General features: G+C 41.5%; 3 protein-coding genes across 4 annotated transcripts; all 3 read right to left on the bottom strand.

Moving 5' to 3' along the window:
• Nucleotides 1-6319: 6319 nt before the first annotated feature.
• Nucleotides 6320-13387, bottom strand: CDX4 (caudal type homeobox 4). The gene is made up of 3 exons (XM_051630464.1): nt 12958-13387; nt 7858-8003; nt 6320-6526 (listed from the first exon to the last, which is right to left on the bottom strand). Exons 1-3 carry the CDS (start codon nt 13385-13387, stop codon nt 6320-6322), a joined length of 783 nt encoding a protein of 260 aa, XP_051486424.1.
• A 9295-nt stretch (nt 13388-22682) lies between these two features.
• On the bottom strand, nt 22683-35158 carry LOC127389703 (homeobox protein CDX-1-like). Its single transcript, XM_051630463.1, has 3 exons — nt 34578-35158; nt 25499-25644; nt 22683-22937 (listed from the first exon to the last, which is right to left on the bottom strand). Exons 1-3 carry the CDS (start codon nt 35008-35010, stop codon nt 22683-22685), a joined length of 834 nt encoding a protein of 277 aa, XP_051486423.1. The 5' UTR covers nt 35011-35158.
• A 39133-nt stretch (nt 35159-74291) lies between these two features.
• On the bottom strand, nt 74292-205063 carry LOC127389700 (vascular endothelial growth factor receptor kdr-like). 2 transcript variants are annotated; one of them, XM_051630458.1, is made up of 30 exons: nt 204697-205063; nt 171908-172004; nt 167863-168074; nt 154332-154459; nt 149935-150094; nt 148688-148824; nt 147044-147203; nt 146354-146471; nt 144420-144595; nt 133229-133379; nt 130754-130859; nt 121900-122008; nt 114285-114578; nt 112041-112187; nt 110252-110377; nt 110034-110140; nt 108688-108823; nt 107319-107423; nt 104845-104961; nt 101765-101853; nt 100330-100495; nt 99692-99789; nt 98627-98749; nt 98406-98517; nt 94665-94764; nt 93986-94091; nt 92175-92299; nt 91837-91915; nt 88615-88709; nt 74292-79388 (listed from the first exon to the last, which is right to left on the bottom strand). In XM_051630458.1, exons 1-30 carry the CDS (start codon nt 204758-204760, stop codon nt 79178-79180), a joined length of 3954 nt encoding a protein of 1317 aa, XP_051486418.1. In that variant the 5' UTR covers nt 204761-205063; the 3' UTR covers nt 74292-79177. The 2 variants fall into 2 exon arrangements, with proteins under 2 accessions (XP_051486418.1, XP_051486419.1); XM_051630459.1 differs by having other exon boundaries at nt 104845-104958.
• Between the last annotated feature and the right edge of the window lie 8313 nt (nt 205064-213376).

Below are 213376 nucleotides of genomic sequence, written 5' to 3'. Positions count from 1 at the left end.
GGGTGTCTGCTTTAACTGATGTGAAAGTCAAAATGGTCAAACTTGTAATCGGACCTGAAAACACTTTAAGAAATTATAGAACCATGAATGGTTAAAGTTGCAAGGGGCCTTGAAGATCATCAGATTCCAACCTCCCTGCTATGAGCAGGGACACCTCCCACCAGATCAGGCTGCACAAGCCTCATCCTGCCTGGCCTTGAACACCTCCAGGGAGGGGGCAGCCACAACCTCCCTGGGAAACCTATTCCAGCACCTTACTAGCCTGATGGTGAAGAATTTATTCCTGAAGTCTAATGTAAATCTCCCGTCTTTAAGTTTAAAACCATTACCCCTTGTCCTATTGCTGCCCTCTCTGATGAAAAGTCCCTCCCCAGCTTTTCTGGAGCCCCTTCAGGTACTGGAAGGCCAGTGAGGTCTCCCTGGAGCCTTCTCTTCTCCAGGTTGAACAGCCCCAACTCCCTCAGCCTGTCTTCATAACAGAGCTTCTCCAGCCCTTTGATCACCTATGGGGCCTTTCTCTGGACCCTCTCCAACAGCTCCATGTCTCTCCTGTGCTGAGGGCTCCACAGCTGGACACAGTACTGTCTTTGTGCCTGGGGTTGCACCGACCCAGGTGCAGGACCCTGTATTTGGCCTTGTTGAACTTCATGAGGTTGGCATTGGCCCATCTCTCAAGGCTGTCCATCTGCCTCTGGATGGCATCCCTTCTCTCTAGAGTGTCAACTACTCATTTCAGACACTTCCATATTTCAACAAAGTTAGGGGTTGTTGGATAATAGGAATGTACTCTTCCTGTTTGGAGAATGTATTTTAAGGCTGGTGGCTGAACCAACATGTTTCTTGATCAACATCAGCTCAAGAAGTGGAGAGGATTCAGAGCTCCAGGGCCTCACTGGAGAATCAAATACCTCAGTTTTGGTACCTCAGAAATATTCTCTTTTTCAAAAAGAGTGAACAGAATAAACAGTATTGGACCTCACCTATAATGTACCCCCTTCCTGAATCAGTTGATATGAGCTGTGATTACTGATTCCTTTTTGAGAGAGAGTTCAGCATACAAGCTCTTGAGAGTTGTTTGTTGCAGCAGGTTGTTGGGAGGGGTGTTGGTTTTGGTTTTTTGTGGGTTGTTTTTTTCTTGTTTTGTTGTTTGTGGTGGGTTTTGTTTTGTTTGTTTGTTTTTCCCTGATTAGCTTGTTTCTTCAGTTCTTAATGTGAATACTTCTGGAAAGATTGAAATAAACTTGTAGAAAAAATCAACTGCTGGGATGTGGTGGTTAGTGAGGAGATGTCTCTTTGTACAAATTATTTCCATTGATGCAAAATCACTTTGTGATGGAATAAAAAGCAGTTTTCATAGAACTGTTTCCATCTATGGGACACTTGAGCATCTTTGGAGAACTTACCTTGGTTGGAATCAGGATTAACTTGGCACAGAAGCAAGTTAAGCTGTCGTAATGTCAGAACATCAATGTTTATGCTTCACAGTCTTCAGGTGAAAAACTGCTTTATTTCAATGCTGCTTTCAAACCCTTTTTTTCGGTTAAGCTTTCTGTTTTCTTGGCTGTCCTGCAGATGCTAGGCTGCTGGTGACTTATATTACTTTCCAAATGGATTTTTTTATACTTTCCATGGATGCCCTAAACACTAGTGATCCTCCTGAAATTACCTGCAGTGTGTGGTATCATGCTGTTTGAGTAAAGGTTTCATAATTTAAGAATGAAAAATGCTATCACAGGCAGATGGCTCAACAGAGGGCTGAATGCCAGATGGCCAAGTTGTCATCATGGATCCAAAACCCACTATTAGCTGCTGCTTCTCATGTGCAATTGAGGTTAAAAATGCGTATCAGCTTTTATCAACTTAATATTTTGATCTATTAACTGAAACTTCCCAGTGCCTGGTACTCTTCCTAATGCCCCAAGTATCAGAAGTAAAGCAAATAAAATAGGAAACATTAAAATTAGTGGAAACTTAGAACATTTAAAATATTTTATAGTAGGGTCCTTTCCAATTTCTTATCTAAACTATCTGTCATTAATATAACTACAGATAAATCTGCATTTTTCTTCATTTTCTCTTGCAGATTAATATTTAGAAGTTAGTTAATTAACCCAAATCACTGTGCTGCTACACCGAGTCTCAGCATGAACAGTCTGTGGTCAAATATTCCTTCTTGATTAAGTATTTATAGATAGTGGGACTGAGAAAGGTAATTGTTCCCAAAGCTTTGGCATCTCTACAGTATCCTCAGAAGAATAAATGAGTCAATTAAATGAGTCAGAAGGAATTTGCTGGCTGCTGGAATTAGACAGTTGTGTGATGCCGAATTTTCTTTTGATATCAGCATGATGTTACAGTGGCTCACTACTTTGCAAACTGAAAATACCAATCAAACAGCTGAATTTAAACAGAGTGATGGTTTTCTATTTACATAAAGTGAAAAAGACAGGAAACTGAGAGAGCTTGGGGAAAATACACACTGGGTGAGAAGGATAGGGCTTGATTTATTATTATTTTAATTGCCTAATGGTGCTAAGGGAGAGTCTAATTAAAATCCATGGAGAAGTCTTCAAAGGGGAAAGATTAATATTGTAAAATGTTATTTATATCCTTTAGTGTTTCTTCTCACTCACATAAATACAAAAATTAAATACAGGGGCTGGATCACATCTTCTGAAGCTTTTCCTTTACATGCTCCATGTAGACGAGTCAAATGTAACTGCCCAGAGAACCATAGCAATGTAGGGACTTTGTCATGGCGGGATTGTCTCCACCCAACTGCACCTCCTGATCCTCATGTTCCCATGCTGATCTTGGGAGAACTTGAACGTAGGATGGGCTCCTGTCAGGCTGTCCTATAGTCTTTAATGGGCCATTAAAATATGCCAGGATCTAGTTCTGCATTGTGTTTTTATTTGGAATAGTGTTTTCTGGCAAAATAAAGTGGTGTAAGCTACAGTCAGGTACACTGTCCAAACCCTGTCAGAGACAAAGGAAGAATTTTCTTCTGGCAGCTCCTTGCCATTTTCCCCTCTGTATGGCTTCCCATCCTCCTGATCTGGCAACATGACTGCATATTTAATTGCTCTTTAATCCAGTTTACTAAAAATTATCCAGGTTAGTCTAAAAGGATTTAATATTTTTTTTTCCTTTGGATTATTTTGAGAAACAGCTGTGGCACTACCCTTAAATTCTAGGGAACATTATGATCTAGATGGAGGGCAGTTATTTATGTGTAGTGCAAAGTAGGGGGAATAACTTCCTATTTGGCTTAGCTGTAGACAGAGGAGATAATCCGATACAGTTTTTAGGCTTAGAGATAATTATCTAGTGCATTAAAGAGACTGACTCCCCCAAATATTTATTAATATATGCTTTGAATGAGTTTAAAGTAAACCTGATAGAAAAAATTCAGGGTGAGGATCATGAAAAAGGAAAAAACTTTTTTATTTACAAGACTGATTTTAAACATCTCCTAGGAGGTGCTTTGTATCCCATTCAAACTCCCATTTGAAACCTAAAATAATCTCATTTAAATGTTTCCTCTGTGAGCAGTGGTTGTTCTGAAGTACTGCCAATGGCTTCAGTGGCTCTTCTGCCCAGTTTGTCAGAACAGCCTGGTGTTTCCTGGCTGCCTGGCAATTTCAAAAGGTGGATTGGAACTTATTGAGGAACTGCAAGATGATAATTTTGAATATGATGAGTGTGAACCTGGTAAATAACCATGTAAATTTTTTATCTCTATTTTGCCATAAATTAAAAAGAAAGATAAATTTAACTTCTGCCATGCATTTCTGGTATACAAATAAAATGGGTGGTGTGTTATAGCTCTTTACTTGCCATTCTTCCATGTTGATGTCAAAACTGATCATAGAAAGGCGAAAAACTGGAAGCTAGAAAAAAGTTTTCTCTCAATCTCCATTCTCTGTCACTGATAACCTTCATAAAAGCCCTTGCCTGCTTTTCCATAGGTGGAGGCCTGATGGTTTGAGATTTAGGTAGCAAGGCAAAAGTCCTCTTCCATTTTTTACTTGTATGTCTGAAGTATTATGAGTTCTTCCTTTGTGAGTTTTTCTTGGGATTTTTCTTGGAAAATTACTTTATCTTCTACACCCTTCACGTATAAAGTGGCAGCAGAAGAAGAGGTCCAGGTGGAACTGGGAAAACCTTCCCTCCCAATCTGTTACAGAGCAAATGTGAGGATTTCTTTGAATGAAAAGCTGAGCAGAGCAGCTTGTCTTGCTGCCTGCTAGCGTGTGTGCTTCTATTAATATAACCAGAAGGGGATCTGTTAGTGTGCCTGCTCTCTAACATGGTGCTCTGTCTTCTGAAATCTCCATGCAATCACATAACTCTGTCATATCGGTGCGCAGTTTTAGAAGATCCTGAATTAAAGCCATGCAGATGTCTCAGTTTCTCATAGGGTTCAGTTTTATAAATATTTATATACACAAGACTTTTGTTTGCCATTTGTTTACATTAAGATATGCCCATTTATTTTAACCCTAGGAAGAGAAGATGATTAGCAATATACTGCAGAAGTACCCACAAAATGCTTACGATCAGTAAGATCTTGTCCTATGCTACAGATTTTCTTCCTAGTTCAGCTTGAGACATTTGTGTCTACAATTTTATAGTTTGGTATTTATTTTTGAAGGTGTTATTCTTGTAACTCCAGAAAGAATTACTTTCATGGGGTTATCTAACAGGCCTTTTTAAATAATTGGAAAATAATGAGGCACACCTTTGAATTTAAGTTATCTAATTTATTGAATCTAGATAGTGAATGCTGTCCATGTAGTTCAGTTCATTATCAGTGCATGTTGACACAAAGAAAGCAGAATTTGACCTGTTTCTGAAACCAAGAGTTTGTTGTTGTTTAAATAAGTGATGCATGACTTTTCATATGCCGGATAATAGTGCTTTCTGATTGTTTTTTTTGTTTGTTTGTTTTGGGTTTTTGTTTGTTTGCTTGTTTGCTTGTTTTTTTCTGTTTGTATCCTTCTGTTCTGCTTTTTTATTACCTTTGCTCCTGATGATGTTTTCAGTCATATTACTTCTTTCCAACAGAGCACTTACTTGTACACTATCAAAAATTTAATATACTGTTACTACCAAAGGGTTTGGGGTTTGTTTTGTTTTTGTTTTTCTTCAGTGCTTTGGGCTTCTTTCTACTTTTTCCAGACTCACTGTTTGTCTTCAAGATATTATTGCTACCTTCTCACCTGTCAACATGGACCAATAATTAAGGCTAACCCAACTGCAAGCCTGTTTATCTTTAATTTGTGCTCTTTCAGGATTACACATGGAGTGAACAGTTCTTGCTTACTGCTTGCTGGGACTTTGTGGGTGCTGAGCTGCTTGGCAGCAGTTTCAAAATACAGTGTCAGCTACTTTGGGTTATTTCTTGCCTTTAGCCTGAAATATGTGTCATGTATAAAATCAGTGGCTGAAGACTTCTACTATTACACTTAAAAGATTTAGAAACATTAAACAGATGCTTTATACGCCTTTTGGTGGTTTGCTGGTAGTTACAGTTCTGTTTCCATTACATTTGTGCTCATATTTTTGAGCAGTAATATGTGTGTTCATTGAACATTGAAGTGATACTTCTGGCTTCCAAAGTATTTGACATGTACTGATGTACATGAGAAATTGTTGCATTTCTTAGAATTGTACACATCTTGGCAGATTTAGTGTGCTACATATCTGTAAATATTGCTTAGGAATTGGCATGCCTGATACAATTACATTGAGCAAGGCAGAAGTGTTTTATTTAATTATATGCAATATGGTGTAGCAACTTGTTATGTTTCTGAAGCTTTTTAAATGTTTTGGCTGTTTTAAAAAAGTAACATTATTTTCAATACATTTAAGTGTGAATATTTATTAACATCTATGGTTTACTATAATTATATCAAATGTAACAAACTAAATACACCCACCAACTTATATTTTATGCAATAGTACTCTATTTTATAATTAGTTCACTTAGTTTTTTGTGTATATATATGATCATACTAGAACTACGTTTACTTGAATCTTCAGTTGTATCATACATTGTGTCAGTCTCTGAAGCAAATTGCTTCCTCCTCAAAGATTTTGAGTGATGAATCTTAGCAGCGCAAGTTCCCTGAGACTCCTGCAATAATTAAAATATTAAAATAATAGTCCCAGATCCTGTCCTTAGAAATCAGCACTCTGAAGGCAGTTACATGAGAATGTTCCTTTGCGAAGTTGAGTTTTCAAGGGATGGGGTGGGTAATGACAGCAGGGAAATCCACTTTTTCCTCTTTCCTTTTTTTTTTCCCCCCTCTGTTCATTCAGAAACTATGACTTGAAGAATGTCATTAGGCTGTAATCCACTCATTCCATGTGGTGGTGGGAACAGAGAACTGGATATTTCATTTGGACTGAGTGAACCAGAGTCACTCTGAGCTGAGCCCCCGCTGCCATCAAACTGAGCTATTTTCTTCTTGATCATTTTTCTTTCTTTTGCTCGGCGATTCTGGAACCAGATTTTCACCTGTGGTGTTATTAATGAGATCAAATTAATTCAAAGTAGTAATCAAAATTTATAGTAACAATGGCAATGAAAATAAAGAGTTGATAATAAAATATAATAGAATTCTTTTTCTTCATTTATATTAGAAGTGATTTTTGTGTGTACCTATATTCTTATGTATTTTTAAAGTTCTGAATTATTTTTTTACTGGGCATTATATATGTCTGTTACAGATACATGTCATGTGTATAAATAGATACATTAGTATTGCTTAATCACAGCTAATTTCCCAGGCTAACTGTGCACATGTAAAGACTCTTATTTGTTTGAAATCTACTTTTGGTTTAAGTATATTTTCTTATGTGAAAATGTTTTCCTTATCATTAGGGGTTTTTTGTGTTCTTACTTCTCAATTCTGTGTTCTCGCGCAAACTGAATGCAGAAGCAGAGGAGGCCACTGAAAGAGGAAAATATTTTAGAGAACTGAATATGTATGTTTAGAAAGAACAAAAGTTTGTAAAATTCTAAAAAGAACAATCTCTTGTTTAAATTTACCTGGGGCAATACATCTGCTTGCTAAGGTACGAGATGCGTTATTCAGCATCCTCCAACTGTAGCAGCATCACTGCAATTCTCTTACATAAGGACAGTCACTACATGTGCAGGCTGCAGAGCTGTGCTTCCTAAGTGTGCTCCCCAATGCAGGGATTTTAGGAAATTATTTATTCTGAATTTCTCTAGTCTTTGTACAAAAACAGCCAAGTCACCCTGGGCTGCTCAGAAGACTAACTTTATTCAGGACAGAGCTTCAATAAGTACTTGTTATGAATGAATGCAGAGCTGCTTTCTTGCTGGCTGAGGAAAAGATGAGCTGTAGAAATAGTGTCAACAAATTTGTAACAAAAAAACCCGCATAGATTATCTCGTATGATTGCTCTTTGAATGCTGAGTTTTCATTTTCCTGGCTTACAGCTGAAACACATCCAATGCTTTGGAGTTTTCTGGCCACCGTTTTTGTGTGACTGCAAGAATAAATAAAATTGAGAACAGAGCTAAGATACTGTTAAGCTGAACTGTTTCAATCCTAGCTGTCTAGCACATAAGAATAGGTACTTTTTATAGTAGAAATAGATCCTAATGTTTAGTTACCCACAATTGGAGGTTTCTGTCAAATTAACCTATTCATTGATTTGTATCTGTGTAGTGTGTTCTCTGTGTGCCCAATATACTCACAGACTTTATCATGGTGCCTTTGCACTACTCTGGACACGGAACGTGTGCTGGTCATGTCCCCCAGCAGTAACAGTGCCTGGTGAACGAGTGTGTAGGAATGATGGATAGGCTCTGTGTACCTGTCTTTCAGATAGTCCCAGGTTTGCTGCAAGTTCTGACTTTCTTCTTATTGTGATATATCTGTTGCAGTGAAATTCCTTCTCTAATTCCAGTCTCTGATGATCTGTGTAAACAACTCGGTACTTTTCTTTTGTTCTTGTTTTACCTGTTCAAGAAAGAAATGTTGAATTTGATTTTCTGTAGCATCTTGCAAATATCTCAAACATTTAGACTTTCATTAAACTACAGAGTACTTGTATGGGATTGCTTTCTGTGTCACAGAGAAGGAATATGAGATGCAGGGTGAATAGGTGAGTGAGCATTGGTTATCATAACTGTCCTTCCCTCTTTATCTCCCTCTTTCTGTAAACATACATTTAAATGTAAAGTTCAAGTGAAAAATACTCTGATGCATCTTAAATAATTCACAGCAGTGTATAATTGGTGCTGGCTATATTTAATCTCACAGAGGTTTCATTTCAGGGTTTATTGAACTGACTTCCGTGTATATGCAGGCATAAATAAACAGGATTTCAAGACTGAAGTTCAGCCACAGTTTATTTAGTTTTACCTTGTCCTAATTCTTTATTTGAATTTTTAAAGATCACCTCTCTAAGACAAAGAAATGTCCTACTAGAAATGCTTTTGCTCTCTTGTGTGGCCATAGGACATTCTTGCAAGTTGAATATTTGTTTGATTTGTTTTTAAAGAATGTACAGTCCTGCAAAATGCTGAATGCCTGTAGAGCTATTACTGGGAGAAATCTGTGTGCTGAGCTTCCCTTTCCAGTTGAAGGCACTCGGCAATTTGTAAGACGAGGCAATAAAATACTTGTAAAATTATTTCAGTATCATTCTCTCTCTAATGTATAAAATGAATATTCTTAGATGTATTGGATAAATACTGTTAAGAGAAGTATTACTTGATGTTTAGAAGATAGCTCTCATTTCATATGTTTTTTAAAACAAGTCTTCATATAATAAGGAGAAATAACTTTTCAACTTATTTGTTCTCCTTTGCACTTTCAACAGCCAACTAGATAGTTTTCCCTTTTCTTCTGATCTTCCCAGTTTTTTTTTGATGTGAGTTTTCTGGGACAAACTGTGGGACAAAGACTCCTTTAAAGTGGTTCCCTAAAATCCATTGAGGTGTTAAGATGAAGCACACGCCACACAAAGGAGCGACAAGGAGATCTTATCAAGAACCCCTTTCACATTCAGAAACACAAGCCAATTGGTTTGGAATTTACAAGCCCTAAACAAATGTCAGACTCTTTCATCTTAGCAGAGGAAAAAAGGACAGAAATAGATGAAGGAATATTTTTTCCTCAGTTCTCTCTAGTTTCAGATCAACAGTGAGGATAAACTGTGATATTTTTATCTGAAGGCTGGAGGTAGACATAATGTAAGACATTTTGAAATATGCATAATTGAGGATGTTTTCCCAAATCCTATGCCACTTTGATTTCTAGTGTGCAGGGTTTTCCTGGCTAATTTTGCAGGACTAAAACAATCATCAAACTATCTTAACTTTCTTTCAAGGTACAAATTGTTGGCTTTGAAATATTTGCTCTAAGTGATAGTTGTAATGTTAACAATAGTGCAGATATTCAAGTTCTTGTAAACTGAAGGCTTAGAAGGTAATCTTTGAAAACAAGTTAAAATTCAACAGGGTTATTCCGGCTTCACTATAATCAGCAAATATAGCCATGATTTGAGGGGGTGGAGAAAAGGAATAGTTTTCCCCATTCCCCGTGGTCATAAAATTCACAGAGTATTTCTTCTGAAGACAATAAAGCCAGGAGAAGGCCTCTTTATTTGCTGTGAAAATCATCACCCTTTCCGGCAATATAACTCCTGAAGAAAAGAGGGAGAAGGAAGAGACAAGACTGCATATCAAAGCAAAGTGAAGTGTTGAAAGGGTCTGTTGCCTCAATATGACAGATAGGCCTCAAAACCTCAGACAATGTAGGCCAGTGGAAAAATAGATGTCACAACTAGTTTACAAAGCAAAATAAATTAGCATTAGAGCAGAGGCCTGGCCTTTTTTCCTGCTTTTCTATTTTGCTTTCTGGCTGTGTTTCTGCTATGATGTAATCTGAATTACTTGTACATCACTTCTTGTTTAAACAGAGACATGAAATGCGTTGACTGTAGTTAAAAAAAAAAAAAAAAAAAAGCTGAGGCTGATCATGCAAAAATATAAAAATAATATTGTCCTTTTGTTTAGTCATCGCAAAGTCCATTCTCTTTCTGAGAAGGTTCACTCCCAGATTAAGCTCCATGAAGTTTTAAAAAGTATAAAATCTATTTTCTAGGCCCTCGTTTAGTTACTTTCTTTTCAGAAAGTTTAATGCCTCGAAGACTCACTCACTCTCATAAAATACACATTTTGCTCTCTTGATTACACAGGGTTTAGAAATGAAGTTTTTCTCTTACACAGCTGAAGTCTATAGGGCATTTTGTCATTGATTTTTAGTAAAAACAGGATCAGACTGAGAGGAAATCTGTAGATGATATTTTTTTTTTTCTCATTTGGATAGGCTGGCTGGGAAGATATCTTTACCAAGCCCATTTTCAAGGTCTGGTTTTAAGAATTTCTTATTGCCTCGTATGTTTTCAATGTTTGTGTATTTGAAATAAAAAAAGGCTTGCTTCTCAATATACTGTGGGTTTTAGTAAGAGGATATAAAATTTCAAATCCAATTTTATTTGCTGAAAGGACTTAGTACTTCTATCTTCATGTTATTTCATCCTGAGAGTTGACTTGATGGGGTAAATTTTCATTTCACTTTTCCTGCAATTTTGTTTTTGTGTATAAAATGCTAAATATAAATATTAAATTGGAATAGGGTGAACATAGTAGAGTCTAAATAGAGGGGGAAAAAAATCCCGTTAACATCCCCTCCCCCCAAATAATTCTTGTTCTCTTTAGGACAGTATTTCAGTAGGCTCCCTCATTTAATTAAATGTGTTTTGATTTCTGTTATTCCATGTGGCTCACATACTGCGATGTGAGTACACACCACTGCTGAAGTTGACATACACGTATTTATGTATATAGATATATTTGTGACGTTTGGGGCTGTGCTTCTGAAATTTTAAAGCAATGAACTGTATTAAGCAGTGATAATATTGAAGGGGATGAGCCAGTAGGTATTTTGATGGCATTAATAATATAATGACAATTAGGAAAAAGGGAGAGCAGTTCTGTTTCAAAGAGCGGATCTAATGTCAGCAAGTCAGTTTTCTTACATTATCTTCTAGAGAAAGCATCTGCAAGTTACCATGTAGCTGTTACATGCATAATGTTAGTCATCATTGTTTGTTTATATTTCATTTTCCCCAACTTTTTAAGTGTCAGTATTACATTTTTCCAGTTTTACACTTAACACTATTTTAAAAACACCAACCAAAGGCCCAATCTATTTTGTAATTGTTTTGCAAAATAGCGCATTCGTGCTTTACTCCTTTTTTTAAGCTGGCTTGAGGTCTTGAGCCCAATTCTGTGAAGTCCTGAGCTGTTTTTAACACTTCAAAGGCCTTGTCTCTGGGAATGTACAGCCTCAGGCTATGTGTCTATTGACAGATCCTGTTTCACCTGTCCAGTACTGTTCATTAAGTATTTCTCCTTGTGTGTAAATTCTGTGTAAGTGCTTTCCAGACTATGATTAATTTAAGCACTTAGCTGCTTTTCTGAATTACATATTTATATAATTTATGAAATTGAGCAAGCATGGGAGAAACCTTTCAGTGTCTTCCATGTCTGTGTAATAAAACTTAGATTTTTAAGTGTGTTTTATTCCTTAAGAATGCTAACACATTCAAAATTCAGAAACAACGTGACAGAGACAGGGCTGCCCCACTGACACTCAGTAGTCTCTGTTGAATTTGGTCTGCAATCATGTCTTGCATCTCTTCTACACCTGGAAATCTCCGATGATGTTAATGAAGTTACTGCTGATTCACATGAGCATACATAAGGGTGAAAATCTGCCTGGCTTTGAAAACCTTTGTAGAGGCTCCAAGTGGAAGGATAGCATTGTGTATCTTAATGTTCTCTAGGCATTTTGTACTCAGTAATAGTGGGAAAACAGTGTGCATCTGCTTTATAACTAAGAAACAATTAGCAGACTTATTTTGCTCATGAGTAATAACCATTTGAAGGAGGATGGTGTCTCAAGCAGCAGAGCTGGTTTTCTGTGTCTTCTAAGATTGCTTCAATTGTAATTGCTCTTCTTTCTTTAGAGCATTTTCTTTGATGCTCTCTAACACACACTTACTACTTTTAACCTTAACAATAGATTCAGCAAACCTTGCTACACCCAATTTACACCTTGGGAATAGACACCGAAAGGTTCATCTGGCGTGCAGCTTGTGGCAGAAACAGGCACATCAACCCGTCACACTTGTAAGAAAATGATTTTTAATTGTACAATTGCAGCAAGCTGACAAAGTCTGCTGCATGAGAAAAAGAAAGAAAACGTATTTGAAACTAAATTAGGAAGAAGCTTAACTGATGAGATATGGGGTCTGCAAACGAAATAGTCTACACAGATCATTTGAGTCAGATTGTTCCTCTAGGAAAATTTCTTCTCACCAAAGAAATCAAAGTAGGAAAACAAATGACACAGGAATAAGAGGAAAAAATGCATAATCACTACAGTTGGATCAGCACATGGTTTTCTTTAAAAATATTTAAAAGTCTGTAAAGATTTTAAAAGATCAACCTGATTTCATCTTGATATTCATCTTGCGGCACAAGTTTTTTTCCTGTAAGTGTTAAATGTTGCTTCATTCCTTGTCCCATGACATTCTCAAGATTATCATGTGTTTAATCCAAAATGCTTAACAGAATGTTAGAGGAAGAATTCCTGGACTTAAGTGAGATGCAGCCATAGCTAAACGTAACAGCCATTCCACTGTAGTAACCATATAAAGCCTTTATGGGATGAAAGTGAAACTAGTGCAAGTTTAGTTAAAACTGCATTAAACAGCAGTAGGCTAAATAAATGTCATAAATGACCCACCAACCTATGTGCTTCAAGTAAAGTTAATTATTTATAAGATCAGTGATAGTAGGAGATGCTTTCTCAAGTGGAAAGTTGAATATACACTCACCAGTAGTGTTTGCTTGTACCGTTTTCCTCATCCATTCATAAGAGCTGTGCCTTTGGCTGTTGGGAGAGATGTGCTGTGCATTAATTGTTTCTACAGGAGGTAACCCTCCAGATCCAGTGGGATGGAGGGAGCTGTAATCAGCACAACTGTAGGAGACCTGTCCAGGAGACGAGCCATTGATCTGTGCAGCAGCAACCGTGCTGGAAGGTCCTGGGCCATAAGCGTTCCAGTCCTCCCTCTGTGGGCCGTAGTGAGATCCCCAGGTTCCCGCAGGCTGCCCATGGGTGTCCAGAGTTGGCACATGATGATATCCCATGTAGTCTGAATAGGGTGGAGTAGACACAAAGTTTTGCAGCGGCAGGTTGTTGTTACCCCTTGCAGATCCTGGATACATGCTGGTCTCTTTATCCAAGAGGGAGCTCACATACATGGTTGTCACAGACTGTAAATACCTTGTCACAACATCTTCTTCTTCTGTATTTTTTTTTGCTGCTTAAAAATATTTGTGTTTGGTTTTCTCTAATAATGTCACTCTGCTTGGAATCTTCTACTTCATCCTCTTTTATTATCCACTGTGTTACCAGGTGCTGGTGGTAATGGTTTACCAAGATCTTGTCTGACGTCAGCCTAACTGCCTGCCTCATAATTACATTTACATTCAAATGAAGGGCTGACCCACCCCACCTTTCTGCTAGTTCTGGTGCTTTCTCTTTTAGAGAACTTTTATCTATCCTATTACCCTTCCCTGATATTCAACAGCAATTCCAGTACTGTAAGGTGATGCAACATCTTACTTGCATTTGTAACTTAGTAAACCTTCTTTTTTAAGAACAGTGGTTACTATAATAGCAATGTTTGGTGTTCAAATTATTCCTGTCCAAATGTGGTGTGTGATCAATCAAGATGTAAATCTGTTACTCTCTTAATTTCTCAGATACTAAAAAAAAAAACACTTTTGCATTTTTACTTCTTAAATAAAGGGACACGGTAAATTTGAATAATTGTAAGTCAGTAACTTCAGAATACAGAGCACCTTGTAAACAGCATGTCTTGATTATAACTGTGTCAGAATTTTTCCCTTAATTATTGATATTTGTAAGTGGTTTTCCAGAATGGGAGAAATTAAAAATCTCACTGGGATGCACATTCACACTATCTCCATGAAGAGTAGTTTAGAGATCCCTTCATCTGATGGCCATTGCAAACTGATAAATTTTTCAAAGCAGACAATGAATCTTCCTAACAAAGATGTTGCCAGAAGTACAAAGAAAAATGACAGTAAAAAGCAGTGGAAAAAGTCTTTGATTAGGCTCAGTAATATTGTTGGCTTCTGTTTCAAACTGAAGACAACCTTTATCTGTCTGAAAGGCTGGGTTCCTTCCTCTGAAACTGTTGTGTAGTCAGTCATCTGTTTTCTGTGGTGGCAGCTTAGGTAAGTGCAATCAGCAGTGAGAAACATCTGGGTTATCACATTAGTGCATCAGAACTGCCTTGATGCTTTTCTGTGAAGCGCCTGACACACGGGCACTCAGTAGGCCAGTGTAAGCCTTCCCACTGAGAAAAAATACTCTGAAGGTGGCTTTATATGTCTTATTAAGAACTTGACGTTAAAATGGGAGAGCTAAACCATACCTTATGGCTTGAGAATTGCCTCTCTATGGTTGTCTAGCTACAATTTGTTGAGTGAATTTGATATATTTTTATCTTGGATGGATTTCTTTGCAATAAGCTATTTGTCAGGGGCTATGCTTGCAAAAGAGGTGCAAATTACAATGAGTTGTTTCCTTTTACAAAGGTGTTGTTTTTCATTCAGTATCCTTTGTATTTTGACACTACTTGTATTCACACATCCCTTCTAATTCCAGCACTAAAGGATTCTAAGTGTGTACTTAAAGACGGGAAAGATATTCTTCTTCTACTTTGGGTTCATTGGTTGTTTTTTGGTTTGGTTTGGTTTTTTTAAGGAAATAATTTTTACTGAGAAGTGTAGCTACATTTTTCTTTATTTTTTTTCTTCATTATTTATTATTACATATTTCTTTATTAGTCCTTAGTATCCTGAGAATGTTGGAGAAAGTTGCATAATGGGATAGGACATGGAGAAAGTAAGACCTTCTGTAATTGCTGTAGCCTTATAAACACAGTCATTAAAAAACTGGAAGAAACTCTTGTTTCACTTCATCTTTAAAGAAAAGGAATTGTAATACATTTTTTGAGAGCCAACACACTGTGTAGTACTTATGTGTACTATAAAAGAACAAAGAACTCTATTGAGCATCATCCAAATTGAAGAAGGTATGTTTCCTCTACTGCAAATATCCTTGGCATCTCTGGCCTATTTGTGAACATTCTGCCAGCAGTTGAACTCCAAGGTATTGCTCAGTGTGATGCAGAGCTGCCAGTCAGAGCAGATCCATAGGAGGGCAAAGTTTTGTCTCCATTGATTTGATCTAAAATCCATTGACATAGTACATGTGGACATGGGTTATTCATAGATTTCAGATCAGACACATTGTTTGACTTCTCCTAAGCACACCTCACATCTTGGTGAATAACATTTGATCTCACAGAATGCATTAGATGATGGTAACATTTTAAATCCTTAGACTTCCTCTTTCTTTATGAGATGCCTCTGCACATACCCCCCACAATTTCAGTATCACCTAATCCTATTTTTTGTATCTCAGAGCTTTATCCTTTATTCTCTGGTCTTCTTTTATCTTTTGTTTATGCTCCTCCTTTCCCTTTCTTGTTTTGCCTGTTCCATTATCTGAATTTTCTTTAGATCTATTTTGACTCTTTCCAGAAGGTAATTAGATCAAGATACACCGATGTAGCGAATTGCTACACTGATTTGATACTGGCTAACAATAGTAAGCTTTGAATAAGGCATTTTGTTTAAAAAGATTTACATAGCAGGATAAGATTGCTGCATAGGACTGCAGATTTTTAACACCAAAGTGAGAATAAGATAACTAAAATTGAAAGATTCAAATTATCTTCTGCACCCTGACTCTTATGCTTCCCATTTAGTGTAACAGAACCATGTGGAAATATTAAAAAGGAATCATGCATTTACATCTGGTCTAGTAGTTTGAGGCTACCAAAAATTTGGGGTTGATGTTTTTTGAGAACAAATTGACTGTTAGAATCTAACTGCCTTGCCAAGAGCCATTTCTTGGCTATTCACATGTCCTTCCTGCTCAGACCCAGCATGTCAGTAGTTTCAGAGCCACAGAACAACTGCATCTTTGATGTGTAGTAGTAACCTACACTATAGTCCCAGGAACACTTTTAGTGGGTATTGCTGTCAGGGAGGGGGGGAAAAAAAAAAAAAGAAAAAAAAAAAGAGAAACAAAACAAAAAGTGAACTTCCCTTGCCCTGTTCATATCTGCACTATGAGGGGATGGCAATGAGTTGCTGGTGTCAGAGGAAGGGTGAGTGTGCTGCCTATGCCTGTGTAAATGCTTGTGGAACTATCCTGGCACTGTGGGCCCCCTCCTGACTTTCTGGGGTGATTGGAATCATAGAATCAGAATGGTTTGAGTTGGAAGGGACCTGAAAGATCATCTAGTTCCAATCCAAGCAGTTCTTAGGCAGTGGGCTAGATACGCAGAAGTCTCACCCATATGGAGGTTTGTATTTATACAATTTTTCTGCAGTGGCTGATAAAAACAGAACAGCAAAGATCTGTATGGTATTGGCAGCAGGAGGGCTGTGCTCTTTGGCATGCTTCAGAGAGCTGGATTGCCAGAATAAATGAACTCCAAGATTTCAATTTTCCATATTTTTTTCCCACCTGTTAAAATGCTCTGTATAATTTATCTTCTTAGCCAGTATCTGCAGGAGTTGCCTCACTGTTTTATGTATGTAAAATGAAATGTACTTTGAGATCTTTGGGGAACAACATTTTCTAGTTTTGTAACAAGTGGTTGATGAACATCTAGCAGTATTAACAAACATGGTGAAAACCATCAGAACTACTGAAGTTTTGTTTGTACAGGCAATGTAGATGCTATACTACAGTGTATGTGCTGTTCTAAAAAGCATTTCTAAACTAGGTAATGATAATATAATCATAGATGTGCAATTAAATGTTTTAATGACAGCTATTATAACTGCAACTTCAGTGACTACTGTTAGATTAAAACTGGTCTGTACAACAATTACTGATATTAAAGGTGTTTATACCTGTGATAGTTTTTATTAGCAACACTTCCTCATAAAATTACTTGTCCTTTTATGTGGAGATAAGAAGAATCAAATCTGTCCCTCTTTGGAGCTTGACAATTATATGAAATCTATCTGGGGTTTTGTTTCCGAGGCAGAAAAAGCAGGTGAGTTTAGCATGTCCCATTCTGGCTGAGGTGATAGGAGCAGATGTTTATTGCCTCCAGATGACTACTCTAATGGCACATCTGTAACATCAGGCTTAGGAATCCTTGCACCTTTATAACTGCATGCTTGTAATTTCAATGGAATGGCTAACTAAGGACTTTGTTAGTGAGCTACGTATCGCTAGCAGTTTTATTGCAGTTTTTTGGAAGTGTTGTTGACCCTTTATTCAAGCTGGGTTTTGCACGCCCACCCATTCCTCCTCAAATTAATAGTCAGCTGTATAAATCTTGAGGAAAGATCAGTCTGACTAACTGGAAAACAGTCTGGCTAGTCTTGAAGGGAGGCAGATGCTCTTGCTTTCACTGAAGCTTCTACAGGCACAAATCTTCAGTTTTTTTTTTACCTTTTTTAATTGGGTCCATTCAGTAGGCAACTCCCTAGTTAGGGCTCATTTTCAGGGCTTGAAATGCAAGCAATTGCCACACTGTATCTCTGTATTGACAGATGTGGCACAGGCCAGAGAACTGAACCAGCAATGGAAGATGAATATTTTCACTGGCTGAACTGAGCTCTCCTGAGGAAAAAGAAAAAAGGAGATAGCACAAGTTTCAGTTCTGTGCTGTGCATTGCTCTCATCCCTCATGTGTATGTCTTTTGCATGAGACCAGCACTAGAAATGAAAATGTCAGTTGTCTGCAAAGCCATCCTCAAAGGTTTAATTTTTAATTCCATGCTCTGAAATTGTAGTTGTTAACAAATCCTTTTGAAAAATGATGAAAAATGACTTGTTGGGAGCTTGGTGATTGTATTTACCCTTCTGTCTGTTCCCCTACTGTTTCGCTAACTGCTTCCAACAATTACTTATCTTTCATTTCTTAATGTTAACTTTTGCATTTTATTGAAAGTAGCTACAATATGTTGAATGTATTATCTGCATCAGAGTTGTATTTGGTGGGAAAGAATGGTCTGAAGCTAAAGGAGAGTCTGATGATTCTGAAATGTAAATAATTTAGAATCTGCTACAAAATCAATACCAACAGTAATAAGGGTATGTCTTACTGCTCAACAAGTAGAGTGAATATAGCAGGAGTTACAGGTTAAATCAGTTCTTTTTAGCAGAGCAATGGAAATAAACAGCAAATCCTCTACTGATAAGTATTTGGTTTCCTTCCTGAGTCAGGCAGTGAAAGGCTCCCACTAACTGTAACTAGTTCCTGCTGACCAGAGTACAGCTGGATGGGACTATTGGGTGCTCACCAGTGAGCCCTTGAGATGTTCTTTGGTGTGGTTGTTCTTTCTTGCAGTAACAAGGGCATCGGTTGCCTTTACTGATTGCAAATCTTGCCATCCACATGATTTATATTCCTGGCATTTCTGTGGCACAAATTTAACTCTCATACTCTCAGGGAAGATGAATTATTGTCTGTATAAAAACTGTCCTGGCCCAGGGCAGCTGTATTTTATTGTAGCTCAGAAGACCAAGAACATACAGGATATATCACAATTAAGCCTCTTAATTTCTTGTGATACCTCTTAGAACAGAGTTTGTTCCAAAGTGTACGATAAAGTATTTGTGCTCACCAAGTATGAAAACAGCTGGCAAACATTTTCATCATAAACCCTGTGCCTGTTCCTTTACATAGTGAGGTTTGAGCAATGTTGTGTCCAACCAGTCACATCCAGCGCTGTTCCCACTGTGACTGGCTGCATCAGTCATTTGCAGGGACGTGTCATTGCAGCCTGCACTCTGAGGGTAAAATCTTGAGTTGGAGTCAGCCTGTGCTGCACCAGTGAACTGAATGAGGCTGCTAAAGTAGGAGTGTGCTTTTTAATTTTTATGTTAACATTCAGAATAAATATATTTTTGAATCTGCTACTTGGGTAGAAGGTAGCACATATCTGATCCTCTCTCGCGTGTTTGGTAGTGATTGCATGACCCCTTGGCAATTGCAGATGCTGCATATTTGAAGCTTTTTTTTCATTTTAGAAATGCCATTTTGAATTGTATATCTTGCTTAGTTGCAAACTTTTGGTAGAAGGTCCTGTTTCCAGTGCTTTTCTAGGTCTTTTTGTACCATGTAGATCACAATTCTCACTGGGTAATGCAGTTTAAAGGGTCGTGAATTCCCCTGAAAATTGGATATTCCTTGATCATTCTTTTAATCACAATTAGGATTAAGGGCTTAGATATTCTTGTGATGTAGTCTAAGGTATGCTTTTCTTCTTCAAGGCACTTTGGTAACAACCAATCCATCTTCACAGCAATTCTGGTTTAGAGTCCCTAGTTTTCAGATGTGATAAAAGTGATAGGTTATATGATACACCCAAAGTCAAGAAGAAATTGTCATTCTGAGAACTGGCACCAGTATCTCATGACTCACAATTGGACCTAAATAATTTCAGTTGTTTGGCTCAAATTTTATGTCTCTTTTTCTAATTATATACAATACAGCACCTAAGCAATAGCACTAGACAAGCTTCTTAAAAAAAAATAACTTCCTTTTCATTTTGGTGGGAAACTAAAGGATTAAAACACATGGAAAATATTTAGTTGAATAGATTGCTGGTAGAGTTTTAAGAAAAAACTGAACAACTTAAAAAAAACACTGGCATAACTAGAAGGTTAATAATCTCTAAGGTATTGCCCTGGTTTATAGATACTGCTTTTGGAGCAATAAATTTTAACCTTTGAACATGTGCTTCTGCAAATAAAATCCAGCCTTATTTTGTGTACTTAACAACTTCTGATTGGAAACACATAGCAACCTATAGCAAGCATGCTTTCAGCAAACTGGAACAGAAATGAGGCAGATCTTCAAAGTGGTCACTTATCTTCCTCAATAACTCTTCTACATGTAAACAAGATAAAACAGGTCATTTTGCCAGATCCCACTCTCTTTGAATGATGTTTAAATAATTCTAAAGAGAAGGAAGTTGTGTTCAGATAGATTTCTTTCTTAAGGTTCTTTCTTGAAGGACTTTTTTCTTTTAACTAAATTCTAATACAAAATTCAACTCTGTCATGGAAATGTGATTAAAATAGGTAGCTAAGAACTTGATCCTACAAAACCCTGGGGCCAGGGTTCTGTGCACTTAGCTAGAACTAGGACCTAAATTATTGTATGTCAGTTGAAAAGACAGTGTCCCTCTGTGTTCTTACCTTTTGAAAGTCTGAATCTGGAAACTTTTATTGTTTTTTCTCCAGTTTGCAAGCATTATTCTCTTTAATTGGCCAATGTGAGGATGCTTTTCTCTTAAACCTTTTTCAGTCTCTGTTAAGACTGTGTGTATGAACTGTAGGCAAAATATCTCTAGCTTTTCCTTCTGTAGACAGAATGGCTGCTATCTGTGTTTTTAATGGACTCCTCTTCTGGACATACCCAATGGGTATCTCTTTTGGGAGACCAGTGTTTAATTTGGTCGCCATGCCCATCAATATGGATGGTAAATCCCTTCTGTTCCCACATGTTCTTTGTTATGTTCCACTTTTCATACTATGTGGAAATCAGTAGGAGACTTTCTGTTGTTGAACTTGGAATTGCTGTTTCTTCATTTCACTTGTATTACCTTGCAAAGCTTCGCACGGCTGTTTCCAGCAAATGGAGCAGCATTGTGAAAGGAAGAGAGGGAATTTAACAGTGTAGATATGTTTCCATTTAAAGTTGGAAGTTTACTCTTTAGTGTTGTCCTTCTCAGAACCATAAAATGATAAATACAATTTAGAAATAGTGAAAACTGCCAGCTCCCTGAACCATCCTGGTCTACTTTTTGTAAACTTTTTTTACCATCACCCTCCTTTTAAGTTGAATATTACAATTCAATAACAGACTAATAAAGAAAATCTGCATGTTCACTTGCCACAGTAGCTGACACCACATTGGAAAATGATTATGAAAAAAGTAATTTATTTTAATGTTCTTTATATACAAAGTAATTTTACATTACCAACATTTTGATGATCTAGTAGTACTATTTGTTATAATTAAGGAATAAAGCCCAAGAATGTAGTGCCTAAGTGACTTAATACTCCTAAGTCTTATTTGCAACAATGACAGAGATATTTAGGACACCTTGATAAAAATTAGTGAGGATAGGCATCCTAAATTTCTAAACTTCTTTTGACAATGAGGATATAAATTCCCAAGTCACTTGTGTGCTTTTAAAATTTTCCCTTTTTGCAGACAAAAGTTATGCACATGCAATTGGTGGTTGCATTAGAAAGCGGGTATCTGGATTTTTCTGAAGTACTGATGACCTACCAAATTCTGTTTAGTAAGGAAGGGATCAGCACTTGAAATTGAAATTGAAATTGAAACCCACTTAAAAATTGCTGAGAGCTTATGTTTAACTGAAAGATCTGTATACCTTGTCTTACATTAATGTGGCTTCTCAGAATTTTTTTTAGTGTCACAATAGTTGTGAAAACAGAACAAAATTCAAAATTAGCTGAATGCAACTATTGCATCTTTATCCATGGGCTGTGCTCTCTCATGACATGAAATGCAGTCACTTTTTAAAATAACTGCACTTTTTAAAGGATTTTCCCCCCTCTCTTGCTCTTTCTTTTAGGATACAAAATTATTCTGACATGATTTTTCTTGTCTCAAAAATTAACTTGGGCCAAGATTTACAATTCCAGAATGCTTTTGAAACATTTATGGTAAGATTGAAGAGTGCATGTTTATACCTGTATAAGGAGCACTGGAAATCATACCTGTCAAAACCAAAAAAATTCCAAAACTCATCCCTGACCTTTGCACTTAACATATAGTGAGTGCAATCCCCATGACCCAGGCTTTGCATCAAGTGAAACAAAACATATAAGCCAGGTTTTAATTTATCAAGATCCATGTGTAAAGTCCATGAAAGTGAGATTAGCACATGGAACCTGTGTGGAGATCAAAGGAGAGGAATACACTCTTTCCCTAGGGACGAGGGACAGGCAGAACACTTATGTCCAGCTGCCATTGCTGCCTCAGCAATGGTACGTGGCCTGTGGCCCTTTTTGTGCTTTTTTTTGTGTGTCTGCAATGTCCTGTAGCAAGTGGCTGTATCTGGTCCTCAGCTCTCCTCCCTCCCAGTGCCTACCCTTCTGCTGAGGGGCTGGAGGGGTGCTTGCCTTGTGGCACAGACTTATGGCATCCTCTTGCAGAGGCTCCCTGCAACTAGGACTCCTGGCACACAGCAGTTCTGTTGCCCTTGGGACCTTGCACTATCCTGCAGACCTGAGAAGTGGCTCTTGGTTTATTTTACTTGAAGCTTATGTGCACAGAACTGTGTCATGCTGGGGACTCCTGCCAAACAGCTCCAGCTGTCCTCTCATACTGTAGTGCTCCGGGTACTGGTGGTTTCTAGTGTTCGTTATGCAGTAGCTCTTCAGGCAGCCTTACTGAGAGGCCACCACCTGCTGCAGGTTCCCATTGTGCTGCAAACCATTCATGGGAACTGGAGGTGGAGGAGGTGGAGGTGGGAATAAAGAACTAGGCATTTCTGAATGAGTCTGTTGGTCAGGAACTGGCATCGGGCTCACTGAGCCAGAGTCACTCTGCATAGAGCCAAGATTGCTGCCATCAAAATGAGTCATTTTCTTCTTCATTAATTTTCTTTCTTTGGCTCTGCGATTCTGGAACCAGATTTTCACCTGCAGAGGAGCAGAGGAAAATTTTTTTTCAGTTGTTAATAGAATGCAATGTGGTCCTTTATGTGTACAGACAAGGGTCACAGGAAATAGCAATTGCATGAGTGAGAAAGGCAGTGCAAATGGGACAACAGAGATGGTTGCTTGTTTTTCAAGCAGGTAATCTCACCTATCTGGGAATAATTTTTTATTATTAGTTGGATAAGAAGAGTTGTTCAGTGTTAGTTTTATTTTTAGGGGATATTTTTTTATGGAATGAGCTTTGATTTTTTTTTTTTTCTTTTTCTTTTTGGTACAAAATGTAACAGAACAGAATCTCAAGCATCTTAGTGATGGCCAAAAGAATCTGAGAGGATCTTTACATTGAAAACTACATGCCCTACTCAGAGCAAGCCCAAACCTGTTAGTGGCCTATAAATTGAGGTAAAAAATCTTTCCTGTTTGGATCCTGAACATCACTTGGTTAGCTTCAGTGTTTAAGCCAATGGAAATACACTTCTGAACAGAATTTCACTCTTAGTACACAAAGTTAATTCAAAACATTGTATAAGTGGTGCCTTAGAATAGCTAAGTGCCTCTTACTGCATTTGTAGCTAGAGCCAGAATCTGCTGCTGCTGCCCACACAGTTCAAGTAACTCTCCACTGAAGTCTAATTTTTTCTCATCTTTCTTGTCCTCATAATCTCCTTTATTTTTATATCCTTCCCATATTAGCACTGCTTCATTTTGCCTTTTTTTGTTTTCTTTATTAGATATATATTTTCCTTATTTAAACAACTGTTCTTTGTCCTTTTGTCTTGAGATATTCATTCCAGATTCCTGGATGGGATTTTGGCATAGCCAGAAAATAAGCTTTTTCAGAAAATAAATTCAGGTTTTAGGTTGAGTGCAGTGGAACCTGGGATAGGACAGTATGTGCTCAGACATATTCATACAATGGGGTTGTTTAATTTGTATGAAAGGGTAGTAGTTGGACTGTAGATCAGGTATTTATTTCTTAATCTTACATTTTCAAAAGTGACTTCAGAAATTTAAGCTTTATGCACTGTAATTAATTTAATTAATAAACATATAGTGACGATGAAGAACAGCAGATATTGAAAAAACTGTTGCCATGTTTCCCCAATATATGCCAAAGAAATGTATAATGTCTTTTTTGTATCATCATGTCAAATACACTAACAAAAAAAATTATCAGGAATTATCACTGAACTAGGAAGTTTCAAGTAAATATTGTTGGTTGTTTGTAGAAGCAGGGTCGTAGTTTTTATATTCAGCATAATGAGGCAAGTTAATAATGTTTTAAGAGCCAGCAAAAAGACACAGTGTATTTTTATACCAGGTTGAAACTAATTTAATTTTCAATAATTGAATACTCGCATTCAGCAGCAGACTGAGAAATATTTGCAAAATGTGTTTGGTTCTACATATCTGTAGAGTCTTCCAGTGTGTGCTGTGTAAGTCAAGTTCAACTCAGATGAACAGTGGATTCTGGACTATCCCTGCTCTGCAGAGCCCATTAAATGATGGTGAATCAGACATGATATTCAGTGAATGATCCTGAGTAATAACTGACTGAGAAAACAGTGCTGTGATGGTTTGCAGATAGAAAAGGCAGCAAATGAGCATATTGTGTCCTGAAATCTACTCTGGAAGATCCTTCAGTAAAGCTTTTAATTGTCTGTTTACTGCTCACTTCAGTACACTGCTTCAAGAAACTTCCAAGTAAAATGGGACCGAACATGGGCTCAGCCCTTGTTGTGAGTGCCTGTGTGGGACATGAGTTTGGCACCTTATCTTGATGGTTTGCATGAGCCAGCTGAAGGCTTGAGAGCCAGAGCCCAGGAACTGCTTTGCTTTGGTAGGGGGTGGCACAGGCATTGCAACTTTATGATTGAAGAACACGGCACAGAATGGTGCCAGAGCAAATGGTATGTATCTTTGGATAAGACTGGATTGTGTTTTGATTTACATTGTGGAAAGAGAAGTGGAGTTTGGAGGGGGTGGGAGGAAATAGGGGCAGGAGAAAGGAGTACCAAGTATGTAGAAATTCTTTAACAAAAGGTAAAGGCAACCAAAGAAAAAAATACCTTCAAGTGTCCTGAACATACTTGAGCTCATCACTTACATTCTCTGCTAACCTGGCCTTGCTGAAATTGGTTACAGAATTCCCGTTGACTTCAGCAGAACCAGAACTTCCACTTTGGAAATTTGGGTAAAAATTTCTCCCTGCTACCACTGCCACAGTAAAGCAGAGAGAAACCCAGGCAGGATTTTTTTGGTATGTTTAAACACTTATTTCTCAGAATAGAACTGTATGGAACACTAGTATTTGCTTTCCCATGTTGTTGCACAGCTCTTTAATGTCACTATGAGAGCTGAAATAGTGCTGGTGGGATATGTAGAAGAATAATCCAAACAGGACTATCAGGATTTCAGCTGGCCAGTCACATTGTTTGGTTATTAGAGGCATTAACATTTTTGTGTTCTTAACCAGTAGGGTTATCTCCTCTTCAGCAATAATAAATTCAAAGGAAACCCTGAATGGGTGATCCATACTCTACCTGTCTCTCGGAAAGTCTTAGGTTTGCAGCAAGTTCAGACTTCCTCCTGATTGTAATGTATCTGTTGTAATGAAATTCCTTCTCTAATTCTAATCTCTGATGATCTGTGTAAACCACTCGGTACTTCTCTCTTGTTCTTGTTTTACCTGTTTTGAAAGAAGAACACATTGCTTCAAGCTAGAATTTTTTAACTTTAGTAACACGAAATATCTGGATTTACATTTGAAAATATGTTTGCTGGTATTTCAGGCCTGATTCTCTGTGCACTTACCCAAAGTATCTCCCTTGGCTGCTGTGGACTTGGTCTTGATTTACAATACAAGAGGTTCATGCCACCAGAATTTGGGTTTGCTCTTTAGTAAATACATGATAAGCTGCTTGTCATATCCTTTATCACCCTTGTGTTATCATTTGGGAAAGGGAAGGCATTCTTGTTAAGAACAAGGAGCCAGGAAACCTGGATTCTGTTTCCAACTCTGCTGCAGGCTTCCTGCCTGGTGTGGAACTGATATGTTTCTTGGTCCCTGAAGCTGATACACTGCTACCTGCTTCAGAGGGAAATCATGAAGAAAAACTTACTGCATAGAAAATACGGAGAGCTTCCAAACTTCCTCACTTCTTGTTGCTAGAAAAATTAATACAATATTGTGATTGTAACTGAGATTTGGAGGTTGTGTTGCTCCTTCAAGTCTGGCACAGTCTATCCATGACTTGATAACAGCACAGGGAATAGTAACATAAATTTTTCAGATGACAGTTAATAAAAAATAGAAAAAGGCAGCAATAATACTTAACAAAGGGCATTGAAGGATGGTAGAACTGCAGCATCTGTTCCTTTGCAAGCAGCACTGCTGCATCCTTTCAGCAGTGGGTCCAGCTGACTGAAGCAGACATGGCTCAGCAGTATCTGGGTCGTTAAAAGGTAATGACATGAGCCAGTGAACACAGATGCAAACAGCTGAAATTTTATGGATTCCTTACAGGACAATTTCTGAGGACAGAATGTGCTGCCAGTGGGGGAAGAGAATTGAGAATAGGGAAGGCTGCTGATGCTTTCTTTCTCACCCACTGTTGCTCTCTTCTTAATGTTCATATTAGGCAATCAGTGTATTGGAGATCAACACCTGCTTAAAGCCAAGGCCCCTGAGCCCCAGCCTAAGGTCTGCCTGCATTTTTTTAGACTTAAAAATAATTGTTAAGACCAGAGTTACCACGTTCACTAACTACAGTCTTACCATTTTTTTGTGCTTCCATATTTATATGGACATTTCTTCAGATTAAGACTGCAAATTGTCTGGGACATGGAATCTATTTTTAGTTTGTGGTTTTTTGCCGTGTGTTTCACTGTAGGTTGTGAACCTTTGTGTCCTTAGTGGTCACTATAGTAGAGCAGCTCCCTTAAAATCAGACTCTCTCAGGTGATGGATGAAACTCGAGGCACGGGGTGGCTTGCTGCCTGTAGCAGTCAGTTACTGCTGCAGATATACAGTCCTTGCAGGCAAAGCCTGTCTGACTCAAATCTGTTAACTTCCCTGTGAAGGTTCCCCTGAGCTGTGCTCAGCTGGGGTAGTTACAAGGGACATTCTCATTGCAGTAGCATTTCTGTCATTGCCAAACTGTAGTGAAAGCAGAATTAGCCCAATTATGTTTACACTGATAATCAAGTGAAAAGTGCTGTTAATTTTACAACATTATGGTAAGACTTGTAGAGTCTCTAAAGAACAGCAGTTATTCAGTTCAGTCCACATAAATACTAGGACATTTGTTTTTATTCATTCGAAGTGTAAATTGTTTGTTTAACATATGGTCACCTGTGGTGCTTTAATGCCTCACTTGATATTTTTAAACTTTTGATCTTTCAAGACAGTGATTTAGTTGGGTTTTTTCCTCTTTAAATGAGAATTTGGGGTCATTCTATGGAACAAAATATTTAAAATGTTTCCCTAGTATCCTTTGTGTTGTTAAGATGGAGCACAGAAAAGAGCAACAAGGTGATCTTATCTTGAACTCTATTCTCATTCAGAAGCCATAGACAAGCATCAAATGTTCTTCTATTGCCAAAACAATGTGGTGAACTTCAAGATAAACCCTTCTGCTTCTGGTTCTAAGTGCTTAAACTCTTTATTATCTGAGTAGGAGAGGGTTGGGCTTTTTGCTTTCTAAACTGAAGAAGAAATTAAATATATGTAGAAAGCAGAACTTTCTCCCATGAAATCTTTTCGTTTGAGTAGCTTTCAGTTTATTTTTACTAGGAATGATAACATCTGCTTTCTTCTTGAAGGAAAAATTGGGAGCTTTCAATCTAATTTCTTTCTTTAAAGTAAGTTCACAGAATAATTTTAAAAGTAGAAAAGCAAAAGGAGAACATTTCCTTCCTAAAAGGCAAGAACAAGCTGAAAAAAAATATTTAGGATTTTTCACATAAATCTTGTCTTTAATTTTTTTTTTTGTGTGGGGGTTTTTTTGTGTGTGTTTGGGTTTTTTTTGTTTGGTTTTGTTTTGGTTTTGTTGGTTTTTTTTTGTTTTTGTAGAGTAATACTCTCAGTGAGATACAACAGAATACAGAATATAGGAGCTGAGATCTACCAGGGTCTTCTGAGAGGATACTTTTAGTTCTGGCAGAGTCATATTTTAGTCTCTTAGGCCTTTACCCAGACCCTTATTGATGTCAGTGAGAGTCTTCCTGATGCCTTTGTTGGATGCTGGGTTGGAATTAGCCTGCATATGGCATTTCCTTTCAAAGGCAAAGTACACTTTTATTTGCCAAAGTTAACAAACAGCAGCAACAAACCTTAGCCTCTAAATTCCATCTGTTAGATTGAATAAATCCACTCCACTGCACTCTCAGCCAAATCTTGCAGACCTTCTTCTGGTTCTATTTACAGTGACGCATTTTATTCAAGAAGTATTACCTGAGTAAAATTTGAGGTGGGACTAAAGAATTCATCCCAAAGACAGCAGAAGGATGTTTTTGACTTCTCAGACTTGTTTAGCACATTATGGCAGAGTTTAATGATGCAGTAATAAAAGTTAATATTTTTATCCAATTTGTTAGTGAAATCTTGCCTATTTTACCCACTTATGTGAGTGAAATTGCCAATATTTAACTTTCTGTAATCTTAATTGATCTTTTCTTAGTGACAGATTATAATTTTAATCAGCAATATAATGTCAGTTTTATTAGAGATGTGTTCTGTCATGGATAGTTATAGCACAGAATTGCAAGTGCCCAGGGAGGTTATTAGTAGTTGGGTGGAAGAAAAATGAAACAAAAGAGCTTTGAAGCAACTACCTTTGCAGTATGAGTGCCTTTGTGTTGGGGGAGTGGATTTCCTGGGTTTAATGAGCTATTTAAGAGCAGTGGGTTTTGACTAAATCCTATTTTGCAAGTAGTGGCTAGTGAAGGGTGCCTTTGGAGCAGCAAGAAATGAGACATTTCAGACTTAGAAAATTTCTCATGAGATACAGTTTAACAATCCGGTTCTATCACACCCGCTCTAGCAATTTCTGTGACTGGCCAAGTTTAGAGTTGGGGGAAGGGAACAGCTTTCCCATTGGTCATAAAATTCACAGAGTATTTCTTCTGAAGACAATAAAGCCAGGAGAAGGCCTCTTTATTTGCTGTGAAAATCATCACCCTTTCCGGCAATATAACTCCTGAAGAAAAGAGGGAGAAGGAAGAGACAAGACTGCATATCAAAGCAAAGTGAAGTGTTGAAAGGGTCTGTTGCCTCAATATGACAGATAGGCCTCAAAACCTCAGACAATGTAGGCCAGGAAAGGAAAAAAAAAACCACCATCGGACCTCACAACTAGTTTACAAAGCAAAATAAATTAGCATTAGAACTGGCCCCTTTTTCAGTGCCTCCTCTCTTAGGTTTTCAGGAATATTCTTCATCTACTGAAACTGGCTTAATTAATAAAATCATAAAATCCAGAAGCTACCTAATTTAGGTAGAAGATGTAGAATATAGAATTCTGTGGGATTACTCTTGGATTCCTCAGAAGGCATTTCCCTTTGGATTCCATAGTTTAACATTGTTTCACAGGGAGTTAATGTCTGTACTTGATGACTGGAGGTTGACTTCAGGCAGCTTTCTGGGCTGAAGATATGCTCAGTTTAAATCTGCATCTCTATGTTAGCTCAGTATCGAGAGGGAGATTATTGTTAGTTTTTGAGTTTATAAAGATCTGGCCTGTTAGAGATCAGGCCTCAGAGGGTTTTTTTTGTGCTTTTCTCTAAATACTTATGCACTTCAAAAGTGTAGGAAAAGAAAGGGATGACTTTTCCCTAGTGTAATTTCACTGACTTAACTGAAGTTATGAAGCAAAAGTAATTTTAATTAAGTCTTGAACATGGACATTGTGAAGCACATGATGTTCTGTAAAGTTAAATGAAAAAACTCCAACCACACACTGCCAGTGTGTTAGGAAATGGTAGACGGATCCAAACCTGTATTATGTGAGTAGTAATATTCCTGCCAGAGGTCTCAGTGCCATGGGCAGGACTGTTCATTATTGCAAAGTTGGATGCATAAAGGTTTGTGAAATATGGTGTTTGTGTTTATTGCTGCGGTCTTGATAATTTCTTGTTATTCTCAATAATATATTATTGAGAATTATTCTTGTTATGCATGTTCAGATGACTCATGCTGAAAAGGACAGAACAGGATCATAGAATTGGAACCTTTAAAGAGATTGAAAAAAATTTCCCTTCTGTTTACTTCTATTTAAAATACTGATGTTTTCAAATTTGAGTGTGTGCTGCTATTCTGTAATAGAGCTCATTGGCCAAATTCTGTCCTTCACTTTGCTAGTGTAAACTTTTCTATTCATCTTCATTATACAGCATGAACTGAGTCCAAAGCAGAGTCATTTTTATTACCTTTAAACAGTGTTTGGACAGAGTGATCTGTACGGATTTTGTTTGGCAGAAAACATAGGTGGATTTCTAAGTGGCAAGGTCAAGGAAATCCCTTTGCCAATGACTATAGAGACTAAATAGCAAGTGATTGACTTATTTTTTTTTCCAAGTGCTGTATATTCTTTAGGCATTCAACATTTTGCAGGAATAGCTTCTTAAAAGGCTTGTTTCTCTTCCTTAGATTTGAGGGAATGAATTTCTTTCTTCAAAGACTAGATGCTATAGGCTTACAGTGCATTTGGGGATGCTGCTACCAGCACTTGTCCTCAGCATCAGAAAACTGTCTTAATGTCTGCAGAGTAAGGTTCTAAAGAACAGGAATGACAGGAGAACTGTCATCCAGGGGAAAAGTGTCTGCTCATAGTTTACCTCTGTTTCAAAACTTGTTATTTCCCTGTTTTATGGAATTGCAAGCAGTACTTTCATCTTTGTTAGCAGATTCTCTGCAGTTAACTATTCAAACTGATTGTTTTGGGTAGTTTTTCCACAGGTCTGTGTTGTTTTCTCATGAAGGCAAAAAGTAAAGTCTGCTCCTGTGTGAGCGATTGCATACTCCCATAAAAATACTGAAATCAACTGGAGGGGATTTGTAACTTGTCTGAAGGTGATTTTATTCTACTTTCCATCAAAGAACTTGCCTGTACTTACATTTTGTGTGTGTATGGAACTGCCACTTCCACCTCTAGTTGTCATGGCTTTGTTCTGTCCTCTGTTAAAACTGCTATTTGCCTAGGCTTTGCTCCCCCTTTTCAAGTGTTGGTTCAGGAGAGGAAACACGAGCAATACAAGGGTTAGAGAGGTGTCTTTTTCAATCTGTGTTCTTGGTTTAGAAGACTAATTAGTCAGTGTATTTTCCTTCAAGTTTTCTGAGTCAAAATGTGTTTGCTTTCTACTATATCCTGAGCACCCTCAAGAGTGCAGAGAGTAAGTATTGGATCCTGTGCACTGCATTTAGGATCAAGTCCTGATCCCTTCAGTTCCTAAGCTGCAGGGACATTCAGACATCCTCCAACCAGAGAGAGACTGATGGATGAAAGCCTTATTAGGTCTTTTCTGGGGGAGATGCATTCCAGTAATACTAAACCAGGATGATAACCTTGTATTAAGTACTGAGATCTTCCAGTGGTTTCATGTAGCATAAACTCATGAACTTCATTTAACACCAGTTGAAGACATGGTTTTATGTTGTATGTTGTTTTTAAGGTGACAGGGTAAGACCTGAAATAATTTCTTGTTTTGTTCCAGGTTAGGTGTATAGGTAACAGAGTATCAAAAGACCTGTAGGACATGACACAGCAGTAGAAATTTCAATAAAGTGTTTTGTTTGTAATTTGTCAGGTCATGAGGCCACAAACCAAAAAGAGAAGCTAATAATGAAATCTCTGGAGATGGAAATGTCACTCGTTCTGAGCTTTGTTTCTGGAGCTGTTACAAGTCAGAGTACCCAATGTAAGTAAACCTTTGGAAAGAGTTGCTCCTGATCTTAAATGGCTAAGATTGCAGGAACATTTCTTGCACAGTTTCCAGAATATCTTGCAAAAATCACTTCCCTTAATAATGAACATTTCTATAGTGAAACAATAATATTATTGATAACTAGTATTTTGCTACTAGTAATACAGTTTATCCATCTTTAAGAATATGGCTCATATCTGTTTCACAGGGAATCAGGAAAACTAATAAATAATAGGGCTGATTCTTCAGTCTTGCCTGTACGAAACTTCTACTGAAATTCCTCAAGGTTTTGCAAAAAGACAGAATGTCCTGGTTTGCCTCAAACCAGAACACAGAGGTGCAATGCTCCAGGCATGCATACAGCTTCAAGGATGTAAAATGCAAAAGATTCCTTCTAAGAGAATGCTCCGGATTTTGATCATGATCCAGGAAACAACACTGATACTTGTAGTTAGCCTTGTCACATATCTGAAGTCATCTGCATGCTCAGAATCAAACTCAGTGCACTGCTAGATCTGAGATGGCTGTTAGGGCAGATTTTTAAAAGTTATTTTACTGTTTGGAAAAAGGGGAATACCCAAAATGCTCTTGCTTTTACACAGAGGAAGGCAGTGAGTAAGGAAGCAGAAGCACATCTATTGGCACTGAGCATTCCTAGCCTAGGAAAAAAAAAGGGGGGGGGAGGGGGAAAGGAGCAGGAGAATTACTTATCTGGATTTTTCCTTAAATGAACGGACAAACTCCAACTAACTTCAGAGGGCCTTACACTGGACCATGGACATTTGGGAGCATATGCTTCTCTGACATGCTGATTCCTTCAGTTTTTCTTGAGATTAACATGCTCAGCATCTTGTTGGACCATTCCAGAACGCAGAGACTCCCACCACCTTCTGTGAATGCTCTGACCCTTGTAGGTTTGAAATTTGGAAGGTTAGGAAGCCCTAAGAATGCTTCTTAAGCAGGCAGTTAGAATGTTATTGTCTGATTTATATACATATACATATATATATATAATCTCTATATTGTGTATAGAGAGATAAAGATATGTATCTCACAGTGTCCCCACTATAAAAGCAACAGCACAGACAGATATATCAGGTCTTTCTCTCATAGAGGCTGTAAATTAAATCCATAGGAGTAAGAGACAGGCAGGTAAAGAAGAGATGTAGGGGGTTTTTGGGCAAGTATTCTGCCATCTCTAAATCATAGAGTTTGTGAGCAATTTCATTGCCCTTGTAAGGACTACTCAAAAGGAAGCTATAAGTGTTTACAAGACCATCTCTCTCTTGTCTTTTTCTTGGTAGTATTCAGAAAAAAATGAATATGATTAAAAAACCCCCAACTACTCTTGTTTTTTTAACAAAAAATTTTTACTCACCAGAGTAACAACCTACTCTGATTGGCTATTGACTTCCATGGACTCTCTCTATACTACAGTTGTGTTCAGCAGGAGTGGGGATGACTCAGTCCGTCCATATAAATAATTTAAATAAAGACAATTTTTCTATATAGTTGCTTTCATTTTTTTTTTAAAGTATGTTTTAAGTAATTACTTTCCCATTGGGGACTGATTTAGTACTTTTTTTGAAAACTTATTTACAGGCATGTGTGGAACAGACCTGGGGTGGGAAAAGGGCTGAAAAAGAAAGGAACCTTCCTGGGATGTAACATTGAAATACTGTGAACATCTCTTCAGGGGAGGTATTGAGCTTCCTTAATTTCTACTGATCTCAGTGCACATCAAAGCTGCTCAGCACCTTGAAGGATTCAATACTTTTATATAATGAATTGCACCTCTGTTCTTTTCAGGCAGTTTCCCCTCTTTTTCTTTTCTTTCTCCCCTTTCTTGTTTCATATTATTTTCCATTCATAAAAGGTACAGATTTTTGTTTAAGGGACGCTCAGTATTGATTTTTTAAATTGTTCCTCATCACAATGAAATTGAAATTCTTGTACTTCATGTCTTATTTTACTGGTTAAATACTGTTGAAGAATTGTTTTGTGCTCATTGACTGTTACGCATCAGAGACTGATCTGTCCTTGTATTAACTGATTGTATTGCCATGGATCTTTGTATTCCTGCATATTCTGAGAGTACTATTACAAAGTGAAGCAAGCCTTTCCTTATCATGCCTGTTTTTAAAGCACTGACTCATTGTTTGATCTTGTAAATCTTATTTCATTTCAGTGTTCTGGGGTTTAGAGAGATTGTTTCTGATACAAAGTCTTATTTCTCTCCCCCCCATATATTTTCTTGAACTTTTCATCTGTACTCTAAAACTTGAGGAAAATAGGCAAAGTGCACGTGGTGGCAAAATCCAATGCTTTCATAATGATTTCTTTTTGCAGGCATGCTGCTTTATTCCAATCTATAGGACTCCTATTAAAAGCAATTATTTGAAATCTGAACATTTTAAACATATCTGACATGAAAATTCTTCACTGTCAAAGGACATTGCTTTTCATTTGCCTCATCACTAAAGTTTAAGAAAGAAATATAAGAAATAGTCAGCTGATCAAAACCAGCATCCAGTAATTGAACCAATATGTAAGTGCCAGGAAGAAATCTATCAGAGCAATTAGGGTGGTTTTTGTTCATCAGTACACTTCCCTCTGCACAGGGAACCTGGCAAAAAAAACCCCCAGCAATGGAGAAAAAGTGAAATCTCTTCTCAGTGTAAAAGCTCCGTGCCCTCATACCTGTGGAAGTGGATTGCACCGTTTTCCTCATCCATTCATAAGAGCTGTGCCTTTGGCTGTTGGGAGAGATGTGCTGTGCATTAATTGTTTCTACAGGAGGTAACCCTCCAGATCCAGCGGGATGGAGGGAGCTGTAATCAGCACAACTGTAGGAGACCTGTCCAGGAGACGAGCCATTGATTTGTGCAGCAGCAACCGTGCTGGAAGGTCCTGGGCCATAAGCGTTCCAGTCCTCCCTCTGTGGGCCGTAGTGAGATCCCCAGGTTCCCGCAGGCTGCCCATGGGTGTCCAGAGTTGGCACATGATGATATCCCATGTAGTCTGAATAGGGTGGAGTAGACACAAAGTTTTGCACCGGCAGGTTGTTGCTGCTGCACCTTGCAGATCCTGGATACATGCTGGTTTCTTTGTCCAGAAGATAACTCACATACATGATGCTCACAGCCTGGCTTTGTCTTGCTGGGACATCCTGCTCCTCACAGTGTTTGTTTGATCTCTCTCCCCCTCCTCTTTCTTTCTCTCTCTTTTCTAGCCCTGACTGGCTCTATAAATGACTCACGCTAGCCCTGATGTCCCTTTACTACACGTGATTAACAATGGTTTTACCAGGTGCTGGTGGTAACAGTTTACTAAGGTCCTGCCTGATGTCACAGATAACTGCCTGCCCCAAAATTACATTTGCATTCAAATGAAGGGCTGACCACGCAGGCAACCCCACCTTGCTGCTAGTTCTAGTGCTTCCTTTCTCACAGATCCTTTCTGTATTATCATCCTGGTTCCATACTTTTTGAATGTAGTTTGAAATTTGGTCTTCAAGCAGAGTTGTGTACATGGTTAACCAATAACTGTTCACACAGTAGTACTAGTAGTATTTTTCTTGAGCAATACATGTCAGAATCTAACTTCAGGCACTAAGTTATAGTTAGATAAAGCCTGGTATCTGCTAGTCTGATTGTTCTTTTGTTAGAATGTGCTAGGTTAGTTTTTGAAACTGAAAACAAAGGATCAGTTCAGTCTTTAACTGCAGATCTTACATAGTTTCTCACATGAGCACTCTCTTGACTTCAGCTCTTAGTCCACGTGGGAGAGCACTTAGAAACCACAGTGATCCAACTGATTTTAACATTACAAAGGATATACAAGAAGTCTCATAGTCATTTTGAGCATTTGTTCATACGAATAGTCTTGTTGATGTTAGCCAGCCTATTCATGAGCTGGCTGCTTGCCACAGTGATTGAAGTTTCTCTATTCTAACTTACAACGTTAACAGAAAGCAAATCTGTTATTGAGAGAATGCAAAATTTGTCACTTTCCCTATGCTTGTGTCTTTTTGTGATATTGAAATGAGTGGTAGTTTTCCCTGCAGGTTTTTGTCTTCTCGTTGCTATGCTTGTTCACAATAAGTAACACCTTTTCGTAGAGATATGGAACCTAATTTTAGCTTTTGAGATCAAAAAAGGAGTTTCCTAACTTTCAGGAGCGATGTTATGTTTGTAAGTAACAAATTCCTATGAAATTATCTATAAACAGGAAGAAGGAGAGAAGGAAGTGTTTGTTTATTTATTTATTTATTTTAAATGAGATAGGTACCTTAGCATTGGATCTTAACAAGAATTTACTGTTTTCATTCCTGTTGCTTTAAAGACGTGATACTTGCGCCTTTAGTGATGAACCGACTTGCTAAAAGGATTTTTTTTCTTAAAGAGGTGCAAAGTATAATGAGTTTTTTCTTTGTTCAGAGGTGTATTTCTTCTTTGAGAGTCTTTTGCACTTTAACACCATTTAAACTTACAGGTTCCTCCTTCTGGTTCTCAGCAGAAAAGAATTACTTTGCACACCTGACAAGACTGTTGTTTCCGTTTGTGAGAGAACGGTGTCCTCGGGCTGTATTCACAAGATCGGTTGTGGCTGCAGTTATGGAAAAACCTTTTTTGACTCCAGGGCTAGGAGGAGAAGCACAAGATGCCTTCTCTGCCTATTTGTTAAGATTTTCCTACTGTGCACATAGGTAAAAATTGTGCTCTTTTACTTCTTTTTGCTTGTGAGTTTTTGGAGGGTGATGTTTTGGCAGCATAATTGTTAGAAGGTATTTTAAAAATCATTAGGTGGGGGAAACTGGCAGAAACTGTTTCTTCTGCTTGTGTATGTGAGTTTCTTCAGTTGCAATTGACACATCTGTGACAGCTGGCCAGTCAAAATGACTAAGTGCAGCTGCTGGTAGAGACTCCTCAAACTCAGGGAGGTCAGTAATCAGTACATCATGTATCTGAACAGCTTAATTATCCTATATCAGGAAAAGAAATCATATTTGTCTAATTTCAAGTTACTAATTAGACACAGTCTGTGTCTATAGTTGTCAATGCAATAGGATTTAAATGTAGCATCATCTATATACATTTTTTTTTCCTTTAACTAGAGTGTGTCACTCCCTTTCTTTAGCTTCTCTACAGCACTGTGGTTGTTTGGTAGCTCTCAATTTCAGACTGTACTTAGTTACAAAGAAAGATTTTTTTTTTTTGTAACTTGACTTCAGTTTCCTTTCCTCCTCTTCAGAACTGTTGAAGGCTCATCCATTTAAGCATTTCTACACCTCTCCTGAATGCAGGTGTACCAATAAATCATCCAGAGGAAGAAGCAGCATTTGCTCATTCACAGTAGCATTAGTCGTAGCTCTCCAGCTGTCTGGAAAATGTTCTAATTACGTTCATTTGACAAAACTTTTCCTGCAGGCTCCAGCAACTAAGAGACCAACAGCACAAAACACTGCAGAATGGCTGAGTCTCTCTGTATCATTTGGATCTTGGTTTGTTCTCCTCCAGTGTTCAGGAATGCTGGACACACCACACTATAGTGACACATTTCTCTCCGTCCTGATGCAACATTGTTACATGAGAAACATTTTGATCCATTTTTTCATAATGGTATAACTTGGTTCATGAAGCTACTGAAAGTAGTAGAATAATGTTTATTCATGCTTATTAGGAAAAATGAATGACATAATAATACCTTTGATACTTTCAACTAATATGTGTATGTATTGACATGGAAGGAGGCTGTTTTCCTTGTCCCATACTGCTGGAGGAAAGTACAATATCTGGTTGTTAAATTGACAATAGTTTACTCCTCTGGCCACATGCTGTGACCACTAAGCAGGAAACTGCTTCCTTTGGATTCCCAAGTACTCTGACTTGGTCTGTAGTTTGTTTCTGGTTAGTCCATTAATTAATATAACTTAACCTATTAGTTGAACCACAGTCTTTGGACATAGGTGTTTTTTAACTGCTGAGGCTATGTAGATAATCACATGCTGATATAGTTAATTTAAAACTAAATGTTTTCATAGGTTCTTAAACATAAAGTATAAAGGGATTTGAATTTGAGATTTTTGTACTTTCTAGCAATGGTATTAGGGACAGATGTCATCTTGGGAAGATCAGCCTATACATCTATCCAACCCTTTAAAAATATGCCATTCTTCCATCAAAACTTTTTCTGGAAAAAAGTTCAGGAGTTTCTCCAACCAGTTGTTACATCTGTAAAGCATTTGTACACAGCACTACATGTGTGTACAGTACTTGGAGCTACTTTCTGTGGTGAATAAAGATTAAAGTCTGTTAGAATGCACAAATACAGAGCATTCAGATGGAAAAAAAATCATGGTTCACTTCACAAAGGCACTCAGGAGGTAGGGAATGGCAGAGCAGGTGCACAACATTTTTGTGTACATTTGTACTACATACAGAAAAGTACAGAATGTGGAAATAAATTGTAGATTTCAAACCTCAAAGGAGTTTTGGCTCAGGATTTTAGCCCATTTTAAATAAAATTACCAATATGTTGTGAGTTCTGAACTGTTCCTCTCCAACCTGGTGGAATTTAAAACTGTCACTTTAGTACTTATATTATTTTGCTAATAGCCCCACGTGGAATATTCTGAGATTTCACTTTGTTTTTCTTAATAAAGCTCTCTGCAAATATTCTGGTTTAGTTCATTATGTTTTGACATAGAGGAATTATAGTTGCAGAGTAGAGAGATGCTTCCAGAGCAAGAGCTTGAAGCAGGAATCTGTCTCTTTCCTGAGTATATTTTCCTCATAATTGTGTTTTGAAGGATAACCAGTTTCACTGATGGAGGCCTAGTGTATTAGAAGGGATGTTGCTTTGTCTTTGATGTTTATGTGCAAACGTTATAGAGCAGATAATGGGTCTAATTTACAAAGACTGAACAAAAAGCGATTAATTGCATCCAAACTCCTAATAGAAATGTTACTAAGCATATGCAGCCTTTTGTTCTTCTTTTGTGAATAGCAGCATTAAGGCTAAGAAATCGATTAAGGTGGAATTAACTGCTTTGTAATATATTATTCTGCCTTTTTAATAGCATCTATTATGTGATGATAAATCCCAACCATTACCAATATGAAATGAGATTTCTCCGTGTTGATTTGTGAAGAAACCAAATTGAAAAACTTACAGATCTACCAAATGCAGTGACAATTCTGTATGCTCATGTTCAGAAGCTTAAAGATTAACGGAAATGAGAAGCTGTCCTGAATTCTCAAGGGAGGAAAGAACTGTATGGATGAGTTTACTTTATGGACTCTCTGATATACATTTTTCCAGTTCTAAATTTGAATAGTTTCTATATTCTGAGGTTAGGAAGTAGCATCCACCATAGATACTGGTTGAGAAAACCTCTCTTAGGGTGGTTTTCTTAGCTGGTGTTCTCAGGTACTGCAGATGATGATGTGATGGCTGTGGTCAGAGACTAGCAAGGAACACCGGAATGCTGCATCCACTTCGATTATTCCTATTCTCTCGCCTTCCCTTTGTCAGGTCAGAAAGCCATAGATTCGCCAGTATTGTGTCCTAAGCTTTCCATGCTGATTTCTCTCAGATTGCAACCACATCGCTGTCCTGGGATGAAAGGCTTGTCCTACACACCCGTTTTTCTTATCTACACATTCACAGGACTGTACTAGCTCGTTTTGATTTTTCTGAGCTTTCATTTCCCCCCTTCCCCCCCAGAGTGGCAGAACTCATTTTTAGATGCATGCTTCATCGGAGGGAAGTCTTCCAGTTCCAACATGGAGCTGTCCCTCCTGTGAAGCAATGGGGACAGCTAGTGGTCAGCCGTCTGAATGGCAAGGAGGTGTTTCAAATGCATTTTTCAGTGTGACTAGGTCCTTGTTCAGATTTCAAAATTCTTGGTCTATTCTGTTCTATATGGAATAGGAGTGAATGGTACCTGTCACATGCCCGGGTGCAGGAAGAACAAAGCCAATGAAGACTCCTGGCTTGGAACTCTGGTTGTGCTGCAGGGATTTTTGCTCTGCTGTTTAGTTAACTGCGACATCACTCTTTCGAAACCTGAAGTAATACCATTATGGAATATGCCAGTTAAAGTTAACTTTAAAACTTTTACAAGTAATTTTCTGTTTACCAGAGTGATGAAGGTCTAAAATGTGCTATAATACAGAGCTGAGGTTCTGAGCTGCCACATCCTGCTCAGTCTGGGAGTGTACAGGGCTGATCTCTGTTCCACTGACACGTTGCCCCTTGTGTAATCAATCTAACACGGCACCTGGTCAGAATGCTGGAATTTCACACCTGCCTCGCACTGGTAGAAATGCCTTATCAGGTGGTGATGGTGAAGAACAAAGGGCTGGACCGTAGTATTTTACTCTTGCATTCTTTAAGGAGTAGCTGTGTTTCTAATGTATTTAATTTGTTCATCAGTATATATGCTCTTAAAGGAACGATACCAGCTTGCAGGATGGCACTGCTTATCTCTCTGTTGTGGAGAACTGGAGAACTGACATATCTGAGTAGATGGTCACATGTAGAAGTGAGGTTAGAATGAATTATGTGGTAGTTGATTCTCAGTGCTGCTGGTTTGTTGAGATTCCTTGGGCTAACCAGAAAATGTGTGTTCCATATTTATCTGTAAAATAGAAGTAACACTCATGACCTCATCTGATATGATAGAATTTAATAAATGCAACAAAAAGGATCCTGTATGACGGAAGCAGAACCCGAGTTCGTTCTTTCATCACTTGTGAAATGAATGAGCTAACAAATGTTGATGTCTGTCTAGCCTTTAGCATGGCTAAAGTAAATGACTGTCTCATAAGAACACGAGAAATGTTGCTAGTTTTTAAAAGAATATCTAGGTGGTTGTTTTTTTCCTAGCTGTCCTTGTCAGGATGCTCTGTGCTTTGGATTTTTAACACCTTGCAACACACTGGATCTCCTCAGGCTGGGTGAGTCATGCCACTTACCCAAGATAAGTGGAGAAATCCTCGACAGCCTAACCTGATAATTCACTACCAGATGTAGGAAAAAACCAAAGGGATCTGCTCAATCAGCTTTCCAGACCAAAGTCTAGACAGTTGCAAAGCCCATGCTCACTGCCTCTGTTTGCACACTGCCATTGTTGCAGGTCCTCAGCTCAGCATTTGGCTGCCCACAGGAGGAGGAGGGAAAACTTGACCCATAGTAGCTCACCTTGGTCAGTTCATACTTGACATACTGTGATGCATAACAGAAGATTTTCAGTCTCTGCCAAAAACCCCACAAACTGGGAAACAAATGCTGGGTATGAACTGAGTGGCCAGCTGAGTTAAGTACATGCAATCTGACATTCCAGTACCCTGTTTTCTCTGGGTTTGTGCCTATGTTTAACACACTTCTGCTGGTGGAAACTCACATGTTTGCAGCTCTTTGAAATTTAGAAGAAAACTGTTTTAGTTTTTCATATATGGCAAAACTAAATTTACTGTTAAATCCTGTCTGGTGAAATGCTTTTATCTCAGATAATGGTTCTGAACACAGGTCTCTGGGTGCACGCTCTGTTCTTTGTACCATAGATACTAAGAGGCAGTTAGGTGCTGACCACAGATTGGATGTGGATTATTTAAATCTAATTCTTAGCTGGCATGAAGGATTTTTTTTCTTGTTTGGGGGAGGGGGCGGTGGTGTTGCTGCTAAACCCAGCATGCTTTTTCATTTCTTTCTTCCCTTAGTAGGAAAAATATCCCTGGATATGACAGATTGTCTCAGAATAGGTGACTGAGTGATCCTCAGCTACGTGTCATAGAGCTGTGTAGTCACTCAGGGATTAAAAATAGTCACAGAAATAGCCCCTCATTAAAGCCATATTTGCCACTAGGTGGCACTTTCAATACATCGCCAAAGCCGAGATGGCTGATTCAGTACCCCTAGTATCTGCTATGCAAATTTGTAGTTAGTAATTGACCAAGCTAAAAAAAGATCAAGATAGTGCTGCCTGCAGCAAGCTTCACGGCTCCTTTTAATACTAACATTGATTAAATCCCCACCCCCGACGTGGTGTAAAAGAGAATTAGCTCAGAAATTATCCCCTCTCCAAATCCCTGCTTCCTTCTCCACTGCTTCCCCAGTACCTCTCCCCCCTCTCGATCCAACTAATCTTTTCTCTCCCTGGAAACGTAATCGTGTTGTTTAAAAAAACCGACAAATTTTAAGTTGCCAGATAAAACTAAAATGCAGTACTGACTTATTTTCCCACTGCTCATAAACATGAATGGGCATCAAACATCATTGCTTTGCTTCATGATGCTTCCTAGCCAACTAATTAAGCTCCACTCCCATCACTATTCAAGGCTTCTCAGAGTGGCACAAGAGCTGGAGTATGCACAAGTACAATGGCCAACAAGCAAGCACAGAAGTGACAGTGGAAGGGAAGGGCAAAACTTGGTGAAAAATGGGACTTGCAAAGGGAAAACAAATAGGAACCTGAGTAGTATTAGGTTTTGTTTTTAGTGGTCATCACATGTCAGTTTACTACCAATAAGCACAAACCTCACTGCTGCTGTTCATTATCCTAAATTTTCAGTGTGCAGCTGTTTGCTGGGAGCAGAAATGATGAAGATACTGAACAACAGCTGAGGAAATCTAGATTCGGTTTTCAGCTCACATCACAAAGTTCAGTTTGCTGTTGGCACATTACTTAATCTGTTTAATTGATGAATCTTGAATGGTTCAGGGGTACAATGATGAAAGCCTGTTCTTCACTATGAGTTATAAGCAGACAAGCTCAAGTCACTGGAAGAACTGAACTGCATCTCTTCCAAAGACTCTTAAGGGTGCAAGTACATTCTCAGCAGCTGGGATATGTAAGTGGTTTCGAGTATTGGGCTTGCACATGGTCTTCTGACTGAGTGGTTTGTAGAGTTTAAAATTATTCATTAAACTCAAAAAGAGCCTTTTAGCTATTTATGTTGACTGTGCCCTTTTGAGGGCAGCTACTCCAAGTAGTAGGCTTGCAATTAGCATAGTTAAAAATTAATTATGAACCAGATTAGATTATTAAAAATAAATCAAATACTTTCGGTTCACTTGTTCTGATTAGCTGAATGTATTTCTGCAAATATAAACTCATGAGTTGGAAACATTCAAGTTTTGTGTTAGGAGCAAAACTTTCAATGTCACCCTGAAAGAAGCTGTGAAGTGTCTTATGTGGGAGGTTTGTAGTTGTACAGCTGTTGCTTCAAGTGCGCAGCATCTGCAACGCTGCAGCAAAGATGGGTTTCAAAATAGAAATGCGTGGGCACTGAATGTGCTGATTGGAGCAGGTACCCTGCCCCTCCTTGCCCAGTGAGTGACGTTTTTGGTTGTAGCCTTATTGTGCTACAGATTCAGTAGCTGGGAGGCTGATACTCAGTAACTCAGATCTGTGCCCCACAACTTGAGGGTTATGCCAGCAAATGGATCTCATGGCAAGTGTTTTCTAAGAGGGAAAATGCATAGATGCTCCTCTCTGCTTTCCTTCAAAAGGTGCTAAGAGGGGGGAGCTCTGTTTTTTGTAGAGGCACAAATGGTGTGTGCAATTTACTGCTGCAAGATATTCTTCAGAACAAAGAGCTTAGAAGGATTTGGATAAAGAGATGGTAATTACATGAGTCATAGGAAAAAGAAAAGAATCTCAGTCCTTGTGCTTCAAGGTACAAATTGTCAGGTGTAGTTTTCCAGAAGTGTCTAAAGTGTAGTTTACTGAAGTTTTCTCTAAAATATCTAAAATAAAAAAAGAGTTTAGGTTCTGACTATTTGAAAGACAGTGAATAAATGCATCATTGCATTAGTTTTGCGTAACAATCCTTGTTTCCACCAGTACAGCTGTATAATAGTATTTGATGTATTTCATAGTGCCTTATACTCATGAAGATCAAAGTATTTTGGAGATATTTTCTATCTTTATACTTGTAGCAGCTGGATAAGTATTTTTACTCAAATCCAATCTGTTACACTGCCACTTCTATGGCTGCTAAACTGAGCATGAGATAGTTTGGGGGTAGATGATTATCTGTGTAGATACTTCTATGAGCTATTTATAAATCACTTGGCATAATTACATGGAGTAAAAGCATCCTGAGAATAGAGTCATGCCTAACAATGTCTATTTGCATGTTTACTGGGATTAAACCCCTACATATACTTTTCCTGAATATCTAGTAATTTACATAGCTACGGCTAATGGGACATAGGATCATCTCACAGCCATTAACTAGGTTAGTCTTGTAATACTACTTGTATGTATAAAAATAATATTCACTTTCTATAGATTGAGAAATGAGGCAGAGAGAATTCATCACAGCCCAGTGTCTTGCGTGCTCTGCCATTCCTTCTTCTCCCTCATACTTGTTAAATTTTCACTGAGCATGTGACCTGCTGTGTGTGGAGAGTTGCAGCAGCTCAGCTCTGCCTGTGAAGTCAGTGGCAATGTCAGAACTGGGAGGGGAAAAAAAGAGACATGTCAGAACTCTTCCACTGCATCCTGACTTCATTTTGCAGATAATCCTTTGAACAGACACGGGTTCTTACGTGTTCCTCTCAAAGTGTTTCACTCCAAGTTTACAATATTATAAGGGGGCTTTTATACACACTATAAAAAAGGTAACTATTTATATACTTATAATGATTTCCGTACTATTTATTTCTCAATTATTGCTCTGACTGTAACTTCCAAATGTTTTTTCCTGCCATATTTCCTTTTTTGACTAGAACTACTTCTTTATTTCTCTTCAGGTACAGGAAGGAGAACTTGAGGTCCCAGGCTCACAGTGTTCTTTCTTTTTTTTTCTCAAAGCCTTCCAACAGGATATCCCATTTTCAAAATAAATACAGCATCTTGTTTTTGGAAAACAGGAAGAGCAGGCCATGGAATGGATGGCAATAAAGATTGTTGCTGACATTTCCAAACTTGGGTCTCAAATTTTAGCAGAAGGTGAACAGAAAAAAACCCAACATTCCTTTTTGAAGGTTTTTAAGGAAAAGAAATCCTAGCAGGAAATGTTAGATGGAATCTGTTTTAGACTTTTGCCTAAGGATACATTTTATCCACAAATAATGCCACTTTATCTAAAGCTTGTAAATGTGGCAATTCTTTTGCAAACTACATGTAGATATTAAGTCTGCTGGTCAGTGCATGAATACTAACTAAAAAAAAAATAAAATTATATTACACAGCAAGCAGCCAATACATCTTATTCCTATGTTTCTGCTGTGTGGGGGCTGTTGCTTTTTTGTTCCTTTCTTTTTTCTTCTCCTACTGCAGTCATGGTGCAAAAATGTACTGAGCCATCTGCTAGAATACAGTTTTGCTCTGTAAGTCAACAGGGAAAAATAGCAGCCTCTTCCTCAGAAAAGCTGTTCCTTAAATGTGCTTAAAGTGGTATTATCCCATTTTAGTGACAAACCTTTCCTTTTTATAATTCCTTTTAGATTCATAGAGCCTGAGAAACACCCTTTGACTGATCTGTATTCTTTACAAATGAAATTAGTAACCGTCCTGTTACACAGGCAAATTTTGTCTTCAGTCATACCTGGGAGGAACCCTGGCAAGATTGCAACTTATCAGAGTGCCTCCATTCGCGTTATCGTTTGTAATCCCAAACCTCATTTTATAAACAAAGGTCACATGTAACTTTTTTGAAATGTACTACAACAGGGATTTTCTCCTATTTCATCCAAATATTTTAATTTCATAAGATATGGGCTTAGATGCTACATTTGCTGACTGATCCACTAACAATATCCCCCCCCCCCCCCAGGTTCTGGTACAGAAATATCTCTGTAAGCCTGTGCCTGTGATTACTCTTGTTTGTTTGTTTCTTTTTTGTTACTTTTAGGTACATACAGTTTTAAAATTAGGTGTCAGTTTTGCTTGCTGGACAGAAAACAACACAAGTTCAGTCTGGTGATGTCTTCTTTGCTCTAGAAATTGCTGGGAAGGAAACACTACAGATGCTTACATAGGTTTAGAGTAGTCCTGAGAAAGACTAAGCAACTGCAGTGTCTGCTTCTGGATCAGTGTAATGAATTCTGCTACTTATATTACTAATATTGCTATTGTAAACATAAAAAGAGCTTCATCTCTCTCTTTTTTGTAGCTGCTAACTGATTTATGAACACATTAACAACTGGAGATGTAATTTGGTTTCAAGGCATGTCACAGTGATATTCCAGATCCACAGAATGCATCTGATTTTGCCTAATGAATAAGCAACAACAAAAACCACTCCAGCTGGTGATCAACACTGCTTTTTCAGCAAATGATCCTGTTGCTATGAGACAACAGGGAATCTCAGCTGGCTGCAGTGGCGTGGTTTGATCCAAACCCAAGACAGAAGGTTTGTTCTTGCCAGATGATGCACTCTTAGTGAGTTTGAGTTATTTACAGCACCTACAGAAGACTCGTTAATATAATATTTCTTCTATTGGGAAGTCACCAGAAATAGAAGGAACCAGAATTATTTATGATGTAGATTTACAAAGAATAATGGCAAATTAAGAATTGCCTTTCATATGAGATTACAGATGGGAGAGGATCCCTGAGGGTTGGCATATCCTGCATGCCTCATGGATCAGGGAAGAGAGACTTACACACAAAGACCTGCAGGTCTGTAAAGAGATCTAGTGACACATCAAAGAGAGAGGCTTTTATTTATAGAGTAGTGTATAAAATATCAATACAAAATAGGAGATAAAGGAGATGCTCTCTTTGCCTCCATTTTAGGCATTAGGCCAGAAAACACTACAAGAGGTCTAGGAGCCTTTGGGCCTAGTGAACTCTTTGAATTTCTGGCTAACACTAAATACTTTAAAGATAAGTAGAAAACCAGCATATATATCAAGCCACAATGTCTTTAAATGAGGAGGATGAGAAGTCTGCCACTCTTCACAGCAAGTCAACTTTTATTACCTTCAAGTGTTCCTTATCAATTTGGCTTTATTCCCATTTTTCAAACAGTAGAAATTTAGGCACAGAAAAGCTAATTGCCTCTTTCAGACTGTAGGAGCTACAGTCTTGCAATCAGAATCCTCAGGATTTCATTGCTTGGTTACATAGCTGGGAGCAGTGCTAGTCCTAGCTGGACTTTCTTGGAAAGGAAAGTATTAAGATGTCGCTGTTCCTTCCTCTCTCATTTCCCCCACATGGACGGTATGTGTCTTAGCTGGTGGGAACTGCTATTGTATCAAAAGGTAGAGATCTATCTTTAAGCCAGTGTTATTCCAAAACCATAATTGTCTTTCTAATTGCAGAATGTTAAGGAATGCTGTACAAACCGTGTTGTGACCGGTATCCCTTGCTCCTGACCCCTGCACTGAGCTCAGAAAAATAATAGTTAATCTGTGTTATTATAATAATCTTCTGTTCCAATGGCTTGTTAGTTTGGGACATGCAAAAAAGGCTGACACTGATTGCCTACCATCGGAATCTCTGCAGGAATTTCTTGGTAGTAACATGTCTTACTCTGCACTAATGGTGTACAGAGATGCTTACTAACACCCTTACACAGACAGCAGGAGACACAGCTTGTATTATATACTATAGCTTTTAATATTTTATCCAGTGCTCTTGTGTAACTGGAACTTTTACATTTGTGGTTTGTGGCTTTGGACTTACAAATTCTATGGCTTAAGCTTGCTCCAGATTGCTGAGAAATGTTTGTAGCTTTTGTTGAATGGAATAGAGGTTCTACTAAACATTTATTATGTAATTAGGGAGGTAATTGGCTGTGGTGATTCAAGTGATGTTTCTCAACTGTACCTTTGTGTTTGTCTCCCTCAGCCTCTCCACAGAGGAACCGCCTTCTCTCACAGTGCTTAGCTGATATACAGTGGGAGGTTAACAAGTTTGCAGTTGCAGCTCAAACAGTTGGCAGTTTCAAGTAGGGTCCCCAGTAATTAAGAGGGATTTTTATAGTATTTGACTGATAAAAGTGGAATTCAAAGAAGGGACAAATTTGGGGATCCCTGACTTCAATGTTTTTTTGCCTTTGATGTAGCTGTCATAGACATTTCTTTTTTGTATCTTAGAGTGCTGCTTACTGCACAGGCAGATGGTAACTTATATTCCTTTTGCCAAAAAGCTTGCAGTCTAATAGGCAACGGAGCCAGAAAGTGGGAGGGAAAAAAAACAAGAAAGGGAGAGAACATTATTTATTGAGTATCACTTACCAGATAACAGTAGAACTAGAACAGAAGCATCACCTAAGAGTTGTGTGGGAAGGACACCTCCAGCTTGAAGGTATACTGAAAATGTGCCAGCCAAGGGCAGAACTCAGGCCTCCAAAGCTTTGAAATTAAATACCTTTCTATCTCCAAAGAAAAGAAAAGGAAAAACAATCATTTGTTTAAGGGTAAGGCTACTCAGCCTTTTCAACATAACATCAAATATAACCAGCCTCCCTTTGGAATAAGGACTGCTGAGGTTCTGACCTCTTGTGGTCAGTTACGACACTGTGGTATTTTTTTTTTCTGTGAGTGGAGCTTGTTATCTTGTTGAATTTTGAAGTTCTGGCCTAAATTCAGTAGTAGTCAACATAGGGTTTTTATTTACCTGAATCCAATCTCAGGAGGAAAAGTTATTCCTAAGTAGTTATTGAACACTGTTAGCTGTTTTTTTGTGGCTTCCTTCCTCTGTTGCCTACCTGTGCCATAAACTTTATAAAATACTGGTACCTCTCCAATTAATGCTTGTGCTGAACCTTCCTTTGGTTTAAAGGAGTTTGTGTCCACCAGGACAGCACATAATAGCCCTACTGAGTCCTCCGAGTTGGCATGTGATGAGATGGATATTTATCTACATGAGGAATATGATGTTTATTCCCAGATAAGAGGGGAACATAGTTACAGCCATCTTTTTTCTAGAAGAATAGATATGGGCATGAAATATTTGCAGTTTCTAGAAAAACAAATTCTGGTCTCAATATAAGGAATCTTCTATTTACATGATCTTCTGCACTGTCTGGTGTGTTTTTCATGTGTCTGTAGTTGGTGAATGTGAATGTGCACTGATCCCAAAATGGTGTAATCAGGAGGAATCACTGAATCTGAAAAGAGTCTTTAGGCTGATGTTTACCTATGTCAGGTGAAGAAAAACCAAACTGTAGGAAGGAGACTGTACCTGAACATTGATTCCAAGTACAAAGGAAGTTTATTTAGAGATTTTATTCACACACAAGTTAGACTGTGGTTATGTATTTTTAATTTTACATTTTTTGGAAAACATTATAGTTTAGATAATCTGTAACAATGATTAAGTGAATTCCACTATTTATTTTGATGAATGTCATCCTTTTCTCTAGAGCAAGATTCTTTCTTCTTGCATACTGAAACACCTTCTCACTTGACATCTGTTAGTCTTAACACCAGTACTGTTGATATAAAAAAGAATATATACATAATCCTAAGATTAAAAAACCCCTCAATCTTCAGACTCAAAATAGTTCAAAATGAATGTTTTAAAATTTTTGAATAAGTATTTGATTAAATTGTTATAAAGCAATGAAGAACATTAACGAAAAAAAATAATGCAAAATTGTCCCTATCAATTCTGACTCTTCAGCACAAAAAGAAAAGTTGTGAAGTAGGTGCTTCATGTTTGTTACCTTATGGCACCATTACCCACCAAAGATCTGATGTCATTCCCCAAAAGCGTCTCCTCTTGTGCATCTCCTCTCAGGAAGCCTGCAAGTCTCTGTAGGGAGAGCAGCAAGAACCAGTGTAGTGTCTACTCAGCTTCCAGACATGCTTGGTCCATTCAGCACAGAGATCTGTTCAGCTGAATTGGTGGAGTCAGAGATAAAGAGGATCAGGAAACAAGACCTGCAGGGTCTTTTTTCCATTCAGGCAAGTGTTTTCTTAGGAGGTAGTGCTGTATTTCCTTGCATTGCTCATAGGAATTGTTTCCCATGCAAAACAGCCTCAGGATTCATCTGGTCACAGAGCTGGACAATGAGATATATCTTGTGTGAACTCAGGAAGGAGGCCCCTGCACAGGTATTTGGGAGGAACAACAGAGGCAACCACTGTACCTAGTCTTGAATTAAAGCTTGATTAACTTGTTAACAGGATTATATCCAGGGGACTGCACACAGTGAATCAAACGATGTCCTTTTCAATCCTGTGTCCCCAGCTCACGGAGCAGGTGTCACCAGTAATTGCCAAGTGCTTAGAGGGCACACAAAAATGCTTGTAAAAATAAACTTGTGATGGCACACAGATTACATAATGACAATGTCCATGTCAGGGGCTGTAAAGACCTGTGTCACTCATGGCTCTGCTGCTTCAAAGTCAGATGTCATAGCAGTATAGCAGCACTTAGAGAGGCTCTGGGAGAGAGGAAACAGGAATTGCTAAGAGCATTGTGCCTGAAGAAATCAGAGTTTGTATCTTTACACAGTTTGACAAGGCCCAGCCTCCCTTTTTGGGGGGGGGTTTCCCCAGTGAGTTGCCTTCCTTCTCCCTTGTGCAGTATTGAAAATGAGGACCCAGCTTCCCACAGCCACTTGCCATGTTCACAAGGCATTTAATTACAAGTCTAGGAAATGTTTTGAGAGGAGCAAATGGGGAAATTCTGGCTGAGCTGCAGCTACTTTCTGGCAGTGGAGCTGACCCAACGTGGCAGCAAAGCTACTGGAAGGCTCTGAGGAGAAATGCTGTGTCTTGAGGAACATCACAGTGGGTGTGTGTCAGATTGATATATTCAGCCTGCAGGAGATGTGCTGATTGCACATCATACACAGAAGAACATGTCAGAATTTTTCATACCTGCTTTGTTCCCCACTACCACGATGGTGCATGGGACCATTGCAGTTGGGAACACATGAAAGCCTCTCTTGGTGCAACTGTGACTTGCTGCCTTCCAGATATACCAGGTATAGCTCCAGGATACAGATGTATAAGCTACAAACTCAGTGTTCATCTGTCCCAATAGACTTCTTGATGGAAAACTTGTTTTAGATAGTGATATTTAATTAGATACCTGTGAAAGGAAATTAAGGCATTAAGGAAACAAAGGTAAAGTCCTCCAACAAGGATGGGGTCTCACTGAGTCCATACACTTAGACCTCCAGAAGTGACAGAAGCTTTCCAGGACTGGCATAGTGTATTGCCTCATACATTCAAAGCAATGTGCAAACGCTAAAACTGTTAAAAAACCACTTAAAAAATCACAGCTCTTCCTCCACTTGACATTTAAATTTCAAGATCAAGATAAGGAGAAGCAAATCAGAATACCTGTATTTAAAATCAGGTGACACTCTACTTGATTTCACTTACAGACGGCAGAGTAACTGATCAGCTGAGAAATCTGACCATCAACATCTGTTCTCAACAGAGTTATGAAGAAGTACCTTCATTAAGCACTTACCTACATTCATAGTGGATCCATGTGACATTACTATGGATTATGAATGTTGACTGAGTTCTGTGACAGGAGCAAGGCTTTATATTTGTGAGGAATTCAAATAGCTCCATGGAAGAAACTTCTTTATTACTTCCTTATTAAAAAAAAAGAACACGACACAAAACAAAACAACCAACAAAAAAATCCCAACAAAACCAATAAAAAACTCAAACACCTGATTAACTCTAAGAACATGAAAACACATCAGTACATTCTGAGTTAATGTTCTCTATTTTAGCTAGATATTAAGGAACAGGGAGAAAATAAGTTACTGAGTTTCAAAATGACACAATTTTGCAGTATTCAGGTTGCAGCTTCCTTCAGTTTGTTGACACATACTGTGCAGAGAGACAGCAAAGTAAAATCATAGGACAGTGACATGAGACAGATGGGCAGCCTGAGATAAGCATCCAGCAGGTATCACTGACTCACTAGTGGTTTGGTCTGAGCCCCTATCAATAAACCGTGCAGTAATTAAATTACAGTGGAGACTTCTGATATTTTTACTAGGTTTTTGTTTAATTGTTCATCCTGCATAAGCGTATGTCAGCTGACAGTTAGAGGGTAGACTCCTGTTGTGTTCCACTTTACCCTGATCATCCAATCCATCTTCCCAGCATATTTTTGTTTCACATAATCTTTCTTTTATGCCTTTCTCTGCAAAACTCTTGAGTTATATTCCTTCTAATGACTTCTACTTCCATATAGTTTTCCAGCTCTAAGCCATCTTGGCCAAAAAACCTTTGCTCTTCTTCCAGTCTGCAGCTATGCTGCTGCAGGGACAAGAGCACAGTTGACTTGAGACGCAGCAGAGGGAAAGCTCTTTTTCATATTCCTTGTTCCATAGTTTTTCTTGACCATTCAAAAAACAGAGCAGCTCCGGAAGCAGCCACCTGCTTCTGTCCTGTGTTTGGCTGCCATACATGAGGAGACCCAGCAACTGACAGTGCAGAAGTTTATACATTCAAGGCCTTTGTAAAACCATCTATTGCCTTTCTGCTTTTCAAACTCTCAGTGTGGTAATTCCAATTACTAACTTCTTTGAGCATTACAGAGTTCAGAACTCATTCACAGCTTGCACCATGCTTAAACACACAAGTCTGAGGAGGTCAGCCTAAAAACAACCACAGCTCTGAAAGACAAAACTAACATCTGAGACAAAAAGGTGTTTTATTTCAGCACATTCAGTGAGTTTTTAAAGCAAACCCAGAATAACATCTCTATTTTCAGCTAAAAAGCATCACCACTGCAGAACTCATGCTGCACGTAACACCAGGTACATCTTCATTACAGGACTGAAATACTCAACTTGCATCTGGAGAAGTTTTTCTTATGGTGATTGATGGGTGGTATTTTTTCAATCAAGCCTTTACCTGAGCTGAGTGCACCTGGCAGACAGACAGAATCATTGTATGAGAAACAGCCCATCTATTGAAGGAAGTACAGGGCAGAAATCTTGCTAGATCCACCTGTGCAATACAACAAAATCTCTGAGATATTTTATTTTCCAGTGTTTCCTTATTCCCAGTATGATGGGTTGCTTAATCTTATTTTGAACTAGGCCTAGTCAAATGCTGACCCTGACTACAAGAAATATTTTTCTCTATCAGCTATTGAGCATTCTTAAGCTAATTTTAGTCAGTAAGTTATGTATCTATATGCATGATGATATATGCATAATATTTCTGGAGAAAAATTTCTTAAGGCTGACAACAGTAACTGCCAGATATGTTGTAGGTGGAGTTGTCTGGAGTGTTTGCCATCCTTTCCAGAGAAAATAGCTTATGTACTTCTGCAAACTAAGAACTTCATTAATGACCTTCACTTAGGATCTACATAGCAAGAACAGGAATACAACAGAGAACAGAATTCCAAAGTGCAAAATCCTAATCCATTGGCCCAGCCAGCAGATCACTTTGGCAGAATGGGGTTTGCAGAGGTCTAGACCACTGTTTACTCCTCTCAGCAGAAGAGTAAACAAAAGCACTGGACAGTACACTGGAGCATTTTAGAGATGAGTGCAATGAATATTGGCATGACTTCTTTTTTACCTGCTTCCTGAGGGCATCTGAATAAATCCTGTTAAATTATTGACATTTCTTTTCTCTTCCATCCTTAAACTTCATCTAGTAACTTTGCCGCAGCCAAATTTGTGGCCACTGATCTAACACCTCCTTGTCTGCCCCCACTTTCCTTTTAATCACGACAGAATGTGATACATTTTTTAACCACATTAAAAAAACACACCTTTCCTGTAGAGCAATTTACAGCCTGGATAGTGCTTAATTGCCAGTATATTAATTTAAGAATGATTTTTCTTTTGCTTTGACAGTTCTCCCCTATTGTTTCAAAGGGGAGGGCAAGGGCTGGCTTGGAATTGCCAAATAAGTGATTATTTCTGGTAATTTAAGTATTTCAACGTGGTGTGTTGCTGGAACTGTCAGAAAGTGAAAACCTATAAAAACAAGAATGGTGACAAATAGTCTCCTTCAAAATCAGTTTGTTTTTTTTATTCATGGCCAGCTTTGCAACATGAGGCACAAACAAAGCACCCCACAGATCTTCTCATAGCCCAGCATGACTCAATGCATTGCTAAAGTCTCTACTACGTCAGAGCCTCAAGATAAACCATGGAAAGCAAATTGTATCTGAGAAGCAAGTTCATTTCAGAAGCTGATAGCGTCCAGGAGCATTCCAAAATTGGTTAGTTTGCCTCTGGGAAGGCTTGAGTACCAGTAGCAAGGGAGCAATTCAGTGACAGCAACAGCTTGTTTCTCAAAGATTTAAACTCTGTTGTTGTGGTGCTTGCAGGGATAAGGAAATAACTTCTCCTGATCACTTTGAATAAATGTTTCATGAGCACATACATAGCTAATGCAAAAGGAATTCCAGTGTTACCCAGAAACAATTCACTCTTACTGAGTCTGAAATAGTAAGCAAAAAGGCAACAAAGCCACTCTGTAGTTAAAAATACAGCAAGCAGTGATGTGCCCCTTTGTACAGAAGATACTACATGTGATTGTACTGGCCTAGCACAAACATCTAGATATTAATTTTTCGCACCATGATCTGACATTGGCAAATCAAAGTTACCTTTTAAAAGTACACCATTAATATTAGACTTCTGATTTATTCTGTCCTAGTCACATTCTTCAGCCTCAGATAAACAAATCCATCATCAATCAGGCCTCTTTCTCTTCAAGATTCAAAATTCCAGCCTGCTTAGCAGAGCGAAGAAAACAAATACACTGATAATCTTTTAGTATATGAAGGTGGGGCCTTGTGAGAAGGTGTTTAGGACTTATACCTAGTGATTGTATAAGCCAGTGAAACGACCACTGTTGCTTGCTGTCTCCAAGAAGGAATGCAATCTGAATGTGATCTCTGGCACTGCATCTTCTAATGGGACCTGAAGCATATTCAGTGGAGAAGAGGATCTTTTTGATTCTTGTTAAGTTTTGCCTTATATGGCAGCATTTATTTAATTTTTAAACTATCCGGTAGGGCTGGGACCCCTCTGCACTTACAAAGGACAGTCACTGCTCTGAAGTGCTGATAAACAAAAGGATACAGGGACAGAAGGGGACACAAAATTAACAGTACAGCTAAGTGATGCTAGTTAAGTCAATGATAGTCAGTATTCTGGGATTATACGTAGAAACTGATACCCTAAATTTCAGGTTTTCTCCCATTCTTTCTTTGTGGACATAACCAAGAGGAGAACAGTACCTGTACCCACTATATAATAACTGCTTTTGTACCTTGTTTAATCTGAAGTAAAAATGATCTACAGAAAGAACTGGTAGGTTGTTAAATCTGTCAAGTTACTTGAAATGTACATCTTTTTAACTGGGGAAGTAATTCAGATCACTAAGGGGAGAAATAATAAAACACCTCCAGATAAAGCAACTTTTCTCAGGAATACATTTATCTTGAAAGAGGGAAGCAGTAGAATTGGATGAATTATATCATTCACAAAGACCTTGTGGAACTCGGTGCCTGGAAACATTCAGGAATTAGGTGAGTGACCCATTTTGATTTCACCAGAAGTAGCTGCCTAGTCAGTCACCTTTGTACAGAACTTGTCTTGATTAACAGGCATCACAATGGGAGCAGCTGGTACTGCTGCTGAATTCATTGCATACTAGTGGAACTGCTTCTTTAGTGGCAGCATTTGCATTTAAATGAAGAAGTCAGACATATCAGTGCAGCGGTGGTTCCAAATACAAAGGCAGCATTAATCACTGAAGAGAGAAAACAGCAGTGCTTGTCCAGCTCTCCAGCCACCTCTGGAATATTCATCTCTAAGAGAAAGGCCATCTTCTTACTTGAACTGTAATCCACAGATCCTCAAAATACAACCCAATTCCAACACAATGACCTTGCCTTCCTACTCCAGCAACAAGATTTTAAGCTCCCTTTCTTAATATTGTTGTTAAATGTCAGGAGGCCAGTTTCAGACAGAAAATATTTAACATCTCAAAGGTTCCATGAAACAAATTTGTTCTGAGGCACAGAGTTAAGCACAGGCAATTGCAGTACTTTCACCAAAGGGCATTGATACAGACTGAGGTGTTTTGATGTAAGGTTATTCCTTCTGCTTTGTTGAAAGAATATAATTATTCTAACACCAGTTACAAACTCTAGAGGAATAACAACAACAAAACCCCTTAAAAATATTTTTACTCAGTAAAGTTACTCACTACTGAAAGATACAATGGACCATCTTATTTTTCCATTTTTTACTAGCCAATGATTATAAACTGAATTCTCACAGTCAAGTTGGAGCTTTTCCACAAAATCCCAAGGTACGTAAAAATGCCCTGTGGAATGGTTTGTATGCATCTGTAAATTAATTCCTGCTCTTTAACCAAAAGAGATCAGAATCAGTGTTTTCAGAGCCTATATAGCAAAGTTCACAACAATCCTTGTTTATCTTAACTGTTTGGAGTGAGATTATATCAATTCCTGGGAGAGTACAGCATGAACAAGTGACAAACGTGATGTGCCCATTAGGAGATTAATTGCAACATGGCCAGAAGATGAAATTTTCCCAGTAAGGCAACTTAAAAAAATGATCCAGGTTATTTAAAAAAAAATTGATAGGCAAGTACTGATAGGTGATCAAGTAATCAATCAGTGACCATTTAAGCTGTATATACCAAGAATTTCCAAGTTTAGTATCCGACATATGAGATCTGCAGAAGCACTAGTGTCTTCTGGTCTGTTTCTTCATGATCACCAGGTGGAGATCCCTTGACTTGGAACTGCCAGAGGAGGGTCAGCATCAAAGCCCTGCAGCACTGGTACCACACAGGCTATACTGCCTTTGCACATATTTAAACCCTTTGACTTCTCCCTTTGGGACAGGTGATGCAAATATAATTGCACACTTAGAGATAAAAGGCTAACCAGTGATTTATTTAACAGTCTAGATAGTACAAAGAACCCAACTGGTTGGGGTTTTTTTACATCTAAGATCTGGACTCAGCTGTAACTCCACATCACACTAATGTAGAAGTTACTCTAAGATGATCATGGCAGCTTTTCTAAGTAGATTAGGGAGAAACTTGACAAGCATCCTCTAGTTTGTGCTCAAGAAAACTAAATGACAAAGCCAGGAATATTTCCACCTAGACAGTTTAAACTATTTTTGAACAGTAATGGGGAGGGGAGCAAAGAAAAGAGAGCTGAGATGACCCCCATCCATTTCCCATGACTTCAGATATGTGCCCTTATCACTAAGCCCATGTTCTCCAACAGCTTTCAAGACTTTTTCTAATGGCTTAATGTAAACCTTATTTTTGTAGAGCATCAAATCTGGGATCTAGTCTGGAAGCAGAAGCAATGCACTTGATACTGCAATAGCACCTGCCAGCTGGATGCTGCAGGTGTGTGCAATAGAAGGCTTGGATGGAAATGACAGGGCTCAGCTCTACACCAAACCCAAACTGTGCTCAATCAGCAGGCAGGCATGTCTGAAGGGACACAGGCTAAAAACCAGAGCGTTCAAACCTAGACCCAGAGGAAATGAGCATCAGCTTTCAGGTATTCAATGGGGCTTTGTGTAATTAACTGTTCCAGAAAGGAATGGAAAAACCTGGTTGTTTGCAGAAGTAATTTAACACATCTTAGTCTGCACTGGCTTCTCCTAGAGATTAAAAGAAACGTCTGCAGCTTCAGTAAAGGCTGACTCCAGCAGGTAGCTTTCACACTCCAAGTCAGGAATGGATGAGGCTACAATACCCGTTGTCCTCTCTAGAGGGAGGAAGTTCATTTCCAGCCTCTGCACCCCATTATAGCTCAAAATTCCAGATGGTCTGTACTTACCTCAGTCAACCTCAGTTTCTCTGCTTTGCTCCAAGTCTATTTTAAATAATCTTTGAGGAATCTTTTAAGAAATCATTGAGGAAAAATTTCCTGTGGATTCCCACAGAGATTAGACCTGATGAACTTCCATTCGAACAACTCTACCTGTTGCATGGTTGGATTCCCCACAACTTCAAAATCTTGTAGGTTCTTACAAGACCAGAAAATACAAAAAGCATCACACATATTGCCAATGCAGGTCTTGTCCAAACTGGATGACTGGAGAAAATGCTAGAATAATAGCTAAAAGCAAGCAGCAGCTGTTGTAGAAAAAGAGGCAGTGATTATTAGCCATGTTCTTCAGTCCATTTTAGTTTAATTACATTTAATTCCACTGACTAACATTTTAATGAAGTAATGTAGTGACTTCTATATGTTTTTTCAGAAACCATAGAACAGTCTTTGTCAAGTCTTGGGCTTCAAAGTCCTGGAGAGGGTAGTTTAGATACTTAAATAAGCCCTGCACTTTAACTTAGCCAGTTCAGTAAGTGTTGAGACACAATTGTCATTTCTTTGACTATGCTTGTATTAAACTCTATTAGTTAGCTGAAATTAAGAGTGCATTTTTAAATCCCATCCCAGAACATGAAAATAAAATATTATACATCAGTTAACTTCAATACAGAAGGCAATGTAAAAGAAACAAACAAAACAACAAATCCAACAAACTTAAGTCCCCTGTGAGTTCAGGGCCTCAAATATGGTAAATTTGTCATTTCAGGTGTATTTTTGCCTTCATCCCATTTTGGACCTCACAGTTTGCAGTGGTGATGCAGCTTCAACAGCTGTCTCATCAACTTCTCATTTCTCTTTGACAATGCAGATTTCTTTTATTTTGACCTAATGTTTTAAGATTAACTAGTAAAAAATATTTCCTCAATTATTACATGTTGAGGTAGGTCCCAGATTACAGTGACCCAGTTTTTCATAAAATATAATCACTGTTTTGAGAGTTAGACAAAGAAAAACGAAACAGATTAGCAAACATAAACATCTTCTGAATTAAAAAAAAACACATTTCCTATTGGCTCAAGCCTGTTATTCCTCTCTGCTCCTCCATAGGGAAGCCCTAGAAGGTAAGAAAAGCTCCAGGAAGAGGTTACCTTATAAAATTCTTTGTCCATAGTAACTTAAGTACCTGCAATCTTGAAGAAGGACATTTAGTCATTGATAGAAAGGAATAATTAAAATTACTGACCTAGGTAATACAACATTTTGTTACACTCAGAACACAACATGCATGGGCTAGTTCTGTTGAAGAAGGGCAAAGCAAGACCCCTGACCCTGGGGAAACTGGTTAGTGGCTTTTCTTCCTTTCCAAGCCGTCTTACTGGAGCATGGCTCGTGAAGGAAGAGAGTTGGACCTCCTACCTAATTCAGCCAAAAATGCCAAAGAAATTATTTCTAAACCTATAGTTTCATCCCTACTCGTTTTCACAAAAGTTTTAAAAGAAACAAGCACAAAGCTCCTCCAGCAATTGTCTTCAGTCCCAGTTGGCCTGTGCTGTGCAAACCTGTGGGAGGAGCAGGCTATAAAGCTTCTGGACCAGGAGGGTGGAATTTGTTTGAATGAGGTCTAATGAACAGAAAGGACAGAACTCAAGCTTGGTCTACTTCATAGCAGGCTAAAATTCAGAATTCTACCTTTCTTTCTTTTTCTTTAATTTTATTTTTGCCTTTTCCATGTATATACAGCTGAATACTAGTGCTGAATAGATCAGCACTAGTAAGGGAAGCAGATGGGTAAGCTGTTGGGCTTCCTGCCTTTCTCCAATTTCTCAACTTTTTTTCTTTGCTGATTTAAAACATTTCTGTCGCTCAAGAAGGGCTATCATCTATCAGCTCTTTCTTTTGAACTGCCAGACACTAATCACTAATCTCAAGTCTGGATCACAGTGACTCATGAAGAGAGATAGAATTGTCACCTTTGAATCACTTGACTGAGCAGTGACCTAGTGGGATAGGAATATGACTTTATCAGGGTGCTGAAGGACTAGTCGTTAAGAAGACTACAGGGACTGATGTAACAAGTTAAATTAAACATGCAAATCCAGCCCCAGCATTCAGACAGCAGCCATTCTGGTGGGTAGGGGATATTCCTGTGGGTTTGCTCAGGCTGGGCAAACCACCTGGCAGCCTATTATAAAAAATGTTGCTGTGGTTTTTATTTTGCTTTAGGTTTGTTTTTTTGTTTTTTGTTTTTTGTTTTTTGTTTTTGTTTTTGTTTTTTTTGTTTTGTTTTGTTTTTTTTGTGTTTTTTGTTTTGTTTTGTTTTGTTTTGATTTTTTGTGGTGGTGTTGTTGTTGTTGTTTTGTTTTATTTGCCCACGTGGTGCTGCCATAAACTACCAGTTTGCAGTACCCTGCCTGCCATTCAAAATAGCAAAGTGAGTCTTGTACCTAAAGATCCATGCTCTGAAGTCTTCCTTCTCTTGTCCTCAAGTGAGAGCTCTGCCAGGGATGCAGAAATACTTTCACTTCACGAATTCCACCATTAGATGTCTCTGACCGATCATCATTACCCCAGTCCCTCCTAGTGCAGGCAGCGCTGCGTCATTCCTGCCTTCAGTGGTGCTGGCAGCTCTGGAGACCTTCTGGGAGGTTAGGTGAGGCTTCGGAGAAGAGACCAAGGCAAAGAGGAGGGACCAAGGCAAAGAAGATTCCTGATTTCCCTCCCCGCTGTGCAGGTGGGAAGCAAAGGGGGAGTTGAGGCAAGCAGCAAACTTGTTTGTCAGTCCCAAATGGTACCAGAATATTATCCTGGTAACCAGAGCATTTGGTCCTCTGTTTAATAAATGCTTCTTTGCTGAATGCTGATACATGTTTGTCTACTTAATGCCCTTAACATAAGAAGTACTAGGTGTGATTATTTTTAAAATAGTACCAAACAACTTTTGAGCATGAGTTCTAGTAGACCTGGATGATGTTCATTGCATATAGTGATTGCCCTGAGCACAGGAAGCAATAGAACTTGCTATCAGGGAGAAAAAAAGGGTCTGGACAGGAGTACAGATTTCACTTTGCAGAGATTTGCTTTGTTATCTAGAGATGGGAGCTAGTGCAGGGCTGCGTCCTGCCTGCCTCCTGCCTCTGGGGGGACATCACTGCCTGGCTGGGGATGAGGCCTCTGGTTATTCTTGCTGTTTGCCAGTTGCAGGCTGCTGGATGCCATCCTGAATGATTGTGCATGCCAAGGGCTTGTGAGAAAACGAGACATTCCCCTGGAACATGTAATCCCATGAACATTTACCTCTCACTGTTGAGACTACAGCTTGTCAAAATTACTAAAACCCTAACAGAGTCCTGTCAGGTAAATGCTGTTATTTCAGCAGCAGATTTTTGGAATGCAGCTTCACATCCCTGAACTGCATTCATCGTCTTCTCACTAAAACAAATCTGGTTTAACTGTTTGGATGTATATTATGAATCTGTCTGCATTTGTTTCTGTAATGATCTACTAGCTGTGTAGTGGTGTAGCTATTAATAACAAGCCATTGGTTACACATCAGCATTCATTTCAATAATTACATTTATTTTCTAGAGAGCTAACAGAATGAGTGACAATTTTGACAAATTTTTATTCTGTGAGCAAACACAGAGAACAAATTCAAATTCGAGTTTTAAAATGAAAGCAAATGGGAGCAAATATCTATTAAAAAGAGGTAACATAAATGCAATGTGTTAATGTTGCTCTTATGGCAACATTGCTGTTTGCCTTTGTAATCAGGACTTTTTTTTACATAACGCACTTCATTTTTTTTCTCTTTGGTTTTTCAACTCTTGGTCTCACTGGTTAAATGTGCATGTGTGAGACCGGGAGTATGGCTTGGTCTGTAGTGTGGAATTAAGGGAGGGAAGAATTGCTGTGCAGAAAAGAAGAGATTTGCAATTATTCATTTGTTAAATGAAGATGATAAAATAAAAATAAAATAGTCCTAAAGAAGGCAAATTCCCTTTATTCCATATTCCTTTGTGCCATTCACCTTGGGGAAGATGAAAGAGAATACTTTTGTGATTATGAGAACAGCAGAGAAGTAGGATTACTGTGGTAGAACTTCGACTTACGCTACTGTAATTCAAACCTGCTTTTTCCCTTTTTCATCTAGTATTTCTAATTTACAGTCCAAGTCAGCTATAAATACTTGGAGTTGTTTATCAGTGAAGTCATCACCAGAATGGCCACTTGATGGAATTAGTCCCTAATGAGATTATTAGGCCTATGTTTATTTTGTGGGTTCTGAATAGCCAACATAAACTTAGACATTGTTATTTTCCTGTCAAGATACTGTCTTAACCTCATTTTCTTTTCCAAGACTTTAAATCTAATATAGCAGAGTTCCCAGAATGTCACGGGACCATCTGTCTTGTAGAAATCTTCATTCTTTGCTGGGGAAAATTATCTTGACCAACTTGCCAGCCAGCTGCATGTTTTAGATGAATCAGACAAATAAAACACAACACAAAAATCAAGAAGAAAAGTCGTGGGATTTCCCCCCCACCCCTTTTTTTGTTCCATTTTCATAGAGCTTTGTTCTAAATGTGCTGATTTTACCTAGAATAACTTCCTTCACCAGAGAGGTGAAGTCTTCTTTGGATGAACAGGGTTACACAAGAATTGTGGATGATGTTGATGATGGTTATGATGATGAAGTGGAGCATGGTGTGTTTGACAGAAATCTCTCAATGGCACTGCTTTCAGCAGCTTAGATGAGGAAGTGATGAAAGATTCTGTTTCCATGTAGAATCAGAGGAGAAATGTTGCAAAAGCAGTGGATAAGTAGCAATTTTCAGTGCCATTTCTCTTCAATACATTTGACTTGTCTATGGAATATTTTTCACTGCAGTTGATCAGAACTCTCTTTGGGCCCAGTCTGACAGGTTGTACAGACTTAAGGCTCTGTGGTGTGACACTGGGACATTGCAGGCTGCCTGGAACACAGGAATTGCCATGCTGCATGAGACATCTGGGTCTCACCTTCATTGAAGTGTCTCTGACACTTTTAAAAAGAAGCATTTAGTGTAATCATTATGAGACTAATAGGCAAGAAAAGGAAATACAGTAAGCGATAACGTTCATATTTACAAAAACTTTAGACAAGTTTGAGTGAGTTCTCTAATTAACCACAGGAAGACTATATGGATCATGGAGTAGATCCTCCTGAAGGCTCTGCTAAGGCACATGGAAAGCAAAGGGGTTAATGGTGACAGCCAACACGGCTTCACCAAGGGGAAATCCTGCCTGACTAATTTGGTAGCCTCATACAATGGGGTCAGGGATTCAGTGGACAAAGGAAGAGCAACAGATGTTATCTCCCTGGACCTGTGTGAAGCCTTTGACACTGTCCTGCATGACATCCTGGTATGAAACTGGAATGGAACGAATTAGATGGGTGGACCACTCGTTGGGTAAGGAATTGGCTGGATGGTTGCACTCAAAGAGCAGTGATCAACATCTTGATGTCCAGATGGAGACCTGTGACAAGTGGTGTTCTCCAAGGGTCAGTACTGAGACCGGTGCTGTTTAACATCTTTGTCAGCCACATGGACAGTGGGTGGAGAATGGATCAGAAACAGTCCAGAGGGGAAGGACTTGGAGGTAGTGGCGGGTGAGAAGCTCAACATGAGTTGGCAATGTGTGCTGGCAGTCCAGAAACCAACTGTGTCCTAGGCTGCATCAAAAGAACCACGGACAGCAGGGCCAGGGAGGGGATTCTCCCCCTTTACTCGGCTCTCGTGAGACCTCCTCTGGACCATTGTGTCCAATTCTGGAGACCCCAACATAAGAAGGACATGAAGTTCCTGGAGGAAGTCCAGGGAAGGGCCATGAAGATGATATGAGGGCTGGAGCAATTCTCCTACAAGGACAGGCTGAGAGAGCAGGAGTGTCTGGATTGCCTACCTGTATTTTAAGAGCAAATCTGGGCTGTACACTAGAGATATATTCCTGACTGGGAATCAAGCCATAAAAATGCCACAGAGGAGGTGATATTAAAATGGCTTTGTGAAGCTGAGTCTGTCACTTTGTAGATGAGATTTTCTCTTCCAGTGTAGCTCTTCCACTTATGTGCTTGATATCAAAGGAGAAAGAAGTGAATCACAGAAACATATTGTCATCAGGGGTGGGATACAAATCATCAAGCATGCAAATCACCATATCCTGGACTTTTGAAAATGTATTTTTGGTGTTACAGATCAGTGGGGCTGGGGTTGTGTCTGGGTTATGACAAAGCTTCACAGGTACTTCCCATACACTGCACAGAGGGGGGCACTCACAGCTGCTCTTCAGAAAAGTTATTTCTTTGCCATCAGTGTGTACAGGGGAGGAACTCAGTTCTCATTTCACAATGGATGCTTTTGAAATCGCTTGGTACATGAGAACACAGGGTGCCATCTCATACCCAGCTGCTGCTGCATTTAGTATCCAGCATTTTGTAGTACCAGAGGTTTCAGAGAAAGGTGCAAGAAGTTGCAGGAAGCATGAAAATGTAATTAGCAACTTTGGGGAAAGTTTCTTCCACGTATTCTGACTTTGAGTCCCAAGGGCTTTCTGTTTATCCTTTAATATTGTATTTCTTTGACCTCTTCTAAATACGGATGTTCTAATTATCCACACAAACGTTCAGTTCTCTTTCAGCTTTTGCTGAATTCCTGCAGGTCACCAGCTCTGGCTCATAATTTCATGAGTCACTGCTGAATATGCACAAATGTTGGTAGTTAGGACAGCCTGACCCTTAGCTTCCAGCACAGCAGTGTTCCATTCACTCTTTTAAAAGATTACTTAAAAAACCTCATCCTTTCTTGTGGAGATCCCATGCAGATTTGTCATTATTTGAAATTAAAAACGTATTTACCCTTCAAAAATGGCTTGGTGAGGCAGTGGGTTTACTCTTGGGGCGATGGAAATGCAATCCACAGACCAGGTTTGCTCAGGGTAAACAGCAATAAGCAATGGATCCGTGTCTCTCATTGCCCTTTTGCCTTCCCCAGAGCAGCTGGTTTACAGGTGCAGGTGCAGCTAATAGAGTCATTATCTTCCCCAGGAGCTGTTAAAGGGGGGTGGGGGGGGTGGGTGTTGGCTTGAAATCAGTCTTCAGACATGGACAGAATGCTCTGGAGGGCTGCTCTCTTCAGGTTTGTTGGGAAAGTATTATTCTGTTTTAGTATGAATGGTATTGCTGGTGATGGGACAGTAAGAAGCTTCTAATGTTATCTGTATCATGTGGGGCTATAGACAGAAAATGTAAAAGTTGTTGAGTGACTTTTTAGGCTCTTTCATAATTCAGAGCTTTCACTAGAAGCTTCTCACTTAATTTTAGAACTTTTAAACCACTGGTGAAGAGGTACTCTTGGTTCTTTAGGAACACAGAGTTTTTTTGGACAGGTTTGGGTCCTGTGTTCTGGTGAAGGGACTGTTTGACCTCGGGCTGTTTAACTTCTCTTTCTTTTGTTTATGACAACCAATTCCCTAAGGCAAAGCCACTGTTTGTATAATTTTGCTGAGTAGTTGGAGGAGTCACATAACCAAGCTGATATACTAGAAGCAGCTGTATATATTGAGTAGATTTTGATAAGTTTCTGTCAAATTAATTCACTTGCTGAGCAGCAATATAAAGTGTTTCTAACCTGTGATCCTGTGGGTTATAGAAGTGTGTGGAATGAAGGTGGCTGTGAATCAGGGATTGCCTTTCAAGAAAGATTTCAATTAAGTCTTTGAAAACAATGTATTTTTCCTGTGCTCTTCAGCCTGAAGTACTCCTTTCTACAAACTTCCTTATAGAAAAATGAGTAATTTGCTCTGCTCTGGAATGCAGCATCTTTGGAGTTCAGTGTGGCTTGAATTACTACATGGCAGTTGTTTGAGGAGAGCAAGTGAAGAAAATGGCTTTAACTAGAAATGCAGGAGGATGGAAGGCAAAATAATCCCTTAGGCTTTACTTCTGCAAGGGGCAAAGGGAAGTTCTTGAAAGTTACTTGATGCTTATTTGCTCACTTGTAGATCTGCAGGGCCAGGAGGGGCCATTAGATAATCTAGACTGACTTGGTGTGTTACAGACCTTATAATATGCAGGTGGAGTTAATTGGGCAAACTGGGCTTCAGACAACAAGTGGCCAGGAGCCAAAATGAGTTCTGGTCTTGAGGCAGGCAGTGTGCAAAGCAGTGGCCCACTGCAGGCCCTGTGCCTGTCGTGCCTCAGCAGAAGGACTGCGGGGCAGAGCTGAATCCCCTGCCTTTCCTCCCAAGTCCTAGTTGGTGACACTGAAGCTTGCTGGGAACATGCTGCCACAGTTGCTGTGGATATTGGTAAAAGCAAATGCCACATGGGTGTTGGTGGTTTGGTGGGGCTTTTTAATCCTCTCCCCTGTTGTGATGGGAAGGCAGCTGGGAAATTTAGTAGAGAGCTGATTTTACTCTGCATTTTATAACCTTAACAAATTTGTAGGAGCTGTTTACTGTCAAAAAGAGCCAAAATTACAATTTGTAGACTTAATATTTCAAAAAAGTGCTCTTTTTTGGTCCCCTTTGCTACCTTTTTATAGCTTATAAAGAATGATTTGTTTTTTCTCCTTTGTTTCTGTTGTAGTTTATGAACCTTGAGCTAATAAAATTTCAGGAAAATCTAATTCTATTGAAAAGTTCAATTCAATTTTTTTTAATAGTATTTTTATTTGAACACCCTTGTTTTAACATAGCTGCCAGCAACATGAGCAGTTTTAGAGTTAGCTGGAGAACACATTTCATTTCTTGTTCAAATGATGTGCTAGATTTTAATAGTTTCCAAGGGCAGGAGTTGATACTAAAATGGCATGCTGCTCTTGCCTGCACAGAAGCCTCTGGGCACCCTAACAAAGGCAGTACCAGCAGCAAGATTGCTCACAAGGACAGAGCTTTTGAGACTCTATATTGTGGAAACAAATAAAAATAACAGACTTTCCTCACACCCATTCTTGTTCATTGTACACCAGCCTTCTGAGCTTAGGAATAAAAGGTATGTTTTCACTGCAGGCAGACCCTTATGTAAACCAGGAATCCCCTGGCACTGGCTCATCTCAACAGCTACTATCATTTGAGGTGCACTGAGAAAGGCCAGAGTGCATTGTGTGCTCCATGCTTATCAGTTTTGGGGATTATCCACTGCTGGCTTCTGTGTTCAGAGGGGAGCTCTGAGAGCCCTGGGGCTCTTAGTTGTACTTTTGACTTTTGTCTGAATTGATAGGCAATTCAAAGGTAGATGATGGTTATTTTTGCCAAATGCTTAAAAGAAAGTTTGAAGATGCTTTGCACTTTCAAAATATATATTGTCCTTTCTGTAGACTCATTAGGGTTTATTCTAGTACAGTTGTATCTCCAGATTTCTCTACATGTCCCTCCTGGCTTTCTAGAGCAGTCTGGCTGCCTGGCCAAGCTGACTGCTTAAGGCTTTGGTAGCAAAGTTCACATTTTGCATGCAATTTTTTGCTGTTATAGTTGGTTGGTAACAGAATTTGCCTTGTCCAGTGGTTGATATCACCAGGGATTTCTACAGCATCAGTGTGAAGTTCAGAGGGTGCTTTCTCCTTAGACACTGGGGAGTTGAGATGTGCAGATTCCTTTATGGAAAGGATCTGGAAAAGTTTAATCTTTTTGGGTTAACCTCTGCCTTAGGAATAAAGCACAGTAAAATGGTGCTTTCTCTAGTGAATAAACAGTTATTTGTGCCTCCCACCCCAAACTCAGAAACCCCAAAACCTACAGCCTGCTCCCCAGAATCCTGTCTGGTTGTGAACTGTATTTGAGTTGGTGGTGACAGTTGTGTTCACAGTCCCTGTTTGTCTGCTTGGTAACACTTGAGATGTTCCTTTCAGGGATGTGGTGCTGCAGACATCTACAGCAACCTGGTGCCATGCATTTCTTTGTACAGTGCCCTCTACACAAAGTAGGAAACGGAAAGTTCTTGTTTCTCTTTTTGCATCCTGATCACCATTTCCCACCTCATAAATCACTGAAAATTTCAACAATTACTTGTGTATTGACTCCTGGCACCATGTCAGTGCATTCCCACAGTTGGCTGTATTGCTTGCTGGTTTTCCTGGCAGTTGTGTCAGAGGCACAGAGATCAATTGGTGGGGCTTCTTGGAGGGAGACCAAAAAGAACCTGAGCATTGACTAGATTGGATCCTGGAGGATGCTGCAGCATCTTGATGCAGAATCAATGATAATGCTGCTTCTCAGCTGTTTCTGCCAATACTGTCACCTCTGGGATCAGGGAATTAGAGCTGTCAGTGGAACACCCAATGTGCTGTCTGCCAAGACCCCTGTTCCATGCAGTCCCACAATTTGAGGCTGAGGCTGCACTTTCTAGGCTGCACTGTCTGCTGTGCTGTTTTGCAATCTTGAACAGTATTTAAAGCCCCCTAAACAAATCTCCCTGAAAGCTTTAGATCAACTCCTTTGTGGTCTGTGTTGCTCATGTGTTCACAGTGCAAGATCTGAAAGTATGTTCTTACTCGTGATGGGTCACAGATTGCTGAAAGCTCCTTAATGAAAGCCCTGAACTCTTACAGGACAGTAAATGTTTTAGAGCCATGTTACCTGTGTTTGTAGAACAGGATCTGGTGCAAGACTCCCAGAAACTTGCTTTAATAGTCTGAAAACTGAATAATTTGTTGGAGGGTAAATTTCTTTTTTGGCTTTTGCATGTTGTAGACAAGGGATGAATTTTAGCTTGCCTACTTACAGATATTGATGGTATTCCACCTCTTTTTTTTTCTTCAGGCTGGGACAATGAGAATAATGATCTTGTGTTTCCTTTTATTCCTCAAGGGTGTGGGTTGTGGTTTTTTGTTTGAAATGACCTGACCTAGTGCTAGATTTCCGTGTTCATTAGCACACCCTGTGTGGTTCAGCTGCTGAGCCACGGTGCTTTGTAGTTGCATGTCAGCAGGGTTTGTATGCTGGGTATCTGCATGGCACACTTAAGGAACTGAATGAAATCCAGTGCAAAATCCATAGCTCCCTGTGTAGGAGCTAGAAAGATTTATTCTCTTGAGAATAAATCTGTCATATTTTGCAGAGGAGGTCAGTTTTGTTGCCATTAAGCATTTAATGACCTTTGGATCCCAGTTAAATGGGATGAATGTCCAGTGCTACTTTGTTAATGGAACAAGTATTACTAGTCAAATGTCTAAAATTACACTGACACATAGTACTTGACTATATTTAACACTACTTATAATCAGAATGTTATGATTGTGGTTTAGTGGAGTTTTGAAGTATTCTTTGCACTGATTTGTCTGTGTCATGGCTTTGTTGCAAAGATCAGTCAGCAATAAGGCCTTATAAATTAATAAAATCTGTTCAAATACTGAAAAGCAAGATCTGAGGAGAGTCTGTTTTGAGGGAGGAACTTCCAGAATGGTGACATGTCCTGGATCAATAACATTGTATACAGAGTTGAGTGAATTTACCCCAGTTTTAATGGACTTCTTCAGTTCCAACAGTAAATTCAGGGGGTAATTGTCAACATCTGTGGCAGGAGCTGTGGGGAAGAAGACTAACACAAGATCACAGGACTCCTTAATGCCTTCAAATCTTTATGGCAACACTTGTATTCTAGCATTTCTTATCATTCATATCCCTGTTAGTATAATTCTCAGCTGTTTTAAATGAAGTGGTCCAAGCCCTTGTGTGGCAGATTTTTGAGTCTGAGTGGGCAGAAAGTGGATAGTTCAACTGAAGTGTATATGAAGGGACTATCTTTCCCTTTAGATGCGCACTGAAGCAGTTGAGATGAAACCTTACACATATTAAAACCAAAACAGAATTGTTATTAAATTCTCTTCATGCATTTCTGATCCTAGAAACACCAAGATTTTAATGGCTTTTTCTCAAAAAATCCAGCACAGATTTGCCTTCTCCAAGTTTTTTAAAAGGACCTTTTCTCTTACAGACATCAACTAGCCCAACTAAGACTCTTTAATAAAAAAATGTTAGTGTTAGGAATTTAATAAATCCATAACCAAAATCTTTTTTTAAAACAAAAACCAACCCAAAACTATCTATGGTCATTTTTCTGTCTTGTGAAGATGAGTACCTTATCTTTACAAGTACAGTCTACTCTGAAGTGATCAAACTCAATGTTTCACTAATTTTCATAGTTTCTATGCATCATCTCAGCTCTGGAAGACACATGAACAAGTGATGATAGATTGAAATTATCTTGTAAATGTATACATGTTTTTATCTCTGTGGCAAACAAATATTGAAATATGAAGTGTTATTATTAGAGATTCAGTCATTCTGTGGGTAAATTCTGTTCAATAAATGTAAATATTGAAGCTGTGTTAAAATTTCATAGACTATCTTTGCAATCCCTTTCATCCCTTATTAAAATAGAGTCCTAACAAGCATTCTTTGCAGGCATATGTGACAAACTTCGTTTAGTTGCCTGGGAAATGTTTTCCTTTCAATGTTATGCTAGAAATATTTTATATGATGCTTCATGTTATTTTTTAGGACTTTGGTTTTAAAATAAAAATACAGTACTAATGAGTTCTTCCTTTTAGGGGAGGTTTTCTTGATTTGGAACACAGCTTGTGCTTGTTGCCTCATAACAATAGAACCATGCTGGAAAAAGAACACTTTGCTTTCCAGCTTTGTCATCCCAAGCCAAAAATTCTAGTTTAGAGCTTTTACTTTCTATGTATAATAATTGGTTTTACCAACTTGATTCCAGTGGTGGTCTTGCAACATAATTTTCATTATTTCATTCTGGTGTGACTTCATAATGACATATTGATGATGGTGAAAATAATTAACCAGCTGCAAAAATGCCTTAGACTTGGCTAGAAGTCTGCTAATGGCCTACAAAGATCTCAGAAAAATAAAAGGAGGTGGGTGGGGACCTGGATGGGATCTGCTAGTGCTCATAGTCCTGCTTGTCTTGCCTTGGAGCAGTAGCACTGATCAAGGGTGATTTCACCTTCTGTCTCTTCAACTTGGGGATTTTAGGCTAAAAGGTTTCTTGGTGGCTCACTTCTTCTGTGATAGCCCTCGGGCACTGACCTTCCCTGCACATCAGAAGTGACAGGGTTTTGAAAGCTTGGTTTGTACTGGTCCCAACAGCCACCTGTACCATGGATACACTGTCCTTGGGCTAGGTCTTCCCTAAGCTCCTAAACTTTTCTGTGCCTGTTTAGGTTTTTTTGGAATTTTTTTCTTAATACAGATTCTGTACTAAAAATAGTTTATATGACCAGGAGAGAATCTTTTAGCTATTATTAGTAATAGCAAAAAATGTGTGATCCCTCCAGAGCAACAGCTGAGACCCAATTTTCTGAAGGGCAAATTGGGGACTGTATCTGAGAGAATCAAGTGGGCTGGCTACAGAGTAATCCAGATATCTGTGCAACTCTATTAGCTGTCAGGGGGATTCATCTAAATCCTTGATGCCAGCAAAGTTTACTAGTGTCATAGTACCAAGGTTCTCCTGCCTTTCCATAGATGATGCATAGGGATGCTGAGCCAATGGGTGTCAGTGCAATGGTCTGACCCATCTGGGAGTCAGCATGATAATGTGAGGAATTATTGATGGAACCTCCAGTGTAGCCTGGAGTTCAGAAACAATCCATCAGGTAGAAAAGGAAATAATTTGTGATATTAACTTTCCAATTTAGATATTTTAGTGGTTGGGGGTGATAATATTTTGGCTTCACTCCACCAACCTCTCCTTCTTTCATAGGTTTTCAAGTCATGTTGCACTTCTCTCTTGACACCACATCATGAGGGTGTTCTGTTGCTTGTTTCTGAAGCTTTGGGGAAAGAGAGAAAAGTAATACTCTACATCCTAGATGTTTCAGTAGACATGATTAAGGAACCCATTACCTTGATCCTCAACATTCATGATTCTCACCCTGTTTCACCTGCTCTCCTTGCCTTACCCCTACTTGTCTTTGTAGTTCTGCTCTGTGCTGAGATGGCTTGTGACATTCTAGCTTGGGGCATAAACAGTGAGAGAGAGGATTTGAAAAATACATATGGATAAAAGGTCAGAATTCTCCCAGGAAAGAATAAAGTTCTTGGGTTGTTGTTGGTTGTTTTTTTTAATGCACAGTTATGAAAAGCAAATTAACCTTTAGGTTTTTGAGGAATTTGCTGTGACAATTGTCCAGCTTAAAAACAACTGCAGCTTCATGTAGAGTGCCCAGAGATGCCCATGGTGGTTCTGTTGGCCCCCAGGACCACCAGCTGTGTAGTTCTGGCTTTAAAATCCAGGCTAATATTGCTCACCCACAGCAGCTGGGAAGGGCAGAAGGCACAGGCCCACAGGAGGGAGTTCCGGGGCTCACTTTTCTTCTTGTTCAGCAGGAAAACAAGGACTTTGTTATGCTGCTGTTCTTTGATCTTACTTGCTGTCAGGTTGGGATTTTTCTCTAGTGATGCTAAAGTGGAAGAAAGAAAGACAAAAGGAAAAACTATTAAGTAGAAAGTTTTCACAGTAACATCTGTGAACAGAAAAAATTGCGGAAACAGGAGAGATGTTCTTCTCATATCTGGCTCAGACAAGGAACAGTATTTTATTGACAGGTACATTGTCAGTTTCCTGGAGGAAACAGTTCTTCATTTGCAAAAGGGGAAGACAGTCTTATGAGGTTTTTAAGAACTTTCTATAATTTTAGAAATTTGACTTGCCCTTCCAGGAGATTATATTTGAAATAGTTTTGGTTTCTTCTTCATTTTCATGGGTTAAACCCTACTCTGAGTAAAAGCACTGAACTGGGTAAACCACCTGTGTAGCTCCAGTTTGCCCTAGAAGGTGTGCAAGTGATAGACTCAATCTCAAATAGGGCTGACAGACTAACTCCACCTCTTTCTCCCCTCTGCCATCAACTCACACTCTGAAGAAAAATCTGTGGACCTAGAAGGTGCAGAGCTGAAACCACTAGAGGAAATATTTCTTCTTTACTGTGTTTTATTTCTTCTCAGTGTAGAACAGACTAGGCTCAGGCACTAGGGGTTCTGTGTAGCTCGTGTTCAGACTAGGTATCATCAGTGACAAATGCACAGGAAGGACATGGAGGCTCTTCACATTCTTTTAATTACTTTGACCTTCTCTTCTCAGCCTTCTGATGTGGCCACCACACAATCTATCTTACTCCTAGATCTTTCTCTTGCTAATTCCCTGTTTTCTTCTTGGATTTTTACCACCTCAAACCACCAAGTTTCAATACTTTAGATTGTTTTGGTCTTGCTATGTGCTTCTGCTGTAAAAACCATCTTTTACATCACATCTGCCAAAAGGAGGGGACAGAGAAGCTGTGTCCCCTGGCCAAGACCCAGGAGCAAAGCTTTCATTACTTGATTTCTAGTGGTGTACTTTTCCCCCCAAAATTCATTTCCAAGTACCTTCCACCAGTGTAGCTCAAGCTGTATATGATTAATAATTCACATTTGGTGCTAAAAGCAAAGAGTTAATTTTGTATATTTTCCTTCTGCCATTAATGCATTAGCTTCCCATAAAGGAGCCTATAGTGCCAAGCAGGCAGTGACTCATGCCTTATATAAGTAACTAAAGCATTTTATAGTTTACAGAGAAGAATGTTCTTGCTCATTATGTGGATGAAAGGAGATTGCTGCATTTCAAATGACATGTATAATTTAGACACTTATTTCTAGGACTGTTTGGAACAGGGAATGAAGAGAAACTAAAATGTTTCAAGTGACTTGAGCGCTTGATAGTTTCTAATGTGACTAGCAAAATACACAGGCCAATGACTTTTAAGACTGTGCTAATGGAGGAATGGCTCTGAAGCTCTACCACATTTTTTTCCTAACAATATTTATTTTAAGGCATGAGTAGAAACTAGTATTTGTCAGGCTGTAAACATATGCAAAGATCTCATGTTGTTGTTTTTTTTCCTACCAATAGTTACCTGCTGAGCCACCAAAATGGAAAGAGGGATGGGAAATAGAATTTCAGAAAGATTAGCCAGCTGGTGAGGAAAATGGCATGTCTGCTGCCTCAGCCTTCCTGCTGTTGGACCTGAACTAGAAAAGGAGAGTGTGGAATAGTCTTTATTTTGTTAGGGCAGAGTTTATTCAAGTGAAAATTCAGTAACCTCATCATGGCTGTGTGTTGGGAAGTACTTGTGTTCTTTTTAGGACACTATGGTAAGCTAAATTAAACAGTTTCTGGATTTTTGAGACTGAACAACCCCCAAATGTTACCATGTTCTGCAGATTATCTTCACAGACCTCTGTGAAGAACCTGCACTTCAATGCTTTGGTGAAATAGTGCATTTAAATGCATTTATTTATTGATTGACAATTTCAAATGTAACAAGGCAGCAGTCTCTGTTTCATGGGCTGTTCTTGGAGGCAGCTGGCTCTCTGTATTTCACCAGCAAATCAGGGCAGCATTTTTGGAGACCTGTGAATCTTCTAAGCAAATGGAGTGGTTAGATGCCTGTGAGCAGTGACAGTGTGGCAGGCTTATGTCCCCAGTTTTGAAACCCCTGTAAAAATTAATGAAATCTATGCCTTGTAAAAGTATCTCAAAACTATTGCATTATTTATTTATACTCTGCTTCAAGGACAACACTTTTCAAGGCAAGAGATGACACAAAGGAGCCCTGGGCTGTATAAATATAGAATCTTTTTATTTTTTTGGTTAATAGATACAGTACAATTTTTGACTACATAAGAAAGCATTGTGTTCAGTGCATACATTCTTCAGACAGGAACATGGCAGACAAACATTCCTTAGTGTTACATGGCACTTGGTTTATTTTCTTTAAGTCCCAAGTTTAACTTAAATTCCAGGGTTTGGCCATTACTATTTGCAGGGAGAGACAAAAGAATTGTTGCAACCTTCTGTATTTTGCATTCACTTTATGGTAAGAAAAGGCTGATCTGAGTGTGATACTGATTCTGGCTGATTCCTGTGTTCAGGAAAACCTGGTAATGCTTTTATCTTGTGATGGAGCTATTTGCTAGTCATGTTTCCCTGCAAACATTTCCCAGTGTTGTCCAGTTGGTGCTGGTGTGAGCTAGAGACCCTTGACCCAAGGGCACCCCTTGGAGCTAGATTAGGGCTGGATCAGGTTTGTAAAGCAGGATAGGACAGGACAAGGCAGGGCCAGCACCCAGTGTGGAGCAACCTGGAGAAGGTCAGTCACGCGCTGTTGACTGGCCACTTACAGGATCATGTGTCAATTGCCATTCCTGCCCCACAGAGGAGTGAAAAGACCAAGAGAGAAGTGCCTGGACACCCCAGGTGAGCTATGGCCTTTGCCAAGCAGGCTGAGGGAGGAGCAGTGCTCCTGCTAGCAGGGTGTCTTCAGCAGAGCAGTTCATGCCTGCAGGAAGCCTTAAACAGACACCTCCAGCATTCTGTGGGTTCCAATTTCAGTGGTTTTGTTGGAGACTGTTTCTCAAACTATAGGTTTTTTTCTTACCTTCCTTGATATCCTGAATTGCTGGTGCAGGCCCAGCATCCTGGTTAGGACCTCTTTTTGTGAGGATAACTTGGAAGAACTGAAGAGAAACCTCACTGTTTGAGAGAGGACCAGGAGAAGGATGAGATTCACAGAGGTAGTCACCAACCTTTGTTTTGCTCCAGATACCAATATGGAAAAATCAATAGATTCAAAAGCTTGTCTCCTTCAGGGAAGGATACAGAGAGGTTCCCAGATAAACCAATTTAAACTAGTTTTCCTTGCCTATATTAGAGAAAAATTTGATGTGAAGAGAAGCTTGCTTAGATTATCTAGTTCAGCCTCTGCAAATGCAGAGTGTATAGGAAATAGCAAAGTGAAATGAGTCCTATAACTGATCTTATTCAAAAGACAGAAAAGCAAAGACTCTGAAGAACAAATTGAGAAGTAGATGAAAAGGGGAGAGAGGAAACCAGACTGTTAAAAGCACCAGCCTGAGCAACAACATGGAGGTGAAGGCACTTATCCTTGGACACCTGTGTGGCAGGTGATTGTTGGAGAGAAGACAACATGTTTTGAGGTCAGCTCAAGAGTTCTTTTGCCCTAATCCTCTGGGGCTACAAGAGGAGAAAACCAGTAGGAGTAAGAGCACCGTTGAAAAAAAAAAAAAAAACCAAGGTACATGTTAACAGCAGATACCACTGAGCACAGGTTAGATAAAGCAGGTGGTGACAAGTCAAGTAAGAATCCCTGAGAAGTCTGAAAAAATATAAAACATCACATTAGAGTTTGGCCCCTTCTGATCCTCTAGCCAATACACCTCAATTGAAATGGAGGCAGTGGAAATTCCTTGCCTTTACCATGAGCTGTGTGGTGACACTTCCAGGAATGAGATAAACCTGCCAGATTCCTCCAGATTCCTGCTTCCTAACTGAAACTACTTGATGTGGAGAGTGGGTGAGAGGCAGAGATAATCACAGCCAAGAGAACTGCTATGAAATGGCACTAGTAGGTACTGTAAACTGGAGCCTGGCCTGCAAGCATTAGTGAAATGTTTAGTAACTATACTTTAAATTTGTTATGTCTGAGTATCTCTCTTGACTAAAATGTTACAAATTTTACCATATAAATGAATTACTATATTTGTTTCTACTGTGTAAATTATATACATCATTGTAAGAAAAGAACAATCATTAAATTAAGGGAGGAGAGAAGGTCAAACAAAATATTAGTAAATAAAATAGAAGACATGTTCAGTAATACTTTTCAGGCAATACTTCTGCTTATTACATTTACTATAAGGAGGAAAAAATCTTCCACTCAAAATAAACATTGGAAACACAGCTGCCCAAATATCAGTCACTTGCCATTTCCAGAACTTCTTGAAGAAACCCTTGAAGGTCACAGCTGCAGGTCCAGAGGGTGTCTTTGCTCTCAGAAGACCTGGCCAGTGATACTGCCCAAGACAACTGTTGATTTCTCACTGCAGAGGAGCCCCCAGTGTCCAGGGTCTGTCAGTGCCACCCATGTTTTAAAACGTATGGAGCAGTTGGGTCTGGTTCTGTTCTCATCTCATGTGAGACAGAGGGGCTGATTTGGGGGGCTGTGGCTCCCCCTGCCTGCTTGGGGCCTGCTCAGGAGCTGTGCTTCATGTTCCTCTGGGCTCAGAGAAACCTCCACAGTTCATCCTTCCTCAAGTGGAAAGATGGTGTACTCAGCTCTCCAGAAGCAGACAGTTCACCCAGCAGTGTTTCCTGTTCTTTTTTCAAAATAGCATAACTTGAGGCTTTTCCCCTATACATACTTATTTTAAAGTTTATAAGCAAAGGTTTTTAAACACTAATTTTCTTATCCTACAGAGCAAGGCACAATAACAAACCATCTCACACTGATGCCATTAACAGCAGAGCCAGACAAACTGTCTGTACCTGTCTTTCTTTTTTCCAGGGGAATAAGTTCCTTCCAAAAGAAGTGATTGATTAGTTGAGCAGAGGTATAGATAATGAATTTCCTCATTGAAAAACTGATCCAATGAGCTTTCTGGGGCTCATCAGATGAATGCCTTCCCAGTAGTTTATTCTGCTATATGACCAGCACTACTTAATACATAGGTACTAAAATACAAACAAGTGCAAAAAAAGGCCATAAAGCAACTACAGACCACAGCTATGCAGCAGGCCCTCTATGCACAAGGGGCTCATGAGCTACTGCAGGAGATTTCCTTATTATGTTGGATCTGAAGTTGAGGAGAAGTGCAGTTCCCAGGAGCCTGTACTTCAGATGCTTCAGCATTCACAGTTAACAGGGTGTGGGTTTGGAGATTTGTTCCTCCTTTGATAATACCTGAGGCTTGTTTTGTTTACTTCAAATGTAACCAACTGTAACTGATCACCCAGAGATTATTTTCTTCACTGCTTCAAGGGTGTTCAGGCTGTCTTTGTCAAGGTAACTGAATTGGTTTGCAAGTGTTGGATTTAGGTGGTTTTTCTTTAGTTTGTAATCGTGAAGAAAAAAATATCCTTCTCTGAAAAAGTAAAATCAGCATGAAATCTAAGAGGAAAAGGGTCAGGCAGACCTTGGAAGAAACTGTACAGATTTACAGATCCTAGTAACTTAGGAGGTGATAGCTTTGACTGTCAATGAACATGTTTCTCATCCTTGGTTTTTATACTTGCTACCTTTTCCCTTCCTAGATTTCTGAAGTCAGCTCTGACTGTTACATAACACACTAAATGACAAGGGTTATGTTTTTTTTGAAGCTGTGTGCATGTGTGGGCTATGCATGGGACCTGGGTACACAGACTTGCAGACCAACAGTCCCTGCCACACAGCTTTTGAGCAGGGAGCAACACACTTTGAGTTTCTCAAATGTGAGAATTTGTGATCCGTTCAGTCCTGCAGGATTAAGCTGCAAAAAAAGCTTTAAATTACCATGAACCCATGCAGAGCTTTGCATATCATACAATGCTTACCCTGGCAAGGCAGAGACAAGTATGTGCCACATGATTACAGCTTAGCATGGGCTGGTGTTCCCAGGATCCAACCATGGGGCACCTGCCACAGAACTTGAAGGAAATTTTTTTTCTTATTAGTAAATGGCCTATGTGTGGAAAGGAAGTGTAAAAATGCTGGTGCCTCAAGGCTGTATGTGCATTTGTATGGAACACTGGTTTTTGATGGGTATTTTATGCACACTGACAGATGTGCACGTGTGCTGGGAAATTCTGTCTATTTAGGCTTAAGGTTCTTACTTAAGGCAGTGATTTGGCCTTGCAATTGTTGCAGCTGCACCTCCAGCAAGGTTCCCCATTGCATGTATGCTAGAGAAACAGCTGTTTGGGCAAGGAGAAAACACAAAATTATTCAAGGCCATTGGATGCCCTGGTGGCCTGAAAGGCCAGCCTGCCTCTGGACACACAAGTGCTACCTGCTTTCTCTGTGCCATCTCATTGTTAGGAGTGTTCCTACAGACAGTGGAAATGATTAAATCACAAATTATAACACAATATTTTGGATTTCAAAGTATTTCAGTGATTATCTATGGAAGTTGAGTTCCCAAGTTAAGAATGATGTTTCAGTTTTGGATTTTCTCCAGAAGCAAAACATCAGTGTGTGTGGCTGTTGTTTTCAACTGATCCCTCACAGCGTCACTCTCAGCAGTCCCTGCAGGGTGTGTGCAGGACCAATAGAATGAATTTTGTTTTCACAACTGGCTTGACATGACTCTTGGGAACTCTTATGGAGTGAAATATGAAGAAAGGAACTTGAAAATCTGCAGAGGCCAGTGCCTCCCCAGCCTGGGGAGAAGGGAATAGAAGCAGTTCTGGGTTGCAGCTTCTACTTAGAATTCTGATAGACAGAATTTTAATGTACTGCATGTGTTGCAACAGGCCTTTAAAGATAGCAAAAAAAGATGCTTCTGAAATGTTTCTATTCGCACCAGAGATGTGCTAGAAGAAACATATGAACCATTGTCCTGTCAGATTTCCCTTTCATTTTTACCCAGCCTCTTCATCCAGGCATAGAGGTGTGTCAGGATCTTGTGTGGTGAAGAGAGGTGCAAGCTGCTCTGTGCCCTGCTGGGCTGATTACACTGGAGGGGCTGAGTAGTGAATGACAGAGTTGTAATCTGGAGGTGGGCTGTGGCATTCCAGGTTTGGATCCATAGGAAGCAGAACAGAGTCTTCCAGTGTGAAGTCCATGGTGTCCTCTTCTACCTGCACTGCTGGCTGGTATTTAACAGCCTCACGGTCATGATCAGACAAGATGGACTCTTTGCTCTTGCTGACAGCTCTCCGCCTGTTGAGAATAAACAGTGTAACATGTTGGCCCTTTCTCAAAAGGTGCTGTGTCTCTGTGATTAGTGGTGAAAATTCTTTAAAAAATAAGTATATAAAGCATTTCAATTGACCTTTGCAGCATCCTGTAAGACAATGACATTTTGCCCATTGGCTAAGGGAACTGTTCTGCATTTCAAATAACTCAATGTTTTAAAAGTAGATCTAGGAGTAAATCCAGGGTCCTGTTGCCCTGTCTTTTTAGATTACCACATCTCAGTGCACTTTGTACGTCTTAGTTATAAATGCACCTGTCCTATTACATACAATATTATTCTCTCTCATTTTTCTGACACAGGTCAGTAAAAATTTGTCTTTTCTGAAAGCAGAACTGAAGGCTATGACTTTTCTTTAAGGATAACAAAGCATGAAAGAATGAATAATCCATGTCAGTCTCTAAAAAGATCCTGAAAGCAAGTGTTGTGTGGAATACTCTTGCAGTGTAGGGCAAAAAACTCTTACATCCTCTAGGCCTTTAAAATTCCTGAGCAGCACGTTGATGACGGGCAGTGCTGTTCAGCATTACTACAACTGGCCTGTAAATGATGCAATTAAGGGAGCCAGTTCTCATTTTCTGCTGTCTTCCCTTATTAAAGGTGATGAAGGTGGTGGGAGAGAAGCAACTTTGATCTCATAGAGCAACCTCAGCATCAAAAGTAGGAGAACCCCAGAGAGGGTTTGTATCACAAAGTGACCTTGAGGAGCAGCAAGTGTTGTGGAGGAAAAAAGAGGTACTTTCTGTCCTAGGCTGCCTTACAAGTAAAGTTTTGTTAAGCCTGATTTCCTCTGTACAAGGAATTAATTGGAAGAGGTGTGGAGAGTTGTGTTGGTTCTCAAAGGGATCTCAATGCATGGGTGGCTTTTGAACCTCTCCAGTGTGCTCAGGGGCCCTTTAACTTGTGTCTCTGGGCTGAGCCTCCCTCACAGCCTGGCTATGGCATTGCTCGTGTCTCCAGTCAGTAGAACTTGTCAATGTGTCTAGGGGAGTTTAACATCAGGCAGCGTTCAAGGGCTGTGTGTATTTTGTGTTTAAAGGAGCATGAAGCTACATTGTACTGACCCTAAACCAAATCTGAATAATCAGCAGTTCAGCAAATAACTGTGTAGTTCATTGCACTTATTTTATTTGTAGTACTGCAGTGCTTACAGGGATTCAGAATGTGGTGCTTTAGAAAGCAAAGTCAGTTCCTGCTCCAGGAAGCAAAACAATAGCTAAGAGACAGGGGCAGTAACTGGAGGAAGGGGAACAAAAATCATGACCAGAGAAGCAGAGGGAAGACACAGACTGTGCACTGTCCTGGTTCTGTGGGTGTTCAGCACAGGGAATTGCTGCAGATTGAGAGCAGGGTGGTGCTTGGTGTGGCAGAGTTGTAACACTCAGCAGCCCCACCTCCTTCCAGCTATGAAAGAGGAAATGTGAGCTGGTAGGTGTTATGCTGCTGGGATGTTAGAAGTTGTGTTATCTTGTCTCTGAACCTGGAACCTGTCAAAAGCTTCAGTTTTCCCACAAGCTGCAGATATTCTCAGTCTGGCTGACAGAGCTAGTGTCAGTGTCTTCACTTAAAATTTTTCCTATTTCTGGAAAGATCAGCAGTGGGTGTGGATAATGCAGTGCATCGGCTGGAGCAGAGCACTGGCTTATGGCTCAAGCACATTCAACAGCTTGTAGGGTCCAGCTGTAAATCATAAATATATATCTGTTCTCTTCTTGGGGGATTATGTGGAGTAGGTGATGCTCTGTATATGACAGTTCATGAAGCCAGTCATTCTAAGCCAGCAGCTTGGCTTTTTCAAATACATAGCCAACAAAGCTAATACCAGAGGCAGTATAGGCCCACTGCTGAATGAGGTGGGTGCCCTGGTGACAGAGGATATGAAGAAGGCAGAGGTGCTGAATGCCTTCTTTGCCTCTGTCTTTACTTCTGCAGGCTTTTCCCATGAGCCCCAGATTCATATAACCCCAGAAGTAGTCAAGATAGGTGAGGACATAGTAGATGAGGATTGGGTTAGGGATCAGTTGCATAATCTGGACATCCATAAATCGATGGGTCCGGATGAAATGCATCCAAGGGTGCTGAGGGAGCTGGCGGAGGTCATTGCTAGTCCACTCTCCATCATCTTCGGTAAGTCATGGGTAACAGGAGAGGTGCCTGAGGACTGGAGGATAGCAAATGTCACTCCAGTCTACAAGAAGGGCAAGAAGGAGGACCCGGGTAACTATAGACCGGTCAGCCTCACCTCCATCCCTGGAAAGGTAATGGAACAACTTGTCCTTGGCACTATCTCTAGACATATCAAGGAGATGGGGGTCATCAAGAGCAGTCAACATGGTTTTACCAAGGGTAAGTCATGTTTGACTAACCTCATAGCCTTCTATGAGGAAATTACTAGGTGGATAGATGATGGTAGAGCGGTAGATGTGGTCTATCTTGATTTCAGTAAAGCATTTGACACCGTCTCCCACAGCATCCTTGTAGATAAGTTGATCAAGTATGGGTTTGATGATCAGGCAGTGAGGTGGATCAAGAACTGGTTGAAAGGAAGAAGTCAGAGAGTTGTAGTCAATGGGGCAAAATCTAGTTGGAGGCCTGTGACTAGTGGAGTCCCTCAGGGGTCGGTACTGGGACCGGTGTTGTTCAATATCTTCATCAACGACCTGGATGAGGGCACAGAATGTACCCTCAGCAAGTTTGCTGATGACACCAAGCTGGGAGGAGTGGCTGACACACCAGAAGGCTGTGCTGCCATTCAGAGAGACTTAGACAGGCTGGAGACTTGGGCGGGGAAAAACCTGATGAAGTTTAACAAGAGCAAGTGTAGAGTTTTGCATTTGGGGAAGAAAAACGCCATGCACCAGTACAGGTTGGGGGCTGACCTGCTGGAGAGCAGTGTAGGTGAAAGGGACCTGGGGGTCATGGTAGACAGGAGGATGACCATGAGCCAGCAGTGTGCCCTTGTGGCTAAGAAGGCCAATGGCATCCTGGGGTGTATTAGAAAGGGTGTGGTTAGTAGGTCAAGAGAGGTTCTCCTCCCCCTCTATTCTGCATTGGTGAGGCCACATCTGGAATATTGTGTCCAGTTCTGGGCCCCTCAGTTCAAGAAGGACAGGGAAGTGCTTGAAAGAGTCCAGCGCAGAGCCACAAGGATGATTAAGGGAGTGGAACATCTCCCTTATGAGGAAAGGCTGAGGGAGCTGGGTCTCTTTAGTTTGGAGAAAAGGAGACTGAGGGGTGACCTCATCAATGTTTACAAATATGTAAAGGGTGAGTGTCAAGACGATGGAGTTAAGCTTTTTTCAGTGAAGACCAGTGATAGGACAAGGGGTAATGGATACAAGTTGGAGCATAGGAGGTTTAAGATGAATATCAGGAAAAATTTTTTTACTGTAAGAGTGACAGAGCACTGGAACAGGCTGCCCAGAGAGGTTGTGGAGTCTCCTTCGCTGGAGACATTCAAAACCCGCCTGGATGCCTTCCTGTGTGATGTGCTCTAGGTGACCCTGCTCTGGCAGGGGGGTTGGACTAGATGATCTTTCGAGGTCCCTTCCAACCCCTAGGATTCTATGATTCTATGATTCTATGATTCTATGATGTGTGCAGCCAATTCAGATGTAACAAACAGCTGCAACTCTCATCAGCTGCAAGGGGAGGCTGGTGCTTTGTGGCTGGCCTTGTTTTAGTGTGCTGTGGTGGCCTTCCACAGCATGTGTGCATCTCCAGCTTTGTCTCTAGGGAATAAACCTAGGACCCCTGGCTTACGAGCCAGCCCACCATGTCTTGCACATCTAGAGTAAACTTGGGTTCTGTAACTTCTAAAATGCAAAGGCAGAGAGTATAGACTAAAGCTAAAGTTACTGTGCTTTTAGTAAAGCTCAAGGCATTGAAGCCAAACCTATTGAGTGGCAAAATAGAAATTCTAAACCAAATAATAACTCTGAGAACTTCCACAAAAATGTCACACGCTCTGCTTTTGCAATATAAGTTTTTCCTCTTTGTCCAGAAGAAAATGTGAGTGGAAACTTCTGTATACTGTACATTTGGCAGCTGTCACTTTCTAGACATACACACTTTCTCTGTAGCTAAATTCTTCCCTGGCATGTAGGATGGAAACACAACTTCACTGCTTATCTTGTATTTTTTGTTGTTACTGAGTTCTGTTGACTCATGTCAGACAATTCCATGGATGCTCTGGCTTCTAATTTGCCAGGTATTTAAGTTGTCTGTGGAAACAGAGAGAAGCTTGAAAGTATCTGTTTAATTTGGCCCCCAGCCTTCATATCTGAGTGCTGGTGAAAAAGAAAGGTTACTAGGGTTTAGTTTGACCACACAATGGGAAATTTTCAGACCCATGTTGATTCCCAGCAAATGCTCTTGCTAGGTTTCTGCCCCTGGAGATCAGGAGACTGGATATTGGGGAATAACTCGGCCTATTGCTGAAATCACGCTGGTGTTTGAATAAGGACTCTTAAATGCTGACATCTGATATTTGCTCTCAGGGTGGAAAGCTGAGGAGTTAGGTCAGAAGCAAATCTTGTCATTAGTTGTCTTATGGCAGACCAAAATGCAATTAACTTTCAAAACTATTCCTTTCATCTACATGCATTTCTTAAATTAAAGCTATCCAGGGCTCTTTGCATTTTCCCTTTTAATGCTCTATATTACTGGCACTTCAATCTACTTTGTTCATGCTCAGCAATAGAGAAATGTACATTTGCTTAGACTGTATGTTGGAAAATGAGACTGCAGCATCCCTTTTCTGCCTGTCCTTGAAATCTCATTTGCTCCTTAGAAACTGCCATGCTGAGCCAGACATCAGCCTTGCCTCCAGCCCTGGTCAGGACCTGATGCATCAGAGGAAAGCAAAAACCCTTTCATGCTCTGAGCCAATTGTACAGCCCTCTGTAAGATAGGAAAATTCTCCCTGAGCCCCACTGATAAACATTTTCTGACTTAAGGCATTAGGTTTGATTCATCACATAATTAGGCAGCTTCAGAAGTTAATAATGGTTATGTAATTAAATTTCATTAAAAGCTAGCCATTACTTGGCTCAGTACTTCTCCTGGGTTGGCATTCCACTGCCCCAAAAGGTATTTCCTTACTCATTTGGCTTCTGCCTGACTTCTGAGTGCTTCAGTTGCAGGAGGGGATGAGAGCTGTTCAGTTTTGATAAATCTGCTCATAGCTTAGGATGCCTCAGCCCAGTCCCACCTGACTGTTGGTGTTCTTAGCATGGCCTAGCACTACAGATTAAGGACATGAACACTGATATGCATCTGAAATAACTTTTTTCACCAAGCTGGCCACATTTTACCCAATTTGTTCACCAAGCTGGCCACATTTTACCCAGTCAGCAGAATGTGGTGAGCTGGACTTCTTAGAGAAGATACCTGCAAGCTGGGGAGGCTTCTGGGGGAAAGTACAAAAATGTGAGAGCCCTGGAGGAACCAACACTAGAAGATTAGAAGAATCCAAATAGGTGTCAGCAAATGAGCTGAATGTGACATTCATAATTACCAGCAAATCTTGGCTACACTTCAGGCTGTATTTCTATAGTGTCCCTGAGCCTTGTGCCAGTGTTGAGCCTGTTAGAGGTAAAACCAAGTGAGGCAGAGGAACCTACTGGTGTTGACTCATGTTGGTTGGTAACTGGGAGCCTGTCAGTGGGACTGTGTCAAGCAGCCTGACTCTCACCAAGCTTGGGCTGTGTGCTGTGGCACAGACGTGTAGTGTCTGAGTGGTGACACAGTCTGGTCAGTTGTGCTCCTGACAAGCTTGGCCAACTGCATCCCAGTGCTGGGTAGTGGGACTGTTACCAGTTTCCAGTTTTACTGTGTGGGTCAGATTTCCTGTGACTGATGAAGCTGAAAAGTAGGAATTAAACTAGATGAAGGAAAAGTTAGCCTGAATGTGAAGTGATCTTCTGTAATCTTTCTAGTTTTCTGGAGAGGTGTCAAAGTTATTTGGAAGATATTACAGGGGACAATTCTGTATTAGCTTGAATGAGACTTTCATCCTACCTTATGAACCAAAGATTTTGTTTAGAAGTAGAAAAATACTGGAATCACCAGAGAGCTGGGAAATCATTACTGGAGCAGTTTATTTTATGTGAGAGGGAGCCAGTTTCTATTAGCCTAAATCTCAGGGTCGATGAGTTGAAGAGGACATGGAGAAAGAGGTTGCTGCAAGATGAATCACTCTTCCCAGTGAGGGACTCTACAGCACCAGGTGTAGCACTTACTATCTGTGCTGTGGAGAAGCTCCTACTGCTTTGCAATAAGACACACAAGTATCTTGCCCTCAATAGGAAACACTAATAGTCTGAGTCCATGGAACTCCCAGTCCTGTTCAGGAGCTGTGCTTAGGGAAAGAGGAGAAATTGGGCTGTTGCCAAGTAGAGCAGTTTGTCTCATGACCACATCTCATCATAACATGTAGGAGCTTCAGGGCTTTACAACAGCTTTCATAGGTGTTTAATGAGGCACAGAGTGAGAATGATTTTTTTTTTACATTTTTAATGAAGGAAAAGGGTTATTTCTTCTGATAGTTATGACTGATTCACAGTTTGCTTTTAATACATTTTAGATGGGGTGCTGTGCAGTAGGAATATAATCTTGGGTTCCCCTCTGGCAGTATCAGTGCATGAGTAGTCTACTAGCATGGAGAACTCAAGGGCATCAAGAATTCATTGTTTTGAAGCACCTCTAAATACCAAGTGCAGCTAAAAGTTTGATCAGGCTAAAGTCACCCACTCATTGAGACTGTGTCCCCTTGCATGTGAGGCACAGTTGGCCAGCTGGCCCTGACACTCCCTCCAGCACTCAGAAAGCAGGGAGTTGAAAAGCTCTGCAGTCAAAACCAAGCTGGGCCCACAGCCCTTCACTATTCCCATTGTAGTCCTTGGCACTGTAGGCATGCAATACAATCCTAGAAAAAAGCAGCTTAAATAACTGCTGAATAGCTACTCATTCAAAGTTACTCATAGTTTGAGGAGCTCAAGTCAGGTCATAGTGCAAGGTGCTGCACAGATCTATCTGTGTGCTCATCACAGACAAAAATCTCCTCAAACTAAGTTCTGCAAGGAACAAACATATTTCCATGCTTCATTTTTCTGAGATGTTGCAAAAGGATTCTAGCCTGATCAGCTGGGTTGCATTTTGGTTGGGCACCCTGTACTTGGGCATGAATGCCTGATGCTCCTGAGCAAAATCAGTTTGTTTGGATATTATTGACTTGCCTTAGGCCCAGGTTTGCTCTGGCAAAGGCAGAGTCTGCAGTGCTGTGATCTGGATGCAGCATCCAGAGCCTCACCCAGCTGGTGTCATGGGACTTGGCCAGAACCAGATAGGTAATTTCAGAGCAACTGAAGATAATTGAGTTGGGGAGAAGGGAGAGGGATGGAGGGAGGACTACTGAGCAGATATCAAACTTGTTATAGGTTTAAACAATAACTTGATTATAGAGTCTCTGGGAGAATTTTAAAGCAGTGCTTGGCAGTAGCCTGTTAATATTATGAGATGAAATCTGACACCTGAGTCATCCCATCATTAAATCCCCTCTAAGCTGAATGTGCTTTCTTGAATGCTAACTCCAGGGTCATTATCCTAGTCAGTCTTTCTGTCCCTCACTGCAGCTGCTGTTGTGACTTTATACTTCAGCAGCATAAAATGCTTAGAGCTCAGAATTGGGTAGTCCAGTCTAACAGTGGTGTCCCAGGCTCACAGTATCAGATTCATCTTCAAGAAACTCTTGACACTGACACTCCATGGTGTGTAGTGTTGCCAAATTTTAAACTCAACAGAGAAATGAATGCAAGATAAATAAACAGCAGGATCTGGGCAAAAATAATAAATGCAGCCACCCTGGTTTAGAAAACATGCTAAGCCTTTGAACAGTTTTGTTTTAGAAAAGGAAGACTGTTTGAAAAGGATCCAGGGTAAATGTTTTTGGTAGAGAGAGATACAAAATTAACAAGGGTGACTTTATCTCCCCTATTAAACCAGCACTCTCTTCTGACCTCTCCTAGACTATTCTCTATGCTTTTGAGGTTTGTTTTTCAAGTTAGTAGTGCAGAAACACCAAGTGGTGTCATGTCCTCAAATGAGAGGGCATCAGGATGCTTGGTGACTATGTAAAAAATGTTATTTGTGCCAATGAGAGTCTGCAAGATTAACAAAAAGATAAGCTGACAAAATAGCTTTCTCAGCTGGGCCTCAAACACTCAATGAAGGATGTGGCCAAGCAAAAACACAGCTCTGTCCATTCAGTGGTAGGTAGGGTTCTGGGAATGAGGAGACAGCAAACATAGCATGCTGCAGAGTTTGCTTTCATACCAGACCTCTGTGAAGATGGCCCTTTGTGGTCTGGCTGGCACAGAGGGTATCGGGTATCTCCTGACAAATGGAATTGCTATGAAAGTGCTGACTGTAAATGGGGAGAACCCTCATGGTATGAGTCAGGCAGAGATCCACCAAACCCAGCAGAGCCCTGTTACTTCACATTCACTCCCAGTGGGCCTGATATCAGCTCAGAAGGCTTTCCTGGCAGTCTTGAGAGAACAGGCTGTTCTGGGGTTTTTGTGTTTCTACCTCTAGCTGGCTGTTGATTTTTCTGACTTCTCAGCAGAAAGCCTGGGAGGGGGAGAAAAAGAACCTTCCTCTGCCAACTGTTCATCTAAATGGGAGAAATGCAGTAGGGGGAAGAGCAGTCAGAGGTGACTGACAGAAATCTTTAGAAGGATAAATTCTGTCAGGGAGGCTGTCTGTGCATGTGTTGGATTTGTGTCAACATGACACCATGCAATAAAGAGAGGGAAATCAGCCCAGGTGAAGCAGCATAGTAATGCAGTTCCTGACATTTGAGCTCTTTTTTTTTTTTAGAGCTGATGCCATTTGGTCTCCATAGCAATGCACTGTGCTGTGCAGAAATCCTCTCAGAATGTGCATAGGATAAAACCATGGAACAATGTCTAGATCTGCTGATTGCCCAGCAAGTACAACACTTAGACAGTACTTCAGGGAAAATACTGCTGAACAACATTATTCCCAAAGGTCACACTCAAGTCCAGCAGAATCTGTAGCATCTGAAAAGTCCCTGTTAGTGCTGCAAGGTTCAGGAACAAAATTTCCATTTTTGGAAGCATTGTTCTGGATGGGACACTGTCCTAAAAGGAAATACCAAGAGGTACTTACGCTAGAGCCATGATCCCATACGGCCAAGAACGGATTTCCAGCCTCTTCGGGCTTTTTATCTCATCTGATGTCAACACCATCCCGCTGTCTGACTCCTGAGCAGTGAAGGGAAAACAACATCAGGAAGGTGGCAAACTATTATGACAGCATGGAGCACTTAAGTTCAAAACGGCTTGCCATGGAAGTGGAAGAAAGTCAGACTAAACCATCCTTAAAGTCAGGAGAAAAGAAAAGCCAAGGAGTTTGTTAGGATACCAGATTCCAGCTATCTTTGTGATGGTATCACTTTTAGGCATGTTGATAGAACTTCACCCTATAAAACTGTCTCCTGCTACAGAGCAGACAAAGCGAGGAGAATGCAAGTTCTTCCCTGTGGCCTGAGAGGCTGGGACTCCCTGTCCCTGCAGGGAGCAGGTCAGCCAGCTGTAGATTTGTGGTGTTTCCACTGCCACTTCTGAACTGCAGCTCCCCTGGGAGCTACTAGCTTTTCTACGTAATCATGAGATTCCAGCCAACAATGTGGAGGGCAAATGTTTGCATCACAGCTCTCAGTTGTGTACTCTTTAGTCAAGTGCTTAACACATTAACATGTCCAGTTGGTGTATGAAATAAGGCCCATTTTTCAGAAGATTCTCTTATCAGGGCCTGTATTACCAGATTTATCCAGCCATTCCTGGTATTGCTGCTGTTTAGCCTGAGAATAATTACCTTGGTTTTATGATGATACAGTTCTTGAGCTGTGTTTTGAAAGAGCACCCTTAAATTGAACATATCAAAAGATAATTTGACATTTTTTAACTTCAAATTTATATTAAGCGTGAGACATGGGTACTGTCTAGGCAGCATAGCTGAGATATGAAGAGACAGAAATTAATAAAGAAAATATCCAGTAATACTGGCTCCTCAGAAAAAATCACCCTAAACACCTGCTAGAGACATACTATTAGAAACACTGACACTTGAAGGAAGTGGTAGTTCGGTATCATTTTGGCAAACCCAAGTGCTTTGCAAGGCCTCAAAGCTTAAAAGGCTCCTTGTACTTTGCTTATAGTTTGGGGTTTTTTGAGCTGTCCAACAAAACTGTCTTGACTAGTTTTAAAGCTGAGGTGCTTAAAGTTCAGTGTCAAGGCTGCAATTAAGATCAAGCTGTTACTGTGCCAAGTGCTACCCAGGTTCACAGACATGCACAGTCCTTTTTCTAAGTAATTTAAAAAATAGAAAATGTTCAGTGGGGGTTTCCTTTGCATTTGAAATATCTTGTGATGATAGAAAATTGTGTCCATCTGTCCAAATCAAAGCAAAAGACTTCAAAATGGGAAGTGAAACTCCAGTTAGTCTTATTTTACCAGTCAAACTCACTGACAGACAAAATAATCCCAGCAAATGTAAAAATGCCTTTGCTTGTTATTTACCAAATGCTTTGGTAATATGTAATATATCAGTTGTTAATAAGATTAGTCTAGAAATGTATGAAGTAAAATACTAAATAAATTAGGTCTGTCAAAACCTCAGTAGAGTGCAGCCTTTCTCTCTGGTTTTTATCTTTACCATTTCCCCTTAAAATGTGTAATCTAGAAACAATTTATCCAAGTGCTGCTTTGCACTCTGTTTTCAGAGGAATTGTTAAAAGAATATCAACAGACTCCAGATCAGTCTCACAATGGCAGGAAGGTGGGGTACAGCACTTCTGGAGTTCCTGGGCAACTCTTTGAAATAATGACCTGATCAGTATGAATGGTTTGATATTTAAGGTGACATAATAACACAAATGCACTTTGTCCAGAAGTGGATCACACCATAATTTTGCTTTAAAAGATCCTCGCTGAAATATCCCATTTTTTTCTGATCTCTTAATGTATTATTACACTTTTTTGAAACTTTTTCCCATTCATGTGAGCACTTACTCTAAAAAGCCACGAACAAGGGAGAGTTTAGGATAGTAGTGCTCATGCTGGCAGCAGCAATCTCTTCCTGATACCACATCTATCTAGTGAATGTCTTTGTCATTCAGAGGGACAGATTTTTATCCTGCAAGAGGAAAGATGCAGGAGCCAGAGAGAATTCTAAGCCCTCTAATCCCCAGGATGCACTGATAAAGGCACAGAAATTACGTCTGCCATGGTACTAGGGAGCACTGGGCATCAGTTTGTGCTAACAAGGGAGGAGATGAGCAATGTGCTGTTTGCCAAGGAGATGAAGTATCTCCAGGACAGTTGTAGCTATAGACCCTTCCCAAGACAGCTGGTCTGAGGAATGGCTCTGTCCAAGAGGGAATCTTAGCTGGAGCATGTGGGGAGTTCCCTGCCTAGCAGAGTAGACAGGCTGGCTTGTTTCCGTAAAACTCTACAGAGCTTTCTTGTGCTGCTTCTAGCCATCAGGTACTTGCCCTCTTCTTCTATGAGGTTTCCTGAGGGCTTCATGCTTCCTCCCCAGACTTTGACCTGCTTCAAATGTGCAGTACAAAATCCCTCCTTAGTGGTACAGAATATGTAACTGGGGCAAGCAGTGTGGATTGAATGTGGCCCTGCAGCCAGCAAATACCTGAGCCATGGAGAAAATTAATGAGTTGGGTTGTTTGTTTAAAGAAGGAAGAAAAAGTAGAAAGAAATAACTCCACCCTTGGAACCTGTAATCTCAGAAGAAGTCAACAAGCAGAACCATCATTCTGTAACAAAACTGGCTTTTGTTTTCCCTTGGGTGAGAATGAAACTGTTCAACTTCCTTGTGCCAGGCAGTGCCATTGAAGTAATAATAAAAATATTCACTTAGGGTGGGGAAAATCCAGAGTTAAAACCCTTTGTGTGAATCAAGTAGGGCAGGATCTGGGTTCTTGGTCTTGTTAATCCAGAACTGAATAACTTCCCCACCACCAAGTGATTGGCTGTCTAAGCCAGTCAGGATGTGTTCTGGACACACTTCCTTCAAGAGGCTCCATTTCAATGAGCTGCCATTTTCTTATGGGGGAAAAAACATTGAAATGTGTTACATAAAGCCCCTTAGCCTGATCAAAGCCAGGATAATCATGTTTGAGCTTCTCTGTAAATTATTTGTTAAACTAAAAGCAGTTTTTGTTGTTACACAGACCTCTGTGTGAGGTACCAGGGCCAAATCTTCTGCTTCATTTGAAGCTTTTTCTTACCGAATATTTCAAAAGCTCTAATAACTTTCTGGTGCTGGTGACAAGTGATCTGTGAACCTGGTGTAGAAGATCACCTCACTTACCTCATGTGTCACTTTCTCCTTTTCTACTGATACTTCATCAAATGTCTTCACACTCAGGGGTCTCTTCTTGCTGCTGTTACTGAAAGCAAGAAAGTTGAGTGGTCACCATGAAACCCAAGCAGATGCTGCACTAGTTTGTAGCTCAATTAATATCCCTGACACAGCTCAGTTTCCTGGACCAGTCTTCTTTTTTCATCTCTTGTAATTAACAAACACTGCCCTGACAAATTTGCCTGACGAGCTCCTTTAAAATAGCCTTATAGAGAGGAGGCAGCAAACAGTGCCCAGCTGCATCAAATCTATCCTTCCCTCCCACCCCCCATATATATTTTTCTTACCCAGTTTCCACTGTGCTCCAGCGATTTACACCAGTGTTCAAGTTCTCCTCCACAGGGCAAGTTTTGGAGTTAGATTCTCCATCAGGACACAGGGTGATGTTCAGTGGAATATAGTCTTTACCATCCTATATAATTAATAACATCAAAACCCCACAAAGTTAGTAAAGATGACTTTGTACTGCACCTCAGCTGTAAAAGGTTATTGTATTCTGCAGAGCTTTATACTGAAAAGGCCTAATTCTATTTATGATGTTTCTTGAAAGTGATTATGATGCTCTTCACAATATGTGGAAGTTAGAAAGCACAGCTTTTTTCCAACACTTGCTGTGCAGGAGGCTTTGTATAAGGAAGCTGGTTCACTCTGGGTAACCTGGCTGAAAATGATCTTTAACATTCTAGAAATCATCTGCAGTTCACATGTTTTCCCTTCCAGGCATCTCAGCCTGAGCTACTGTTTCACTGGTCTTTATAGCAGTTACAAGACTTATAAATGTCCCTCACACTTGGCCCAGCAGTGTGACAGTTGTATTGAGGGTGTCAATACATGTGCACCCAGTTTAAAAGCAGCTGCTTTTGCTGGCTTTCCCAGCAGTGTCCTTGATGAGCTGGCAGTAATTTCCTTGTGATGGTTACTGCATTCCAGATGTGTGGCTGCTTTGCCTCAGTGAAAGTGAACAGCATTTCACTGATCACTTCAGAAAAGTCACTCCCTATAGTGTTATTGCCTTGGCCTCTTTGGGAATTCCAAGTGACCAGTCTCAGGAACACCTAAATCCCAGTTTAGCCATGTTTTTGGAAACAGGGAGGGAGCAGCATGAAGTCCACAAACCCCTGTGGCTGATGAAACTTCAACAGATTTTGGAATAGGTGAAAGAAGATTCTCTTGCATGGGCTCTTTGCTTGGGCTCAGCTGAGGGACTTGCAGCTTAGCAAGAGCCAGTCCTTACAAAGGAGCCTTAAAGGATTTCATGTCTTGTCCTTAAAAGAAACTGATGCTCAGAGTTTAATACCATTCAGTACACATCTTAATAAGCTCTGCATTGTCATTACACCCCTGCAGTAATCTTCAGAAATTACTCTTCCTTTGAGTCCTAAAACTATTTGTCCAAATTTTCCTTTGCTTAATTTTTTTAATTTTGAGAAGTGCCCTATTCCCTTATCATGAGTTGTCTCCTTAATTTAGTTTGGTTATAGGATAAAACTCATAAGCTCTCCATCTTGCAGACTGGTTCCTCTTCAACTTAGCTGCACTAAATTTGTTTACAAACAGGAAGGAGTGGGAGGAAAGTGTTTGATTTCTTTGTAAATTAAATAGACAGTTACATAACTGGTCTCTGTTTTTACTGAAGAAGAACACAACTGATTTAACTATTATGAAATTAATAATTATGTAATTGACTTCCTGAGCTTTTTAAACAGCATAATTTTAAAGCTCCGAAGAGCACTGATGAACATCAGCTCAGAAAATGAGAAAGTTCAGACCAACTACTGGCAGTTTGTGTTGGAATCTAATTAAAATTGTGAGATCAAGCACTATTGCTTCTCGAAGGGACAACTGAGTCATTTTTTTAATTGATGTAAGTTTCTGCTTATTATGGATGGATAAACATCTACTTTTGAAATACAATCCCCTTTGAACAGTTAATATTTTCTTCACTCATCCCAGCAGTTGTTTTCCTTGTGATCCCTGTTATGAAGTCAAATCTGATATTACTGCCCAACACAGGCTTCACCTGTGTGCATGTGCACTCATCTCATACCCACACATCTGTAAGCATACAGATGTTGAAGACAGGCTTGTACTGCTGTACCTGCTGCACGTTGGCTTGAAGAAGATCTCCTAAGCGCTCCACGAGCTCGGTGAAGGTCGGCCTCTCGGTGGGCACTCCGTGCCAGCAATCCAGCATTGTCTGGTAGCTAGATAAAAGCACAGGTATTAAGAGAGGAAAAGGATAGGAACTTTGTTTCTAAACTGTTTATTTTTCTTGCTTCTTCTGGCCATTGTATGGATAGTTTTGGATTAAGACAGGTTGAAATCTCTAGTCTCTGTGTGAGATGCTTTTTTCTTCTATATTCCTGTCTCAGCTGAGTCTGTAGGCTTTTTATTTTCACCTGGCTTAACATCTGACTGATGGGCCTCACTGATATTGCTGGAATAAGTCATAGTTATGGATGCCTGGTTTATGTCCCAGAACTGGAAATCAAGGCAGACCCAGTAGTCCCCTGAACTGAGAATCATGAACTACACCTGACATGGGGAGATCTGTTCAACTTGTTGTTGACAAAGGTCAGGCTGGCTTGGTCTGTCTTTAGTAATTGTCTGTGGTGTCAGGACACCCAAGGTATGCAAAACTACAACTGTTTTTACTGAAACCAAAATATATTGCTGTCATCTGATGAGGTCATCTTCCCTCTCCACACTTAAAAACAGCCTCTGTTGTAATACTTAAATGATTTATCAGCTCTGAATACAAAGCCAAGAGCTCTTACACTTCTGGAGTAGAGTACTCTGGAGATCTCATCCGGGTTCCTTCCTTGAGCCGTCGGCAAAAGTCCTCGTCTATCTGCACTCCAGGGTATGGTGAGGCACCTGATGGGAGAAACTGGTTACACCCTGTTTTCCAAACTGCCAGTCTGGGAATACCCTGCATTAAATGAATCTACATGAAGTCCTGTTCATTGTTCACTGCCTTGGAATCTCTGGCCTTACTGGGCTCTGTAAGTGCAGAGAAAGCTGTAGGCATCTGCCTTCTGTAGAAGGCTGCTAGAACCTTGCAGTTCAGCCTCAGGTGTAGAACTGTAGTTCTTCTCTCCTGGTTCACTAGTTCAGTATTTTATATGTATTATGTAGTCCTACAGGTAACATTTCCTTGAAAAATGACCTTCCAGCTGTTAGTGTGAAACCTGGGAGCACAGTGCATGGCAACTGTAATTGCTTTTGTGAGGCAGAGTTTGAAAAGGGACTGGTAGTATTCTGTTAACTTGCACAAAAGTTGGACCAGCAGTCATCAAAGGGTAGGAGTGAGACTTATTTGAGTTCCTGTGGAAGTGGCTCTCTTCAGAGGAATGACTGGTACAAACCTGTGTATGCATTGAATGTGCTTTTCTCCTCAACTAATGAGTGAGTGGGCTTCTCAGAGCTTGTGGTCTTTGTTGTAGGACCCCTGCACTTTATGATGCACCATAAATAAGGGGAACAAATACATAATTCAAGAAAGTGCTCTGGTGTCTGAGTCATCCAGATGTCATAGGTAAAATTCAAGAGGCATCTACACTGAAGGCTGAAATTCACTGAACCAATTGGGGATAGACCTAAATGATCTGTAAGCTTTCCACTCTTCTCAGCAAAGGCTTCACATGCAGCCCAACCCTTGCCTTTTTGGATCCTAAGGGCTGGATGGTGAACTTGGAAGAAAATTTAATCAAGTCTTATAGGTGGGGATTGAATGGAAATATGGACTTATACAGATTCCTTGAGGGCTAGATATATAATTTACCATCTATAACATTTCTGCCTATTTCCTGTATTTATTTCTCTCCCTTTCCCCGTCTTTGGAAACACCATCATGTGCTCTGCACTTCAGGGCACAGCAAGCACAGCAGAGATCTTTCGGATGAAAGCAGTGAAGAAGGTGCCTATATGTGGCTGTTCCCGGAATTATTCTCCTCTGTGAATCTGACTGCTCAATCTGCAAGCCTATGCACTGGGGGGTAAAGATCCTGGTAACTTCCTAAGAGGGCACTTCAACACCACAGGTAGGCTCTGATGACATTCAGAGCTCAGAGGTTCTTGGCCACTGCACATCTCGATGCACTTGATGTGCAACTATCAGATCACAGTATTAAGAGTGTTTCCTGGACTGAAGTAGATTAGAAATAGGAACATAATTTCTGCTTTATATCTTGATTTTCTTTCCTAGTTTTGTTTTGGCCTGTCATGATGATCATAATGACCTGCTAATATAAAGATCAATGCAAACTCAGCTCCAAATGAAAATTAACTGTCTCCAGTTCTGGTTTCTCTCTGGATCACCAGAATGGATCCAGTCTGCCAGCCCTTCTGGGGAAACCTATCGTGCTTCATTCAGCTTCTGACCCTGGCAGGATCAGTGTCCAAACTCAACTGTGCATTTTGCTAATCAGTATTTTTTCCTTTTTTAGAGAGTGAAAAGTGTGTGGGACCCAGTTAAAAGCAGCATTTTTAAATGGGAGCCAAAACATACCCTATAGCAATGACAAATAACTTCCATCCCCTGGCTCTCAGTGATCTGTAAAACTTTTACATAAGAGAGTTCAATCAGTGCACAAACCCTTAATTAAATATTTATCATGTGAGCTGCAGATGTGAGCAGTGCCAAACCACAGACATGCCTGGATGATCTGTATGAAAAACCCTCTTAGAGAAGATGACTCCTTTTGGGTCTGTGCCATGGATTGAAGAAAGTTTGTGATCTACGTCACAGCAAGGGCAGAGGCAGCTCTGGGAATGGCAGCTCTGGGGATGGCAGCCCTTGGGGCAATTTAGTAGCTTCCTCTGAATTCAGAAGACAACGGCCTATTGCTCCAAGTGAGCACCTTCATTAGGAAAAGGGGCTATCCAAGGTTAAAACCAGATAAATTATTTTTAAAGATAGATACAAGTTTCAGTTATTATATTTTAAGTTTTATTACTATTGAGTATCAAAGGCCAAAGGGCCTGAAGATCACATCTGTGAAACATGATGAGGACCTTTGGGAGTGGTATAAACAGTTTGCCTTCTGCAGTGGTCCTTGCCATTCATCGCTATTCAGTTCATTTTGTTCCTTGGAGATGCCCAATGGAGAGGCTGTCCCCTCAGAGGGGGTCTCTGCATGCTAATGTTAATGCATCTTCCTGAATAATGGATTAGAACTGGGACTGGTGCTGCCCCTGGAGCTTTGTCTTTGTCGTGTTTCAAAACACATGCAGCAGGTGATGCTGCTACAGAGCCATTGAAGTGTCACACTGAAGCAACTAAACTCTAAATAGTACTCAACTCTGGCTAAAGCCATATAAATGTCACTTATTTTAAGCACTTGAGTGTGAACTGTCTTTTGCATACTGACCCCAACTAGAGAAAAGTCCAAATCAAAGACTTGGACTGAAATCAGGTGGTGATCTATGCAGCCAGCCCTAAATAAATATTAGGATAGAAACAGCTCCAGACTGCATACAGATCTGGATTTGGCATCTTGAGCCTGATCATTAATTTCAACTGATCCACAAAACTAAGGTAGTAGGAGATTATACAGTTTGCTTTAAAATTCAGCAGCTTAAGTTGATAATGCTTCTTGTTTTCTTATGTCTGCAAATGCTGATTGAAAAGCCAGAGCTGACATTCCTAAATTCCCCCAGGAAACCAAAACTTGCCACTCTGTGTGGAGAATTGGAGAGTGGCAAAGTCCAGTTGTCTGTAGGACTGCTTATCTGAATTTTCAGGGCTTTATCTAGCTGGACAGTAGCCAGATCTCAGTGAGGCTGAGATTTCTACCAGCACTGTAAGATGAGGTCTATAGTACATAAAGAACACCATTACTATTCTTTAAAAAAATGTGGCTTGCAAGTGATATTGCCAGAAGAGTGTGTGTTCTGCCTGTTTGCTGCCAAAATGATTAGGCAGAGTCTAGCACTGGTTCTTATATCAACCTGGTGGCAGCTGCTGCCAATACTTTTTTCTTACTTAGAAAATCTTTGATTTTGTGGGGAAGATAAGCTGGGATAAAATGTCATGTGGGCAAACTCCCTTGTGTTGCATTGGCTGACACTGGCAACATCTCAGCCCACTCTGTCAACAGCAGTGTAATCCCCTGCAACCTTTGAGCTGTGTGGTTTCCTGATGCAGATTGCTTAGAGGAAAATATGGTTTAACAGGTTCTTCATTGCTTTCAAATATTTCACTCCTGAGCAGCAGCTTGCATTATTTCTGTGCTCTGTTGGTTTCAGTTATCACAAATATTAGGTCCAGGGTTTTAGATTGTTTGGTGTGTCCTTCTCTCTTCCCCCCCAACATTCACTGTTTTCATGTACCTTTGCCTGGTCGAGTTCTCATTGACTTTAGTCCAGTGACATTATCTTACACCTGATCTGCACTGTGCAATCATAGTAACTAAAACAGAAACATGGCACTAGGTTATCACTGTTTGTTTAAAGCCTTTCACAGCAAAAGAGCCATAAATGAAGGAGGAAAAAAAAAAGTTGTAAACTGTTCTTACCCAGAGAAAATATTTCCCAGAGCAGCACTCCAAAAGACCACACATCACTCTGTGTTGTATAAATTTTATCGAAAATGGCTTCCGGAGCCATCCATTTGAGTGGAAGTCGTGCCTAAGAGTGCAAGAGACACAACATGTTGCCAGAACTGCTGTTACTCATCAGCCCAAGCCCCAAGGAAGAAAACCCCTTGATACTAGCATTTCAGATTTCTTCTACTTACATCTCCTTTCCGTACATAGTCAGGGTCTTTGTAGATATCCCTGGCTAGCCCAAAGTCACAGATCTTAACCACGTTGTTCTCTGAGAGAAGGATGTTCCTTGCTGCCAAATCCCGATGAATGCACTGTGAAGGGATGAGGACAAGCAAGATCAGAGGGTCTGCCTGGACAGCCAGGCACTGCTAGAGCTGAAAGCATGAGAGTTCCTTTGGAAAGGGAAAGAGAAATGGACTGTTGTGAGCAGGTTAGAGAAGGAAAATATTTGTGCCGCAAATACACTGTCATGTGCAAAAGAGAAAATAACTCGGGGAGCAAGTCAAGTATGACAGTTAATTTTCTGATTTTTCTACATGAAATAGCTTTTGCAGTTATGATGAGACAAAGGGGGTGCCATTTTCCAGTTAATTGTTCTGCAGCATATCTGGGGGAGGCCAAAAAGCAGCTGCAGCTACATTTCCAAATGCAGTCCTGTGTGTGTGAGACTGGGGTAACTGTGCCCATAATTTGTGTGTGCTGCCCTGGCAACTGTGAGATCAGTGCAGACTCTTGGTTTTGTGTGCATTTTGGCATGGATATTACTTTCAAGGTATATGGAAAGCAGGCATTTCACAGGTTACAAACATACGTTCTTTTTGGTATCCAAAAGAGGTGACAGCTTTGTTGATAGTCACCAACATTGCTGACAAGCTTAATAAATAGCTGGATACTTCCTCTTCATTTTTCAGTAGTACTTTTGTTGACCATACCAGCAGGATCTTTATGGGAAGCCTTTTTCTGCATTTATTTATAAGACAGTTCCATGGATAGTCTTAAAATCTGTATTTCCTCCTATCTAACCTCTCATGTTACAGATGCCAGGCCCTGGAGCCAAGAATGTGATGGATATTCCTTCACACCCCCTTCAGTGCTACTTATTGCTTAACCACCAGAGTTAATGTGATCTCCAGCACTTTCATATAAGAGCAAAAAGCAGATTAGTCAGGCTCAGAAGCATATTTGGATTTCTTCATATCAGATACTCTTGATTCTGTGCAAAAAGTTCAGCCCTGACATTGCAGTGAGCTCACTTTTCGGGAGGCGAGGAACTCCATGCCTTTTGCCACTTGGAAGCTGTAGCAAATCAGATCCTCCAAAGTCAGGGGCCGTTTGTACAGATCCTCAGCATCTAGGAGAGATCACAGACACAGCAAAACACTAGAGCAGCAGCTCCAAACTGTTTTGGCACTGGTGCTGCTTGCATGCTGATGACCCCAGCCCTGCATCCAAGTATTGTTACATGAGTTCTCTACTAGGATGGCAACTCTGGTTTAGGAACCACTGACCTAGAGGCAGAAGATCAGATGATTTTAAAAGTTCCATCCAACATGAATCATGTCATTTAGCTAAGGGAAAACAACACTGGGGATAAAAGTGAAGGAAATTATTTATAGTGAGCAAGTAATGAGACTGGACAAACCAACCCCACAGATTTTCTGGTAAAATAGTGCTGTTACCCCTCTTTCACAACAGCAGCAGCCTTTACATACATCCATTACTGCAAATATTGTTGTGTGAGAAAGCTGGAGTGAGGCACAGCCAAGAGAAAGAATTCGTGATTTCAGGAACAAGTCCAGCTGTGTAAGGGCTTGTGACAGTGTGTGTGGGACTAGCCAAGTAACAGAAACCTTTGCAATCAAAGATCTGGGACCAGGTAGGTTTCTTTTACCTTCTTCATCATCTTCTGAATCACTGTAACTCTTATCTTCAATAAATCCTGAGCTGGCAGAGCTTCCTGTGCTGGCGACGCTCTCCAGGCGCCTCTTGATCAATTCAGTCAAATCACTGTTGGACTCATCCAGACTTTTCTCTGCTTGGTCAGAGTGTTCCTGGGACTAGAAATGGTAGAAAACTGATTCTTAGCTTTGGATGATGCAATGTCTGGGCATTCAAAATATGTAAAGAATGGCATATGGAGAAAGTGTCTGCTGGAGATGAGCTCAAAGCATGGTTGAACATGATGTTCCCTGAATAGCAGAACTAACAAAGCCTGCTTTCCTATTTATTAATAGAGAACCTCCCATTTTACTGGTAGCAATATTCCACCATCAAAGTTAGATGGAAGCTTGCTAGGTGAGACTGAGAGATGAGCAGAGAGATATTTTAATCCTGTACCTCTTGCTTTCTTAGGAAACCCTGCTAAAATCACAGTTCCAGGTAAAGTGCATGATGTGCACTGAAATGCATGTCTCACCCTCTCCTGGGGAGTGAGACATAAGCAGTCCCTGCAATTTGTGAAAACAATGGTGAGAAAATAAATTTTGAGTGACTGTACCAGGAAAATCTTCTCTCACCCAAAGTACCTTATGTACTTTTGTGCCTGTACACAGTAGGTGTAATAATCATAATGGAATTATCCAGGAAAATAATCTTGGGGAGGCTCCAGTTTCTGGCAAGGTGTAGATCAGAGAGCCAATTTGATGCTGTGTTTTCACAAGGAGGGGCAATCCTGTCCTCTCCCCGTGGCTGATTCTGGCCTCCTATGTCTTCCACCATATCCTATCCAAGTTTGTGTGAGCACAAATATTTGTGGGGATGCAGACCACCCTTTGGAAACAAAAACCATTTAGTTTTAATTGAGATCGTGTTCATGATCCAGTTTGCTGTGCACAGCACAGATTTTTAGGTTGGCCCAGAGGGAGAATATGGAAGATGGGAATGAGCAGATGATGGAAGGGTAGTTGGGGGGCAAGTGGGCCTGGAAACAAAAATCCCTACACTGAGTTTGTATTTCGAGAGGGTTCACCTTCTCCTAGTTGAGTTAATACCAGTTTTTCACTCCTTTGCTTCTCTTGTGCTGGGTAGCATCTCACAGTTCTCTCTCTCAAATGCACTGCAGTGCCTGGCTATTTGCAACTGATCCTTTCACAGGTGATAGGAAAGAAGAGGACGGGAGTAAGATCCTACAGGGGAAAAAAGTTTTCCTTTCTTGTTCATACAAACTGAAATGTGGTGAGAAAATCAAGAGCCGATAGAAATACCAACTGTCTCAGTGCCAATGCAGACAAAAAAAATCCAAATTGTGGTCACTGGTGGTTAACCACTGAAAAAAAATCCAACTTGTGGGCAGCCTTGTGACTGTGAGAAGCCTGTCATTTTTTTACCTTGTATGCAATGAAATCTCCTCGTTTTCCTCTTAGGTAGTTGGACAGATTTCCATATTTGCAATATTCCACTATGACCATTAAAGGACCTAAAGGGACAATGAAAGTCAAATGAGTTTTGAAGCAAGGCAAAGCACTTAATACCAACTTATCCTCCCAAATCCTCTTCAAAATAAGTAAATATTGCCATTCCTATTATACAGATGGGGGTTCAGGAAGTAGTGACACTGCAGCAGCCCACAATCAGTAGTGGGTATGGAGAAGGGAATACAGTACTGATTCCTAGTTTTTCTCATTAGATGGCAAGAGTTGGTGTTTATTCCTTATTAATAAACAAAGGAAAATAAAGAATCATTAATAAGAATGTACAATCCCACGTGCTATTAAGGTTATTTTGCTCTATACATAGGCCCATAGCATGGAGCAGGCTTCATTTTCTTCTTCTGCCTTCACGATTGTTTGTTTTGGGTAGAGCCAATGGCTCCAGAGTCAAAGAAAGTCATGCAGGATCAGAGACAGATCCAAATAAAAATCTGCGAAAACATTTAGTCTGAAGTTTTTTAAAGCCTGGAAAGTCATACCAATTTCTTATTTCTGTGCAAACTACTGTAGAGTTCAGTGCGATTGCTGCTTTTATACAATTATGCATATTTTTAAGATCTGCTTGAAAATGCTTTTAAGTTTCAGTGGGAGCTATTAGGAAAGGGAAAAGGTACATTCTCTACCTTTAGCATAATCACTGCTTTTTGTAATCATCAAATGCAAGATAAGGTGAAAATGTGTGACTAGAACGCATAGACATGTGTATTATTATCAGTCCTAAGCAACCAGAATTTCATGTCCAGAAACCTCCTTTCTAGGAGGTCTGTAGTTCAGACTTCAGGGTTTGAGCTCCAAAGGGAAAGTGCTGAGAGCTGCACTTGGCCCTACAGGCAGGAGGCAGCTCTAAGTAGCTGTATCAGAAATGTACACACAGACTGGTTCTGCAGTCTGTGCCCGTGCTCCAGTCTGGCATGTACCATTTTGACTGGGAAGGCTGAGAGCTGGATGTAGGGGAGCATGGAGGGGTCAAGGAGGGAACAGTGAGCCCCTGAGATTCTGGTTGTTGCCCCTGCCTGAGGCTGGGTGACCAGCACCGTTTGGAAGCAGATTGTCCCATTAAAAAGGGAGAAGGTGAATTCTAGCCGTAATAACCAAGAGCTCACTGATGATAGCACTGCATGTTTCTGCCAGGCTCTTGTTTTGTACAAACCCTACAGCACTGCTAGATGGGATACACACCTCTGGGCCGTTTGGGACTTGCAGTTCCTGTGGACTACACCTGTAACCTGTTCAGCACCCAAGTGCACTGCACCAGTGACTGCAAAAACACAAGTAGCCCGCAGCAGAGCTGTCAGCAGCAGTGCTGCTGCCCACACAGCGCTGCCTCCTGGGGCTCACAGGCAGCAGCACTGGGATCTGGCAGTGCACAATAGATCTCTGGGGGCGTTGTTCTGAAGAACCTAAAGTGGAACATCCCTCATGGATGCCTTGAGGAAATGGAGATTCCTGTACAGCTTTAAAGCTCCAGTTAGTGATTTATTCATGTTTTTGAAATGCTTCCTAGCCATGGCCTTTCATTATTTTATTTTGTCTTTGTAAAGCATATACTGTGTATTAGTTCTAACTGCTTATACATCAGACACTCAACCAAGGTGTTATTTGTTATATTTCTAAAATAATATATGTGCATAATTATTATCAGTCTTCATCAGGAATACTGTTACATAAAACCTAACAAGGAAGAAGAAATCTCTGTGTTCTGCAGTAGTATTTTAATAGTAACTCTTAGCCCAGGGTCTGTCTTAAGAGCTCAAGGCTATTTTTCTTTAGTCTGCAATTGATCTGCTCAAAGGTAAACAAACCAGGGCTGCCTAGAAGCTGCTCAGGCCCCTGCAAGGCTGTTCTGCACGGCTCTGCTCTGGCCACTTCCCTGGAGTCAGGATGGCCGGGGGGAGTAAGGGTCACCTGCTAGTTCCCTGCTCATGGCTCCCAGATTCCAGCAGTATCTGTGGGTGCCGGTGGCTGACTGCTCCTTGAGGAACTGGGAGTATCTTGCCAGAGGGAAGATTTCTTCCCTAGCATCCTAACAGATCTACCTCACTGAAGTTTCCTCTTTCTTCCTGTGACTGGACAACCACATATTCTTTGGGAAGATGACAGCTTCATAGTCTCAGATGCCAACAGATGTGTGCTCCATCTCTGTCTTTCCCCTTCATTTATTTTACTCTGGCTTTTTTGGTTGTTGGTAGTTGGCTGAGTGGCTGGTTGGGTTTTTTTTTTGTCCTCAGCTCTCTTAAATCTGTCCTTTGGGGATTATGTTGAAGGTTTATTGTAAGCAGTAAAGAAGCATCGTTGAGAGTTGTTACTCTTAATTCAAAGCACAATATAGTAACAGACAAGGATGCTTGTATAGAGGTATGGGAAGGGGTGTTTTAGTGACAAAGGTCTAAGATTTACATCTGCACTTTGCAACAGATGCTTTGTATGATGTACAGTCAGTTGTGCCAGCTCAGCCCCTCAAAAGGCCATGCTGCTGCTCTATGCAGCTTTGGACTGCCTCAGGTTTCCTGCATACTACTCAAAAAATGCCTGGCAAAAGTGAAATGCTTGGGAAAGGAGAAGGCCTCAAGCAGCTGAGTGCTCAGCCTGGTGCATCCTCCTGATAAGGCAGGGAAGAAGAGGGAGGAGAACCTTTGAAATTATCAGTAGTGCCCATGTGGAGGAACTGGGCATCTGATTGCAATTAAGGACCCTGTTTCTCTTCAGTCTGTAATCCCTTTTGTAAACAAGCTTACAAAGGACAGAGAAAAGGAAAATAGAGAAGTAACACCACGGGCTGGGAGAAGATGTCCAGAAACCATTGATGACTTGTGGCCATATTCTGTGGCAGCAGAGCTCTCCTATGAGCAGAGAGGTTGAAATGTTCATGCATGCATTAGTTGGGTGTGCATAAGGCTTGTACTCTACCACAGATACATCCAAACACTGTTGCATCTGAAAAGTGTTTCTCTTTGCTCCTTAATTTACTGAGAACTCACCTCCAGCTTTGGTGCAGGCTCCCAGTAGGTTGACTACATTCAGATGATGTCCTATGTGGATGAGGATCTTCAGTTCAGACATTAAAGCCTTGCATTCATTAGTAGTTGCACATTCTGCTTAAGATAAACAGGAAAAAAAATCATCTTTACACAACAGGATATTTTTAACAGGACACAGCAAGATCCTGTTTATCCTTGGAAACAAAACCCACCCAGGTTACTTGCAGTATCTTTGCTTTTCAGCCTCTTGAACAGATAATAATTAATCCTTTTCATTGTCTGTTGACCTTTATAAAGGGGAATAACACTTTAACTTTTGGGTGACTCTTCCTTTCTCTAGGATGGGATATGGGGGTTACGGTCCCATAGGAGAACCCTCCCCCCAAATCAGATACCAGGGAGCCTTTGCAAGGACTGAATTTTGCAGCCTTAGCAAAGGAACTACCAATGATTCCAAACAACAGCAGCACACAAAGGAATGTGTTCTTCCAGCTGGAATGATGATGTGCAGTTTAGCAGTTACTGCTTTACAGTACCTCAGAATATATTTTTCCAGAGTACTGAGCAACTCTCCACTGCAGATGATGGAGGAATCCAACATATCTGTATGTTGGGTCCCAAAATGTACTGGACAATGTACAGTGTTACTAAATCTCAGCCCTGGGAGATCTCATCAACCCAAGAAATACATTTTCCAGCAAGTAAGAGGGGGTCATATTTGTGTATGAACCATGAACTTGACACTTGATGAAGCACTGGCTGGTCAGTCCTACTGTAGTTTCATTCTCTTTTGCTGCCAGAGCTGAGGAAGACACTGTCAGACCAGAACGTTGTTCAGATGCTGGTTTGTTTCCTCTGCCTTCTTTCTAAAACTTCCTGATGTATTTGAACAAAAGGGGCTGTGTCTCCTTTCCTCTGTTTTTGCCTTTGCATCATTTAAGATTTATATATTAAGAGCTACATAACAGCTCATCTGCTGTGACAAAGGTAGCCTCTTTATCTGCTTGTAGAATTCTCCATAAACAAGCCTTTCACCAAACTGTACGACAAAGAAGGAGCTGTTCCAAAGCCAAGATCTCTTCAGTCAGCAGTGTCTAACATGGGTGTTATTACTCCTGATTTACACTGGCAAAATCTAAACAGAAGAGTCTCACAAGTGTTTCAGATAATCTTTCAGCCTTCAACCCAGAATTGATACCAGTCTACTTCACAAAAATGACAGATAATGCTAGAATTACAGAAATGCAGACATCTCCAGAGCATTTCCCCCCCCACCCCCCCTGAATGGATTGACTTACACTAGAGAATCCCCTTTATTTCATCATGAATCATGGGCATGTTAGTTGGGGAGGGACAAGTTAGAGCAGGAGGCTGCTGCCTCCACTTGGGGAATAAGGTGTAAAATGATGGATGTAAAACTGTAGAATAGTTTGCTGAATATGTGCAGGCAGGGTAGAGTTGACATGAGGCTCGGTTGGAAAGCACAGTGTGGAAGTGAATGAAACCCAGAGCTATCCAGGGCAATAAGTTTTGGATGGAGAAGGAAGTGTGTCTGGATCAGGGGTTTCCAGGGTAATTTCAGGGAAGGATCTGGAGATGGGCATGGAACAGAAGAAACAACAGCAGGAGAGAAGATGATCTGAAGATCTACTGACTAATGCGGAGAAGGGAGACCAGATTTGGAGGAGGGCCAGACAAGTGATAAACTGATGTTTGTGAAATTTCAGAGATGGGAAGCAGCAGAGCATCAGGAGAGGCAGCCAGCAGCAGAAGCCAAATACTGTGATAGAAGTTCCTGAATCATGGCATTGCAGTGGATAATCCTGCCATACAGAAATGCAGAGCAATGTAGGCTATGAAAAGCCATCCAGTGAGCATCCATTGTACCTTTGAAAAAAATCCTGAGCAACCAGTTAAAAATGTCCAACCCAACTAGTCAATGTACTGGCTGATGCATTTATTCATAAGCTGTCTACAGAGACATTGTGTGTAAGTATAATATGAAAGAAGAGTCTCCAAGTTCCCCCCTTCGCCACCACTGGATGGTAAAAGCTTTCCTTAATTTCGGTAATTGCAAGCAAGTTGTCTCTAATTCACTCCCTTGGCATTGCTTTTTTTTCAACCCCTTGAACTGTTCTACATCTGGAAGGGCTGCGATCGAAGGCTTAGATCCAATTTCAGACTATCTAATGTAATTACATTCTGTAATCTGTTTCCCTTCTAACCCCACAGACCTGGAAGCTGCTGTTTCCCTCCTTTAGGAATACAAGACTTAATCAGCAGCACCGCATGGAGCCCGCTTGTCATTTCCTACACATTAACATCCACTGTATAATGACTAATTGCTCCCATATGACAAACCCGCTCCCTTCTGAACACAATGAATTTGGGATTGGTTTGGAGCTGAGAACTGGAAACCTCATTGCCCACAGGTTCCCTGAGGAGTCTTGCGAGAATCTCAGAGGGACATGTACCTTTAAGCATTTTTACGGCAACTGTTTTGCAGGTTGAAGATTTATCAATGCCAAAAGCAGACGCCTCCACCACCTTCCCAAAAGCACCATGACCCAGTGTTTTACCTAGAGAAGCAAGAGTCAAGAATGAGCCAAGGGGGACTTACGACAGTCTGCATCAGATAAGAGGGGGACATGCATTCTCAGCTGTGCAAGAAATACAAGGCTCCAGTGCCCAGGCACAACGTAGACATAGCCCGACAGTCAACAGAAGGCAGTATCACATATTGGCAGTATATGGATATACACAGTTGGATTTATATCCATATGACTTTCATGCAATACAGTTTGTGACAGAACAGAGCAGAATAAATAAATCTGCATTCAGCTGAAGGCAAGGCTGAATACATATATATGGCTTAAGGGTAAAAACCACTACATACAGTTGTCCTGAAGTCCAGGAAAGTGAGATTTTGAGATAAACATAGAACCCTGTGGAACCCAGATCCTCTCACATGAATCAGTCATGGAGACAGCCAGTTAAGGCATTCAGGCAGCCAGAACCCTTTAATCCTTCAGTTATTGACATTTATTTGATGTAAAAGCTACACTAAATGGAATTTAATATTATATTTATTTTTCCATTTTATTTGCATTTTCATGCCTGTATTACCTAGTGTGCTCTGAGGCCTCTGACCCACAGTACAGCAGGGTACACTGGGCATCATGGTCTGGTGTTTCAGTTCTGGAGCTTGACCCTAGTCCTACCATCTAATTTTTTGTTATTTTTGTCTGTCTTCATCCTCCTTCCATGTTTTCCAGCTAAAGCACGAAGAGCACACACAGTTACCGATGTATTCCCTACACTCCTCATTGCACACAGATGTTGCTGTTTCTCTATACAGACACCACCTGCTCTTTACATTTTCTTGCTCTGTCATCCAGTGAGCTGAGTAGAATGAAATTTGGTTCATTTTTTCGTGGTAGCTCTTTGCAACTCAAAACCAAGTTCAAATGATCTATAAGAAATTATTTGATGAATTGATAGATTTATTCAAAACAGAATTCACTGAAAGACTGTAATCTTTCAGATTGATTTCTCTTTCCCTCTATGGGTATGAAACTGCTTTTGGCAGGGGCAGGACCTGGAGGTACCTTTCTCCTTTACTGAGAGTTTGGCTTCACTTCTCCAACAAAGAATAAGAGGTGGTAGCTATTTTGAGAGAGACATCTTTGCTTTTCCTACCAAATCCCTTGTTTCACCCCCAGTTAAGGATGATCCTGAATTCTGTGAATGATAGGCTGCTTCTTGGGTTATACAACAGATCCATTGAAATTGAGGAGTGTTAGAAATCATCTTTCCTTAGAATTCTCATCCCCAGGCACTCACCCAGGCGCAGTCTGTCTCTTGGGAACTCCCATTTGCTGCTGTCATAGGGAAGCCGGTCACACTGCTCGTCAAGAGGCATTTCCTCTGGATCCATTATAATTGACAGGTATCCTGTTTTAATATCTGTGGCATCAGGCTAAAAACAGGGTGTGGAAAAATTATTCATGGTATTTACCCTGCAGTTCCAGTGGGAGAACTGTTGTCTGCAAGGCTGAGAGCTGGCTGGGGAGTTCCCTGAATTCCAGACTCTAGCTCTGAAATTTATTCTGAACCACGAATGCATCACTTCAACTTCCTGCTTTTTTCAATATCTGGCAAATAAATGTTTACATGTGCCTTCCACTCTTAGGTGTGGGGAAGAGTGCCTGATTTATGTTGGTAAACACACTGAAGACAAAATCTGTCGCTGTCTTCTACCTGTATCTATTAAAGGAAGTGAATGCTTTTTTATGGGAATTCCACAAGTTGCACTTCCTGGTCGTCTATGGACTGTTTTGTTTTGCAGGCTTGATTCTCCTAAGTTATCCACTTCATGGCTATCTCTTCTTGCAATTTAAAATTGAAATCTGGTGAAAACTGCTACTTCTAATGCTGCTCAGGCAGAAACAGCAACTGAGTGGGTGCTGGGAGCAGACCTGCATGGCTCTGAAGTGTAATGGGAAATCCACTGTTGTCCGCAGCTGTTAAACTGAAGCCAAGGAGGAAAACATTAATTTAATCCCACTATTTGCAGTAGGAGGGGAAATCTCCTAGAGTGTGAGGAATCAGCACTGGAATTGTAGCTTGGTGAGCTTCAGAGCAGAAGCTGTGGTTGCCTCTCTGTTTACTGTTTGTTTTAGGAAAAGCAGATCTAAATTCCTTAGAACTTTGCTGAAACTTTACTTTTCTGAGTCATAAAAGGGAAGTGAAAGAATAGGAAAACTCGGAGACAAAATAAGTTGTGTGGTTTGAGCTCATTTCTAGAGCAGACATCCTGGGATCTTTCTTAAAACAGGGCCCCCTTTAATACCTGTGTTTCAGAGGAATCTGACTGGATAAGTGCTGACATCAAGTCCTTATTTTAGGGGATTTAGCGTATTTTTTCAGTTTCCTAATTTCAGAAGCCAGTTTGACTCATAAAGAGGGAGGAGCCTGATTTTCTGGTACCATGGGTAGGGATCTCACAAATGCAAGTGATTTCTTGAGAAGTCAAAGGACTATCAGCAGAAATCTTGTACTGAAATTTTACAGGAACATTTTGCACAGTTTTTTTACCATCTATCCCAAACGTTCAGCCTTTAACACTGATACCACATAAAAACGGAGCCAAATTTTAGAGCCTTTGTGCAATATGGAAGCTCACTTACTTTTCTCAGCTTCCGAATGAATAGGGTCAGAAGAAGCCAGAAGAGGGTGGCAGCCAGACCAGTGCAGACCAAAATGATAACTTCAATGTTGGATTTCTCCTCAGAACCTGTAGATTGAATGTACAACCAAATTTTAAATGTAGCTAAAGTTCATGACCAAACGAGAGTTTTCCTCAGTGCAACACAATAAATGTGTTTCACCTTAGCTTGGAGCTCACCTTGTATTTTAATGAAGGCTGATGTGCTGTCTTGGCCCATGTCGTTGGACGCTTTGCATTCATAGAGCCCTTCATCATCCTTTTTCACTCGCTCAATGACAAGGGTATTATTTTCCATGGAAATTCCTGTTGTAAGGGTTTTTGGTTAATATTATCACAATAACCTACCTGCCTACAAATACTCCGAGACAGAGAACTGAAAATCAGCTCCTAGCAACACAGGCCTGGTGTTCACTGTTGTTAGGAGGCATTTTAATACTATGCCTCTCATTGTGGTCTGGCAACAACCTTTCCCTGAGGTTTTGTTTTGTTTTGTTTTCTCCTCAATACCTGTATAAATTGCTTGGGGGTCATTTAAGCAACAGCAAGTGTGGCTGTTAATTTATTACAACGGATACTAAGAAAACTTCTATGGAAGTGAAGTGATGGAAAGGTAGGTTTTTTGGTAGAAGTAAGATACACTGGAAAAAAAAGGGAACTCAGTGAAATTGTTGAAGACATCTGATGTTGGGAGGCTGTGGGCAGGATGAGAGTTCTAACTTGTGGAACATGGAAACCAGGTTATGCACATCCCTGGAAAATCACTGCATGGAGCAATCCTGGATTCACAAGCAGCTGGGGACTAGAGGTGGAGTGGGAGGGAGGTTGCCTAGATATGACCTATGTAAGGCTTTTCTACATGTAATTTTCCTGATTAATTTTACACATTTAGTTTTTCCTGATTTGTGGCACAAAAATGAGAGCTTGTCTGTTTCACTGAGGATAGGTTTGGGGCAGAAACAGGGAACAGGTCAGGTTTTGAATCCAAAAGAGAAGGACATTTTGAGTTTCTGGCTGTTCTGCCTATGGATCCTGTTGTTGCTCACAAGAGTTCTGCACATAACTTGCTATGCACTGTGCTGAAATATTTACCTCAAGGTGTTTTTTCCAAATATTTTATTTATGTTTCCATTGGTTGGATGAGTTACGTGCTTGTCCCACTAAAATTATTTATAAAATTTCAGTAGCTATAAAGAGTTCCTCTCAGAACAGTCTGATGTGAATTATGGATGATCCTGGATTTCCTAGCTAGTCCAAGATGCAAAATTAAAGTCAGAGGACTAGCTACAGACATGGGATTCTCCATGATTTATAGGAGACCTCAGAACAGAGAGCTGAGAAGGAGTTCCAGGCCCAAGTGAGGGAGTCCATGCTCCCTGCCCATGATGGCACTGTACCTGCACTGCTCTGTGCCAGCTGAGCTGAGAGCACAGGCTCATGGCTGTGCTGGAGGAGATAATTCTGTGAACTGTGCCATGGGGTGTGCTGGATCTGTCCAAGATTTGCTGCAGTGTATTCTGATCAGGCCCCAGGGATATCTGATGGTTCAGGCTTGTGTTTTCAGATGCACCTGACAAGCAGGTATACTCTGTCAGTTTTGTACTCAAACTGTTGTTGTGTACAAGCAGCCTGAATAGCAGCCTGCTGTACTCCTTGAGGCACTAATGCTATGCTAATGTATGCAGACTGCCCAGGTGGCTCTGCAGGCACTAACATGGCCAGATGCAGAAGGCAAGCTGCAGAAGCAAGCATTGGGTTGCAACTGGTTGGCAGCTTTGATCCCAGAGTCCAAGGTGGGGACTGCTGCAGCGCTCTGATGGATTTGGATTTGCGTGTGTGTTTCCTGAGGCTGTGCATGCCATCCTGAGGCAGCCACCATGCAGTAGCTATGGAGCTGTAGGTCCTATGTTTGTGGTGAGCCTGCAAGTCCGTTATCCTGTGTTAGGTACCACAGCACAAGGGCACTCACCTGAGGCTGCTGAAATGGGGTAGCCGTTCTTCCTCCACGTGATCTGGGGTTCTGGTGTTCCACTGACTTTGCACTCCAGGATGATCTTGCCGCTGATGTTAACCTCCAGATCCGTCAGGTTTTGTATCACATACGGTGCTGCCTTTGCTGTGGTGACAAAGGAAAACAGTACACAGTGATTTCAGAAGGCACCTCCTACAGTTCTGCTATCTCTCCTCTGGCCACCAGCATGGCCTCTCTGAGCTGGAAGTGACATAGATTTGGTTGATAAGTGGTAGCAAAAAGATTATGGATCCCAAAAGATGATGGGAGGAGTGGGTGAGTTCTTTTGGCTTATTTTCAAACTGACTAAGCTTAGATTTGGATTCAGCTCAAACTTCCTTGAGTTTCTCATCCTCTGAAGAAAACAGAGGACACGGAGTGGGCAGAGCAAATGCAGAGTGAATGCAAAAAAAAAAAGAAAGTAGGCAAAGAGGAAACATTTCTGAGGATGTGTCCTCCATCATGAGTGCAGTTATCTACTTACTACAAAGCATGTTAACTTCCACTTTATGTTCATTTATAAAAGGCACAGGAAAGCAAAGAATGAAATCACAAGCACAGCATAAAAAATACATGAAACCTGCAATAAGGACAGCAGCTGGTGGGTGTTAATACATTTAAAAGACCTTGTTTTTATAGGGAAAGGAGAGCTGGTTTGGAGGGGTATTTCTAAGCATGTTTTCCAGAAGAATTGCCTCTCTGACATATGCCAGACAAATAACAGACCCTAGTAATTCTCAGAAGAACGGGATCATCTCCCATGGATGTATTCCCAGTTTAGCTGTGTTTTTCCCATAGCCATCATGTGTAGGTGGAAATTTGACTAAAGGAATAAAAATAACAGCCAGGGGAGACAGAAGTGAATTGCCTGAATGGAGAGTGCAGAGAAAGCCCAGTGCCTCCATGTCAGATGATGCTCACAGCTGGCTCCAGTACCAGCTGTGGAGACAAGCCAAACCACCAGCACTATGCAACACCAGGGTCAGATTCTTTCCCTTCCTCTGCACGTCCGGAAGAGTCAGGTGCTCATGCTATTTCTCAAAATAAATCACCTCCCACCCAGGTATCAGAGCCATGCTGGCCACAGCTGTGGCGTGGGCGGGCGTTCTCTCCCTGTGTGTGTGCCTGTCTGGAGGGGAAGGGACTGCCAGAGCAGGGTTGGCTGCACGGGTAGGAGACTGCCTGGGAAATGTGCTTGTTCACTTAAACAAGGATGAAGTCAGCACTGCACAGCCTGGTTTTTACCTAAGAGACAAGTGCTTATGGCAGCATTGCTGTCCCTTCAGTGTCTCATTACCCATTAATGTAAGTGGAGAAGCCAGTTTGAAAACCACTGCCTAATTCAGTTTCTGAAGGACTCTGTCTTCGGCATCCTATCTGGCTGCTGTTTAATTCATTTCTGTGCTTTGGGTTTTTCTTCACCATTGGAAGATAGCTAATAAATTCATCTGCTACAGCAGCACTTCTGAGAAGGCTTAGAGCAAATCACTCACTTTCTTCACTATGAAGCACAGAGTTTCTACTGGAAGAAGTGTCCTGCCCTTTATATTCACGTGGCCAAAGAAACCAGGCTTCAGGATCTGCAATATTTCTATTTTTATGAAAATAAGAGTCAGGCAGTTGGGTATAAGTAAGAGAGTACTGTTAGTACAACAATGCATCCCACTTACCCAGAATAAATGTTACATGTCATTTGATTATACACGTGCCCAGTAACATTTGTGATTACATCTGCTGGATCCAGACCTAGTTAGGTGTCTGTATCATCGTGGCAGCTGTAAGTGGGCAGAGTCTTTACCAATGTGACAAAAATCTGAGATGACAGTCCCAAATGCTAAGAGTTGTGCTGCTAGTAAAATGGTGGGTGATGCCTCTTCTCAGTCAACACTCTTCTCTCCACCCAGCATGGGATTAGGAATATAAACTGCAACTGAAATCACCTTCATGTGTAAAGCAAATATTTTGTACAAAATTAGCAGTGGCTGGATGAGCAATATGTAGGGTTAGGTGTCAACCCACACACAGTAAAGCAAAAAAACCCCCACCCAAACCAGAGCACAGAGTCTATATTAGGACACTTCTAAGAAATGCTGGGCACCTTCTGCTTTAAAAGGCTTCCAAGAGAGCAGCAGATGCACAGCATTTCTGCTCCTGCAGTGGAACAAGAGTGTTCCACTGCCACTTTCCACTGGCAGGACCTACCTCTGACGAGGAGCTGAGTGTGCCGTTCCAGCATGTCAGTGCTGTTGTGCTGGTTCTGGGCTCTGCACTTGTAGAGGCCACTCTGTTCCTCCGTGATGTTAGTAATGATCAATGTCAAAGAAATGGAGTATTTGTCAGTTTTCTTGATCACAGAGTCACTGAGAGCCACCTCTGAGGAGGGGTAATACCAGGCCAGGTGACTGTAGATGTACTTGGATGCCCGGCAGGTCAGCCGGACATCGTTCCCCACGATAGTTGTGACTTGTGGGTCTGTTTGCAACCCAGATGGCACACCTAGGAGGAAGAAAAACGTGTTTACAATTAAGTTACAACAGAGAAGATCTTTTGTTGTCTGACTACAACTTGATGGTCACATTTCAAAGAGCAGCTGCAACAGAACAAGTGAATTTTAATGAGACCTGCGAGCAGACGCTGGTGCCTGTGAATTAAGTGGATGTACCTCTCATGTCTCAGTGCTGACCTGTGGTTCTCTGGCCCTCAGTATTCTAATAATTGCATTTTCAAATAATGAATTGCAAGTTTATAAATAGAAGTGGTTGATGGACTAAGAGAGATTTTCATCAAGAGAGGTTTCTATCCAGGTAGACAAATGTGTTTGTGAGATCTCTTTCTATCAGCAATCAGTGCTTGAAAGTATAATTGCATAAGAATAAAGAAACCTATTCCTGTTTCTCAGAAGTAACACTCTCTTTCTTCACCACTGAACAATCTTCCCAATTCTCTCTTATTTCAACTATGCCAATATTTATTTTCATTACATGTGCCTTGGTGCATATTTGCTTGATCATTGAAGGGACAGAATGATCTAATGATGTGTCAGTCCTTGAAGCCTTTATATTTAGCAGAGAAATACTTTGAGGCATGAGTCCAATCTATCCACACAAGAGGTAGCTGCTTCTTGAGATATTTTTAGTAACTTTTCACTCCAGAAAAAAAAATAATATATAAAAAAATCAATTTTTGTGAAGTAGCAAACTGAATCCACTTGAAGAGAAGAAAAAATGTTTCTGAGTAGAATGCCAGAGTCTGGGCTGCAGACACATTCCTATTGCTGCATTAGCTGCCAGAGACCTACAATTAAATTGTCTCTGAAAGATACTATGTTCCTTTTTTATTCTGTTAGTTTCAGTGCTCTGTCCACCCAGTAGACTTGAATGAAAGAGCATTGATAACCACAGTGACCTGGAATTATTCTTCTGTGTGTTAGGTCAGGATATTCAAGCTGCTGAGAGTCATGAAGAATGCCTTGTAAGTTTTACTAGGCATAGTACAGGAATGGGACACTTTGGAGGCCTTGCTCTGGCTTACCTGCTGAACATGAACACAGTTTGCAAGAAATCTGATAGGTTGTTGCTTCAATACCAAGCTGTTAGTAAGATGCTTTCTCAAGCTAGGATGAAGTGGGTGGTACTTTAAGACGGACAGCAGTTAAAGGGGAGCCAGTACGCATTGCATGTGCAATCAGACAAATTCCATGTGGGAGCTGGATTCTGGCCAGGGGCTTACACTGCAAACTCCTGCACAAAGTTCTGCTGAAGCTATAGTTGAGCATAAATAGCAAGGATGTTGAAATAACCAATCTGCCTTATAATAAACCATATATTATATAAAATACAAAGCCCTCAAGGAGCTTTCAGGTATGATTGAAAGTCTCTCTTCCTCACAAGTCATCTGGAATAGAACCAATAACCTTTTCTTCATGGTTTTTAAGGACTGGCACAAAAAGTGTTTTTCAAAAGATCCAAAAAGAGAAGATACCCCTTAGGCCACAGCTGTGGAAATTATTTTTCTTTTCTTTTCATGAAATTTCAGTTTATTTTATGCAGTGTTTTGTTAGGCTCCATTGCTCCCTTTCTTGCTCAGTGCTAGCTGTACACTCAGACTGGCTTGTGCAACACATCCATGCTTCACATCTGTTGTCCCGTGGTTGCAGCATGTCAAGATGATTCTACTCAAAGAGGGGGAAAAGTCTGAGGCCAGCAGAACTTCTCTAAACAGGAAGAATTAAGGTCCCCTGAAAACACGGGGATGTGGCATGAGCAGCATCTCTCCTGAATCTGTAAAACCACAATAGGGAAAAAATGCCATCTCAACTTGCCTCTTTCTTAGTTTCTCTTCTAAGCATTTGGTATTTGCTCCAGCAAGAGTTACAGTACTAAGGTAAATGGATCTTTTGTTAGACATAGTTCTTTAGTGACCTCAACGGTCTGGGAGACCTCCTGAGATCCCCTCCACCCTGAATTATCCTGTGATCGTAAGTGCCAGGTGTCAGTGAAAGTACAAAGGGATTCCAGATAAAGTGATGAGGCAGAATTTTGGTCACATTACTGGGGTTAAAACAGATTGAACCCCTGTGAATCTGCAGCCCCATCTGACCTGGCTTCTGCCTCTCAGGAAGCCTTTTCTTCAGGAGAATTTCTCACTACAACTTGCAGCCCTTTCGTTTTGCAGGGTGTTTCCCTGACTGGCTGTGGGAGGAAGCCCACCCAGGGGCAATACTGCATCTCTTGGGATAAGGCACTAGCTTGTGTCTGGCAGGGCCGGTGTAGGCTGGAGCACCCAGAGATCTCTGACATTTTGGTGCAAATTCCTAAGGAATTTGATGTGTTTGTTTCCAGGCCTTAAGTTGTGGAGGATGCTAGATAGTTTTGCCTTGCTGCTGGACTTTACCAGTGCAGGGTTTTTTCTACCAACTTAACATTCTGGGAGCAGAAGTCTGGCTTGTTTTTCTTATCATTTCTTTTACTGACATTTTTTATTTAGCATTTTGAATATTTTTAGCTGGAACCTGTGCTATTCTCTTCCATCTTGTTAGACTTTCAAGAAGCTCTTTCAGCTCCAATAGAATATTCATTGATTTTCATCACAGTGAAAGGAAAAAGGCGGGGGGGGGGAAGTCTTTCTTGCTCTCCTCTCTCTTTTCTCCTCCTGCCTGGGTTATCTGGGGAGTTACTGCAGCTTTGAGAGCACATTACATGTCAGTTCATCTCTTAGACTACTTTGCTTACACAATCTTGAACCTGAGCAGTCATTAACTTCCTCTCTCTGAACAGATACAGTGTTTTATAAGACTCCTAATAAGTTGGCTAAAAGAATGCACCATGGGGCCTTTTCTCTTTTATCAGCAGTCACCAAACATTTGTCTTTCGTATTGTATTACAGTGTAGTAGCCGTGAATTTCACTCTTGACTGTGTGGGATTCCAGGCAAAATAGGGAAATGAACCATCAGGGGAAGGTAAAAAGTCTGCATAAATCAAAAGAAAGTCTGGCTCCATTTATATTTACAAGGAATTAATTGGTTTTAATTTCCTGTGCTTTGCACAATAATCAGTGTAATTCAAAACTTCTGCTCTTTCCCAAATTCCATGCCTGTGCTTTTCAGGGTTGGGGGGGAATATGCATGAGGGAGAGTGAGAAAAAGAAAGGTTGAGTCCTACCATCTGAAACAGCAGAGAGCTTTCCATCAATCCTGTAAACATGTCAGGAATAGGCAAATGGAGAGTGGCAAGCAGTTGTAGAGCAGCCCCGTTCCTACATTGTTCCAGTATCTGATAGCAGATTTTCATTTCGTGTTTGAAATATATTTGTTTTCTGGTAAAAACCTTTAACTCCATTTTCCTGAGTTGTTTTTGCAATCAGATAAGCCATTGAAAAAGAGATTTTGTTATTATTTGTTATTCCTATCATAATTCATTTATATTCCAAAACCATTCAGAGTTTTCTTGTGGGTGGGATGCTGGCTTGTTGTCTGTAGTACAATCCTACAAAGGCGAGAATTTGATTTACTGGGACCTTGCTGTGATATATAGTTGCCCTTTCCAAGGTGCAGACCAGAGATTAGAAGGTAAATAATACTTGTTCATGGCAGAGAATACCTCCAGGAGACATCAGGACAGCTTGCACTGGGAAGGTTGCTGTCTACCTTGAGGGTGCATGACTGGTGGTGGGCAGTGACATGAGGCAGTTCTGAGCATCTGATAGCTCACCCCCACTGCCTCTGTCCCTGACAAAATAGTCATCTGACTTAAATGGGAACGTTGGTGTCAAAGCTGTGGTTAGACAAGGTAGGCAGGGGACAGATTTAGTTGCAGCAAGAAACAGTAAAAAATATTTACACAAAAATACTGAAATAAGAGTTAGGGCAGGGTGTGATGGGTAACACTATGGCTGCATTGCTATGGGAGGTTCTGCTGCCCTGAACAGATTTAGGAGAGCTTCAGTGGAACACTGACACTCAGGACATCTCAGAAAGAGCTGGGAGAGACTTTAGGGCTGTCACCGAATGATAAGATTTCTCATCTCATTGGACCCCTTATATGGTTAGGTTTCCACATGATCTCCAAACCCTGTTGACCCTTCAGTGAAATGAATTCCACTGGCAAAGAAGTGATTTAAAAATAGATACCAGTGCTATTTCTGGTGTCCGTGGGAGTTTTTGTGGGGGCACTTGAGTGGAAGAAAAAAATGGTTGTTGACATTATCCCACTGGGATAAATACATTTTTCTGAAATTAATATGGTGGTGATGAAAAGACCAGACTGAAGGAAGGTGGTTCCCCAGAGAGCAGGTGCAGCCCAGACAACGCCTGATGAAGTTTCCTTGTAACATTCCACCATGACCTGACAAAACGGATGTTTCTACCCTGACCAAGTGGAACAGGTTTTTTGGGGGAGAAGAGAGTTTAGGCTTTGTATCATCTTCAGATTTCTTAGCAAGGGGAAGTTAGTGAAGTTCAGTTCAGCAAAAATGTTTGATAGCAGCTCAGAATCCACCAGCCTGCTTGGGAGCAGGAAATAATGGGAGATCAGGTCTTTAAAATCAACAGATTTCTAAATGAACTGTGTAACCCCACAACTAGCAGCTGTTTTGCAGAGATCTGAGTGCTGTGAAGTGCTACGAACATTTGCTAGATGCTGTCCTAAAGGCCCACACTTGTGTGCTCTCAGGCTCTTAACTCAGCCTTTGTCTCAGCTTTTAGGTTCAATCACCATAAAATTAATCAACCTAGCAATTAAAAAGTGGCCTGCTTGAAGCCTTACGCTTTTGGACTTCCCCCACTTGGTACCTCACAAAGTGTCCTTGAATGTCCTTCCAACACTGAGACTAGAGGCAGCTCCTTATGAGAGTGACCTGGCAGTGGCTTAGCCTTCTCCAAGTGTACCCAGTAGAAGAGATGGCTTTTTATCATCTGTGGGGCAGCAGCAGCTCTTAGAGCATCCTGGCCACTTGTTGGAGTAATATGCCTTACTCAGCAGAGGGCCATCATGTAAAGAAACCCAGCAGCAGGTCACTTAGCAACATGATCTACTTTAGGATCAGGATGGCCACATTTAGAAATATTTCATTTCTTTCTAATCCATAAACACTAGTATTTTTAAACACTGCACTTAAAAGAGTCAGTCATGCTTGTTCAGCATCTGCCTCTTCCTCTGAGTGGCACAGACTCACAGTCTTTTCTTCACAGGCAAGAATGTATTTGTCTTGCCAAGCCCAGTTCACCCTCTGGTCTGTTTTGGTGGAAACATTTCCACCATACCACTGTCAGTAATTTTTGTCTAGTGATTCATTTCCTTCATAATTAAAATGGCATGATTAAAACATTTGTGTCTCAAAACATTGCTAAATTGTTCTTAAAAAAAAAAAAAGTGAAATATTAGCTTGCTGTGAGGGGCAGGGGGGAAGGCCCTACATAACTTTATTATTCAAATAAAACATAGCTGTGAAAGGTGCATGGATTGATCTAATCCTTAGAATGAGACCTTATGGTAGTTGCTTATTTAGTTCCTGCAGCATTGGTTTCAGTCATCAAGCATTACAAAGCACTGTGAATACCTGGGGAACACAGGGCTCTGAGGAACCCATCCAAACATGAGAGGCAGCAGAAATAAACCCCTGTGAAGACTCAATGCTTGGAAGTGATAAAGTGTAAAATTAATAGCTGGTGTTCAGCCTGCCTTGGGCTTCTTGAGGACCTTTCATGTCTGAGCTTTATCTCCCAAAAGTGCACCTTGAAGGGCTTTTTCATAAGTAAGTAGGACTTGGGGCTTTAGAAAATATCTTTTGGAGGCTTAATGCCATAGGGCATTGTATTAGGACAAAGAAGCTGTAAAAGGAGGTGAAATCTTTCCCCCATAAGACACCAGCATCATTACCACTGGATCAGATTTTTCATATTAGCATTTCTGTGTAATAAGAATGGAAACAAAGTTTAGTGAACCCTTTTTTGATTAGCCTGATTTGAAATGTACTGAATTATTGTAGAGCAATGGAGTCAAATACACAGGATACAAGAGAGGCAGAGCACTGCAGAGCACTGCCACAGGCAAGCTTTGCCCTCAGAACTTGCTTCAGGGGGAAGAAAGAAAGCAGTGAGAATCAGACATTTACCTTTCAGGACATTTCTGCACTTTTTGTTCTAAAAATTGTTATTTTGATGCAAATTCTACCAGCCAACATCCACTCATCCATAAAGTCAGCACAGAAATTGCTCAGTTTGTTCTGGTTAAGCACTTGAACAAGGCTGTGCCTGACTCTCCTCTGTTTTTTAAACTCCCATCTCTCCTAAAAGCATCATGTAGGTTTTGATCTCACTACCAAAGAATTTCTGTGTTGAAAGGTTAAGCAGATATTTGTTTGGATTTGTGTTCTTTGGAGAAATAGCATGTCCACCTCCTCCCTTCTTAAGGGGCGCTGGGAAAGGCTAATTTCTCAGGCAAGGATCCAATGTCACAACTCCCAGTGATATCAGCCCAGGATTAGGTCTGAATATTGGCCTTGCTCACCTTTGCTGTGTCTGCTGACTTACTTGGAGAGCAAGCATTCTCATGAGTCAGGGAGAGGCTTCAGGCCTTTGGAAGACTACAAAGGGCTTAGTTTTTGCTAGAGGTTTCATGAGGACACTGCTCAAATGTCGTGAGTGTTGCTGTAAGACACAGGCACTTCGACTCAGGGCCTGCCTCTGCAGCTTGAAAAGGCCAAAAGGAGCACCAGCTCCGATGCTGGACATGTCAGACTCAGCTGTTCACTGATACAGGACCAAACCTGTAGGGAATGGAACATCTCCCTTATGAGGAAAGGCTGAGAGAGCTGGGTCTCTTTAGTTTGGAGAAAAGGAGACTGAGGGGTGACCTCATCAATGTTTACAAATACGTAAAGAGTGAGTGTCAAGAAGATGAAATTAAGCTTTTTTCAGTGATGACCAGTGATAGGACAAGGAGTAATGGATACAAATTGGAGCATAGGAGGTTTAAGGTGAATATCAGAAAATTTTTTTTTACTGTGAGAGTGACAGAGCACTGGGACAGGCTGCCCAGAGAGGTTGTGGAGTCTCCTTCGCTGGAGACATTCAAAACCCGCCTGGACGCCTTCCTGTGTGATGTACTCTAGGTGACCCTGCTCTGGCAGGGGGGTTGGACTAGATGATCTTTCGAGGTCCCTTCCAACCCCTAGGATTCTATGATTCTATGAACCTTGCATTTGGTGAAGAGCCTGGGACTGTGTGACTTGGAGAGGTCTGAAGCACAATGTGCAGGGATCCTCAGAACTCAGCAGCTATGTAACACCTTAAGGTGCAGCCGGTGATCAGTTGATTACCTGAGACGTAGAACTTAATGCTCCTCTCTTCTTCCCCAATCTTGTTTGAAGCCACACAGTAATAGATTCCTGATGCACTGCTGTTCTCCGTAGTCAGTTTGCTCACAATCTGCCAAGCAAAGACAGAAAAAGGCTTAGCAGAGAGGCTGGAGTGCAGTGTCTAAGTATGTTTTGTGGCAGAAAAATGGTTAACAAAGTGTTTCCAGTAATGAGTGAAGGTCACAAACAGACAAGTGCTTCTATTAGGCTTTTGGTATCTCATCTCACATCACCTCAGTCCAGTTACTTCTCTTGCCTCCTCATTCCTAAACTTTCCCCTTCTTTTCTTCTGCCTCCTCCATGAAAAACAGGATTCCCCTTTGACTGACTGCCAAGGTCTCTGTGCAACAACATCAGCAAAAAGCTGAAGGGAAGGACTTCAAAGATTCATCTAAGACATTGAATATGAAGCCTCACATCCACCTATTTTCTATTTTTTTGTTATGGTTTCTGTGAGTACCAGAACACCCCCATTTGCATGGGAAGGAAGTAATTTCTTTGGATGTGGTATAAAGAATATTACAGGATTTTGTTTTGCTTTGCTAAAACCCAAGATAAGGGAGGGAGGGATGTGGCCCCTTTGGACCCCAGATCACTCTTAAAAATTGTGTTTGGAAGCCCCTTGAGTCCATAGCCCTTTGTCAGAGCCTTACGAGAGCTTGTGCAGTGAGCAAGGAAGCTCTGGAGGAGCTGCCTATGCTACAACACTTGGCAAATGCAGAAAGAAAGGGAGAATCGTGAAGGAGAAGGAAGGAACACTTGTCCTGAGCTTCACCACAGAGAAAAAGGAAGTGGTTCAGTTTCTGATGGGGCTGAACTCAAAACACATCCTGAAGAAGTTGCATTTCTTAAACATCCTGAGCCCCTGCTTCTGTATAGGGCCTTCTTAATGAGGAGCCAGCCATATGGCACCCTCCTGTCCCTGTCATGATGAAACATCACAAGCTCATGGATGACTATCCACAGGTCCTGGTTTTAATTACTTCTAGAGCTTCCTTTGGGCTGCTCACAAGAAAGGAGGATCTAACTCACCAAGGCAGAGATGTTCTTGCAAGATTACTTTGCTTCCCCTGAAGCCATTCACCTGAGGAACTCTGAGCCCTCACATTTGGAACAAATATCACTTTCTTTGCCATGCTCTCTAAAGACTTTCAGAATCCAAACTTATAACACCCTCTGGCCCTTTGTCCTTATCTCCACAGAGTGCTTTGAAGTGAACAAAAGCATCTCTGGACTTTCTTTTTAATATCCTAAACTAAACTCACACAAGACATTCCTTTACTCCCCATAAAGTTGCATCATGAATATGTCTATAGCTGTGTGGGATATATTTTCAGAGAGTTATTTAAGATTTTCCAAGCTTTGGTCCTTTAAATCCTGTAGGGAAATGAGTTTCAAAGGTTTTGATCCCACGTGCATTTCACATTCTAATGGGGAACATTTTCAGCAGAATAATGAGTAAGTGGAAAAGTATCTACCTTTTCATGGGCACCAAACAGAAATTACCCAAGAATAGGCACAAACCAAATTTAGGGGTGAAAACAGGAGACCAGTAAACCCAGCTCCCTCTGGTGTCCAGCAAAGAAAGAGCTGTGCAGTTCTGATTTATTTGTGATGTGAAAATAGCTCTAACTTGGATATAAAATCACCCAGAGAAGCAGTCTGCTCCTCCTCTTGCTATTCCTGGTGCGATGGGCTTAATGCCACAGGTTGTTAACAAGCACATGTCCAGAGCTCTACCACTCACTTTAAGCAGCAGACATTGCCTTTTAAATTACTGCTGAATCAGGACCAAGATCTTTCTTCTCATGGTTACTGGATCTTAGAATTTTATAGCTGGGAATAGAAAAAGCCAATATAAACGTACATGCTGAGGACAGAAGGGGCTAAATTTGGATAGCTATTTAACAGCTATTAGTCTTGCTAAATGACAGGTCTAGATGAGAAGCTGAGGATAATACTGTGGCCAGTTAAAATCATAAAGGGAAATCTAATTATCCATTTTGGAATACGTCCAAGCTATTAGGGGTGACACTGACTCTTCTAAAAACTAATGCAATGCCTCAAGCTGCATTTGGTGGCCCAGAAGAAAACACACATGTATGCTCAAGAACACAGACAGATGCTAGTGTCTCTAGCTACATAACTCAAAAATACTCTGGCATAATAGTGGGGGGAAGAGCAAACAGACATACTTTATCTTAGCCAATCTCAATTGTGACTTTAGATGTGAAGGTGAAAAAGATGTTAAAGCGATGGCGGGTAAAAATTACCGAGGAAAAGAGAGAAAGTAATTTTCTTGGTTGTGTGCTTGAAATCACTGCTATGCACTTGGTTTGGTACACATCTCAGCACAAGAGATAATGCACTTCACTGTCATGTTTTAGAACTGGCACCTCCCAGAGTCCTCCAAAATACGACTTTCAAACCAGCAGCATTCAGCAAAGAAATATATGTGATTTCACAGCCAGAAATAAAGGAATTTGAGTTATTTTCTTGTAATAAGATTAATCCCTTAAAATCATCATGCATCAACTTTTCACTCTAGCTGGGAGCTCCTGGGTAAATCCCCAAGATTTGGAGTCCAATTATCTTTCTAGCATCTGAAAGAAAGCTTTCAGTTGCCAAACTAACCTGATTCTGGTTCAGTCCTCAAAAGAGTGATGCTTTGGAACGCTAAGATGCTATACCAAATGGGGATCCAAATTGTTCTTCCCTCCATAAGATGACATAGTTTTGTCTTTTACCAAAAAGGAACCTGAAATAAACAGTTAGGAAGCCAGCAGTGGTACCTGCTTTCTGAAGTATCTGTAGATCAAGGATATCCCATGGAAAAATAACCCCTATTAACCCAGATGTTAAAACCCATAGGATTCACAATGCTGATATTTTGGCAGTTGTGCATCAGCTGTTACTGTAGGCAACCCAAGTGAAACAATCTTAAAAATGTGAAATTTGTCTGTACTTGGTCACAGTGGCAGGTAGGGATAAGGATTTTGTTCTTCTGTATCCCATCCCTATACTTTCAGTGGAACCATTTCAAGGAAAGTCTGCAAAAATAATGAAATAATGATGACATGATGAGAAAATGGCTTGAACTCAAGCAGCTAAACATAGGAATCTTTTGCCATTATTAATAGTGAAAACTGTTAGCAGACTTCTGAGTGCAGTGGCATGGTTCCAGCATTTGGGGACCTTTAGTATAGAGTGGAAATAATTCTGAGGGGATAATCTACTTTCTGTGTTTAGCTCATGCATTCCTGGAATCAGAGCCAGGATAGAAAAGTTTGAGACTTGTTGGCATTTGCTCCATCTAGGCTCATGAAATCCCAGAAAGACCTGAGCTGCATGGGACTGCTGGTGGTCTCCTGCCTGACCCTCTGAAAACAGAGCTCACATCAAAGCTGTTTCTCCAGGACAGAGCACAGCACTTTCTGCTAAGCCTCAATAAGGAGCTGATGGGAAATCTGTGGTTGGCTTGAAATGTTGTATCTCTTCAGTGAAATTGCTATTCATGAGCTATTTACAGCCTAGAAGTTTGCACTTTTCAGTTTATGTCCCATTCAGTGTTCTAGTCAAGAGCAGTTCAGACTAAATGGCACCTTAATCCTTGCCAATGTACTCCAGCCACTAGTGCTAGCACAGAACTACATGGCTGTTCAATCTGTAGCTTCTGTGCTGGAATCAATAGTAATTAATAACAAAATTATTGGCATGTAATGTCTAGACATATTCCTAGTGGGAGCTGGGCTGAGATCCTGTGAGTTCACTGCATACCAAACATCCTCAGACCAGTTTAGATTGCCTGGGTTGAGTTTGGAGGTAAAGGGCTCCATTTCCTATTATTTAACCTAATGGCCACCCAATACTGCAAACTCAAAGAAATAAATATAAAATATAAAAGAATAAATTAAGTTTAAAGCTCGATAAGAAAAGAAATAAAATGACTGATCTCTGAAGAACAGCTATGACAAGTAAATAGACATGGGAAAACTCGTAATGAAATAGTTCAATAAAGCCCATATGCCTTGCACTGTAATGTTCCCAAACTGATAAAAACAAGCTATTTTAGAAGCAGCCAAATAACATTCCACAGCCTTATACCATGAGTGTTTTAAGACATCTTGTAGTACGGACAAAGCAACAAGACCTTTTTTTAAGCTGGATCCAGCCTGAATTAATATATCTTGTTTTTCCTTGCTTTCACTTTCCTTTGTCTAAAGCCTCCCTCCAACAGCTTTAGTTAACAATTCTTTTCTCTTTCACTTCGTTAGTTGTATGTGGGTGAGGATCAGGAGCAGAAAAAGTGGGTGGAAAACCTCTCAGCTGTCTAACTCTGGCAGAGCTGGAGTGGAGGTGGCTAGAGGGAGACGAAATTATAGGAACTTCAGTAGAGACCCTGCAAAGAAAATATTCAGCTAGCTCCTAATCCATCTACTTGAATGGCACAGAATAACACTTATTTTTATAGCCTGACAGTTCTGATCCATGATCTAAGTTCATTCATTCAAAACATGCTAAAAGATGGACTGAGGAGAATTGATAAGAGAAGTCTGTGAATTGAGTGAGAACTTAGAGCGTTTGCTCTCATCTCTGGCAGTGGGGCCGATAAAATGAGAGTAGTTGTTGCCTTCTCAGAGTATGGCAGAGCTGAGGGCAGTACTGTGTGATCAGGAAAGGTGCTGCACAGGGCAGGAAACTAAGGAAAACCAGAGGTGTGGGTGCCTCTGGAGCAGCTGCCATACTTTTCTAGTATGGATGGACTGATCACTCTGTAGCCTAGAGCAGGTCAGCAGGTGCTGCCTCGTCATGAGCAACGACCACCCCCATTTCCCATGTCCCTGCCACCAGCCAGGCTATTGCAAGACCTGCCAAGGACAGTGTAGTAGTTTGTGTGCTCCTGGGCTTCAGTAGTGCCTGAAACATCTGGGCTGGTCTCCCAGAGAGCGGATGCTTTGTTCAAATACCCAACTGTGTGACTGTTCACCTTCCCCTGCCAGAGAGTAACGTGGCAAGGCTTGTGGGAGCTCACTGAAGCAGGCACCCACACAGGGTGACAGATTTAAATAGCCCTACCAAGTTGTTCACATGCTTTTCACCAAATGCATCTCCATGTAATCTTTTTGTTCCTTCAGGAGGTTTAAACCTGGCATTTTTGGGTCAGTTTTCTTGAGTGGTTATTAATTTCACCAGCAAAAGAGATGCACAAGTTTCATTGCAGGAACATCCACATGGCCAGGCCACTCTCTCATATATACAAGAATGGGAGAAAAGAGATTAAAAGAAATCCCCAGTGAAGACTGAATGATGTATGGATCTTACTGTTCTCTTCTGCTATGCCCTGTCCTAAGCTCCAACCTGCAGGTTCCATTTACCAACAGGAAAGAAAACAGCAGCCTAGCTCCCTGCAACTTGAATTTAGGCAATTAATGCAATCATGGATGTTTCACCTGGTGTTAAAAAGCAGTATTCAGAGGTAGCTACACTGTAGTGTAAAGCACAAAGTGAAAAGTTCCATATTTGCTCAAAGCTACCAGGAAAATCCAACTAGCACGATGCAATTGCCTCAATTGCTATTTGGCCAGAACTTCAGTGGAACACATCATAACATTAACAATAACCACATCATTTCTTTAGCAATGAGGCTCAGCCTTTAGAAGACAGGAGAGGGTGAAATTCACTATCTGTGGAATAATAAAAGAATAATCATTGTGGTGAAGATGATGAGAGACCTCAATTTTACATGCCATTATTTGTCAAATAGATATATAAAGATCTGGATGTGATCACTGGTGGACTGCTGAAAAAATCCTTGCTTGCTCCCCTGCAAGCCAGCTTTTGATCTGCATCCAAGCTTCTGGATCTGGTAATTTCTGGGGGATTGTTCCCATATTCTTAGCAGCTCTAAAAAGTTAATGCATTTTTTCCTGTGTCACTGAATCAGCATGTGTTGCTACAGTTCTTGGAGTCTGAATTCTAGAGTTGCTAAGAAATCTTAGAGTTTGGCAAATTCCCCTTGTGCTCTGGGCTGCAGCTGTCATTGGGCAGGCTGCAATCACACAGGAAAATAAGCAGTCTCAGCCAATCCCTGCTTCCTAACACAGTCAATAGAAGCCACACTTGGTCATACACCAACATCTTTATTATTTCATCTGGCTGGTCAATGCAGATGAATTACTTGCTAGGGCATGGTGGGAATGGATTGGGCTGTTTCCTGGCTATTTCTGGTGGGAATAAGGACAGATAAAAAACAAGGAAAAGTCTGAAGGCTACGAGTTTTCATCAGTGTCTTTTTTTGAATTATATTCTATTATCTAAAGACTCCACTTAACACAGATAGCCTTGGACTTCAGAAAGGGGGAAGGAGAGGAATTGTCTGCTAATGTAAGTAGGGGGACAAAGTGCTGAAATCTGAGATGCATAAAATCTATTTTTATTAATTTGAAAAAAAAAAAAATTATTAGGAAACACCTCAGAATGTGTTTTCAACCAGTGGATCAGCAGGAGATTAAAATAATGAATATACTATAAATTGCAACATTACATAACTTGTAAAGAAGCACTTTTATGAAACTTTAATAATAAAATACGTATAAGCTTAAGTGAAAGGGTTGTGAGGTGAGCTTTTGAGTGTGTCTAAAAAATGAGCACTTCAGGATGCCTGGAGTCTAAAGAAAGTGTGGAGATGGCTGTGCAGGGCAGAGCAAGGAGCAGCTTTGGGACTGTTTGTGGTACTCAGGTCGTGAGCAGCAGCAAAGCTCTTAGGGTACAAAAGGAGTCCCTGTGAGGACTGTGTGGGGTCCTTGTACCCCTTGAACCCCTTGGTTCCCTTGGGCTCCTCCTTTCTACTGAGCATCTCCCCAGATGTGCCCTCCCTTCTCCAAGCACTTTGCTGTCTACCATGGTTTGCAGGTAGGAAATGCAGGCACCTGGTGATGACTGACTGGTAGGTTGGTCTGTGGTGTCCCCTGTGGGAGTGCAGCACTGTTTCTCTTCTGATTGCTGTGCCTAGAGATTACTGCCCTTTTTCTTCCTGGGGAAAGTAAGCCATAGGGGAAAGATGGAAAGTCCCTGATCATGCACCAACATAGAGTGAGGGTGTGTTTAGAGTTCTCCACAGGATCCAGGAGCTCCCTGGCACTCCTGAATCTTCCCACTCAGAGACTGCAACCAAGTCCCATCTTAAGTCCACCAGCAGACTAAAATTTCACCCAGTTGCATATTTGCCACAGCAAAATTGGTAAAAGAATAAATGAGAGTGGAATATATATTCATAAAACAAAAATATTTCTTATTTTGTGTTGTTGAGGTGTCTCACTGTCCCAGCATGTGGGACAGCTGGGCAACCTACAGAAGTTTTCTGAGTGGGCACTCCCCAGTTCCTAAATGGGACTAACATAACTTTCAGACTGATTCTCAGATATAAACTAGGCTCTTGGACTGAGAACAGAAAGTCTTAGAAAAGGAAGAAACTTTCTAGGTACGTGTCACCAACCTCCACTTTTTCCCAAGTAATTAGCACTTGTAGACAGTTGCTTTTAGCAAAGATGTAAAATTCTTAGAAAACACTTTATAAAAAGAGCTTAAGGGGCACTATGCCATCTAAATAAATCCAATTTATAAATATCTTCCAGTAAGGGGAAAAAAATGAAATGTGAACACTGATTTTCTCCTTCCCAGCCCAACCTCCATGTTTTCAGAGCTCTGTTTTAGATTATGTTTAGAGCTGGAAAGTCTCCATGAGAAAGAGCAGATGGCTAAGGAACTGATCCTGCCAGATGCTGATTGATTTGGACCCAATCCAGAAGAGCACTTTAGCTTTGTGCTTAACTTTAAGCATGGGAGTAGCCCAAGAATCATCATCTGTGTCCAGGTATGCTAGGATATGAACTGCAGCATCCAGCACCTTGCAGGATTAGGCACTGAGCCATCTGAAGCATCCACCTAGAAACCTGTAGCTGCAAAACCTATCCTAAAGCCACAGACATAAGTAAGTCCACCAGAGGCAAAACAACTGTCTGAGCCAGACCACAGCATCTTCTCCAAGGCACAGCCAGAAGCCTGTGGATCTAGAGCAGAACAGCTGCAACAGTTTCTCAAGGATTAGCATGGACGTGTGTACGCAGTCTCAGTATCACCACAGGTACCCGGGAGGCAATTAACAGATGGAATCTTCACAGTTCATGCAGGAAGTGTCTTCCTAGTGCTGTTTGGAGGGAATCAGGCAGGGAAGTGCAGAAGGAAGAAGGTCTTCCCACTTCCATTGTCTCAGTAACATGGTTGACAACACAAATGGGTAAGAAACATGGAGCGCTCCAGCTGAAACAGGCAGGTACTGCAGCAGGCACTTACACACTGACAATAGGTCACCTCTCTCTGGCCACCATAGGCCTCTTAAATTATAAAGCTGTTTAACTCTTCCTACTGGGAGAGCAGGCAAGGTTGGGAAGTAGGAAACACTCTCCAAGTGCTAAGCCTTTTAATGAACCCAGAGTCCTTATCAGCTGTAGGCGCTTCACAGGACCTCGCTTGCGCTGAACCAGGCTTACACTTTCTCAAGGCTGAGGGAGACAGAGAGGTTTTTGACCCAAGACTCTTCAGAGAGTTTTAAACAGGGCATGTGACATCATTGCCTGAATCTCAGTATCTATAAACAGCAGAGATCTGAAAATGGGCTTTGGAATTTAAAGCATGCAAACAACCCACAGCAGCTTGGGAATGGCAGGAAGAGATCTCTGTGTGAGCACAATGTCCCCTCCATAAAACCCACTGCTATTCCATGACATCATTGCTCAGATTTTCATCAGACACATACCTTTCTTTTATCCTCATGCTTCTTGGCTATGTTTTCAATGCTTCTGATCTTGTTGCCTATGAACATGTTCTCCTGAACCACAATTTTTGGTCCATCAGGGTTGCATCTGGAGGTAAAAAAGCAAAGGTGGAGTTCAAGAACCTGACTCAATGCAGATAACCTAGGGAGGCATTGTTAAAGAAAGAGAATGTCATTCTTACACAACAGTCTTAGGCATGAAAAACTCCGAAAAGCTATTGCTGCTGGAGATTGTTACCTCTCTGTGTATTCCTTCATTGTAACATTTCAAAATTATTTACAATACACCTTGACAGAGGTAGAGAAAGATCAGTATATGATCAGCAAGGAAACTTCTCAAATTCTCTGAGATTGAAAGTAAAAATACTGAGTTTAACCTGGCTAAGATGAGAACTCGAGAGAGCCTTTCATTCTAAGGTTTCCAGTTCAGCTCCAGTCCAGCGTGGCTGGGTGTTACAAACTGACTCCATGACAGCAAGCTAGTGAAGTCAGGTCAGTTCCACAAGTAGCTGCAATTGCACCTTGCACAAGTAATCACAGTGCACGATAGGAAAGTGTCCTTATGGCCTACTCTGCCTCAGCAGTGGCACTTCCCATGGCCAGTCCCAGAGGCCTCTGAGCCCACTGTAGTGGGGTAGGATGATTGGAGGTAAAAAGATTATGGACTTCTATAGGTCATGACCCATGGCTGAAGCTGCAGAAAACTAACCCATAAATCAGCTGTGCCTTTGCCAAATCCACACAGAACATATGGGTAACACCCTGGGTCAGGGGAGGGTTTGTAGCTCTCAAAAGAGCCTAATTAGAAGACGTCTTGAGTGACTTCCTGCAAGGCACAATTCTGTCTTGAGGATGAAGGGAAAAACTCAAAGGAAGCAAATCACATCACAGCTATAAGGAACAATGATAGTGTTTTGGGATTCAAAGTGCACTAGTGAGGAGGGGGGAGAGAAAGAGAGAGAGAGGAAGTGAGACAACAGAAGGAAATGGGGTCTGTGTCATTTCCCACAGGAATCCTCCTACAGCTTCTGCTGGAAAAAGATAAGGCTGCCCCGGAGGCCAAAAGAGGTAGACGCCACTCTGCAATTGTGTTTAAATTGATAAGATCAGAGAGTCAGAGAGCTGGAACAGGGGTTATATGAGGTCCTTTGCCACCAGGTCACTGGTTAGAATCTGGCTTAATTGGGCATTCATCACCAATTCTTTCTCCCTAGACAGAAAGGTCTGGAAAAGATTTCAGGTCATCTCTGTGGTTTTTCTACAGCATACATAACCTGTTTCCATTCTGCTCTCTTGGGTGTCTCTGAAGCTTGTGTCACACAGCAGCTTGTGTGTCTTCTGCTGACCTGTGATGCCAGCAGCCCTACCTAAGCCTACAAATCTCTGCTTTTTTACTCCTGCAGGAGCAGGTTAACTACCTAAAAGAGGTAACAGGCTACTTCCCTTGTGGAGGGACACAGGTCACTTTTTAGATGCAACCTGAGACTAGATCACCCAACATCACTGTGACTGTTGCAGCAGAGAACCTGAAAAAGGAGCTCTCTTCTGTGATTTTTCCCTGCCTCATGACTTGCCATTCACAGCATTTGGAAAAGCACTGAAATGGCGAGAAAATAAGGAACCATCCATCCATTTTCTCTCTTGCTTCCTAGACCTGCTTTCGTTTTTTTATGGATGGAAGAACTTGACTTCACCCCTCTCATTGCAGGAAGGAGTTGAATTGTTATACATGGGTCCTGTATGTCCCCTGGGGCTAACAGAGGAAGCATTCAGACCTCAGCCAAGACCCCTCTTTGTCCCTCTGCTCATGTAACAGCAGGAGCGAAGAAAACATCTACTTGTGTAAGATGAATCTCGAAAGGCCTCTTGTGTTTTAACTTGCCTCGTTCCTCTCTGACAGTTTTTAACCCAGTGACTTGCTTCTTCACACCTCAGGCTGCCTCCAGACTTAACAAGGAAAGGCCCCCAGTAAGGCATGAAGGCTTGGTTACCTTTTCCAGCTTCTGCAAGGGAGATGCTGCCACAGGAGCCCATGCTCCATGTGCACGAGTGAAGACAGCCTTAGGAAGTGGCATCAATTCCATATGGTAACTAAAGCAGCCAAGCCTTTAGCAGGTTTGTGTGACAATAGCTCTCATGGGGGAAAAAATCATGTTACCTCTACGCAGAAAGCACCTGTCTATTTTTTCTTTGTCAGCCATGTAGGCTGCATCCAACGTGTCAGAAAACATCTTGGTAACTCAGAGGGACATGGCTAGTGAGGTAAAGAATGTTCAAGCCTGATCTTTAGTCACATTAAATCTTTTACACACATCTGAGAACAAAAGATCATACATAACTAGATGTCTGCTGGGTTCATAACCCTAGAATTTTGCTAAGGTAAATAAGATGCACTAGAAATAAAACCTGACTTGAAACTACCAAACTATTTTACAACATGTAGCAGTGTCCACTTACAGTGTGCCCGTGAGGCTGCAGGGCTGCCACTTCCACACGATCTTTGGGTCAGGGTTCCCGCTGGCGGTGCACAGGATTGTGTGTTTGCTTCTTAATTCTACCTGCTCAATCTTACCAAAATCAGTTTCCTTTTCATAGATTTTGGGTCTCTCTAAAGAATAAAAAGCCAACAAAAAAATAATTGCAAATGAGCAAATTTTCATCCACAGTCATGGTCTAATTTCCATCAAAGGTTTTGAAACTTCTCGCTGTGATGACCAAGTGGTGATTTCATGAGGATACTGAAGCTGTAGGGAAATTACCAGCAGTACTACAAGAATGGACTCAGAGAAACATGGGTATTAGTTGTGCTGTTTCAGAAAATACATTGAAATGCTACCATAGTCATCCTAATTGCTGTCAAATGTTGTTGTGGACCTGCTGTAGTTCTGGAAAATTAATACTATGAAGTCTATTGGTTGGGGTCTGCAGGATCAGTCTATGTGCCGGGGGCAGAATAGTGTTCTGCTTCTGATGTCACCTCCTGAGAGGAACCTTATCAAACAGCTGCTGTTCTGCAGTATTGTTACCATTGTGCAGGTTCTCCCCAGGGTTTTGGACAAAAAAAAGTCTTTTTGATTTGAAACCTTTGCTTTCCTTTTCTCTTTGTGTGTAATGTGCACTGGATGAAGGGGCAAAGAAAGCAAGGAAGAAGTGGTGGGGAGAAAACACTTGTAGAGTAATGCCAAGAAATTCTCACCAACAGCAGAGCCATTAAATATGTCACTGCATTATTCACATCTGGAGGGGTTGCAAGATCACACCCTGGACTAGAAATCTCTCAAGAACAAACTTTCGTGTGACACTTTCAGGGCTGCTTGTTGCCAGCAGGAAAGAAATGCTTTGTCCCATCTATTTCCAGCTCCCACGGGAACATGCAAAAATGAGAAATAATGGTAAAAAATCTCCAAAGTGAACTGAACTTTTCCTAACCTTGGAGAGGGTGGGTTTGAGTTTGGGGTGAAAGCACAGGCTCTTCCCTTATGCAGACAGCTCTGCCCATCCCGAGCAGTATCTCTTTGTCTGCTTCTCATAACAGGAAATCAAACAGATTTATTGGTCGGGGTCCCTCTGCAGAACACCTCTGTGCAGCCAAGTGTGGCAGCTTTATGCTGAGGGCTTTTGACAAGTTGGGAAGTGAATGTAGATTAGATTTCTATTTTTTGGGTTAACTTATTTTTTTTCTGCTGTCAAGGAGGCCCCAGATATGTAAATATGAGCTACTGCCCACCTCATCAATCTTGATCCCTTTCCCTCTTTTTTTTTAAATAGTTTTTTTTTTTTTTTCCCTTCCAGTCCTCTAGTAAGAGGACTGACCAGGCTGATTCCATGTCTCGATGGGATCCTCACTTTCCATTTCTCGTGGCTGCCAGGTCAGACTCTGAAAGATCTTCTGACCTCACCATTCTCTGCAAATACATCAGTATTTCCTTCCTCACCACATGAAAGGAGTATTGGCTGTAGTTGGTTCAGCCCTACCCTAACTCCCATACTATAGTAAAACATGAAATGCTTTAAAGAACTTTCAATAGGTCCTGATTAACATTTCACCTAAAAGACCCAAATGACAGGCCTTGTTTGGGTTTGCTCTTATGTTCCTTTTGGCTTTTTGATCCATCTGCCTGCAGATGATGTTCTACCTGGCTCCAAAAATCTACTCCTCATTCCTTTGTCCCTTCAGACAGGGAGATGGAATGTCTATTTGTGAAGGATAATATTAGGAAGGGAGCAGATGGGAGACTTCAGATTGGTTAGGGTCTCTAAAACTCACGTCCTCATCCTCATGACATGGACACAGGGTTTCCTACACCACATCACTCTGGGTTATGCAACATATCACTGATCAAGTGCTTTGAGATTTGTGAGCAATTCACAGGAAAAATCAATTGTGACTAACGTTGCATTTCCTTGTAACTGGCATCTCATTTCCCATCAGTAAATTATTTCTGATCATAAAAATAATTTTGTAAAACTTCCTGGAGAGAGAAGCACATTTTTCATTATCTTGGACATTTTTCTTTTAAGTCTCAAAGTCTGTGTTCAGCATGTCTGGACTGACCTCAAAAGTGTGATTTTCATTTGGAGAAAGAGACTCTAAGTTCAGTGTGGAAGGTTACTCAAATGTTATGTTTTCTGGGCTGTAAGAGCAAAGCTTTACACACTTGAGGAAGGTTTTGTGTGTGTGACAGTATGAGAGGACAAGGTTTGATTACAGTCTTTTAATATTGGGAGATTTTTCTATAGTCTTGGTGAGATGATGAACACATTGACTGGCATTTAAATGATCCTTCTAAAAAAGAAATAATAATTTTAACAATCTAATTCAAACAAGAACATGAGTGATGAATAAATTCTTAATTCCACAATTACTTTACTGCATGACACTATTAAATATTACTTGAAAGCTAAAATGAGTCAAAATGATTCATCAATTGAAATAATTATTATTTATGAGGCATAAGCAATTTTCTTAAAACTTGAGGGGCTGGCTAAAAATGCCTCCCCATCATTTCTTTCACAGTGCCTTATAACATGGTTACTGTGGGGTCATAGCTAATTATGGGCATGACACTCAGCAATTGGAGTAATTTTTTAAGTGTCTCTCTCTTTTTCCTTGTGAAGGTTGCAGCAGAGGTAGATGTTATTCTGCAAATGACTCTTCCTGCAGCACTACCCCAGTGGGGATGTGGCCCTTCAACAATCCTGAATGTGCCTTTTTTGTCTTTGTCAGGCTGTTGGCATTGGCCCCAGTGCACTGTGTGTTTGTGATGTGGAATGTGGGGTACCCACACAGGGGATATTTCTTGGGCTGAAAACTTTCCCAACCACCGCACACTGTCATGGCTGTCTTACCCCTTGTTGTGTCCCTTGAAGGCAACTGAAGCTTTTCATTCACTTTACTCACTGCTGGGCCAAATCCTGTTTACAGGAGTTGCCTCTATCAGTGATGGAAACAAGCTAACTTGCTTCTGTGGTGGGGCCTTTTAGATTTGCTCAGACTGTAACTAGATACTGGCTCAGTGGGCTGGCATCTGCAGCAGTCTCATCTGTGAAAAGGCTCTCCACATTGGTGTGATGAGGGGTTTTTAGCCTAAAGGCTGTGATTATCTAAGGTACACCTAGTAGGGTATTTCTTAGATAACTCTCTTCCTCCTCCAAACAGTGCTTTGCTTTCTCTTTCATGTTTGCTTACTAAGCAGCATGCTGGATTATGCACAAAATCTTGTTTATCTTCATTTATGTTTAGGTGCAGGCCAAGGCTTAGGGTATTAATCCATTTATAAGCACCGCCAAAATCCAAGTGCATTCCTGGTTGCACCTTAAATTATGCATCTAAAATGTGGATTTCAAGCATGCACATGCATTTGAATGTGTATTGCTGTTTTTTAAGCATTAAAAAAAAATAAATAAAGGAAAGAAAAGAAAATTAAAAAAAAAAATAAAGCTGTTTGGTATGTAGAGCTTTAGCAGGCATTGCACTGGACTAATAGCAGTACAAAATGTGAGTAAACAGGCAAGCTGCCTCTGCACAGATTCTGCAGTGCACCTTGTCTCCTCCAGCAAGTGCAGCACAGAGTGCTCCTTTCCCCTGGAAGCTCTGTGACTGTGCCAAGAGCCTGACCTACAGCACCCTCTGGTATCCAAATCTGGGCTCATAGATAACCTCCTATAGAGCCTTTCCCCCAACCAGCAGTCCTATCTGCTACAGCACTGCTGAACTGCAAGAGAAAATCTCTGAACACACTCATTCCTGACCTGAAATATCCTTCACTACCCCACTTCTTGTCTTATCCTGCTCCCCCCCCACTGAAATCTGGTGCTTACTTTCTCCCTCCCTTCCATCCCTTGGCCATTGCCCTTCCCTCGCTGAGTTTTCTCAAGCAGAAGCCAAACAAACCTTAAAAGCTTTCTCGTCCCTGGCTGCATTTGGAACACACAATGTTCAGATGGGTTTAAATGTATTGAAATAAATGGGGTTTTGTCCTCTCTGGCTTAAAGTGTGATTGTATCCCCAACTCACTTTGCAGAGGTGCAATTGCTGGTGTGAGAGCTGACCTGAATAAGTAAAGACTTTGCTGCTGCTGCTGCTGCTGTGAAATGCAATCAAAAAGCAGTTCTCCTTACGTTGATCAGCATTATGTAAGTCTCACCTCACTTTCTAGTGTTACCTTTCATTTGTGGCATTAGGAGCAAATACACGTACAAGGCTTAGGACATTAACCTTCTGGCATTACCCCTTTTACAAGACACTCTTCTATCTCTAAATCCATTGCAGATGTTTTTATGGGGTTGCACACTTGTCACCTAAATAAGCATCCAAATACAGAGGACAGCACATAGAGAGTTTCCCTGCCTTTTAAAAAGAAACTCTCCTTTACTTTCTGTGACCCCTGACTGAACTGCTGTTTATGTACCTTCCCTACTACCACTTAAACTGGATTTCAAAAAATCTTTTCCCATTAAGCACATCATTAAAATAACATAGAGCAGTCTGGAAAAGCATTTCATCTTGTCTTGATGTACTTTGCTGGACGTGGGGTTTCGTTAGAACTATTGATAGAGAGGCAACTTGTTTTCTATTTATCCATTCTGTTACCCAAAAGCAAAAATAATTTGCACTTTAGAATCTTTGATCTTATGTTTGTATGTTATTAAATGGAAACATAAGCTCTGAAAGTTGAATATTCTGTAAGGTAGACAGAAAACTCATTAATGCAAGTTTGAACTGGTCAAACAGTATAGGAAAAAGAGGAAGAAATTTCCCCCAAAGTAAAACCACTTTATCAGTGTTCAGCTTACAAGTAATCTCTCTTGGCTTTTTTGTTGGTTTTGGTTTTTTCTTTTCTTTTTTTGTCAAAAGGAAAGAGAGAAAAAAAGTGAGTTAAATGACCTGAAAGAAAACTTTTGTTTCAGGCTGCACAAAACATTGTGTTTGACCCCAGCTGATTTTGTTGGCATGGCTTGCTTTGTTTCATTCGGTTTGCTTTTTTGTTTTATTTTGCTCAGCACTACACACAAGGCTGCTGTGGAGTGGGTGCATGGCATTGTCCCCACAGTCCCTCTGGGGAAGCAGGTGCCAAGATGAAATGAGTGGCCAAAATCACTCCTTGAGTCAATACCATGGCCAGGAATAGAATTAGGGTGACCAATTATTGGTGGCCTGCCTAATCTCTAGCACTCACACCCTGCTGCTCCATTGTAAGCCACTGTTAATGGCTGGGAATGCCAGCAGGGTGGAAGCAAAAGGAAGAAAAGCCATGCAGTTGGATATTGTATGGATAGATATAGGGAAAATCAAAGGGCCCTTGACTTGTTAAAATGTCAGTGCAGCTTGACCTTGTACTGTCACTTTTGGGTGTCTCCACCTTGTAGCAAGATGGTTGTCTTTCCCAGTACTGAACCACCTTGCCCAGATCTGTCATTCAGCCCCAGTGCAGCCAAGCTTTGAAAGAAAAGAGAGTTTTCTCCTGTCTGCCTCTCCCCATCTCATTTTTTGTGGCTAAACAAAGTTCAAAAGCAAATGCATAGTAATGAACTGCTTCATTCTTAGCCAAGTGGGCTGTTTTCTAGGATTTTTGTCTCTGGCCCCTTTGCCTGCTTTTCAAAAGAGAAAAAACAGCAGCTAATATACCTGCAGCCTTGGCTGAGAGCATGGAAACCACGTGCTGCCACTTTCCAACTTCCCCCCACCACTCTGGTTTTCAGGGGCTGTCAGAGAGAGATTGCTGCTGCAAAGATGTGAGTTGAATGCTTCGGATTTTTCTGGCAAACTCCAGCAGGCCCCCACCTTCCTTTTCCTAAAATTTCTTTGGCTACTTCCAACAAAATGAAAATAGCTCATCTGACTTTTTCATTAGGGGCTCTCCTGGGAGCACACAGAGGCTGAAGGGAGGCTGGACTGCAGAGCTGCAAGTGTGCAGGGTTTGCATGATTTCAGTGAGAAAGTTCCTCACAATTTGCTCCTAATTAACGTGCTGGAAAGGCCCACTGCGTCTGTTTACACTGCTACATTTTTTCTTTCCTTTCATATATCTCCCAGAAATAGTCAGTTGTTTCTTTCCTGCCTGTGCGTGATGAGTGAGACTTGAAGGATAGGTTGGAGCACTGTATCACTTTGCCTTTGCTCTCCTCAGCAAAGAAGAGCTCCTCCCCACCCAAAGCATGGCACAGCTAGTGCTGCCAGTAGTCAGGAGGAAAGTGGAGCAATATGCTTGGGGGAAACACATTGGAACAGCAGTTGGATGGAGTCAGGCTGTGTTTTATTTTGGGATTTCTAGTTCTCTAGGCTGGTCCAGGAGCTGGAAAATTAGATTTTCTATTTTGACTTCTCCTGCATGGGTCATCCTCCAAGGAGCTGCACAGGAGATGGATACGATACATAAAGGGAAACTAGTTCTGGCAGGATACCAAAGCATGCAGGCAAGGTGAGAGAAGATCATTTTATGTAGCCCTGCTTCTCATATCTGGCTCAGTTCTTTAACCTAAACAGCAGTAGAGTTGCACTCATGATCTAAAGAAATTGATGTTTCTAACAGTGCAACAGTGTCCAGCTTGGAGATTTCAGGGGCCCTTCCATGCACACAAGACTACAGGAGTCTGTTGTCTGTTTTCAACTGGCTTTAAATGAGATCCATCACTCCAAGAGCTCTTTTTCTGTGAACTACCATAGCCCAAAAGTATTAACCTGACCCTGAAGGCTCATTTCCCTCTTCAGACTATTTCTGGGTCTGGTTGAGGTGATGGGGTATTGTTCACATGGATCACTGCTTATTTATTAACTTTTATGGAGATCACTGGGAACTCCTTTAATGTCAACTCATCCTTTGCAAGCCAAAGTAGGTCAGGCACAGAATTCCCTTTGCCTTTGATTTTAAAGCAAATATAAAGAGCTGGTCTGACTACAGAGTAGGGCTACATAATCATCATTAAGTTCTCTGGAGCTAATTCTCCCTCATGACAAATGGAGGTATAGACAGTCACCTCACTGACATAACCAGGAGCACATGGCAAGACACCCGTGAATTCTCCATGCACCTCTTTTATTCCATTCCTTGCCCAGAAGAGAGGGAATTCATAAGGAGCCTGTGAATTACTGCTGCTTATGTTCTAGCACTTAATCCTGCATTTCTTATAGATAAAACACAAGAGCTTTGGGGATCAAGGACTCTACAAGGGAATGTTATTTCAATTGACTATAGCAGCTGGAACCCAAAGCAATATTTGCTGGAAGAGCCTTACGGAAGCACAGGAGAGAAACTTTGGGACTAAGAAGAAAGGCAAAGTAGTGAAGGAGGTTATTCATCCCATTTTTGGATTAACTTATGCTTCAATACAATCTTCACTCACAACGTGGTGGCCAGAGCATGCTGACTGCTCCATAAAGGGCACAGCAAGAACACTGATACATGCAGATGACATGTGCAAGGGTGAGAATGAAATGCAGTCTGCTTGCCCATAAATAGATTGAACGGGTTTTGTTTATGTTTTGTTCAGAAACCTCTTTGTACTGCAGCCTGGAATAACTCTTTTCTCCCACGTTTCTCCTTCATGGCTGGCTCAGATGTGCAGCCACCAGCTGTTTGCTAGGATTGTTCCTTTTCCTTGTTCCCTCCCCTCCAAATTCTTCAGGACATTATTTTGTTGAAGTTTTTCTCAGTAAGAATTTAATCAAACAAAACAAAAACGCAGCAACCCGCGGCTCCTTGGACAGTGTTTGATGTGTAAATATGTAAAGAAGGAGCGTTTTGAAAATGCAGTCAGCTGCCTCCTGGGGACTGAATCCTACAGTGAGCCAAGGCGACTCCACAAGGGAGATACGTGCTCCTGCAGGATTAAATTCCAGCTGCAGTGGGAGCATGGGTGACCAGAGGCACAGCGAAGCTCTTTCTTAAAGAGACATTTTTCAAATAGCAGCACAATTCTCCTCCATGCCAGGCAGCACACACACATCCTCCTGTGCCTCCTTCCTGCATGTTTTCAACCAGGTCCTCGCCTCAGGCCAGCGTTGCTATCAGTTCCCACCCTGCAGCTCTGGGAGGTATTTGCCCATTTTGCTCCTTCTTGCCTCTGTGGAGCTAAGTTGGTGGATCTGCTCTCTGCAGATACTCATCAATTTTTTGGCCAACACCAAACTCTGGGGGGAACAGCTCCTAATACTTTACTCATTACCATGGAGTGAAATACCTTGCACGTACAGGGTATGCTTTATGTCAGAACTACTGTGATTGCTACCAATTAGTATACAGGAGGTGTCTCCAAGGAAAGCCTGCAGCCCTGCTGGTCTTCTAGAAGGTCAAAAGATACACTGCATGTAAGCTCCTGTCCTGCAGAGCTCAAGAAGATGACTTCTTATCTCATTTTCATGCTCCTTAAAAGATTCTCTTCTGCTGCCATTATTATTGCATAAAATACAGTGCAAAAATTAATGTAGTGCAATTTGATGAATGGATCCTGCTCTTATTTATACCTTGTTCATGAAAAACAATTCATAACACTATTAACTTTAAACTTCCAGCACAATTCACAGTGATGGCTTTGTCACAGTTACACTCTCTGTGATGCTCAAGAGCAGTAACAATGTATTATTCTGAAGAGTCTCACAGGAGAGGGGGCTCTATGCTTACTTATCATTTCTTCAATGCGGTGTCCCCTTGCAGCAAAAGAAAACATATTCAAATGGTATTTATCTTCTCATTCAAAAGTCAATTTAAATAACTTTCCATCTTCCCTTTAATAGTGTAAATCAGAACTTGGTTACTTTCACAGATGCAGCTCTGAAATTTAAAGGACTGGCCCTGGCTTTTGAGGAGCATTGCTGTTACCCAAGCAGAAATGTTCCTCCTCAGTAAGAGGGAGCTGGTACATGGTCTCAGCATGAGGCTTACTGGGTGCTGAATTGCTGCAGGCTTCTTCTTACAGACATGATGCTAAACTGATTATCCTACCACTCTGTTCACTTGCAAGCCCAAGAGGATTTTTCCATTATGTCTGTGTATGTCCTGTGTTCAAATTCTAGCTTCAGTAACTGCAGACTGCCTATGGTTCTAAGCAGAGACATTAATCACCCCTCCCAGCTCAAAGGTGGTTGTGTTGCAGTGGTAGGCAAGGTAATGCCTGCATAAAATGGCTAGAAAGTGTGTTTTGGTCCCCTTCTCCATGGCTGAGTGCTTCACATACAGCATGTTGGGTTAGTGCCACAGAGAAGAGCCTGGCCAAGGGCAAGAGAGATTTCCTGGGTGTTTTGTGTCAGTCCTGTCTACATTCAAGGAAAATATTCTCATTGTTTGCAGCCTTTAGCTTAACAGCAATGGCACTATTGGTAGATATTTTCCTTTGCTTGCTCTCATTTCTGGGCTGACCTTATTTTTACCAGAAAAGAAACACTTGCTGTGCTTCACCAGGCAACACCTTCCCCAGTCAGTAACATTCCTGCAGCTGCTGGACTTTGCAGACTCCTGAGAAATGATGTTTTTGCAATGAAATAACTCCTTCTGATTGAGGTCTTTCTTGGGCTGATCTCTCAGAAGGGCTAACAATGAACACCATGCTAGGCATGCATTGTGTGTGAGAGGCAGAATACCACACACTTGTACATACAATGAAGATGAAAGGCTTGTACTGTAGTTAAGAGCATGGGATGGTTTAATCCTGAAATAGTATCTTGCTGATGCAAACAAGGTCTGTTTGCTTTTTTATATGCCTATTTTAGGAATGGCTGCTCTTCAAGTAAACATTCTCTTTTGCATGCAAACACCAGTATTTACCTTGACAAGATAGTTTATTATCATTCTTAATTTTCTTTTCCTTTGAACGTTTCCGTTCTCTTAGCAAGACAGCAAAACCATTGTATGGATAAACAACATCTAGTGAACAAATCACCACAGCTTAACACAACCCTTCTCATCAGCTGTGCTGCAGTACCTGACCATAAGCACGTTCCTAGCTCTCTTCACGCCTAAATCACACATTAATTTCTGTAATGTTTAACGTGGTTTAAGCTACCATATCTTATTGGCATTGTTAATAGGCCAAATGTGCCTCAGTGACAAGTTCTCCATGTGTTAGGCATTACTCCTTTCTGAAAGGTGAAATGAGAAATCCACAAATGCTGGAAGTTATATGGTGCAATAGTATATAAGTATAGAAAACAGGACAATTGAGAATATTTTTAGGTGTAGAGAGGATAAGGAGAAAAGAATTCACCACAGAAAAGAAAGCAAACCTATCTCAATAACTTTATCTCACTGCCTGAGTGAACCTTAACCAATACGAAGGAAAGCAGAGCTAACTTCTGCTGAACTCCTACTTGGCCTCATTATTCAATCTCTGTTGCCAAATTCAATGGCTTTAAAGAGGCAGTGGATATGCAGAGGAACAATGTGGCTCTGTCTTCCATTATCCCAGTGCTTCCAATAGCTGTTTTCCCTCTATGTCAAGTGAACCTGCTTCAGTGCACACCAGTTTACTTTGGTTTTCTCCAGATTCTCCTGAAAATGAACCTCTCAGGTGCTCCCAGCAGATAAATGACAATACCTAAAATACAGACTTAGAAAGTATTTCTGTAGCAGGATGATGGAGCGACATAAAAGACAGGGTAGCTTACTGAGTTCCTTCCGTCAGCCCTAGTGGGACTTTTCCTGCCCCAACAGGATGTTCTCCAGTGCTTTGCTCAAGCTATTTTTTAATCTCAAGGGATAAAACTTCTATCAATTCTCTTGGGAAACTGTTCCCCCAGCTCCCAGAACTCACAACTAGATATCCGCCCAAACTCCCATTAAAATTTAAGCTCTATTAAGTTTGTTTACTTTCAAGCCATTTCTGTTTCCTTCTGTGGAGACACTGTCCTGTCATAAAGATGCTGCAGGCTCTTTCTGAGGTGCAATATCTCAGTGGAAAGTGACTTTTGATGTCCTAGTTTCAGGCTAACTCTTCACACTAGCTCTCCATTCTGTTGCTTCTATTTAACATGTGGTAAAATGAGGTGGATCTTTAGTGGTTCCTAAATAAGGTGGTGATCTATGCACAGTGCTGTATCAGCTCACATCATCTAAATGTGGGGAAATGTCACCCATTCCTGCTGACTGGTGAAGCTGGATCAGACAAAAAAGGAGAAAGAACCCAGTAGAAGTCATTACAAACATCAAGTCCATACCTGTCACTACCAGCTGCATGGTGAGGTTCTTATAGAGGCCATATTTTGCGTTGCTCAAGACGATGGTGTAGTTTCCAGCATGCTTTGGTCTCACATCTCTGATGCCCAGTCTGTACTTCATTGGATCTGGCTCATAGCAGGTGTGGTTATCCTTAATCAGTTTGCCATCTTTGTACCTGTTTTGAAAGTCCCATCAAGGCTCATCATGTTCATGCATGCACGTTAGCTCTCAGAAAACCTGTTACTCAGGTGAGGGTGGTGAAAAAGTCATCCTTTGGCAACAGCATCTATAATCACTACTTGAATTGGACTTCTATTCCTTTTTTCTTTCCACACTAAAACTGAGTAGCACCTGCAGTGCTGTGGGATGAGAAAAAGCTATTTCAATAGGTCTGAATCAGCAGTGCCTCTCACATGCTCAACTTTGGTCAGAAATGGACATGTAGATGCCCCCAAATTATGCTGGACATTCAATATTAAGTGCAGGAAATCATAGGTTAGCCAAAATTTATGTAATCGTTTTACAACAAGATACTAATTAAGCAGAATTGTCCTTCCATGTATATATGTGACCCTCTGCTGTTTCTGAAAAACCTGAAGTCTGTGACCTGGAAAATTTATGGTCAACAGGAAAGTCAGTGAGGAATTCACAATCTTGAACCTTCACTAGCTAAGAGTAGGATAGCAGAGTCTGCATGAGCAGACTCCTCTTCACTGCTAATCTGATTTGGGTTATGAATATGAAATAGGCCAGACTTTGCCACACACAGAGCTTTAGGCTTGGTGGAAGAAGAATCTGGGGCATGTGTCCTACTGCCTGCGAATGCTGGAAACCTCCTTTACAGTCGTTTAAACAACTGTATTGAGAGACCTCCAACATCAACAGCTGTAGCTTAGAACATGAAGGGAAGGCAGCCCTGGTGGTCCCAGGCAGCTCCCAAGCAGCTCCTGCTGAGCCCCGGGAACAAAGCCTTGGCACTGGAAAGGGAGACAGTCCCCACTTCAACTCAAAACAAACTTTTCCATCTTCTAAATAACAGCAACAATTAAAAATATCTCCTGACAGCATTTATTTCACTGGTCTGATCATTAAAGATTTTCATGTTTTTTCACTGTCAAAAAAAATGCAGCAAACTCATCCCTGACCAATACCTTTTGTGACTGCCAGGTCGCCCCTGAGTGGCACTCAACTGGCCAAGGAAAAGTGCTCTGAGCAGGTGCTATACCAGCTGTTGTATGGGATTTCAGACAGTTAAAGATGTATAAGGTGTTGGATGGGGTTGTTAAAGACTCACTGTAGAGTGAAGCATGGAAGAAGTCTAGAAAAAAGAGAGGACAAGTGATGGAGGGTAAAGACAGAAATTCATGTCTCCTTGAGTTGCTGACATCTTGCCCCTCCTATTAAGCTGATCCATTTCAGTCCTGGTGAAGCCCTTAGTTTGCTCAAGATTCACTGCATTGTCTGCAAGGATCTGACATTGCTGGTGGTACTGGATTGGAGAAATTTATCTGAAAGTTATGAAGAGAAACAATTTCTCATATTGAAAATGTGTCCTGCAGCTTTCTATTATGTATTGCTCCTTGCAGACTGACCACCACTAATGGTGAGAAACTGGCAACTCTTCACCAACAGTTTTCTGCTTGAATCTTCCTAACAGTTCTGTGTCCAGGGTAAATGAAACCCCCATTTTTCCTGTAGAGGGACCTTTCTGCATGACTAGAAGAGATAAGGAGCGTAGGTAAGAGGTATGGCTTGCCCAGCTTCATGGAGCATATGTCAGCACAGAAAGTAGTCACATCTCCATAGCTGAACTGTGAGCATTCCCAGCTCTCATCTTTTGTCTGTGGGGTAAGGAACAGTGAGAATGTATTCTAGGCAGGAGCCCAAAAGAAGGTTGTGTATTCCTGATTTTGCTCGAGGTGATGGTACTCACCAGGTGACGCTTGGACGAGGAAAGGCATCCACCTTTGCAGCCAGTTTCAGTGACTTGTGTCCTGATGTAATCTCGTAGTAAGGCCCTTTCTTATGTGAAACCGTAATGAAAGGTTTGTCTGGAAGGAGAAATGAACAGGAAGAGAAGTTATGGCAGATCTGCCACAGTACAGTGCTCACAACTTTGACTTGTGTTGTGTCTATCCAGGATTTTTTGCAATACAGATCCTCAGAAGCTGCAGACAACCAAATGGAATTACAAGGTGTTACCCCAGTTCCCCTGCAAAGCTCAGCCACAGCAGGAAGGTCTATCTCCAAAGGAAGGTTTTTAAAGCAGAGAATTGCATCTACATTACTTCTGGAGCAGTGTGTAAAAAATGGCTGGGGTATCTTGTGAATGCTAGCAGGCCAGTGTTCCAGGGTAGTGGCAACCCCACTTGATGTCAGCTTTTTTAAAACAGTTCAGCTCCCAGTTAATCCATGTCCTCAGACACATCTCAGTCATGAACTCTCTAAAGTTTCTTTGAAAACAAAGTGGTGGGTGCTGACTATCTCATAGGCTGATCAGTGATTATAGATGATTAACGGTTGTTTCAACTAGTTGACATTCTTCCTAATGCCATCTGCATATCAATAGATTTCATGTAACAATCTTTGTTCTTGTGTACTCTGGTTTAGCTGCAGAACTTACCATACACTGTAACTGTGACATTGGCCTCCAGCCTTGTTACGTTGAATGTTTTGCATATATAGATGCCTCCATCTTGCATGGTGACATTTTCAATTGTCAGGTTACTCTGAACTTTATTCACCATGCCACTCCGCTTCATGGTTTTTTTAGGATAAGGGTGCTGGAAGTCAGAAAAGGGGGGTCAAAAAGCAGCATAAACTGGATTATTTTGTTCGTCTTTTCAAAGTCTGCCAGTAAAGCAAAGCAGTGATTCATATCAAAATTATCATATCTCCCCATCACTGAAATAAAAAACTAGAAGACAGATCAGCAAAAAGAGCTCCTGTGTGAGGTTTCATTATCAAGTCTAATAAGAGAGAGAAGCAGAGTGAAACTGTGGCACTCCTCTACTGAAATCTGGGCAGGCAGGTAAATCAGGGGATGCATCATAGATCAGCCCTTCTTAGGGACCAAATCTCAGGGATCTCATTGCAAAACTGCCCTTGGCATCTATAGGGTCAGAGTTGTGCTTTTTTTTTTTTTGGTTTTGCCTTGTGTTTTTTTGTCACAGTCAGTATTTTTCTGTCTTCAAAAACTCTTGTTTTCTAAAAGAAATATATTATTACAAATACATATTATGACAGCCAAGTGCCAGTGCAATTTCCTGTAGCATTTTAGAAAGCATTGTTGCTTCTGATAGGTTTTTTGATCCCAGAGATTTAGCCAATACATCTTACATTTATAATGTTAGAAATCTAAGGAGGGTTCATAGAAAAGCAACTCTCTTCCATCACACAGGGTTAAGAAACAAAATTCAGTAGCACCACATTGCTTGCACTTCTACAAATTGTGTTGTATTTTCTGTGGTTTCTTCACCAAAATAAAATCAGACATTCTTTCACTAAGTCAAAAAGAATTGATGTTTAGGAATCACATTTTTATCTTCTTTCAAGAAGCTTGGATGCTTCTTTGAATTGTATACTTTGCTGAACTAAAAAGAAAAAAAAAACCAGTAATTTTCATTCCAAGCATCAAATAGAACCATAAGTAGCATCTCGGATAAATGAACTGATTTGGAAAATACTCCTTCTTCCTTTGTTTTTTCCTTAGGAAAACTGAAGGGGTTTAGTACACCAAAGCAAATGCTCAGTGCCTTCATGTTTCTACTTCAAATTAGCATTTTTGTATTGCATTGCACAGAAAGTTCAAGAGCCTATGCTCAGAATTCAAATTTCATTCTTTGGTGGAGATTCCAGCAGATACCATTGGCTTTTGTTTCACTTTTTCCTACTTAATATATGCCAAGATGGATGAGCAGGCTGACAGCTTGCAACATTCATGGCTGCCTTTGAGATTTGTCCCTGTGAGCTGGGATAAGCCAGAAGAAATGAGACAGCTATTCTTCCCAAGAGGAAAAATACACACCTGGATTTTCCCACAAGCATATATTTAGCTTGAGATATGCAGATTGATTTGCAGGTTTGAGATGGTCTGTTAAGTTTTAGATTAGTCCTAACTAAAAATACTATCAATTGCAGGCTTACAGACACTTGGCTATATTTCAGAATAACTAGTAGTTAAGGTTTACTCAGCTCTGCGAGCAGATAATTCTTTTGTGTAGGGGTAACTGGATGACAGCAGAATACTGAATTTTCATCAACTCACTCTCCCATTAGGACATGTCCATATGAGCCCAATGCGACCGTTGCTGAAGGTTTCTGCTCTGCACTCCAAATAGAGAGTTTCTCCAACCAGCAGTTTTCTGGGAGTTGCCTTCAGAGCCAGGTTCTGTGCTCTGCCCTCTGAAATGAAAAAAGGTCTAACCACACAGCACTCTCTGAATTAATTTTTGTAAAACATGAAACATGTTTCTCTTGCTCTCTGATATCAGCTACCTTCCCTTTCTGAACAGGATCTTCAAATCCTGGTCTTATATATTTATTGATTCCTTAAAAACATCAGCTTTGAAATAAGCCTGCATTGTGTGTATGATGCCCCACACTGAACACACATCTAACCACTGCACTGTGACACATGATAGAGTGAGGTGTTGCCTGTGTCCTCTCAGGCTAGAGAGGGGTGACCTAATGGGTTTTTTAGCTTTGCATTCATAATTCTAGTGAAAAAAAAATAATAAAAAATGATTCCAACAATGAAGCAAAAGAGAGAGATTTACAGGGCTTTTATTTGACTGCCATACAATTCATAAGCCTGTTGTTTAAAGCAGGGTGGTAATTGTATAGAAGGATGCTGTGATCTAATGGGAATAAGTCACAATAAACTCTCCTCTGTCAAAAATGTAATGTATGAGGAGAGAAAGAAAATACATTGAAAACAAAGGAAAAATCAAATATAATGGCTTCATATAAATCCCCAGCACTCAAAAATGTAATGTTTAGTTGCTTCAAATTCAGATTTTTTATTCTGAGCTGAAGCTCAACTGTAAATACAAGGCAAAGGGTATAGTAAATCACAGAGAGAAACTGTATAAAAAAGCAAATATTTGAATTAGCAGTTTAACAAGATTTTTATACCATGATTTTGTGTGTTTAATGACCAGGAGCAAAAAGAAAGCTACTGCTTGGTTTATGCTAAACAAGCAGTTGTTTTAATGTAAATATAACTCCATCCAAGCAAACAAAGCCTTGGTAGGGTTTGAAAAAAATACTCCTATTTTGTACCACCTCAACACTTGGTAATTGTTCAAAACCAGGAGTGGATCAAACCCAAGATCTATTGAATAAGAAAAAAGGGGAAGAATGAGTTTGCTTTTAGTGTTCCAGCTTGGACTTGCTACAGATACATACCAATTAGATCAGATATAATTGAGGCTAACCAAGAAATAATACCCAGGGGCTCTGTTATGAAACAGAAACATTGTGGTCATTCCTTGGCACACAGAAGTCACTCACCCAGTCTCTGTGCTAGGTAAAAGGAGGTGAACACACTTCCATTGACATTTGCAGTGCATGTGAGTACTCCAGAGTAAACAAAAGAATCAGAGGGGATGACAAATCCTCTTCTTGGGTCCCACACCATCTTCTTGAATTTCACCTCTACAGAAGAAGGATACTGAAAGAGAACAGCCAGATAGGAGGTTTGTGAGACATTCCCTTTTCCCTCAGACCATCGAGGCAACCAGCCGAGGCTGTTCTGCTTTAGAGACAGGGTAGATATTTGACCTTTCAGAGTGGTTGGTGGTCTCATTCCACACATATCTTAAGCAAGATCAACATAAGCAAATAGAAAAGCCCTCCCTAAGGTATGACTGTCTTTGAAATCCAGTAGCCCCAGTCCTCTCAGATCTTAGGCAAGATACCATGCTGCCCATTGTAGGTCCCATTTCCCTCATCTCTTTACTGGAAATAATTATGCTTATCTTGTAAGAATTTTTTAGGGTAATATTTTTGGAAGTGTTTAAGAACAAAATTTGCTTCTCCTAATGCTACATGTAACTACCGCCTGTTTTACTGGGAGCTCACAGTACTTCAAAAATACATGTGAAGTTAGACCCCAAAAAATCAGAAATAGTCATGTCAGTAATTCACCTGATGGCAGCCACCTGTAAGTGATGGTCTATGGCTTGTCATCAGATCCTCTCTGTATCACAGGAAAGGATGAGACACTTTCAAAGCAGCCTATTGATTTCCACTAGGTACTGAAGCAGCCTGGATGACTTAAGATGGTAAATCATAGGATGATAGAAATAAAGGGACTTGGTAACACAGACTTTTTTTGTCCTAAATTCATAAACACGTGTAATGTTCTGAGATTCTTGGAAAAGCAGTATCTGTAAGTTCTTCCCATGACTAAGTGAGAATACAAAAGGCAAATGTGGAAAATAAACTAGAGCAAAAATTCCTTTAATAAGAATGAACCCTCTGTATACCCTGGGACAGCACCAATGACAAGCAGTTTTAGCTTTTGTTGGTGGGAATAATTAGCTTATTTTTATTATTATTATTAACACAGAGAAAAATAATCTATTTGCTAGAGAATATGCAACTTACTTTCCAATCATTTTTAAATACTTGGATTATGATGTAGAAAATAAATAAGTGAAATTAAATGCAGACAAATAACTGTCTTGAAAAGAGCAGATCACTGATAGTCACCCATTTCAGCCTATATACAGGCAGGTGAATGGAAGCACAGGCTGCAGGTCTTATTTTCCCAGCAGGATACAGAGAGGGTCTTCAGGATCAATGCTGTGCTGTAAGAGTGTTGGGATCACTTTAGGCTGAACAGGGAAGGGTTTGGGGAGACTCATGTCCCTGCAGTTGCCACATGATAACTTCATTTGCACACTGTTTCTCCCTCCTTCTTATTATACACTTCTCAAAGATGAGGCAAGTTAATGTTTTCCTTTTCAGAGCTACCTTGTTTTAGCTTTTAGAGCTAACCAAGGAAAGATCTGCTCTAGGGACTGCAAGTGGGAATTTTCCCAATGACATAATAGTTTTGCTCTTGTTGTTATGCAGCATAAAATTAATTTTTCTGTCTCCAAACAAAGAGTAGTCTTGTATGGCAGTGCAGTTTACGCAGGATTCAGTTTAAATAATCCTGTTCTGAAGAAATTTCAGCTCTGGGCACTGAGAGGTGTTGCTCATACCTCTCCTATGAACACACAACTGATCAGGTTGGCATTGTTTTGGGTCGTTTGTTATTATGTATTCAGCACAGACCAAAGACAAAGGAATCAAGACTCTGGGGCAGTGACTGGTGATATTGCTGTGGGGAAGCAGGCACAGTGAGATGGCTGCTTTCTTTTGGAACAGCAGCACTCTCTGACAGTAGTAGGAAACCTGGATTTCACAGAAAAGTAATCAAGCTGTGGCATCTCTGTTCAGAACTGTTAGGAAAATTCAGGAAAATTACAGAAAGAGGTTTGAGACCTGAGGCTGAATCATGCTTTAACACCCATGAAGGTCAAACCTGTAAATGGCAAATGCACACCAAACCAGATCAGTGGCTAAGCAGATCTGAGAAAACTGAATATTCTTTTTTGCCCAGAATTAAAATCACATTGGGCAAAATTAGAAGTTTTTATTGTGTGTCTTAGCATGGGTATATTAATAACAAAAATGATATGTACAGTCAGCTGGGATCTGTTTAGTATTAGCAAGAGGTACCTTTCCCCATACATATTTAAAGGCCAGAGCGTGCAATGATTTCAAAGTATAATGGTAACATAAGGAACTTAATTTACAGTGGAAAAAAGTACATTTTCTACAAGAATAATAAAATGTGATAAAGCTGAACTTCATGGTTTGGCAGTTCTGCTCCCTGATGGCTAGTGGAAGGGGAAAGAAAAAATAACCCCACTCAGGAGGCCCTTTTCAACACTACACACATATTAAACATCTTCATAAAATATTCAAAAACATATATTTAAACAATCAAACAAGAAATACTGCTTGAAGGAAGTCACAGCGACTTTCCTCCCTTTGAAGCGTGTTGTCTATCGGAGATTAAATTTGGAAGAAGAGGATGTTCTAAATATGTCTGATGGCCTTATTCACCTCTCCTCCCCCAACCTCACCTCCACCCCTCTCCCGCCCTGCTTCCTCTTTGCACAGGAAGCCGCCACCTTGGCTCCACACAGCGCTGTGAAATTCCCAGACAGGGCAAAACAAGCGGTGGTTTTCCGTGGATGGAGCCTGGGGCTGGTGGCTCCCGAAGCCAACACACGCCTCCCAGAGCACATCCCCTGGCACAGCTCACAGCCTCAGGAGGGTTCCTTTGGGGAGCAGCACTCAACATCTACCTCCTTGCCCTGCAGTCCTGCTGCTCTTTCCTTGAAGGTTAAAAATCTTGTTGAGGACAATTTTCTTTGCAATTCAAAAGGGAGATTTCAATGAAGATTTTACTCCGGCAGCAGCTTACAGCAAGGTAAAGGGCTCCAGTTTGTGTTTGAAGAAATTACTGTGAGAGGATTTAGTTGGCAAGCAGGGAAAGCAGGGCTGCCAATAAATAAGGTAATAAATGTGGAGGTCTGCTTGGCCATGGTTCTAAGGCCACTTCTAGACTCATGTGACTGTGTTCAAGTCAGCAGCAGTACTCCAGCAATGAATTTGGTTGAAGTAGGCTAAAATAAGATGGGGATTATTCATTTTTATAGCCAAGGAGGAGAAGGTGATAACACTTATCCAAGCTAAAGTGATAAGCTATAACTGGAGAGAAGTCTTATTCCCCTGCTTTTAATCCCTAGTGACAAAATTTAAAAATAGAGATCTGCTAAAGCAATAAGGTCACTGCTGTCCCTCTGCACGTCTGCTGGAAATTTGCCATTGGTCTCAGCAGGAGCCTGAGCACTATCACAGGCCTCCGTGATTTCATGCGCTGTCTCTCAGGAGAAGCAGACATCTAACAACCAAGACATCTAACTGCTAAGAGGAGCAGAGGTCCTCAGCTCCCTCTACCAGCACAGCATCAGCCTATCTGCATGTGCTGTGCTATCATGCCACATCCAGCAGAATTACCTCATCTCCCACAGCCCCTCCAGAACAGGCTGTGGAAAAGGGGCAGAGGATAAGCTCTTGTTCCCAGTAGGACAGCTCAGACAGCCTAGCAGGGGAATGGAAAGGCACACAACCTATTAGGTAAAAGGCAGGATTGGAGCCAGGAGACCTATGTTCTGTTCCTCACTCCATGATAGGCTTCTCCACAGAGCAACTCTAAAGCCCTTTAAATGAGTGACTAGGTCTCCATCGATTGAAGAAGCCCCAGACCTTACATTTCCATTTTTATTAGACAAAATGGCCTTGGCCTCCACAGACCATTCCATAACCTTGACATTCAGATGTAACTGCTGCTGAAGGGATGGATGCTGTAGCCATTTATTCCCAAGGCTGAAACTTGCAAAAGTGGGCAACTGTTCTTAGGCAGTTCAAGGTATAAAAGAGGATATAAAGATCTATATAGATCCTTATATTCTATATAGACCTTTATATTATATATAGATTATATAAAAAGAGTTTTAATGAGGATAGCTAATAGCCAGGTGCTATGCAAAGAATTTGGAAGAAAAATAATGCCTTGCCATCTGTCTTTGCCATTTTATGGAGGAACAGCAAGCCACAAGATGAGAAAAATATGGGATAAACTCAGCCTGTTCCCCAAAACACCCTTGTACACAGTACAATAGTAATACAGTGCAAGAGCAGGACTGTGCGTCTGGATTTTCAGTGTCTTTGCTATTTTTTTCTGAAACATATCTAGCTGCAAACATTTTGTTTTGTATTTTTACCCATTGTGTTGGCAGCCCAGACCTCTGAATGGATTTAATTTCTCTGAAACAGTCACTTACCTGGGTAAGCTTAGGTTTGATATCTGGTGAGGTAACTCGGCAGGGGACAACCACCGTTTGGTTAGCATCTAAAATGTAGATTACTTCGGGATGTTCCAGGTGAATCTGCACAAATGGATTTCTGTAGTCTGCAGAGAAAAGAACATTGATTTGCAAAACTGCTCCTTTGCTGATCAATGACCAGAAGGGCATTGTAATCTGAGTAGCTAACTGCCCATAGAAGGCTCACTGTAGCGTGTGACAAGACATCCAGTCACATCTTGCTTGTTTGCAGATGCCACTGTCATGTAGGGATTATGGCTCATGCCCCAATTCTAACCCTGTTTTACCAGTTTGCAAGTGTGATCTTGTTAAAACCCCTTTTCTTATCCATTCCCCATCTGTAAAAATGAAGCTAATAAATCAGCTCAGCAGGTCTTCAAGGCACTGGAATTGGTTCTTGCCCCAGTGCTCTGAATTTCTTTCATAGGTGATACTATCCCACAGCGCTCCTGAATGCCGCAGCAGTTAAGTGTTACAAAAGGTTTACAGCAGTTAAGGTAAATCTACTGAAAGAAAAAAAAAAAAAGCTTCTTTCTGTCGATTACAATATCTAGAATACTGCAGAAAGCATGCAAGAAGGGAATGCAGACCCACAACATTCAAAGCTCGGCAGGAATAATCTGTTTAACCTAATAGTGAAGTAACTTGGCCACACTCTTGTGGAACGGTGGGATTTTCTGCAGATCTGCCACAATAAATCAGATAGGATATACATAAACCATAGAGATAAATAACAATCTATGGTAGTTTAAGTTAATAGTTTCTGAGTCTTGATTTTTTTCATTGTATGAATACAGTGATGGTGATCAGAAAATTAAAATAATCTTTGTGCATTTTAAAATGTTTGTGCAAATTAAAATAATGTTTAATCCTAAAACCTTCAAGATTATTCTAAAAATAATTATTTGGCTTAATATTCTTATGGCACAAAGTTTCAAATACCATTCAGCTAAAGCGATACCACCTACACCACACAGTGCAGGCAGTCAGCCCTTTTGATTTGGATTATACTGTTGACAGGAAAGGATGTGCCTCCTGTACCGTAACCTCAACCTGCTGATCCTTGGTTTGGGACCTGCCTCCACACAATTATATTTTGGAAATGGCTTCACCTACAGCATGGGAAATAGCTGACACTAAAAGTTTGTGAACAATCTAGGTGGCAAAAATATGCTTTAAAATATTCTGACGGTATTTTAAAAAGGATGTGCTATGAGGAAATGATAATCAGTTTTCAAAAGAGTGCTTAACTACTCCCAAATGGGCTAAACTGGTGCTGAATGCAGTCAGCTGGTGCTGGCACAGCCATCGCTACAGATCAGCCTTCAGCAATGGCCAAACACCTACAGCTTTAGAAAAGAGAAACACCTACAACGTAGGCAGCTGGTTCACGGATGCTGTATGATGAGGAAAAGTGTCTTTCTTGATTAACATAATTAATGTACTTCCTGAACTACCCTTGTATCCTCATTTCATGTTTCCTCTCTTATTCCTGATGTACTTTTAAGGGATTTTTTAATAGGAAAAAAAATTAATTACTTATTGCTTGGTGGACGTAGCCCACTTTTCATCTAGAAATTGCCCAGAAGAGCAGATCTCTGTGCAAATCCATGAAGAAGCCCATGCGCTACCACATCAAGATGGCAGCGCTCCCTCTAGCCCCTGGGAGCCCTGCAAGGGGCCCTCCCCCTGCAGCAGCTGCAGCGGCGCAGGCGCAGGAGCCGCCGCTTCAGCCGGGCTGTGCTGGACAGCGCCCGAGCCGCGTGCAGCGCCCGAGCCGTGTGCAGCGCCCGAGCCGTGTGCAGCGCTGAGCCGTGTGCAGCGCTCAGCCGTGTGCAACGCTGAGCCGTGTGCAGCGTCCGAGCCGCGTGCAGCGCTGAGCCGTGTGCAGCGCCCGGGCCGTGTGCAGCTCCGAGCCGTGTGCAGCCCGAGCCGTGTGCAGCGTTTCCCGCCTTACAGCCCCTGAGCGGAGCGCGCTGGTGCGAGCGCGAGGCCGGTGTCTGCAGTGGGGCTGCGTGTGCCCTCCCGCCTGGGCAGGCGCTTCTCGAACGCAGAGATCGAAGGCACAGGTTGGGTTTCAGAGCCTGAAGGGTGTGCCTGGTCAGTTGGCCCCAATCCTGTCCCCTAAACGCACGCTCTCGCTTTGCACCTCGGGCTGGTGGCGGCTGCTCTGTGACTGAAGAAAGCCCCAGGTGAAGTTTGCTGCAGTAAAGCTGCCTGTTCATCCCATTAATACTTGCATAACTCTCTCAGGCTGCTCTCCTGTATCCCGTGCTGGAGGATCTGTAATTAACAGTAAGTGGAGCATTTATTTATGTTGAGTTTTTCTGGGTGACAATTAAGTGATATGTAAGCCATGTGACCAAGCATATTGGTGACCTGCAGAAGAACACTGTGAACGTGCAGGGTGAGGTTTGGATTTGCTCTTCCACAGCTCCACTGACAGAGGAAAACAGAGTTGGTTTTTTGGCACTTGCTTTGTTTTTATTTCCCCTCGACTGGTAACTCAGCTGGGAACAGCTCATTCATTTGGGAATATCAGTGTTCATTTCCTGGTTAATTATAATAGTCTTTGATTAAGGAATGTAATGGAAATATGTAAGTTCTGTCACTTGGAATTAGTCTTCAAAGAATTAGGTTTGGTGCAAGCTGGAGTTCCTTTGCCCCACAGTCCGAATCAGTTTCACTCATGAAAACATGAGAGTGGGACCATCACCTTTTGTGTTTTTGGTAGCTTAATTTTAGCTCTGAGAACTGGATATAGGATTCTTAGTGGGCAAAATGTGTGCTGTATGCTTCATTACTATGAGAGCAGGTGTTGGTTGGAGCTCCTTGTGTGCATCAGAAAGGTCACACGTGTTGTGATGATGTTTTACAAAAGGCACTTTTGTCACTGTGCAAGGACAAGAGATGTGTGCTAAATGTGGGGAGCTGTGACAAGGAGCTGATTGGTAGCACTGAATACCAGGCAGTAAAACAAAAGATAAAGACCAGAAATCTGGATTGTGTCTATAGTTTCTAATAATGTCTTTTCATGTCAGCTGTTATTTCATGCCATTGATTTATTCTGGCTGGGTTTGTCTATAAAAGAAAAGGCATGGACTTCTGAGTAAGAGCATTGCAAGAAGCATTATGTGAGAGACATTAGTTAGAATTAGAAAATTAGACCTGTAGTTTTCCCACATTTAGAAAGCTTCACATACAAGTCTGAACTTCTTGGTTAGGCTGGTACTGATTCTAATCAAGCCTTGAGCTGAGAAACCTGATCTCTGGACCACAACTTTGTAGCTTGTTCCAGTCCCTAAAATGAATAGAAAATATTTATGCTGAATCCAGTGTCTTGTACACCTTCCCACCAGGTCTGCTAAATTAATCTGTAGAGTTATGAAAATGTGTTTAGTGCTTGTCCCTGAGTATCTGTGTTGCTTAACACCTCTGCAGTCATGTCCTCCAGCTAAACCATAATTGGAGGTATCAAATGTGATGATATTTGTATAGCCAGTTTTAAAGCTTATGCAAATGGGCCTTTCTATTTTAAATAAAACACTATATTATTAAAATAAAATCCTTGGATTATTTGTTACAGGAAAAAGCAGAGAATATAAGTTTTTGTGTATTTGCAACAAACACTGGGGGTGCAAAAAAAATGTCAAGGGAAGTGTATTCACATCTATTTCTAGTCCTGTGGAGAAAAAGAGAGAACAAGGAACATGCTGTGTGACAGGGGGATAGGACAAGAATACAGGGCAAGAGGAAACGTGCTGTGAAAAAAAGGAGCTTCTTGATACCAGACTATTCACAACTCTGGATCAAATTTTGACTAATTGTTTTGACTGAAAAGATAGGAACATTGACTTTAAAGATATTTGTGCCAGTATTTGTAGAGGGAGTTTCAGAATAACACTGTTTGTTTAAAAAGTAACATAAATCAAAAGAAGGAAGCTAAGCAAAAGTTAAATAATCCTAAAATGTTGGAAAAGATTGAATCAAGCAATGACTGAAATATCTTAGTCAGAATAAAATTTCTCAAAAGTGTTTCCTGTTCAGGGAAAAAATATAATTCTTTGACCCCATTCTCTGCCATCATTTTTCTCTACCTCTAAGACTGACCTCTACTAAATTGTCATATTCACAACAGAAAATAATCTACTTTTTTCAGCTGTAAATAGAACAGATACTCATCATGGTGGTATTTATCTACTGAAGAACATGGAACAGGAAGCAGGGCTTTTCAGTATAAGGAACAGAAGCTATATTTCATTCCTAATTGATTTTTAATAGCAGCCTGCACCTGAATTGCCATATGTCTTGCCAGTAGCTAGAATTACACAATCTGAATTGGAAGCCAAAATATATAAATCTACCCTTCTACCATCAATATTTGAGATCCAGGTAGTGTTTTAAAACCATTGTGCAATTAACAACAGCAAAAGGCAGTTTCTGGGTTGTAAAGATTGGGCTGGGAGAGGAGAGGATGGCTTGAGCTGCAATTGATCATTAATTTCTGGTAGATGTCAGGTCTCCTGGGCATTATTCTCACTCTGCTTTGAAAAAAAGATAAAAATATTCTCTATTTTATGAGTCCCTCTCTTTCCTACAGTGAGTGAGGTTTGCTAGAGCCCTGTGCAGTGAGTAGATGGCTATAATCTGTGCTACCTCTGTGTTTTATCTAGTTTATAGCCTTGGCCTGAAAATGGTTCTCTTTCTATCTCCTTTCCTCCCTATTTCAGTCTGCAATGTTGGAGCTCTCCAACAGGGTGGGATACCTGTGTGAGTTGGTGGAGCACCTCCTAGAGTGAGGATGCTGATGTGGCAGGTAGTTGCAGGGCTAAACTACTGTAGTTCTGGCATGAGAGCTTAAACCTGAGGTTAGGGCTATACTTTGGCCATCAGTGGAAACTGACCCTGGAAAGAAAGGAAGAGGCAGTTGCAGGTGAAGGTCAAGTATGAAGTTAGTTAGTTTCTTTCTTTCTTTCTTTCTTTCTTTCTTTCTTTCTTTCTTTCTTTCTTTCTTTCTTTCTTTCTTTCTTTCTTTCTTTCTTTCTTTCTTTCTTTCTTTCTTTCTTTCTTTCTTTCTTTCTTCCTTTCTTCCTTTCTTCCTTTCTTCCTTTCTTCCTTTCTTCCTTTCTTTCTTCCTTTCTTTCTTCCTTTCTTTCTTCCTTTCTTTCTTCCTTTCTTTCCTTTCTTTTCTCTTTCTTTTCTCTTTCTTTTCTCTTTCTTTTCTCTTTCTTTCTTCCTAACTGTGAAATTCCGTGCACACAGAGCAACAGAACAAACCTCTGTATGTCCTGCAGTCTGCTTGTGCTTCACTCCAGCCGCTATAAAAACCCACATAAACAGGAGCAAGCTGACCCCACTTGCATTGGGAAGGAGACGCTCTGAGAAGAGCACTTTCCAGGCAGCTGGACTGTTCACTTAACAGATAACTATGTATAAAGTGGTTCAGCTTTGAATCTTAACAAAATGACAAAGAATAAATACTGAATAGGGAACTAATCAGCTGCCAGCTGATACCTTTGTTATGGTTTGCACAGACAAAAACTGAATCCTTCATGCAGTTCAGACTGACTGTGGCGTGGAAAAATGATCTGCTGGAACATCAGGAGTGTCACTGCCAGCTTTACAAACATGTTCACCACCTTATGTTAATCAGCAATCAGTTAACTCCTTGTAAAAAAGTCTCTCAGAGGCAGAAGTTCTTGAAACAAAAGGGACAGGGTCAGTTTTCTTTAAAAATGATAACCTTAGCCTCAAGTAAGATCTCTGATTCCAGATGGTGTAAATCACTTGCACTCAACTGTTGCAGTTTGGAGAGCTGTGGCATGGGAAATGCAGGTGTCGTCCTCTCTGCAGTTACCAGCACTGAACTCTGAGGGGAAAAAATTCTCAGCATAGAAACACTTGATGAAAATAGGGTATTTCCTTGTAGCTTGGCACATCTGTTCCTCATGGGTTGGGAAGGTAATATGCCTTATGAATCTTGGCCATAAAGAAACTCTTATCAATTCCCATAGGATAATTAAAAAGAATAATTTACCGTGGGCTGGAAAGCCCTTTATATGGGAAGAAAGACAAGAGCTGGAGCACGTTAGGGACTTATCAGCTGCAATACCAGCTCCAAGGCAAGGGAAAGGCCCCTTCCCTTTGGTCTCAGACTGGCTGTCTAGCTCTCCAGGTCAGTGGAAGTTTGCAGGAAACTGCAGCCAGGCCAGGGTGTTACTGTTTACCCAGCACAGCTTAAGAGGGAACACAAACAGCAAAGCGAAGGAAGCAGAGGCAGCAGGGAAGGGGGCCTGTGGTCCAGCCACAGGGACAGAGCCAGGCAGAATCGAGCATGCTGCACACAAAGGCAACTCAAAGGTCAAGTGCCTACAATAACATTGTTTACCTTCAGTGAAACCCTTCATGTTTAAATTCTCATTCTATCTAGAAAGAGATTAATTACTGCTTGAGATGAGTTTAGGGAGGGTCCCTTTTAACTCGGTGGTGTAATAGCAGTTGCCTGGGGAACGTGCAGTTCCCTCTTCAGGCCTCTGCAGTGACAGCATGCAACACAGATACAGGACTCCTTTGCCTTGCAGTGACATCTGTTCTTTCGTTAAGTGCTATCTGTAATACAGGTGACTATCTACTGGGAAGTGATGGAAGTCTGTAATCATGTCATGTTCACTTGCCTGTTGAATCCTGCTCTCCATAGGGCTCACAGTCCTGTCCTGACAGCTGATGAAGCTGAGGGCTTGAAAGGCCTCAGCATTGTACCCTGGGAGCTCAGCATGTTGCAGACTCAGGCTCTCTCCTTACAGCTCTTCACTTTTCAGCATTGTGTTACCTGCCTTAGTGTTCAAAACATCCTCCTAAGACACACACAGAGGATTTCGTACAGGATTTTGGGTGCTTTTCATTTCTGCTCATGTTTCATACACTGTGACAGCAATTTGTCTCATGATATTTGTATCATATCTACAGCTGTGGAGAGAACATCACCTCTCCCTTCAGATACTATCCGTCAGCCCACAGAGATTAAAAGCACTAAATGGCCTTTGAGGACAGTCATCCACGGCTGTTCATGGCTGTGAAATTCCTGAGCATTCTCATTTTGTTCCTCACTTTGTTCCTGCTAAAGATAATTCTCTCACCTTCACTATTTATTTTCTTCATTCACTTATACCTTTGCTGGGAACCCTTGGCAGAGTTTGCTGCAATCCCTGTGTAGTTTATCTTCAGTGTCAAAAACACTGAGAGGAAATTTATAGTCTATTCTTTAGGTTAATGGGATCATTAGCAGTTAAGTGATGCTTTGGTCAGAATATTTTGGAAGGCTTTACATAGAAGTTGCCTAGCCTGCTATATTCCTCCTGGTAGCCCATCAAAGTTTCTTTCGGGTACAGGAGTAACTTCTATAAAGACACTTGTTTTGAAATTGGATCTTTGAAAATAAAGAACTTTTCAGTTTGGCAGGCCAGTGAAAGAAGTGGTGGTGGAATGTTTAGGTTAAACAGAAAGCAAAATATTTTCTCTTTAGGCAAAACAAAATTGACTGCAAAACCCCCAGAAGCCATTCTGAGTCAACATGAAGCATTCTGTTTTGGTCAAATGAAATACGTTCTTCCTCTGGAGATTACTGTTAGAAACATGGGAATATTTGTGGAGAAAAATGTTACTTTAAAAAGTGTTAATTCAAAAATTGTGGAAGCAAGATGCTTTCACTGCCAAACAAAAGTGAACGTGAAAATATTTCTTAAAAAAAATAAATTCTTCATACTTTGGCTGGAATAATGTTTCAGGCATCAGAAAACACTAGATTTTAGGCAGACATAGACTTTGTAGAAAACATTCACCAGCTTTACTTGAAGTCCCATCATTACGAACAGGTCTCCTACATTAGCTGCTTGGGTAAGGCTCAGCAATTAGCAGTTGCTGAGGGGATGAGAAACAGGAAGGAAAAAGTAGGGAGAGCGTGTGTGTGATTTTGGCTGACAGGCTTTCATTTAGAAACCATTTATCAATGAGAAGGAGGGGATTGTTACCTCTTCCTGCTGTGATGTCAAGTGCTGTCACTGACTTGGTGCCAGGAACTTATGCTGCTCACTCATCATCGTATCTTACAAGGCTCCTCCACTTAAAAAGTGAGCCTTTAGGATATGACTTGAAGATACTGAATGTCTTGATTCAGAATGGAAAGCATCTTACTTTTCCCTTGGATCCAGCCCTTAATATTTGAGGAACAACAGAGGTGGTCCTGCACAGTGAGTGACATAGCCTGTATTCTCATGTCATGTGTCCCTGAACACTGTTAACTAGACATGGTTCCAAACCCTGCCACCAGTCTGTGTGAGACAGCCAGCTTATCTGCTGGGCTCCATGCTGAGCAGACAGGACAGCATTTGCCTATCTCCGCTTGCTGAGTGTCTGGCATTATGTGTCTGTCTCGGTGTCTCCAGCATGAAAGAAAGAAGAAATGCATCTCCACTCTGTTCTCACTGGAAAGCAAGCCAAAGCCTAAGTCAGGGCTGTCACCCTGGCCCTGCATTTCTGCTTCTCACGTTCAGATTATCTCTGTGAACTGTCAAGAGAATTAAGGAGGCAGAAATCAGCTTCAAAGAATATCAGAACCAAAATATGGTATCATGTAAAGGGGTGCTTTCATGTGCTTCCATCCTTTTTAGGTTTCTCTTGGTGGGAAAGGGATGGAGAAGATGAGGCTTCACATCTCTGGCTGTACTTTTTGATAAAGAAAATAATGTGGTTGATATTACACTCTACCCTGATGCAGTACTTGTACCACCTCTCCTCGTGCTTTGCAAGGGAGAGCTCATACCTTTCCTAGGGAATGCGTTGGTGCTGGAGCTGAAAAGTGGTGAGATGTGTGCTCTGAGAGGACAAGCTGCTTGGATGCATCCCCCTTTTTCTTTCAGAACATCCTTAACAGGACCTGTACTCCCATATAAAAGTCTTTCTTGCTTCACATTTGATTTCCAGTTCCTGTTCTCTGGACTCCCGGCACGACTGCACTGTGGCTCAAGCCTGTGGAGCTTGTGCTTCATGATTTCCATATGACCTTTAAAAGGAGCCAGAACTCAGATTCTCTGCAGGGGAATCTTCTAGTTACACTGTGTTCCTGAGAACATCAGTGTGGAAAACCGAGGTATGGAAACAAATTATTCTCTCAATTCTGCCATGTTCCTAACTCACAGCAACACTGAGGTGGGGAAACACCAGCAGGTGAATTGCTCTGAGTGGAAAGACACTTAAAATGTTTACCACTCTGTGTTCCAAAAGTGAGCAACACTAAGCCCAAAGAGGAATTGGTTATTCTACTCCAGAGCATTTGGACCTTTGTGTAGCAGACAACACTGATGTGTTAAGCTCACATACGTAATTTTGTGCCAATTCTAGTATCTTGGTCTTAGGACATGGGAATTGTGTTTCTGAAGTAGTTGTTTGCAAACCAGCCCTATCATGGCCATAATTATTTCAAGAAGCAGTATCGCAGCCCAGCTTTACATAAAGAATGATAAAGGATGCCTGTTGCTGGCCTGCTAGCCCCATGTCTGTGATGAGGAGATTGCCTTCTTTAGCCCTATGTTCTAGGACAGAAGTGCTATTGGTGTATGTGGCCAGGAATCAAAGCACAGCTTGGAAACTTGGATGAACTTTTCTAGACACTACTTGGCAAGATGAGACCGGTTCCAGTTACTACAGTAATAATGTCTAACAAGTTGCTGCTGGAAGGAAGCAAGACAGAATCGAGCTCTTGCTTTTTCTTACCTAGTGCATGGACTGAGCGGTACAAAAAGGTGTAGCAAATGCCTTAGTGCTACACAGAGCTAAGGACTGCAAAGGGAAATCGCTGCAAAAGCTGAGGCAGCATTTCAGTTCGTACAGAGAGCTCTTCCAGCTGATGCCCTGAGGACTAGCTTACTTTGAGACAGTTGCTTTGCTGACAGTAACAGTATTTCAAATAGCTGAGAGCTGCAAGTCCTGACTTCTGTCTAGGCTGGGGTCTGGGATAGCCCTTGGGGAAGGTGGAGCGAATCTTTGCTTGATTTGTCTTTTTTCCTCCTTCCCTAAGCAATATTGAATTTTCTGTGTGTCCTAGGAAGCATTGTAGAGAGGGCTCTCTATACTTTAACACAAAATAGGCAGCCTGCCTTTTCCATTGGCACAGCAATCTCAAAGGTTGAAATAAATGAGTATGTTCCTCGCAGGGAAGTATCCATTTGGTTGGGAAGGGTAATTGCAGGAGCTAGAGAGAGACAAATGACACTGGCTAGCTGGCTTTGGCAGCATTTGCAGTGGAAATATCATTCATGTGGGGCTTTCTGACACTTGGGCTTTGATGTGGGCAGCTGCTCTGCAGTGAAGACTTGTCCTTACTGCTACTGGTCCAGAACTGGGTCAGCAGAGACAGTGTTTTCTGTGGACTGAGGGTGGGCTTTCCCCGTTGGCCCTGTTGTCCAAAAGCAGCCACGAGAGAGTTGCTTGGCTGCTCTTCCTGTTCAGCACTGCAGCCCATGTTCAGCCAGGCACTGCATTGCACTGAAGAGGTTATCCCTCAGAGTTGCAGTGAGGCTGAACAATGTAGTTAAAAAGTGCCCAACTATTTCTGTCCCAGCCCTAAGCGACATTGTATTTTCAACAAGATGATGGGCAACAGGAGAAGGGGATTGTCTTGCTTTTTAATTATGATCCTTAGGACTTGCAGCTGCAGCGGGAAGCAGAAAAGGCCTTGGGAACAATTATGCAGGATAAAGATCCTGAGTTCTCCCTCCAGACTGTCAGTGCACAGCTGAGGCATGGTGGCTGACCTGCTGCCTTCAGGTCCCATATGATCTGACTGATGTACAGGGGTCATAGCTCAATTGCACCGGGGGGGAGACCTGCTGCATGCCAGATTCTGGCAGAGCTTAAAAACTCCACCAGGGAGGCTGCAAAAACAGAAGCAAGCACAGGAAATAATAGTCAATAAGCAGGGCTTCCGATACAATCATGTTCTCATTTCAGTGTCAAGCAGCAGGCCAGGAATGTAGGGAAAAAATACCATTCCTCTTCCTTTTTTGGCAATAATGGCTTGTAACCTCAGAGAAATCTCCAGCCTTCAGGGTCTGGCTCAACATTTTCTCACTCCACCTGGCTCAGTCTCATAAACACCCTGCTGAGCACTTGCTTTCTCCATAGAAGGCTTAGAGATGTCTTTTGGAGTTCTCCTTTCTCTGTTACTCAGAGGGAACTGTGAGTTACTTGACTTGGAGACAACTGATGGGTTTCTCAGTGATGCCCAGACACGGTTGAACCAATTTCCTTAAAGAGGCTTGTTTAGGTACTGAAGAAAATTGCAGGTACATGCTGAATGCCTTGCTAAACTCCGCAATTCATAGAGCCTTCACCAAAGAACAGCTTTCTTGTCTCCAGAACAGCCTGCTGGCTTTCGACAAATATACACAGGAATTGATCAAGAGGAAGAGCATGCCCTGAGGACAGCATCCATGCTGAAGTATAAATAGCTTCCTTTAACTGGGGCCACGCAGCTTCCTCGGACTGGCAGGCCAGATTCCAGCAGGCACTTGCAGGCTTATAGGCTGAACTGCTGTGGCAGAGCTCTGCTTTGGGGTGGATGAGCAGCTGGCTTGCTAGGACCTGGAGCAGGGGGATCTCCACTGACTTTCTCACTACCTCACCCATAGTGTCATAGTACAAGCTGCTTCATTTTCTACTCACTTTTCCAGCAATAACTTTTAAAGCACAGGAGTATGAGTTAGAGCTTATAGAGCAGGGAGGGCATATGACACAATTAAATTGAATTTAGGAGAAGACAATCTTGGAGGGTGATTTAGAGGAGCCATGCAGTGCTGTTTTTCAGGGGAACCTTGACACAGCAATCTCAGGTGAGCAGGAGGACATCCTGTGGTTTTCTTAGATTAGCACTGTTCCAAGTGCATGGCCGACAAGCATTTCATAACTTAAGATATTTTCTTAAGGAAAATGCTCAGGCAGTCCCAAAAGATCCATAACATTTCCTGCACGTGCTCCTGCCATAGAGTAATGAAGGTATGGGTAGCCAGCCAGGGCACTGAATCAGGATAGAGAAATGAGTTTTCAATGCACTGTTTCCTGAAGCGTAGGCATTGGGCTGGGTTAACAATGTTAGATGTGGGGCATCTGAGCAGTGTGTAATGAGAAAAGGAAACAGCTCAGCACAAGAACTAAGGTGGATAAAGCAACCAGGGTTTAGAGTAACAAGAAAAAATCAGAAAAAGGAAATAGAAAGCGAGAAAAAAATTACTGCAGGAACTAACAAGTAACACCAAAAAGCTACTTTCCGATAAGAGGAAGACTTGCTGGGAAAGCAGGGTAAAAGTAGAAGGGGACTATTTTCAACAGACATAAAGAGACAGGAAAATGTCATCCACAAGAACCAAACAGGTGTGTTCACCTAGTAGAGCAGAAGTTGAATTTAGCTGTGTGGGTGTATCACAGTTCCCTTGGATGGACATCATGCTTCATTTTAAGTTGATCAAACTATTCTGATAATATCAGACAAACTCATTGCCTATCCAGCATTTGTTTTAGTAAGGAGATTCAAAGAATCACATTTTAGTATTTACTAGAAAAATTAAATAATTCATTTCATTTGTGGGAAATGAATAGTAAGCCTATTCAGCACCAGTGGAGTTCATGTCGTCCCCTGTTCAAGATGCTGAAAGTCAGCTCCTTTATCTGACTACTCACAAACCTCAGCTTGGAAGACCCAAGATGATTCAGTGGTTTAGTAATGCATTTGTCAAGTAGATTTGAAAAAAATACCAGCATTTTTTGGGAACATTCTAACAAAAACTTGTAGTATTGAAATGGTTGTTCAGTATGTTAATTCACTTAATCAGAGAGGACCATGCTCCTCTGAAGTTTCTGCTTCTGTTTGCTATTGAAACTGAACTCAATGATTCTGATACATGGGGAGAGGCAGCTCAAAGAGGACAAAAATGAGCAATTTTTACAATAGAATATGTATAATGAAGTCATACAACTTTGCTAAGTATGTGTCACAGATGTGATGGACAAAGCAGTATACTAATGTGTAGGAGAGAAAGGGATTACGACTCAGGAAAAAACCTTTCTGATAGCAAAACCCTTAAGGATAAAATAATTTAGTTGTAAAAGGAAAAGAAAAAGAGAGGACATTTAAAGAAATCAGTGTATTGGTTGTTTGGAACACAAAACTAAATGGGGCAATCCAGTTTTCAAGCCCTGGAATCAAACAAGAGAGGTAATTTCTGGTTCTCATAGCTGTGTTCCTGTGAATTCAGCTGGCATGAAAATCCAGGTATATCCAGCCTCTTCAAAATGTCAAAGCTGTTGCTTGCTACAGTGCTGGGCCACTGGGGAGATGGGACATGTGAAAACATCTGAATTGGGTTGCTTGTTCTACCTCTCACTGATCCCACAGTTGAATACAACTTAGGTTACCAAACAATTGAAGTGAAATTCTTACCTTTAACAAACACATAAATCTTGGCCATGAGATCTTCATTAGTTGGGGAGTCATCATGGATGCAGGTGAAGTAACCAGTGTCATTAGCTATGACTTTCCTGATGACAAGCATGCTGCAGCTTTGCCTCGTATTATTGTGACAATTACTGATGTGCACTCGGGGGTCTTCCTTCTGGTCCCCCCTCAACAGCCAGCTTACAGAAGGTGCTCCCCTGTCAACACAGCATACCAACATCAGAGTCATGACTTCAGACAAAATTTGGGCTTCCTTCTGGCCAATTGTTATCAACATTCCCAGTGCTCCTACACTTGTCATTTGGAAATGAATAATAGAGGTTGCTGGGTGCTTGTGTTTCCACCCATAAGGAATTAAGGTAGGTCACCCCACATTCTTCCCCAGACCAGAAGACATTCCCGAACTAGTCTGTGGGAACTGTAGCAAACTAGCTCCCAGAGGAAAGTTTTGTTTTTATTTTAACAGACTTCCTGAAAATGAGTGTTTTTATAACACTATTTTAGCCACTTCAAACATTAGAAAGCACCAGATAAAATTATGTGTTTCTTCAAGCTGAGGACTTTGCGTATTTTAACAGCTAAATTAACTTATATTTTCTTATACTAAGGCTGCATGGAGAGAACATTTATGTAACTTCGCATAACCTTTCTTGCTTAATCAGCAGTGGCTCAATCTTGATTTTTGTGAAGGGTCTGGAACTAATAAGATTACCAATCTTATTAGCAGATTACCAGTCTGCTCCAGGTATTTTTTTTCAGTTCACCTTGTCACAGCAGTTGGCACATACAGCTAGCAGGGCAGATGATACGCTGTTTCACCCACCTGACCCATTCATCATCATCTCTATGATCTCAGCTAATGCCAAATGCAATTCTAGGTAGTTCAGCAACAAAAAGCAAGGCTGCCTGTTGCAGGACTCAAAGCGAGCTTTCAGCAACACAATACATGCTTGTGGGATGAAGATTATGTCCTTTTTTTAGCAGACTGGTTTTTGGTGGTCAGTGCAGAAACTGGTGGATTATGTGGGTAGTGGTCCATGGATTTTTCTGGGTAAGAAGTTAGCATTAAGAGTGAGGCAGTTCTGCATGTCTGTGTTTGCAGAGAGAAGCCACTCTTTGAAAGGACAGAAAGTTGACTCACCCCTTCTCACTTAGTGTGTTCCCACTGACTCAATAGCATTTGCTGAGCTGAGGAAGGAGTAAGAAACTCTGGATTTCCCCAAATGAGTGTGGCCAAGGAGAAATCTGGTCCAGACACAGACTTGGTATAGAGATACTAAACATATCTAACAAGCTATGTGAAGTTTCCAGTTAGCTACTAACTCTAACTACTCCTTCTGTGCCAGTGGCTTTATAGTGGTGCAGTAGGTGCAATAAGGGAACATGTGTGCCAGCAAATTCAGTGACACTTAAACAAACATCCTCTTGGCCCCCGTTTCTGCCCGTCCTTTTGTCGCCTTCCTGAAGATGATGTGGCCACGGATCTGAACTCTTGAGGTTATTCCCAGCACGTAGCTGAATGAAAGCACTGGGAAAAGTGTGAATATCCTCTCTGGAGAACAGCCTCACCCTTGGTTTTGGATGCACTGTTGATGTGGACTGCCCCACCTCATCTGTCATACCAGCTTCCTGTCCTTCAGGGTGCTGAATTATTCTTTGACATGGAGGTCTCTGGCCATTGCTCTTTCCCAACCTTACTAGCGTCAGAAATGACGTAATGACCGCCTCTGTCAAGAAATGGGACTCCTGGTCCAGAATATGGAACAGTGCTACTTCACACTGAGACAACTCCCAGCATGTCATTGTGTCCCTGCCCTTCTACTGTCACCCACTCCACTCTGGTGTCCATCAGGGCTGGGAATCCGCAACAGTGGCTCTTCAGAGCAGGTCAGAGATTTCATGTTCCTGTGCTTCCTCACACTTGCCCACTATTTCCTCCTACATATTTTATCCTGGTAGAAGATGAAGACTTAGGCTGTTGCTTTGGGATTTTCACATATCTGGGAGAGGGGAGTTGCAGTAGTAGCTTTGGCAAGGCTGTCAAAAATCAGAAAGTCATGACCAAGAACCTCAAACGTATGGAGTTTAAGGGAGAAGGGATGTTCACACAGAGTGGCCGCAGTCTTCAGCAGCTACCTGCTTGCTCTGCAGCCCTGCACTCTGCTCCACGCAGCCCTAATCCCCCCTGAAAGTACAAAGGACTTCACAGGTCTCTTTGGGCCAGTCCAGAGCTCCTTTGTGAGTGTGCAGATGCTGGTGTGTCAGAGGAGGCAGGATGACAGGCATCCACAAAGGGCTGGATTCCTACTGGGAATCTTGCACTTGGTGTGCAGAAATTGCACCTCTAGCTTCTATTCCCTGCTCTTGTGTGATCTGAGCCAGGGAACTGAAGTGCTCTGGGCCTCTGTTCCTATGCTAGCAGGAAAGCATACTAGCATACTTTTCTGTTTCTCAGACCTGTCATGTGGATTTATTGCTTTGCATCCATAAAGCAGTTTGGGACTGAAGTGCTAATAATTTCTTAATCTATTTTTTCATCTGGTGATATGAGAAAAATAGGATGTTCCTACAGATTAAAAAGGCTGTAGATGGAGAACTGATGCAGAGTATTAGTTTCATTGGCCTGGAGCACTACATTGAATTCATGTCCACATAACTTGTGTTATGAAGCATTGCATCTAGATTTTAAAGAGCTGTTTAAACTTTATTGACATCATGCTTGCTGCTTGCCAAGCTAAAAATATCACTGAGGTTGTTTTGACCTTTTAAGCCACATGGCTAGCTGTAGGTATTTGGAAAAAAGCTGCCTTACACTCCAGAAGACTTCACAAATTTACACAGTATGAGTCAATTTACCTTTCACTATAACAATAAATTAAATAGAGTAGGACAAGAATCAGAATGGACATATGTGTTAGCACAAACTACAGTTTAGATGCTCCTTCTCACTGCTTTTTCTTACTGTTTCCAGTAACTTCTGTTGCAAGAAACCTTCCCACACAGAGGCTACAGTCAAGGGGACTTAGCAAGAAGGTGTAAAAATAAAGTGTGTGAGAGAAAATCTGATAGTTTGTATTACCTTAAGCCTTCTTTCTGACAACACTCTCAGAAGAAATTAAAGAACAACCTCTCACAGTAGTTTAGCATATAAATCACACTCAGAACAAGTGACACCTACATACATCTCAGACTGAGGCCTTTTGTGTGATCGAGCAAGCTCATGTATGTTTGAAACAACAGGAAGCGCTTTGATTTTTTTTTTTTTAATTAAATATACTGATGTGCCAGTCAGCTGTGACCAAATGCTGTATCTCCCATTTCCAGAGGATCATCTCCCTGTAAACAGAGGTCATTACCAAAAGTTTGCTTGGTTTTTGCATAGCCAATTTTTACTCATTGTACCAAGAACTGAAGAGCTGCCATAATTTACAATACCAGCAGTCTTTTTTTATGAGTCCTGGTTATCTTTGTTTTAAAGAATTTGATATGTTTAAACAGCTCAGGTCTCTGAATGTACACATACTAACTGCTGTTTATTTAACTGTCGTCTTATAGGCTAGATGATATTTGAGGTTAGGAAGTTTAAGCTCATATACATATATCTAAACAGCTAATGACACATCTGGGTGATCTTGTTTGTCACGTACTTATGGACAGGGAGTGAAAGAGTGATTTTAACGGCAAAGGAGCTGAATCTGAACCTGTTTTCAGATGAGAATTTTTCTAGCCATGTCCTTAAGCATGGTACATCCCCCTCCAGTAAGCTTTCCCATGTGCTGACTCAGGATTTTGTTTGGGCCCCTTTACAACATAAAGAATCTGGCCAAGCTGGATGCTGATCTGGGACTTTCCTCCCTGCTTTATTACATCCCATCAAATTCTCCTCCACACAGAAATGCATGTGTGGGTAAAGAGCACCAGTTCCCAGCGGGCTGTGCAGCTGCCTTTGCTCTGCCCTACTCAGCAGCTGTACTGTGCCAAAGTAATCAATACAACCAAGGAAATCCAGCATTCCTGGAGCAATCCTTACCTGCATTTTATTTTTAGGGTGTCTCCTGGTAAGATGACAATCTGGTCTTTTGCAATGCTTAGTGTTGGTTTCTCAAAAAAATCTTCCTCAGGAAGACCTGACCCAAATAAAGAAGAAATCATCATTAGACAGGCTATTCAGGAGGGTGAGAACAGACACAAGCTTTTTGTTTTGTAAATAGTTCCTAATTTGGGGGCCCACACAGTGCTTGCATTTATACTGATGCAGTTCAGTTGAGCGTGGCATTAGCCGTGAGATCCCCTTTGTTTTTAGTTTCTTTTATTAATCTCTTTCTTTTCTAACATGGAGCACCTGCATTTCTGCTAATAGTCTTTCTCTCCTTTTATTTAGAGCTAGCTTTATTACTGAATTATTGCAGTTTTAGGGGGACAGATTAATTTCAAAAGGATTTGACACACTGGAAGCACTAGTACGTGACAAGATTTTCAGGTCTTTGATGAGAATGGTCTTTAATGACAGTAGTGATAAAGGTCTCTCTCATTGTCATTTCCTGGCTTATGAAATGTCTTCTGAATGTGAAACTGTCCTCAGTGAGATGCGTATCTAAGTGCACATCTATGACAATATGATTTTCAGAAAGTGAGATGGAGAAGAAACAGAAGTGAGGTTGGCCAGGCTGGTTTCCTTGTCCAAATTCAAAGTAACATAATGAAGGAAAGGAGAAAACAGACTTAGATAAGTATCTCAATTTCCAAAGCTCTGACATTAAAGCCGTGTGTTTTCTTTCCCCTTCTGCTCTTCAAATCTATATCTTCTCCTTTGCCTTGAACTTGATAAGCCAGAAATCTTTAGCTGGGCTTATAACAGAGGCATTACTCTCTGCAGAAGATAACATATCTAGCAAAAAGAGAAACATTAGGGTTTAACTTTTCAACTGGATGAAACAGTGATTTTCTTGCCTCCCACCTTCCAACTCTCATCTCTTTTCTTTTTTTGCTGGATTTGAGTAAAAATTCTCTTAGCCTGGCATATTCTCTCAGTGTGGAGAGTGAATCACTCCTACTCTGGAGAGCCTGGCCTCTTCCATGAGCCATTCAAATTCCCATCAGTAATTCAGTGGAGGCCAGCTAATCTCATGGCACCAGAGAATCCTTCCCAAAGGGGATCCTGCCCAGACAGCATGTGGCTGGACTCCCTTGGAAGGCATACTGACCCTTCCTGTAGGCTTCTAGGTGAGGCTTTAAACTAGACCTGGCCATTGCTTCAGCAGCAGAGGTATCATCCCCTTTTCCCTTTGCCAGGTTTTGCATAACTGATGACACTGTAGCTGTATCTCCACAGTCCTTTGCAGAATCATAATTTGGAGTTGGGCCAACACAAACTCCCTCCAGTGCATCTGTGTGCGTGGCCCTACCTAAGAACTGCCCTTACATGTAGTGCTGTGGAAGCAAAGTAGCCAGTGGATTCCAGCCCTGCAGTTGCCCTGTTTCTTTTAAGAAGTACCATAATTCCTAAACACATTCAAGGTGACACATGCAGGGTGCAGCATCACATTTAGCAAAGAATCTACAGGAAAAGCCCAAACTCTACAGGAGGAGATAATACCAGGCAAGTATGCCCTTGCACTTGACTCTGAGTCATCTCCAGTTTCTAGGAACACCTGGTTCCCACTGAGCATGCACAGAGCTTTGGCATGTGCTCTCTCATGGTGCTGAGGTATTTCAGTCATGTAAGACCATGTGCTGAGCTTTTCAAAAGCAATCCAGAAAATGGCCAATTGGCCAATGGCTTTGAATATTTTTTTCAAGTGTTGTTTAGTTTGCTAGCTGAGGGTTGTTTGGGTCCTCTGTAGCTCTCCCAGGACACAGCTACTACCATGATCTGCTCTGAGCTGTTTGTGCTGTGACTTCAGTCAGGTGCTGCTTTGACTTAAAAAATCCTGGGCTTTAAAAAAATCCTTTATTTCTTTCCTCTTGTGCCTTCAGCCAGGTGCTGCTTTGACTTAAAAAATCCTGGGCTTTAAAAAAATCCTTTATTTCTTTCCTCTTGTGCCTTCAGTTGTTCTTAAGGCTTAGGGGGGCTTAGCTGATGTTTCAGGCTGGCCTTTTGAACAGGCCTGAATTTCACCTCTCATGAGCAAGTGTGACACTGTTGGAGGGGTTTGGAGTGCAGTGTCAGGCAGCTGGCATTAGACCTGAGCTGCTGTTGTGACCTGAGAGCAGTGCAGTCCTTGGACTTTTATAATATTTGAGACTGTTTTTGCTAACAGAAAGAAAAGTATTTTTCAATTATTCTGTTTATACTTCTGAGCTACTTCTTTCCTAAAGTTTGTCTTGGCTTCAGGAGCTGAAGAAAAGAATAAGCAAAGTGTAATTTCAGTGCTTTTCTACCCCATGGAGAACAGGAGGAGAAATTCCTGTGCTCCACACATTTGATCACTGCTGCCAGGTAACAAAGGGTTTATATAAACATAGCGTGTGCCCTTTCTGGCACACCAGAGCTGAAGCTGAGTGGACTGGAAAATAGAAGTTTGATGAAAAAACTTAGGGAGTAGTGGGGGGAAAAGGTTAGGCTGTGCTACATCAGGATGCCTAAATACCAAAACTGGCAGGATGATGCCTCCCAAAATTTTTAACCTGCCATAGTCCCTTTAGAGATAGGCTTCATTTTTTGGAGGCAAAGCTGGGGAAAGCCCCAGGCCATGTTGGATACGAAGAAAGGGATCTACTCCAGTTTCATATTTATTTTATATGCTTGAGAAGACTTGTGGCTTTAAGAAGGCTTCAGGATGCTATAAGCAGCTTCCTGCAGGGAGAAGCAGGCATGTAGGCTGCATCGTGCTTGCCAGTTCATACCCGTCTTTTCTGCAGTCCTGCACACCAGCATTTTGTTTAGCTTTGGATTCTCATTCACAGTGATCAGTGGTGCCAGGGCAGCCTGGGTTGCAGGTAGAAACTGTTTAGCTTGTAGAAACTGTTTAGCTTGTGCAAACTCTGAATCGTCTGGGACACTGTGTGCAGGTTTCTTGCTGGTAAGCTTTTGATTGCAGGAGTTGTGAAACACAGGCAGGAGCCATCTAAATCTGAGAAGGGTAAAGTTAACCCAGTGTTGACGTCCCAGAGAGAAGCCATGTTTAAGTACTTAGGAGTGCTTCTCCTCCTCAGAATGTTAGAATTTCAGGGGTTGGAAAGAACCTTAAAAAGTCATCCAGTCCAACTCCCCTGCCAGTGCAGGATCTCCTAGAATAGGTTACATAGGAACACATCCAGGCAGGTTTTGAATGTCTCCAGAGAAGGAGACTCCACAACCTCTCCGTAGTGTGCTTTGTGAATGTTCACCACTTTAATGTATTTCATTTTGGTTGTATGGCTTTAATCAATATACACCTAGCACTTCTCAAAAAAAGTTTTTCACAGCTACTCTGCACTTTTATATAACAACTCTCAGACTTGAAGAACAACTTTCTGGGTAGTACTCTGTGGTATGCTGTAAAACCAAGGCTACAATCTGCCCGGAGTGGGATGGGAGACCCATACTCCTGGACCAGGTCCTGCTAAAGCTAAAGTGTTCTGATTGCACAGCTCAAATTACAATGTCCAGGCATAAGATAACATTCTCCTCTGCTAAATAATTTTGGTCGCTCTCTAGGACTACAATGATAATAAAATTAAAAACAAGTACTCATGCCAACCATGTCATTACTATAGCAGAGCTCTACAGAGGAACAAACAGCTTGGCAGGCTCAGTTCTGCAGAATGATGTATAAAGACCTGGGAAACAGCACCAATACCATGGCTGTCCCTGCCATTTTCTTTTTGAAGCTAGTCTAGCACTGCCACCTGGTTGGGGTGAGGAACCTGGCACAGCATCCTTCCTTAGATCCTCTGGCATGGTTTGGGATGAGATGCCAGAGTGATAATACTACAGAAATGGCAGGGAGCTCATTGCCTCCTGCAGAGCTACAAATAGGTCTCAGCACAACATCCCCTCTGCAAACCAAAGGATAAAGGCAGGTTCCTCAAGTTACATCTGACTTTAGTTTCCTGCTCTCAATTACTTGTTGCCAACACAAGTCAACTACAGCAAGACCCAAGAGTGAAGTGTCACCAGACTAAAGTTAGCCCCTAGAAAGAGCCTTGAGTCAGGACAGACCTTCTGTCCAGAGCCTCATTTCACTATTTCTAATTCTGAGAGTTATTCTTATCTTCACTTTAACATTCTGTTCTTGACAGTGAAAACTCCAAACACAGCACAACCACACAAATCCTTGGGAGTGAAATGTGTAGGGTTGACTGATACATTATCCAGGGAAGAAAAGTATATTGAAAACATTTTCCTAGGATAATCTAATTTTGCTGCACAGCCAACATTAAACACAGGAGGATCCCCAGGCAGAGGGTAATGTGTGACCTCCCTCACCTCTCTGTCAGATGATTTCTAACTCTATCTCACTTGGCTGAGGGAGATCCCTCCCACGCTAAGCCTGATTGTTCATGTTAGGACCATCAGTGAGCATGGATAAAAATTATTTTTAATCTCTGTTTCTTATTATAACAGCCTTTCTTCAAGCATCCTCTAGGCACTGTAACTAGCCAGTAGCTATCCCCAAAAAAACACTCACAAATGCTTGTGAGATTGAACGTATCTAGGTATCGTACATGTTGACAGCTAACATCAATATGATACGTGATTAAGAGATCCACATAGCCCTTTTGGGCACTGCAGCACACAGGGGAGAGGAGAGCTGAAAGAACAATATCAAAGACCACCTAACCTCTGCATCAGATGACAAAGAAATAATTGCTAGGCAAACTGGAGACCACTGTGTTGACAGCTAAATGAAGCACGTTAGACTAAGGCCCTGATTCCACAAGCACTTGGGCTCACAAATAGCTTTTTTCACATGATTGAACTCCAGGGACTATTCATGTGTGTAAAGTCACTCTTGTGCATAGATCTGGGCCCTAGGACACATCAGGTCCCATTAGAAAGAATTGGAAGCCAGAGTTTTCAAGCTGATTTCTAGGGGGGAAGGGAAGAGGCATACACTGAACATTTAAAAACTTTTTTGTTTCCTGCTGGCAATAGACTGGGGATACTTTCGTAAGCTGTGCCTTTCTTGAAGCATTTCTGAGTCAGAGTCTGGATCAAGAGCATGATCCGTGCTCTGAAAACACTGGAATCAACGGGGACTGGGCAAACAGTGTGCACTGGTCACCAGTAGTAAGATGATCACCAGTGACATAGATTGTGCAGGTGAAGAGCTGTTACCTCTGCTGCCTGCCAGGGAGAAGCTGGTGAATCTTTATTCATTTCAGGTGAGAAAAGCAAAAAACCCACATACAGTGGGTCCTAGGGTCCCTTGAATACCAATCAGTATCTTTTGCCAAAATTGTCTCCCCTGCTTACACTGCTGCTATTCAAGCAGAATTCTTTTTAAGGGAAATGGTTCAGCAACATTTAAAGACTTTATCTTTTCTTTGTTTAAGGGGAATGGTTACAAGAAGGATATCTTGCTCTTGTTACCTACCTAGAAATAACGAGGAATTCCCCAGAGTGGTCCTGAAACTGGAATGCTATGTGTGCAGAGAACTAGCAGCCTGTAGGCCAGAGCTTCTGTTCCTACAGAAGCTGAATAAGTTAGTCCAAAATTAAATTAGCAATCACAAACTCACTGAGAGAGAAGGCTAAGTTTTTTTCAGGATATTTGAATGCTGGTGTTAACCCAAGAGTATCTGCTGGCAAAGCAACAGGCTTCATGTTTTCATTGATTTTCCAAGTCAGAGAAGCTAGTATTTGTTTAGCTGACTCATGAGAAACGGGAGTAATTCACACCCATTCTTCTGCTCTGCCTGCCACAAATACAAGTTTTGTGTAGCTCAGCCAGAGACAGTAGTTTGGGTGTAAATGTTCCTAATGACAACAACAAAAAATGAAATAGTTCCTCTGAAGCAGAGGAGACATCAACAACAGCACAGTAAAAACAAGTGCTAAGTAGAGCAAGTGTTTAAAGATAAGATAAGACATTGGCCCTGGTCTTGGGATTTGTTTCTAAAAGGCTTTTCCTCACGGATAGATGCATCAGCATTTCCTGATGAAGTGGCACTGGGTCACTCTGGCTTCCTTCTGTAATCAGCAAAAAAATCTTCAGCAAGGCCACCTTATTGCTTTGTGTGCTGACACGTAAAAACCCCCTTGTCAATTAACAGGAACTTTTCTCTCTATTTCTGTAATGAAAACATAACCTTGGAGGTTTGACTACACCTGTTCAAAGGCAACTCCCTGAATGTACAATGCCATGTGCTTTCTTGGCTGTCCATGATATGGATCGCTGTATCAGTTGCAGATTTATGGAAAGAGGTCATAGAAAGCAAGTCTAGGTCAAAATTGTTTGGTCTTTGGTGGTAGCAGCTCATTAATCAGAGCCATTGTTTTCCCTCTCACACTGTAGAGCATAGAGTCCTAAAGAATGACAGAGATATCACCACCCTGGGCTTATGTTGAGTTATGTAGCAAAGGGACATGTCCTTTCTTTGTAACTGGATGACAAGTTGAGAACTTAGATCTACAGCTGTAAAATAAACATGAAATCTGGGAAAAGAGGAGGCAACATCTGCAATCATCTGCCACACACTTAAGCACAGTTTAAAGTATTTAGGAAATTCAGTAATCTCATGTTGGTGGAAAAAAGGCTGGGAATGTTATTTCTTGATCCAAATTATGGCAATTCCTCTGGGAAAGAAAAGACCTGGCACATCTCCATGATTAGCAAATATGTAGACCCAGTGGGAATGGGATTCACAAAAAAAGAGACCACACTATGTCCTAAAGACTTCAGTGAAAAAAAAAAATACTAAAAAATGTGAGGTATGAAACTGTCTTGCCTCTTCCCCAACATGGTCTCCTGAGAAAAACTTTAGGGTTGCAGATCCAAGTGTTTCAAATGATTCCCAGACAGGATTACTTCATAGACACTCCAGACATAGCTTTCATTCTTCCTTGACTTGACTCTCCTGAGGAGAGGGCACATTCTTCACAAGGCTGTGAGTGAGAGGAGGAACAAGGAACAAGGGCACACATTGGTCTCCAGGATGAACCACCACGGGGCACAGCCCCTGCCAGAGCCTGACATGCCTCTCTGCTGGTGGTTGTGGCCCCAAGGTTCAGCCTCCACTCTCACTGCAGTCCACCACAGTACATGTTCTGTCCACCCTTCACCTTCTCCTACAGGATTCAACAACTGCAGACTTCCTGCTACTAAGTCTACAGATATAATACAGCATTTATCTGGAAGTGAATCTAGCTAAGTTTTCCTTCCTTTCTCCAGAGCACTGGCTCGGAAAATGGACAGGTAGAAAAGGCCATCTAGACCTGTCTCCGTTGGGTCCTTTCCAGGCTTCCCTGTGTCCCCATGTCAACTCAGAATTGTCACCACAGGTGATCTCCTGGGAGCCTGTGTATTGCTGGATAGGTAGATAGATGGATGGATATTTTTATTGCATGTCAGCCCAGCAGTTCCTCACAGCCACAGGCAGTAAACTGTGGGTCAGGTTATGGTTCCAGCTTGTCAAAGCCCTGCAGTCAGTTCCCGTTAATCTAATCAGAATTGCTCTATACAGGGTAATTTGTATGTAGTGAATAGTTACTTAGAAAGTTTTGGATGCTAAGGAAGGAATGTTTTAAAGCTCTTTTAACTAAATTACTTTATTATTTTGAGTAGCTATCATCAGATTAGTTCATTTATCAAAGGTGACATGTAAGGCTGAAAAGTCAACAGCAGTAATTCACGGACTTCACGTGTGTCACAGCGCAGCACTGAACGCTGTGTTCACTCACACATCAATGGGATTGAGTTTGGCACTTCTCTATATTTCTTTCAAACTTATTTGTTTTGTACAGCTGCAAATAATGAAAGCAATTGTTGTCCTGACTCCATTCCAAGAACTATTCCCCAACCTGCTCATGTGCACAGAAAGAATCAGTCACTATTGAAATCTAACTTAATATGAGCCAGGACCTCTCATGAAAAAACAAGCAGTAAATCTTTGTTGATGCAAGCACTGATTTCTCTCTTGTTTCTACTCAGTCTTAACATACTGGACTTCTAACCTGCAATAAAGGGGAGGCCTATACTCGGGATAAGAATAAAGCTCTTCAGGCTGGATATTTCTTCACAGAGAAGGGACTTTTTAAAGTTAGAGGTGCAGCAGAAAAGTTTTCAATCAGGTCTTCTACACATTTTTTTAATAACCATCAGAGTTAAAAAGAACTCCAATCATTTTCTTTCCTGGGTGGGTATGGTATGGCAATTTTTTGGTTTTTTACTAGTTAATCACAACATTATTGGGCACTTCTGGGCAGACTGGAAATAACATATAGTTGTTCCTAAACTATGGTGGCACTTCCTGTAGAGGGAACATGGGCGCCAAGGCAATATGACAGCTGCGTGAAGGTCAGTCTGCTCACAAGGCAGGAGGAAGGGAGAATGCAGTGATGTTTATTTTTTGGAAGGCAAGATTTTGCCTTTAGTTACATGTTCTGGAGGTGATGCAATAACCTGTACATGCATCAGCACATAACTCATCCTGACGCCAGTAGAGGTCAGGCTTTAAGCTGGCAACATAAAAATTAAAGAGGCATTTCCCTTAGGTTTCCATAAAAGTTGCTATCAGGAGCAACCATCAGAGAAATTAATTTTTTGCCAGAATTCAGTAAAATAATGCTGGTTTCACACAAGTTGCAAATCTGTTCTGGGCTCTGGTTGTACAGGCACCCAGAGCATCCTGCTGGAGTTGTAAATCTAATCTGATCTACAACATCTTTAAAGTAATATCATTAAATAATTTTCAACAGTAATTTAGAACCATCAGACTTGTTTCTGAAGGAGAGCTTTGGTGCCATGGGGGATTGGAAAATGACACTGACATAAATTAAAAGCAAACAGATGAAAATGAAAGTTCCTCAATTTAAAGAGATTGGTAAATTAAATTTCACTTGGCCATACCACACAAATTAAAGCACTGGCCAGTATTAACGCAAAATATAATCCCACTTGTCTTATGTACATATTTGTACGTAGCTGTTGAGACATGATAACTTTGAAATTCACCTAGCCTGGCTATTTATTATTGTACTGTGTATCAGCTTACTCCTTAGACAATAAAATATTATGGTAATTCATCCTACTTTGGGAAAATATAAGATGGATACTCTATAGAGAGGCATTAAAATGACCAGAGAAGAAGAGAGAGGTCACAAAATCCCTGCGACTCTAATTTAGCAAAGTGTGTTGTTGAAGGCATTGTTTGATCTCTGCCAGGATGTATTGAGTGAGAGGAGGATGCTCACTCACATCCCTCCTCTACCATCTGCAGACTAAATCCATGACTCCCAATTCTGCCTTCTTGTTTCATTAGTTACTTGCACATGGCACTGTGGGGAAAAGCCCCAGACTAGCTGTACCACATCCTTAAGCACTGCTCAGTATAGAATGGCCTTTCTAAGGTTTTAATGTGTTATTTCCTGTGTTCTTTGATGTTCAGTCAAGGATCAGGAGCCCAAGTGTAGGAACAGGAACAGTTAAGATACTAAATGCATGCATCCAGAGCTCAGTTTTGTAGCGTTAAGTCTGACATCTCAGTTGTCAAGAATGCCTATATAGACAATTTTGCCTCAACATCATTTGAGTGTTCTGCCAGTTTTCCATATCTCAAGCAAAGTGTCAGTATAGTTTAAACCCACATCCCTTTTGTTGTTCACCTGGTTATTTGCCACATTGTTTAATGTCAAGACCACAAGCCCATTGGATAGATTCCCTACTACTTTCTTGCATGGTGCACTGTAATGAGGCCTTTAGATGCTGCAGTAATACATCTTTCTGTCAGTCAGAGAGATTGGAATCATGGGAAATCCAATACCACGGGCAGCTCTTTATCTGCTTGTTCTGTTGCAACTGGTAAGGGTCTAGGGAGAGTAAAGAAAATCTTCCCAAGGTTGAGTTACATCAGCCTATGTCATTCACCTCCCAGAGGAAGCAATGATGCCAGCCTTCTCTTTAGGAATATATAAAATTAGATATGATAAAGCACTAGGAAATGTCCTTCAGAAAACATGGCCTACATGAAGTAACCTCTAAGAGCCTAAGCTGCCATATTTAGGCAGTATTAGGGCCATGATGTTCTGCTGAGATGGCCTAGCAGGGCCTGCTCCGGGGTACTGGTTTCTTCCCTTGTTCCAGACTTCTTTGGTGCTAACTCAGCACTGCTGAGTTTCAAAGGCAGTGTGGGTATTCTCAGCTTTGAACTCAAAATTTTCCATAAACCAGACCTCAAAAAAGCACTATAAATGTTTTCTAAGAAATGCAAAAGCTGACAGAGAAGTTTAGATGAGGTTCTACTGAATGATAAGAGGGTGGCTTGCAAAACAACCTCTGGCTGTGCTTCATAGCTAAGTCCTAGTATTGCCACCAAGCAACATGATTGCCCAATGACCACCAAATACTTATGGGTTAGCTGCTCAGAGACATCACCTCTTTTCTCAGGCCAGATGCTGGGAGTTTTCACCTGGAGCCTTGCCAGCGTGAATGCAGCAGTCAGCCCTGCTCCTTAGGGGTGCCAGTGGGTTATGTAGGCAGCATCACACCAACTCCTGTGGAGATCAGGCAATGTGTATGCTCAGGCCTTTCACATAGTTGTGAATTCCTCCTCCCCATCACCCAGCCTCTTTTCTAAGAAAAAATGTCAGCTCACATGGAAACACTTCTTTGTAAAGAACATCTGTGTCCTCCTGTGTGATGAATCACTGACCTGCGAAAGGAGAAGGCCAAGAGAAGGCCACGAGAGGGATGGAGTGGAAATCAGAACAGGGAAGGTGGACAGTCAGAGCAAAGCAGAACAAAAGCCCACCTCAGCGTATTTTAATCATTTCTCCTTGAGCTAAAAAATCCAGAAGCAAATGAGCTAGAGCCTCCCAAGATCAACTCAATCAATGTGCCACACTGAAAAGGGATGGGTATGATGAAATTGCAAGGATCGTATGTGTCAGCAATGTGTAAGTGCTTGGTGTCAGTACAATCTGCTTGGTGGTTAATCACTTTGTTTTCTCAGTTTAAGTTTACCCCGTAAGAAGAAATGGGCTGAAACTGACTTTGGACTTGATGCTGGAATCTGTTTTCGATCAGCTCTGTGTTCCACTTCTGTCAGCTTTGTCTGTGTGCCTGTCTCAGGAGGTTTTCCTTTTTTTTTGTTTGTTTGTTTGTTTTGAAGGGTGGGAGATTGCTATTTTGGGAGAAAAGATAAAAGCTGTTTGCTGGATATCGGGAGAAAGAACCCAACGATCTTCTTAAAACCCAATCCCAGTTTCAGTTACATTCCCGCAGCCCCAGCCATGTTATGTTATCTCTTGCCTGCAGCCTCCCTGGGTAGTTTGGCCTGACTAGGTCTGGAAGCTGGTTTCCTCACTGGTTTGCATTAAGCTGGAAAGTACCAATCGGACCCAGGGAACTGGCTGCAAAACATTTGTGAAATCCTTCTTAATGACAAACTCCATCAGGCCATGGAACAGGGCTTCAATCACTTCCTTACAGCCTCCACCGCACTGTTACCCTGACATGACCCCAACTTCTCCCCTGTTTGTTCGGCTTCTCTGCAGCTGTGACATAATGTTTTTGATGGCAGGGTTTGGAGGAATTCTGCTTGTGGCAAAGCAACAATCTGCTTTGAATTAGCACTGCACATATTTATCAAGTGTACATAGCATGGCTGCCTGTTGACAAAAGTCCCTTCTTCTGTCCCCTGCAGCTCTCCAGATTAGCTCAGTTGATCTGCAAAGGTTTGGAGGAAAAGTGGTTGCTGGTGTCTGGGTGCAGCCTCCTGCAAGCCCAGAGGAGGGACAGCAGGTGGGTGATAATGCCAGAGCCAAACTTCCTTCTTTAGTGCCAGATCCTGACTTCTGAGTTTACTTTGAGGGGCTTTGTGGAGGATCAGACACTTAAAGGACTCTCTCACCTTGCTGCCCTGGTGCTGGTTGTGTCCTCTCTGCTGCTGCAGCCCCTTAGCTAGAGCAATTCCTCCTCTAACAGGTTAGGTTGCAACAGATCAGTTCATCATCCAGGAGAACTATGGCACAGAGGAGATGATTGCACAGTGACCTTGGAAACAGGAGGTTTGCTTTGTGGGATCCTGCTTTTAAAGGTGCTTTAGCACAGTCACTCCCAATAAAAGAAAACATTGCCAGATACCCAGGAGCAGACTGGGTTTGCATTAAAGCCACCTACGCCATGTAGCAAAAGCTGGGCAGGAAATTCATCTCTCTTCATGTCTAAATATTTAAGATCTGTTTATTTATTTTAATTCCTGTTGTGCATAGGGATAAAACACAAATCCTTCAAAGATTTTTCTTATTATGAAAAGAAGCAACAGAAAAAGACTCATCTAAAAATAGACGGATATTTAGGGCAACCCCCAGTAGTGGGAGACACAGATTCAGAGGCTTGATTCCACCAAGGAACACAGTGTCTCCAGCGTCCTATGCATGCATCTCAGTGACAGGGTCATGGCATCGCTGGGTTGTGACCAGAAACACCATCCTGGCTGGAGAACTATTCCTGGAAAACTGCATCTTACCCAGCCACTTTCTAGACAGACTTTTGCAACAGTGTAATTTTCTAATGAAAACTGTTTCATTATAAAACCGTAACTGCTTCTATTTTTCCTATTGATTTCAGGCAGAGCAGAAACAAGCATACTGCTGTTTTGCTTTCCTAAATATCTCACCTCTTCAGCCCAAAGAGTGATTGCACTTCCTATAGACAAAATGTGCAGTTACCCTTTGAACAATAGGATTAGTTCTTGTGCTGGATGGATAATAAAATCAACAATTGTGACTCTAAAAGCAATTAAATTATGAAAGCAGCTCCTGGTTTTGGAGCTCTCTCCTGACTACCTTTTGCAGAGTATCAGAAGCCCAGAATTATATGGAAATGGCTAAGAGAAAAGGGCATCATGAAAGTTGAGTGAGCAGTGAATGAAAGCAAAGTGAAAACTTTATGTCATCCAGAAAGAAAAATGCTACCATTAGGATTCAGGAGGATAAAAGTACCAAGGTGGAAGATAAAAGAATAATGCAAATACATGCAGGCCATTAATATGGTTCCTTCCTATACTGAATCCACACATACACTCTTGATTTGTTGCACTGAGATTTCAGAGAACTAATCCAAATAATGAAATCCAGATCTGAGACACTGCATGATAAGCAAACAGCTTATCAAGGTAGAGCAAGCACTTGCAGGGGTCCATCCTTGCTGCTTTCAGAGGCTTATTCCCTCTTGTCTCAGTCAGTAAAATTGTTAGTACAACATACGAATTTTGGTCTGGCAAATATGAGCTATTATTGAGGGATTTCTCCATGTGCTGAAGAAAATCAGCAGGTTCCTGGCATCTCTTGCTGAGTATGGTGGTATTTGTGCATGATATATATTGAAAAGGGGAAAACAACGAAGAAAGGTGCATTGAAAAAGCAAAGATTACACAGTCAAATAAAGGGTTTTTTTACTTACTGGCACTTTTCTGGAAGTGCCATAAGGTTACACAGATGCCTGGAACTGCACGGCCAAGGCAAGATGAGACCAGCCACTAGTCTAGCCAACAACATGCAGTACTTTGACTCAAAGAAACATGGTTGTTTTCCAGCTGGAAAGGGAGATTGACCATTTTGTTGCACTCCTAAGCTATTGAAATGTTTATATCAATTTAAAACAGACTCTTGGGGAGAGTACAAAAACTGAGATGAATTTTTAGGCTGAGACCTCAGATGCCAAATTGTAAACCCTTGGCTAAAAGGTCTTAGAGTAGAAACAACTACACAGCATTAACTGCATAGCAGTGGTTCATACAGGAGCCATAAGAATAAAGGTAGTATTTAGGAAAATTGTGAGGCATCTCATTTGAGCTTTAGTGCAAGTTCACAGCATGTAAGCTGCTTTGGGAGGAGAAAAAACCCCAAGATTTAGAGTAAAAAGAGCTATATGTCAAGCAGCAATCATGCAGATCTTCACAAGAGCTGTTGTGTTGACATGAGCACCTGTCCAGTAAGAATACCCCTCTGAGCCCAGGCTGACTGCTTTGCAGTCCAAGATTAAGAGATCATTACACTGGGCAATGCCACCATAATTAAGGGGCAGTTTCTACTGCAAGGGAACAGAAACTTTCATGTGCTCACACCACCACTGGGAAGAAGGATAGTGGAAGAAGGACAGCAGATCAGTTTTGGTATTCTTAACTTACTTGAGCTATTTTAAAATTACAATTCAGTAAACCATGTATTAGATATTTCTAGCTTTTTAAAAATCCTTCTAAAAGGGTTCTGTTTGTTTATTTTTCAAAGAGTTTTGTTTGCTTGGCTTTTGGCCATGAAAATATAGTTCATCTTAAGAGATTTAATGTGATTGTAACAGGATATCCAAAAAGCATGATCCAGTAGTCTGTTACGGGGCTCAGAAAACACGATACAATTCATGCAAGTACAATGGTGCTCTCCTAGTGCCACACAGCCCCACACCCACAGAGCAGAAGTGCTGATGTTTGAGTGCAGTTCCAGGGCCTGATTCAGATCAGTTTTACTGCTGTGCACCAACTGATTTTCTCCTGATCTCTTCAAATGCACACGAGAAGCAATGTGACTGTACAGCCTGGCAGGCTCGCAAGTTGACAATGCTAAGCATGACCTGTATGAAAATGCATAGGTATGAGTAATTGTAGGATCCATTTAGCTGTCTCTGTTCCTTAGACCAGCCATACAATTATTTTAGAAGTTGTGTTATTTTATTGCTGCAATGAACAGGAGAACTTTCTCTTTTCCCCGGTATTCAGAAAAATGTGGGATGTTAGGAAGGGATCAAGGAGAAAGAAGGAAAATTTGTCATTTTTTCCTTTGAAGTCTCCAGTTCTGAACTTGGGTTGGAATCTTCAGTGTGTCCTGTGTGGACTTAGGCTCTCCTGACACAATCTCTTAAGCAGTGAGTTTCAGTAGAGACTGAATGCAGCTACGACATCAGTCTCCCTAGCCTTTCCTGGGGATCTTACTCACTAAGTGTGGAACAAGATCTTTGCAGAAGATCCAAACTGACTCTTGCAGTTGAAGCAGCCATTCAAGCTCATAGACATTCCCACTTTGCATGATATTTACAAGCTGAATTTTACAATCTTATCAACTGCCTCCCTATACAGACGTGCATTCTCATTGTAGTTTGAAGGGAAAATAAATCTGCAGGCGTGTTTTTACAAGGTAGAAGGATTGTAGAGTTGTGATTCAGATATCTAGTAATAAAATAGAAAGCAATAAGAAGGTACATGTAGGAATCTTCCATTTTCAAACTCCTGCAATATGTTGACTTTTCTGTTCCACTATTAGTTCCTTAAATGAACTTATTATTCATAAATGAATTTATTATTGAAGACCTGAATCCTGAGGATTTGGAGACTAGTAACATGCAAATCTTCTTTCCCCTTCTCATTAAGTCCTGCTTAAACCATGGGGTTTAGGATCTGCAGTCTTTGCTGACCCTCCAGGACAGCTGCAGGAAGAGGGAGGAAAGGAAATCGTTTTGTATTCAGATCCCAATATAAAACCAGCTTGGTGTTCTTTTTTCCCTCACCAAGCAATTCACGTTCCTCCCCCCTTCCCACTTCTCCCTATACTGCAGAACCAAACAGAAAAGGTAATCCAAGTACAAAGTTGAATGTTTTTCTATTTAAAATGCATACAAGAAAATCTGCAGCTTTGGTGCCTCTTTAGTGCCTCAGTACAAGAGAGAAAGGTGCTTTCAGTTACAGAACTCAACTGTGTGATCCTTGTTCCAAACCATGCTGAGGCTCTTCCTGAAGCTCACAGCCATGGTATCCCACCTGTGTCACCCCCTCTGTTCCCGTATCAGGCCAGAACAGACAGTCAGTGCCCCACAGTGTGCATGGAGAGGCCATCTGGCCTTGGGAGAGGGCAGGAAACATCACGAGTCACCCCAAGATAAACCTGTTTCCCCACAAATTCCATCTGTCTCTCACAGATCTAGGTGGAACACATAAGGTGCTTAGAAGCCTAGAGATCTTGGCTCCCTCTGAAGGGTTAGATTGGTTTTGCTGTGACATGAGCTATTCTTCTCAAAGCAGAGATCAGCTGCACCTCTAAACCATGGGAAGCTTTTGAGGGCAAAGCTTTGAGCTGGTGCCTTGAGTGGGGGTGAATTTGCACCCCTCTGCCCCATTTGCAGGGGTTCATTGTGCACACATATCCAGCTTGTCTTCCTTCTCATAACGTACTTTCATCTCTCGCAGTTTTCAAGCACCCAGTGACCACCCCACCCTGTCATACGACTGCAGGGCTATTTACCACTTTGAAAGGAAATCCCATGTCACAACCCCTAGGAGCACAAGGAATAATGTCCGGAATTCCTTTATCTGTGACTAGCCCTGGCCCACAGTCTCTTTCCCGTCTCTTAAGTATACACAAATATATTCTTTTCTTTTGTCAAGGCAGTGGGCCCAGATTTTAATTATGGTTTATTAAAAAAAAAAAAAAAAAGCTTTGGCAAGACTCAAGAACAAACGTGCTGTGACTTTAAGCCCTTTTGTTCTTCAAGGTGAAAAGTGACTATAAAGAATAAGGAAAAATGAATCACTGGTCTTTGCCCTCCATAGTAAATTTGACCTCCACTGTTTTAACAGTACCTAAAATTGGTGTCCTGGGCTAATCAGGGAAGTAACGGGGCAGGTCTCCATGGCTGCTCTGCATGAAGATTTTGTTTAAAGTGATCAAAATGAGTCTTTGGGCATTGCAGTTTTTTTAACCCTCAGCTATAAGGCTTCTGTTCATGTTTCCATGCCAGATTTTGCCCAACTAAAGGTCTTACTTACCAGTTTGTAGAATGATGGAATGAAAGGCACTAATGGGCACTGAGGGCAGTGCTCCCCTTGGATGAGACAGTGGGAAGGAGTGAGATGCAGCATGTACTTAAGCCCCCCATGCACATGGCTCCAGAGCTCTGGCCATTTCCTGCACCTGCCTGGCCTTGCAGCACTGGGATGTACAACCAGGGGCTCACATCTCTATCTGAGACATCCTTCCAGGGCTGGCAGATACAGGGCATCTCTGTGGTGCTTGTGCCCTTCAGCAGCAGGAGCTGGAGGTCTCCAGGGTCATCCTGAGCAGCAGTGGGTGCCTCTGCATAGGCAGCCGAATCAGGCACTGACATTTGGCTCCTTCCAGCCCAGCAGAACAATGCAGGGTGCAGTCTGAGCTATCAGCTCCAGGAGAGATGGGAGGGAAATCTATAGTAGGAAATAGCTGGGAGCAAGAAAGTTGCAATAGAAATATTGGCACCATCAGTTTGAGGGAGGCGGGGGAGGCAGGCAGGAGAATGAATCTTTCCAGGAAAAGAACATTTGGATCAGATACTTCCAAAAATAAAATATCATCATGTTCTAAATATTGGCAGCACTGCTGGCTTGGCCCACCACTCTTTTCAGCACTCTTGCAAACCATTTTCAAAATAGTGTTTATGATCCCTTGCTTTTGAGTCTTCTCATGCAAAAAGACAGACACATGCCAGTGGGGGACCACAGAGCAGCCCCCAATGATTCATGGCACCCTCTTCTCACTGGGTGGTGATATTAGAAAGCTGACAGCCTTGTTGCAGTACAAATAACTCACCAGCTGGAGTTTACTGGCTCTTATTTATATTCCTACAGCACACAGTCAATGCCAGATGTGCTTTCCCTGATTCATGTATATTGTGTTTGATGTCTCTCATCAGAATCAACCCTGGGCTAAATCCAGAAACTAAACTGTTTTTAGCAGAGATAAATATTTAGGAAAGTCCGTGGCTGGCAAGAACCTGCATCCCCTTTAAAACTGAAATAAAGGTGGCAGCTCAGAGCATGAGCACATCAAAGATCTTGTCTACAGAGGAGGAACGCAGTGTGCTCTCACTGCTGACTGAGCAACTGCCATTTTAAAAGACTCCAAAGGAGGGGAGAATTTGGCAAGAGAGGGGCTGAAACTGGAGCATCTACACAGCATTGTATCTGTGTGCTGGACCGCAGCATCAAATTAGCACCTGCTCTTATCTGTGTACTGTCAGGCTCTCTCCTGTCTCTAGGGCATGACAGACAGTTGTGGATAGTAGATGCTATAATGGACTATGACAGCAGGGGGGGGATAAATTATACTGCTTGCTCTGCCTTTTGTCAGGTGTGGGTGTGGGTGTAATGAGCTGACTTTGGATGCCTGTTAGTTATAACTCTTGATTTCTTTTGCTCTCTGTGCTCTGGTCCACAAAGTGTGTATATATAACACTGAGGTTTCAGTAGTAGGACTGTGTGTGGAGAGGCTGTATACATGGGTTTTTCCTTCTATATTGACAAGCTCACTTATTTCTCCACTTACTAGCCCTACACTACATGAATAAATTCAGCACACCTCTCTGAGCTTTGTTGCAAGGTCTCCTGCAAGTAGCCTGTCTTTCCTATGTTGGGATCTTCCACAACTCAGGCTTCCCTGTCCTGCCCAGATCACGGGGACTGCCTTGATAAGAAGCCTCCTCAGAGCAGCAAGGGTGGTCTGGTTGTGCAAGGCTCAAGTGAAAGGACTGAAGGAGAAATTCAGAGTGGCTCTTCTCTTGTTCAAGTCAGCAAGTTCATGCAAGTGCAAGTAAACTAGTCCCTTCCATTTCCCTGCACTGTCACTTTGCAGTCAGTGACAGTGATTTAATATCACCTTACTCATGACTAGGCTTTTATTTCACAGTTTTATTTGCTTAACCTTAGTTTTCCAGACTGTCCAATGCAATGAGGAGATGAACTCACAAATAATCTAGGCTAATATTGGCTGTAATGGATCACAAGTATTCCTATCTCCCATGTCAGAAAGACTCATGACTTCTCCAGCATGTTCCCAGAAGGGGAAACCCACTTCTCTACAGACGTGTTCTCATTATAAAGTTGCTGCATCACTCTGATTGTTTCAAGGAGATGAGACTGTTGTGCAACAAAACTAGAAGCAGTTTTTACTTTCACCAACCCACTGTTTCTGACTGCATGCATGTCTATTCCAAGAAATGCTGATTTTGGATGCAGGAACTATGGGGAGTACACAGCCTGACAGTGTTGATAACACATGTAAAGGCAGGCAAGCATTACAGACTTAGCACCAAGTACCCAAAGTCCTGGGTACAGGGCTTCAGGAATAATTCCTGAGTTTGTATCCTGCTCGATGTCTGCTTTTGAACGAGGTCAGAAGATATTGTTATTCCCATCAGAGTGTTGCTGTGTTGAAATGTGGAATTTTTCAGGAATTTTTCATTAACGTTGGCTCTGGCAGATAAAATATTGGCCATGCCAAAGACAACATGCTTGGGAATATGTTACTCTTGAGCACAGAGATACCATAGCCTTAGCACTGCATTTCACACAGCAAATTGATTGCCCCAGCTGACAAATTGAATAACAGCCATTAAAACTGATAATGTCCAGGTATTTTGTTTTACCCATAAATTTTTATCTTAATTAAAATGCCAGGATAGCATATTCCAGTGAAAACTCATTTATGCTGTTTCCTTTTAAGTGAGAGAAACTGCTTAATAAGAGATGGAGCAATTGTAATTTTAGCTTAGCATGGATGCAAAGATGAGATTTCTAACTCTTCGATAATTTCATCTTTTTTACATGGCTTAACTGCACATGAAAAGATCCAGATTATTGGTCATGTCTATCCAAAGCAGTGGCTGAATGAGTGCTAAGTGTTCAGTACCCTCACAGGGCTGGCTTCATGAGCAGACATTGTTCTGTGGTAAGTGAGGAATTAATGACAATCCATAAACCCATCTGGTGCCTGTTTTTTCAGCATTGAGAGGTGTCTGTGAGAGTCTTTCTGTAAGGCAGATTTCTCCCCCAGCAGCCTAAGCACAGCCAGTACACCTTGATACCTCTCTCACCCCCCAGAAGCCACCATAGAGAACTTCAATGAGCCATTTTGGCTCCTGGGGCACCTATCTGCACTGTAGGCTTTTGTCTCTGTTGCCTCCTGCTCACTTCATTCCCTGAGGCTTGCAGCCCTCTTCTTTGGCAGCCCCCTCACAACCCCACTCACACTCAGGCTGTGCTTTTCTCTCTCCTAAACCCAATCCTAACCCCAACTATGACCCTAATCCTAACCCTACACAGTGCTCAGGTCCAGCCCCCCCAGGCTCCTCTTTGTACCTGCTGGAGACCAAAATGTGTACTTAAACATCCAATATACTATGCCCAAAAAGAGAAAATATTTGTGGAAACTGGTACTTAGCTGTAGGTTTAGGTAAGTGCAAATGTCATAGCAAAACACCAGTGGCTGAGAAAGGGCAGTGCCAAAATGGCAGTAATAATAATAATAACAATCATAACAGTCTGCATTTCTAAGATTAGTTGCAAGATGGCTTACAAAAGGATTAAACCTTGCAACATGTTTGTGAGGTTGATAAGTAGTTGCTATTATATACTTCTGGAAACTGAAGACAGATAAGTATCTTGAGGTTATACAGGAAGCCTGCAGCTTGGCAGGAATTAGAGCTCGAGTAAATTGGCTCCCAGTTCTGTGCTGAGCTGCAGGATCATCCAAGGAATGCCTCTTTGGTTTCCATAGGAGCTGGAAGGAGTGAATATCTGGTGTGGATGGTAGTGGTGAGTGACCAGTGGTGCAACACATGGGGCAAGGAGGAAATAGAGTGTAACAGTGTGTTCTGAACCCTTGCTGCTCAACTGCCACTCCTTCCTCCCAAAAATCATGCAAGTTCCAGAACAAGTGAGCTCCTGGTGAGGAGGTTTTCCCCTTTCATTTGTCAACTTTGATAAATCCATTATTGCCTTGCACAATCTGGTACCTAGAGTCACCTTATTTCTGCTGGGGTGAAAGCAGGAAGAAAACACGTGGGCTTTAAGGGTGTGAGGACTACCTTCCTCTAAGGAGGAGAAGAAACTCCTCCTGAAAGTCAGCACAAACATGCAGTGCACTTCAGGCTCATTAACCAGCTCTCCAAGAAGCACCTCCAACATAGATGTGCACAGGGGAGACAAGAACAAACTCTCAATCTGGAATCCTTTAACTGTAACAGACACACAGCAGGGGAATCCATTAAACAGGAGTTGAAAATTAGCTTTGCAAATTTATCTGTGCCAGAAGACACAATCGGAATGAAAACTAAGAAGCTTTTTGGAATATAGTTGAAATTGGAGTGACACTGCATCCCTTTGCACCTATGCATGCCTGCAGGTGTGTGTGTATGTGTCTGCACTTCATTATTTCTCCAAGGAAACAAGCAACCTACCACGTGTGTGGGCCAAGAGGCTGAGGGAGGTACCACATTAGGAGGAAGTAAAGAAAAACGGTAGCCTTGCAAGCCCTGTGCATCACTGCCATGCACCTGCTGGTACCCAGGGCATGTGAGCAGGCTCTGAAAGTCAGCACTAGCAGGGAGGGGTGTGTTAGAACTGTATGGGACAGGCAGCATTTCAGAGGCAGGTGTCACACTCTTCAGGCTGGGCAAAGGTGTTTACAGAAGGCAGGGTAACAATGGCTGGTCTAGTCCCTAATCTTTATTATCTGCTTGGCTCTGTTCCCATCCTATAAGTGAGAACAAGGCATCTCAATGCAAAAGAGCAACAGCCAAACCCAACTTCTATAGGAGTCTGGTGGACAGGGAAGAGATTAATTTCTGATGGTTCAGACCAAGCCTGTCATGGTATCCCAGTCCTAATCCTTACAACCTTAAATGCTTCAATATCCTTGTAGCTTTAAATGGCTTTTTCTCTGGTGATGGAAGTGAAAGATGAAAGTAAATCTACTACAGTTCCTGAGCTGCTTTTTCTCTTCAAAATGTTTCTCACCCCAGCCCTCCACGGAGGAAGGGATGTGCTAATCTCACTGATTTACAGAAGAGCAGAGGCACAAAAGGTACCTGTGCTGCAGAGAGGAATGCAGTGCCAAGGTGCCCAGAGTGCTAGAGGTCTGAGTGGGTACCTACAAACTGGAGAGTGTACTTCAAGCAGCCTCTGAGCTGTGGTCCTGAGCGAAGTGTCTATGCTAATTATGCAGTGAACACATCTGTAACTGCATCAGCCACTTCCCAGCCAGAGTTTCTGAGTGATCCTGAATTGCACCCTGCTGCAGCCCCTGTTCTGGAGTTCCTGCTGCCAAAGCTGTTGCAGGTGTGCCCCAGGTGAGCTTCCCTAAGGGGTTTCTCAAAGGACAGGGGACTGAAGTTGACTTACTTAAACATCATGGCTGATGTGTAACCCACCTGACACTCTTGTTGGTTTGGAGGGTGGCATCTGACCAGCTGCCACCCCAGCATCCATCCCCCAGTTCAGCTGAAACCCTGCAGACCTGGCCTCATCTCTTCTGCTCCTGGCCCTCCCACTCACTCCAAAATCACCCCTCCATGCACCACCATGTCTGCCTGAATCATTTCTACTTCAGGCCTCTGCTGCAGAGAGGCTGCTTGATGTCCAGAATGTTTAACAAGATAGCAGTTCAAGGCAGAGGAAGACATCAAACCAAATTATGCCTGAATCCATGTTCCTAAGAATGTAAAGGAAATGCAGTCAAAATGAACTATACAACCACAGAAAGTTAATGTATGCTCGTTTGTATATGAGGCCATTGTCCAGGGGAACTCTCAGTTTCCTCTAGGGATCTATAATGAATAGACCTATAAGGGAATGTTATGGTGGCAGAGATTTCTCTTTTCCTACTATTTAACTTAGAACAATATAGAATCAAAACAAAAAGGCATCCTTTCAAAGGCTAGCAGTACAATACACACTGAGGTTCTTCACTTGGGCCATTAAATGAAAGAGCACAAGAGAGAGACCTTTGCCCTGTGTATGCAGGGAATTTCTCTCAATTCCTTTATCATATCCCCTACAAGGAGATCTGTGGGTGAGATACATTCTTTACATCCCACCATGCCCAAGTGTCCCTGCTTTGCTTTCACTACCAGCAGATGTCAAGACCAGAACAGAGATAAGCAGAAAGATTTTAGAACAGGAAAGATGACTAAAGGAATTAGGTTGTTCTGGGCTCTCCTAATGATTCTCTTTAACCCCTTTTACTGTCCCTTTTTAAGCCTGTATAACTAGCTCTGCATTTAAGGAGTCTGTGTATGGTGACACTAGACAAGATCAGAGATATTGGTCAGTCTGGGAATTAAAGAATCAGCAGCCCAAAACAATGGCTCTGCAAAGCATTAGCTGCCTGATTCGTCAAGGTGAATTGTTTATCCTGAACCATAATGGTTATGCTTTAGCAATGTCAATATTAATTTTAATTGCTGCTCCACCCAGGAAGGAAAAGAAGCCACTTGAGAAGGGGCAGTGACAGCACCATTGCTGTCTGAATACACATCCCTCTATCCCCTCTCTGCACAAGGAGAAAATCTTTAGTGGTGTTTTTAATACAGCACCCTGCCCCTAAAGGACATCCTGCAGTACCGCACAGGCAGTGTGAGCTGCTCAGGCACTTGTAGTCTCAAAACGAACTGATAAGAGATTCGTGCTGTCAGCTTTGTGTCTCGCATTTCTGGCCGAAGTGACTCTATCCAGTAGTTTATCTTTCAATTATTATTCCTGTTTTCCCAAGCAATAGCTACCTGCTTCTGAAAGACGCTTTTATGTTTTTAATGTAAAGTATCTTGAAAGCCAGTTTTTATAGAAAAAAATCAGTTAAATCAGGAAGATGTTGAGATAAAAAAATTTAGATCAAATGGTGAGGCTGGCGCAAGTCCCAGGCAGAGGAAGACAGAAAGGCAGAATCTCAGAATCTTAGTGGTTGGAAGGGACCTCAGAAGATTGTCCAGTCCAACCCCCCTGCCAGAGCAGGATCACCCAGAGCACATCGCTCAGGAACGTGTCCAGGCGGGTTTGAATGTCTCCAGAGAAGGAGACTCCACAACCTCTCTGGGCAGCCTGTTCCAGTGCTCTGTCGAAGCTGCATCGCTTGATGCCAGACACAAAACCCTGCAGCATTTAAAAGTCTACATTAATGTTTTAAAGTACAGTGATACCATGGTATTGTACAGTGGAAGAGCAAATGGCCTTGAATGGCAGCTATGCAGACTCTACTCCATGGAAATCAAAACTATCTCCGTTTTAGCTTTTCCACTAATCCCACTTTGAGCACAGAATTTTGAGCTTTACTGCCCTGATTTTCTCAAAAGTGCAGGACAGGTTTGGCAAATGAAAACTGAGATTTATACACAGACAAAACTGTCTCCTTTCCTCTTCTTTTGTCCTTCTGCCAGAAACTCTCCAGAAAGCTGTAGATACCGTCATGAAGAATGTTAAAACAAATTGTGCACATATTCTTGGGATGGGAAAAGGAGCCCTTCTCTTGGGAGCATTAGTCTGTGCTTGTAGACTTGTGGGATGTCAAAGTGCCTGTTTGTGGCTGCTTGCCCTAGATGATATTGTATACCAGCTCTGACATGCTGGATTGTACATTACGAAAAAAAGGTTAGTAATTTAATGTTAATATAACAACCACAGTTATGCACAAAATTCAACAGAGATCAACTTGAGTAACTAGAAGGCACACTACTTCATGATTTATTAAATTAAATTAATAATGGCATTTCATCATGTAGGTTTGAACATTAAAATTCAAAGGCGAAGTAGACAACAATAAAAAGGCAAAGGACATGGCTAATTTATACCAAATATTTTTATCCTTGGTAAGATCACAGTCCAATTAATACATTGTGAACCCCCAGATTTCTTTTAGGGATCTTTCTTGCTCCTCTTTCTAGTCTGCCAATGCTCTTCTGATACAAGCCATAGCATATAAATAACCAGCTCTACTGGTCTTTCAGTGGAAGTGTCTCTAGTCAGTATCCCCAGATAATCCCATGTCTCCAGAATACTAAGAAGAATAGATCAGCCTTGTGTAAACCCTCCTTCAAATGTAATGACAAAATTCTCTCATGGGGATTGCAGTGTACAGTACTGTCTGGACCAGATGGGGGAAACCTTCTCCATACCCTGCTCAGCAGCCTGCAGTCTTCCCACATTCATCTTGCCCAGACAGTTCCTTCATCCCCTGAGCCATGTCACACTGGGTCTTTTCGCCTTGACCTGCACTTCTCTTTCAGTAGGGCATAGTGATATTGCACCAAAGAATGAAGTTACCCCTGTTAGTTATATGACTTGGTGGGAAAGCCATGAGGAAAAAATCCAAATACGAGCACAGCCTAGAAATCCTGCAGCGATTTCAAAACTATAAATACATCACTCTGAAGACTTGGTTTATCTCCTTTCTGGATGAAGTCAGAACCTGGTGTATCTGTGGCTTAGGTAATAAAACTGTTAACGAGATCATTAGCAGCTACAGGGTAACAACTGGGCCTTACATTCCCAGAGACCCGTGGTATTGTATTTGGAAAAGTCATCACTGAGTGGGATGATGAGCTGTGAGAAACACACTCTCTTTCAAAGTGAGATGGGCCAACTGCATTGAGATCACAGCCACAGGAGGTTCTGCCCCAGGGAGTCCCTCCCCGTTGCGTGATCTGCTCCATTCATGCTGACATAGGGTTCTGGGGCTTAATTACTCTATCTGGTAATTCCTATTGGGCCAAACCCTGTTGTCTTTCCTTAGCTTTTGCTCCATCCTTACTCAATAGAAAATTTGCCAAGCCTGAAGTTGTTTGAAGCATAAGAGCCCCCAGGAGGCTTAACAGAATGAGATCTTTAAATCCAAAATAAATGCAAAGGGAAAGTGTCCACTGGTTCAGGACTAGCAGGAGAGGTTGTTGTGCTGCCTCACACACGTGGGTGCTGCAGTCTCAGAGCAGAGGCTGCGCTCTGACTTTCCTTCCTCGTAGGAAAGTTAGCAAGCTACTTAGCTTTCTCACTGTGAATTTTCTCATCCAAAACAAATCAGTTTTTTTTCCAGCAAGATCAGTAAAATCTCCACCTTTATAAAGCATTAAGTGAGAGAGCAATTTTCAGTCAGTTTTTTCTTGCTCAGATTCTACCACAAAATACATAAACAACCATGGTAAAATAAATGTTCTCTGTCACACAAAGGCAAATTCAAAGTCAGGCTATTTATTCAGCCAAGCTACAGCTTTAAACCTGTGTAACTGAGAGCAGAGCTTGTCCCAAGTGCATGAACATGAAATGAGAATAACTCAGACATCATCCATTTTTAGAGGAAAAAATGTGGCAGGCCAAAAGGTTAGCTGATTCTCTCTGCTTCACACCATGTAATAGCTTAAATTGTGTTTAAAAGGTTCTCAGGGTGACATCATTGTTTAGATTCATTTGAATCATCCTTTAATTGTAACAGCACAAAATCTGTTTAACTAGCCAAGTTTGCTGTTTAGCTCCATCCTGCTGTGTCATGCTGCAAGAGCTGATATAACTTCCTTGCCTCATATACAGCCAGAAAGAGATCTGGGAAAGTATTCCTCCCCACACCTGGTTGCTACATTATTATTTCTTTTGGTATTCCTAATGGGTTGAGGAGCAAAGTAATACCTGTGCTTTTCAGGTATGAGGGGATGCTCAGTAAGTCCTTTCTCGTATCTTTGCAAATTAGCAATGATAGTATTAATTCAGGAGTGAGTGAAGTGGCAGGGACTGGAGCGGGTACACTCCCTAAGTGGAGGTGGGTTATGTACCTGGTGACCCAGTGCTGGTCAACATAGCACCTGTGGGATTTATTTTTCTGCAAGGAAAGACAGAGACCTTGAGGTTTGCAACTGATAATCCACAGTGCTTTACTTCCCTCCTTTCAAACACAGTCTTCCTGTTAAGGGTTCTGGGCAATCTCTTCCAACAGCCATTTCCTGTATGAGGGCGTATTGTAATTAGGATTGCCCACAAGAAGGGCTTCCAAGTGCTACTGTGTGGGCATGTGTTATGGCCCCTCAGGGAGCCAGTTCCAGGCAGCTGGAAGAACAAGTGAAGAAGCAGAGGGGAAAAAACACATTTTACAACTCTTGAAGGACACGCTGCACTTTAAAGGGCTGAAGCACCAAAATCTGTGCATCCCAACCCAAAAGCTGGGGAAGTCCAAGCTCAGTATCAACTTTCAGGAATGATCCCTGTGGCTACAAAGGGCCAAAATGAGCCCTTCTCAGTAGCCATGAAGGAATTTGGGCAGACTTCTGGGAGGGAACTGCTTTAACTCCTAAATTTCTCTATTCAGCACTGATTTCAGTTATTGAGATGAGTTAATGGCAATCAGGATGAATACCTTACAGAATAGCTGTTTCTCTGTATTTCTCTGGAGTATCCCTATGAGCATTCCCTTTTTACTCACAGCTATAGAGGAATAGGCAAACTAGCCTCATGGTGGTTGGTGCTTTCCTGAAAACTGACCTTAGTGTATCTGTAAGGAAGAATTCAAGGTGTGCCATTTCTGAGCTGCTGGCTGTAAGGAAGCAAACAGTCTGGCAGAGGTGTTTTAGATTCACAGAGATTTTGCAAAAAATGGAACAGGTAGTGACTAGGTCAAGCTTCCTTGACCCTCAAATCAAGAACAATCCCAGCAGGGCTGAAAACTCCCCTCTCTACTTCCTTGGCAATCATGTTCCCACAGTTCAGAAAAACACAGGAAGATCTAAGGAAACCTATGTGGAAATGCAGAAGACAAAGGCAACTGATCTGAAAATAGAAGGTTGGTCCCTATATTTCCTTTACATTCTGGGCCTCAGTTTAGTTTTTGGCTGAAATTTGAAATATTGGGGACCATATGCTTTTGCAATTCCCTGCAGGGCACAAAGGAAACTGGCTTGTTCAGCCTTTCATCATTCAAAAGGTTAGACGAGGTTCTTTCCTTCTTGCTTGGTAATGTCAAGGACTCCTCAATGCTAAAAGCTTTACTGCTTAGAGCCACAACAAAAGCCCTGAGCGCTGGTTACACACACCTCATGCATTGGCTGTTTATAGATGCTGGGGGAAGGCTTGCAAAGATGGCTTCTTGTGAAATTCAGCACAGCAGGAAGACTTACTGCATCTGCTTGCATGAAGCAAGAGATTCAGCTGCAGGTCTCAGGCAACTGCACTTCAGCTTGCCAAAATCTCTGCGGCAGGCACAATTTTTAAAGGCAAAATTTGTTTTGGTACAGGAAAGAGAGACTGTACAGACTCCTGTTATGGAAAGGCTGAGAAATTCCTCTTGCCTTTTTCTAATGTAAAAATTCAAGGAATCCTGAGCCCTGAGGGGAATTTAGGAGACATCCAGGAAAGGGGGGGAGAGCAGGAGAGGGATGTAGGATGTAGCTAGGTCAAAAAGTATGTGCTGGAAAGACAGATTAATCTGTGGACTTGGAGATTAGGGTATTGGACTGCCTCATAAAGCAACCCACAGCCTTGCTCACCATTCACCAAAGTGGACAGCTGTATTACACTGTTAGTAACAGCCTAATACAAGAGTTAACAGCATTTACACAAGGCAGTAGCTCAGCTGCCCTTAGCGTATGAATTCACTGCTTACATTTCCAAAGCCTCAGAAGGCACCAAGCTGAGGCAGTCGTGGGTCTGTGGGTGTCGTGGCCGCGATGGCCGCGGTGCTGTGAGCCCTGGGGCAGCTATGGCAAAGGAAAGCACCATCACACCAGGCTCAGCTCTGCCAAGTGGGGACTGGTCTTGATCCAAGAGATTCTTTCCTGTTTTGTATTCTAGTCATTGGCCAATGCAGGAGATACAATCAGCTTGTAGAAGCAATCACAAGATTTGCCCAGTTCAGTTCTGAATTTATGTCAATACCTGGTTTCAGGTGAGCTGGGGTTCCCCACACAAGTGTGTTCAGCACTCCGGCATTGAGGAGTTTGCACAAAATGGGCAGCCCTCACTTCTGCCCATCACAGCCTCATGAGATCAGATTCCCCACCTGCTCTGAACGTTCCTCCTTCCTCACTTCAGGAAGCAACTCATGGACAGGTCTGTAAGGTCAAACCTCTTATACAGAAAACCTTGTTTAACATGATTTGTTCTAATCTCACCTTGCTTCTGATTATTGCAAGCTCTCTGCTGCTAAAGTTCCATTCCCTGGGGCAAGCTTCAAGCATGCACTTATATTAAATGCCATTTCCAGATAATAACCTCGGCTGGTTGATTTTGGCAGCTTCTACTATTTTCTCTGTGGTCTTAAAAAGAAAAATTAAAGAAGTGCCTAACTTGGTGAGGAGATCAGTTCTCTGTTACACACATTTTATGCCAGTGTATCTAGGTAGCCAACTTTTTTTGGTCATTGTGACTGAGTACAGTTCAATGCTCTGCCTAAAGGCAAGAACTGGAGGAATGGGAAGATTGTGATTGGCACTTAGGAGCCTTCGTGTCCTGTCAGTCATCTGAGCTGGTTTCTGAAGGAAAACAGTAGGGACATAGCTATTTTGTTCCTAGCTGTTGCTTAGATATTCCAAACATCTTTTAATTACTTCCATTTGAAATTCCTACTCCAGTGGTATCAGGCTGGTTTAGAGAAAAAAAAAGGAAAAGTGGAGCAGGGCTGATCAGAGGAAATATCAAACTAAGCGTATGAACTTCAGTAGGGCTAAGCTTCAGTGTCCTTCTCATAGTCACTTTGAAAGTCAAACACTGCCTCTTGGAAATTTCCTGTGTAGTTTTAAAAAATGCAGGTTGCTGTTGCTGCCCCCAAAATTGTTTTGCAATGTAAACTGAAAGCATCTTTGTTCAGCCTGTCCTTTGCTGATGATCAAATGACCCTTGCTGCATATACTTTGCCAATGTCTTTGGAAGCAAAAGATGAATTTCATCTCTGAATGTGTGTGCCATAGGGCAGATTTTCACCCTCCTTCAAACTGTGCTGCCAATTTGGAAGACAAACTTATGAAAACCACAGACCACATACCACTGACTGTACCTAAGAAATCTCCTGTGGTGGTTGGAAACCTTTTGTCCTTGTGCATAAACCCACTAGCAACATAAATATTATATATTCAGCCCAACTTTGTATATTATTTCAAACTGAAGTAGATTGAGCTATTGCTTTGTACGAGTACTGCATCATAAAATGAACAATCCAGAGAATGTATGAAAGGGCAGAGAAAACTCAAATGTGCCGTATTGCTCTTATTTAGATTCATACATATTAGCAGACCAAAGGGCAAATATATGCATATAAATATATTTTTTAATTCTTAAAAAAAAAGTTTTAAGTTCTTCTAACAGAAACCTTCATTACACAATCTAGTTTGTATTCTCAGTATTCTTTTGGGTACGGTGCTGTTGTTTAGAAGTTCAGGGAGTATTCAGAAATACTTTCCATTTTTTTCCTTGCCTTAAATAGATGAATTTGTGTAAAGAGATTTCCAGTTGGTTTTGAATGTGGCAGCTTCAGGCAGGAGGCTCATATATCACAATCTTTAAAAAAAGTCTTCTCTGCTTTTTATAACATTTTCCCACAGTAAAGCAAATGTTTAGAAATAACACCAATTAGGAGATGCATTTTTGGTTTACTAGAACTGATCAACAGCCCATATTGTCAGCTCTCCAATCCTCAACTTTCCAGCTCTGGCTGCCTCAGGGGAAGCACACACTTGGTGCCTCTGACTTTGCAGCAGTGCACTGCTGAGCCCCCAGCCTTCCCAGCCACATGCAGGGGGCATCCCAGTTGGCAAACCAGGAGCAGCCTGAGCTCCTGAAGCTTTTGACTTAGCTACAGATGTGTGGCATATTTGAAATGTGTGTTACCAAGCTAAATATTCCATCCTAGTATACTCTATTTGGAAAAGAGAGTCCAAAATGAGACCAAAAAAATTTCAATTTCAAACTTGCTTGAATTTCAAAAGGATTGGGCAGGACCATTATTTTTTCTTGAGTATTGTTTTTCCAGTTATTTTTCACTGGAACTACTGAATACATTCCAATACCTGAGAAGTTATTTGGATTGCTCATATATTAAAAAGCTTTTGATGGTAGTATCAGGGAATAAAATTTACTAAATTTTTCATTGAAGATACAAGGTGCTGCTACTGTAAAAAAATCTTGCAGGTTATTTTTTAAAGAGCTGTTTTTCAGCCCACTCCATAGCCACAACATGTGCCAGCTGTTGGCATCTGCACCATAATTGCTAAATCAAAAGCTTTGAGCAGATAGTAGTGCTCCAAGGAGTTGAACATAAGCTGTGTAATAAGCAGAAAGAAAGTGGAAATTTAATGATACTTGTAGAACTTAGGAAATTTAAAATATTTTGAAGATGTGTTTTATATAAAAGGCGGGAAATTATTGGGGTGACATTTGCATGGTCTCTTCCCCCTGCTAAACACTCACAAGGACTGAAAGTGCCAAGTATGTAAGGAAATCATCCTTTGAGCTGGATGAACTGTGTGGCTATGGGTAATTCTGTCCCCCGGCACCCAGGGCACACCCAGGCAGCCTGGCCAGCTGCTGAGCAGCGCGTGCAGGGCAGTGCCACAGGGGTTGCAATCAGCCACTGATCCAGAAGGAGAGGACACTCAGTCTCCTTTGCTAAAGTTTGGCACGAGCTGGGAGAGTTTCCCCTCACATGGGCACCTGGGGAATACTGACCAGAGGGGTATCTCTCGTCTGGGCAGCTGCACTGCCCTCACTCAGCACCTCAGGTACTGATTGTCTATTCACAGTTGTAACATCTTCTATCTGCATTGCAGATGAAATTGTTTTGATTTGGATCAGAGTCGGCCTCTTCAGGGCAACTCTGCCTAATTTTGGCCACAAACATTCCAGAGAAGGTTTGACCTACAGCCTGCAGAATAGATCTGTGCCTCTTGTGCCTTGGGAGTTTAAACAAAGTTTCACTGAATTCATTGCTGGAGATGAACTTGGAGGGAAAGGTGGCTGAGGAGTTAATACCTCAATAATATCAGTGCTATCCAGAATCCTCTGACTTCCTGGCCCTGTTTCAGTTTGGCTTCCAGCCTAATTGGGGCACACAGAGTCTGTGCTAACATATTATCTTTTCCTAATGATGGACAAAGGTCTGACATCCATAATGCTGCTTCCAAATCCATCATCAGCCTTTGCCTACAGGGACAGTTAGCGATGTGCCTGCCTTCCTTGCTTTGTCACAGGATGCAGACATTGCCTCCTCTCTGCCTCCTCTGTGCCTGGCACTGATGATGGGAAAGTGAATCTGGACCAAATTCCGAAGTTATTAGGACCACAATTACTAGGAAAGTAGCCTGGGAAGTAAGAACACAAGTCAGCCCTGAAATGTGGGCAGCATCTCTGGCCAGGCTTTTCATCCACCTCCTCTCCTACTTTGTCTTGGAGCCTCAGGAACAAGACACAAATGGTCCCTTCTACCAAATACTTCTTATCTCTCTCTGATCCACAAAAACCTGTGTTGATTTATGCCTTTTGTGTGTGTGTGAAAAATCACACAGGGTTTCAGCTAATAATATGCCTTTCACGGGTAACTTTTCCAGCCTGCTCAGACCAAAGGTAGCGTGCAGCTGGCTGCTCCCGCACGTGTCAGCCAGCTGCAGCACGGCATGGGAACCCTCCCAGCTTCTGACGCCTGGCCAGGTGCAACTCAAGGTGTGGTTCCTGGTGTGATCCCACTGTGGCTTCTAGACGCGCCACAAGGCCGCGGGGGGGAAGGTGCGGAGAGTCCCCGCGGTTCTCCGCGCCCGCCCCCGCCACCTCCGCCGGCCTGCGCGCCCCCTCGGGAGGCGCCGCATAGAGCCAGATGCCGTCCCCTTCAGGCAGGGACAGGCAGCTGCCTGCACCCCCTCATCCCCTCTCCTCCTCCTCGCTTCCCCCCCTCCGCGCATCCCACGCGTGAGCGGGTCTTACCGTGCAGCAGGAGCAGCCCCTGAAGGGCATAGACGGCCAGGGCAGCGCTGGGCCTGGGCAGCATCGCGGGTGAGGGTGCCTGCTATATCCCGGGAGAGGCGCGGGAGGAAAGGTCCGCAAAACGGGGACAAGTTTTTGTTTGGTTTTGGTTGGTTTGGTTTTTTTTTCCTTTTTTTCCAGCAACAAAGTTTCTGAAAGCTTGCGGGCTGCAGCGGGAAGGGAGGGGAAGAACAAGGCGTGCAAAAGTTCCCACTTGTTGATTCCAGTTAAATTGCTCTTTCCATTCACTGCTTCATCTTTGGGCTGCAGATTCCGTTTTCCTTCCTTTCTTCTCAAGGTGCAAGTTTTTAAGCTTCCCCCCCCCCCCCCCCCCCCCCTTTTCACTTTATTCCTCCTTTCCCCCTGCTTTTCTAATTCATGGGATGCCTGAGGGGGGGTGTTACTCTGCCTGAGAAGAGAAGTCTCCCCAGCCTGCCTGGGTGCTGCAGAGTAACTCAAGTGGTTAAAAAAGCAGAGAAAAGCACCAGCAGAGTTTGGCGAAAAGTTTCCTCCAGTCCGTGAGTCGCTGCTCCGAGCAGTCCTTTGCCTGGAGTTTGGAATAAGGTGGCTGAACTGAAAAGCCTCCTCTTAGATGTATTTATCCAGGGAGGTGCAGGTGCTGGAGAGATCAGGAGAAGAATAAAACCTCTCAACTTCAGCGAGTTGTGCAAGGCAGGTCGAGAGGGAGCTCCCACGTCCCCCAGGCTGGCTACCTGCCGGGGGGCACCCCGCAGCGCCCGGGGCAGGCAGGCGGCAGGCAGCGGGGCTTGGGCATGGCCAGATCCCGCCTTAGGGGTTTCTCTCTCCCTTTTCCCCCACCCCTCTGGCTTTGGTTTGCTTTCGCTTCGAAGTTTGATGCGAGCCCGAGATTCTTTATAGGGACAGGAAAAAAAAAAAAAAAAGGAGGAAGGAGAGACGTCACCAGCCGAGGCAAGGGGACTTCTCTCTCTCTCTCTCTCTCTCCTTCCTTGTCATTTCACAGAGCTCCTGGATTTCCTGTTGCTGCTGCTGCTGCCCGAGATGGGGCAAAGAAACGAGCCGAGTTGTCCCCTGCTGCCTCCCAGCATCGCTTGTCCCTGCAGCGCCGTAGCTGCGTGAGCATCAGGTGGCAACATCTTCCCCCAGTGCTGCCCTCACCTCCCCCGAGGGCAGAAAGGTGGCCAGGGTGCCCGCACCCCTTCCCGGCTGCGGGGCTCTCAGGGCTCCAGGGCACAGGAAAGGGGAACACAGAGGGACAGCACCTGAGATAAAGGCTTTCTTGCAGGAGCACTGTCCCCCTTTCCTGCTTATTTAGCAGTTTGGGCTTCTTTTTATATCAGTGTATCCTGCTGAAATGCCACGTCCATCCTCTCTGCCCTGTTGCTTTACATCTTCCAGCAGCTACCCTTGCTCTTGGGACACAGAGAAAGTTTCTTTCTTGAACAGGATATTTTGGGCAGCCCCAATGGTGTTATTTATATAGCACAGCTGCCTCCCTGATCTCTGGTGGGTTTCTCATAGCAGCTGCTTCTGTGTCACCTGGGCATTATCTCCAGGCACTTGGGTGTAGACAGATTGAGGCTTCCAGCTTCTCCATGAGCCTTTGCTCGTGCCATGCCAGGCAGGGGTGAGTGCTCCTGCAGTGGTGGGGGACAGTGTGGTTTGGCAGGGGACACACAGATGCTGCCCCTTTTGCCTCTGCCTTGGTAAAGCACAGTCTTTTCCTGGGTCAGGGCTGCTCCTTCAGCCGCAGGTGCCTTCTGGGCTGGTGCAGCCTCAGCTGCAAGGGTCAGAAACTGTGCTTAGGTAGTGCCAGGCACCCTGGGAGACATCCCAGTGCATGTAAGGGGCACTTCTGGAAATGCAGCTGGCTCTCAGGTGATGGGGAGCAACCTATTCTGTGCTATTGCAATGCACATCCCAGTTATGTGGCTTTTAACGTACACAAACCACTACACTATACTGAGAATGAGGAAGTGGTGGAAGCTCTACAGCTGCCCACACAGATTGTCATTCCCAATAATGCCACACATGAGGCATTGGGCTTAAATGACCTATGACAGCCTTACAGCAATGCACTGTCAGTCCCCATGGCTGAAGGCTGGGATATAGTTGCTCAGACCATCTTCAAAAGAAGAAAAGAGAGACAGCAGGTACATTAGACCTTACACTGTGTCTATGTCAAGGGTTTTGGTGAAACTGAGCTGTGATCAGGGTATTATGATATTTTTCATGCCTCTTTTTTGTATACTTCTACATTCTTTGTGCACACAACAAGTATGTATGCTACTTTATAATGCACTAGAGCAAAGTGAGGTGTAGGTACAGTTCTGTGAGTTACAAATCCATATGTTACCCTGCCAGGAAAATTATCACTTCAGAAGATCACAATTGACAGCTCGTGTAGAAATGTCCCAAATTCCAACAATAAATTGAACACAGAGTAGCCTCAGGTATTTCCAGTTTTATGAACAAGTAGCATCATTTCTCATGCACAGTGTTAAATCACAAACTTTTCTCAATATCACATGATGTCACAAGTTAATGCTAAGTTTCGTATCAATGCCCAGATCATTCTTAAGATGACATCTGCATTTTCTATGCCTGAAATGGATGTTTAGAACATACAACATTCCCCAGATCTTTGTTGCCGTAGTGAGCTTGTAAATAGTTATGGATAATAGTAAAGACCAATCTTTTAGGAGGCCTCACTGAAGAATGAAAATTTTAGCCTAATTGTAGAACTGTAGTCTATTTTTTACTTACAGGGAGGTGTTTAAGAAGTTATTGGAGGTTACTAACCAGCTGCTAGTAGTATGTGTGATGCTTCAGATCATCTTTTATCTGTTGATAAACTTAATCGATCTTTTAATTGAGATTAAATGCCTGTAGTGTGTAGTTTCATGAGGAATACGATGTGAGAACCTGGCTAAAAAGGTCCTGGGAACTACTTTTAATTCTTTGTTTCTCCATCTAAATGTGCAAAATTGAAAATATGATTGTAAGAATCACATATTTTGTTCCAATCTCCACATGCCTGTAGCAACCAGTTAGAGCTTTTCCAGAGCATAGGAGACTTCCCTAACACAACAGCGTGTCCTGTTCATACAGATGGGAAAAGCAATTTGCTAACTGGAGTAGAACCTCTTTGTAATAGTACCTCTTGTTTTGCTGTGACAGTTACTCCATCTAAGGAACTCAAAGCTCTTTACTAATATTAACAAATATCTTAGCCTCACAATACTCGTGGGAATTGAAGTAGGGCTAGAAAAGGTCATGTCACTTCCTAATGAAATGCTTTTAGCTTTGCAGAGGCACCTGGCAGTTGTATCAGTATGACCATAACTAAATAGAATAGCAAGTAAGTGGAGATTGCTGTGTCTGGTGGAAATACTAGACAACTGGGATGGAAAGCAATAACCTGTAAGAATCTGGCCAGGATATCAGGTCTAAGGCCTCATGCACCATGAAGCACTTTGTTTTGTAGGACCAAGGCAGTGTAGTCTATGAGACCTGCACTAACTAGAGACTGACCTAGACACTTGCCTGGCCATCCCTCATCCCTTGGAGTATCTTCCATCCTTCGTGGCATTGGCCTGCATAGAGAATTATGTGTGTTACTCCCTTTTGTCATCTTGGCAGGGGATGGTGCCAGAGCTGGGAAACCCTTCACTTTTTGTCACTCCTCTCTTGGTGCTCATCATAAGTAGTCATTTATCTAGGAAGTGCAGCAGAGGGAATGGCTGTTGATCAGAGCAGGGCCTGGAATTGCATCCTCCATTATGTGCTGGGTTTTGCCTTAGTCACAGGTAAAGTGTGTCACCCCAGACTTAGCTGTCTGAACCTTAGGTGTCTGATCTGGGCTGCTCACCTGGGCTGCTCTGCCCGTGGCTGCAGAGATGGGCTGTTCTGACACATCCCATCTGTGCAAACGTCTGCTGGACAAACCTCCTTCGGCAGGTGCCTGTTTGCCTCCCTCAACAACAGAGGGAAGAGACAAATCTAGTCTATGCCTAAATTTTAGGTGGGTAATTCTGCCTTATGTCTTCAAGTAGTCACTTTGACACAAAAACAGCCTTTCCTAAGGGTTTGACAGACAGTCCTGACCAGAGGCAAAATGGGGTTATTCTCCAAAGCACCTCTTGCCCTTTCAGTTGAAGAGAGCAGACACTGCTTGCTATGCTAGTGAGGGTGGCCTTGGGCTTTCAGAGCTGAGCTTTGCCTACAGAAAGAGACGAGCAGAACATGAAAATGGATTGCAAGACATTTTTTTGTGCTTGTGATCTTTGGGAGCAGAGGAGAAGGGTAGTGACTCTCTTTAAGGACAGTGAGTTGTCAGGCCCCTAGATTTTCATTGCAGTGTGCTTTATCAAGTTCTTCATCATTATCCTGAGAGGACCTAGAGCACTTTTTGTATGGACAGCTTTACACGTCCTGTAAATTCAAGCCCCTGGAAGAGGTAGTAGAAACAGGCAGGATGTTGCAAATGTGCCTTTACTGCATTGTTCTGTGTTTACTGCATTGATCTGAGATAAAATACATCATGTTCCATGAGTTCAGCAATTATTTATTTGATGCATAGGCTGCCTTGGAAGCTGTTGCTTCCTGGGGTGCATAGTCCATCCCCAGTCCCACATCCCCTCACACAGACAGTAGCCTTGCCAACGGTAGCTGCCTTCATCTCGAGGAGAGCTGCAAAGCCATTGCTGGGTGTGCCTCTCTCCACAATCTGGTCAGGCTGTCATTTCTGCACACACATCCTGTAGTCCCTTGGGGATCAAAAGACAAGTTAGCATTGGCAGTCTGCAAGCAAACAGGGTGGGGAACTTTTCATTGAAAATATTTTTCACTGGAAAATGGCATGTTATCAAGACAGAATCCTTCTGTGGGAAGTGTCAGTTCAGAATAAGTGCTGCTAGGGATGCAGTTTCTAGGGAAAGAAATCACCATCCCAGCCTTGCCTGCAACTTGGTGTTCTCCTGTGTGTGTAAGGTCTTGTTTCAAGACATTAGCCGCAACTGGGTGAGAAAACTGTACTTGTGGAGTGCTCAGTTCAACACATCCCTTGGCTGTCCTTTGACAGATTAATACAGCTTCTTGCAGACATGTTTGCTTACTAATTCCTTTGTTTTGAACAAAACAAAACAGAAAAGAAAAAAAAAAGCCACAAGAAGACCTCATCTGGCTCTAACAGAGAATGGGAACAAAATGTTTCTCTAGGGAAAAACATTTCCTACACAGCTTTGTTCAAATACATGGTAGTACACAGGCAGTTAGAAGCCTAATAGCAAGAGATGTGGGTCCAGCGGAGCCACGGGCACGTTTCTGATGACTTGCTGCTCTTCTGTGGGATGGCAGCTTCAGAGGGAAGGACAGGAAGTACACATAGTCATTAACAGAGTCTGTGCAACTTTCTTCTTTATACAAGAAGGGAAAACAAGACAAAGAAGGGTTTATTGAATCATCCAAAGCCACAAAGCAAAGCTGGAAGAGGCCTGTCCATCACTTTAACAAACAAAGGAAAAGTATAAGTAAAGTAACTTACTTCAACCCATTTTATTTTTTTTAATAACTGTTGAGAATGAGGAGTTTTTGTATGGTGACCTTTTATCAATCCCTACTTAGTGTCCTGGCAGGCTCTGCCCTTGCTGTCCAGTTGAGGCTCATCACCACTTGCGTTTGCTGCTGGCCGACCCCCAGTCCCAGCCTGCCCTGCTGCACTTCCTTCACACAATATTTCTCTCCCTGGCAGTGGTGCAAAAACTTGGGGACCTGCCTGAAAAACTTCTTAAAACACATATGTTCAGACACCAGAGGAAAGCAGAACATTTCATCCTTCTGCTGGAAACATGAGAGGTTGAAGGATAAAGATTACTTACCTCCCATTATACGGCGCTTTCAATTGTGGTCTGTTTTTTTAAACTTTAACATGGGGGAAATGTGTGGTGTTCCATCTCTTTGTGTTTCTTCTCTGAGATTGTTTTTCAGCATCTCCTTGTAGCTGTTTGACTCAAATCCTTTATAACTGAGGCTGCCTGGGGAGATCTTTAATAAATATAATCTAGGCCTTGGGCCTCTATAGCTCTTAGGAAGAATTAACTGGTTTGGAGCAGTAGACAGTCTTCTGAGCCAAGAGTACAAAACACAAGAAATGTTAAGGAAAATAAATAGCCATCAACAAAAGGAGACAGTCATGGGTTTTGATCACTGTTTTATCCTGCTACAGTTTGTGGCAGAAAGACAAAGATATCCACCTAATGAGGAAGAAATTCATAAGCCAGGTTTGATCCATACACAGTATTTGAGGTAAGAAAAATATTCCATCCCTTTGAGGTACCTTTATCCAGATCTTCTCCTTTCAGTGATCTTCCTCAGTCAGTAGGCAGATTTCATGTGAAAAGTTTTTCCTTTGCCAGAATATGAACTTCAAAGTGTGAGAAAAATGGGTTTCATCCAGCTGTAGGTCTCAGATTGAGCGACCAGGAATGCTTGTTTTATTTATTTTACTTTGGATAGTAATTCCCTCTTACTCTTTCTGTCTCTTTGGGGATAAAGCAGAATTTTCTTACCACTAAGACTGAGAATAAGAAACATGGTTCACGTCCATGGTATTCTGCAGACATTCCCTTTATGCTGAAGGTTTCTGCTCACGTCTCCAAAACACGATCACCAGTTAGAACTGTCTGATTCCAATAACTGGAGTGGAGAGAGAAAAGCCTTAGAGAAAAAAAAGCACAGATAGGCCTTGACAGTGGCAAAACAGAAAAACATAAGCTATTCCAGAACATTCACATTAATGAAGACACTAGCCACATCAATCACGAAAGTGTTAGGGTTAATTCAACCAACAGCACAGGGCAGGAATTCTATACTGTGAGCTACTTAACTTGGTACCAGAGGGGCACTGTGCCCCAGTTTATCACTGAAGTCTTAGCATGTACCGATGCTTAGTCCAGAGGTTTTTAAAAGCTAGGTTATAAATGCTGGACCCCGCTCCCGCCTTCCCTCCCTCATGCTGCCTAGTGCAAACTGTAGTGGGAGTTTTGGATCAGCCTATACTGGCCTGTTTTCTCACCCTGTGTGCTGCCTCTTACTGATTGCAGTAACCACAGACCAGCATCTGGAGCAATGTAAGATGTTCCCTTCAGCACTGACTTGCAGGACCAGAAGGGACAGCCCCAGACATCCCAGTCTCCGTCCAGCGAAGCTACACAGTTCAGTCATCAGCTGGAGAGCATTTGATAGTCTTGCAGTGATGTGTCATTAATCATGACACTATTTTTTCTTCCTGTTGAATTTGCTGAAAGAATATGCTCAGCACTCCTTTCATCGAGATGCCATCTTTCTGTTAGATTTCACAAGCAAATGCTTCATGTCTCTATAGGACAAGTATTGAGATTATCACTGGGCTACACTAGCTCCAGAGTAAACCAGGGAGAGCTACATGACTCAGTGCAGCCAAGTCTGTGAGGCAAAAATAGCAGGCTGGTGTGCTGAGATGATGGAGAGAATCAAAGAGACACTGTCTACCAAAATGAAAATGTCTGCAAATGAGCGTTCAGCCAATGCAGAGCCAAAAGAAATATTTCTTCCATGGACTTATTTAGTTTTGAAATCTGAAAGGAAGCAGTTGCTAAAGACAAATAGACATTGTGCTGAAGGCTTTAGAAATGAGACGTGGTGGCACAAAGACACTGATAGTGAAACTGCCATCACTGATCTTCATTGTTCAAGCCAAGAGAGGCTGAATAAAAGCTTGAGCTAAAGCCAGTAGAAGTGAATGGGAAGATTCCTACTGCCTATAATGAGTTTTGGCTCTGAATCTAGATGAAGAAACATAACTAGCAACGAATAAACTAGATTCTGAAAACCCTCTCACCCTTAACAGAACACAGTGATATTAGTAAAATAACAAAGGGAGTCTGTTTCGATGCAGTTTTTTCAAAAAGTGGCTGTGTCCCACATTGAATAAAAAAATACAACCTCATGCATTGTCCTTGCACAGGTCAGCAGCAGCCATCAGACTAGAATCTCAAAGCAGAAAACCCAAACCTGTCCTGGCTCCCCTAGCAGAAAGTCTCTCTTCCACCTGCCCGCTTGCCAGCAGCTTTGGCATCCTCTCGCCAAGACCAGCCACTGCTGCCTGTCATGCTGAAGAGGACAGAGAGCAACTAGGAAGAGCCATGAATATAAACACAAAGCACTTCAAGAAAGTAAGTACGTGCCTCAAGGCTGCGATCTGTCCTTCTTATGACAGAATGACCTGGTGCAGCCCTGGGGCACTGCAAAACCAAGGTTCGTTGGCACAATTAATTGTAAAATTAAGGAAGGAGGTGAAGAGAGCTTACGGGAGGATGGCAGGAAGGTTTCTTCTGTCTGTCTGGTTCCTGCTCACCCCAGGGGTGAGTACAGAAGGAAAGGAGAAGAAATATTTAATATTTCTTCATTGTCTATGCTTCAAATAGAATTCAACCTTAGGAGACCATGATGGCTTTTGCAGGCAGGCTGACTTGGATATAAGAGTCTTTCTCAGCAAGGTCACCCAGTGAGTCAGCGACAGGCCAGGAATAGCGCTCAGGACCAGCATGTCTGAGAGGCTGTGTGGAGCTGGAGACAACAGGCTCCCCTTTGTCTCCAGAGAGTCACCACCCCAGCCAGGGAG

Source organism: Apus apus, chromosome 12 (assembly GCF_020740795.1).
Source record: "Apus apus isolate bApuApu2 chromosome 12, bApuApu2.pri.cur, whole genome shotgun sequence".
Taxonomy (NCBI): Eukaryota; Metazoa; Chordata; class Aves; order Apodiformes; family Apodidae; genus Apus; species Apus apus.
The sequence above is the reverse complement of the archived record's forward strand: the minus strand, read 5'-3'. Positions and strand labels throughout refer to the sequence as shown.

Bases quoted from the DNA above. Each gene is read 5' to 3' on its own strand.
- CDX4 (XM_051630464.1), bottom strand. From the start codon at position 13,387: ATGTATGTGAGCTCCCTCTTGGATAAAGAGACCAGCATGTATCCAGGA. The intron at 8,004-12,957 runs GTGAGTGTATAT...TTTCTTGAACAG, and splicing joins GGTACAAGCAAACACTACTG to GTAAAACAAGAACAAAAGAA. The intron at 6,527-7,857 runs GTACACAGAGCC...ATAACACCACAG, and splicing joins TGGGACTATCTGAAAGACAG to GTGAAAATCTGGTTCCAGAA.
- LOC127389703 (XM_051630463.1), bottom strand. From the start codon at position 35,010: ATGTATGTGAGTTATCTTCTGGACAAAGAAACCAGCATGTATCCAGGA. The intron at 25,645-34,577 runs GTATGAGGGCAC...CTTTCAAAACAG, and splicing joins GGTGCAATCCACTTCCACAG to GTAAAACAAGAACAAGAGAG. The intron at 22,938-25,498 runs GTAGAGTATGGA...GCTCCTCTGCAG, and splicing joins TAAGACTTTCCGAGAGACAG to GTGAAAATCTGGTTCCAGAA.
- LOC127389700 (XM_051630458.1), bottom strand. From the start codon at position 204,760: ATGCTGCCCAGGCCCAGCGCTGCCCTGGCCGTCTATGCCCTTCAGGGG. The intron at 154,460-167,862 runs GTAAGAATTTCA...TTTTCTCTGCAG, and splicing joins GATTTATGTGTTTGTTAAAG to ACTACAGAAATCCATTTGTG. The intron at 100,496-101,764 runs GTAAAAAAATGA...TACCATTTCTAG, and splicing joins GAGATTTCATTGCATACAAG to TCCCAGGAACACTCTGACCA.